The following is a 275189-nucleotide window of genomic DNA, read 5'->3' as shown; positions in this document are numbered from 1 at the left end:
TAAAAAGTAACTGGGTGATATCTCACCTAGGTTATTTCAGAAATGGAATTCCATCAACCTTTTTTAAAGACACTTTGGGGCAATATCGGTTTGAAGAAAAAGAACTGTTGCTGAAATTATGGTAATAAATTGCTTTACTGTTCACCTACAGTATTTCTGCAAGCAGTATTGATGTGTGCTCTTCTGAGACCCTGCTCTCAAAAGCTAAGGATGATAAGTGGGGAAGCTGTTCCCAAAGGGTGCTGTAGTCCTATAAGCTGATGTAGCAGACCCTCAGAAGGACAGTTTTCACTTTCAGTGTTCGTACTAAGGTGCTAACAAAGGAGGTAGACTTAGCTGACCAGTTGGTCCGCAGGCTGGTGGTTGTGAAGGACCCAGCTCAGGTCTCAGCACTACCTCAGTTACAGCAGCCCAAGACAGCAGCGCTGATCCTCCATGGGACCACCCTCAGCAGCCCTTCACCCACATCTCTGGAAGTTCCTGGCAGGTTCTCAGGGATGTTATTTCTTGTTTTTATTGCAGTGTGGAAAAACAAAAGGTTGGTCAGGACAAGCCATTTCAGAGAGGATTTACTGTGCCTTCAGTGGCCTCTGAAGAGCTGCTGCGCAGGGCTGCATTTGTTGAGGGGCTTGCTGGTTTGCTTCTTTTATGATGACTCATTCTAGCAATTTAGCAAGAGCCCTAACATGGAGGTACATTCCTCCGAATTAAGCGAGCAGCTAAGGCCAACTGAAATGTTTTTACACACAGTTTGTGCACATGCACAGGAATGTATGGCTGCCTTTCAGTTACATTTCACGTGGCTTATGCTAGAAACAAAAATTGCCTGTTCGTGTCATGATTATGTATAGGGCTATTTTTAAAAAGTGTTTAATACACAGAGTATTTCTGTGCTGGTTTACAGAACTGTTCAAAAATGTTGTCAAAGAGGCTGCAGATGGTTTTGATCCCAATATAATTTTCAACTTACTGTTTTATGTAATTTCTATGGGTGTAGCTATCACAAGTTCTTAATCCGAGGTTTTTCCATTGTATAAAATATGAAGAGCTTTTCTGTGTATATTCTGGCTAATGGCTTGACCCCATACATTAGTATTCAGTAATGTTTTAAAGGTTTGGGTTTAGTCATCTAGATTTATCTATGGGGCTGTTTTTATATGAAGTCTGTCATTAGAGTTTGTGGACTGAAACTTTTGAGTACAGTTGCCAGATCATCTGCAGTTTGTATGTATGAACTGTGATAGCTTCTTTACCACCAAGAGAAGAGAAGAAAAAAGGTTGTGACCATTTCCCCCTTCCCCATGAGAATTTCACCTATGTAAACTGCAGTTGGAGGAACTTAAACCAACAAATCCCATTCTTCACATTCACTGACTAGCACGTAAATGCTGCCTTCTCACAGTATGGCAAGCAGAGTGGCTTACAGGATGGGTTTTGTTTGCCAGAGTAAGCTGTGTTTTCTCTAAGGATGTGTATTCATCAGGCTACAGTGTTATTATTAGTTATGCAGGCTCTTGACAGATTTTGATGTGGTTAATGAAGGTGTACATTCTTGTTCACAAAACTTGACATAGGCATTTTATCAATTTTCCTTGAGGAATGTTGTGATCATTTGAATATGAATGCTTGAAGGGCAGTGGCATAATAAATAACCCTAACCTCAAAATAGTGATCATTGATTAATATTAACTCTGATGTAGGTTACCTTGCATTAAGGGAAAAAGAGTTCAAGCAGTATTTTCTCACTACTTTGAAATGGTTTTGATGGAACAGACCCTTAAATATTTATTTTTAAATCTTTCATCTTTAAACTTTTATAATTGCAGGTATTATTCACTCAAGAATGTAACTGTTGATTGCTTCCTAGTGTTTGTTCTGGGTTTTGTTACCCATCTTTTGTTTTCCCTTAATCAGAGGTCTTCTGTACTGTTCCTGATGAGAGTATGTGGTGACTATGGTTCCACTGCTGGCCTTGATGATACTGGCAGTGAGATTTACTGTATTATTTCAGCTGGAAAATTAAAGTGTCCTTAATAAAGTTGTGTGCTGTAATTTTCTTGAATCTTTCCCCAGCTTTAATTGGCTGCAGGCTTTAGTGTCTCATAGCAGCAGTCCCCAGGCTTCACACTGCCTTATCCTGGTAGAAGAGGAACAGCTTGCACCAGCCTCCTTTCTTACTATGTGGCTGAACATAGATCTGGGCATTGCAAGCTGTCTCCACATGTGGTGGTCTCAGTGTGTAGTGGCCTCAGTGTTTCCCAAGGCGTGGACAAAGATGTCCCAGAATGTGTGTTCAAGAGGTGCTGGGAGGAGGAAGGAGCCACAGCATCTTCGGTAAGGAGGAAGGATTAGAAGCATGGCTCTGGCACACAGATATTCTCCCAGCCTACTGCCTGTTCCCAGCAGCCCTGGGAGCTGGGGCCATTAGGGATGAGTGATAGGCTGGAGGAATTTTCCTGCTGTACTGTAGAGGCTGGGCTGTGTGGGAACTTATTTGTTTCTGCCACAAGCAAAGTAGAGATGCATGGACTGTAGCGCAATAGCTTCCATGGCTAGCACTGAAGTGCTTCCCATGTCAAAGAACTGGGTTCACCAGAGCCTGAGCAGGTAAATGAATGTTGCATTTTCTTGTGTCATGCCAGCTTCTTCGACTGTGTTTACTGAAAGTGTTGGATATTTTCATACCACTTGGGGAATGGAAGAATATCTCTACCAGAGGTAGATACATTCAGATCAACGTATGACAAACTTTGTCTACCAGATGTTGGGGTCTGGAAAAAAATCCATGTGCTTAATTTCTGCAAAATCCATTCCAGGAGAAAATTTACCTCGTGGTCCTTTTAGCAGTACTTGCAGCATGTCTCTGAGGGAAGGAGATGCCTCATGCAGCTGTCACATTCCAGCCGGATGGGAGTTTGAAATGGGAAGATATGAACCTTGGAGATGTCCAGCATGAATGGACAGAGCAAAGGGCTGAGGCACAAGGCTGTAAGTGGGCAACGTGACTCCCAAGCAAAGCCCCTTCCAGCTGTGCTTCTCTTGGGTGCAGTGCTGCCTTTTGTACAGGGATCCTCCTCTCTTCTGCTCTCCTTCTCCCTTCCCCTACCTTCACACACACTTCTGTGGCTGGATCGTGACAAGAGAGGAGCCATGGGGCTGCTTGAAATCTGTGGAGTGCAGTCTGAAAGGTGTGTAGGGAAAAGGTAGGGGTTTGCATGCTCTGTGAGACTTGACCAGCTCTGGTTCCCAGGGCACCATTGCACAAATTCCTGTTACATTTGGCCTCCCGCTTTTTTCTTTCATCACGTTGCCCCTCCATTAGTGTAGTAACAGGCATCCTCAGGATCTTGTAATAATAAACTCACTGTGATGAAATCTGTGGCATGCTTTTCCTCCAGGGCATTTAGAATGTTTTGGTTAAAAGCTAAATTGCATGCATTCAGCAATGGGGCTCTAAATCCTCAGCTTAAAAGAAACTTAAATAAATATAAAAAGCACCTCTTCTTGAGCTATAATAATGATATTTCCGTTGGTAATAAGTGGAATGTTGGTTTTAAATCCCCTCAGGCCAGCGCTGATCTATTGCAATCTGGTGCAGCCCTCGTGTAGATGACTGTCAGAAGCAAATTCACAGGCGTTACGATGTTCTGAGATGGTAACTTATGTTCTGAAGTAAAGTTGATCTTGGGGCTTGGAAACATAGTCTCGGTTTGGCCAGTAGATGGCACTGGAACACACAGAGCTGGCAAAATGGGCTGTGCGAGAACAAAAATCAGGGATCTGCTTCGGATCCTTTGGAAGTTTTAATTAAATAACCAGCAAAGCTCCCAAGTTACGGGACTGCAAATATCCGTGTCAGTTCTTAGCCATAGCCAGAACATTACAAAGCTGTGTTAAAACACCTTTCCAAGTCTCAGGGTTCATTCTCAACAACTTTAAGGGGATGCATTGAAATGCTCTGATTGGAATAATGCAGGTCTTATATAACAGCACGTTGGTCTGTGGCTTTTTCTTTTGTTTGGTGAGTGATGGGAAAATCCACTTGGGTTCCCGAGTATTAATTAAATAAATAAATATATCCTTGAGGTATGTTTTCATTCTGGTCCCTTTGCTGGAAAGATAATTCACAGAAAACACTCCAACCAGGTCCCTTTACTGTAAATGGATTTGGTTTAACATTTTATTCCTTGACTGTAGCAATGCAGGCATTAACTTACTAATTTACATGAGAAAAAGAAAATGAAGACATAGAAATTAAAATTATTATACATTTTAGACATCTATTCCATAAGTAAACATTCCACAGCACTGTCGAAAGCAGATTCATTTTCTCCTTCTCTCAATTTATTCTGTAAAGTGCTCAGAGTGTAAGAGTTGCTGACCTCTTTCTATAACCATTATCTTTATGCAGGATGACTATGATTTGGATTCTGATAATATAAATTTAAGCATAAAAAATGGTGTTGAGAATCATTTTGGAATAAAGCCTCACTTCAAGGTCTTAGTTTTTATAATGTTATATCCTTATACTGCAGCTCTTCTAGACCTTCCCAATCCTCCTGTGATGAAGAAACTGCAGTTGTCAAAGGAAGTATACTTGACCCAGCCTGCCACAGTGCTTGCAAGTAACACCACAATAATTTGTAACTACTGAAGTGGTTTTCAACTGGCAGTCATTTCCAGAAGTGCACAGTTAGATAATAGCAAAAGCACTTCTACTACAATTTCCTTTATTTTTGATGCTTATTTTTGTTCCTTGGCTTGTTGCTGTTGTAACAAATCCTAATGTTTTCTTAACCTCAGCCTGCAAACTAAATCTCTACCACTGTTCTCAGAAATAAATGCTTCAAAATATAGTTTTCGTGGCAACAGCTAAAACTATAGACACAAGGTAAATCTTGAAACATGTAGTGGGCTTAAAGTTACACTCCTCTGCATGCTAGTAGGGGAAGATTCTTTCTCTGAATCATGCACATAAAGGACTAAACACCTGCATTCCACAGAGGCAGCCAGCCTGCAGCTAATGGTGGCAGTCACTGGGTGGCTGAAGGCCATCTACCACTACTGGGTTGACTGGTAGAATGCAGTGGCTGGATCAATGTCTCAGAAAATACATTGGAAAACAAAAACTATCCCTGTATCTTCTCAGATTTTTATAGATGGATGTTCATCTTAAAAAAATTAATGCTGTACAAAAAAAACTCTGTATTTTACAGAAAATTAGTCCGTTAAGTACTTTTGTAAAGCTATTTATTCAGGTCATTTATTCTAAAGCATGATCTTAGGCCATTGAACCCATCCATAACCTGATTAAACCTGCTTTGCCACTTCTTCCTGTCCTAAACTTTGTGTGTGTTGTAGGTGAGAAGCCCTTGCTGGAAACCAAAAGCAAGCTTGCATGGTGCTGATAAAAGGCAGACTCTACCTCCTCAGCAGATTTGGGCTGCATGGCTTCACCAATGCTGGATTTGGGACTCCATCCCAGAGCTTGATGCTTCCAGGTTCATTCAGGTATGCAAGCAGAATCTCTAACATTGGACACTGCCAATAAGCTGGAGTACATAAACTTTTAATATAAAGTAAAAGAATATTCTAAGTCATGTAAGGCTTCGTTTGTTATGGTCCTAGCACAGGTTACCCATAATTCTGCTTTATCTGTACTATTTTCTTTTGGGACATTTCTCCTGATCCTAACAGGTTTACCTATTATATATCTGAAATCTGTCACCTACCTAAATGCTTACATAACTTAGGCATTTTATATTATGCTATTTAATATTAAGGAACATTAGGAGGATTCTTTCTGAAAAGATAAGGTGTTGTTTCTGCTGCCACATATCATGTCCTGGTATTCCTGTGGGATGGCAACTGTTGAGAAGCAAATTAATTGCTTTAATTATTGTTTCAAAAACGAACATTGAAGATGGAGTTTTACATATGTGACACATCGTTACTATAAAAAAAGTAAGGTTCTCTTCAGTTAAATGTGGAAATGCATCAGAACAGCTTCAGTAGGCTTTCCATCTGGAAAGAACAAATTAATAGAATACCTATAGAAACAGCAGCTGCTTTACCCTTTGAAACAGTTGTACTATAAATAGCAGAGTGGCTCCTCCCAACACACCATACTCAGGAATGCAGCTGACATTGGTTTTACTGCTGCAGGCTTCTGGAGTGCCTTGCCCCACCAAACACAGCACCTCAAAACCAAAAGGATACATGCAAAGAAGGAACTCTTTTTAATTTTAGTTCTGTTTTCCCCCAGAGAAGTCACAGACCCAGGTGATGGGACACCTGATGACCTTGTTCACGTGGGTTGTACTTTGAAGTTGTCTTTGAGATGTACCTTTGAGTGGTCCAATTGCCTTAGCAGGTCTGGAGCTGGATCCCAGGTGGGGATAGCTGCCTGGGAGAAGCAGCAGCCCTCGAAGGAGAGAGCAATGTCCCAGGCTCCTCTTTCCTCCTCCTTTGTAACACTTAGTGGAAACAGCAACTTCCTGCACAGCAACTTCCTGCACAGCAACTGCTCAGTTCAAAGCTCTCAGGTATGACTGACTTACAGGGCAGCTTTTGGCAGACTTACAAATAACTGTTCCTAGTTCCATGTGGATCTGCTGGAGTGTGTCTGTGGCCAAATCTGGTTCAGGAGCTGCTGGGTAGACTGTAAGGCCCATGACATTCAAAGCAAAGCCATAAGTTATGAGAAAGGGCAGGAATGGTTGCCCTCAGTTCTACCAGGATCATAAAATTATTAAAAATTTCCTTCTTGAAGCTAGATGTATTTAATCCATTTGCATAATAACATCAAAAAGAAGAAAATTAATTCTGACATGGACATTATTCAACATTTATGGATATAGTATTTAAACAGGGCTCTAATACAGCTAGGAGGTTTTGTGTCTCCCTCTGGAGACAGAGGAATATTCAATAGATGCTGAAAAAAGCTGGAGCCCTAGAAAGCTCACATTGGAGCATGATACCAAATACAAGGACACCCAAAACAAATGCAACCTTAACGTAAGGTGCACAGTGCTGTATCAGCACTAGTGTATTGTTTTTATGACTGCATTTTAAAGCAGTCATTCTTTTGATCCACACTAACTACTGGGAAAGAGAAATAAAGTTTACTTGGAAAATAATAAGATTTTCTGGCTGAAGGCCAAAACTTGACAAGAGAATACTGAAGCATAAATATGCTTTGTTTGACGTCTTTGTTTCTGATAGATGTTGACTGAATTCAGGAGGATGACAGCACTTTGAACAAAACCAGCTGGGGGAAGTCAGTTCGCTAATTATTGACCCTCTAGAGAAGAGATTGAATTGGAAATGAGCACACAAAACATTCTGGCAAAATACAAAAGGGAATGTGGATCTCTCTGGAAAAGAAATACCTGTTCTGTGGCTTGTATTTTATGCAGAAACGGAGGAGATAATTTGCAATATATAACTGAATTTAAGATGGATAACAATTTAGTCTTAGACTCATTTTCTCCCTGTAGTATGATTCAGCACTTCTAAAGCTGAAATAAGTCAAACACCTAAGGAATCATGAGATTTTATACTGACATAAATCGAGGGGGGGGGGGGGGAGAAGACTGTGTCTGCCTCTTGACCACTTTGCAATAAGGAAAAGTGGATTTTCAAAGCTCTAAAGAGGAGAGGAGCATCAAACTGCAGACTGTGCCTTAGAAAATGTTATTCAAAAGCTATTGTGGTAAATATCCAGAACCCTAATGTAAAAATATAAATCACAAGAAGGTGAGTGGAGGGAAGCATAATAATCTTTGGAAAGTAGACTCTGCTGTTATATTTACATCTTACTCTACCTGGATGCTCTAACCCTTACACTTCAGCCTGGACAGAGAGGTGACGATATAGTCCATACAGGTATCTTTTCCCCCATCTTAAATGTTTCAGGGATAGAAGAAAGGAAGCATTAGATACGGGCATTACACCAAATTCCAGTGCAGTTCAGTGTTAAACTTGTGGCCAGTCTTAGCTATAATTATAGCATGAAATGGAAACAGAAAAAAAATAGATTAAAGGAAAAAAAAAAAAAATCCTGGTACAAAAAAAACCCCAACAAAAACCCAACCTAACATGGGGGAAAACAAAAAAAAACAAAAACAAAAACAAAAACAAAAAAAAAAACAAAAAAAAAAAAAAAAAAAAAAAAAAAAGAACCAGCAAAAAAAACACCAAACACAACCTGAGAGATGGGAGAAAAGAAATTCAGGAACAACTTTCACCATTTGCTTAACATTGGAATTCTTTTCCTGGTTGATACGTTGGTTGCAGCACAGAGACATCTGCTGTTAGCAAGTAAGTGCCAAAATAGACATAGCAGAATGCATTATTTAAAACAAATAGATCATGTGGGATGCCAAACTGATTTTTGGTTTTTTCCCCATAATTCAGTGTGCAGTCATTTTAGGTGTCAGGCTGTTAGAGAAGAATGTTATTGTTAGGCAACCTTTTTGAAGTTGAACTGCTTGACGATCAATTTCCTATTCCTAGAGATGTGGCAGGGAGCTTGGAACTAGATGATCTTTAAAGTCCCTACCAACCCAAACCGTTCTGTGATTCTATGTGCATATTTTTGACTTTGTAATGCTGTAGGTGGTGTTACAAGGTCAGCTAAAGTCCTATCCAGTAGCCTATACAGTAGCTAGCAAAGTACATTCTGAACTTGTCCATTTCCTGATTATTTGCAGCCCTCTTAAGTTATTTTGATGTAACTCGTGTGTGTGTACTGACAGATATTACAAATTATGAACTGGAGTAATTACAAACCGTGCCATTTCCAGAATGCTGCAATAGTCCACTGTCCCTTCCAGGACTGATTTAAATTGCAATTAGTTACGTAAAATGAACACAATACTTGTGACCAAAAACATTAAACTCGAGCATCTTGCAGTGACCGTGAATGACAGTCTTAGTATGTTACCAAGCACTTCAAGATCAGAGGCAAAATATGCATATTTGCACAGGAATTCATGCAAAAGGGATCCAGCCCCTCCTGCTGGTGAAATGCCAGTTGTGTCAGATGCTTCAATTGTGGATCCTGCTCCTTTCATCCTGCCCTTGTGAATAAAAAAACAAACTTTCAACCAAGCAAACAAATCTGATGGGTGGAATATTCAAGATATGAGGGCATGCATCACTGTTTCCATGCTTAGGCAATTATAATACTAATAACAAACAAGTAGCCAAATGACATCAGGGCAATGGTCAGTCATTGAATCCACGAATCAACCAGTCTTTATTCCTGTATCTCAGAGAAGAGCTGGGCAGAAAGAAAAGAGAAGCTGTGCATTTTACTGTTTTGCTGTTTTGGTGGCAGGTACAGGCAAAAACCTCTGTTTCCTGGCTTTACTACTATCACTATTTCATGTTGACCAACTCACCCATTTTTTGCTTTGAGTATTCCACCTATTAAAGGGGGGGGGGGGGGGGGGGGTAGTATCTTCTAGGGAAAACAATTGCCAAGTACTGTGTGTCTTGGGTTCAGCAGCAGCAGTCACTTTTTCTCCTTCTTAGTAGCTGGTGCAGCACTGTGGTTTTGACTTTCGGCCTGGGAATAATACTGATAAAGCCGATGTTTTCAGTTACTGGTCAGAATGTTTAGTACTCTGACCAAGGACTTTGTGAGTCTCATGCTCTGCCAGGGAGGAGGGGAAGCCGGGAGGAAGCAGGGACAGGACACCTGACCCAAACTAGCCAAAGAGTTATTCCATACCACAGCACGTCATGCCCGGGGATGTAACTGGGAGTTACACAGAAGGGCATGCTCTCTGCTCTGTTGGGCTCGTTTTCGACGGGCGGTATCGTATTCTCTTCCCTTGTTATTTCCTTTATCATTATTATTATTGGTGGCAGCAGTAGTGATTTGTGTTATACCTTAGTTACTGGACTGTTCTTATCTCAACCCATGGAAGTTACATTCTTTCGATTCTCCTCCCCGTCCCCCCGGGGTGGGGGTGGAGGAGTAGAAACTGCGTGGCTGAGTTGCCGACTGGCTTAAACCACGACACTATGCAAGTTGAAGAAACATCTTGCTACTAAGGGGAATCCCGTTTGCATGAAGTACCTTATTCCATCACTGTTTCCAGACTGCTTCTGTTGCCAGACAGATACATGTTATGCCAGAAAACTGTTGGTAAAATTTAATTTCCAAAGTTATTCTTTTTCCAACTAAACTTGAAATAAATTTTTTTCTCAGTTCAGGCTAATAGTAGTAATAGGAAGGAGCTAAAATGACAAGGTCATGAAATCGATAAACTAAGTTTATCTGATGCATGATGGATAAACTAAGTTTAAGTCTATTTCAGTTATGTATTGGGTTAAAAATGTGAGATTACCACCCCAAGATGTTTCATTACAATGTTGTTATGGTGTTATATTACAGCATTAGCAATCTGTCAAAATCCATGGTATTGTTTATAAAAGTAAAGTAATTGAAGGCAACTTCTGTTTAAAGGGATCTCTAGCACTGTGTTTGTGTTTGCTCATGCTTTCTTTTTATGGCCAACCTTTGCATTTAAACATGTTTTGTTAAATGCATAAAATATGCTCTGACTTGGAATCTCCACTAACTTTTGCTGTTAAAGTCAAGACTCTTGGCTTCCCTTTAGCTTGTTCCTATTTTGCCTGTCTGTCATAGAATTATAGAATAGTTAGGGTTGGAAAGGACCTTAAGGTGTCCTCTCTGGCAGGGCTTGTGGCTATAAAAGTGTGTGGGAGTAAAGGTTAAAGATAAATGCTAGGTTTAACAAATACAGTTATTGTTGCCATAAGGATTCCCTCCTGAAGTTAGTGGTTGCATCACTAAGTTAACGTTAAAATCAATATACTTTAAGCACTTCGTCTTTCTAAAGAGTACAGGCTGTCAAGTCAAGGGCTAGATTCATAAGGGGAATATAGTCTAACTGTGGACTCTAATAAGTAAACTTTCAACAAGAAACAATGAGAATGTGAGACTGTGCTCCAGTAGTAACAGTACTCATATGTGGGGAAAGGGAAGAGGGAGTCCAAAATTCCACTTTGTGCTCTAAGAAATATGTCAGTGCTTAGAATAAAGCAGATCAGCTCCAAAAAGAGACACTGAAAACTTGTTTTAGCCTGGTAGTTACTGAATTAAGAACAGATTCAGCTTGAACACAACTGATGATCTCTATAATGTGAGTATGTCCTTCACAGAGATGATCTCTGAAGTGACCAAATCCTGAAGGCTTTATAGCTTGAAGTCTACTCTGAAGTTTTGTCTAGAACCTTGTTAATGGTTAGTGCTTGTGTGGAGCACTGCTGATCTCAGTCATAAGGGATCTGTACTGTTATGTACCATTTTTGTCTTCTTCATTCCCCCTCATATATTCTGCATCAAGCACACAAAACCAGTTCACCAGCAGTATTTGTGCAGTGATGAAAAGCTGATAGCAATACTGTCATAGACTGTCCCTAATTTACCTTTGGTGTCAAGCACAGAGAGGAGTTCTGTAAACTCATTTGTATGCACTGTCCACCCACAAACTTTATCTTGAGTTGTGAGAGCGTTGAGTCACAGACAGGTAGTTCTTGTTCAAGTCCCAGCTGTATGTGGGTAATAACAAAAGCTATTTCAGTCTCACCCTCAGAAATAACAAGAGTAAGGTGCAAATAATTTATTTTACAACAAAGCCCACTCACTTCAGTAGAAAAATGTGAACAGCAAGTTCCAGTTAGGAGTGCCTGCTGATTTGTTCATGCAGTAGGAGTTTTCCTCTGGATCAAGAAATTACCTGGTGGACCACATCAGCCAGATCATTCTTGTCTGCATGCTTGCTGACCTTGTAAAAAAACTGTCTAGAGGCTGAGATGGTAAATACTGCATTTAGAAAAGATGTGTTGGCACTGCTCAGATAGATCATTCTTGTCTGGATGCACACTAATTCTATCCTTTATCACAGCTCTTCTGCTTTGCCTGGCACTGATGTTAGGCTTACCAGCCTTTAGCGTTTTCCATCCTGTCCCCTCATTTCCACCCTGGAATCTTTCTTTAAAGATCAGAGTCACATTGCCACCCTCCAGCATCCCGGCACAGAAAGAGCTTAAAGAGAAAGGTAGGGTTATTAGTAGGTCTGTTATTTCAGCCTTATTACAGCCTTTCACAGTTAGCACCTTTCAGGCAGAGTCTCTGCACACTCCCTCAGAAAGAAGGGTTCAAGTACATGGTTCACCTGTTTATTCCAGTGACCACATGCAAATACATCGTTTAGCTTCTCTGGAAATGTTTTGGCCTCTCCTTTTTTTCACTCTACAGTTGTCATTTGCGCCATCAGACTGCAGTGGGTTTCTTGGTCTTAAGGTGTCTAAGGAATGATTTAATATTAGTCTGGATTCCTTTTGCTAGCTGCTGATCACACTTCTGTATTGTTCTTTCACTGTGCGTTCCTTTAACGTGTTGGTTTATGAATTTTTCTGTGGTTTTTACTTCAAGACGACTTAAACTTCTTGTTTCTAATAATCTACCCAGTGGTGAGATTATCTGTGCTCATTTCCTTTTACCAGTTCTCAAAACTTTAGTAGATGGCATACACTGATGCTGTGCTGTGCATCCCTCATCAGATTCAGCTCCACCTTTTAGAATTTACTGTTTCTAGTTCTCCTTTTTGTTTCTTCTTCACAAGCTTCCTCATTTACATATCTCTTCCTTTTGAAACTATTTGTAACTGCTGTGAATGCTTGGCCTTTGCCAAGCCTGTGGGAATTTTAAATATAAACACAGGAACAGCAACTGTGAGCAGATGATGTAGGACACGATTTTCCATCTTAATGAGGACCAAATGAAGGGCTGAATCTCTTCAGTGGCCTCCCTGTTCCACTACTGCATGAAGCAGTATTGATGGAGTTGAATGTAGTCTGTGTTACATTCCAATGCTGCAGAGTCCTGACAACACAGCGGTTATCTGAAGTACAGTTTTGGTTGTATTCCCCACACTCTTTGCCCTTTTTTGCCCATCTGTCTCTGTCAACATACCCATTCTGTCCTCCTTGGTCAGGCAGGCATTCTGCAGACTCAGTACTACAGATGCTTAAAGATGCCATTTTGGTCTATGTGAATTCTGTGTCAACTGCTGGTTCCCTACTTTTCTAATTTGATGTGATTGTAAGATCTCCTTAATAAATTTCACTACTCCATCACCAGTAGAAGTAACTCTTATATTTTCTATATATTTTACGTTCTGGTACGGTGATGTCTTGCACATGTCTAGGATGTCATCATCTTTGCGTAAGACTAGACACATGACTTCCATCAATTTATCATTTGGCTTTTTAGCATTTGTGTAGAAGTATGTGTGTTGCAGTGTTTGTTTCCTTCTTCATCTCCCATTTGAAAGGCACTTTGGTTTCCATTCCTTATTTCTGCTCTTTGGCCTCTCCTTCACCTAAAAAGACACAATTTCCAAGCCTCAGCTGATTGCATGGGGAACAGTGTGTTCCCTACACCTGCTGCTCTTCAGTTCACAGCTTAATCAGTCACAACTTTTAAATGCCAGCAGTTTAGCCCCCAATGAGTCCACCTTTTTCACACAGGTTCTTTTAATCTCAGAAGTGCTCCCAAGTCCAGATCAGTCTGAAATTTTGCTCTTTGTAACATCCTTTGAGCTGCACATTGAAAGTTTGCCCCTTTCTGGTCACACAAAAGGTGGTGAGAGCATTTTGGAGTGTGCCATTGGAGAAGGTCTTATCTTCATCTTCCCTTCAACAATCTGAATTTTGCCTCCAGAACATCATGTGAGACTCAAACCCACAGGCTCTTCCCCAGCACTTTTATTGAAACTGTTCTGCTCTGTGTGTTTAAAGAAGAAAAAAAATGAAAAAGCTTTTTCATTTAAATGTAAAAGCTCTTCCACCTGAATGAATTTACATTTGCTAAATAACTGGTGTTCTTTTAAGCCACTCCTTCAAACTATGTGTTTTGCAACAAATGCAATGTGGTACAAAATATCATTTGAGTTGTAGCCAGCTTCTACAATTGTAGTTTGAGTAATAATCCTACACTGGTACAGTGACAACAGAAAACAGCTTTTGAGGGGATTGAGCATATATAGATATATATACTGCCAACAGAGCTACTACACCAAGGTGCAATTTCCATTAAAATTGCACAGTGCGGGTATCAGGGGCCCCTGTTTAAAGTGCTACAAACCAGTATCATTTACCACTTACTTCACAATTTTAAGCAGTTCTCTGAATGTTGAAGTACCGCTTGTATTATTTTTGTTGTTCCAGGAGCACACAGATATCCCAGCAGGAGTCAAAGCCAAACCAACACCCAGAGAAAGACATTCGCTGATATCAACAGACAAAGATGCTGATGGGATGTGACAACTGGCCCTGGCAGTTTCTCCAAAACTCCTGTTGACCAAGTGCAGCATGTGTGTGCACAGAGATCCAGCTGATGGGAACTGGTTTGTATTGAAGTCAAGGGGATCAAGTGGACATGTTAGCTGAGGTGTGTGAGCCAAATACGCAACTCTGATACATACAGGTAGCAAAGAGCTTGCTGAAGAATTTCCTTCACCTGCAGAACCCAAACAGGCCTGGTTTCAGTGAACACTGGGCTTTGCAGTTCACGATAAATTTGAAAGAAAAAACATATCTCTTAAAACCTATAACTTGGCTTGCAGTTTTGGAATGAGTTGGGTGTTGTTTTCTAAAATCTTTCTGGTAAAGAAAAACAGCAAGTCTGCCATATGGAATATGTTGCATTTGAAACAAATTTTGTCAGCTAAACTTCAGAGTCTGGCTGTTGTCAAACAAACTGAAAAAAAATAAAATAATTGTTAAGAAGTCAAGCTCCCTCCCTATGGAAATAGCAGTTCCTCATTCCTGTCTATGGTGGCCGTATTTTAATAGTACAGGAGTGGTTTAAAAAGGCTGTCACTTGTGTCATTTTCTAGTCTGATGTTTGGCTGTTGTGAAGTTCTTCCCCAGTGAGTGAGTGCTGTGAATCAGGACCTGGAAAGAGGCCAAAAGGTTCTGTGGAGCACTTGGAGGCTATGTGCCTAGTTTTAGTCATTCAGGAGAAATCAAGGCACTTCATTCTATCTTGAGAAAAATAATCAAGTAACAAACTAGCCATGTGCTGAAATTTTGATTTTAGTCACATTCTGCAGTAGATGGCAAAAGCTGCTGCTGACTCCAAATGGCAAATATGAGCTAGTGTGTGGTGACTGTGTTTCCCACAGTAAAAACAGCTAGATATGGCATTTGAACTGCTGGTCATGCCACTGCCTCCATGGAAAATGTCAAGGAAGAACACTGGGTAAATGTTTCACATTGCTACAGGCAGTGCAGGAAAAGAGGGATTGGCTTTGAGCATCTTCCATTACATGAATTTAAGTCTGTGTTGTTATAAGTGTTTCCTTCTTTACATTGAATTTTGGCACAACTAGATGATGGTTGCTCCTACTCTTTACAGATACATTCTGTAGAGATAAGTTGTTACTTCAGTTTTTCAGATAGGTCTCATCTTTATTCATGGAATGTGTCCTGACTACACTGGGTGCTGTCTTTGGAAAATGTGAATAATGTAGTGTCCAGCAATCTGGTTGGCACAGATCCCATTTGGCATAACTGCAATAACACTATATGGGCGTTAGATGGGTGTGTTGAGGTTTCTGGTATCAACAAATTAAATGCTACATAATTTATGATTCTGAGGCTCTATTTTTAATCAAAGAAACTGTCACTGCAAAGCTTTATTAGGCACTGGTGTGATGTCAGATGCTTGTGTAATATGGGCTTTTTTGTTTGGCAACATGGTTTTTCAGAACTTTTGCCAGCTTAAACTCAAATGCTGCCAGTCATATGATTAAATTTTTTCATCAACAAACTAAATTGGGTTTTTTTCAGAAGCTGCCAATGTACAACACAGTGATTAAATTTTAAAACTCAATGACTGAAAAGATGCCTCCTTGAAAACCCAGTGAATTGTTTTTAGAAGCACACAAGTCATGAAAGTTACTCAATGTTTATGTTAATAAGAGACAAAACCAAACTTGCATGCTCTATATATAGATGGTTTATCTTGTATAAAATCTTTTAAATAATGTTTGTTTGGATAACATAATGTGATGCTTTTAAATTACTCAGAGGTGATTATATAAGATATTTTGGAGATTGAGAGTTAAGGGTAACTTGTCTGACAATAAGCTCATTTGAGAAAGGAGAGAAGAAACCAAGTGAATTATTTCACCAAGAACAAAAAAAACTGGGTAGCTAGGAAGGAATCATCCTAAGTTAGTGTTAGTGTGATTAGCTGCTGAAGTGCAGTGGCACGCAGTTTGTCCATGTTCATTGCATTTACTCAGTGCAAACTCTGACCTAAATTATTCATTCAGTGCACTCACTTCAGCTAGCCACACCTTGGGGTTTTTTTGGTTTCAGGTTTTTTACTCTTGACTTGCACAGTTCTCCGATGACTCACTGACAGCTGTTTGTTTTTAAACATTAGCAGAAGCAGGTTTGGTTCACTAGGGAAAGGGCAACTTGCCTAGTCTATTCTGTTCTTTACTCGGATTCCACCTTAGAGGCAAATAAGAGCTAGAATTGTGCCAGCCAAGCCAGGCTATTCCCATTGGAAAGGAATATAAAATTTGCCTGCCAGCCTTCTCTCTGGAAGAAATAGGAGATAACCTCTTTTCACTTTGAAGGACATGATACAGGCAGAACAGATCCAGTTCAGTTACTTTCATTCTTTTAGTATTGTTTTTGTGAGCATTCCGCAGCTTATAGCAGGCAGCAATGCTGGATGCAATGAGAGTAACAGCTTGGATTGGTTAGAAATAACATTTCAGTGAGGACACCCTATTGGAAAGAAATCAGTTGCCTTTTATATGCATATCTCTGCTGCTGTAATTGTTCTGAGTCTAGAAAGCCCCACTAATACTTGAGTTTGCAAGAGAAAAATGATCTTAACACACTGGCCAAAACAGCAATAAAGCTGAGATGCTCTTTTCCTCTGCTAAAGAATAGGTGATTAGCAGGATAGGGGTTCAGCTAGTGGCAGTAGCCTAGCGCAGGGGGTCAAATGGGCTTCATATGCACTTTTAGGCCAGCACTGCCTAGGATTAAATGGTGCCTTAAATTGCACCATTAGGGAGTTGGCTCAGAAGTATGCATGTTACCTTGTGTCAAGAACCAGGCTGAACAAGTCACAGTAACTTCACTTAGGCTCTCAATCTTGTGTTGGAGCTGACCTAAGGGACAGAAAAAATACCCACCTTTTTCTATTTCAGCAGCTACATTATAAAAGTAGAAAAATGACTGGCTTATATTCCCTTCAAACTGATACAAACTATATTTATCCACTCCTGCACAACATGGACTTTTATGAAGTTTTAGTTTGGTGTGAGAGAAAAGCCATTGGTATCCTGCAGGGATTGCTGGAGATTTAGGGTCTTTCGTTGTTAATCAGCATGAAGTTAATTGCAAAGCACAATTTGCACCTATTTTTTAGGTTAATACACAGCATCATCTAGGTTTTAGAGGCAGTTCCAGGAATGTAGCTCAAAGAATACGCTGGCACTGGTAAATCCATTTTTCACATCAGTCCATAGGATGGATTTTAAATGCTTTGCAATGAGGAGACACACACCTGAAGTGCAGCAAAAAATTCACATTCATGTGTAAATGCCCAGTTAGCTGGAAAACGTTGTTATGTTTGCCGGCCAGTAATTGTAAATTAGGAGGTAAGCTGGAGAAATTCTTGACCTGACACACTTGACTGGTTTTGTTGTTATTATTATTACTACATAAAAGCCAAATACAAATTGAAAAATTGCTCTAGTTCCTCAGGTAATTACTGCTGATCCTTTTGAAATGAGTGTCTCAGATTTTCTTTTTAGTAGATATTCCTCTGTGACAATCAATTGCTCAAACTACACTAAGCCTGTAGGTAATGATATGGAGAGGAGGGTTAAGCAATATCTGATTCATAATTGGAAAGAACAATCACAGAAAATAAAATCCTAAAGGCAGATTGCCAAAAGCCACTTAGCTGCTTGACAGCTGTGAATGTTTGGCTCACAGTTTTCCCTCTGGAGTGATATGGGGCATTTAGGTTCTTTAAAGGCTCCTTAGTGATATCTTTAAAAGCGAAAGACTATTCAGTATGATAAGATCACACTGGTGTGATCACACTATCACACTAATGTCAGAAAAATAATACTGGAGTTGAGAAAAAAACAAGAGATTTGTTGGTGGCTGATGCTTTTTTTCCTAATGGGAACACTACCAAATGAAATGTTGTTGCCCTTGGATTTCATGTACTTAGTCCATATACTCTGGGCTAAGATGTTGTTTGTTGGTGCTGCACTGTCAACCATTTCAGGCTCAATGTAGCATCCCTATGGTGATACATGCGGAAAGGTAGTGGCACAGTCTTGCCAAAGAACATTGCACCATGATTTCATAACGTTGTTCATGCAGGTAAGTTGGGGTCTGAGTCCATCCCTCTATGTAATAACGTTATTTTCATAAACTTTCCAAGTTCTGTCTTAAAATCACTTTTGTCAGCACTACTTCTCCGTGAGCCTTTTCCAAACTCTGACCTCTGGTGGTCAGACATCTCTTTCCAGTTTTGAGCCTAAATTTATTTCCGAGTTGTGGTTCCTTCAGAAATTACATCCTTTTTGCTTAAATGGCTTCTCTTTCAGGGGATTTAGTCTTCTAATGTATTGTAAAGAATAATTATATCTTTTCCCTCTCCATCTTTGTCAAGGCTAGACAAGAAAATCCTTAATCCTTGCTAATAGCCTAAACTCCAATTTCCTCAAATATTCTGTATTCCTTCTCTGTATTTGGTACAATATGAATTTATAGAATAGTACTCTCAATGCAATTTTACAACAGCCCTATACTATGGCATCAATATTTTACTATTACTGTCAGACCACTTTGATCAGAGCGCCTTTTCCTCAGATCTATTACAATAGGGTTTCACATAGTCTGATTTCATAGAAAACTCATGGTTTGCTGCTCGCAGCCGACACCATCATTCAGAAAAGTGTCTGTTGCCTTTCTTGGGCAAGTGAATTATCATAAACTTCATTACATAGCGCAAAAGTGGTATTTTGAGAAGTAGAGGTTGCATTACAAAACTAACCTTGCAGTTAGACTAGCACATATTTCCTAGTATTATAATATCTATAACACAATGTATAGTATCATATATAATAGTATCAATAGTAAAAAGTACGGTAAAGGCTGTTACTGCAGATGTAAATATTTGCATTGTAAACCCATTTTTGTGGGCAACTTTGTCTCTTGGAGCATAGCTGAAATGTAAGCATCCCCTGCTTACGAAAAAATGAAGAAGTAAAATCTAGAAAAAAAAATACAGTTCTGATTGTGATCCTGTAAAATGGGATAAAATATCTATTGCCATTCTTTTATGCACGCATTGGAGTCAGTGGTGTTATGTGCTCATTTATGTCTATGCTTCTTTTACGAAGGTACATAATTGAAATACATGTCCATGCTTGGTTTACTTAAATCAGTGACAAATTTGAGGGAAACAGAAAGCCAGTTATTCTGTATGAGTAGAAGTTTTTGTGTGGCTTAGGGGAGAGAGCATATTTGAGTCGAGGGTGTAGAGAGAAATGACTCAAGATGGATGAGAGAAAGAAGCAAGCCAAATGAACACTGTGTGTGATTCTGGAAGAAAAGTGTAGGAAAGAAATCTTTATATCAAGTGACACTGATGAAATGATGATTCAGCAAACAAAGGAATTGCCCAATTCCGTTAGTTTTCTTTGTGCTTGGGTAAAGACAACCTATAGATATTCTTAAAGAAAATACAGAAAAGGTTCCTAGCCATTAATGCCCATTTTTTCTTTGAACTGCTGCAGCTTGTAGTAGTAAACCTTTGGTTTTACTCCTTGATCCTAAATAATGCTGTGACATAGGTCAGTCTTTCTATTAAATGAGCTGAAGCATATACTTGGCTTAAGATTTTTTCTTGTTTATTTACAGAAATGACAGATGGGTATGGATTGGAATGGATAAGAGGAATCCAGATTCTCTGGGAACCTGGCAATGGAGTGATGATAGACCCGTAAGCTAACTTCTAACCAGGAAATGTCATGTCCTGATTTGTTTCAGCTTGGACTGCATTGAAAGTAAATTGATAAATATTTTAATTAAAATATGGCAGGTCCTTCAACAGATGAATAATTCAAAAGAAGATTGTTCATTTAAGAGCTGCCATCCAGGCAGATTTCCAATTAAAAACATATCTTTAATAAGGTTGACCTGATTTCTGTCTCTATTGCCTTAAAATATTTTAACAGAAATACAGTAGAATCATAGAAACAACTAAATTGGAAAAGACCTTTAAGATCATCAAGTCCAACCTTTACTCTAGGACTGCCAATTACACCACTAAACCATATTGCTGAGGGCCTCATCTATATACAGTTTTTGAACACTTCCAGGGACAGTGATTTCACCACTGCCCTGGGCAGCCTGTTCCAATGCCTGACCACCTTTTTGGCGAAGAGGTTTTTCTAATATCCAGTCTAAACCTCCCCTGGTGCAGGTTGAGGCCATTATCTCTTGTCCTATCGCTTGTTACTTGGGAGAAGAGACCGACCCCCACCTCACTACAACCTCCTGTCAGGTAGTTGTAGAAAGAAGCCTCTCTAGTAGTAGGAAAAATCTGAGAGCTGGTGGAGAGAACAAGACGTCTTTAATGCCATAACAGAGGGGAGGCTTTATCAGTTCATCTTCTTATATGTCAGACTGTTCCAAAATCATCTTCCTCACTGTAACTGATTTATTTGCCTCAAATTGGGAATTGTCCACCCCACCCCCAATAACAGGTGCTCAGACTCAAAACTGATCCAGTAACTGCTATTTAACAAGAGGAGAGCAGTTTGAAGGGGACACTGTGAATATAGTAACCTCCTTCACCTACCTGTTAGGTATAGATATTTTCTTTCACTAAATGATAAAAAATTCTCCTTACTGGAAAGGTCACCAAGAATGAAGTCAGATTTTTAGCTTGATTGTAAGAAATAATCTTGAATAGGAAAGATTTCTTCTTTTGAGCAGACGTGAGAATAATTTTGGGTAACAAATTGCAACAGATATTTCAATAATAAGCATTGGTGAGGTCCTGTGTGCTACAAAAAAACACTAAAGAAACAACATCGCAAGAAGATACCTCCTTGTGTAGACTGACCTTAAGCCCTTTACGTAATAGTCTCACAAGCTAGGCTAGCATGGAGAGTTATAGTTGAAATGTTATAGTTGTATCTGCTAATTTTTTGCAAAATAAGTTTTTGCGAAAACCGTGGTGTGGTGCGGGATTATCACCACCATGTAAGCATCCCATTGTCTGCAAACCCTGCACTAACAATTGTGCCAGCTCTTAGTTTTATGCATGGGACAGCACATCATTTTTCACCTGATGAGAGGATTTAATTAGAAATGCATGATGGTTTGATAGCCTTTACTGAAAGGGTTTTGTAGTGTTCATAGCATGAAAGTACATTCTTTTAAGCAGCTCCGTTGCCACCTTTCTTCATCACTACTGCTTATGAGACAATGCTTTGTGAAATTAGCAGCCTGCAAGCTCTCTTTATGAAATTTCTCCCAACAAGAAGTTGTCTGGAAGGAAAAATTCCGAGGCAGGAGAAATCAGAGATTTGACCTGCTACACCTCCAGCCTTTTCATGACCTATTTGTTATTAGGATATCTGCTGGAAGAACAAGATTATTCTGAGAAAGGGAGGAAGGTCCTGTGGAACCACATCAGCTTTACCTTAACCACATCCTGCAAAGAATTTTGTGGGAATGATTTATCTAGCACATGCTTAAGACAGTGCTGCAAGATTTCTGGGAGCTTTCTGCAGCACAGTGGAAAGTATGAGCTGCTTCTTCTAGTAGGTGCAGGGGTCAATTTACTTGTCTTGAGCACTATCCCTTTGTGTTGCTGAATATTGTAGTTTAAGCCAGTCAGCAAGTCAGCCACGCAGTTTCTACTCTTCCCTCCGCCCCCGGAGGGATGGGGAGGAGAATCGAAAGAATGCAACTCCCATGGGTTGAGATAAGAACAGTCCAGTAACTAAGGTATAACACAAATCACTACTGCTGCCACCAATAATAATAATGATAAGAGAAATAACAAGGGAAGAGAATACAACCGCTCACCGACCAGTACTTCGCCCCCACCCCACTATGATCCAGCCCTTCCAGGTAACTCTCAGTTACGTCCTGGGCATGACGTCCTATGGTATGGAAAACCTCTCTGGTCAGTTTGGGTCAGGTGTCCTGTCCCTGCTTCCTCCCAGCTTCCCCTCCTCCCTGGCAGAGCATGAGACTCACAAAGTCCTTGGTCAGGGTAAACATTCTGACCAGCAACTGAAAACATCGGTGTTATCAGTATTATTCCCAGGCCGAAAGTCAAAACCAGTGCTGCACCAGCTACTAAGAAGGAGAAAAAGTGACTGCTGCTGCTAAACCAGGACACTGAAGAATAGTAATTCCTGAACGTTTTAGAACATTTTAAATGAAAATTAATTTTGACATTGACTTATTCTTGGTAGAGACTGGAGCTCTTTCCTTATGGGTTGTAAAATACTGGAGTGTTTGTTCTTTGTTTCCACAGTTAATCAAACAGCGAACAGAAGTGGTGGCTGAAGTTTATTGATTATGGCTACAATTATCATTCATTTCCCCAAAACGAAACAAAACAACAGTTGTGCAAAACACTGAAGAATATGCCCCCCTTCTTCAATCTCAAATAGGCAAAGAGATTTTCCCACCCTTGGCACAAAAAAATCTTCTTGATTTCAGTGCCAAATACTCCTGAAGTTCTAAGTGTCCAGATTAGAAGTCTGGATGGAAGAGATGTGGTCATAAAAATTCAAAAAGGGGATATTTTTATTCATAGGAGGTTGACAATATATATGTGTAGAACAATACATTAGTCTAGGCTGACTAAAATACTAAACACTTCTTCCTTGCTACAGCTGTAAAAGATGTAATGAGAAATGTTTTAGGACTGCCAGAGAATGTGTCCTGGTATGGTCTGGTCTGATATCATTGTATTAGGGATCTAAGTACAATTCACATTAGAAGGGACTTCACCAAGTTGCAAGGACAGCTGTGAGAGACTCCAGGTTGCATTGGGCTTTATCCTAGGGAAAAAGATGATTCATGTTCCTTGGAAATCTTGGCATGACTATGATTTGCACAACTTCTTGAGATACGAATCATTGGCAATTACTTCTTTCAGAAATGGACTCTTCCATGACTACTTTGTTTCCAATTTGGTACCCTATGATGTGGGATGGCACCCTTAGTTCCATGGTTCTATTTTGTAGCTGTTTACCAAGTGAAAGCATTTGGCAGCAAGACACAAACCACTCGAAACATTATGTTTCAGCCTTGTCACTTTTCTGATCTATTGAAAGCTGTAATTATCAAATTAATATTATGTTTCTGTCTTCCTGTATTTTGGAAAATGGCCTTGTCAGTCAAGCAATCATTTATATGCTGTTATTTATAGCATGATTGTGCCCTTCCCCACAAATCTTTTTCTGTTTGAGTTATTTTAAATGTCAGGGCATCTCTCCTTTTTAGAGCGCCAATTTATTTTTGGTCGAGTATAAATTTTTTTGGAGTTACCAGGTTTACATGCTTTAATTTGCAATCCATGGGAATGATTGCATCTTTTATTAACTGCAGTTGCTATGCATCACTGAGCTGTATGCCTTCAAGTATGATGCTGATAACTGTAATAACGCTCAATGCTTAGAGCATAAATAGTGAATCATACCTCTCCTTATGCAAGGTGGATTTTCTGCAATTAGTTAAGCACATGTGGAGGTAAAATCAATTCCCACTATATTCATGGATGTCAATAAGGAATTTTGGGACTGTGCTGTGCTAAGATTGCACAGACAAGTTTCATAGCCCATTAGATTCACATAAGCATAAGTCTACTGGCTCCACAGAGATAAATGAGTCAAGTTTAGCTGTTGCTATATTGCAGCAGAGAGCAGTTGCTCTCTCCCAGTCATGTGTTTAATTAAAATTATAGAATATGGTTTTAATTTAATGAATAGAATTCTTAACATAATTTTGCAGTTAGTAAAAAAATAGCAAATATAAGAAGATATGAACCGAAACTGAAAGAAATATATATAAAAATACACTGGCTGAAAATAATCCTTATTAATTTTTTCTTTTATATATTTTTCTAAGGTGTTACTGATAGTTTGGTAGTTACTTCTAACTATAAGTATTAGCATAATCTACTAAAATTTTAATTTGAATTTTTTTTTCTCCATGGGAATTTAAACAGGTTTTTCTGTTCGTTACAGACAAATTGAAAGTTTTGAATGTATTCCAGTGTTTAACCACTTAGTCACTGGATTTCTTTCTTATGTATAGGAACTGCTGGTAACCAGACAGAGCAAGTCCTTAACAAAACACTGAGCTATTAGTGTACTTGGAAGATATATTGGAAAATTAAAATAGATTTGATTTTTATAACCAAAATGTATATCTTTTAATCTAAATTAATTAATATTTTATCCATGTTTCTATGTATGCATTTTATACGAGTTCTTAGTAACTGGAGGGAGAGAGTAAATTTTTGAAAGCAGCTGAGGTCTGTCCTCCCTTGCTTTGTTCCTATTTACTTGTATTCAAGCTTCAGCAAAGGCTTTCTTCTCTGCAGATGTCCAGATGCTTGTGTTTGCTTTGCTCTCTTTGTGATTTTCTTCTGGGCAGAGCTTTTTCTTTTCTTTCTTCTGTAGCTTTTTCAGACTCTGCCATCTTTTCTCCTTCATACAGGGAGTTTATTTTTTTTATTTGTGCATCATTAATATATTATTTCTTCAGATCTTGTAGTTCAAGCAGTGATCTTATATCTCAATCTACTGTCTCTTTTATGTGCCCATACGCCATAAAAAATACCAGTAAAAATTGTGATTTATGCTGCAGACTTGTGCCTGAAGTTCCCCTCAGCATTCTATACAGAAAATTGAGTACCTCTTATATGTTTTCTTTTCTCACATAATTTATATCATTTCATGAGAGTTGTTCACTGAAATACCAATTGATCTACTTTATTCTAACAAACCTTTTGTCTTGACTATTTTATTAAGGTTTGAGCAAGCTTTTATCAACAGCATGATCCAGAGCATGGCAAAATCTGAGAGCACTTATTTTTGGACAGGCTTGCAAGATCTTAACACAGGAGAATACTTTTGGCTGAGTACAGCAGGAAGAAGTCACTCGGTGAGCTACACAAACTGGAACAAGTACTAGCCACATGAGTAACATGCCAACAATAAAAGAAATGGCTGGGAGGGCGGCAGTGGGCTCTTTCGCCTGTCACCAGTGGCTTAGCAGTGGCTGAAGAGTCCCGGTCATTTCCTCCCTGTCTGCTCAGGAGAGCAGAAAGATGGCTTACATTTTCTGTTGACTCTGTAACTTCCTACCATGGATTGATTTAGATGAGTTGTGGAGAGGCCAGAGCTTCCTTCTCCGCTTTCCCCCTGGGTGCTGTTACTATGGGCTTCCAGCCTGTGGCAGGCTGCTGGCTGTCACTCTCCCCACCTTCTGTTGTGGCTGGGAGAAAATTAACAGCCACGCTGTCCTTGCAGACACAGCAGAGCCTTGACATTTTTCTTTTTCTGTGAGATGTTTTTCATACTTTTTTTCTTTGGCCTTTCCAAGGAGGCCATCAGGGCTTCCTGAGACTGGCAAAAAGGTCCCAGAGAAGTAATGAATTTTCTTCAGGAACAGTCAGTTTTCAATTTGCATTTCATGTGCAAAAAAACGGCAGAGATTGCCTTTGATACATTTCTGTCAATAACAGCACTGTGTGGAAGTATCTTCTTCTCCTTTAGTTTGCTGATAGTTTGTTTGCTTTTTGTGTGAGAAACTTGATTTATAGTAAGCCCTACTTAGCAACAGCTGTTCTGTTATCAGCAATATTCTCTCACTAAATCCAAAACTCAGCACTGTATCAGAATCTGAAAAGAAAATTAACTTTATCCCAGCCAAAACCAGGACAGCTTGTTTGATTTTGTGTCTTTTATAGTAATCCAAGAAAATGTACCAAGAAGACAAAAAATGAAAAAGTGTTGTTCAACCTTTGAAACATAAACCTCTTAGCAGTACCTGAGAAAAGAAACATAGAAAATAATAATGAAGGCACTCCATTTCACTAATTGTTTCTCATTTTTGGACTCATAATTTATTGCTTTACTATAGCAGTTTGCAAAAGTACTATTTGAAATTACATTTCATCTCCTATATTTTGTGAGCAGAAGCCTTCATCATCGTTCATTTACAAACTTGTCAGCCAAGACAATCTTATAACTTGTTGCTGATGAAACCATTTGCTACTTTCATAAGTTCATCGAGGATATATCCAGAACCCAATGTCAATAAAACAGTTACTTCACCAAAAATTCACAAAATTCAAGTGCTTTATTCTGAGACTCAACACTTGATTCCCTTTTCTAGGCCATTCTGGTGGATGTGTGGCTATATGAGGGCAGCAGCCCGTTGGTTACTGGGAGGTGAAAAGCTGTGAGAACTTCAAAGCAATGTCATTGTGCAAGCAAAAAATCAACTCTTATGAAGAACCTGAACTTACTTTTCAAAAGCATTTGAGTTCCTGCTATTTTGGATGGGAGTCAGAAGCTCATCTGCTCAGCTGCTACAAGGTATGCGACAAACTTGCTTTGACTTCTGATTCTACACATCAGCTGAGGGATAGTCTGTTCCTAAAACATTTTTGGTAAAGCGTTATTTCTTTCAGCCAGCAAACAAAAGTTAATTGTTACCATCCGTTGCTGCTTTTGAAAGTGAATGGAAGTCCTAAGAATCAGAACTATATTTGGAATTTATATGGCTTTGGTGTAGGAAAACCTGTGAATAATATTTGATTTTTAGGGGTTTCTGAAACAACTGCTCTCCAAAATCAACAGCATTTATGACAGTGTTTATTTTATTGCAGGTATTTCACAATGAAAAAGTTCTAATGAGAAGAACATGGGATGAAGCCGAAGCGTTATGCCAAGATTTTGGAGCACATCTTGCTAGTTTTAGCAATATCTATGAAGAGATATTTTTAAACAATTTATTATATACAATTTTTGATAGGTAAATCTAGTTTTTTAATACCAATAAGATATATCTTGATAATAGTAATATGTAAAAATAACCCACAACTTTGATTCTTCCATCCTCTTTGCCAGTGGCTGAAGAAGTCTCTACTCTAGCATGAACTTGGAAATGGGTGAAAATCGTATTAGCAATACTGCAGTGTGATTCTTTTTGAAGATGATCTTTACAGTAGCTGTTGAGCAACTGTAAATGTCAAGGTGATGTTCTTGTGAGCTAACATTCCCCATTGAAATGGAGGTTTGGCAATTTTAATCCTGTTTTAAATGTTTTCATCTTTTAAAATATAATTCAACATTTCAGTAGGAAAACCAGAGTTTACTTCGAGGATACTAAAATGTTAAGAAATACCTTGTAGAATGATCCATTGAATTCAAGAAGAAATGACTATGAATATTCACACTATTTAAAAGGTAATTTCTGATCTAGTTAAGGAAAAAGGACTTGAGAAATTACATTTTTCTTTGTTTCTATCGTAGGACAGAAGAAAGACAGTTCTGGATTGGATTTAGTAAGAGAAACTAAATTTGGTTTCTGGAGGGACATGGCAGTGGTCTGACAGAACACTTGTAACTATCTGCATACTGTTGTCCTGGGTTCAGCAGTAGCAGTCAGTTTTTCTCCTTCTTAGTAGCTGTTGCAGCACTGTGTTTTTGACTTTTGGCCTGTGAACAGAGCTGATAACAGTGATGTTTAGACTGATCAAGGACTTTGTGAGTCTCATGCTCTGCCAGGGAGGAGGAGAAGCTGGAAGGAAGCAGGGACAGGACACCTGACCCAAACTAGCCAAAGAGGTATTCCATACCACAGCATGTCATGCCCAGGAGGTAGAACAGAGAGTTCCCAGAAGGGCTGGATCACTGTGGGGTGGGGGCGAGGGTTGGTGAGCGGTTGTATTCTCTTTTCGGTCGGGCGCTGTTTTCCGGCGGGCAGTATCGTATTCTCTTCCCTTGTTATTTCCCTTATCATTATTATTATTGGTGGCAGCAGTAGTGATTTGTGTTATACCTTAGTTACTGGACTGTTCTTATCTCAACCCACAGGAGTTACATTCTTTTGATTCTCCTCCCTGTCCCTCCAGGAGTGGGGGGAAGAAAGGTGGGGGGGGAAGTAGACTGCGTGGTTCTAATTTACGGCCTGGGCTTAAACCACGACAGTTCTTTTTTGTATTTCAGTATTTCATATTCTTTTTATATTTCAGTAACCGTTCAAGTCATATCTGAGCATAAGTTCACAAAAATAAGCCTTGTGATCAAATGTTGGCTAGGAAAACTGTTTGGTTTTCATGTCCACATAGTCCAAGTAATTGTTACAATAGGATTAATAGTACACAACTATGAAAATAGCAGCCTGTGCAAAAGGGCTGTGCAACTGTGAAAGGAATTTGGTAGGACTATGAAGTTCTGCAGATTTGTGCTTCCCTGCAAAGCACATTGTGTTTAGCCCAGGACACATGCAGAGTGAACACGTGTGTGCATATACATACATATATTTACATATATAGACATACACACACATTGGAAAGCCTTAGAGCTGTGCTCACATGCTTTATTTGTTCTATGACTGTTAGGTTCATGCCTGCATTCAGAGCTAAGTCTTTCCTTTTTTAATACCACTTTTGTTCAACAGCTGCGGAATTAGAAATTTGGGGATGCTCAAGACAAGCTTATATGGCTCAAAAATATTCCTTGCAACCTTACCTGTGACCTTTCTTACAGGATAGCCACAGTATTTTCATGAGCATCCACTAGCAGAGCTGCCTGAAGTCAGCAGTAGTGCAGTTTTCTTCCTTATAGCTTAGCAGATGCATCTCAGTATCATTTCTCATCTCATGCTACTTGCAGCCACAGACCTTATTTGGGATATGCCACAAGCACTGTAGGCCTCATCTGCAACACCCTCTGCTTCTGCAGATCAACTCTTGTGTCAGCATAGGATTCAGAAAAGATCAGGAGGGGCTGAGATCCATCAAACTACTTTGGCTTTGCTTCTAAACATAGCTTTAAACCAAGCATGTTAAACATGAAATGCAGGATCCCCAGTCTCCTTCTTCTTTCCTTGCTCTGATGTTTAATATTCATTCTCCAAACAGACCTAATATTTTTCATCTCTACTGCCCATTACATTATCAGAAATGATGGGCCAAATGCTGTTATTCCACTCACTTAGGTCCTTACATCTAACATTCATTTGGCCATCACTCCTTGGCTTGCATCAGCGTCTCCTAGAAACCTGGAGTGGGACCACTGAACAACTAACCCCATGCAATCTCTCTACATGATAAGGCCAGACCTCTCTTTTTTTCCCAGTGGCAAAACGAATTTCCTGAGCCACTCAGGCTCTGAGAGCAGTTACTTTTAGGGGCCTGAGGAAAAGGGAAACTGGAGTAAGATTCAGACTTTCTGAGGTTATTTCTTCACTGCAGAAACATCTTGAGCACCCTTTCTCTGGTCCACACAACCCCTATCCACACCTGAGTTCAATAATGCTTTCAACCTGGGCTAGCTTGTCTGTCTAAGGCTAGTGGCTAAAACTACTAGCCAGTTAGAGACAACGCTCCATGAGGAGACTAGAGATGAAGCTTTTCCTTCCCACAGCCTTTCTAGAAAAACAGAAGACCCCTCTTTACATGTTTGTGAAGAATTACAGAGATTCAGCTTGCTACAGCACACAGAATTTTTTTCTATAAATGCTGGCTATGCAATGCAGCACAGGATGAGTGAGAAAGCAATTGTCCAAGTTAGATTTTGTAGCATGGCTGCTCACTTTCACCAGAGCTAATTAGCTTCTGGTGATCTGAACTAACTCTGTGGTGACTTGCTTTCCAGGAACACATACCATCAGCAGTTCATATTGTCTGTTCCTATGTCATACAACCAGGTGCAGCACCTCTTCTGTATCAGCCACCCCCTTGTTCATTAACTCAAGGCATTCCCAAAGGTTTTCTCTCCATCCTCTCCCAGGAGGACAGCCAACTGAAGTTTAAGTGCTGTCCTCCTCCTTCTTCAGCATGCTTGTCCTATGTTTCAGGCCACTCAGGAATGTGCACTGCAAACACAGGCCTGCAGAATAAGCCCAGCCAGAGTGTGAAAGATTCAAAAGCAGGATTATGTATTACTTTTCCTTTCCTCTCATTCTCTCCCTTCCAGGCTTGTCTGGGACTAGAGCTGCTAGCTGTGCTCTCCAGCCCTCTTTTTCTTCATGGGAGAACATGTGCAATATCTCAAGGTGCTCACAGAGGAACACTTTGGACCCTCCAAGAAAAAGTAGAGCCCTCAGTTTTCACAGAAAGAACACATCATGAGCTCCAGCTGCATGAAGGAAGATTGGTTTGGACTTTGTGTGAAACCACACAAGCCTCACTGCTTACAGACTTGGCATCAGCCCCAGCTGCACTGCTTTTATTGTCCCCAGAGCCTACAGTTTTGTACATCCAAAGTTTGTGCTGAGTCCAGTCAGAGAATGGCTTCTGCTTGAAGGATAGGAGCAAGTCTGACGAGATGGAGACATGTCTCAAGCAGGGCTATGAAACCCTCATCCTGCCTCCAGTATTCATTCCTGATGGTCTAGCAAAAGGCTGGGCAATACCTACACAGGAAGAGTTGCCAAGCGCCATTTCTGCAGCTGGGACATCTGCTGTATTTGGAAGCCAGGGCTTCAGGAGCAATGATTTCTTAGTGTACTTGTGGGATCACACTGTAAAAGTGGCTGCTGCAAAACGGGGAGCACAGGCAGAAAGTAAGTGACAGGGTGTGTTCAAACCAGAGCATAGATGACATGCACACACACATGTACAGTCCCTACTAATATCCTGAATTCTTCATTGGGAAAAGATACGCTTTCTCCCTGTATGCCTTTAGCGTAAGAATTAAGTCTGAGACTAGCCTGGGCCATTCAAGGAATAACCAGTCCTGTTTCCCCAGCATTGCCAGCAAACTGAGCTCTCTATGTGTGTGTGAATGCAGATTCACTCTGGAATCTCAGAGTACTTCAGTTCTTTCCAGATAGGCCCCAAGGATACTTAAATCATTTAGTATGAAATTTTACTTGTAACTTTCTATCTCCCTTCCTCCACTTCCATTCTGAGAGCATCTGTAAAGGGGCTCCATTTTTCAGCTCATCAACACACAGCAAGTTTTATGTTGTGACCCATTTCTAATCTCACCACACTTCTGTCCTAAACTAAAAAAAAAATCCCCAAAATGATGTGCAAATGCATATTCAATCCTGCCTTCTTTTAAAGCTAAATGTATTTTCTCCCACGCAGTCCTCCTTTGTACTTACAGCATCCATATCCTGTTCCAGAGACTAATGCTACGGGGCCTTCTTTGCCCCAACCAGCCATTGCCTTAGCTTTGACTTTGTGTGTCCTCAAAGTTTGATACTTCCTTCTGCAGTTCCTCCAGCTCGTGACAGCTCCCCTAAGTCCATTCAACGCTCCTCTTTGGCAAACTGTTTCCAGACCTGATAGCCATGTTTAGGACCAGCTAGGATGACTCTGCCTTTTACCCCAGCCCTGGTGACTGGAGGAACAGGCACACATGGCCACCCTTCTGCGCAGGGCACACTGCCCATGCATGCATGTGTACAAACCGCCGCTCACCTTCACCTCCTTTCCCACACCCCTCTGGATAGGAGTCTGGGAGAAGTGTCCAAGGAAAAGTCCCACTTCTACTTTCACTCCTTGCTGAGTATTGCTGCGTGCATGTGTGTGTGCATGCCACATGTACATGTTACACACTGATTGGCTCAGAGAAATGCAGTCCAATGGGGAAGCTAGGACTTGCATGCTGTAATCCACCTCTGGCTCCTTCTATCCTGGAAAGCTCTTGCCTCCCAGTCTCCCTCCATTCAGGAGTGACTCATTGGAGCCCTGGGGAAAGGAAAACAACTACTGCCTATATATCCGCAACCCTTGCTATTCACCCCCTCCAGAGGTGGGTTTTGCTGCTGTGTGCAAGTTCCCAGTCTCTGTGTACCCCATATGTGCCCTCTCTCTGCATTCTTCCTCCTGCTGTAGCCACAGCCAGTAAGCCTTGGTGTGAAGCTGCCTGTCCGAGATCAAGGAGAGGCTAGGGGAGAGGGTGCTGCAGAAGTGGAGCAATTTTTTTTTTTTTTTTTCCTCTTTTCTTCATTTTGTGTCACTCATCCCAATGCACTTTGCTGACATGAAAGACAAAACGAGCACTATCTCTGTGGGGCCACGAATGGGACAGGAGGGGTGCCCGCCTCAGTGGTGGCCAAAGCTTGGCCTCCACACATTGGCTTGCATCCCAGTTCTCGCTGCTGAGAATTTGGGCCTGGCCACCTGAAACCGAGAGGCCGAGGCTGGGTTTGGGGAAGGTCCCTGGGCCATACCAGGCTCTGGGGAGCTCTGGTATGGCTTAGGGGACTGGCTAAGCTCTACCTGGAAGGGTGCTGGTGTAGTGGGAGCAGAAGAGGCCATTTCTGTTCTCCACACTGGCTCATCCAACGTGGTGGCTGAGCGGGGCATAAGCACGGTGGGTGCCATGCTGCTTGAGGCTGGCATGGGAGCTGGGGTGGAGAAGCGACGAATCTCCTGGGTCTTGGCTGTTTTCATGGGTATCTGCTTGGCTGCTGTGAAGGATGAGCTAGCCTGTGGGGCTGGCTGACCAGGAGACTCCTGAATGCTGGGGTCTGGGGGATCCCCAAAGCAGAACATGGCTGACTTTAATTGATAGGGCTGGTGGCGCATTAAATCAATTACCTTGATCCCTGATTTCTGGCCAGGTGCCTTTTTCACTTTGCTCTCTGCTTTGCTAGCCTGAGATTTGCTGGCTGCCAGGGGATAGAAAGGGGAATGCATTGGGTTGTAAGCTATTGGAGGTGGAGCACGAATGTTGGGTGAATATTTCCAGGATGAGGGCAGTGAAGGGGAAGGAGAGGGCGTCCTGAGCTTGGACTCTGGCTTTGGTGTTGTCTCTACCACGTATTTGTCCATGCGGCTCTGGCGTTTGGCAAAGAGTTCTGCACCCTTGCCTTTAAGCTGAGGCATGTCTTGGGCCCCATTTACCAGCCCAGCATCTTGCTGCTGAGGCTTAGGAGCCACTGGAGGTGGGGTCTTGAACTTGCGGCCAGAGGACTGCATGAAGTTGCATGCCTCAGCACCCAGGCTGAGGAAGTCCTCCTCAGGTCCAGACTCGAAGCCTGCCCCAGGGTGGTCACTTTTCAGCTTCTCATCCAGGTTCTGCACCAGAGACAGGAGTTCAGGGTTGGGTGAATTTTTCTTCTTCTCCTCAATCTTACTGAACATGGGTTTTCTGTTGCCACGCCGGCGAGCCTCCTGCAGGATGCCTGTGCGGGGAGCTGGCACGGAAATCCTCTGCTCTCTGGAGGTTAAGGGCTCGGAAGGAGGTCGTGGCATTGCTGGTGAGATGGCAGGAGAAGGCTGATTTGGTGTGGGGGAACTGCTTATTGTGTGCTGTGATGGTGCTGGACTAATATACAAAGAAGAAGAGGCTGTTCCAGGGACTCGTGGCTGGGATGCTGTAGAGGTCACCTCCCCTCCTGGCTTTGAGGGAGTTGACAGAAAGATAGAGGTGGTGGATGTCCGGGCAGTGTTGGTAGAAGGCTTAGTTTCTGGAGCACTTCCTCCAGCCCTTGGTTGTGACTCCATTGCTGGTGTTGGCCTTCCTGGTGCAGGAATATACAGCGATGTGGAGGAACTGACCTGACCACGCTGTGTTGGCACTGGTGCATTGGCAGGTGCTCCTGGAGACAGAGGAACCACTGTGCTTTGCCCACTCAGACTTTCACTGGGTTTTTTGGGTGCAGATGGCCTGAAGATGACAGAGGATGTTGCAGGCCGTTGGCCAGAAAAGCCAGGAGTAAAGGGGCGCGCAGACCTGTTGAACATGCTTGAGCTTGCAGAGAAGGGGTCGGGGGTGCTTGAGGGAGGTGAGAAGAAAGTGGGGCTAGGGGGAGCCAGGATCTGGGTTGGCAGGGTGGCTGGCTGCTTGCTGGGCACTTGCACACCTTCCAGGTGGATGCTGATGGGCACGCTGTCTGTCTTCTGTGGCACAGGCATATTGCCGTTCACCGTGCCCTGCTGCAGCTGGGCAGCTGGGGTTAGCTGGGGGCTGATCTGTGCAGGGACTTTCTCAACTGTGTACTTCCCAGCCCGTTCCCTCTGCTGCTCGAATAATCGCGCTCCTTTACCTGAGGCCTCACTCAAACCTTTTTGCTTCTCTTCCTTCTGTTCAGAGTCAAACTTGGACTTTTCAATGTCCAAGTAAGTATTGTCCCAGTCTGAGTGATTAGTCAGGCTTCGGGCATCAGAGAAACCTTCCTCGTCAAATTCAGACTCACTTGTGGGAAAAACTCCGTCCTCCTCCTCGTAGGAGCGGTCTTCGTCAACACTCCCAAAGCTTACCAATGTGTATTTCTTAGCCCTCTGCCTGCGCTTTTTGAACATTAACACCCCCTTGGAGTGGGGGTTGGGTGCATCTGTCAGCAGGGATGCAATGGTTCTGCACTTGGTTTTGGCTTCTTTCACGTTCTTTTCTTGGATGCTCTCGTGGCGGTGGAGCTCTGCAAGACAGAAAAAGAGGAAAGCTCAGAGCTCAGTGAAAGGCTGCATGAACAGTAATATGGCTATTCTAGTGCACACAGGAGCAAACACACTGTAAATCCCTGCCCTTTTTTCTTTCCTACCTTTGCAGTTTTCTCTTTCCCTGCAAACACAGTAGGAGTGCATGCACGTGTGGGGAGGGAACTCTCCCCCTTCTAACAGCCTATCACTGTTTGCTGGTCAGACCTGGGATTTCCTTTCAGCAGCATGTGGCCAGTTGTCCCAAGCAGTATTTTTACAGTTGAATGCCCTTACTCCTGGGAATTTTTACCATTTACTTATCACTCTGAAAGCAAAGCCCTGCTTTTTGTAGACTTTACTCCTACCATATGGAGTATTCCCAGGAGTAAGTAGTCTCCCTTGTCCTGAGAGTCTGGGAAGCAGCAGCTGCTACTGTTAGCACCCATACATGTGTGCAATAGGAGAGGTGCCCTGCAGGCAAAGACAGGCTGCTCCCGCTCTAGGCCCTGCAGTGCCAGTTACAAAGTGAGAGTGCCTTGCGGCAGCATTCTGTGTAGGGTTGTCTACTGCTCTCTGCAGCAGCCCTGCAATAGTAGGAGACTTGTTTTCACCCTTGGCTATCGTTCCTTGCCTGTGCCCCATGCCCAGCAAGAAAGAAGAGCATTTGCTGCTAAGCAAGAATCCCAGACCCCACAACTGATCAGCCAGGCCAGAAGGAATCTGCTTAGAGAAGCTTGCTTGGAAAAGGCAACACCTGTTGGAATACTGGCATGAAAATGTGGGATAATCATTTATATCACCTGCTCTGCCAGCCCAGCAGTCAGTAAAGCCCTGGGGGGAACACTGTGTTCTCTGCCTTGTGTGTGGTGAAAATGGGATGAACAAGATTCAGTAGTAAAACCAAACTTGTCTGCTCTAAGGAAAGTACAGACATGCCTTAAATCAGGGTTCAAGTGACAGAAATCAGCACTAACCTTGCACAGAAAACCCCCACATACCTAAACCATAGATTAATTTCTGATTTCTTTCATTTCATCCTTTTCCTTACTCCTATTGCCTGTTTACCAACATGATAGTCCAGATGAAACATCCATCCACTGCTTAGATCTAATAATTTGTCAAAAAACCTGTGTAGCATCTTGTCCAGCCCTGACATTCTCACAAAAGAAGTGCAAAATTATGCCCTGCTGAAGTGGAGAGGAGAGGAGAGCAGAGAAGCTGCAGGTAGTGCCGGGGGATAGTGATAGCTCAAGAGAGGATGGAAGCTGCTCAGTCCTCTCAGGATCTCACTTCTGACTATTTTATCACAGAACATTCATTCAGTGGGGACCTGCTAATGTGACAAAGTTACCTGAGGTGGGGGACAGGGAGCTTAGTGAAGAAGGATACTAGTTTTCTTGAGGGCTGCAGATGTCCCCCAAAACCTGGCTAGGCTGCACAATTGTGGCAGGTGTCTTCATTCCATACTTCACCAGTGTAACCACAGCAGAAAAAGCTTCCGTCACTCACACCACGCTGAAAATAAGGTGTTCATTTTCAGAGCAGTCATCCTTCCAGGAAGCTTAAGATAAATACATGGAAAGGCTCTTCTCAAGGTCTGCAGCCACCCTGTAGCACATGCTGCTGCTTTGGGATTTTAACAAGGGGACTTATGAGGTTTGAGATCACCTCATATTTGCACGGTCCATTCCTCAACTTTGTGCCCAGAAAACTGGAAGCAGCATAATCAATGCTGAAAATATGGCTTGCTTTGAACTTGCATAGTGAAGGCTCTCTGCAAAACTTTCCTTACAGAATGCTGAACCAAGACTGAAGTAGTGTCCAGCGTTTTGCGGAGACTTAGCACTCTTCAGGGCAGTTGTAGACTTGCCCTCGAACACCTGCTGTCCATGATCAAAACTACAGTCCCTGAAGACCTGTCTATTTCACTTACGAATCTGCATGCGTCTGTGGGGGCTGCTCACAATGGAGAAATAAGAGATTTCTTTCTTGCTACAAGAAGGAAATCCTTACGACATCCTTATGACAGGCTACTACACCTCACTTAGCTTGTATTTTGCTTCTAAACTTGCAAGGAGGAAGAGCAGCAGTACAGAATCTTAGTCAACTAAGTCACTTAGTCACTCTGGGCCCCGGGTGACTCACAGGAGGATTTCTGGCATCAGAGGCTAACACCATAAAAAGTGAGTATCTGTGTAAGCCCCTTCTGACAGCAGAGTAGCATGAAAGAGCTCAAGTCTAGAGTCTGGGCTAGCAAATACTGTCAGAGAAAACAGAACAGTAGAAAGCCTTGGCTATGCCTCCAACAGCTCTTGGTATTGGCTCAGCATTAGCATCCATGTAGAACTTCCCTAGGAAGTTGCTCTGAACTGCCCTGTGCTCTGAATCAGCTGGCAAGTAAGGCCCGCTGGAACCTGCTACTCACCTCCCTCTTCTCTTCTTCCTGCTTTCCTCCTCATCAAAGGCTAAAGCACATGACTAACTACAGCAGTCCTTCCAATAGAAAAAATGATCATGCTATTCAAGCTATAATCTCCCACAACAGTTTAAGAATAAAAAGAAAGAGAAATCCTCCTGAGATGGCTTGCTGAAGGTGAAGAGCAAGAGTGAGATCAGAATAGGCAAAATAGGGGAAGGATAGGAAGAGAAAAATGAAAGGAAAGGGGGAAGAAAGGAAGTAAGAAAATAAAAGAGAACAAATAAAAGAAGAAACAGAAAATAGAGGAGACATCTGTACCTGCATAAGGCTGATCCAAGCTTGAGAAGGCAGAGTCCAGACCTGGAGAGCTGGGCATGTCACAAAGCCCGTTAAATTCACAACTCCCCATAAACAGAGGCAATGAGAGAGAAGCAAAGCAGTTCCCTGCTGGAGCAGAACCAAAACTCTGAGGTGTCCAAGCCCTTTGCTATCAGCTCCACAAGCCTTTTAAAGCCTCTCTTTTGTCTCATAGGCATTGCTGCTGAAAGCCATGAGGTCACTTTGTCTATTTTTGTCTTCTTAGCTTCATCACACTGAGCAGTGTGATGGACATTGTCACCTGGCACTTAAACACCCTCGTTTCCCTCACCCTCTGCTCCCTGTGAGGAGAAACTCCTCTTTTTAATTATAAAATAAGAAAATATACTGTGTACTCTCACTGCTTCTGTGCTGCAAGCTTCAGGTTAGGAAGGTGCAAGCCTCAGGTTAGTTTTTTCAGTGCCTCAATGTCAGCATTTCTGTGCTAAAGAACCTTTCAAAGAGATGAGACTAACACAGCACACTTGTCCAACATGGACAGGCAGAGAAACCCTCTCAGGAGGAAAGCAATTCTCCTTGTCTGAAACCCTCAGAGAGCACCCAGGTCCAGGTAAACATAATGAAGAAAAGAGAGGAGAAGTTTTCTTTTCTTATGTATATTAATTTCCTTCCATGTCTGAGATCTAGTCCATGATACAGATCAGTGTTGTGTACCAGGACTAAGGAACTTCTAACAGAGGAGCATGAGTATCCTTGATGCCCGCAGTGAGATGGTTTACTAGAATTAAAATGGCAGAGGCTGATACCCACACCGCTGAGAGCGTGATTGTGCCCAGGGAGGGTGATGGGGCATTTGGAGGCCAAGGAGCAGAGTTTTGGCAGCACCATTCAGAGCTCCAGTGCTGGAGACTGAGAGGTGTTGAAAGATGAGATGCTGATAGTGAGGACTGGGGTGGATGGGGAGGAAGGGAACAAAGAGTGCTTGGAGTCTACAAATCTCCATGGTTGTGACCTGCTCAACATCTCCTCACACGTTGCCTAGGTTTCATGTTACTGCCTCTTTCTGTACATAAGCAGTAGATCCCATGAGAGAATCTCAGAGCTGTGAACAAGGGACACTGCCCTGTGATTCCCCTTCCCAGCAGTCCCAACTTAGCAACTTTGTAGCCCAGATCATCTCTAGTGTGTCTAGAAAAACCAAAGGTCTGACCATGCTTCCTGAAATCCACTAGCCATTGCTGCATGCCAAGAAGACAGCTTCCACAGGCAATGTTGCAATGAGAGATCTGGCATGCCTCATACAAAGGCTCTTACAGGTAGAGCAACGGAAGTTTTTCAGTCTCGTCTTGTGATGAATATTTACACATATAAATTTCTCTCTGGGAAAACTCTGTAGAATCTGATATATACGATGAAATGAATATATAGCTTTGCAGTACAGAAAAAAGATCCTCTATTAAGAACATTCAGGAAAGGTTATAAAACTCCCAAATTCTGCTGGCTTGGTGGATAATTTCTATAGAAAACATTTTGTAAAGTTTTAAAGCACTTCTTGTCTCCACTAAATTCTGTGGGAATAATCTACAAAAAGGAAAATTTTCTATTAAGCAAAGCCGACAAAGATTTCTCCATGAACTTAATTAAATTTCACTGAAGAGAAATTAATTACATGACTAATTACAGAAAAAATAAGTGTAAAAAGTAGAAATCTTTTCAAAATCAGGCCCTATTAAAAGAAGACATTTTAATGTATGCTCAGGGCAACTTCAGAACAAGCAGGTTTACACAGTGTCAGATACTGCTCACGTTCACTAGGAAACAAGCAATGGTAAATTTTATTACCAAAGACCAAATTCTAGAAAAGTCTTTACCTTAGAAAATAAGAACACCGCTAATTTCAAAGAAAAATAGCCTGTTCCTCTGTGATGAAATACTACTTGTCTGCTATTTTTTTCACAAGGGATCAACTAGAACAGTTTTGTTCTTCCAGGTATTTATGGTAACAAGGTCATTTTTCCATGGCTAACGTTGCAAATATCTCCGTAAGTCATTAGAGGCTATAGACAGCTCATGCTTTTCATATCTGGAGTCCTTTCAAAATAAGATTTGGATAGGTTATATTGGCCTTCTAAGTATTTCCCTGTTGAAAGCTTTAACCTTTCAAGTATTGACCAATGTTCGAATTGCAAACAGTAAAGCAGTATATATTAGAAGTAGTAAAACTCCTGGGATAGAAAACTTGTTTCTCATTCTTGGATATTTGCACACTTCAATCACATTATCTATGCACTCGGAGAGATCTCCCTTAGTGGAGTGGGAGTTTGCCTTTCTTCCTGAGCTAGATGAAAACGTCTCCTCAGTGCAGAAGGTAGCTCACGTGGCCAGCTTTCCTGTGCTGACACTCACCCTCAGACCCGGGATATTCCGTCCATATTCTGCAACAAGACTGCCAAAGGAGAGCTTTCTTTTGCTGGGGCAGCATCTATTGAATGCACTAGTGAATCTGGCTTTTGCAGTTTTAGCCCAATTTCCTAAAAAAATAGGTAGCTGGATAGAAGAGATAGACTGTCATAGGAAGCAGGAAGCCTGAGTGCAGTCTTAATTGGGCACCAAAAACTGAAGAACACACACAATGGAACAAATATGAGTTCTCATTTTGAATGCAAGAGAAATCAGAAGATTTGCATTTACTGACATCAGAGAATGAGATATCAAATACAAGACATAAATTAAAAGGACACCAGGATCTGTTAATTCTGCTGCTCAAAAAATTGCTTGATGTCTGACAGTAGGATACCACTGATTCATCTCTTGTCCTTCAGTATTTCCAGCAATCCCTCTCTAGGAATACAGACAAGCATATGCTCACCATCTGGGTCTGTGGACTTGATTAATCCTGTAGCACTTGTCATATATTCTTGTTATCCTGTTGATTTTAGTCCTTTTCTGCAGCCAGTCAAGCTCCTACTACATTTAAAAATCCAGCCTTTCACAAGACAACTGTACATCTTCCATGCCTTATGTAATCTGCTGATTGATTAATACACAGCCATCCCCACTGAACCCTCAGGCCATCCATTAAAAATGGTATTACCATTGCTATTTTCTGTTACTGCTTCCTAGGTACAACATAATCAATAGGAGCAAAAAAACATTTTAAAAGCTTCACTAGCAGGAATTTGCAGTTGAAAAGGCAGACAGGAAGACAACCATGGAGTACCTCAGAACACTTTTGAGCTCCTCAATACAGGTAACCCACCTCCCTCCCCTGTATTCCCTACACACCTGGGTTTCTGTGGGAAGAAAGACCAGAGAAAAGCTGCAATGTGTCCCAGCCAGGTCCCAACTCTGAACAGTAGCAGTTTCGGGGCTATTGGGTGCCCCACAGCATATGCTGCCTGTTCTGTCTAGATGCAGCCAGAGATCCACTGACAGAAGAGAGGAGGGTTGGGATTTTTAATCATCTGTCTCCTCACCAGTCATATAACATTGAGGTGGAGAGGACATTTGATTGACATATGTTAGTGTTTAAAGGTCCATGGGTGAAAATATAGAGGTAGTCTTGTTAGATTCAGAAGCCCAGTGAAACACTACTACCAACTTAGCCAGTTAGCTAATCTGACATCATGAGCCATTAATAGTTATGTTTTCTGTTCTATTCTTAGCCAATTGTGCAGTCACCTTACAGTAGCCCTATCACATCCCTATTTCTCTCATTGGAAAAGTCATGCGGAACCGTATCAGATATCTTACAGAAACCAACATATACTGTGTCTACCTTATTTCTTTAGCCACAAAGTCTTATCTTATTGAACAGGCCAAAGACTATCTCTTTTTCTAGCTTTTATCAGTCCATCTTGTTTTTACTGATAATTTTGTTTTCCACAAACTGTCCTCAGAAGAACTACTTTGTTCACCTAATTGAAGCTAAACATTTATTTTTTTTTTCTTATCCACACAGCCTGTGTCTACAAGAAGGATGCTTTTCTTATTCTTTTCCCCTGAGACACTTCCCATCATTCCAGGGTATTTATCAAGGACTGAGGACCACTCTGATACAATTTTCACTAATTCCTTATGTTTCTGCTCTACAGAGAATATGATTCAGCCTTGTCCTTTCAGTAGTCAGTGCAACAAGATACACTGAATCTACTTGCCCATGTTCCTGCTCCTATTTCTTTTATGCAAAGGGCTAGATTCTTAGTAACACAAATGGTAGACACACTGATGACAGTGAAGCTTTACAGATTTCACAACAAACTGATCTCCCTTCCTACGATGGATTTAAGTGAAACTGAAGAACCATTATTTGTCAGGTTGACAGTTTTCTCCTTCCTAGCTATAATTTTCTCTCACTTTTGCTTGAGCAATGAGTCTGCTGTTTAATTACCCTTTGTCAAAGTCCCTTTCTGCCTTACTTTTTATGCCTCTCCCTCCCCTATCACTATCACTTTGTCTCATTTCAGTATTGTCTCTGAGCAGACTTGTCCCAACCTTGTTAGCATGTCCCATATCACTTTCAAAACTGATGGAAAAAACATTGGACAGGGAGAGGGATTTCCATTGCTTGTTTGCATTATGGTTTCTTTCAACTCACCTCTCAAAATCCTGGAACTTAGAAACTACCTTAGAGTAATACAGTCTCTGGTGTTATATATATAGTTGTTTCAGTGTGATTATTGTTCTAGTCACCTTGAGATCTGAATTACTGGTAAAATTTTAGCTTACATTGTTTAGGCAAACATTGTTTGTTTGCCATTAGCCTTACACATCCTAAGTCGCTCCAGAAATGGATGTGCAAGGACAGGCTACATTAACTTAATGTGTCTGAAAAATCACTAGCTGAGGCTCTGCAAGGACCATAGAAGCATGAGTTTGGAAGAGAACTGCTGACACTGTTTCAGCAGCAGCAGGATGATAAATGATCTCTGACCATGTCTGAGGAACTGTGACCCAGAGCCAGAGTCCCTGCCCTGACAATAGTACAGAGAAGTAATGTTTGAGTAACTGACAGTTTAGAAAAGATGCTCAAAATGGTATCTTATACAGTGGAAATACTAGGACAAATGAGAGTATATACCTTTTAATTTCAGGGATCACATACAGCTTTCCTCCAAATATCTTCAAAATACTAAAAATCTTTCCCCTCTCAGAGAATACTATATGCAGCTAGATTTATCTTGACCTAACACACATTCAGTTAAAACCATGTGTTTCTCAGGTTCTGGGGCAGCAGGGTAGGAGTGAGGTACAAAGGTGATGCACAGCAGAGCTCTATCAGCCTTAGTTCCAATGCCAGGAACCACAGCATCTAAATTGAAATGCTGAACAACAGTGATGCCCAAGGAAATGATGCTAGAAGTATCCAGTAAGAATACTTGAGAAATACGGCCAATTACTTGTGACAGTTCCTGAGATGGCTCAAGAAAGAAGGAAAAATTCATCCACACTAGCCAAGACAGACAACACTATCTTATAATCTCTGACTTCTGTCCAAAGAGATAATACATCATCCTGAAAATACCACCTCTGTGCTTTCAATAGAAGAACTTTATAAACCAAAGGCATAAGCTCAAAAGCCATACTCAAGCATAAAACTGGAGGAAAAGGGCTCTAGTTGCACAGTGCTTACCTCACTGTGGTCTCCTTTAATAAACACCTTCCAAGCTGCAGAGAATTCAGAACTGAATGCTAGTCATTAAGTGGGATATTCTTAAGCAAAGGCATACAACTGGACTGCATACATCTGTGTAAGTAAATTGATTTTGTAAATGGAGACAATTTCCAGTTTAATGCATGCTGAAATAAGATCAGACTCTCCAACTATGATTCAACCATGAAGCTATTGTTCATGATTTCCTAGTGGTTGGCTGCTCACCCTTAGTAAGGGCCAAGGGTTATTCAGGATTGCTTCATACTGCTAGGAAGAGACTTCCTGTAAGATAAACAGTTCAGGAATTAATCTTCTGGTCAGAGCAGAATGCTTATCTATTCTACTTTAAAGCAGGTAGGATGGAGACAGTTGATACAACCCTAAACTTTTGGTCTTCTAGAATGCAGTGAATGGCAAAACCAGTAAGGTAGCCTAACAACCACATAACTGATCATTAGAGTCACAACTGTCAAACCTGAAAGCCAAGCTGAAAATGGGGGCAGCAAGTTCAGGTTGCCATTCAGGTACTTCATCTTGTTAACAGCTCCTGTGGCCTATACTAGTCGTAATAGGCTGATAGATGGCTTGCTGCACTCACCCTCCCTGCAGAGAAATGTGACTGCAGTCACTCTTAGAAGAGGTAATCTCTATGACCCTCCAATGAATAGGCCACTTATTTATAAGCATCCTATCTCGTCAAGTGATACTGCTGCACATCCGCTTTAAACAAGAAGGATTTCCTTTTCTGATACGGAATGTGGTAACTTTGATGACTCTTCACAGGCAACCAGGTCCATATAAAGCAGAGAAGGAAATTTCCCCACCCATTTTTCCCTCCCTTCCCCTACCGTACATGGAGAGGCTCTTGAGTGCTAGGAACTAAAAATACTCCAGCGGATAAGTTTAAATTGAGATATTTTGAAGCACTTCTTGCACTGACACAAATTCCTACAGTATGATTAGCAAGTTAGGAGTAGACTGCTGTCCTGGTATGTCTGCCTTCTGCTAGCAATTGGTATTTCCAGTTGTGAGAAAGCCTGAGCCCATTGTTCCTGGGAGATGATTTAGGATGGGGGTGAAAATACAGTGCACCTTAGAGAGCACAGATGGCTGAAGAGAAGCAGCCCTGGCTACAGATAGACCCCAAGCCTCTGAGGGTGGGGGGAGCAGAGGAAGACACTGCAGGAGCTACAGGGAACCAGAGAACCTCACTAGCAATTACTTGTGACAGTGTATAGTCTGATTCTCCCTGCCACAAGCTCCTGCTTTTTGCTAACCTTTTGTTTGCATTTTCTATCTTGTTATCTCTTCCTTTCCTTCTGTACTGTCTAAGCAGCACAGAAATCATCTCAGGAAGGGATGTGGGTTGGCCCTTACAGTGATGATGAATTGAGGCCCTAAAGATCCCCAGTTTTTGCATAGATTAATCACCTATTTAAAGACAGCAAGTTACTGGTTTATTGGGAAGGAAACAAATTTGCACTTTCATTTCTTCAGATTAGGCAAAATATTGGCTATTCACAAGTTTGTGTGCTCTGCTGTAGTTCATTTAAAGTACAACGAAGAGTCTCTCTTTGATGGCTGTTCTCTTGCCCCACTAAGCAAAACAACAGGGTACACAGTAGCCACTGGGCAGCAATAAGGACTGAAGTCCTATTACTTGTAGGGCAAGTTCCCCACATTTGGGATGGTGTGTGGCTTCCCACACTGCCCCACTAGTCTGCATCAGCAATGCTTTGAGTGGTTTTTGAGCAGGCATGTCCATGTCATGTGTCCTGTGGTGCGCTGGGAAGATGTATGTGCTTATCCCACAGAATGGAAAAAATGAGCCAGTGTGCAAATAGGGCAGGGAATTTGGACAGAGAGAGGTCCAAACCTCACTGCAAGGGTTGTTGCCTCTCTGAGGAGAGTATACACTCAGCCCATATTTCCTAATAACATCAAAAATGAAGGGGCTGAATCAACTTGCCTATGATCTGGAAGGCTGAGAGCTCTGGAAAGCATGCAGTGAGGACACAGGCCTACAAAAGCTCTAGACATAGGAAATAAAAAGCAGAGCTACAGATCTTAAGTTTAAGAAAACCCAAGAGCTGACAAACAATAGCAGTCTTACTGAGATCCTTGCAGGGCAATAGAGCTGTGAAGATTACAAATGTCAGTTGCTACTCTCAGTGGTCTGCAAAAGAACTGTTACATGTCTCTGTTCTTGTAAAGGGATTTCAATTATTCCTCTAGAAATCTGATGTTTCTAGATACTCATCTAGAAATACTGTATGTGCAGTTCTGTTTGCCTGAGGTGAAGGGACAAGTGGGAAAGGGACGAAAGTCTCTGTAGCCTAAATGACAGTGAAAAGTTAGGAAGAATGAATACAAAGGACAAGAGAAACACCCCCAAAACTGGAGAAGACATCAGAGCTGGCATGAGAAAGGAATAAGTTCCAGAAAGAAAAGGTTAGGAACCATCTGGGTAACAGTCCCACCAAACCAAAATGGAGCTTTTCACATTCGTATGATGCCATGGTGGAAGTCATAATGCAGAAGGCTGTGGCCAGATACGGAGGGTGTGCTGAGCAGGTGCACTGGGAATATATATATAGATAGGTAGTGCTCCAAAAAGCAGACATCTGATTAGGTAGTCAGAATGGTCCTTAGATGTCTGCTGCATATATACTGAGCAGCAGGCTCCCATGACTGATCATCCAAGTCACCTACCATAGTTAACTCAGATTTTAAAAACTCGAGCGTGATCTTGCATTCCTGTTTAGCAAAACCCATGAGTCTCTGTATCCCAAAGTAGGCTACTGTGTGCTGTGAGTATTGCTAAGGAAAGGCAGAGAAACAGAGCTTTAGATTCTGCTGGCTCTGTGAGAGCCTGAAGCAGCTATAGGAGCTGAATCAAACATCCTTGCCAAGGCTACATCCTTCCAGACAGAGATGCTGTACCATGTGTACATGCTGACAGTGTCTTTGCCCGCAGTCTCCCCATGAGCCAGTGCAGCTCAGCAGTCCCACATCCTCTTGTGGTTATTCCAGGTATAGGTGATCCTTAACTGTTCACCATATAATGAACACCACTCATGCCACTTCCTTCCTCCACAGTTACTGGCTGTTGATCATGATTTTTGTTTTAATGGCTGCTGTGCTCCAGCATGATCAGGACGTAGAGTTTTGCCTTCACATTTACTGCCAAGATTCTTAACCCAACAAAAGGCCAAGCTGGCCATGTGAGTTGCCATCCATGACAGAGTAACCCTTACATAAGGACACCCATGGCCAAACATAAACCAGAAGGGGGGTAAGCAGTGGAGGAGTAATAGGAGAATAAAATATTACCTCAGTCTGTAGTGCTTCTGGGAACCCTACATCTAGCTGGCATTACAGTTGCATCACCTTCTGCCATGGGATATTATTTTGCCATCAGAAATGCTCTGCATTAAATACATGGCTTTCCTGGGAGCCTTCTGTACTGACGCTGTCTATGAAAATAAGTTTTGATGTGAAGCAATTGCTTATCCACTGCTAGGACTATCGAGTGGCAGGGAGCAGCTGAACATGCCTTTCTCAACATTCACCTCATGCTTGTACGTTATTCAAAGGGGGAAAAAATAGTTTCATCCTCAGAGAGGCTTAAATTGCTACTTTCTTTGCTGTTCTAAGGAAAGTGAATGCTAAAGACTAGGAAGAAATAGTACAAGGCACCAAGTTAGTGTACTGCCTAGTGGGGCCAGACATAAGGGAGCCAATCAAGTCTGTCAACACAAGGGCAGAGCAGTAAGACAGTGCCCCACCTGACAGGCACTGTCTAGGAAGCAGCCTGGATTACCTCTGTAGGATCCCTTATAGGGAGAATAGGTAAAGGAATGTTTAGCCCAAGGAGAAAAGAAAAGAAAGGCTTAACAATTGCCTTGCAATATTATCTGGCCTGGAGAAAAATATCTAACGTTTGAAGCAGAGAATCAGAAGTTAGAATTTGTGTGCTGTATTTCTGATTCAGTCAAGCAACTTTCCTGTGTCTCCATTCCCCATTCTGTCCCCTAGCTAAGTCATTTTTTTAAAACCTGCTTTATTTCTGGGCACAGAGAAGTGTAAATTAGTCAATCATACTGCACACTGAGGTACTCATACGAAAACAAGTTTTGATTACCCTGGTTTTAATATTATTAGATAGATCACAACTATGAAATCAGGTAACATCTTGTTCTGCCTTCATGTTTGGGTTTGAAATACTCCATGTAGACCAGAAACCAGAAAAGATACAAGGTCACTTCAGGTGCATCACCCATGTACTACACTACATTTTTCAGTACTTTATTCCACCTGCAAAGGTCTTGACTAGAATCATAGAACTATCTAGGTTGGAAAAGACCTTTAAGATCATCAAGTCCAACTGTTACCCCAGGACTGCCAAGTTCACCACTAAACCATGTCGTTAGGGGCTTTGACTACATGGTTTTTGAACATTTCCAGAGACAGTGCTAGAGCACAGCTGGTTGTGTGGCTGCAGCTTTTACATATGATTCCCAGATCCCAGACCCTTTCTCTCATCTGTTCCTTGGGACACCCTGGTTGAAATAAAAACCAGGGCCAAAGCTGTGATAGGAGGCCCCAGACCCTGGAGGTTTGACTTGGGTCTGCTTCTTCCCAAGCTAGAGAAGCTAACCCACTTGACATCTGCAGCAATGAGGTTTCTGGAAGGAGATCCAGCGTAGGAAGAGGGCATGGGTGAGTGGCAGGGTGCAGAGGACTTACTGGCCTGTTTGGCTTTCTCCATGTATGTGGTGGTTAGGTCTTCGTCAACCGGGTGCTCCACTGGCCCTACCATGGGGATGAGATGGCGTTCTGCTTGGATAGCCTTGGTGGCATGGGGCAGGAGCATCGCCTCTGGAGAAGGCTCCCGTCCTTCTGTTGACGGTGGCTGCAACTGTCCCTCACTCTCTGAAAATGGAGTGTCTGTGCGGCTGCCAGGTGAGCAGGTAATCTCCCTCTTGGCCACCCCGCTGGAGCTGGCCACCTCAGCTCCCCTCAGCGGAGCAGGCTCCGGCATGCTCTCATAGCCACTCTGTTCAGACAGGGACACCTCATCCTGAGGTGCATCCGGCTTGCTGGTGGTACTGTCGGGTGGGGAGCGCGGGCTCTTCTTGCGAGCCCGACGGTGCTTCTCCTGGGCTACGTTGTCCGCATCACTGTCTGTCTCCCCATAGTAAGCCTCACTGTCTGGCGGTGAGGTGAAGCTCTCTGGGTGCCTCTGTGACCTCCGTGGTTGTGAGGGCTGCATGGTGGCTGTGGCTCCTGCTGGTTCAGGGCTGAGTATGTGTGCTGGGGGGCTGAGCGGGGATGGTGGGGAGAGAACTCGCTGCCCTGGAGAAGGGGAGCGCAGGAGCCGTGGACCGGTTTGGTCCCCACCAACTATCCTGTGGGAAGAAGGAAAAGCAGTGAGTGATGCCTGGTTGGTGAGGCTAAGCTGGTAGGAAATCCTCACATGTAAGAGAGGTAAGGATTGAGCCAGTGTTTCAGGTGGTACCAACGCCTGAAGCCTGAAGGGCAGACACCAAGGACAGACTCATCTCTGACATCAGCTACATGCTCTCATCCTGATTTTCTGCTTCATGACTCTTTGAAAACCAGGTGTTAAACATTTGAAAATCAGAATGAGAGCATAAAGATCTACAGAGCCAGCTTAATTAGCTCCCCAGGCATTTCTCCTGGGGAGGTGAATTCCTGCATAGCAAACACTCCCCAGGAGAGTGGGACATAGCCCTACAGCCTGCCGCTTACCATGGTGGATGGTGCCTCAGCCATCACCACTGCACTTCAGCTGCTCCTGCAGCTGGGACTGCATCATGGACCTGTGACAGCTCTGAGGACCCCAGCACCCCTGGCTTTAGTTCAGAATGGGTTCCAAAGAAGTCAGTGCTGTTTGCCCTGACCTCTATGAGGAAGTAAATAGCAAATCCTTAGGAGAAAAGGTCCGTGTGCTTTTTGGGGGGTAGGACTCTGCTATCCTGTGGTAGGCAGGCGGGGCATGAGGAAAAGGCCAAGGTAAATGCTGTGAGACTGCTTTGCAAGCTACCTACCAGTGCCTGGGTTTCGACGACTGTACTGCAGTCATGCCAGCCAGCCCAGTCCATGGTGGCATTTGCCTTTGGCTTAGACATATCAGCTTCTAGACTGTAAGTCAGCTGGAAAGATGGCTAGAGTAGGGGCAGTCATTGCTGACTGCCAGAGGGAGCGAGAACTGCCTATGCTGATGGGAAAAGAGCTATCTCTGTCCTCCCTCTCCTCAAGAATGAGTCTGGATTTCAACGGCAGTTTGACTCCAGACCACACAGATAGAGCAGGGAACTTCTTCCTTCGCCAGAGTCACCAGGGCTTGTTAGAGTTACAAAGAAGCCTGCAGTATTTGCCTTCTGAGCATGCATACCAGGAAGCCAGGCAGACAGCATTGCCTCTGTAAAGCTGTGGGATTTATGACTTGGATCCCAATACTAAACTGTGAAAAATTAATACTCATGTCAAATCTAAACCTTTGTGAAAACTAAGGGTGGGACAATTTCTGACAGTTTATTTATTTAATAAAATTTGCTATTATGAACTCTCACTGGGGAGCAAACTCAAAGCTCCCCAAGCAAAACAGCAGTCCTTCCTCTTCTTTAAATACTCCACTGGATGACTGCTTGTAAGCCAGTTTCTCTTGTTTTGCACTGTCAAGAGACAAACCCTCCCTCCCTCTCTTTCTCCCTTGTTCTTCAAACATATCCAGCACTGACAGAAATACACATACAACCTTGCATACTCCAGAGTAATCCAGCTACCTCTTCTTTCTGAATGGGACTGACTGGCGTTCTGTTTGGAAACACATATATGGAGCGAGAATAGAGCAGTATTTGATGAGTTCTCCACTACCCCATGACAAAGCCAACCGATTACGTTATTTCCAAACCATCTGATATTGGCTCCCAGAGGGCTGAGAGGAGTCTGCCTTTGTCACTTTGCTAATTCAACGTGTGCTGATTTTGGCCCATCAGAATTTGCCTAGACACCTGTTGGATGCAGACAGGCTCCAACGGGATGAGATAAGACCTTGGCAAGGGACCAGGACCTTGATACCTTGTACAAGGCTCCCTCATTGCACTTAATCACAGCTAGGGTATAGGGTGAGAACATCAGAAGGCACTGGCGCTTTCCCTAAAGCCAAAGGGAAGGTCCTACATGCTCAGGCTTTCCTTCTTTGAGCACTGCCCACCTCTGGCCCCGCTTTACAGATGCCAGCAACCAACATGGCTTACAGTGCTGTATTTTTTCAGGGCTGTAGAAAATCACAATTCCCAGCCCCTTTCACCAGGGCCTTATTTCCTGAGAGTGATTTCTGCTTTGGCAATAGTGTGGAATAGCTGGAACCTCACACAGCTTTGCTGTGTCTTCAGTATTTTGCTGGACTAGAGACTGCCAGAGATATTTTTGTTTGGAACACATTCTGTAAACGGGACCCAGCTACATACTTCTTATCTTCGCGGAAGTCAGTTCACACTCTATTGGACTACAGTGGCCTGCTTGGGTCATCTTGTCTTGGCTCAATTATCCAATGTGTAGTCAAATCCACTTCTAGGAACAGTTATTTACCCAGAATGAACTGGAGTCTCTGTTAATTGCTAAGAAGATCTGCCCTGTGGCATTTGCTTCCTTGGAGCCTAAATTGCTCATTCTTTGCAGAATAGCCCTCACACTGCAAACATTTGCTTCCAGCCTGAGGGTCAGCAAGGTCTGGGGTCAGTTCAACCCCAGAGCCAGGCACTCTGGTGAGCACCACTGAGACCCTGCAAAACTTCTGGATGGCCATGTGTTAGCCATGGGGAAGTCCTCCTAGTACACTCTGCAGTATGAAGAGACCAAAGGCTTCCTGCCTGCCTTCTTTCTCCTAGGTATGGATAGGTGCTGCACTGGGTGAAGCTGCCCTGCTGCCTGCACTGTCACAGCACTGGTGCCTGGAGAGCAGGTTACCTTTTCACACGGATGTTGAGCATGCCATTGGAGGAATCGATGATCTGCATGGCAGTAGCATGGGAGAGGCCAGCACATGACTTCCCATTGATAGATACTAGCACATCATTTTCCCACAGGCCTCCACGGCATGCTTTGCTTCTCTTTCGGATCTGGAAAAGCAGAAGAGAGAAGATAGGGATGAAGGGAAGTACTGCAGCTATTTAGTTCAGTTATTTGTCTCCTGTTGGCCCTTCTATTGCTCTGTCCCTATCAGAATAAAATAAGTCCTAAGACTACCATGCTGCCAGGGTGGAGGACCAGTCCTCATGGGTAAACCCTGTCAGTGCCTTTTAGTCTCTGTATTCCTGCTATTTCCAAGAGTCAGTCTGCTCAGGATAGGCCTGACCTACCACCAACTCAATTAATGACCTTCAGTGCAGATGAAAGACTGCAGTGAATGACAAGAACATCTATGTGCTCTTCTCCTCTCGTTCCCTACCTGCTAAGTTGCTTAGGGAGTCTGTGTTTCAGAGACGGAACAGGAACTCTTTCCAGACCACCTCTGTATATGGCTGTGTGTCCTACTGTATTCTCTTACTGTGCATCCATGGTATGATCCTTGACACTTGTGCAGAGCCCCTGCAGGTAACCATCCTCAGGGAAGCTGACATCAGGAAGAGATAGTGACAACAAAGCACTTCCTGCTGTGAAGCATTCCTGCTCTAATGGATTTGGCCAGTGTATTTCTGGACATCTGCATCAGGCTATATGGTGTCCTGTTACACAGTGTAAACTTGGAGTAAATCTTTAGCCTTAACAGGAGTTGTGCAGGATATGCATTGCTATATCTGACACTGGAGTCTGAGTCTCTAGTTCCAGGCTAGTTTCTAGATCTGGCCTCTCATGGCCATCTTTCACCAAAGTGTTTCCTCTCCCTTTTGTTCCATCATCCATCAGTTAAACTTCTTACTGCAAGCCCCAACCAAGCCTAGCCTTTCTGCTAGGACAAGCAAGCAAGCAAACCATATGCCCCCTCAGCCCAAAACTACAGACCTCTCTCATATAGGCAAGCAATGGGATAGCCTTGTAGGATAGCTTGCCAAGTAGGACACAATGCCAAGCTGCCCTTTTATGTCTTATATGTTCATTATGCACATAAAAGAACAGCCAGAAAAAAACACTGGGTCAGGGCAAATCATGCTGAAGGTAGCAATGCTTCTAGAATATTTATAGATGCTTCTAGAATACTTCTTCAGATCTTACAGTTGAGTGAGAGACAAATCAGTGTAGAGTTGTTTAACAGAGGGTGCAGTGAACAAACTGTGTCAGACTCCTGCAGAGAGCTAATGTACAGCAGGGCACCTTAGCCCATATCTTGTAGCCTTGTACTCCAGCAACCAGACTCAGCTATAAAATCACATAAGCTACTTTGCCTGCACTCCCATGGCAGTCCCAGGATGGAGAAGTGGATGTGAGAGTATTGCTGCCTTATCATTGTTCTTGCAGGGGCAGGAGGAGAGCAGGAAGGGGTAGAGCCAGAGCCCTGTGGAGGTCCCATGGCATGGCCGGCTGGTCTCCAGGCCCGAGCCCAGGCCTTCTGCATGCATGGCATACGGACATGCCCAGGTCTCAGCCCTGCTGGCTTGTGTTGAGCAGGCAAGAGCAGCACACCTCCCAGGTAGCCTGTCAGCAGGACTGAGAGGTGTTGGGGAAGGAGATGGAAAGAGGAGGGCTATGCTCAAAGCTGTTTGTGTTCACTGGCACTTTATCACTCTGTAGCCTCTCCAGCTTGACCCGAATTTTTGCTGGCATGCTTAAAATAGGGGCTGGCTCATCCCAGCTGCCACATCCATCAGCCTCTGTCATTTTAGTCCTTTATCTCCCTCCTTGTTAATATAACCCTGGAATGAGAATGTGTGGGTCTGTAATGAACTGCTGAAGAACCTTTTTTTTGCTGTTATAGTATAAATGCTGCTTCCTGATACTCTCTCAAGGTGCAGCTGTTAACTGAGAAGAGATAGCAGACACATTTTCCAGTGCTGCCTACCAACAGAGCAGCTAATGCAGAGTCAGGAAACTGAAAGAGAAATCAGAAGGAGGGTCTCCTTCTGGTATCCCCCAAAAAGCCAACTGCTGCTCCATGGCCAAGTGCTTGGGGCTTAGCCCTGGATGGGAACACACCTGCTAGCTATCTCTCCCAATTATGGAGTGAGGGGAGTGGGGATTAAAGGCTGTCAGCAGGTGCTCAGAATGCTCAGCATTCTTCACATCCCATTGTTCTCCATGCTTACTGAAACCGACTGGATGTAGGTATGTGACCACCAAGAGTACATCTGGTAAGCTTCCTGCAATGCTGTGGTCCTATAGTACTGCAGGGCTTTGCTGGCAAATGTTTGGAATTCCCAGGCAGGGAGGGGTAAGGCTGTGCTCACAATACTGCCTGCAGCTGCTTCAGGCACCTTTAGATCACACTAGGCTGGCGGGATGCAAGGTGAGCAATGCATTTTTTTTGTGGTTAGTAAAGATGCTGGCTCTGGCTTGGTCTGTACTCAGATTTTACCATGGTGGCAGAAGGTCCATGCACTAAAGCAACTATTGCTACTTCAGTGCTGTTGCAGAAGCCTGCAAACTAGCTCTGTAACCCAGGAGGGGACTTCTCCCTGTCTCCATTCCTTTATGGGAAAACAGGACCAGGTCTCTATCAGCACAGGAAGAGACCTAAGGAGTCTGAAAATAGCTTGTAAATGTTCCTGGGTGGCAGTCTCTCATAGTTTTATAAACCCATTCCTGGAAGTTTATGAATCTGCTTCCCAAAGCAGAGGGGATATACTATTCACAGCTTCATTTTAATTATGAACCCCTACTCCACTGCATTTGCCAGGGAGGAAAGCAAAGGGGTTAAAGGCAGAGGAGGACTGCGCAGGGAGAGAAGGAAGAAGGCAGTCATACAGGAAGGACAGGATTTAATCCAGAACCACGGCAGCAGGGTGCAGTGTGCAGGAGGCTAGAGAGCCTATGGACAGAGACCAGCACAAGCCTGCCGGTTTTTACATGACTGCCGGCACGAGGCTGTGGAGACCTTTAATAACAACCCATAGCCTGCACTTCTCGCTCACAGGGAGAGCAGCACTGAGCCTTTGAGGCCCCAGGCCAGGGCAGCTGCCCCCCCTGAAGGTCAGGCTGCCCTCAGGCTCTGCCACTTGCTCCCCATGTCCAAAAGATGCCCTCTCCTGGGCATCCAGTGAGGTACATGAAGCACCACTAGAAGAGAACTTCTGCTTAGGCTGCACGTGGGTTGGAAGGTGTCCCCCAGCAGCTAGGAAAGGATGGGAAAAGCAGCATTTCAAAGACAAATCCTCTCTGCTTCCTGTAGCAGGTCCCTAGAGAGTGCTCTTGTGCAAGTGAAAGGCAGCACTGAGGGACTCCAGCAAGTGGTCAAAACTAGCCCCAGACCTGGCCCTCGGGGATTGTATTGTCCAGCCTTCTAGCACAAACTGCAAAGATTGATCTCTCCTTTTCACAGGGGCAACCCCACGCATTCTCTGAGCCTCTTGTAATTAACTGCCTATTATGCTTTCCACTCTGAGCCCCAGTGGACACACTTCTCCTTGGCACACCTCGGCTCACACAGAAGGAATGTCCTGTTTAGATTTCAGCTCTGTTTAGAGAATCCCAATTTTAATGCATTACTGATTTATGTGACTAGAAATATAAAGTAATGAAACGCATTTATGCAGAAGATTGTCCATCTCGCTGCCCTCTCAGCAAGACTTCTGCTGTAGCAAAACTGCTTGTGTAGGTGAGGTTTGTGTGTTCGTGGCACCAAGGTACATGCACATCCATGTATGTGCCTAGTTTTTTCATTTCTTTGCCTTTTCGTCTCACTGATCATATTGAATCAGACAGGGAGTAAAGGGCAGAAGCAATTGAGGGGGAAAAAAGAAAAGGATGAAGGCAACAAGTTAGAAGAAAAGGTGTTGAAGTGAAAGCCAGTGCTAGGAGAGGCCAGAAAGGCCAGGGCTGGGATTAAGCTTTAACAGCGCAGCACAAGTTTCCTTGTACAGCCCTGTGGAGACAAAAAGACATGCTGACCATTGGACACGTCTCGGGAGAATTCAGCCTAGCTTTCAGGAACAGAATGCAAGAGAGGAGGGGGTCAGCCGCAACTTGGCAGCATCTGTCCTTCAGTAGGGACTATATTTAAACAGTGGTATGTGGGGGGTGAACACATGCTGGGATGCTAAGAATAGAGTAATCCTGATAGCAACTCAGCGGCTTCACATCTTGCCCGAGTACAGCCCAGGGAACCTGTCTTGAAATTTTGCAGTCACCCTCCCTGCTGGCCAGCATCACTTCTTCATAAGAAAGGAAACATGCTGTGGGTAATCAGAAGTGGTTTGCAGTGCCTTTCAGGAATAAGCTGTAACAAGTTCATGCCATCTTTTACTCCTTGCCTCCCCAAGGCACCTCCCACCTCCTCTCATCAAGAGAGCTCAATCTATAAGGCAGGAAGCAAAATTACATTGTAAGTCTTCCCCTAAATCTCCTAAAATACTCTTAAATTCTTTCCAGAAGCAACCTAGCAAACTCGGGCCCAGTCAAAGTTGTATACTGAATGCAATTCATATTCCCATTCAGTACCCCTTCCATTCTCTGATTGCACTCAGCTGCCCCCTTCCCTCAGCAGCTACACTGCCATGGGGTACAACACTCCATAGCAACCCGGCAGTGTTTTAACTTTCATTCCCATCCTTATATGAAATGTAGTCCTGTCACAGAGTTCCCATTGAGAGGTAAGAACTGCCCTGTTGTAGTATAAAGCATTATCAAAAGGGAATGAACTCAGGTAGGAGCCAACAAGTATTTGGGTTTGCTCCTCCCAGAACTTCCTGCTCAGCCAAACCACAAATGTGGTTGCTAGATGTAAGAGTAGAAACAAACACCCTCCATCTCTTCTTCCTTCTGACCATCTACATTGACATCATTTTGATTAGTGGGACAGTTTATTTTTCCTCCAAGACCAGGGCCTAATTTTTACTGATGCAAGGAAGTAAAAGCACTAGAGTGGAATCCAGGAGATGTGGATGAGTCTTTGTGTGATCTTGGAGAAAGCGCTCAGATTGTCAGCCATAAGTGGCAGAAGCCTGGAAATTGCGATGTTTTTCCAACAATATTTTGTTCTGGCTCTTAAATTTCCTTTGTCTCAGCTGGCCTCCTGAACACAGAGATCCAGCAAGATACTTTTTTAATGCCTTGTCTGTTAAGTATGTGAATGCCATCACATCTTCATGGCAATGCCATATTTTTATTGGCAGCTATTTTACAGGAGAATATTTACTATAATTATATATAATATATATAATTATAATATATAATAATTAGTATATAATGTATATTGCACTATATAGCAATATAATTACACTAACCATTACAATTACTCTTCTCCACTTAGTTCTAATAACATCTTGACCAAAGACCGTATTCCTGTTTAAGAGGTGACTTGGTAAGTAAATCCGGTGCTTCTGCAGACATACTTCACTAGTCATCCACACTAAAGCTTAATTAGGAAGTCTTTATATAAAGAAGGGGAAGAAAACACATTTGCTGGGATGAACACAGCCAGAGAGGATGGTGAAAGCACGCATCTTGAGTGGCAGGACAGACTTGGGTGACTTCTGAGACAAGGGATTTAGAGATGAAACTTGGTAGTGGTAGAGGATACTGGTGCTGGCCAATCGGTTAAGTGCATGTAAGTCTACTGTGATATGTTACCATCTAGAGTGTACTGGTGAGGGGGCTATTGCTATGCAGTGTGGGAGAGAAAGAACAACTTCTTCTGTGCACTAAATGTACCAGGGGATACAAGCTGATAAAAAACAAATGCAAGCAATGAAGGGTTTAGTTTTCTCCCTCTGTTGAAAAAAAAATGTCTTAAAAAGAGCATTTTGTCCTCATAATACAAGGAAGGGAAGAGGAAAAAAACCCACCTGCTTTGCCTAAGCAAAAAGTTTAGCACAGGGATCATTGTTGGGAATGGTTATCTACCCAGAGTTGGCTGCAGATAGGTTAAAAAAAGGCTTTATCTCCATGACCCTTTGTTATTTGATGGAAGATTAATGGAAAAGTGACTGAAGTGTAATACCAAAGACAAAAACAATGCCACATGTACTAGAATACATACTAAAAGTACTTGATAAGCATTTTACACTCAACAGGGTAAGCAGTAGGATATCAAGGGGTTTTTGTATGAAGCAAGGATTCAGAAGGAACAGATAAGATTGTCAAAAAGCAAGGTCCCAGTGCCCACATCTAGCTGCTAGGACAAAAGGAATTGAGTGTTCAGAAGAAACATGCTTATACATGTCCCACATAAGTCCTTTTCGAGAGCCTCAGTCTCACTCCTTCACATAAAGGATTTTAGGATCAAAATCTAAAGGAATTAGAGCCCATAAGCTCATTCAGCCACCAAAATGTCTCTTTACAGGGACAAGCACTGAATTAGGACAGGAGAGAGAGAGCCTTGAACTCATAACAGTCATCCAGGCACATGGCTTCAGTCCTCCAGAACTGAAGCCATGAGAATAACTGAAGTTATTCTCAACCTTAGCATGCTGGTACTGTGCTCTAAAGGGCAGTGAGGCTATGCAAACTCTGAACAAAAACCTTACTCAGAAGACAGTAAGGGTTTTATTCAGATGCTAACAATTGTTGAATATCAGCAATCATAAGTATAATATGCCTCTGTGATACTTACACTGAGAGATGGCAAACCAGAAGAAGACACCTACTATTATTTCGATGCAATGAAGATACAATCCTAGACAAAAAAAAGTAACTTATGTTTGCAAAAGTAGTTGTACACAGCATTCATCATATTTGGAAGTGTACTGTACAAAAACACAGCACTCGCCCTAAGAGAACCTCTCAGCAATAGTTTGAAGAGGATAAAGCACCATTGTTCTGCAGCAGCAAGGACAGGATCAGCCACAGGTATGGATTAGACAAGCCCACCATTCACCTGAAAGATTCCAGGGGAACTTTGGTATAGAGACCTCTGTGCCTTGCAGCACCTTGTAGGCATCTTGTACATACAGGCAAAAATAGGCTCTGCATAGATGTATTCATTGGTTCTAGCAAGTAGCAGGTTGAATAATGCCAGAAAATGAACCTGAGCTCTGGACCGCAACTGCCTGTAGCATCAAACTGTTGAAGTGATCCTTGGCACATCTTTGGCTCAGGCCAGCTAATACTCTCCAGAACAACTCCCAGACACAGTTTAGGAGCTAGAACAGAGCATTCCCAGAGCCTGTGGGCAGCTTGCATATGGTCATCTTGTTTGGGAGAACAGAAGACTAACTACTGGGCTTCGTTCCACTCTCTGGCAGCTGGCATTAGTGCCAGAGAGTGGTCCCAGGCACATTAAATGCAACAGGTACAGATGCAGCTTGTATGGTTTTACCTCAACTGCGGACTGTCATAAATCAAGAGATGCTCCCAGGATTCCTGCTTGCTAATTGGCAAATAGGATGTAAAGACAAAACTGCCTAGACCCTTTACCTCTGCAAGGAGAAAAGGGAAAGCTTTTTTAGCAGTGCTCTTCAAACAGAGGTGTTAGACAACTTGTGGAAGCAAAAAGCACAGAGCAGCATAGCTGTGGTCACACAGCAGAGGAGAAACCATTCATGACAATCATGTGTGAAAGACCAGGAATCGACACTGCACTTTGTCATAGGCATGATTGCTTCTTGTCTTTTCAAGAGAAGGCAGGAAGTGAAGGAAAAAGAAAAAACACAGAGCAATGTGGCTTGGGAAGTGAAAAAGGAATAATTTAACAAATAGTTAAAGGTTATCTAAAAGTAAACACCGAGTATAAATGAAGATTTTAATAGAGGGAATGGCACAACCACCAATCCAGTTCATCCAGACAGTCTGCTCACTGTACTTGTTTTGTGAGGGAGTTCCTGAGTAAAGCCACTTCCCTTGCAGGTAGCTCCAAGTCCTGGAGGGGCACAAGGAATTGTGAACCAGATCATTAGCTGCTACAATCAGCAATGTTGATTTGCAACCATGACAATGTGGTTTTCTGTTTAGGCCACCTTCTTATCATGGAAGGACAGCTCCACCTCCAAGCTCCATATCTCGCTCGCTGCTGTTCCAGTGCTGTGCAGAGCTTGCAGCTCCTCAGCCAGACAGCAGCCCTGGAGCACCCCACGTTCTCCCTGCATGTGGTGACTGGTGGCCCCAGCTGCTCCTTGGAAAGTTCCACCGGTGTTCCAGCCTGCGCTGCCTTGCTGGTAGTCAGGGGTGGCACCTGCCTAAGTGCTGACAAGCCATAAATAATGTCCAGGAGCACTCCCAGAACTGCTTGAGGTGCTTCTTACACAGTGCAGGCAGACATCTTGGGCCCTCCAAAACCAGCATTAGTGAATGCTACAGACTAGGCTGACAGCTTTCTTTATGTGTGACAGTAAGCATTTATGAAAACACATAAAAAACAGCCTGCCTACTGAAAATGACAAAGGAAGAGAAGGTGCTTGCAAATCTGGAAGCCATAAGACTTATTTGGGTTAGAGCTAGCACCTCCGATAGGAATAGTGTCACAGCGAAGCCGAATGGGATACAGCAGCCAGGCCATGGGTCACAGGGACCAGTGACACGGCATGCAGGCAGCAGGATATCTGGCAGAGGAGACCGTAGAACAAACAGTTAATTGTCAGGAGGAAGTGGTAATATGTGAGAAAGAGGTAAAAAGGAGGTTGTGATGAACTGCCATTGAACAACAGAACAATTCTTGTGGTTTAAAATGCATATGTTCAAAGTACATTCTGAGTTAGCTGCAACTTGAAAAAAGTCAGCAATTCACGCCATCACTGTGACCAATCAAACAAGGACAGAACAATCAAATTGAAACCCACCAATGTTTTTGAAGAGGATTGAGAATAATGCTGACAACATTCTCACCTCATTTAAATACCATCTTGTCTCAAAAAAATGGAAAAAAGAAAAAGAAAGCATACAGTAGACCCAAAGAATTCTCAGGAGGAAAAAAAAGAAAGGCTACCAAGATCAGCAGTTAGTGTCACAACTTCCCCTAAGAATTCACTCCATTGCTGCAGAGTATTTATACAGAATGGGTAACTGAAAGGAGCCTCTTGGATTATCAGGGCCAATCCTGTGTGGTTTCAGATGCCACAACTTACTCCAGTTTGTAAACTGATTGCAAAATCTTTTCCTAGATTAGAAAGTTGTTGCTGAACCTCCCTGGTTAGTAGTTTTGTGCACATTTGGTCAAAGGCAATGCTGTCCTATGTTGAAACAGTGCTGCTGGTATTTGCCCAACATCTATTTGTAGACAGCAATCATATTTTTCAACCTTTACTAGGTGAAAGAAGCCTTCTCTCCTCCCCTCCTTTTCTATAGCTGCTCTGCCTTATGTTCACTTTTCTTTAAAGTGGCTGGCTGCAGAGGTGTGATATTTCCAGTGAACTCTCACTTGTGCATTAGACAGGAACATCAGTGCGTTCCTATTTGTGTTAGATCCTGCTACAACAGGCTCACTTGTTTGTTTGCCTTTTTTTTCAGAAATGCATCATTTTGCTCGCTCATTATCCTCTTGTGATGCACCGACATTCCCAGGTCTTTCTCCTCTACTAGGAGTACTAGCTGGGAAGCCTCTGGTTCCTACTTACATCATCATTAACGTTCGTGCACCACACTATGCCGGAGGTACAAGTACCTTTATTGCTTTGTATAGTAACAGGGTTTCCCTCTCATTGGATAACTCTTGGTTTGTAGTAGGATCTCTAAAGGCATGCTTGCATGCACTTGCACCATCTTAAAGCTACGCTGGTCATTGTAAAAATTTCCCTAATACAGTCCCATGCTATGTTTCTATTTTGGCTGATATGGTCTTAATGCTTATGTCCTATCTTATGATTTTTCTCAGACTAGCTATTTTTCATTTTGTTTAGTTTCATTTGTTTAGTTTCAAGTGCATTTGATACATGTATTCTTACTGCAAAGAAAGCCTTCAGGAACCTGACAGTATTGCTCTCCCTTAGTCTTTTTTAAGAATGGGTGAACCTTTTCATCATTTATAACTCCTCCTTGCAAGGAATGCTGTACATGTCAGGACTGTGTACTTTTCTTTCGGCCTTTCTAAAATAAAAATCTTGCCATCTATGGATCCTCTTTGTTTCTTGCTTTTATGCTTGATTTGATCTCTTTCTGTCCTGGTAACTGCCTCTGGCCAAAGATTCCATGTGTTGCCCTGCGTGCCACAGCTACTGAGCTACACTAAATAAGCTTTATTTTGGTAAGGGGTAGCGTAAAATTCCACTATACTTTATCTGCTTCACTAGGCAAGAGTAAAAAGAATCATTAGGAATCACAGTAGGCCAAATATTAATGTTCAACTGATTTCACTTAAAAGGACATTGTTGTAACTAAGAACAAAGATTTTTCTTTCCTTTTTGGGTTCTTTATCTTCCCTTTTATTTGTTTCTCTATTTCTGCAATCCTTCCTCATTTCTGCAGAATTATTCATGTCCTCTGTTGCTGTTTGATCCTGCTGTGTATCTACCTGCTGAGCATATCAATGTCTGCTGTTCTTACAGCTTACTCATTACTGAGTTGATATTTTAATGCAACCCTAATTAAAAATCATCAATTCTTTCTCTCTGAGGGCTCCCCAGACACTAACAAATTTTATTTTGCATTGTTTTTTGTCTCACTCTCCACTCTTTCAGTCTTTTTATAAGACTGCATTGTTACGGCACCCCTTTCAGTATGGTAGCCTTCATATACACATCAGACATTTTTAGCACCCAGACACTGAAGTTGATTGTCTGGATGGAGAAAAATAGTATGTGCTTTTGTAAGCAAGTTTAAGATAAAAGGAATAGATGTTTGAAGTTACAGATGTGGAACCATTTAGTCAGTTTTCAGTCTTGCTTATGTTATTTAAATTTGAGGTTTTGCCTCAATATCCACTGGGCGCTACTGGAAGAACCGATGTGTGTTTCGCTGATCCCGAGGCAGGCAGAGCTGCTTTGGCTCCATACGGTTACTTGAACATGAAGTTACTTATGTATAACCCAACAACATATATCATTCCAGCACCTTGCTCTAAATGTGTTCCTGAACCCATAACCCATGGGGAGTTGATAGCACAGAAGCCCTATGGCAGCTGGATCCAGCTGCTTTTTTACTCCTTTGTGTTGGCTGAACTGTGGTTTAGAACTGATCCCTTGCATGGTCAAACAGTTTAAACTACAGCTATGCATTTTTTCAGTCTGTAGAAAAATGGGTTCATACCCAACTTCCAACATGTTCTGCTACTTTAGTTGCAGCCAGCTGAATACTTGGTGCTATGAAGGGGGGCTTTAAAATGCATATGCTCACTGTGCATTCTGAGTTAGCTGAACTTGAAAAAAGTCAGAAATTTAAGCCATCATTGTGAACAGCTTAGGACATAACAATCAATTAGAAGCCCACTGATGTATGTGAAGAGGATTGAGAATAATGCTGAAAACATTCTCATCTCATTTAAATACCATCTTCTTAGAAAAGAAAAAAAAAAAAAAAGAAAGCATACAGCAGGCTCTAAAAATTTTCAAGGAAAAAAAGTTACCAAGAATAGCACTTAGTGATTATCATAATCTCCATAAAGAAACAATAAAAATACTATTGTAATGTAAACTTTAGAAAGAAGAAAGGCAAGAAGATTGGGACTTTTGTGTATCGTGTAAATTGATCATGTAACATGAATTATGTATGGATTTTTAATACAAGACCAGCTCAAACAGGAAATCCCACTTTGCGCAACATTTAGTCTTTGGAATGCCTGGCTGCTTGAGTTTATCAAGTCTTTATTAGAAAACCATATAAGATTTAGTCAGACAAGCACTTTAAACAAATAGTTATCTGTTTATATGTAGGATAAACCACCAGTACTGTCCATTCTTATGTACCTCATAGGACATGCTAGTAATCAGCAGGGGTGAAAGAATTTCCCTTCACGTTGCATTACTAGAAAAATTAGATGCATTGGTGAAGTTTACAACTTCCTCTGAAACACAAAGGAAAGAGGAAGCAGAAGGTGGAGTGACTATTAACCTAGTCTGGTCTAGCAATTCTACCAACTCTTCATAACTACAGTGTATATAAGTTATATATAACTTATTTGTTATACTTAATACATTTCCCAAATTAGCTTTTATTGCTCTTTTTCACCCAGAAAATGTATTGAAGCAATATGACTTGGCATCCAAGGGTATAAGCATCTTCCCTTAGTGTTACTGCTATGACATTTTTAGTCTAGAAGTTGAAACTGCCTAAAGTGATAGCACTGGAATCCCCTGAGACACCAACTGTATCCACTCAGCGATTTCCTGGCACCTACTGGATATTCACGCCTGTATCTCATCACATTTTCTCCAGATTCATCCATGTTCCTGTTCTGTCCTTCCCCATTCTGTCCAAACAGGTTTTGCTGAAAGAACCAAAGTGCTAGTATTTACGTTCTGCTAAGCCAAAGTTTTCCTGGTCTCATACAAATGCTTCTCTTTCTTCCCAAGAGTCTTTCATTTGAAAGTAATCTGCTTACTAATAGACCCTCTCATTTATCTAATCTGTTCATACACGGACAACACATTCTTCACTGTACTAATGAACATTGTGTCATTATTTGACCTTACCTCTGCTAGGCAGGCTCATTCTCAGTGACACCTCCATCTGACCACACTTCCCAGTGCTGCCCAGTGGCACTCATCTCCTGGATGGAGGCCAAACAGAGCAAATTGCTCATCCACATGAGTCCCAGCTCTAACAAACCAATAGAGAAACAGACAGTACTGCTCTGTTTCTCTGTGCTATACCATACAGACACAATCCCAGCTCAAGCTTCTTTAGCAATGGGATCATTCCCATCTTTGGCTCCTAAAATAACCAAATAAACAGTGCCAATGACATTAAGAGTTTTGGAAGATGCTTTACAGGCAGCATTTTGGTCCACACTTCATCCTGCTGGTGTCAATAGTAGAATCCTAACTGCAGGAGAATGAAGAGTTCATCTTTTAACTCAGAGACAAAACCTGAGATTCAAACTTCTCCCTCCACACTAAGAGGAGGACAATTGAGCTATTCCATGACTCCTGGGGGTTTATTCTCTTCTAAGCAGTTTACATTCAGATACGATCTTACTGGGTTCTGGTAAGGATCTATAAATCTGTTCTTTGGAGACTGTTTAAATGGTGTTGCCTTTAAGACAGTGAGCATGTATGGTCACCTGGATGCCATTAAATTCTGGACAATAACAGCCCAAAGCAATAATTATAAAATCAAAGTCCTGCTTGAAGAATGGTGTACACTTTGAGCCTCAAATGAATTTGTATCAATTACATATTCCATAATTACTTTTTTATGCAATATGCTAGACTTAAGGTATGACACCCAGTTTTGGGTGTCATACCTTAAGTTAATTCCTAGTTAATACCTTTCTGGAAGTGCTATTAATCTTTGAGCAATATTCCATTCACCTTAAGGTGCAACTTAGCCTGGGTAACAGCTACTTCTCACCCCTGTTCAATCCTTTATAAGACACTCAGTATCTCCTCTCTTTCCAGTCTCAGTTTCTTGTCTATTTGGGGAAATAAACAAGTCAAAATAACCCTAGACCCTACAGATCTTATGTGGCCACTGAAAATTCCATTTTCCTAACAACCACTGATGCCTGTTTAAATTATATTGATTCTTTCTTTTTAGTACCTGAAGCTCTATGTGTACGCACAGAAGTTGTTTTCATGGTGAAAAATAATCTTTCTCTATGTAAGAAACATCCACTTCAGGGTCAAGCTATGGGATTTCAAATCATTTGGCAGAAGTTACACACAAACACTTCTTGACCTGGGGTGAGCCAAATGAAACAGAACATTTCATTTTAAACTTCTCTGCCAGAAGCACAGTCTACTTAAGGAAACAAAAGGACCTGAGTACAGCATTTTTTCATTCCTGTTGATGGGTACCTTCCAGTGAGACATCCCAAGGAACTGTTGTGTCAAGGCTAATACAGCTGTTATGAGCTTAATAAACAGAGGACTTTTATTCCTAATTTTAAGCTACTCACTAGTCTTTATGAAAGAGATTGGTAACAGTTGCTTATCAAAAGTAGTGCAACTCAAAGTTCTTACTTTTTTATTATTTCATCTCCCATCCAATCAACATCTTTTCTTTAATTCTTGAAATGGAACCAATATTTGCTGCTTTAGAGCATTAAAAATATTCACTTCAGACAATATTGAGAAAGTTCAACAGAAGAGACTGTAAGAAATGTGCGTATATTTTGAAAGCTGGAATACAGTAATGAAGTGTTAGGGACAGTTAAATTGCAAATACAGCTTTTGTTGCTTCAATTTAAATTGTTTTTTTGTTTTGTTGGATGTCTTACAGGAGTACTGAAGCTTCCACATTTTAGCTCTTTTTCCTGCACAGTCACTATGTTTACATGTCTGCTGACAACTGGGGAGAGCTGTACACATTACAAAGTGCCTGAGCTGTACAGATCTGCACAGACGCAGATCTTCACCCAACACTTGTCTTTACCTCAACAGCATCTATTTCAGGACCCACCCCACACCCTGCTTGACCATTCCACCCAGGTTTTCCTCTTAAGATCTGCTGTCACAGAAAGGACTTCCTGCATTCCTTAACAGCAGTGAAAGATGCCCAACTCAGAAGGGATATCTGAGTTCAGCAGAACAACTTTGCTCTCATAGTTCACATCTAAAAGTCCTACCTTTGACACCTGAAGGGGCCGTTTCTGCTCTGAACCCCCTTGCAACCGGAAGCCCCAGGGGGCTCCTCCAGATAGAGTGATGAGCATTTCTTCTTCAGCTCCCATGATTTCTATGCTTTGGATATTTTGTCTTCCCAACTTCAGAACAGACTCCAGTTCTTAACAGGCAGTATCTTCTACTCCCATCTTCAAAATTCACACAACTCTCCGGTCCCCCAAAAGGCCCTGTACACACTTTCTCCTTCAAGTTTACACACACAAGAGAAGAGTTGAGACTGTCAAGCCCAGCCTTCACTGCTCTTCTGGACAACCAGCTGCTGCTCTGCCTATGATTAGACATTTGATTCTGCTCTTGGTAAGGGGCCAGAGTTGTCTGACACACGTGTCATGTCAATCTCACCCTCTGTGTCCCCCCCTCCGCATACACGACTGATCTCTCACCGGAGCATGGCTGAAAATAGCACACCTCCTGTCTCTCCAAAGCTCTGTCTGACACTCTTAAGGCTGGAAGCATTTCAGTAAAAACTTTATTTCCACTTCCCATTGCAAATGCAAATCCTGGAGTCATCCAGCTCTCAGGCTTCATTAGTTTGAGTTTCAGGCAAGGACATGACACAGGCACAAACTCGTACAAGATCAGGTGATAGCACCTAAGAAACTAAACAAAAACAGCTTGCAAGTGATGTGCTTTGCACTTGTTTTCTCCATGCAGCTAGCGTTACTACACAGTAGCACGTATCTGCTCTGAAAACCACAGGCAGATTATAAAATGTGATGTGCTCCCTCTGCAGCTTGCTGCTCTCTGACATCCCCTACAGCCATTCCTAATATTAGACACTGGGACCAGAATAGCCAGGATTAGCTACACAGATGGGATTCAGATAGTTCTCTGCAGGGCACCACATACATGGACTCCTCAGTGGCCAAGAGAATGGCTTTGCATTGGGGTCACAGACTCACAGAATGGTTTGGGTGGCAAGAGACTTTCAAACGGACTTTTTAAAGAAACGGCCATCTTCAGCTAAACCAGGTTGCTCAGAGCCCCATCCAACCTGGCCTTGAATGTTTCCAGGGATGAGCATCTACCACCCCTCTGAGCAACTTGTTCCTGTTCCAGTGTTTTACCACCCTTAATGTAAAAAAAATTCTTCCTTATATGTAGTCTAAATTGACCCTCTTTTAGTTTAAAGCCATTATCTCTCATCGTATCCCTACAAGCTATACTAAAAAGTCTGTCCCTATCTTTCTTATAAGCCCTCTTTAAGTATTGGAAAGTTGCAGTATGGTCTCCCTGGAGCTTTCTCTTCTCCAGGCTGAACAACCCCAGCTCTCTCAGCCTGTCTTCATAGGAGAGGCATTCATGCCTCTGGTCATTTTTGGAGCTCTTCTCTGGACCTGCCCCAACAGGTCTACAGCTTTTTTCTGTGCTTCAGGCTCCAGAGCTAGCTGCAGCACCCCAGGTGGGTCTCCCCAGCATCAACTCCTTCACTGTTTTCTCTTTTAGGGCCATGACAGACAAGACCTCCTTGCTATCCCAAGCCACCTTGATCTCTTGGAATTATAAGGGAAAATAAAATCAATTTTTTGTTTGCTACAGGGCTTACAAAGTAACTTTCTGTTAAGATCCCGAGCACAAACTCTTCCTTATTCTGCATGTGCTTAGTTCTCAGTGACTAATAACTATCTTACATATCTCTGTGATACCTTCGTACTGCAACATCCATAGGATGTAATTTTGCTTGGTTGCCTACTCCACCGCTCACCAAGCGCCACTGCATGGTGCTGCTGAGCACATAAGAACAAACATTACTAGGCAGCGCACAACTCTCGCACCACAGAGCATTTAAGTGCGAAACTGGCTTCGTGCGCTCCCAAATCGTGTTTTTTCGGAGGCCGCTGACGGGACACGCAGCCAAGGGCACCCTGCTCAGCACGAGGTGACGCTGAGCAGCGCCGTGCCCCGCTCCCGACGGAAACGCTGGTTCTCGGACTACGCAATCGATATGAGGAATCCGCCTCTACCACAGCCACAGCGGCCCCGCAACACCCCTCTTCCTGCGCTGCCCGGGGCCCGAGGGAAGAGCGAGGGCGGCTACGACCTCGGCGCCCCGGCAACAACCGCTGTCGGAGCGGCGGCTGGTCCCACCGACTGCTGCCGGCACCGCCGGACAACCGCTCGCGGACGGCGCGGCGCGTAAGGCCTCCCGTCAAGAGCCGATGAAAGCCACTGCCAACGTGCATCTCCGGAGCGACGTCAACGCCCTCGGCCGCGGCGCACGGCGCCTGCGCCGCATCCGGGCCCCGCTGGGTGGGGCGCGGTGGCGGCCGGGGGTTGGTGGGGAGTGCGGACGTGGCAGGCAGCGGGTGGGGGAGCGGTGGCGTCGGAAACCGGAAGCGGGTCCGGCATCAGCGCCGGGAGAGGCGGGCAGCGGCGGTGAGTGAGGCTCTGTGGGGGGGTATTGGGTCTGCTGGTGGCGGCCGCGGAGGTACCCGGTGCTGGCTGGTGGGCGGCTGGTGCGGCGGCCCGGCCGCGGCCCGAGCCTGAGGCGCTGCCGTCCCTTCTTTCCCCGCCAAGGAGATGAGGCCTGGCGGCGCCTAGCCGGGTAGTACGTCGGGCCCTCCGTGCCTACGCGCCACGCCCGGCCTTTGCAGGGGCCCGGGTCTTCCTCAGTGATGTGTCTGGGTGGGGGCGTCACTCACCGCTAGCGGCCCTGCTCGGCCCAGTGGATGCCGGCCCAGCGGGGTCGGGGCCGACGGTCGGCGGGGCCTTGTCCTGCAGTGCCTGGAGGGGAGCCGCCGGCGTCCAAGTATGGTGCGGGGAGTTGCGGGGACTACGAGTCCAGCCATCGCACCTACCCGTAGAGCTGAGCGCTTGTTTTCGGCCCGGGTGCTCTGTGAGGCGAATACTTTCTCTGCAGCGTCCCCAATCTCTTGTAATCTGCGAATCCTTACCCCCATGTCTGTATTGAGCTGTTCAAGCTCCCATTCATTCGAGGCTTGCAAAGGATGGTCGTCCCACAGGGAGATTGAGTTTATTAGTAAAAATTAGTGATTGTCTGTGTCTTTGAAAAAGAAAGAAGGAAAGGAATGGAGATGACATGACCAAATTATAAGTGTAGTCTTGGGAAAAGTGGATGGATTCTTGCTTTCCATGTAGGTGGTGCTTTAAACATGTTTGGTTTGTATTGTTCGAGTTTGCTTTGACTCTTTTGAGCAATGGTCTTTGGAGTAGAATGAAGGTTAGTTTCATTTCTTCTTATTCTCAGGAGGTAATTCAGTGTTTTTAAGTATGTGTATGTGGTGTCTTAAGTCTTTATCAAAGAGACTTTGCAAAACCATACAAACTAGGCCTCTGTGGTAGCTGTCACACTGTAGTTGAAGTACTAGCTGACGGAAGTGGTTGCTGAAGTGTAGGTGAAGTACTTACACCTTCATCATAAGTCTTCCACCAGAGTTAATATTTGTAATATCATGTTAAAATGGCGATTTTTGTTTTTTCACTTTGGTACTCAGTGTTGAATTTTAGCCATTAATGTGATAGTTCCATAAAAATATTTATAAATCCTTTTCTGTTACAGGGATCCTTAGTCAACTTTATCAAATGTTAAGGGAGGGAATGTTAGAGTGAGAGAAATTACCATCTGAGACCCAGTATGCAGTGCCTTTTTGTTGTAGTTGTTTACAAGCAGTGCAAGTTCACACCACAAAAATAGATACTTGTTGCTGATTTTATCCTAAAGTCTTCAATGTTTATTAATATGAAGTTGTCCTGAGTAGGTTTAGGGAACTTGAGCTTTCACCTCTTTCTTCTACCCCCTTCCCCCTTCTCAGAGTATGTGTTCTGCTTATTGGGTGGATAGAAACATATGAGGCCTAGAACTCCAGAGCCTTTCTCTTTAGAGGAGACTTACCTTCGATCATGTATGTACACTATGTGTGGAATCATAAGCATTTCTGTCCTTTTTTGTGTAGAAAAGGTTCTTACTTCTGGAACTACCATGTTCTGCTTGAAGCTGTACCGCTCAGGTTTTTTTTATTGATATAGACAGACTGTGAAGTGAACATTGATGTAAGGAATATTTCTTCTTAATATGCTGTGACATTCACTCCAGGTTCTAATTTCATGGCTGAAAGCTGAGTTATAGCAGTGAACAGATGTCTAAAGGATTATTCCTTTAATGAGCCGTTTGATGCTTGTACTGCTGTGAATGTTTTCTTCTGCTACTGTAGGACTATATTTTCTTCCTGTAACGCTTACTATCAGAAGGAGGGTCAAAAATCCAAGAAAGAATTGATGGTTGGCTAAAGGAAGGGCAAGGTACAAAGAGTGACTGAAAGTGATCAGCAGCAAAGTCTCCACGGAATAGAAGACATAGATGTTTCTTGCTGTTTAGGTCTGAAAAGTTTTATTAGTGATGAATTGTGAAGATAGAGCTTGTTCCTATATGTTCAGCAAGATACATTGTGAGCATAGAAAACACTAAAGTCAGTATACACTGGGCAATATGCATTACAAAAAGCTAATTTTGAGCTTTTTTGTTTCTTCTGAGTGATGGGATTTGTGTGGTGCATTTTTGTGTAGAGGAAGTCAGAGTACAGAAGTTTTGAATGAAAGGTGGCCAGTGTTACAATGTATGTGAAGAAAAACTTGTTTAGTACTATAATGTGATTTTAAGTCTTACTCTATATATTCCTATTCCTCTATTCTTCCTTCTTGCCTCTTCTCTAAACTTTAAACTATCCTTGTAACTTTTCCTAATCAATTATATACTTGTGCAAAGTTCACAGAAATGAGTCACATGACTTCACACGTTGCAACACATATGTGCAGGTAGCAAAGGAAGAGAGAAATCTTTTCACTACGATTTTGTTAATGGCGCATTTTCCATAATTTCTGCCTCCCCAGGATTGCTCTCCAGAAGCAATGCCCATAACTGAGTGGGTTTGAAATACTTTCATAGACCTTTATTACAGAGAGAGAGGTGTAAATCAGTCCCACGAGGAGACAGGGTGATCCTCCCTCTCTACTCCGCTCTTGCGAGACACTACCTGGACTACTGTGTCCAGTTTTGGAGCCCCCAACACAAGAAGAATGTGAACCCATTGGAGCAAGTCCAGAGGAGGGTTACAAAGATGATTGGGGGCTGGAGCACCTCTCCTATGAAGACAGGATGAGAGAGTTGGGGTTGTTCATCCTGGAGAAGAGAAGGCTTCAGGGAAACCTTATAACAGTCTTGCAGTACCTAAAGGGGGGGCCTATGAGAAAGCTGGAGAGAGGCTTTTTACAGGGACATGTAGAGATGAGACAAGGGGAATGGCTTTAAACTGACAAAGGAGAGATTTAGATTAGAAATATTGGGAAGCAATTCTTTACTGTGAGGGTGGTGAGATAGTGGAACAGGTTGCCCAGAGAAGCTGGGATGGATGCCCCATCCCTGGAAATGTTCAAAGGCATGTTGAATGGGGCTTTGAGCAATCTACTCTAGTGGAAGGTGTCCCTTCCCATGGCATGGGTTTAGAACTAGATGATCTTTACAGTCCCTTCCAACCCAAACCATTCTGTGATTCTATGTTATTGAAGTAAAAATCTGGTGGTGGTGGCAGGGGTTGGAAATGGTCTTGACCTAAGCTTAAACCTACCACTAAGATTTTTTTTTTTTTTTTTTTTTGGGGGGGGGTTTGTTTTGTTTTGTTTTTTTTGTGTGTGTCAGTTTTTTACCAGTTTACTCTCATAACTTGTATATTGTGTAGGACCTTGCCCAAATGATGAATCAGCCTAATAAAACCAGGTTTAATGTGGCCCTTCTTTAAAAGAACATGGAAGTGATCACACCTTAGGTGCAAACTGTGTTTTTTATGTCCTGAAGCCTGAAAGAACCTTTTTGGATCAGCCCAGGAATGACTGGTCTGCAAAACTCTGCTCTAGTACCTCTTGTGTCAAGAAGTTTTAGCAGCAAACCTATCCTTTCTTTTCCTGAAGGTGCCCTTGGTGAAAATATGGTGGCTTCTGGACTTTCACTGATACTAGGTTGTAACATTCACATTCTGAAAACTGTGCGATATGCCTCTCATGAACTGTTAAAATAGATGTCTCTGGCAGTGACTCCAAATGCATAGAAGAATATACTATCTGTGTGTCACAAGTTGAGACTCTGCTCAGGGGGAAGATAGGGCACCACAAAAATACAACCAAACTGGGGGGCCAGTCCCAGTAGTGCCATTTGGATTGATTTGGACAAACACGGATGGCATTTGTTATAATGACCTGAGTGCTTCCAAATTGGTTACCAGTCTCTAACTTCCAGGATATGAGCTTCTCTTCTAGAAGTTTCTGTAGAAAAAACAAAATGAGGGGTTTTTTTATCTGAAAAGAATCAAATGTTCTATGAGTTCTTGTAGAGGACCTAGTCAGGCTGTTGGTGAAACAAAAGCAGGAACATCTGCCTTGCAGAACAGTGTTCTTAGCTAGTTGTTCAGAGTCTAGATCTTCAGTAAGAATAGCATAACTTTGCTACTTTTCCATAAAACTGCAGAATGGAAGCATTAAAAGCACTATAGGTAATATTCTGAACTGATCTCTTGAGGATGCAAACTGTCCCTTTCTGTCCTATCTTTTGAAAATTATTTTGATTTTTGTGTTCAGAAATAAAGTAGACATTTCCTTCTGTTTCATAGTTTCACCATAAGATAGGATGCTGTGCTGTTGGCTGGGGGTTTTGGTGTTGTGGGGCTTTTTTTTGGGGGGGGGGTGTTTGTTTGTTGTGGTTTGGTTTGTTGTTTGGGTTTTTCTTTTGTCCCCATTTTTAAGGATGTCTCCCCAGAAGTTGAAATAAACCACCCTTTCTTTTTTCCGTGGGACTAGTAAAAAAGGCACTAGCATCTTTCTGAAGGAAAGTAATTGTGATGTATGTGTTTCCTTTAGAAAGCGATCAAGAGGTGATGAGATCAAGCTTTTCAGTTTCAAAAGGGAATTAACAGTGAATGCAAACTATAAAAACTGATGAATGCGCAGGTTTCGCTGGTTTGGGAGGTTTGCTGATTGAAACAAGCTTGTGTGAATCACTAGTGTTTGTGGATTTATTTATTTTTTTCTTTTAACAGGCCATAAAAACTGCACTGTAGTGTGCTTTGTTTGGATATTAAGGAATCTGGAAACTATTGTAGAAGTTAAGACACCTGTTCCCCCTACCCCGTATTACTGTTAATTTTTATCCCATCTGTTCATTGCTGACCAGCACTGGTTGTTTCTCTTTTATAACAGCTTTCCAGTATGAGTTTTAGCTGTGTAACTATTTTGACCAAAGCTTCCATGATAAACTGCCTTTATGCAGAGGAATAGAAAACAGCATGGAGTGACTGCTTCGTGTTTCGCAAGAAAATTGTTTGTTATTTATAGTAATGACAACTTATTGTCATGGTATTTTCCCAATAGCACAAGTCCTGCCATTTGAGCTTTGTGTATTGTAACTGTTGAGTTCAAGGGCATATTTTAATACAGTGTTACTACATGCAAAGGAATATCCTCAATGTTTTCATCAAGTGAAACAGCCTGTTTTCTCCATTTCTTCCTATCTGGTGAATGCATTTCATTCTTTGAGATTTTACTTTTTCTTCATGTCATAAAACAGAGAACATAAAATTCTCCTTTTCCCTGTATCTCTTCGAGTTACCTGGTTCTAGTTTACATGTGTATATTTTGAGTGGAGACAAAATGGATGCTGTTTGATACAAATGACTTGTACTGAGGGAGAAGGAAACTGGACTCATTTTATGACAACTCTCTTCCACCTTCTCAGAGGTTGATACTCTTGGCCCTGCCCTTTGTGGTATTCCACATGAGTGATGAGCAAGTGTGCCACTAACCTTAAGTTTAGAACAAGTTGAGCAACCAAAATAATGAAGCAGCCTTGTCCCCAGCTTCAACACCAGCCTTGTACTAGAATTTTCTTCCACTTCTCCAGCTCCCTCATTTACCCTCTGCCAGTGTGGAGCTTGTGTTATGGTGGAGATAAGCCTGTTCTGGCTGCCACATGGGCTAGCTAAAGGTCTGAGGTATATCTGCCATTCTTTCTCAGTTGGAACTCAAAGGTAGAACCATCTCCTTTCTGTAGCTGCTTTTTCCATAGAAAGTGTAGGAAATGATCTCAAAACTTTTTCTCTGTAAGACTTGCATTAAATGAGCGTACCTCTTAGTTTCAGTGTCACTGTAGAGAGAGCAACAAGCCAACAGATACTGCCTGCTAAAGTGGGAAATACCAATATTGACATGAGAGCGATGAAAAGAGATTAGTAAAAGAACATCAGGTAAGATCACTTACTGAGTATACACTCACAGCAGTAAGTCAGAAGTGGTTTGCAAGGTACATGCTTGAGTTCTGCCCCCATTGTGCTTTTCAAAAAATAACAAGAAAAAAGCATGAAGAATTGATCTCCTGCCCTGTAGTAGTTCGTTGTTTGAACACTAGATCTGTTAAGAGATTTCTGTAGGTGTAATTTGTGAAGAGTGTCTTAATGATTATAGCTCCGGAAGTATCTTGCAGGATGCTGTTACTTTGCCTGCAGCTCTTACTGGATGAAGAACCTGTTTGTAGACCAGTGACTAGAAGCCAAGTTCCTCATGTGCAATCCAATAAGCAAGTCAGGGACAAAAAGAAGAGGAAGCAGCCATCCTTCCTTGGCAGAAAGCCATGCCTGGATGTTCCAAGATGTGTGGGTAGAGCAGTCTTCCTTTACCATGCACCTTTGCAAGAGAAACTCTCCTGCTTTACTGTTTGCACTGAAAAAGAGATGGTTGGAGATAGGTCTGTGATTGCAGTGTGGCTACACTGGTTGCCTATCTGGGGAGGAAGAGGTTAACTTTCAGGGGAACTTGGGAAGGGAGCAGGTCTCAAAGTCCGTATTTCCTGGCTCTATGGCTGCTCAGGTTAGACTCTTCTGCAGAACTAAGTCAAAGTTAGTATGGGAAACAAGAATCTTTAGAAATTACTCTCTTGCTGTCATGTGTATCTTGTGTAATCGTGTTTAAAAACACTGCAGGCTGTTCAAAAATTCTTTTGCACTGTTGTAAGCTGTTGCAAATTACATATGCTAGTTTTTAGAGCAAATTGCCTTTAAATATTTAAAGATAAGTTCTTTTTCTAAACAAAAACCTTATTACCTTCATACAGTTTGAAGACTAAAAATATAAAACTTCATTTATTTCCTTTCATATAAAGTTTAATATCTAATTTCAGAGTAAGCATTAGTGTTCTTAGTATTGACATTTGTCATGTTTTCCAGCTGTAGGAGGTTAAATGTCATGTGTGTATTATGCTAGCTTTCTTCTCTAAATAATTACATCACTCTGTGATTTATTATATCTTCCCTTTATATATATATGGATCTGAAAGAATTTCTATGTGTATGGCTCTTACAGAGCTGTAGTTATGGTAGGTTTAACTGTGGTTCAGTCGTTGAAATAATTCTTTTGATGTCATGTTTTTGGTTATGTGCAGAGCCAACCTTAGCATTGGTTGGCATATGCTGATCAATGTATAGGCAAAACAGCTCGAGTGTTTGTTATCCACTTGAGTTAAGCTGTAGATTCCTTGTTGGGATTTGCCTCAACTAGGTGGTGGTTACGGCAGCTTATGTCTCCTCTGTGTGAATATTTACTATGTATCTTTAATGCACAAGTTCATCATAGGATTTGGAATAAAATATCAAGGCATTATGAATTATTTCCTTTACCTTAACTTTGCATTTTCATATAAACTGGATTTTTTTTTTTTTTTTTAAAGTAAAAAATTAAATTCCATAAACACACATTTTTTTGCAGTGTCGGTGTAGATAGTCTTACCTGAATGGATAACGGTGATATATCGAGCATTCAAAGGAGTACAGGAGATGTGAAGTATCCTTGAGAGATAGACCATGAAGTCATCTCCTTGGCTTTCCATAATTCAGGGGCTCAATGGCTTATCTGCTTGCTTGGTACCATGTTATTGTAAGACTTGCCTGCTTGGTTTGGGGTCTCCCAATGCTGTTTCTGTCTTTTCTCTATAAAGTCAGTCAATCTGTTTATGCAGTTAGAGGAATTTGGAGTCTTAAGCAAGATGTCTTACGTAACTTTGCAAAAAAACATCACTTCTGCCTCTGCTCTGTTTCAGTTCTTATGCTTTCTTATAACTGTTTTAGTGACATTTTTTCCACTTTTAACATCTTTTTTAGATCAACATACTGCTTTGGAATATCTTCATTTTCTGAAATTTTTGTACATAACAAGGACTTAAAATCATCTATTGGTTAAAGAAAAAATAAGCTGAACACCCCCACCCACCCCCCCACCGTATTAATCCTGTTCTAGATGCTATCAAATACTTCAAGTAGCAGCCTTTGTGGATGGTGAAGTGTGTGTTGCTTGGGGCAATGAAACATGATCAGGTAGACTAACACGGGGATGAAAGATGAACTTGTTCATATTATTTAAGTCTTACGTTAAGGAATCTCTCATCTGTGTCATGAAATCTGGTTTTTGTTGGTCTGATGTTCTGTGGGGTGGAAGTAGTTTGTAAGGTGTCTCAGGAAGCTTGATAATCATCTGTTATGGAATGACAAATTGTGGTATTTTTTTCTAAGATGATGATCACAAGTCTAGCCAGGATGAAGCAGTGAATAAGTTGATTAGAAAATCTAGTTTCTTAAAATACTGTTTTCTAACTAGCTCTTGTAAAGCATTTATCTTACTTGAAAATCGTGCTGTGCGAGTATATATTACCATGAAAGTTTCACCTTCCCTATGGTCTTTGGAGCTCTTATTCCTGTAAAACCAGTAGGGAAATTGGCCAGTTTGGTTTTATGTCTGCTAAATCCCATCTTTCCCCCGCTTTTTGCAGGTGAGATTAGTTTGGGGATGTGAATACAATGAGCGTAAACCAGCAAGCTCACACAGGGCCTCCTTACGGGCGCCCTCAGCCTGGATATCAGGGATACCAGCAGCCTGCCTATGGAGGACAGCCATTGCCAGGGGTTCCTCAATTGCAGTATGGAGCTTATAATGGTCCGATGCCAGGATATCAACAGCCAGCCCCTCCACAAGGTACTTCTCGGCCAAAACTTAATGATTGATAACTTTTGAATTGTGTGCATGGAATTTTTTCCGTATACTTATTATTACTCTCTATTTTATGGCAGCAATTATTTTTCCTTCTGTATATAGCTTACATGATGTTAAACCTCATGTTCTTCCTGTACATTGTGAGGTTGCTGTTCTGTCATTTGTCCACTTCTTTCACACTTCTTTTAATAGCTCATAAAATTGACATGTTGAGAAACACAGCCTGCTTTTTTTTTTTTTCTCTATGTCCCTGCACCCATGATACTGAAGCACCTGACTTAGGACAGTCTTCCTGATGAGGTTATGTTGAGGGGCAGCAGGTAGTGACTGTAGCAGATTTATGATTGAGACTCCCTTACGTTACTATTAAGAAAGTTCTGCATGCCATCATGAAAGATCTAGACATACAACTCTAGGCAGAAAGGATATTTAGAGCTGTTTTCTCAAATGCCTTTAAAATCAATAGAAAGTTTGTGAACATGTGGCAAGCTGTGATTCTATGATTTTAAGCTATTATGTTCTGCAATTTCCCTGGTTCTGCAGGGTCATATGGCTTGTTGGATTTGTTTATTTAAAAACTAAATAACAACAATAAATAAAAATTCCAAACAACCACAAAAACAAACAAAACCCACCAAACAAAGTAGTTTAACTTTTCTTACCTGTTTTCAAAATAAAGGCTAACTTAAAATTATTAAAGAACTTTTGGAGTCTTTGTTTCCGAGTACCTGAATTGCTTTGGGAGATTCATAGTGACATTAACATCTGAAATGTAGAGGAGAAAACACTATGCTCTGAGTAGGAGTATTTCTGCCTTTCAAAATCAGGTAAATGAATTCAAATCTACCAGAATAAGCATAATATGAACTTTCACTTTGAAGTGTTTGTTTAGACTTCAGATTGGTATTGAGAGGAAATTGAGTAATATGCTAATCATGCTAATGGTCTCTGTATTGTTCTCCCCTCCAAGTACATCTTGATTATTCTTTTTTTTTTTTTTTTTTTTTTTTTTTGCGACTTCTTGAATCTTAAAAAATGGTGAGAAGGATAGAACAATCAAAGTGCCTATAGTTGGCTTGCAATTAACAGAAGTGGGAGCCTGAAATTTGGGAGCTGAATAATTACCCTGTTGGGGTTTTCTGTCTGAAGTTAGCATGGTAATGAAGTAGAAGAATTAGTGTGGTGTGCTAAAAAATGGATTATTCAGTTGCTCCATCTTCCTTTTCTTTCCTTAATCCTCTTCCTCCTCTCCTCTCAATAAATCTCTTACAAAAGCACTTTTAATCTATGAGTTGTGAACTAATTTCACAGAGGATTTAAATTCCTATAAAAGTAATGAAAATCAGCACTGGGCTTTTCAATGTAGGCATTGACTTACTAGTGTTTCCTTTCCCATGGAAGGAATGAGGAAAAATTGGACTTGTTTCAGTGAAGGAGAGAAGGAGATTCAAGAAGGACAAAGATTACTGTGGATTTGTTGGAAAAGTTTCATCAGTGCAACTATTTATAGAAAGCAGGTTTTGGCTGTTAGCAGTGTGAAGAATGTTTGGGATGTTTGTGTAAAGAAACTGATGGGCATCTTCTATCAGATGCTTTACAAATCTGGAAAGCAATTCTTTTTTAGGGAATTAACTTTCTTCCTTCTGAATTATTTCCGGTTTGCTTTTTTTAATTTTAGAACCGCAGAAATGTGGTCATGACAGCTCAGTAAGAACATACCTAGAAAGCTTGGTATGTGAACTTATGCAGATTAAAAGTGCAGATTTTGTTTGTGCTGGCAATGATTGAAAGATACTGTGACACTGAGGGCAACTAAGTGGTCCCATGTGGACAACAAAAATGTATTGCTCTACTCTTAAGCAGTATCTTATGTAGTTTATTGATACATCAGGCTAATGTCACCCATGGTTTGTGGAGATTTTTCTTCCATCTTTTCTTCTGAGACCATCCTTCCCAGACGTAGCAGACTGTATTAAGGGAATCTCAGTTGTCACATTGTGCATTTTGGACTGTTACTGTAAATCCAGGATTCCTATCTTTAGAAAGAAGGAATGTAAAATTCGGAGCACTAGCACAACAGCCAGAAGTTGACCTGTTAGTAGTTGCTGAATAGGATAGCCAGGGAGAAGAGAGTGGCAAACAAACAATGCATTATCTAAGAAAGCATACCGGTGGTACTGAAGATATTGACAGTTATTTTTTCTACCCCCATCTCCAACATGGTATGTTTATTGCAGATCTTTGTAGCAAGGCCTGTTGTAGCTGCATACTGTAGAGAGGAGAGAATTATTTTTGGAGACTCTAGAGTGACAGTAATTTAGGGAACACTGAGTGGTAAAAGGAAAACTGCCAATGTTAATCTGTGATCTCTAAGTAGTTGTCTTAGGGATTTATTTTAAAAACAACAACAAAATAGCTTGGAGGACTGAGTAGAATAAGTCTTAGTAGCAGATGCCATCCTCAGTCAGGGAGTCCTTCGTATCTAATTTATGTGACAAGCTCTAGCTCTAACCAATGGAAATATGGGAATACTGTTTCAGTGATGCTAGTCTTGCTTGGGACCAGAAGTAGAGTACTGTGCTGCTAGCTGAAAATAACTGCTTCTTTCTGTGAGAATACTGAAAGAACCAGGACAATTTCGCACCTTCATCCTTTGAATGGTTTCCTTCTAATGAGATCATTCAGTTGAAAGTGCAAACACAATTACCTGAATACCAGTCACAATTAGGCTGCTTCTCGATTGTTTTACATGAACTTGGTTTACAATACTGTTAACACTTGTATTAACATTAGTATTTGAACTGTGTTGGTAATACATGTTATGCTTGGTAGAAGAGTGAGAGGGAGTATGCCTTAAGGAATAATGTGGTAAATGTGGTGTGGATTTTATGCATCTGTTTTCTGCAATGCAGACTGTCTTTAGCATTGGAAACACTGTCTCTTGGTGCTTTCTCTCAGACTTGGTTCACTGGTGTATTCTGTCTTTCCAGGTTACTTTCCTTCCTTGGGGTTCCCTTCGAAGGGCTCTCCTGTTTCTCTCAACTCTGACACTTCTTCTCTTGCACCTAATTTCATAGGTAAATGGTGTCCTTTTTGTGAGAGTGCTTGTGCTGCTTCTTCTGTGCCAAGTTCCCATTTAATATGGAAATTTATCTCAAAGGTGTGGATACCTGATTATTCAGGCAGAGGTGGGTGGGACACTTCCCAGTCGATTTGTAGGCAGCACTCCAAAGACATACATGGGATATGAAGAAATAATCCTAGTAGAAATCCCTTGTGGCTGCAGATTCATAGATAAAACCTGACTTGTGACTAATGTTTTCTGAAGACTGATTTCAAAACCTGAATTGGCCTGTTTAGGTTTTGTCAGGGGGAATCCTTAGTTTAAAAGAATGCAGCTTCCCACTTGAGAGAGGACTAAAACATGAGGTTAGAAATGATAACATGCAATGAAGAAATGAAAATTCTTCCTCAGCACCAGGAGGTTGTTACTGGAGGTCATGAGATTTTTGTAACTTGTGCTTTCATTTAAGGGAAAAAAGAAGTCTTCAGTCTCCTTGGCTATAGCAAACAAACCAAGTATATGTTAGGAATAATTATGATTTCAAAAGCTGTGGCTTGAAGAAAGAAATACTTCTGCAAAGCTAGCAATCAAAATGTAAGAATTAGGAGCACTGCAAGAAATCATATTGTACTTTTCAATATTTGTTGTATTTCAGAAGAGCTATTTCCAGCAGCGTCAATTTGCTTAGATGAGTAGGGAGTCAGAACTGGGGCAAAACCTGATAGTCTGGGGGCTTTGAGTAAAATCACAGGCATTGCCAATTTTGCTGTAATCTACCTCCATTTTGAGGTCTGTAGTGATTAAGAACAGTACAGTATCTCAAAGGTGTTGAAGGGGAACTTTGGGATTCCTCAAGAGTCATGAATCGTAAGCTAATAAACCACCAGATACTCATAGCTGTTCAAGTGAAATTTTTTTCAGTGGCTATTTGAAGAGTCTGTGGTAATGGTTACAGAATTATGTTTGTGACAAGAGCTAGGAAAAGACTTTCAGGAGCTTTTTCTGAAGTAAGCATGTGTTTGTCAAATTGTATATCTGTTAAAGTTGGAGGGGAAGTTAATGTAAAAAAGTGTGTAAGATCCCACCGTAAATTAAATATGCTTTCAGAGACAAAAGGTAACAATGCCAAACAGGTTACATGTACTATGAAAGGAAAGAGATTCTAAAATAGGTGAAAGTATACCAAATTAACTGAAAAGATATCACAAGAGACATTCAGAAATAGAAATACCACACAACATACAAATAGTTAAGAGATCAGGAAATGCTTAGCCAGAGAAATGGTAAGACAAAGGTGCTGTAACAGTAGTTTAGTAAATACAAGATTTAATGTGATGAAGGTACATAAGGATAATAAGTATCTCTGAAAAAAATTAAATCCTATGTCTCAAAAAGAACAGGAGGAGGTTTAGTAATAACCAGTGATTTCTTGGGGCTTTTTTATTTATACAAGGTCTAGTTAATTCGTTCCTTGAGTTTACATCCACAAGCTTACTAAGAATTTACATGTAACAGATAAGATTAAAATGTATAAATTGAAACCTCATGCTTTGGTGTATAAATTACACTGCAGAATTGAGAAATGGCCTCTCTGACTTCCTATTTCATAATGGTTCCTCACAACAAGGTTTCAGAGTCCCTTTTAAACTTACCATGCCAGTCAGAGATACACAACAGTATGTATGTGCTGTCCTGGTCTCATGAGGAAGTTTACGTTGTTTAGTTATCTGTATTTAATGATACCCCATACATTAAATACGTTCTCTTGTGATTAGCAGGAATGGTCATATGGTTCTAATTATGAACATTTTTAACTTAATAATATTAAAATGGAAGTTTAGAATCTCTTTTTTGGAAGTAGACACTGTGGTTGGTCTGCTGGCATTGTATCCAGCATTGTGTGGTCTGTGAAAAGCTTGAAGACTTGGTTTTGTGGCAAATACATTTGAACTGTGACTAAACCAGCTCAGTCTGAAAGATGAGAAAGTATTTATGTTAGCCTTCAGCCTCAAGAGCTGGAGAAGAACAGTGGTGGCCCCCATTAATGAGCCATTAATCAGGTGTAATTTTCTGAATCTGCTCACATAATCTGCTGGCCCTCCAAGTAGGGAAAACTGACCTGTAAAAAACTTTAGGTTCCATGTGAATACTCTCCTTGGTCTGGGTAAAAGTAATTGGACTTGTCAGTGAGGTATTAAATTCTTCCTCCTTCAAGACAACTTTTTCTTTTCTTCATCAGAAGATGAAATTGTCAATTGAAGACCCTCCACAATACACATTTTCTGCTTGGTCTGTGTGAAGATGGTGACTAGTGACACTGGGTAGAAAATTGTGCTTTAGTTTTGCTACTCCTAATATAGTTGTAGAAATTATTTGTTGCTTGTGGAGTTTTGATACCGCCATTTGGCCACTGCTAAACTGTTTCTGTACTTCTTTTTATTTCTGGGATTTTTCATGGTTCAAGCCCTTGCTTCTGTGTTGTGATTTTAAATTTATTTTTAATTTTTTTTCCCCCTTATGTCTGTAGGCTCATTAAGAGCCCCTTCAACATCTGGAGCATCTCTTCCTTCTGATCACCTGACATACAGTCCCTTTGGACAGGGACATGTGCAGAATGGGATTCCAGCCTCAGCAGCCCCAGTGCAGAGGTACATACAAGAAGAAGAAGTCATAACAAAGGCGTGCCTTGGTAGACTTATGCTAGGTCTAGACCTTTTAAGATCTAAACCAAACTACATACATTGTTTTTACTGTGGTAGATGTTGACTTTCTTTATTGCTAACTTACTGTTTTAGAACAGTGTTTTGTCATAGGGGTATTAGACAATAAGAATCTCTGCAGATTAAAAACTTCTGAAAGGAAATGATCAGATGTGACTGATCAAAACCACTTCTCCAAAGACTTTCTTTGTGGTAGTCATTTTCCCATAAAGAATTTTCTGATTCTCATAGTCTGTCTTCTTGTAAAACGGTTACATCCACACTGCCATAGTATTTGATTCTTTGGTAGTGTGAATTGATCTCTGTCCAGAGCATGTTGCTATTTGGCATTACTGAGTAATTCCTTAGCATTGGTTCTGCGTGCTTTCCTGTCCATTATGGATCCCTGAGCTATCTTCATGTAAAGCTCTTGGGCGTCTTCTCCAGAAAGATACTGGCATTACCTTTGTGGTGAAAGTGGCAGCAGTCCTCACTGCTTCATTGTGATTACTGGTTTTGGATAAGGTGGTTGGTTTTTGCTTCCCTCTGCTTAAGCTCAGCACTGTCAGCGCAGTCTCAAAATCCTTAAAGCAGCAGAGCATTCTTACGTAACTGTGCAGGCCTTACTCACCTGTACTGCTCACCTGTAGCCGCCATGGCAGTATTTCTGTTTTGCTGCGATAACTAAAATGGAATTAACAAAAAATGCTAGAAATGTAGAGTTTGTATTTTAAGAATAGATTTTTTTATTATTTTTTTTTTTTATGAAATGGATTGAAGTCCATGCAGGATATATAATTATTTTTCCAAAACTGAGCTACAGTGCTTCATGTAAATAAGCACTGAGACCCAGCTAGTGTTTATAAAGCACAGAGAGTTGTAACTGTTTGTATAATGGGGAATCCAGTGACGTTTCTCATCTTCCTTCTCAGGCCACCTGCTTCTCAGCCGTATCTGCCAGGATCAGCATCCATGCCTGTCACCCAGACACCTACGTTCCAGCAATATGGTCCCCCCCCAGCCAGTGTACAGCAGCTCAGCAATCACATGGCAGGGATGACAATTGACAGTATTGCAGCCTCTGCTCCTCCCCCAGCTGGACTGGGATATGGTGAGGTTTCCTGGCTACAGAAATATGTTACTGCTTTTCAGTTATGCTGGTAATTTCATAAAAGATTTGTTCTTGTCAATGATTCATTACCATATGGTGACAGTAATTCTCTGGGTGTTGATGTCTGCTATTCTAAATAGTTTCCTCCCTCTTCTGCAGTGTTTGGACCTTCCTCTTACCTTTCTACCACAGGTGCCCCAAGGCCACCTACCATGCCAGGCCCACCACTGCCTGGGCAGACAGCTGCTGGACCACCAGTGTCCCAGCCTAATCATGTATTCTCACCACCACCTCCATCGTCTATGTCAGGGCCACAGCCTGGGCCTCCCATGAGTGGCCTCCATGGACCCCCTCCTCCAACTCATCCTCCTCAGCCAGGATACCAAATGCAGCAGAACGGTGAGTATTCCTACTCTAGAAATTGTACACTATACGTGCTGTCTGTGTACTGCAAACTGAGAACTGGATTTCAGTTTTGTTACTTGTGGGCTTTTGGTGACACTTCAGTGTTTCCCTATGCTCATGTCTAAAAGACAAATCCAAGATAAACAGTAGGATGTGTCATTTTAAGATACTTGTCATACAGGTTTCAATCAGTTTAATATAACTAAAGAAATCCTAGCTAAAAAGTCATTTAGTAGCGAGTGCCGTAATACTACAAGAGTTTGTGATCAGAATTTTATTATGACATTTAATTTGTATAACCTTTCACGTTTTGTGTGTGCTTAGAAGTAGTATCAGTTAAGCTTTCTGAATTATAAATGGTTTTGGCTGATTTTTAATCAATAACATTTACAGATACCTAGGATAAAGTAATCATGTGCAAGTGTTAGAATCCCATTCCCCATGCAGTTTTGCACAACGGGCCATGTAGATTATTTACAAATATCTGTGCAAATTGTGATGAACTGTAGAAACACTAACAAATTATATCGTGGTGTATTCCATAACTGGAAGAAATTGTCTAAAGTAATATGAAATTTAGCACTCTAGAATTGATGAAGACTGGGAGGCCTCCTATAATCCTAGGGTGGAATCGGTGAGCTCAGCTCCCTCCTTGAAACGCCTGTACACCAATGCATGCAGCATGGGAAATAAGCAGGAGGAGTTAGAAACCTGTGTTAAGTCAGGAGATTGTGATCTGGTGGCAATTACAGAGACGTGGTGGGACAGCTCACGTGACTGGAATATAGTCATGGAGGGCTATGTTCTTTTCAGGAAAGACAGGCCAGCCAGGCGGGGTGGTGGGGTTGCTCTTTATGTGCGAGAGCAGCTGCAATGTACTGAGCTCTGTCCAGGGGCAGAGGACGAGCGAGTTGAGAGTCTGTGGGTGAGAATTAAGGGGCAGGCTGGCAGGGGTGATACTGTTGTGGGTGTCTGTTACAGGCCACCAGATCAGGGTGAGGAAGTTGACGAGGCCTTCTACAGGCAGCTGAGAGCGGCCTCACAGTCACAGGCCGTGGTCATCGTGGGGGATTTTAACTTCCCTGATGTTTGCTGGAAGGACTACTCAGCAACCCAGCCACAGTCCAGGAGGTTCTTCCAGTGTATGGATGATAACTTCCTCATGCAAATGGTGGATGAGCCAACCAGGAGAGGAGCGCTGCTGGATCTCATCCTCACTAACAAGGAGGGTCTGGTTGAAGCAGTAAAGGTTGAGGGCTGCCTTGGTTGCAGCGACCACGAGATGGTGGAATTCAGGATCTTGTGTGGTAGGACCAGTAGAATAGCAAGTAGAATTGCAACCCTGGACTTTAGCTGGGCAAACTTTGGCCTTTTCAAGCAATTGCTAGGGGAAATCCCATGGGCAAGGCTGCTTGAAGGTAAAGGGGCCCAAGATAGTTGGTTGGCATTCAAGGATTGCTTATTCTGAGCTCAAGATCAGAGCATCCCGACACATAGGAAGTCAAGGAAGAGGACCAGGAGACCTGTGTGGCTAAATAAGGAACTGCTGGGTATGCTCAAGTGGAAGAGGAGAGTTTACAGGTCATGGAAGGAGGGGCTGGCCACTTGGGAGGAATATAAGGCTGCTGCTAGAGGATGTAGGAAGGCAGCTAGGATGGCTAAGACCTCCTTAGAATGAAATCTGGCGAGAGGGGTCAAGGACAGCAGAAAGAGCTTTTTCAAACACATGGCAGATAAAACTAACACCAGAGGCAAGGTAGGCCCACTGGTGAACGGGATGGGTGCCCTGGTGACAGAAGATACAGAGATGGCAGAGTTATTGAATGCCTTCTTTGTCTCTGTCTACTCTGCCGGAGGCAGTCCTGAAGAGCCCTGTACTCCTGAGACCTCAGATGAAGTCAGGTCACTGGAGCAGTTTGCCTTAGTCGATGAGGAATGGGTTAGAGACCAGTTGATCAATCTGGACATCCATAAATCCATGGGTCCAGATGGGATGCACCTGCGGGTGCTGAGGGAACTGGCGGAAGTCATTGCTAGGCCACTCTCCATCATCTTTACCAAGTCTTGGGAAATGGGAGAGGTGCCTGAGGACTGGAGGAAAGCAAATGTCACTCCAGTCTTCAAAAAGGGCAAGAAGGAGGACCTGGGCAACTATAAACCCGTCAGCCTCACCTCCATCCCTGGGAAAGTGATGGAACACCTTATCCTTGGTGCCATCTTAAGGCATATCAAGGATAAGAGGGTTATGAGGGGCAGTCAACATGGCTTTACCAAGGGGAAGTCATGCTTGACCAACCTCATAGCCTTTTATAAGGAAATAACACGGTGGATGGATGATGGCAGAGCGGTGGATGTGGTCTACCTTGACTTCAGCAAAGCATCTGACACAGTCTCCCACAGCATCCCTCATAGCTAAACTGAGGAAGTGTGGTCTGGATGATCAGGTAGTGAGGTGGACTGCGAACTGGCTGAAGGAGAGAAGCCAGAGAGTTGTAGTCTATGGGGCCGAGTCTAGTTGGAGGCCTGTATCTAGTGGAGTGCCTCAAGGGTCAGTACTGGGACCAGTATCATTTAATATATTCATCAATGATTTAGATGAGGGAATTGAGTGTACTATCAACAAGTTTGCTGATGACACTAAGCTGGGAGGAGTGGCTGACACACCAGAAGGCTGTGCTGCCATCCAGAGAGACCTGGACAGGCTGGAGAGTTGGGCAGGAAATAACTTGATGAAATATAACAAGGGAAAGTGTAGAGTCCTGCATCTGGGCAGGAACAACCCCAGGTTCCAGTATAGGTTGGGGAACGACCTGTTAGAGAGCAGTGTAGGGGAGAGGGACCTGGGGGTCCTAGTGGACGGCAGGATGACCATGAGCCAACACTGTGCCCTTGTGGCCAAGAAGGCCAATGGCATCCTGGGGTGTAGTAGAAGAGGGGTGGTCAGTAGGTCGAGAGAGGTCCTCCTTCCCCTCTACTCTGCCGTGGTGAGACCGCATCTGGAATATTGTGTCCAGTTCTGGGCCCCTCAGTTCAAGAAGGACAGGGACCTGCTGGAGAGAGTCCAGCGCAGGGCAACTAAGATGATTAAGGGAGTGGAGCATCTCCCTTATGAGGAAAGGCTGAGGGAGCTGGGTCTCTATAGTTTGGAGAAGAGGAGACTGAGGGGTGACCTTATTAGTGTATATAAATATATAAAGGGGGAGTGTCACGAGGATGGAGCCAGGCTCTTCTCAGTGGCAAACAATGATAAGACAAGGGGTAATGGGTACAAACTGGAACACGAGAGGTTCCACTTAAACTTGAGAAGAAACTTCTTCTCAGTGAGGGTGACGGAACACTGGAACAGGCTGCCCAGGGGGGTTGTGGAGTCTCCTTCTCTGGAGACATTCAAAACCCACCTGGACACATTCCTGTGTAACCTCATTTAGATGTTCCTGCTCCGGCAGGGGGATTGGACTAGATGATCTTTTGAGGTCCTTTCCAATCTCTAGCATACTGTGATACTGTGAAATAACTTCAGGTAGTTACAAAACAAAAGAGATAATCACACATTAACTTATTACTCTAATTTCAGGGAAGCCAAAACTGCCTGAGAGAACTCCTTGCATACCTTTATTTTGAGGAATTACGGGTCATCTGCTAGCTTATTTGGCAGTTTTGTGTGTACTTTCTAGTAGGCAGTTCTGCAATTTAACTTAAATGTTCATAGTGCATGATCTTAATGCATATTGTAATCATATTATTCTAAAAATACTTACGTTAGTCTAAAATCTTGTGTTTCAAGTGTGGTTTTAAGGAGGACTGTTTCCATCAGTTTACTGGATCACTGGTAGAGATGTACAGGTCTAACCCGAAACACTGATAAGTAATCCTAATTAACTGAAAAACATGTGACTTTCTTGGTTTTTTGACAATGACAGGGAAAGTGGGAAGTGCCAAATAACAAAATTACTAGTATTGGCCACTGTTTGATTTTGTTGTTCCTTTCTTGTAAAGGTTCCTTTGGGCAGGTGAGGGGTCCTCAACCAAACTATGGAGCAGCCTATCCAGGAACACCAAATTACGGAATTCAACCTGGACCACCACCTCCACCCAAACGCTTGGATCCAGATTCCATTCCTAGCCCTGTAAGCTTACTTTCTTACCAGTGTGAACTCTTCCATAGTGTTTTTACATAAAACGGAACTGACAAAGACCAAAGCTGAAAACAAGTTTCTCGTTCCAATGAACATCAGTCTGTTCTCCTGCTTGCCTTTTTTTTTGTGTGTATCCAGCTTCAGTAGTTTGTTATGAATGATCCAAGAAGTGATATTTTTCTTGCTGACTAAAGAAAGGCGCTGCATATGCAAATGAGTGCTCTACTTCCTCAGGTCTTTTTCTGTACTATGTTACATTTTGAGAATCCTTGAGGGCTTTGATTAAGCTTGTTTCTCCATTTCTGGATTCTTGCTTAATGGCTTACCATGGTGAACCAATTTCAGATTTTGAGGTGACAATCTATGATTGACCTTTAAAGTACAGTTAATAGGAGATGACTAGCATTTTTCTTTTCCCTTTTCCTATAACTTGTCAAAAAGCAGGTTATCAGGTTATTTGGTCATTAAGTCATGACACAACTTGAGTCAAATATGGACAACTTCTCAAACTGGGATTATCTTTCAAAACAGAAGTTCAAGAAAGGAAAAGCAGTGATACGTAGTGGTTAGCAATGATGAGTAATATTAAGCCTGACAGTATTATTGCTACTGGTCTACTGTGCCATTTCTTCTACTGCTGCCGATGCTGTTCTGTTATTGGCTCAGAAGGCCAAAGTCATTTGGTAACAGGAAACTTTTCCTGGGCAGTGCTTACAGTGTTTTCTTCAAAACTATAATAATAATTTAGTCTTGAATTATGACTTAGATTTGGTGCTGTTCAGAAGTTATTTGTATTCAAAAAAGATTATCTGTTTAGACTCCAAGTTTATGTAAAATTTATGACCGTATTTTTTTCACAGAATATAAGAAGTCTTTAACTGGTTGTCTGCTTCTCTTCTCTTCCACTACATGAGATCTCAAATGGCTTGTGTCAGTTGCCTTCATTTTAGCATGTTCTTAAAGCATAAATCCCCAATTTCTAACCAAAATAAGCATATGAGCCACTACCTCTGTTAGCAGCGTGTTCAGAGCTCAAGCCCTGGCAAGGCTGGTTTTGGAATCGGTCTGTGCTGCAGAAGCTGATGTTTCCTGTTGCATGAACCAAGTGTATCTACTTCTAGTGCTACAGGTTTGGGTAGAAAGAAGTAACACTGTTACTTTTTGGTTTATTATTCTCTTCTTTTTTCTCTTTGTCTTTTGTTTGTTGTTGTTTGTTTTTTTTTTTTGTGGCACTCTTTATTTTTTTATTTAAAAAATAAGCAACTTAATGAGCTGCCACCCCAGCAGAAACCCAGGCACAGAATAGACCCAGATGCAATTCCTAGTCCAGTAAGTGCTGTATATGTGTGTAATTGTAGTTTGTATGTTGGTGAACATCTGTGCATGCCTGAAACCTGAACTTCACCTCACTAACCCGTCATCATTAATCCTTTACCCTTTCCTTGCTGTCTTCTGCTTGCCTTATCAAAATTAGTAACATTACACCACAAAAGGTTGTTAAAATCTTCTCTGATGAATGATGAGGAAATAGAAAGCAGAATGTTTCAGAAACAGATCATGAAGAATGCCTCCCCTCCACTTTGTCTGGTCTTTAGAATATCTCCTTCAGATTCCAACTGGCATTTTGGTGTAAGCCATCAGTATAATTGTCCATACAGTGTGTGCCTCATCTTAACATACACACAACATGAGCCTTTGTAGCAATGTTTTCTACAAGTTGTGAGCAGAATTTGATATGTCATGCTGATATACCAGTACTGGGCTAATGCCTTGAAGTTTGAAAATTGCAGGTGAACTGTTTTGATGTTAATTCTTGATATAAATCTTCTAGTAGATTAATATAAGGCATGGGGAGCTATAAACATTCTGTCATTATCTGTGCTCATACATAACCATTACATTTTGAATTTGGAAATTTAATGCTTATGTGTAGAGTATCTTACCTAAAGAAAGAACAAAGCAGCTACCTTTTGGATTTGAAGAGGGGGAAAAAAACCTACGCTATGTTTGACTTTGTTAGCCTTGTATCACTTCTTCCTCATTTAGTCCAGTTTGGTCTTATAACAGCTACGAGCATTGAGATCACCAATGTCAGTCTGTAGACTTTTGAAATGGGACTAGATTTCTCCTAGAGTAGTCACTGTCTGATGCTATGGGAGACTTTCTGCTGACAACTTGGAACCCTTAGTGAGAGGGTGGAAGGTCTGCCATGCAAACTTCTGCATTTCACAGTTTAGGCAAAGACGTGTTTGATAAGGCGAAATAAGATCAGAAGAATGATTGATAGCTTTAATGCTTTCATTAAAGCACCAGTGTGGAAATGTAGTTAAAACTCTGTATAACTACAGTTTTCTGGGTTTTTTGTTTTTTGTTTTTTTTTTTTCACAAAGGTCGGTAGATACTTCAGTCAACTAAAACTGTTTAGTGTGTTTCTATTATCTTAAGCATATTTGCACCAGGAAGTAATGAGGACTTCCACCTGAGCTTGCAAGCACCTATCTTTAGGTTGGAGTTATAGTGGTTAGAAATAAATGCATGCTGTGAAAACAGTGGGAACATACAGAAAGGAAAAGGCAGATTATATATAGAACTTCAGGCTTACAGAAGCTTCTAATTTTAATTTGGCTAGGACTGGCATAGGGGGAAATACTACCAAAAATTCCTCTCTTGATCTGTGTTTGGCTTTTATGATTTCAGATCAGGCCTTAAAACACAAAATGTGCTACTACTTAAAATTCTTGGGGGAAAACACTACTTACAACTTATTATTTACAATTATTTACAATTTATTGTTAGTCATTCAGTGCTAGTTGAAATCAAACTGAGAGGTGACTGCTTGACAAAACTTATTTGCTTTAGACTTCTTATTTTTAGAGGTAGTAATGTTTGTCTCAGGTCCCCTTTTAATGCCTTACAGATATAAATTTTATATTCTACCATGCTTTGAAACCAAGCCTCCAAATACTAGTGTTGTGTTTTCCATCATAGATTCAAGTGATTGAAGATGACAGAAATAACTGTGGATCAGAACCATTTGTCACTGGAGTGAGAGGGCAAGTCCCACCTCTTGTTACTACGGATTTCTTGGTCAAGGATCAAGGTAAAATATTTTTCTTTTCCTTAACAAACAAAACACAAACCCCAAAGAATCAATGACAGAACTGATATGTCTTTAAAGGAAAAGTTTGAGGAATTATTTCAGTGGCTAGGGATGTGGTTTTTGCCAGCAGAAGCTTGATTTCAAGTCTTGTGTTGATTTGATCTCAATTTAGAATCTCCTGATTGTTTGGTAGCTAGTAACTGATTTGCAAGTAAAAAATGCTTTCCAAGGCATCTGCCTTGGTCTGTGGGACCAGCACTACCAGGGGTATCAAAAAGCAACAAATTAAGCCTCTTCTGTAGAGTTATATCAACAACACTTAAGAACTGAAATTTATTAGCAATATCATTTGAATTGGACTGGGAACTACATTTGCTTTTAAATTGAGTGGGATGTCAATTGGTCCATGGGCTTCATAGAAAAAGAATTTTTCATTTTTTAATTGCCTATTTTTTTTTTAATTTTTTTTTAAAGCTCCTTCAAAATTTCACAATCCCGTTCTACAATCAAATGCTTTACTCTTCAGCCATAATTACAAAATTGAGCACTAGAAGTGTTTTAATTCAGTTTTCTGCCTATAGTATGGTTTAATCTGCAAAAAATGACATGAATGCCTTTTTAGATATTCAACTTGATGTAAAGTCAAGTTCATTTGTTTTGAGTTAAGGTCTGAGTTATTATAAGGTTTTAGTTATTACATGTAGCTAATCATAAAGGGTATTTTGTTTGAAATTCAAGTCTTGCATAGATTGAAATGGATTGCTTCGGTAAGATCTTACCCTCAGTTGTGTTTTAGCCACAAAGACTGTCTCTGTTTCTGTTCTTGAATATAAACTTGACTTGTACTGAAAATTGTGAGTTTTTTTCCTTTGTTCCTCAGGTAACGCAAGCCCCCGCTACATAAGATGCACATCTTACAATATTCCGTGCACCTCAGATATGGCCAAACAGTCCCAAGTTCCTCTAGCTGCTGTCATAAAACCACTGGCTACTCTACGCCCAGAGGAGGTGAGAACCATATGCAGAGTTTCATAGGCGCTGTATGCATTTTGAACTCATCAGGAGAATGCTATTGGATGCCAACTTTAACAGATACGTTGAGAAGGAATGTTTAGGTGATGAAGACTAGATAAACACTGATTCTTCTGCAGGTGTGTGGTAGAGATCTGTAAGGCAGACGAATGACATGCTCAAACTGCTTAGGCTTTCCGTCATTAGAAATTATCCATGACAGTTCCGGCTTTTTTGCAGTAACTGTCGAGCACTGTGACCACATAACCAGAACACTAGGATGGTTACAAATATGTACACTCCTGGTTAATCTCAATTTCTTTCTTGACCTAAAGTATTTGAATGGTTACTAACCACTGATGTTAAGTCTCTTCTAGGATGTTGTGTAATTGAATGAGAATGTATCAAGCAGCACTGGTTAAGCTGTCTCGTGTGTGTGTACATGCACAGCACCGTGTGGGATGACAGTACAAGACTTGAGTACTGGGCACTGCTAAGTTTCACTTGTATTTCTGCTCTTCCTCTGTGCAGCGCTTATTTCCTTCTAGGTGTAGTGTGTGGTTATCTAGCCTTTTACCCTGGTTGCTAAGAACATGAAAGCTTCAAGAATAATAGAGCTAGAACTTTTGTTAAGTGTTTTCAATACCCTGGCTACTGTGCAGTGTTAGCCTGCTTGGAGCAGTGACATAAAGACAAATATGCTTGTTAAATTTGAGTACGTATGTTTGTAGCATTCTGTGTCCTGTAAAGTTTAACTTCAGCATCTGCTAAGCAAAGGAATATTTTGTGTGCTTTTAAGTTTTTTTGTTGGGGTTTTTTTTTTGCCTGTTGCATTTTGTTAATGCATCTAAACTATGGCTTGGATTTTGAAAACTGGTTTGTGATAAAACTTGAGTTATGAAGTAATTCTTGTATTGCTGTATTGTGGCTGGAGTTTACAAGGAGACACAAGGAGAATGTGGTCTTATTTGAAAACACAGAGGCTTGTGGAGCTGCACATTTTTAGAGAAGCTTTACAAACAACTAGTTGTTAGGTCTCCTGGTGTGTTTATGCTTTGAACAAACATTTGTGATAGCCAGAAAAAACAAGGCTAGGACTAAGAATCGGAAAACTTCCCTGGAGACCAGTCTGCTTCTGGAAGTGGGAAGTTCTTTATGGCAAGGTCAAACTCCCTGTGGAGGGGCCCTTCTAACAGATGAAGGCTCAGCTGTTCAGAACAGTAGGACTGTAAAGAGAGCTGAAGCTTAACATATCAGTGACAAGCGGATAAGTGTCTCATGAAAAGACAGCATTCAGGTAAATGTAGAACATATAAAAATTCAGCACCTGGTTTCCAGATGCAGGACTTTTGTCCAATGTTAATGCACAGTTATGAAAGCAAAGCTTGAAGCTTCAAAAAGAAGTATCTCTGTCCCCTCTGGAAGTAGGTAGTTAGCGAGAAGTTACGCGTGTCACTGCGTGTTTTCAGCACCCCTGTAGTGATTGCATGCATGTTATTGGGGAGAGGCTGAGGAAAAAAGCTTATTGTGTCAAAGTACAATACCAATATTGCCTGGCAGTTAGAAATCTTCAAATTTTGTTTCCTCTGAGGAGGTCAGCCTGGGCGATAGGTGCTGAGAAACACTGGCTGCAAAACCAGTGTATTGTCAATAAATGATTAGTGGGGTTGAGTGACAGCTGTGACACATCTGTGGCATGAAGAGGAAGAAAGTGACCAGGGCATTTCTTCAACTCCTGCCCAATGAGTATGTTGTCTCTTAAACATGATCAGAAACTTAGGGTGACAGAGAGAATTCAGACTGGATGCCTTTAGTGCAGAAATTTTGGTAGTAATTAGTTAAACTTTCTTTTGAGCTGGTTTCTTAAGTATGAAGGGTGCTTCTAACTGTGAATGCAGCTTGTAGCTTGTGTGAGTTCTGTCTTTATCATTTTAAAGTGCTACCTGTTTGTTCTGAGGTTGAGAAGATACAGAAGTTGCTAAGCATCTTATTCATCCTTGGCTGCAAAACCAATATATTATCAGTAATAGTTCAAAAATAGTATTGCTATGTAACAATTCTGAGATGTACTTCAAAAATAAGTCTTATCAGCTGAAACTATTTCTGAGATGGTCTGGATGCTCCAAGTTCTGGAGTATCTGGAATGCAATGACTGGCTTCTATTTTGTCAAAAAGCTTGCTTTTTTACAAGGAGAAAATATAAAGAGGTGAAGAGTTTCTTTTAAAACACCCAGCATGTGGTGAAATGTAAATTGTGTGCTCGCTCCCATGAGATTATCACAGCCATTCTTTGCATGGCTTCAGTCTTTTTTATTCACTTGGGATACATCTGTGTGGAGTGGTATTCCTGCAAGAGCTAATGCTCCTCAAGCAGGCCACTATGCAAAGTAGTGCAACACCATGTGGAAGTACTTGTTTGTATCTGAGTGGGATAGCCCATTAACGACTGCAGCCCACAAAGAACTGCTGTGCTAGAGCTTGAGTTGAAAAGCATTTACAAAATAGTTGCTCAGGCTTCCCCACCCCCTGTGCTCTGTCCCACAGCTGCCAAAATGCTAGATCCCATGCAATGTGCAGGAAGGTAGTTTTAAGCTCTGCAGTATGTGTGGTCACTTCTTTCTCATCATCATGTGATCTTTCCTTTTTTTTTTTTTCTTCCCCCCCAATTCCACAGACCCTTCCTTATTTGGTAGACCATGGAGAATCCGGTCCTGTCCGGTGTAATAGGTGCAAGGCTTACATGTGCCCTTTTATGCAATTCATTGAGGGTGGAAGGAGGTTCCAGTGTTGTTTCTGCAGCTGTGTCACTGAGGGTAAGGTTTCTTCTGGAAATTGGTCTCTACACTCTATTGGCGTGATCTTTGAACAAGGTGCAAGCAAATAAATCTTTATCATCTCAAGATAATTTATAATGTATACTGTGCTTTAATGTGTCTTTAGTCTTGTAAAAAAAATCATTATAAAGTATGTTCAGCGCTCAGTTCTGAAATTATGTTCAAAACAAGTAAGTGCTTATGCATTGCAGTATTGTACCAAACTTTTAACAGAAGTTATTTTTAGAATAATGTATGGTGTTTTGAAAAATTAGTTATGCTGTTTTCTTGAAAGGGGTATTTGAAGGGTATTTGAAACTTGCATTTTTATATAAGAGATGTACATCTAGTCAGTAGTGTGAGTTAGGATTTTTTTTTTTCTCACAAAGCCTGTTTAAACACTGCTTAGAGATGAGATTGCGGCTGAATCTGCTACAACTGAGTGGGTGTGTTCAATATGTGTCAGTTAATCTTAGTTGCTCTTCTAAATGAATATAAAGCATGCATTCTTTTAAGCATAAGTCACTGTGTGCTGCTCATAGCATGACATCCATATATTTGTTTTGAAGGCACAGTGAAATGTAAGGTACAACAAACCTTATGGTGATGGTTTTGGGTGTCTCATTTGGTAGCACTGGTGGCTTTTAATGGACTGTTTGTTCTTATCACCTCAGTTGTGCTGTACAACTCTTTGTACAAGCCAAATGGGAAGCTGACAGGGATTAGAAATGGCCAACTTTAAAACGTGTCTGGTGATTTTCAGCCTGAATGCCTTCCCTGTCTCTTCTCACTCAGCAGCTGTATGAATGGCTGTACCCGTAACAACTGAGCAAGGGCAGGAGAGAGAGAGATGCTCAAAGACTGCTGATGAAAACAGTGCTGTGAAAATACAATGTAGTTGTACCTAATGTGTAAGAACTATTTCTTGTTTCTTTGCAAAAAACAATCAGGTAATTAGCTATTGAGTTAGAGAGGAGAAGAGTGATAGGTACTTATGTATAGTCTTAATATCACTTTTGTTTGCTTTGAACTTTTCTTTTTGAACTGTCGAAACTTTGAATCTTTAGAATACTATAAAGGTGGTGAGTACTATCATTACAGATAATTTTATTTTATTCTTCTGTAGAGCTATATAGGCAGCTATAGCTGGAATATATTTTGTCACCCTAGCAATTTTGCAGGAGGAACTTTGTCATGGCAGTTGTTGGGGCACAAGGAAAATGCTTTTCTTGTTTCTGCAGCTGACGTCTGTAGGCAAGAACTTAGCATAATTTCTATTTTACTTTCTGATGCCGCGTACTAGCGTGAAAGTATTGGGCGTTGGGGATGTGGTTACACTTCCAGTTCTTCCTCATTGGTGCTTTACAATCCACTGTAAGAAGTACCATGCTTATTCTGACGAAAGGATTATGGCAGTCTCTGCATGAGAGAATGCCTAGAAGGCTTGACTCTTGTGCAGCATGGGAAGGTAAGGAAAAAATTAACTCGTAGCAAAATAAGCCTGAATTGAGTCAATAATGTAGCCTGTAGTTTGCTTCAAACGCTATTGTAAGTCATTTGTTACTACTTATAGAAGATTGTTATATTTTTCATTTGGACTAGATATTTCAGAAGAATCCGAAGAGCATGTTGTGGTGACATCTCTGATATGAAACATAAAGTGAAAGGAGATTCAAGAAAAGTACAGTAATGACTATACAGTGTGTCACCTGTTGTATAAGACAAACTGGAAGCAGTTTGTATTTCTTGGCTTTAGTGATACTCTTAAATTGCATTAATATTTTTAGTAATACTTGCATGCTAGCAGAGAGTGCAAGCTAGCTTTCCTGGAGTTTTATTCGTTAACAGCCGTTGTCATGTTAGCTCTCTAGTCAGTGTTTATCATAGGCATGTCACTGGACTTAATGATTTCATTTTTCCTTTCCCAGTGCCACCTCACTACTTCCAGCATTTGGATCATACTGGAAAGCGAGTAGACTTCTATGACCGACCTGAGTTATCACTGGGGTCTTATGAGTTTCTAGCAACAGTTGACTATTGCAAGGTAGAGTAGTATGTGTTTGTTACTGTATTTTGGCTTGATTCCAAATAAAAAGGCTAAAAGTCAGAATGCCATGAATTGTCTGGGGCTGCTTTCTAGCTGGCAGAGATGATTAACAGCATTACTTCAGCCCGCTTCATTGTGTAAAATAACGTGCACATCTGCTTACTTCCCAAAGTAGAGGAAGTCTTGATCACACATAACTTTATGGTAGCTGTCACTCATTCTGTTTTGGAGCTATATGAGCAGCTATAGTTGCTGTTACCATAGCAGTTCTGCAGGAGTGACTTTCTTGTGGTAGTCCTTGGGGCAGAAGATTGTCGGAGAGCTTCAAGAGAAGCACAGAGTATGCAGTGTGCTACCTGTTGCATAAGGCAGGCTTTACCTATTGAGCTTAAATTTCAAATGCAGCCATAGTGGTTAAAAACACAAGAATGGTGTGGAAAGATATATTATCAGAGCTGGTTCACTTCTGAGGAATAGAAAAAATATGTTCAAGGTGTTTATTAAAGCAACTTATATCTCTGCTGAAATAAATGATGGGAAAATAGATGTCTAAATGTTGCAACTTTATACTAACTACCTTCTAATGCCTCACCTTCTAGTTAAGGGGAAAAATAATTGTTTTGCTTCTAACAGCATAGGAAGCATTTTTAGTTCAAATGAGATGAAATCATCCCAGCTTTTTGAAAGTTCTGTTTATCTTTTGTTCTGTGTGTGCCTTCCACATGACCTATAGATTTCAGAAAGGTTTTGACTGAAACAAGCTTCTCTTTGACAAAGCAAACCTGATACTTAAGTAGAAGGGAAAGGTTGCAGTCCTCAAAGAGGAAAATGTTTTGCTTTGTATTAATGAAATCACCTATTACAAGTCTGGTCAGACTCCAAAGTCTTGAGAACTGGCAGGAAACTTCCCTGTTTACTTTCCATATCTGGCCTAGTCATATAAATGGATGATTTAGTTATAATTACATTAGTTATAATTAAATATATGTATATGTATATATACACAATTCTTCACTGTGCAATGACAAAATCAGTCTAGGGCATGTTATACCAGTCCATTTCAAGCACAGTGTGCTTACATGTCTGTTAGTTGGGCAGGGATGGGAGAATGTCCTGAAGAAACAGCTATTCCTGAGTAGAAAAGTACATAAAAGCTATTAGTTTTGACCAGCATTCATTTGTCCATATTACAGAGCTGTTATATGGGCTGCATTACATGGTCATAACGCATCTTCTTCCCTCTCTTTCCAGAATAACAAGTTTCCCAGTCCACCTGCTTTCATTTTCATGATTGATGTGTCTTACAATGCTGTAAAGAGTGGCTTAGTGAGACTAATATGTGAAGAATTAAAGTCACTCCTAGATTACCTGCCCAGGTAGGTTTATTGTGTACTACTGTTGCTGGTCAAAATGGGAGAAACTCACTTTTCCCTTGTAAAAAAGCTAGGAAGAAAAATTTTATAATCCTAACAAGCTGCTCTTCAGAAAAAGGCCAAGCAGAACATCTTTCTGGGTACCGTTCTAGATAAAAATTAAGTCTTCCTTCCTTTCATTTTTCCTTTATCCTTTCTTGTGTTGGGTTCTGTGTAATGATTTCACTGTCGACTTAGATGTGAAGGCAAGTATGTCTCTTACAGGGAAGGCAACATGGAAGAGTCAGCCATTCGAGTGGGCTTTGTCACCTACAACAAAGTGTTACACTTCTACAATGTGAAAAGCTCCCTGGCACAGCCACAAATGATGGTTGTCTCAGATGTGGCAGATATGTTTGTGCCTCTCCTTGATGGTTTTCTGGTGAATGTGAACGAGTCTAGGACAGTTATTGCCAGGTAATGGAATTGATCTAAAATGTGTGTAGTAAGCATCTTGTTCGGTAGATTCAGCTGTTGCATGCTTACTTGTCATGTTATTCATCTAGATGTCACTCCATATATGTTAACTTCTTATACTCTTTGAAATTAAGCTAGTGAAAACAAGAAAATTCATGAGGTAAGGGTGTATTTGTCTTGCAGTCCAGATTGGCAGAAGGGGGATGTGTGTATGTATATATATATATATATATATATATATATAAGGGGATTTAGTGCAGAAAGGCATTTCTGGGAACAAAACAAAAACACAACTAGAATGATGCAGAATGAAAGTCAAAAGAGTACTGAATTTTTCTTTAAGGCAACTGCCTAAATAACCATCAACTGAGACAACAGTGGTGTCCAGTTTCGGTTCTGTGGAGAAGATTGAATGAGTGGGATTCATAAGATAAAATCTAGAAGGAAAGATAAATTAGCAAAGTTTTGGCAAACTCTTTAACGTAATACTTGAACTGTAATTAAACTATGGTGTGTCGCTAACTGCGTTTTGGGAACTAGACCTCGCACTGGATGGCTTTAAAAGAAAATTCTAGCCTGTTTTGTAATGAGTTAACAAGATAAGTACAAAACTGTGGATTAAACCTATGGATCTTTGAATAGCATGCAGGATGCAAACAGAGGCCAAGTGTGACTAGTCTTTCCTAGAGTTCACTTACCAATATGTACTGGAATATATTAAAAGAGCAGGAATACAGAAGAGCTACTGAAGTAGGCATGAGTTGAGGTTATACAGACACTTGAGGATATGGATATGAGAAGCCAAAGAAGAATGGCAAAGCATCATTTTCTCACAGATAGATGATGAAATGCCAAATAACATAAAAAATATGCAAATTTAGAAACATATTGGGGACGTCTGTTTAAACCACCTCAGTCTTGTAGGTGATCAGCTGCAACTGGCTGGCTTTTTCAATAAAATGGAGTCTTGAATTCCTCCTTTTTCTTCTTTGCTAGTTTGCTGGATCAGATTCCAGAAATGTTTGCAGACACAAGAGAAACAGAAACTGTTTTTGCACCAGTGATTCAAGCAGGGCTGGAGGCACTGAAGGTTAGTAAATGCATTGTCATGGCAAATCGTTTTCCGTTCAAGTACCCTGAAGTTCATACTCTGCTAACACATACTAATAATACAATTCTAAAGCTTTTTGTAAGTCTCCTTACGGTAGATGCACTACATGTAGGGAGTAATTTGCTCATTCTTCAAGTGCATGTAGCTCTGATCCTATGCAGCTATCTGTCCTTTACCCATTTGTTTTTCATTTTTGATAATTTTTGCTCAAAGCATGTGGCTTACATGGCTGGGTTTTGCTTTGAGTAGTTTACAGAATCTACCAAATATACCCTAACCCTCCATTATTAAAACCAAGTGCTGAAGTCTGTCATGTCTCATTGAGGAGTTCTGTAACATGGTGTCTTTCTAATCCTGTGCTTGAAGCTTTGGTATAATCTTAAATAAAAGGACAGAATGCAATCTGTTGAAGTTGCCCACAACAATCTGCTAACCAAGAAAACCTTTCCTAAACTTATTCCATCCCAGTACTTCATCCAGATAATTACATGTGTGATTTAACTGTGACTTGTATATGTTGATTGAATGGATTTTCTGTAAGATTCCATCCAGCCCTGTTCATATAGCTCTAGTTGTCTGTCATGTAAGTCCTCAGAAGTCTCTCTTAAACTCAGTTTGCATGACAAGTGTTCAGTCAAGAAATATTATAAATTATGAATTGATTTTTTACATACTCTGTGTGTCAGAGAAAATGCCATACTAAACATTGACTAGTGTTGATATAGGTTATTGATTTAAAATTAATGATCTGTTGAATCTCAGATTACAAAATCCTTTGCCATTTCTGTGACTTTTCCACAAACAGTAGCTACAAATCGGAGAAGAAAGCAGTGTGACATGTTTGCACAAACCCTTTTATAACTGAGTCCTGGTTACTGCTCGGTTTCTCCTTGGAGCCAGTCCTTTTCTTCCTGCCATGGAACTAGCACCGGTCGAAAAAACTGAAACTTGCTGTTCTGTAACTGACCAGTAGGGTGTTCCCCCCTTGTTGGATACCACTAAAGTAACCAAGTGATCACTGTCTGTGTGTCTGATAGAGCCTTCCTGACATAAAGAAGTGATGAGGATGCTTGAATGCTTGTTCTTGAATTACAGTTTCCCTTTCAGTCTTTATAAATGTTTCTAACCTGCACTTTTATGCTCACTTTCCTGCAGGCAGCTGAGTGTGCTGGAAAGCTCTTCATTTTCCACACCTCTCTGCCCATCGCAGAGGCCCCAGGGAAGTTAAAGAACAGGGATGATAAGAAACTGATCAACACAGATAAGGAGAAGGTAATAATGACTTGGATGGTGCTTACGTCACAGTTCTATATTATACTCTTTATGAGATAAAATAACTCTGAAGCAACATTAATAAATTTCAAGGGTAGCATGTAATGTAAGCATTCCAGCTAATATCTCTTAACATATTTTATATGGGATAAAATACCCATAGCTGGGTTAAAGTAAATCTGCTGAACTTACAGTCAAAATAAGATGTATAGTAATTTTCATAAAATTCAACAGTTCTTCAAAGGCAGGGTCAAGAAGAATTTATATGATCCTAATTTTCCTGAAGAGAGGTTTAAAGCATAAAGGTGTACTGACTGGGATTATTGAATGGCTCTCACTTTCCTTTTCTTAACACAAATTTCTGATCTCATCTGACTTCTTTTCTTAGACTTTGTTTCAGCCGCAGACAAGCTTTTACAACAACTTGGCCAAGGATTGTGTGACCCAGGGCTGCTGTGTGGATCTGTTCCTGTTTCCAAACCAGTATTTGGATGTGGCGACACTAGGTGTAGTCACTTACCAGACTGGAGGCTCCATTTATAAGTATGCATATTTCCAGGTAAGAGTGACATTGACTCAGACTAATATTTGAGCTAAATGAGAATTGTTTAGTTAAGAATTCTTTTTTACAGTGTGAACGGTATTGAACAAGTACTTCTTTGGAAATAAATCTTGAGATTTAAGTAGCAATTTTCACCAAAATGATGTAGTTAGCTTTATGTCTTCACACAAAAAATCTCAATAACAAAAACAACAAGAAGAAAAACTATGCTGTTAACTTTCAGCACAGTATTTTATTAGCAGGGCACTAAGCCGGGTATGATAGGTAACTTTTAGAGTAAGACTGCAGGGGATAGTATCTAGTTTTAAATTACCCGATGGTTTATGGAGCAGCTCTAATTTATGGGAGTATGAAACTTGAATTATTGCTTGTTTTCTAGCTGGAAACTGACCAGGATAGGTTCCTGAATGACTTAAGAAGAGATGTCCAGAAAGAAGTGGGATTTGATGCTGTAATGAGAGTGCGCACAAGCACAGGTGGGTATTAGCACATACAAGTCTTAATAAATTGACCATTTCAAGCATGTCCTTAGGGAAGTACAGATTTTTCCCCTAATTTAAAACATCTTGAGACTAGGCTATACAAAAAAGTCTGCTAAAACTCTGAAATTCTAATGCTTTGTCAAGTTTGAGCAAAAACCCCTACTGAAATCTTTCAAGATAACTTACTGTTACAAACGACAGGATTTTTCAGGGCTTCGAAGCATGTCTGTTTTGTTATTCTGTTGAAAATTGTGGTTCATATTGTTTGGTTTTGTTGTTTTTTCTTTTTAAGGTATTCGAGCAACTGACTTCTTTGGAGCTTTCTATATGAGCAACACCACTGATGTAGAGATGGCAGGTTTGGACTGTGATAAAACAATTACAGTGGAATTCAAGCATGATGACAAACTGAGTGAAGACAGTGGTGCACTCCTTCAGGTGAGGGGAAAGGCTTTCTAGGAGAAAGAAGTGTTGACAATTTAGAATTGTCAACAAAACTGTGTCAAGGCAGAATCAAATCTCAGCTGGGAGCGTGCCAGTTGCAGAAGAGGATCAGGTTGCTCTGAACTGAGTAATTAGACTCTCCTTCAAGAAATTGTTCATTCTTTCTTTCTGCCCCTTACTAGCAGAAGAGGATCAGGTTGCTCTGAACTGAGTAATTAGACTCTCCTTCAAGGAATTGTTCATTCTTTCTTTCTGCCCCTTACTACCCTTAATCTTTCAGCATGCTTGTTCTCAGTGTGACCTAAACTGCTTCAAACTACAATCTATTTTCTAAGACAAGTTCCCTTAATACAAAATGCTAACACTGCTGTTTGTTATCTTTCATTGACCCTGATTCTTAGCATATGCTTTTAGTTTATTGTGCAAGTCTTTTACATAATCTTATTTGTTTAGGCATCTGAGTCCTGTTTTTTAATGAACTATATTCCTGTGTTGCTTATTGTAGCAGGACCTAATTTTTCTATATCCTGGCATTTTTGTCTCCTACAGTGTGCTCTGTTATATACAAGTTGTGCAGGACAGCGACGACTCCGCATTCACAACCTGTCCTTAAACTGTTGCACACAGCTTGCTGACCTCTATCGAAACTGTGAGACAGACACACTCATCAATTACTTGGCTAAATATGGTAAGGGTAAATATGGTAACAAGAATTGCAACCTTTAACTGCTGTTAAAATACCTGTTGTCAGCCAATGACGCATGTTTATTCTCCATGCATCAAATGTCAGGTGGCAATCCTGATGCTTCAGTCATTTATGGGAAAGAGCTTAAAGCTGTGATGATAGTATTGTTGCTTGGGACAAGAGGTACAGATAGAGCATGTGGGCTTATCTTTCACGCAAATTCTTGTCTAAATTTATTTTAATAGAGGTTTGTCTTGACAGTTGTCTAAATTAATCCTTGTATTTATTTTTTGGACTGTTTTAGTTCTTTAACTGCTCTTTCATAAACAATAGTTGTTTAGATTTACTTTGTGGAAGTAGTGTTCACTTCTTTTACTGTTTACGAGCAATCACTTGATAGCCATCCATCTCTTTTGTCTTTCTATGCAGCATATCGTGGAGTTCTGAGTAGTCCAGTAAAGACTGTACGGGATGCACTGATCAACCAGTGTGCCCAGATCCTAGCTTGCTATAGAAAGAACTGCGCTAGTCCCTCTTCTGCTGGCCAGGTAAACTCCAATGCTTTCACTTGAATCACAGGCTTGGATATTAAAAGTAATGAGAGCTTCTTCCTACTTAGCCTATTCAAAATTGCTTTGCTCAGCAGAAACTTGCAAGGAGAAAACTCAGAGAGAGACTGCAAATAAAACTGTAGTTGAGAATAGCTTATTGGACATCTGTCTGGAGCCCAGGAAGCGCTTCCTGCTCCAGGGAAAAGTTTTAAGTTGCCTTTGCAAGTCCATGATTTAATTAGACTGTCAACTTTCACTCCTCACAGCTGCACCACACTTTGTTGGTTCATGCAAGCCTCGTTTTGTCAGACATAAGCTTATTCAGCAAGACAACTGACCATCTTCTGTCTGCTTGTGACTTATAGCTGATCCTTCCTGAATGCATGAAGCTGCTTCCTGTGTACTTGAATTGTGTGTTGAAGAGTGACGTCCTTCAGCCTGGGCTAGAGGTCACAACGGATGACCGTGCTTACATTCGTCAGTTAGTCACATCCATGGATGTGGCTGAAACAAATGTTTTCTTTTATCCTAGGCTTTTACCCCTGGTGAGTAATTCAGTATGTTCTTGCCACTTCAGACTTGCTGTTTTCTTGACTTGCCATAAGGACAGGCATTTATATTTTATCAAGTGAAAGCGACTTGAGAAATATTTGGGATCTGCCATCTGTTGGGGTACTTAATTCCACTCAGTGATAGATGCATTACTGCAACTTGTGAATTTGCTGGGGGATTTTTTTTTTCCTGAGCTGTGAGCATATGACTAGTGGCAAAGAAGACACTTTTGACCCTTTCACAGTCTTAAAAATCCTAAAGCCTCTTGTAACTTTATGTAGTAGTTTTCATCATTGCAGAGCAACTCCATGCACTATTCTGGCTTTTCATTACTAAAGCTGCTGGAATAACACTAAGAACTAGTTACATTACTACTCCAGGAGGCAATATTGGAACTAGTAATTTTACAGATGCCTTATGTTCTCTTTTGCTGACCAAGAGTCTCTGCTCTGCTTCTGTCACATTCAGTAAGAAAACTAAGCTAAGGAACATGATACTTCAGGCACAGCTATTGCAGTCTTACAAGTCCTAGAAATGAGAAAACCATTAGGGTCTTAATGGCAGAAATTTTCAGGACTTTGTAAGGTATTTTTGTATTATAACCTTGATTTTTAATTTTTCATTTCATTCTAAACCAGACCAAAGCAGATGTTGACAGTGACTCCTTGCCAGCAGCAATCCGGAACTCAGAAGAACGTCTTTCCAAGGGTGACATATACCTGCTGGAGAATGGGCTGAACATCTTTGTGTGGGTGGGAGTCAACGTACAACAAGGCTTGATCCAGAACCTCTTTGGAGTGTCATCCTTCAGTCAGATTAGCAATGGCTTGGTGAGTTGGATGGCAGTGCAGGCGCTAGCATCTGTGAGTGTTGCCCAAAACTTGAAACAGTGAGAAAGCAAGCAGAGAAAACTGTTAAAATTTTTTCATACTAGGAACAAGAGAAGTGTAGGTGTGGGAAACTAGTAGAAATGCCCCTAGTCTGGGAATGTCAGGCATAGTCTTGCCTAGCTTTATTTGACAAGCCACATCTCCAGTGATGGTGAGGAGAACAGTTGCTATGTAATTGGAACAAGTAATTTACCTTTAATTCTGATATTCTGTTACATTCTCTTTTAACCAGTTGTGGTCAAAGAGATTGTATGTTAGTGGGAGTAGATATATCTTATGTAATATGACAAAACTGCTGAGTTTTGTTTAATGCTGCTCTACTTTACGTGACTAATGGGGATTGGGTATCTTGCATTCCAGAGTACCCTGCCTGTCTTGGAAAATCCCTTTTCAAAGAAAGTACGATCTATTATTGACATGCTTCAAATGCAGAGATCCCGCTACATGAAGGTAAAAATGTTGTCCCCCATTCATAGCTTTAAATCCCCTTCCCTTTTAGCAGAGCAGGTGATGCCTGGCAATGCTGCAGTGCTGAACTTACTCTTCCTGATCTCATAAATATGATCCAAACATAAAGTTTACAAGGATCTGGGGATAAAAAAAAAAAAAAACACCACCACAAAGCCAGTTAAAACAGTTACTAGTTTTGGAGTTCTGTGCTTTCCATAGTTCTAAAGCTAATCTTTTTCAGACCTGTTATAACATGGCACTGCACAAACCACATACATGGTGTCTTCTTTCTATTTGGAAAGGACTGAGAATATAACCCGGTTTAGTTAAAAGTCAAAGCACATGAGCCATGTACACTGTGATTCTGATTATCTGTCTTTGGATTTTTGAACTACTTGGATTTTTGCGCTTGTTTATCAAGAACATTAATTCTGCTAACTACTCACTGTTGGTTTTGTTCTTGGTTTCTTTTGTAGTTAATAATTGTGAAGCAAGAAGATAAGCTGGAAATGCTGTTCAAACACTTTCTAGTGGAGGACAAGAGCCTGAGTGGGGGGGCTTCATATGTGGACTTCCTGTGTCACATGCACAAGGAGATTCGGCAACTACTGAGCTAGAGGAGGGAGTGGTGCTGGAACTCGGCAGTGACATTTCAGTCTCCACTAATGACTGATCAGACGGTCCAGCGCCCTCAAAAAGGACAGCATAGAAATCTGTACAATTCCATAATTTTTAATACACATTGCATAAGCAGAAATCCTTTCAACCTCTCCCAGTCCTGTACGAGAGATGACAAATTTTCCTGGTGAGGGCTAAAAAGAAGCAAAAGGCCTTTGATACCAGGTCTTTTACTTGCATCTAAATTGTTTCCTGTGCTTGGCAGGAGTTCACTCCCCTTCCCCCTCCACCCCCATGCTCGCTAATCCTGTCGTAATGAATGTAGGTTTTTTCAGTTCACTGTACATGATTCAACATTGGGTGAAAAAGCGATAACTCTTCAAAACTTCTGGTAGTTGCTGTGTGTTTGTATGGGCGTGTGTGCATGCTCCGAGTGTGGAGAAGATGCAGGTGGGGAGGATGAGAGGCAGGTCAGGTGATGGGAGCTGGAGCATCCAAACATTTTGTGTCCCCTCTTAAGAGGGAAACATGAAGTTGCAGAGCACAGATATATCATGTGGCTGGCTGAACTAGAAAGCCATGAAAAAGGAAATGAGCAGTAACCCAGGAGGCAACAGGGCAAATTCTTTCCACAGTCTTCCCTGTACTGTAAGTTGCTGTGCCGATCTGTAGTGGAGTAGTAGTTCAGTGAGCAACAATCAAAAGCTTCTGAACAGCATAGGGGTAGAACTGGTGCTTCCTGTTGACATGTGTGGTGACTCCTTTCCTTCTCATTGCATGGCTCTGTAATGTTCTACTCAATCCATGTTCCATGGCCTCTCCTCCAGAGCTTACCTGTCTAATCAGATGGTGGTGGGAACAAATGCCTCTTAACTGTAAGCAGAAAATGCTCTTAACAAGGTGATGTGGGGCTCTGTAGGAACTGGATGATAAGGAAGTGGCCATTTTCAACCATATTATTGTGAATCATAGCAAACAAGTAGGAATTTTATTTATACTGATGCAAATTTGAAACTGCTTTGTACCCTGGAATACAGGGAGGGAGATAAAACCCCCTGAGACTTAGACTGTACTGTAATAGGTGTTACAAGTACCTGATTACGGTTATTGAAAGCATTTGGGCCATAGTGAAGAGTTTCATTTCTGGATGTTTGTACCCTCCCCCATTCTATCTACTGATCAGCTTGCATAAAACCTTTTTATAAGCCTGTTTGTTAAACTAAATTACCTCAGACAGATTAATCCATCCACTTAGGCCACTCTGCTGCTCCATCCTGCAAGGGTGGAAGAGAAGAATCCTGTGACGAGGGAGCGGGTGTAAATCAAATTCAGAATTATAAGGGCTTTGTTTATTCATTTAGAAAGAGGGCTTGTATATTTTGGCTTGAACGCTTAACAGGCATTCTTACAATACCCAGGAGTTTAAGCTACAAATAGCAGTAAAAGTGGAAGGAAGAATGTGGGTGGATTACAGAACATATTATCTGGGGTTGCTATTTCACAGAAAAGTCCTCGTTAAGATCAGAAAAATACCTGCCTGTGGTTTTAGTTCCCTATCCTTGTAGTATGTGTATAAATCCATTTTATTTCTAATGCTGCTAGTTTGTCTTCCCTTCCATCACTACACAGAAAGGGGAATATGAAACTTGTAATGGAGAAACTCTTTCAAGATGTAGTTGACAGAACCTTCAGCGTTTTTGTATGAATGTGGCTGACTTTTTACTCCACGTACTGCCTCCAACCAAAAAATCTAGAGGATTTTTAACCAGAGCGGGAAAAAGAACTTCCCAGGAATATAAGGCACAGCAACCACAGACTTCCACAAATACTAATTTCTAGTATTAATACTGGGGGGTGTGGGGGTGGAAATTAAATGATAAATGAACCTTTCATTTTCTTCACTTGTTTTTCCAATGCATCTTTTAATTTGTAAAGAAATAAAAATATATTAAGATGTATTTTATGTCATTGTTAGTAAATAAACACTGCTTATTTTTCCAAACCCTGTATTTTGCAGGAGGGAGGAAGTGGGAAGGGCTGAAGTCCAGCTGATTGATCCTTTACAGCTGATCGTCTGCTGACTGAGTTCAGATTTTTTTCTTATTTGCACTGAATGGTAAGAAACTCAACAAGAGTCAGCAGACAGAAGGTGCTGCTTAATCTCAGTGTTACTTTGCTTAGATGTGACTGAGTTTTAACTTCTTGTCCCCTCTGAGGTTCATTTTGCAAAGAGCTTTTCCTTTTCTCTAACACAGCTTGAGTCTGACTGGGGGCTTTTTGGTCTACTTTGGGACGTATTACTCTTATCTTGTGTGTGTTGGAGAACTAGAGCTCCTGTTTCAGAATTAAGATAGCAGGGAAGCTGAGTGGAGTTTGGGGTTTGGTTTGAGGTTTGGTTTTTTTTTTTCAGTTGTGGTTTTTTTGTTTGTTTCATGTCTGTTTTTTGCCAGAATATGTTCTGAGTGAACTGGCACTGTAACTTGACTGTAGCCTAGAACACTGATGTTGTACAATTTGCTGATACCCTTACAACAATCTGTATGAAAGCACAAGACAATCATTACTAAATCTCAAAAAATACATAGAATCACAGAATAGTTAGGGTTGGAAAGGACCTTAAGAGCATCTAGTTCCAACCCCCCTGCCATGGGCAGGGACACCTCACACTAAACCATGTCACCCAAGGCTCTGTCAAACCTGGCCTTGAACACCGTCAGGGATGGAGCATTCACAACTTCCCTGGACAACCCATTCCAGTGCCTCACCACCCTCTCAGTAAAGAATTTTTTCCTTAGATCCAATCTAAACTTCCCCGTTTAAGTTTGAACCCATTACCCCTTATCCTGTCACTACAGTCCCTAATGAAGAGACCCTCCCCAGCATCCCTGTAGGCCCCCTTCAGGTACTGGCAGGCTGCTATGAGGTCTCCACGCAGCCTTCTCTTCTCCAGGCTGAACAGCCCCAGCTTTCTCAGCCTATCTTCATACAGGAGGTGCTCCAGTCCCCTGATCATCCTCGTGGCCCTCCTCTGGACTTGTTCCAACAATTCCATCTCCTATATAGTTTGCTGTAGCATATGTTTGAGGTTTTTCTCCTACAAGGATGTACATTATGTCCAGAATCTGCTACTGAACTGATTTACTGTGGTGATGGTCCTTGTGCATCTTGTATGTTAATTATGTGGAGTAAACTGTGCTTGTAGGTATTTTTGTGGCAGCACCCCTTCCGAGGGATGTGGAAGTTGCCTTGCAGAGCCCATGTCTGTTAGCATTCTTTCGGGATGTAAGTGGAGGAGCTGGTGGAGATGGCATGGGGGTGGTGCCTATGCACTGACTGGCGTGTGCATCTGGATCATGCTTGAGCAGTGTCAAGACCTAACTTTTCAAAAGAAAGCAAAAACATTCCCATGTTTTAACCTGTTCCTTGCACAGCTAGAGAATACTTTGCTTGTGTTCATACTGATGTCCTGTGTTATGAATTATCAGTCAAGTATTGTGTTTGGGCTTAAATTACCTTGCAAGGAATGAGTTTGAAGCTTTTAGCAATCCCATAACCAAGTGGTAATTCTAGTATGCTTCTGCTAGATTTTTAAAGTGTATCCTGAACTCAATTTTGCAGGTTACCAATTTCCTATTTCCAGAATATTTTAATACCAAAGCAGCTTATTGAAGGTTGGCACAGAAGAGCAGCTTCAAGAGTGCATTAAAGCTAGCGGTAGACAGATAAAAAATATCACTTGAAGGCATTTGCTCCCTCGGCATACTTTTCTTGCACCATCAAAAGGCCGATTTTGTACCGAAGATGCCTCGTTGTGGGTGGATTTGCTCTCGGCAGGTTCTGCCTCAGTGAAATCGCCCGGGTGTCTTCCTGTAGGTGCGTTAGAGGCAGCTAGAAGTAAGACTACCCCCCCCCTGCAGCGCTGACAGCCCTATGTAGTGTGTCGCACGCCCTACCACCCTCTTTTCGCTTGCGTGGAGGGCAGAGCGTGCGGCGAGGGCCCTACTCCGCTCCCGGGGCCCTTCTCGGCCTTGCCCAGGCTCTTGCGCCCCTTGCGGCCGCTGACGGAGCGCCTCCCGAGGGCGGGGCCTGGCGGCCGCTTCCTGTAGCAGGACGAGGGGTGCCGGCCCGGGGCGCTGGGCATGGGTGGTGGCCGGTTGGGCCGCGCTCCGCGGCTGGGGCCCGCTTGCCTCTGGGTGACGCTGGCGTTGGCCTGGGGCGCGGGGGCCGCGCTCGCCACAGAGGGGCCGGGGGCGGAGGAGGAGGAGGCGGCGGCTCTACCGGCGGCGCCGTGCGGGGCGGAGGGGTGGGCGCAGGATGCTGTCCCGCCGGGCGCGGCGTTCGTGGCCGCGGCGTCCTACCGCGGCCCCGGCAACAACGACACGCGGAGCAACAAGGTGCTGCCCATCCTGCTGTGGTGGAGCGGGAGCCTCTTCCCACACTTCCCCGGCGACACGGAGCGTATCGACTGCCCGCGGGGCTCCTGCCTCGTCACCCGCAGCCGGCGGGTGGCCCGACACCGCCGCACCAAGGCCCTCATCTTCTACGGCACCGACTTCAGGGCCTACGAGGCGCCGCTGCCCCGCCTGCCCCACCAGACCTGGGCGCTCTTCCATGAGGAGTCCCCCATGAACAACTACGTCCTCTCGCACTTGCCGGGCATCCAGCTCTTCAACTACACAGCCACGTTCCGCCGGGAGTCGGACTACCCCCTCACGCTGCAGTGGCTGCCCGGCGTGGGGTACCTGCGGGGCCCGGCGGTGCCCCTGGCCGAGAAGGACGCGTGGCGGCAGAAGGGCTATGCCCCGGTGCTGTACATGCAATCCCACTGCGACGTCCCCTCGGACCGGGACCGCTACGTGCGGGAGCTCATGAAGTACATCCAGGTAAGCCGGATGCGCGGGGAAGCTGTGGTGTGGGGTTGGTGTAGGAGGTGGGTCCGCCTGGCTGCCCCCCTCCCTCCTTCCACTTCCTCTTCTTAATGGGGTATGTTTGTCTTTGCTTTTAGCCAAGGCACGAATCGTAACGGGGATGCATGCCGACTACAAGCTGGACAGAAAAACTAGTTGTATTCCGTCCCAAAGCGTGATCTAGACTACACCACATGCAGTAGGTAGGCCTGATGGTAGCTGTTAGTTGTGGAGTTGGCCAGACGGGATCAGTCACAGGTTGGGCTAAGCCTGAATGGATTAGTGGACCAAGTGCCAGGAGTTACTGAAATCTCTGGACCTCTAAGTTAGCCTGTATGAAGGCTGGTTGTTTGCAAGCCTTGCTCCCATTTGAAAGTACAGGTGTTCAGTGAAAAGACAGATGTTTTGAGTATCTGCTGCTTGAGAAGTGTTGTAGGACCGTGTTGTTTCCATGGTGGTTTGTATTGCTCAGGCGCAGCTAGCAGAGTAGCTTCACAAACTGAGATAATGATTCTGTCAAGCAAAAAAAAAAAAAAAGTTTATGCTTTTTTCTTCTTAAAAATTCTGAAGGACAGTAGATTAGAAACACAAAATCAGGTTTTGGTGTTTATCTAAAACATCTTTTTCCTTGCCATTTCTGCTGTTTCTATTAGTCATGATTCATTCATTGTGCAAGTTTATCATGTACTCAGTAGTGAAGCAAAGACAAAAGAACGTTTAAAATATGACTGTATTGTCAAAGTTCGAGGCAGATTCTAGATCGAGTGTATGGTCTTTCAGTTTTAGACAGTATCCTCTTAGTTCCCTGCATCAATTTTCCTTCATCTGACAAATTAAACATTTTTGCCAGCCTGCTGAGACTGGCAGGAGCTGTGTGTGATAACTGTTTGGAAAAATGCTGCGTCTCTGTTAAGTAGATCACTTCTAAATTAACTCAGAGGGAGCTGCATGCCCATTATTACCTCAGAGTTCCTGATGTAGACACTAATAAATAAGTTTTGGGTAACATCTTCCTTTCTGCGAACTCCCCCCGCCCCTCAATCTGTAGCATCGTTATGCTGCTTTTGAAACTGAGCTCTCAGTTTCCCCTAAAGTTGTTGGAACTGAGACTACAGGAATAGTCACAAGGGAAAGAACTTGGAGTGAAAGCGAAGCTAAACTAAAGAAGCTGGGAACTGATCAAAGTTAGGAATTTTACAAGAAATACAAGCTCTGACAACAAGCTCCAGGCAAACAAGTCACTTTGTAAAGATGCCGGTTGTTATTTTAGGTTGACTCCTATGGGAAATGCCTGCATAACCGTGAGCTCCCCAGTGAACGATTGAGAGACGCTTCTACAGCAACCACAGAAGATTCTGAGTTTATGACTTTTATCGCCAGGTACAAGTTTCATCTCGCCTTGGAGAATGCCATATGTGATGACTACATGACAGAGAAACTGTGGCGTCCAATGCACCTGGGGGCTGTCCCAGTATACCGAGGCTCTCCAGCTGTGCGGGACTGGATGCCAAACAACCTCTCCATTATTCTAATAGATGACTTTGGCAGCCCCCAAGAGCTGGCAAAGTATCTTGACTTCCTGGACAAGAATGGAGAGGAATATTTGAAGTATCTAGAGTATAAAAACCATGGTGGAATCAAAAACCAGTTCTTGCTAGAGAGCTTGGAGAGACGGGAGTGGGGGGTGAATGACATGACTCTGCCCAATTACCTGAATGGCTTCGAGTGTTTCATCTGTGACAGGGAGAACACCCGGATCAAAGAGGAGCAGGAACACAGAAAGTCTCGTGGGAAGATTCCAGCTCCCAGACCTCGCATAGCTCAATTGAAGCACATGGGCTGTCCTATGCCCACCCCTGGGTTTGGAAACGTTGAAGACCTCTCTGGAGGAGACAGGTAATGTACCAAGACTGTGCCTTTTGAAGGAAAAAAGAAGCTTCAAATAATAGTAGCCATAACTGTTAATAGTGCTTTGTACTTAAAGGATCTCTTAATACATCTCCAGTTACACTTTATATTATATCTTGTGGGTAGTATGGTAGTTCTGCTAATTTTGTGTAATGCTGAGGCAGAAGAAGAGGTTTAGCTGGTGGTATTTGTTAGCGGTTGAATGAGGAGTGTGAGACATGCATAATACTCTTAAAATGCTCTGTGGCCTTGGGCAGTGTGTTTATCCTTTGTATTAGCCTCTTTGTTTGAAAGAAGGATGTTTTTTGGTACTGTGATGGTAAAGCACTTGATAGCCCTTGAGTGAAAGAAGCTCTGTGCCTCCTTACAAAGTACTGCATTAAGAATGGGGTTGGCAGTGTTCAGTGCAGGCTTGCTTAACTTCTCTTGACTTCAGATCAGAAGTTAGGCTCACCCAGAATACTTTACAAAACTTTTTGTTGGTTTGTGTGACAAAATTCTGGCTTGTGTTTGAAGAACACCATCCCATTTATTCAGGAGAGGGACCACACAGGACAGAATAAGTAGCTTCTTAGCCCCCTTGCACATGGGGATTGCTGGTGTTGCTGGAATCTCCCACACCCATAGCCCCGTCTTAGCCATCTCTAGTGTGAGCTGCACAGAAGTCTGTCAGCAGGGAACTACCCCCACTAACCCTCGGGCAGCTGCTTTTGACAGGCAGAATAGAGGTTTGTTTGCATGGTCTGCTTAGTATTTATACATGCCTTGGTGCAAAACAAGTCAGTGCTTGGGTTCCCAAACCTTGAGTTTTTCCACTAACAGTGTTTGTTTGAAGTTGCAGTTGCTAGAAGAAAGGGTTCTTGTAGTTCATGAACAATGTGTGCACCTTTTGTAGTGTAATCTAGTGTAACATGTTTGGATCCCTCAGGTTTGTAATTTTTCTTCGCATTACTTGCAACAATTTCTGTCTTTTTAGGCATTTACTCAAGTGCATACAATTCACTTTCTGAAAGCCATCAGACAGCCTTTATAAACATAAACCCTCAGCCACAGGAGATCTTGCCTGTGTTTGTAGCTATCACCGAAGATTTCAATGTTCTGATGTCAGTCCCACTGTAGTACTAAATTAATGACTTTTTGAAAATACTGGTAAGATCTGTCCAGAAGAAGGTTGTCAGTATACTCCATCTCAGTTTATATCAGTTTACAGCGTTGTTAATAATTTCCTGGACTAAGGAATTGAATGCTTAGAAGTGTTAAAGTGTTAGAAGGAACAGTGTGTTGAAAATGAATCCATTATTTCAAGTATGCTAACCCAGAACTAAGAAAGTGTTTATTACATTATCTATCCACAAAAAAATGTTAAGAATTTTCTAAGTGTGGGGACCTACTTTGTCCTATGTTTGAATGCTTTCATAAATGGCCAACTGAAACCTTTTCTCAGTCTTCGTAACGAAATGTGGTTTTAGCTCCTAACATTATGCAGTGTCCCTCTCTGTAAGCGTTCTCTACTTTTCATGGCTGGCCTTTTGCTGGAGCAGCAGATGGCAGTAGAGAAGTGCTTTTGAAGGCACCGCATGGGTGCCTATGCCACTTCCTCACAAGCTCAGGAACTCGGGTTATTCTGTGCGTTGGTTATCAGCAAGGAGTTTTGAACAGTTACTCCATAATCCAAGCCACCGTTGCATCACACGGAAGTTTCCGTGTCTCATTGAACCACGCTATGTTACTTTTCCCCTGTTCATAGACATGAGTCTAGAAAAATTGTACTAGGGAAGCTTTTACATTGTCTGCTGTCTACTTTAGAAAGATACCTTGATATAACACAAATGAGAGAAGTAGTCCACATGATCACGAATGGGAATTGTTGAAAGTTGCAGTGATGCAGTCTGTGCTATTGAAAAGTTTGAGAATGTCTGCATTGAAAAACAGAGAGCCTATATTCCAACCTATATTCCAAACCATCTAGTTTGGAGATACAGAGTTAGGGTTGAAGGATATAATGATTTTTTGTCTCTGCCATGTATAACCAGAGTTTGTAATGAGTAGCTGTCAGTAGCTTTCATTCCCTAATTGTTAAATGTTTTATCGTGGGGGGAGGAAGAGAAGAAAAGAAAAACTTGATTCTTAGGCTGTTATGTGCATACTAGCCATGGAAGGCAACTCTCAAAATCATGTAAGGACTCTGTGCTAGATTTTATGTTAATAGAAGGTTTTATTCTCCACAATTAATAATTGTCTTTGGTTAACTCTGTAGTCACATGCTGACATTTCTAGAATGTTGTAAAGCTAATAGTGAACTTGCATTTTCTGTAGAGAATTTTCACAGTGAGTTTCTTTAAATGACTTCCAGCGCAATGGCACAGTAACAACATACTTCGTTATGACCATCTCTGGGCTTCTTTTCCTCTTAGGTGAAGGAAAAAAATGGCTTCAGTGCTACTTCAGCTGCAGAGTAATCTGAGGGGGTTTAGTGGCTTACGATTGTGTCTTTTCTTTTGTTTCAGTTGGAAAGAGATGTGGCTGCAGGATTATTGGCAAAGCCTTGATCAGGGTGAGGCCCTAACTGCTATGATTCATCGCAATGAGACGCATCAGGGAAGATTTTGGGACTATATGCATGAGATTTTTCTCAAGAGGACGAGGCAGCACTGACTCATCTTTGTAAGAGCTTGATTTGAAAATTGCAGTGGCAGCTAAGACTAAATTCTTACCTTGCTCCAAATGTTTGCCTTGAAATAGAAGAAAAACTCTCACAGAGACTATTTTTTCTGGTGCATGAAGTGAGTAACTTTCTGTTATGATTGGATTTCAGCAGTGGAGATCTTAGCAACAGCTTTGATTCGAATTTCAGCTCTGTGGCGTGAAGCCACTCCTGAATTGCAGGTGTCAACATGTGGGGCAAAAGAGGAATTTACTCTCTTTTTGTATTTGTATTGTTTCCTTGTGGCTTACGTGACTCCAGAAGAGCACCTCTTCAAACTCTTGCTAAAATGTCCAAAGTTATTTCAGGGATTTTTTTTTTAAAGTCCAAAATATTAATAATTTTTTATAAGTATTTTATCAGTCACTTTTTCTCTTCATTAAGGTGTACTTTTAGGTGCTATTAACAAATAGCTTTTTCAGTGAAGGACTTACGAAAGACAAATGTCTGTGGAGAGCAATTGTGCCTTATGAAATTGCAGCAATAAAGTCTCTTCTTTCCAAGTAAGCATGCCTCAAATACTCCTGCTTTTTAGGGTAACTGAATACCTATGGGCAGGTCACTTACTCTCTGCTTAATTTTTCTCTTACAAACTTACCAGGTGACACATGCAGCGGGGTGAGGGATTAAATTATTTAATTTACAATGTTCAACAACATATTTCACACGAGGACATGTATTACCTGGTATTGTGACTTCATATTTATTATCTCCTTAATGCTAGCAATTCAGAGGCCTTTGATCTGTCCTTTTTGAGTGTCTGCAGCTTTGTGCAAAGACAGATAAATTTCAACAATGGTGCCTTTCCAGTGGCCTCTGCAGTTTGGATGCAAACTTTGCGGTCTTTCTGTGCTGAAATGAATGACCAGAATCAGGTGCACTGAGATGTTTTTGTATCTTTACCAAATCTTAACACGGTATCATCCTGGTCTCTTGACTAGCGTTCCTTAGAGTAAGTGATAATATGTGAATACATCTTCCTTGTTGTGTAGCCTGAATCTCTTAGAGATATAAGTCTGCTGTTCCTGCCATGTTGAGTACCCTTCTGAAACAATTGATCTTTGCATTGGAGGACTAATTGGAGACTAATTCACAGTGTCAAGGGTTTAAAAAGCGCAGGCAAATATGGCCACACTGCAGTCATGTCTCTAATGGTGTAATTGTATTTTGTTTTTCCATTTCTCCTCCCTCTTCAGAAGTAACTACTGACTAAATAGTCAAGAGTTTATCCATGCCTAAGACAGGTAATGTAAACCTAGAGCCTGTGGGGTAGTTTCATTTTGTAAGGCAGTTCACACATTGCTATGGGAAGTCTGAAGCTTGTTAGTGAAAGTTAGGAACAGGAGCAAATCTACGTTCTGTCCCTGATTAAAGTCGCTATTACTTAGCTGTGGATAGATCACTTAATCTCTTTTTTTTTTTTTTTCCCCCACCCCGCAAATTCCCAGTGATAATGTTGTAGATACAATATTTTAGGTGTTATATCCATATAGGTAATAATATGCATCTCAGTGTTTGTCTTTCAGGTAATACAACAATACTGTCATGTTAGAATCAGAGCATCTTGACAGAGGAGACTTCAGACCCATAGCTGTCACTGGATTCTTGTAAATGTAGAAAATGCATACGCTATACAATCTCATCCAGTGTTTCATTAGGAGAAAAATGCTTTTTTAATCTCTGTTCTGTAATAATAGTAACAAATTGTTCTTCAGCTAAAATGCATTCATCAGTTTACATTCCTTTTTTCTTTTTTCCATTTACCCAGGAGACATGAATACTGAAGGGAATATATCTGAATTAATTGTTAAAGTGTGTTACTCAAATCTGGTTAAGATTTCAGATATGTGTATTCAGGATGGAAGTGGCCACAATGTGCTTGAGAAGTAAATTAAGATAAAACGAATTAAGGCTACTTTAGTACCGAATGTCCACTTCTACTGAGCAGTTTAATTATATTTAATAAATTGCTTGAATTAATGCCTCCAGTTACTTCGGATTCTCTTCATTCAATTTATGATCTTAGTTGTCTTTTAGTTGTCTTTCTGCTAATCCAGTGAATACGCGAATGCAGACAAGGAGAAAGGTCACTGCAGCAACTATTAGTGTTTTGGAAAAAGGCTAATGATTTCTGCTCTGGACTGCTAACTCAATTTCTCACTTCACTGCTTGAAATCCAAACCAAGTAGGGGGTGGCTGAACATTGTCACTCATGTTGTGACTGCCTCCCGGATTACATGATACTCAGACTGAACAGTGTATACAGTATCCTCCTTAATTAAATTCTTACAGTGCAGGTGCCCATACTCATAAAAACACACAACTGAGACTACTGATGAATTTTAGCAGACACCAAATACTGAGGATGATAACAAGACTATCTCTAAAAACCTTCTAGGTAGGCTTCTACTAACGAGGGTGAGTCACTTCACTGCTTGTCTTGCATTTTGCCTGTTTACTGTGTGAGGGAGGATTTCAAAGCTGTCAGGATAGCTTTTATTCACTAGCATTCATGTTCTAAAAATAGGTGTCTCCTTACTACTGCTCATATGAAACACTAGTAGATTCTACTGATACTGTGTCTCAGAATTGCCTTGACCAGCTAAGTTATGCCTTCTGAGAAGTGAGAGAGGAGAAACAAATGGCTGACAGAAGGTTGAAAATCTAGCAATCCAGTTCATTACATTGGACAAGCTGAAGTTCTCATTCTCCTGATGAAACTGATACCAGGTGCTGCCTAATTTTCAGTAAGAAGCTGGGTATTTTATGTACTGAATTAATACTCTGTGTTTTCTGTCCTTTAGCAAGGACTGCAGTTTCTAGGAAGCATGTAACCTCACTGGAGAATATTGATTTGATACCTAACATTGATAATTTCTAGAACTGAAAAATAATTGCCTTATTTCTGTCATTGTAGTAATTTTCAGACTGAAGGATCTCTGGGGTACTCTGTGATGGTAAGTAGAATGAAAGCCAACCAACAGTGGATGTGTATATTTAGAGGGAAAAGGAGAATGAGATTCTTTCCCTGGAAATGGCCTGGAAAGTGCAGCAGCTGGAAAATCACAGCAGAAATGCCCATCTTGCACCTTGGCAAAGGGTAGTTTTAACTGGTGTGGAAGAACAAGTAACTCCTAAAGGACTGGGAACAGGATAAATGGAATTGAAGCACAGCCAACCAGGGACATCACTGTTTAGACAGGCTTTGCCATGCTAGACAAGCAGCCATCTGCCTCCCTTACCATCCTTTCATATGCACTCTTCAGCCATTGTCCCAAGAGAGCCACTCCCTTAATGGTTCATTGTCATCAATTCGGTTGGATTTAATTAAGATTGTTGATGGATCTCCAGGTGCTTTCTGAGAAGTTGTATTCATGGGAAACATACAGGGTGGCAGGTTCCTTCATTCTCCCCAGAGACCTCTACTGACAGGCTGAAATTAATCAGAGACAAAATCCTTTTAGTGATATAACCAGCTGAGCCAAAGCCTATGTCAGGCTTTAACAATCTCATGATTCAGTATCTTGGAGCTGGCACTGAGAGATATATGACCCTGCAGGGGGACTAGGGAGGGTGGAGAAGAATGGAGCTGTAGGATTTGTTCCAGAGCCTCTGACATGACTGGCATCTTAATTTGTATGCTTACGTACATTCTTTCTTGCAGAGAAGCCCCATCTAATGCTGAAGTGTCTCAGGTAGAGATGATTCTGGGGATTTTGGAATGGATCAGAGCAGATCATGATACTTTGTGGCATCTCTGAGCAAAGGCTTCAGGTAATTTGCAGTGGAATTGGGCGGGATTTGAGTAGATCTGGGAGTTAGGGATTAGGGATGGCAGCTCAGAGCTAGTCAGGTGGACAGAATAATGCAGGGTGGCTTATCTGATTGAGATAGCTGAGGATAAGGTAGGCTAGCATTGGGGCTTGGGGGTGACATCAGAAGAGCAATTGCAGCTGTCACTGTGCTATGAATATAAATGATGCATTTGTGCTAATAAGTGCATGAAGTGCTAATACTGTTCAAACACAATAGCTCAGCAGACAGGAGTAAGTCTGAAACCTCTTAAAGGGGTATTTCATACAACAGTCTCACTTTAGCTGTGTATTTTATTACAGCATTGTTAGCATTGTATTTAATTGTGTCATCATAATTGGCCCTTATAACAGTTGTAATACAGGTTCTTTTCAAATCTAATACTAATAGTTTATCTCTGTGGTTCATTTTGGTTTTGACTAGCTCGAACACAGGCTACAATTCAGCTTTAAGTATGATGATGCAAGTAAAGAAGTTCTAAATGCAGTTAGAATTTTACATGTTTTTTGTAGTTGTACATTCAGGATTCACAGTGAAACATCTGTGGGGTTCACTGCTCTGTGTGTTGAGAGAACTAGGTTCCTGACTGTACCTATAAAGTCGGCACTTCTCTCTCATCCATTAGTGTCTCTGTGCTATCAGCTATATAAAATATAGCTTATTGGAGAGACCTGGATATACAGTAACACACCTCTTCTGTAGTTCCACATTCTGCATGGTGTGTGCAGACACCATCACATACCTTATTCTGTCTGCTTTGGGATATCTTAGGCTGGTGCTCCAATCCCAGGCTCAATGCCAAAAAAAAATTGCTAATGCAGACAGTAAGAGACAGGAAGCTACTACAATTCTCCTTGCTTTGCTTGCCTTTCTCAGCTGCCCCTCCTCTTCCCCCTTCTTGGAATTACTTAAAAGAGAGATCAGCTTTTGAAGGTGAATGTGCCTGAAGGTGTTGCTGCCATTAGCTAATGCAATTTGGAAAAAGGAAGGTTGATTTACGGGGAGCACAGTTCAGTTTCTTTTACGTCCCGGTATTTTCACTTTTCCTAGCTATTGTTCTTAGACTTTAAGAGAATACCATTTTAAAAATAACACAAAAATAATTCTAGAATCAGACATACCAGCATATATTGTCTGCAGATGCAGTAAGTTCTAGTAACGATACTGAGAATATTCTGCTGATGTTTAACTCAGTGTAACAGAACTTCCAATGTATTGTTACCTTCCTTGACTAGGCATAGGCAAGGGGAGTGCCTTGGGGTTTTGTTTCTACCTAGGAAGTTGAATATATTTTCATCCAAAACAATGTCCTGTGCAGAAAAATTTGTTCCCTGCATCTTTGTTTTGGCCAGCTGTACATGGTTAGAAGCCAAACTTGTAACTGCTCTGTTGAAGAAAACTGATACTTTGCATGCCCTCCAGTGACCGGGGGAGACTGTTGGTGCCTGAAGGAGCCCTAGTATGGTGGTAAGATGGGTTGTTCAGTGACTGCTACATGACAAGTGTCAGAGTATTTTAGGTCCCCAGTGTTCAATGTCTGATTCCTCAGTTACCTACATCTTGCCTTGTCCTTCTTCCTATGCAGTAATCTGTGCTCCAGCCCTTGAAATGTTACCATGCCTTCTGTATTATCTACCTCCATAAACTGGGGGTGTATCAGCCCCAGAGCCAGCCAGGAGAGTTGAGGGCTTCCAGAGATTTAAATCCTGCAGATGGAAAGAAACTTCCAGGATTGAGGGGATTCTCCAGTACTGAGTACAAGGCTGTGAGAACACCACTACCATTTCAGAAGAAGCAGTTTCAGTATCTCATTGTTAGATAGGAGAAATAATGCAGAGGAGATCCAGCTGTTATTATGTAATGGAGTTGAACAGCTGAGGGTGAAGTGATGCTGAGTTTCAAGCACCAAAAAAAGTTGTCAGAGTTGCAAAAGAACCTATTCCTTAGGTTGCATTTGCATTACTTGCAGCAATCACAGCTTATTTTGCTGTGTTTGAGAGGCACGCATGCTCCCTCATTTGGTTGGGTTTGATGCAGAAAGTTAGGGGGTGTAACCTTGAAAGTCAGTCGGAGAAACTCTCTTAAGACTCAATTTGGAGTTTTAGAAAGCATCATTATTTGTTGCAGCACTGGCCGCAAAGGTGAGCGGTCCCGTTACATGCCGACAGCGGCTATATATTTAGCATATTCATGCATATTCGTAGCTTTCTCAGGAACTAATTATAATATGTGCATTCTAATTACGCATGGCATGGGGAGGAAGGACGGGATTGCACCACAACCAGACCGATGTGAAGGCGTTTCCCGCCGGGCTGTGCCCGGGATGTCCGCCCCGCACGGCGGCGCCACCGCGCGGGGTGTGCGTCGGATCGCGCATGCGCCGGGTGGGTGGTACCGCTCGGCCCGCCGTAGGAAGCATGGCGGCGCCCGTGTACCCAGCCTGGGTCACCCGCTGGGTCTCCGGGCGGTGGCGGCAGAAGAAGCGGCCCCCTGTGGTCCGCCCGACCCGGCCGCTGGTGCTGGCCGACAAGGTGGCGAACCGCAAGGAGAAGGCGGGAGGTGAGTTCCTGGCGCCAGGCTGCTGAATGTCCTCTTCCCGGAGAGAAACGGCCGGGGCTCCAGCCCCTGTGGGGTAGAGCTGCCGCCGGTGTCCCCGGGAGCTGTCCCGCCGCTGTCCCGTGGCTTTACCCTGGAAGGGACCACCATGGTGTCGGGGCTGGGTCGAGCGAAGTGCTTTGTGTTCTGCAGGGCAGCAGAGGGGAAGGTCTGATTTGTGCCATGGCATTAAAGATTGCTTTCTCGTACAGCAGTCTCACGTTTGCATCTTGTGGTGCCGTTTATGTGAATCACACATGTAAAATACTTTGTTACATCTCGACATAGCATTTCCTTTAAGAATTCAATCAGGTGTTAGATGACTGCAGTGCTACTACTGATCTTTGTGCTCTCAACATCTTTACACAGCACATCTTTGCTTTAGTGTTGTTTTTCCTCACCTGCCTCTATGCTGTCTTAAACTTCTCTCTAAAGATTTATGCCCTGTGAAGACTTTTAGCATGGAATCCCAAAGACCTGATATTTTGGGTTGTGTGTTTCCCTTCTAGAAGCAACATGCATTACGGAGATGTCAGTAATGATGGCCTGCTGGAAACAGAATGACTTCAATGACGCAGCCTGTGCCGAGGAGATCCGGATGTTCTATGACTGCGTGGCAAAGGCAGAAGTAATTAAGGCCTCTTTTGTGTTCTTAAAGGCTATTACTAGGGTAGGAGGAAGCCCCCAGTCATGCCAACAGTAATAATGTTGTCCAAAGAATTTGATTGGTGTTATAACCCATTTGAGCTGTAGGAGAGATGCGAACAATGTAGCTCAAACATGCAGCAGTTAAATTAAATTAAATTTCAATCAAAATAAGGACCTTAGGAAGGGACTAGGTGTTTGGTATACTATAACTGAGGGTGAAACAATATTTGTATCCAGTCCTTTTTGTGTTGTCAAATTCTTGAAGTTGAGCTTAGTTGCTGTTAGTTGACCCTAACCCGGGCTATTTCTTCTGATTTCTTGTGGCTTTTAATCTCTAAAGAGACCTCACTTGGAATATTGTGTACAGTTCTGGTGTCCTCAACATAAAAAGGACATGGAACTGTTGGAACAAGTCCAGAGGAGGGCCATGAGGATGATCAGGGGACTGGAGCACCTCCTGTATGAAGACAGGCTGAGAAAGTTGGGGCTGTTCAGCCTGGAGAAGGCTGTGTGGAGACCTCATAGCAGCTTTCCAGTATCTGAAGGGGGCCTATAAGAATGCTGGTGAGGGACTCTTCATTAGGGACTGTAGTGATAGGACAAGGGGTAACGGGTTAAAACTTAAACAGGGGAAATTTAGATTGGATATAAGGAAGAAGTTCTTTACTGTAAGGGTGGTGAGGCACTGGAATGGGTTGTCCACGGAAGTTGTGAATGCTCCATCCGTGGCAGTGTTCAAGGCCAGGTTGGACAGAGCCTTGGGTGACATGGTTTAGTGTGAGGTGTCCCTGCCCATGGCAGGGGGGTTGGAACATGATGCTCTTAAGGTCCTTTCCAACCTTAACTATTCTATGATTCTGTGATTCAGCATTAAGGAAACAGTAGCAGTCACTGCTGTTCTCCATGTTACGTGATAGTTCTGAATGAGGGAGAATACAGCTTGGAGCTGTTAAGTAGAACAGTGATTTGTATGGTGAGAGATGTGGATTGTACTGTAATTTGAGAGATGTATAGTGTGGCTAAGTTTTCGCAACTGCTCAGATTCATAAAACAAAGAAATAGCTGACTCGGGTACCAATCCAGTACCTGCATTATCTGGACAATGGGAGAAAGTGAGTTAGGTAAGTTAGGATTCCCAGACTCCAGTCTGTCATAAATATTTAAATAGTGCGGGGAGGGGGGTTGGAGACAAGGTGGTAGAGAAATAACCAGTGGTTTCAGTAATTCTCATGACAAATGGAATTTTCAGGATGCATGAGGTAGTTACAGCTATTCTTGATTCTCTGAAAATTAGGAGTTCTTTTAGGCTGTTTCTGACTATGAAGGCTACATATTTTCTTGAAAAATAGATTTCACATTGTTTGGAAGTTAGAGGTTTCCAACTATATGATAAACTTGGTATCAGGTCAGTTTCAAAAGCAGACTAAAGGTAAGTATATGTACTGTGAACTTGTCCTTAAAGTGGTTTTAGGTTTCAATTTTTTTTTTCCAGTAACAGTACCATCATTTAATAGCTATTTACTGTTGCTGTTTGACAGCATAAAGGAAAAGCTGTCTACAGTTTATTTGGTAGATAGAATCAAGTTGAATAACAGAAAGTAAAAAACAAAAATCTGAGTTGTTACTGAGTTTATAATATCGTTAACTAAGAATACAAAGGAATATCACAGAATCACAAAATGGTTTGGGTTGGAAGGGACCTTAAAGATCATATAGTTCTAACCCCCCTGCCACAGACAGGGACATCTTCCACTAGACCAGGTTGCTCAAAGCTCCATCCAGCCTGGCCTTGGACACTGCCAAGGATGGGGCAGCCACAACTTCTGTGGGCAAATATCATCCTTACAAGGTGTCAGTTGTTAATTACATCATTGAAAGGTCATCAGGCTTTTGAAAGCCTCAGTATTATTGAGTCAAGTCTTGTTGTAAATGTTCCTTAAAGAAATAGCATTCCTCTGAATGAAACATCCCAGTACAATCAGTATTAGTCTTTGAGGGTGAACATCAACTCTGCAAATAAAAAGAAGTAATATTTTGAGGTTTCTTTGTCTCTTTCAGAAGGAGCGCAAGAAGCTAAACGAGGACCCCTTGTCACCCCAGGGAAACATGTCTTCAAGCAAAGTAAACAAGCTCCTGAGGAGGTTTCCTCAGATCACACGTTATGTATAATGTGCTTTACTAAAGGAACTGCAGACAAGCAACTACAGTTGGAGACTTTGGTGAAAAGTAGACTGGACGTCAGGCAGTATCTTTCAGCACTGAGGTATGGATCTTGACCGCACCTTTGTATTCAGAATAAAAAACACACGTCCTGACCATCAGCTGACTTTGTTCATGAGGTTCTTCGGTCTTGCTGTCTTAGGATTTCTGCAGGGTGTTGTTAAACTAGCCAAGTGTGGAATCAGGTCCTCACTGTGAAATGAAGTCTTCTAGGAATACATGCAAATGCCTTTTTTAACAGTTAGGGGATGACTTTTTCTCATGCACAAGCTTCCTGCCTAACTTCTGAACTGCTGTCAGAAAGTGCTCAGGCCCAGACATTGAGCCAACTTGAAATTGGTAGTAGTCTCACAACTCGTACTCCTTCATGTATGTATACACAATTTGGTTCCTCTTGAGATGTTTTTAATTACTGCTGCTGTACAAGAAGGCTGTAGAATGAGGAAGAACTCCCCAGCAAAATACCTTGTTAATACACAATACATTGGTAAGGATTATATGTAACTTTTTTAACATAGAAGTATGTTATTTAGGCCCTCTGATTTGCAGGTGGGACAGGTATGGTGCCATGTCAGATCAACTACATCTGTACCATAATAAAAGAATGCAAAACTTTTGGCCTGGGTGACTCGTAATCTAGAACAAAATGTCCCATTGTTTGGTGAAAAAAAACTAAAAGGGGAAGAGACAATTCATGCACAGACTGATACTGAAACAATGCAATCAATTACTAGTTTTCAGTGGTGTGGGGGGGGTGGTTGTTTCTTCGTTCACTAGAGTACCACAAAACAGCAGGCAGTCCCTGTTGTTTTAGGACCAGTACCTAATTGGTAAGAAAAATGAAGTACCTCGGAGAACTAATAATATAACCATTTATATCACTAGTTCTCTGGGGTATAAATTAAAAGCAAAGAGGGAAGTCTGGCACACATAGACTCTGTGATCACCAACGTGTGACTGTAGAGTTTGCATGGAGATGGATCTGACTTCTCTGGAGGCCCAGGCCAGTACTTCTTCAGAACATAAATACTGGGCAAGAGTATCCTTTAAGGTTATTGAAGCAGTTTTCATTAAATTGTTACTTACAATGGCTCATTAGTGGATTATCCCACAGGGTACCTTATTCTATTGTTGCTATTATGTCAACAACAGAATAAGGTCTTTCAGAGGACTTGGGGTGAGTAAGAACATGATGTCCACATCTGTGTTTGGGATAACACTTTGGTTCTATGGCATTTTGCATTTTCAGTCCAAAAGACGCTCTCTGAAAAGATCTACTTTGCTGATTCTTTGTTTCTGAAGAAGACAAGCTAAGCTGGGAGAGTGAGGAATCGATTTCTAAATTCACTTCTGTTGATGATGGTTTTCCTTTCTTTGTGTTAAAACTTACAATACAAGTACAGTTTGGCACCTCTTAAGCTAGTGGCTGTGCTGAATGTGCCAAACTCCAGTATCTGTGAAGAACTACCTCATTGTGTAAGAGGCTGTAACAGTGAAACTATTTCTTTTTTGTTCTATTTCTACTTTTGAAATTTTGTGTGACTCCTGCTAATCTGGACAGTTATTTTTAGATTTTTCGGATTCACAGTGAGCTTCGCAAGCTCAGTTGTTTGGGGTTTTTTCTGACCTTTTACATGTCTACTATAAGCTTGAAATTACTATGCTAAGGTTTTCCACTCCTTAAAGGAATGCATTTATTTGGAGGAAGAAAGAAGGAAAGAAAATGCTTTTCAGATGCACACAGCTTTTATACTGCTTCTTTTTAAAAGTACTCTAGCAGTTCTTTTGGCTCGGGATCCCATGCTGTAACCAAAAAAGCAGCTGCTGATTGTCCTCGGCAATTTGAGCTGCTGCTGTTTCCCCCATCTCGCTGTTAAGCTTGCATTGGGTGTTCAAATGCATTCTATCACACACTGATACTGGGGATCATTCCATTAATAGTTGATGTGTGTAACTGCAGCAAGTGGCCCTGTCCTCTCTGAGTTCAGGGCTTGTACCACCCCATGTTGTTGCTGGAGAATAAAAGAAAACTGGGTTCTGATGCTGAGCCCGCTGGTTAAGAACATTGCTGCAGAGACCTGTATGTGACTGTGTGGTGGGGAAAGAATTAAAAGAAAAGCTGACTAGCTGTTCTACCCTCCTAAGTCGGATTTACAGGATTTAAGCAAATCTGCTGGAATTCCTTGATCTTATTTCTGTTCCTTATAGCTTGAGTACTAAACCAGCTCTGGGTATGATTGCTGTTGACTACCTCTCTTTAGGCTTTCACTGAAGATCTGTTATGAGGAAGCACTGATACTTCATTTGGTCTTGACGAATAGTAGTCCTGGCAATTCAGGAGAAATAGGTTGAGTTCCAGAGAGCCAGAATATCTTAGAAGGTGGTACTTCATGTTCAGAAGGGTCCATACAGAATAATCTGAAAAAGTCTAGGTGGGAAGAGTCTTTAGGTAATCATAAACTAACTATTATAGACCTGTGTTTATATCAGGGTGAGAAGGTTATTTGTGGTAAATACGGACTTGAGTATTTACAACTACTTCAGACTTGCCCACACAAGAAAGTTCAAGATCTGGTTTACCTTATCTTTAGATATGTTACCTATCTAAACTGCCGTAGTTATATTGGTATCGTTTCCTCCTTGGTCTTCCTTTCCATCTTGGAAATGGCCACATAGCTGTGAGAAGCTTTTGAGAATCTGAGATCCACCTCTCTCAAGAAAATGTCACTGCCAGAAAACCAGGGGGGAGTCTTGGCAAGAAGAAAATAGTTCTGAAAGAAGACCTACCACAGAAGAGCAAACTTCCAAGAAAATAGTTCTGAAAGAAGACCTACCACAGAAGAGCAAACTTCCAACACCCACTATGTATCTTTGCGCAGGTTGTCATTTCTACAGAAACTGAATAACAGGCTCGAACTTCTGTTGCTTTTGGTGTGTGCCAGTCTGTGTTTCCTTTAAAATCACTTCACCTAGGAAATAACTTTATTTAGTGATTCAAGTTGCCTTGAAAGGGAAGTAACTTCCAAGCTACTGTGAAAGAAATCCAGTACAGGCTTTTGCTAGAGGTTTTAAACCCTGTTAGCATGTATCAGAAGGCTAAATAGGTGAGTGTCTTACGAGAGTTCTGAAGGAGCATCAACAGCCTCTCTGCTCCTGACTAAGGAGCAGATTTCTTGGAATCCTAGTAGATTTTCTGTTCCTGCCTCCTAGTATATCCTTGTGTTTTCACTGAGTAAGTGGTTCTAAATTCCAACACATTCCCGTATTTTCTTTTTGTTTTGCTCCTTTTTTGCTAGTGCTGCCTGACAGTGTCAGCATGCTGTAGCATCTAAGCTATTTGCATCCTCTGTTGGCACTGATCATCTGCCTCCCTCACTACGAGGATATAGGAGATTTGCTCCTAATTAACTGAGTGCAGTTCTTTGCCAAATCCACTGTGTCCAGAATGCACTGTGGTACAAATCAACTCCAGAAAGGGCTCCCTCCTATCACTCAGCAACTCCTGTAAGAGATCCAGCATGGCGTGGAATTTCCTTGCCTTTGATGAGCATCTGAGGATGAGGCAACACAAAACTGTCATCTGAAGTGAGTAATGAGCAATAAGTGAGGGAATTAGAAAAGAGGCTTTTTGTCAAGCCAATGGATTTCTATCAGCCTGTTCCTTGTTTTTATGCTGAACGTGTGTTTGGAAATGCTGCTCAACAGACTTGGCCAGGAGTGAGCTCATTTCTTGAGGTGACCTTGTTTCATGCTGCAGAACACCAGGAGTTAATCCTTCCAAAATCAGAATATAGATAGGTAATTCCTGTTAAACTGAGCTGAGGAGCTGCACAGGGAACTTGCTAAAAAAAGACTCAAGATTGGACAGCTTTAAATATACCATCCTTAGATTTAATAATGTTTGAAACTTCCATTGTTATACTTCAACCCTAATTCACATGGAGGAGCAGTAAGCTGAAAACACTAAAAAATCCCATAGGATTGTTTGTAACAATACCATAATGATCAACCCTCTGGAAAGCATCCCAGCCACTCAAGTGAGAATAACTTTACAGCCCAAGGTCAAGGAGACACTTGATGAAAAAGACCTAGGGAAGCGATGGTAGGATGCAGGGTGAAAAGTGGGAATGCTCCGCAGAGGGCTGTGCCACCTGTGGGTTTTCCATGGGGAGAGCTGGAAGCTGCCTCAGGTAAAGTTTTCGGGGTCCTGTTTACCTGGGTCAAACCAGAGGAGAGTTTGACCTAGGGAAGCTGCAAGGAGCTAATCGAGGAGGCAGCGGTGGGGGATAAAGTCCAGATTCCTTCCAACAAGACTAATCTCTGGCAAGTGAGCGCGCACAAGCAGCTTCCTTCTCCAGCTCTGCTGCCGGCGGTTCTGCAGGAGGACGCAGCCCCGCGCCCCCGCCGGGGCTGCAGCCTCCGTGCCTCGAGAGGGAAGGGAGAGGAGCGCGGCCGGCCCAGGCGGGAGGCGGGGGCTGGCAGCGGGCAGAAGCGCAGACCTGGAGAGGGAGGGGAGAGCGGAGTGAGGGCTGCGCCCCACCCGCCAGCGCTTGCCTCCTCCTGGATTTAAGGGTGCGAGAGAAACACAGGGGCATGTTCTCCGCTCTTATTGCTCTCCCCTCTTTTTCCCCTTTCCAAAGAGAATAACCAAGGAGAAGAGATGGGGAGAGAAAGGGGAAAGTGAAATTCTAGGATGCTGCTGGGAACTTTGATCCCTTCCCCTGCATCCCTTTTCCTGCACAGAAATGGAAGAGGCATCCCACTCCCTCCGGTGCGGAGCGGCTAGCTGCCCTGCTCCCGGGGAAGCCCAGCTGCAGAGCGCGGGGAGGAGGCAGCAGCTGAGCCTGGCAGCTGATCGGCAATGTGATGCTTGAAGAAGCTTCTGCCCACTTCGCACAGGAGGGATGGAGATCCCCAAAGTACTGGGGCTCCTCATAGAGCTCTCCAGTCTGTTATCCAGTCTCAGATGTGTGGCGGTAAGAAATGGTTATTCTTCTATCTGCTTGTGCAAAGTCACATGGCTCTTTTAATGTCCTAACTGTAAGTGGATCTTGTTATTACTCGAATATGTTTTCCAAAGCATCTAGGCAGCTGCAGCCTCTGGGAAGAGCTGGGGGCTTGGGGAGGGATTTATTTCATTGTGCATATGAAATTCAGAAAAGGAAACAAATCAGGGAAGCAGGATGCACAAGGGTTTGCAGATGCTTTGGCTCAGGTTTCTTGTGTTTCTCAGGCGCTGCAGCGACTCTGGCAGGAAAGATCCGTTGTTTCTCTTCTTTGATGATGGACTGATTACCCCTGTTCTGTTAGGAGCAGATGATTTATAGACACATGGATGTGGGGCAGCGACTACAGCACGTAGTGTCTGCACTAAGATTTGGTCAATCTTATCTAAGATGGCCAGTGCTGGGCTGTTTTGGAAGCTGCTACGTGAACTGGCAGCAACTAATCTTTCATTAGAAGGGAAGCATATTACTTGGACTGCAATTCTTTTATTTATGGTCCATCTCCAAGAGCAGGTTCAGGCTTTCATGTACAGCCTGTTATTAGTCCAACCCACCCCTCTGTTGCCTGTGGGCTTACATGTATGTGCAGATGCACATTAAATGCTAGGACTCAGGGGACCTAGAGTGTGGCTCAGTCACCTGTTTGGCGCCGTCACAAAAGTGTGGCTTAGCTCACTTTCCTCTCTTTGCAAATAGCTTTGAGATCCTCAGATAAGTCCTTTGGCATTGTTACTTCACAGACCATTATGTGGGATTTCAACAGCCCAATACAAGCAGATGGATTTTTGGTTAAAAAGCATTTGTCAGTTAAATGCTGTTTTATCCATGCATCCCTTGTGTATATGCACCTGAGATCTGATCTGCTGTTTCTGAGCCATGTCAGGAATTCATGTTTGATATGTAGCGTCACATTCTGACTTCTGGAGGGTGATGGTGGAGCTTGGCCATGGTTGCCAACACCTGATGGACCATATTCACAAGCTTGTTTTAAAAAGAAAGATGTCTGCCATGAGTAGGTGTCGTTCTTGTCAGGTATCTATGGGAACTATCTCTACTTATTCTAGAGGTGGGTTTGATTTAATTCCAGATTTTAGTCTTCCCCTTTTCCAGGGAAAGGTGGAGCTGAGAGAAGCAAAATTACTGCATTTGAAGAAAACCAGAGCCATTTCCAATAGCTGGTAGTCTTTATATGCATAACTCTGCTCTGTGAATAACAAGGCCTTGTTCATATAGAAATATTAGAATTGTTCATTTAGAAGTATTTAGAAATTAATTAAACTACAAGGAGTTAACAGAAGCATGTACAGTTTCTTCTTTTCAATCTGCTCTGTGAAGATCTTGCACCTGCCTGCACACCATGTAATGGTGTTGAGTGGAGATCCTTATCATTCAGCCAGCAATCAAGTTATAACCACCAAAAACACTGCCTATAAGAGGAAATACAGTTTTGGGGCTGGGCAGGATGTTGGAATTCTGAAGACTTTGTTTCATATTTTTTGTTCTTAGCTATTTAACCCCATTGGGATAATAATACCATAGGCCATATCATATTCTCATGTATTAAAACCAAAATCCCCTAAAAGCATTGTTGTATTTCTTCTTTAGGTGTTTCCCTACTTTGTACACTCATTACTATTTTAACAGGGATCCCTGGGGGCATCATCCCATCACACAGATACATCTCTATTTGCTGCTGTGGCCATAGATGGCTGGCCTTAGAAATGGGGAGAGAATGAGTGGTTATTCATTATTTTCCTCACTGGTAACAATGATTTTCTACTAGCTTTTCTTTCCATAGCATCTGACTCAGACTTCCCAATTCTATTGGAAAAGAACAAGCAAAGCCCTGAATGTGGTCAAGGGTAAATCTCTGCAGGCCAGTAATTATTCATTTTGCTGTTAGTGGGCAGAGCTGTGATTGGATTTGAAGAGGAGCAATGGGGAGAGCAGGGAAGAGGCTGGTTACTAGGGCATGTTTGCCTAAAGCAGCAAAATGCTGAGTTGCTTTTAGGACATGCCCATGTTTATTTCATCGGATAATCATCTTTCTCCTTTTGCTCTGTTTCTTTTCCCAGGCTTTCCTGGGATCCCAGCCCAACCAAAACCATTTGCAGAGCACAGGTAAGAACAAGAAGTTATTAATGCAGTCATCAGGCAGCTTCTTTCCTGCACTGGTGATCTGAGATCGTAGGTACAATGAACAGCTACCTGGCATTCTTCCTTTCTTTCCATCAGTACTTCAGTCCTTCCTCCTGCCTAAATGCTTGTTTATCTCCTTCCCAAAAATGACCAGACCACTTTGTTTCCTGCATGTCTACTAGTCTTGCAGCTCCCTACTACTCCTCCCACATGTTCTTTTCCTTTAATTTCTTTCTTTGCCTCAGTCTTTCTTGCATGCTCACCTTTCCTCTGCTCTAATAACTACTGAATTCTCAGACACCCCCTCTGAGAGTGCCAGGTGATGCAAAGGGCACAGTGTGTTTTCCAGACACTTACCTGTAACTGCTTCTCATTTTTGTCCCCTGCAATTAACCTTCAGCTGTCACTCACCCCCTCTGGGCTTGGCAGCAGCTACAAGGCAAATGGCGAAGCTTCTTTGTACCCTTAATGTTTGCCCTATGTGTCTTTATGGCAGAAAGATTTTCTGAAAGTGTTGGTCTCTTTTTGTTTATCAATACAGTGAATAGAGCTGTAACTGTTATCCCTTTCTGCATCTGCTCTTCCCATGCTATGGACTCTAAAAAGCCCACCCTCACACAGAATCTGGTTCTGGTTTCCCTCTTTCTTATTTCAGGGTCATAAATGTAGTTTTCTTCTTTTGTTAAAGGGACCATGACAGGCAATAATAAATTAGTTGTTGCGGTTTCTTTCCATGAGATATTTCACATGGACACTGGCATGGAACACTGGCACCTGCACTTCCCCCAAATAGGTTCCCTTTCCCTACTTCTATATCATCCAAGTTCGGATAAGCCAAGGGTATATGCTAATGTGTATAGGGAACATACAACTACAATATCATTTCCCACCTTCCTGCTTTGTAGAATGAAATTTTAAACTCTCCTCAGTTTCAACCAATTTAGACAGGCAACTAATCTTCTAAAGAGCCTAGGATCACATTTAAAAGTATCTTAGGTGCCAAAGCACGTGGGGAAGGAAGTGGAGGAGTGTGTGCCAGGCTCAAGTACTGCTGCAGGGCACGTGAATACATGTATTGAAATAAATGGTAATGGGAACTGGTTCAAATCGTCCATGTCTGGGCACAGAGTTGACATTTCAAAGGTCTGTCTGGGCAGTTCATGACTTTCAGATCAACTTGTGGTTTAGATAGTGCATATTATAAACATTCTTTGAGCAGCTGCCTTGAAGAATGATAGAATTGAAATCAAGCAAGTAGCAATCAGGACTGCAGATATGGGAGGTGTTTCAGGAGATCAGCTGGTATCTCCCACATCATCTGAGCCTTGGTGCGTCATGCCTTAAGTGATGCTAACAGCTCCTTTCCTGTGCCCAGAGTCCAGTCTGTGTGGTGTTGGACCTCTTGGGTATTACAATGGCTCACTGGCGGTCACTGAGGCTGGGGCAGAGTGCCTCAACTGGGCAGAGTTTCCCGATTATGTTCAGCAGTACCCAGACCGTGGCTTGGGGGACCACAACCACTGCAGGAACCCGGATGGGGGAACTACACCCTGGTGCTTCTACCGGCTTGCATCAGGGGCCATTGGCTGGGCTAACTGCGACTGTAACCAAGGTAAGGGCTGCTGCGTGTCTCTGCCAGTGCCTCCCTGCACTGCCCTGGGGGCTCAGGGCAGAAATGTGTGCTGCACAGACTTGCAAGCAGCAGGTGGGACACCCTGTGAAAGAAGCACAGTACAGTAACTGTCCCGAATTGTCAAAATAATTAGGACCAGAAGCTAGCCTGTGTGGGAGAAGAACGTCTGTATATAGTAGGGGGTGGATTTAAGCTGCTGTAGCCATAATGCCATGTATAGATGCTTTTATTCCCATACAAGGAGACTTCTTTTTTTTTTTTTACTGTTAACTTATGCCACTTTGAAACAGTTTAAGTTATGTAGAAAACAACCCACTCCTGCTTCTTGAGTGCCCATAGCAGAGCTCTCCTCATGTAAGTGTAGCTGTTCAAATACAATAAGCAAAAATCTTCCATGGCTAGGTTGGTAAATCTGTGGCAAGGTAAGTTACAGGCTTGCTTTGGAATTCTTCGCAGCACTGACAGAAGGATTGCTGCTTGCTTGGAGGCATGCAAGGGAGCTGAGCTCTCTCAGTACACGGATTTCAGCACAACATTCTTGAAAAGGTTTTGTTTGTCCTCCTGCTCTCTGACCTTCCTTGCTTTCTCTATGTTTTAGAGAACAGATGAAGTACAGTTTAATAAATGAAATTAATGTCTTTTTTCCCATGCCAGTGAAAGTGCTTTCAAAGATGGCTTCATTAAGGTGAGGGGTACAAGTGTAGTTGTGCTGTGTGCCCGCATGAGCTACTACAGACAGAAGGTGTATCCTTCTGGCAATACATAACTGAGCAAGGAAATGTGCTTTCTAAACTGTGGTAGATATTTGTGGTGCAGTGAGAATTGAAAGGGCATTTACTTTGTAACTTGCTTTTCTTAGAGAATTTAAAGAGGATTCACTTGCTGTTACTGAGCATCTAGCTGTAGCAACAGTGACTGTCATAGGTGGTTGATAAATCAGTGGAGTGTCAAAAGGAATTAGCCTACCATTTCCATACACCTTTTCAAGGTAGCATGTAAAATCATCCCCATTTCACAGAGGAGAATCCAGGAGCTGTGGCAGAAGCCAAGTTTCCTGCAATGTTACCATGGCTTGGAAAAGAACATAGCACCAGCCATCCTGCCAAGCAGTGATTGCAGGACCCAGGAAAGTGCCTTCAAAACAGCAAAACAGGGATGAGAGAAGCCAAGTGCAGTTCAGCTCAGCTACGTGCAAGTCCAAGACTTGCTGGTCTGAAACCTCCATCACAAGATAGCAGCTTTTACTTTATTTCCCCCCCCCCCCTTCTTCTGGAAGGTGCTGTGCGGTTGGCTGAAGATAGCAGTGTGGAGCTGTACTTCAATGGACTCTGGGGCACCATCTGTGCTGACTACTGGACTGACTGGGATGCCAGTGTTGTCTGCAGGCAACTAGGTCTCAGGTGGGAACCTCAGTCTGGTTGCGAGAGTTACTGTTCACGTAGCCTTTGAAAAATCAGGCTCTGTGGTTACAGTCTCCCTGGCATAGTGTGTTGGCTGGGGGAGAAGAGTTGGTTTTGTAGATTCATTTCTCATTTACCAGGGTCCTTTCATGCTGTTTTTTTTCTGCGGCTATGCTAAACCCAAACAGCATTTGCAAGATTTCTTTAAAGCAGTAGTGTCAGCTTGGTGCTCCAGACTGCAACGAGTGAGGTGTGATATAAAATACTCTTTTTAGTATTACCAGCTGGAGTTAATGTAGTGATCTAATAGAAATTTTGAGAGCGTGAACCGTCTTTGGGAAATCTGGGATTTAGACCTTCAAACTTCCAAATAGTGAGGAGATAAGGTCTACAGAAAAGGAAGAAGGTAATTCAGATATTTGGATGTTTGAATCTGTTGATGGGTTTGTTCATCACTCTCAAGCAAGGGGGCCATTTCTGACCAGACCAACTCTTCTGCTTTAAGTAGGAACACAGAATGGGCTAGGTGGTGGGAAGTGCTTTGCACTTGTTTGTGCTTTCCCATTAAACTGTAAATGGCACCCCTTTATGCATCCCGATCAACTGGGCTCACTGGGATGTGGCACAACTGGACTGCAGAGTCACAGGAACTGAGGGGAACTGGTGGGTTGAGCAGTGCTATGGCATTTCATCGCTCTGTTGTGTTCTTTGTACCAGTGAGATCGGCTCAGCTGGGAAGAAGAATCACCCTGGACTGTGGCCTGTTCCCCTGCACCTGCAGTCAGCAAACTGCCATGGGGATGAGAAAGCCCTGCTGCAGTGTGGCTACCGGGAAGCTGTGTCAGGAGTTTGTAAGCAGGGGAGTGCCATGGCAACCTGTGTCCCTCCAGAAGGTAAATCTGCAGGGGAGGTTCACTCACTGTTTCTTGCATCAGTGTTGCTGATAAAATGTGAAATGTAAGGTTGTGAAGCTATGGTGAGCAAATCATTGGAGCATGTGCTTCTTTCACCTGCTGTACAGGTGGTTATCTTCCTTCCAGGGGAAAATTATCCATCCTTTCCCAATCCCAAACACTCAGAGTGGGCATACTTCTACAGTCACTGAAAGATGGCTGCTGCTCATGCCCACATCCCGTTTTCATCAAACCATGATTTTGTCTGCAGGCAGCACAGTCTTGGTCACTGTAGCAGCCAGTTAAAGAGCCATCCCTGAAGCAGCCCCTTACTGTGGGCTTCAATCACTGATGTGTCTGTGGGATCTGGAGGGGAGGATGGGACTTGAGCATCCCAAGAGCTCCTCTGGCTGGTGAATGGTTCTACACCCTGAACTGATGGATATGCTTTGTCCCTGTCTTGTTCTGTTGTGGTCTCCTTCCCCTTCTTGAAGCGCAGGTGTAGGTGCCCCGCTGCGTTTAGTTGGGGGAAAGGAGAGCTTTGAAGGACGAGTGGAGGTTTACCATGATGGCAAGTGGGGTACCATCTGTGACGACCAGTGGGATGACCGGGATGCTGAAGTAGTCTGTAGGCAGCTGGGACTCAGGTAATTTCCCCGCTGTATATCATGGAGTGGTCCTAGAAGTAAGCAGAACGAAGAACATGAGAGCATCTCCCTTCACTATAGTATCAGTCCTTTCTATAGGAGGTATACAGAAACCCTGGGAAAGATAATTCTGGACTGATCACCCTATATAATGGCACCTCATTCTCCTGTATGCAATTCAGTGCCTAACATGAGAGTTGTATGCTGGGCATTCTTGAAAATCACATCAGTACAGAATTGTTTAAAATAGACAATTCAAGTTTGAGATCCATCAAAGTTTGGGAGTTTTGTCTGTTACTGAGACTGAAACCTGGTTGTCCTGAGAGCTCCCCAGGTGTCTGAACTGTTCATGTTGCAGGCACATTTTTGCTATGTGCTGGGAGGTCTCATTACAAAACTTTCCAGTAGTGTATTTCAGTTAACAGCTGGAAACACCACTGTGTCAGAAAAACAGATTAGCTATGAGAGGACACTGACCTAGTGTAGCAGAGTCCCTGTGCAAGGCAGAATGTGAGGGCATGAGGCTGTGACCTTCCTTACTGAGCATATGTGTCTGTAATGTTTGCAGTGGGAACCCAAAAGCCTTGTCGTGGGCTCACTATGGGCAGGGATCTGGCCCAATCCTGCTGGATGAAGTGGAATGCTCAGGCAATGAACTCTCACTTGACCAGTGCAAGAAGAGTGACTGGGGACAGCAAAACTGTGACCACATTGAAGATGCTGGGGTCTCCTGTGACCCTTTCACAGGTACAGATCTACAGCTCTATACCAGTCAGATGCAGCCAATCTTATTCCCGTATTACATGGCTTGCTTAGTAGATAATCCTCCTGCCTCAGCATCCTGCAGGGATTCTACGTATGGCTGCCACCTGTGGAAGCAGAGAGCAAGCAGCAGGTGGGAATGGGTCAGAGACAGGCTTGGTGGTGTTCCCATGGCTTTCTTTCCACCAAGGTGGTATGGAAAGGCTGAGCTGAATCCTCACTGACAAGCAGGCATGTTGGGGAGCAATGAATGTTTGCTTTTTGCATACCCACAGGTGTCTGTGTCTCTGGTTTATTTCACTCATGGGCTGTACAGAGACCTCAGCAGTGGGGCACAGGCTGCTGCTTTTCTCCCCTGCTGAGCACTGACCTTTCCTTCTCCCATCCCTTGCAGAGGGCACCATCAGGCTGGCTGGTGCCCACAGCCCCAGCGAAGGCAGGGTAGAGGTTTATTACAATGGAGACTGGGGCACAGTGTGTGATGACGGCTGGACAGACCTCAGTGCCCAGGTAGTTTGCAGACAGCTGGGCTTCAGGTAGGACTGAGAGTGTGTGTAGTGTCTGTGCTTCCTCATTTCAAGGATTAGATTCCATCACCCTTCACTGGGATAGGCTGGACCTTAATCCTTCAATGATGTCTTTGTTAGAACGTTTATTACCCATTATGCAGCTTTATTCAAGAGAAATTAATAGGTATCCACATCCTTTCCAAGGGTTAAAAAACACCAAACTTTATTATCTCCTGCCTCAGCCTGTTTGGAAGCAGATAACAGGCTTGATACTGTCTTTCTAAACCCCTCACCAAAGTCAGAAAGTTCTCCTAACACTTCTTAAATTTGTAGGTGTATCAGCTCAGCATTGCCACCTCCTCTGCTCTGTCACTAAACAATATCGCCCACCTGTTCTGTCAGCTAAACGCATCACCTGCTTCGGCACCTGAACGTATCAGGGCAAAAAAAGACTAGTATTAGGGATTTTCATAATGCTTTTCTTTCAGCCCATTGCTGAACTGTCACCCCTCCAGGTATGAGCTTGAAGAATATTTAAGATCAGGATACTGTAGTCTTGGAGCCAGTAGAGGTGTTTTGTGGATTTTTTAAGTATGATTATAAAATTTCAATTTTATAGACTGAAAAAAAGACTCAATTAAATTCTACCTTTTGAGTTCAGCTGCATACTGTGTTTGTCATCTCCCACAGTGCCTAAAACTGCAATTCCAGGTAGCTGCTTCCTATAAAAAGAAGTGGAATTACTTAAATGTTGATATTTCTGATGCCTCCTCTGCTAGCCCCTCCCCAAACTGATAGACCTGGTGTCACGTCTGCAAAGCAGCCTCTGCGGTATAGCTGGCCTTCTGTGCTACTGTGCCTTTGACCAGTCACTAGAAAATGGACTGGCCTGAGCAGCCCTTCCTGAAAGCTGAAGCTGATGAGATATGCAAGCTCCTTGTTTGCCATTCTGTGAGTCACTGAGTGGTTTAGGTCAGGAAGCCACTGATACCACAGCTGAGCTCTGCAGGGGAATTTCCCTTTTTGTCTAAGCTTGTGTCTAATCCCCTCTGTGAGATTAATGAGTTTTAATGAATCTGATGTCATGTTTCCTTCCTCTAGTGGTCCTTCTACCCTGGCCTCTGAAGGGGACTATGCTGCTGGCCAAGGCTTTATCTTACTGGACGATGTGGCTTGTGTGGGGACAGAGCTGTCCCTCCTGGACTGTCCCCACAGCAACTGGGGGCAGCATGACTGCTCACACGCTGAGGATGTGGGAGTCCGCTGTTCCCTGGAAAGCAACACAGTCATGGATGGCAGCCTGGGTAACTCGCCTTGCTTCTTGCCCTGGGCGGTGGGGCAGTGTCACCTGGTGGCCTGTTCCTTGGGAAGCTCTGGCAGATGTGGGAGATGAGAGGGCTGCTTTTTGAGAAGGAATATTAGGAATACGCCCTGGCTGTCTTGGAGCAGAACTGTGGCTCCACCAGACCCATGGCCAGCCCAGCAGAGAAACTGAAACTGGAGAGAATTGGCAGTCTCCAAAACAAACCTGAGAGGTTGAGAGATGGTGGCTGCCTTAGTGTGCCATTGCTCGCTGATGAGATGCCTCAGCCCCATGTTTGTGGGAACATGGGACCCCTTTAACTAGACCTGGTGTGGGTAATTGGTGTAGTTATGTTAGTGTTACACCTTGCCAAGACAAGAAGACTTCAGATGCGAGGGGCTGTTGTGTGGAAATTTGCGCTCTCTTGTGTGGACAGCACACTTTAGTTAAAATTGTGAATATATTTCGATTAGCGTAATTTCCTCATTTATATGTGGCCTGATACTCTCCCCCTTCCCTAATACAGGAGACTTTTGAGTTTGTCAGACATTTTTACTGAAATAGATGGTATCCAACATTTTTGTTTCTCCTGAATGGAGAACTCTTCTCTTGCTTAGGATAATGTAATAGTTTTATAATTTAATGTATTTATTTCCCAGGCACGTTTAAGCTTGCCCACTCTTGGCTCAGGATTAACTAACTATCCATCTGTTCTTGTTCTCCTCTTTACTCAGCTTTCAGAATATGATCCACTCATGATTTCCAGTATGTATTAAATTAATATGTATGTAGTCTTCTGATTCAGTGCAGAGCTGAAATGTCTTCATATAGAAACACTACTCTTTTTTCCTTTTTTTTTTTTTTTTTAAGCTCACTGATCCCTGGGATTCATCCTTTCCTATAGAAACCAAGTTCTGGGCACCTCACACTCTCGGGTGTTTTTTCTTGCAGTTACCCACGTGTTTTCTTCTGCAGGGCCTCCTGTGCGGCTCATGGATGGAGAAAGTACCAACGAGGGACGAGTTGAGGTATTCCTGAATGGGCAGTGGGGCAGTGTCTGTGATGATGGCTGGACAGACAGAGATGCTGCAGTGGTTTGCAGGCAGCTGGGATTCAGGTGAGAGCTCTGGTACATGCATCGTACAGATAGAAACAACTGTCAGGGGGATTACTTCTCTCTGGTCCAGTTTCTGGGGACTTCCTTTCTTAGTTTTGGCATACCCATATATGCTTGAGGGAGTAGGGTCATATTCTTACTGAACTACTGTCTGTGTGTAGTGACACATAAATATTATTTCTTTTAAAATGTGCTGGTGCATCAGGTTCACCTGACTACTGCAGATTAGCCACCCTCTCTCTAATTGCAGTGGTACAGCAAAAGCCAGGGCAATGGCTTATTTTGGTGAAGGCCACGGACCCATCCATCTGGACAACATAGAATGCAGAGGCACGGAGCACGCCCTGGGGCAATGTGTGAGGCCTGACACAGGGATTCACAGCTGCTGGCACAGTGAAGATGCTGGTGTGATCTGTGACTATGTGGAAGAGAAGGTGCAAGATATCAGGAGAACAGGTGACATGCCCATTTCTTCTGTGCAGGAATCTGGAGCTCCAGCTAGGATCTCTGCGTGCTTTTATGCTTTTTACCTGTACTTCTTCCCTTGGCTGAAAATTAAGCATGTCCTGTCCTGCACCTCCTACTTTATCCTTGGTTTTGTCGTCTCTTCTTAGGAGCACAGGGTGCTCCAGACTAGTTGGACGAGCACCACCTACGTCAGGCCTTTGAGCCTGCTGAACTGCCCCACAACCAAGTCACCATATCCTTCCTTAGAGCATTAACCATGAGCAAACTTTGGGGTTTATGGTACTGAGGAAATAGCTGTAGAGGTCCAGTTCCTTGCATAAGACTACAGGTACTGCAGGTAAGCACCTCCACCAAAACTGAGGAAACCTACGGGATCAAATCTGCTATGAATTCCATACGCACAGCACAATAGAATCAACTACAATGATGATTAAGGCTCTTGGGGAAGGTGAATGGTGTTTGGCTCTCTGACAGCAATTGTTGATACTTAAGCTGAAGGTACCTACCCAACGGCTCTAACTTTGCTGTGCAGGTCCAGAGTCTGGTGTGTGCGGGATGCGCCTGCTTCACCGTCGCAAGAAAAGGATCATAGGTGGAAACAAGTCCCTCAGGTACTACCTGTAATTGCTGGGAAAGCCAGAACTGGTTCCAGCTTCCCTACAGGCTCTGGAAATAGCCTGGCAAATGCTGAATACATCAACACGTTTTCACTGGTCATTTTTGAACTTAATTTGAACCAGTGGGTCTATCTAGGGAAGAATCCACACCAGCTGAGCCCAGATGGGGCAGAGTGGATGGGAAAAAAGGAAACCAGCTCCCATGTATGTGACACCTATTATTCCTCTGTTTCTTGTTCAGAGGCAGTTGGCCATGGCAGGCCTCACTGCGGTTGAAGGGTTTTCATCAAGATACTCGTCTGCTGTGCGGAGCAACCCTGATCAGCAGCTGCTGGGTAGTGACTGCCGCCCACTGCTTCAAAAGGTGTGTTTGTGGGTGGGGAGCCCTGAGGGATTCTCAGTGATGAGCAAGATAACCTTGTACAAGGTTATCCTTCCAGCCCATGGAACCACATGAGCAAAGTTCTTAAACCAAGACCTTTGAGTTATGATGTGTGAAATCTTGAAGCATTTATGGGGATGACTCAAGATAGGCTTGCTTTATCCTTCACTGCTTACAGCTGCCCTTTTAACTTTGAGGCTTCACAACTTAAAGCGAACCAGCACTTTGCCATTCTTCGGTGCTTTAAGGAACTGTGAACAGATGAGGTCACAAGCCTGTTGCAAGTATTGTAGCCCTTTTTATAGGAAAAAAATTCCTATGCATGGTAGAGAGTGATTTGGGACACCCATTGACTGCAACAGCTGGCATTATCACACCTACCAAAGATGCGCCACAGTGTCTTTTCAGGTTGTGAGGAGGTAGATCAGCCTCACAGCAACTGAGACTTGTGTGAGTCTGTTTCCTTCTCAGCAGGAGCATCAAGAACTTGCATCTCTGTTTCTCCAGGTTTGGTGTTGATGTGCGGCGCTACCTGTTGCGGGTGGGTGATTACCACACGGGTGTGAAGGATGAGTTTGAGAGGGAGCTGCCCGTGGAGCGGATCGTCCTCCACAGGAACTACTGGGCTGGCAGCAATGATAATGACATTGCCCTGATCCGGATGAGGGGCAGAGAGGGGCACTGTCTCTCATTCAATCGCCATGTTCTGCCTGTCTGCCTGCCTGACAGGAAAGAGAAGTCTGACATCAACAGGCAAGCCTGCATCATCTCTGGCTGGGGAGACACAGGTGAGTGAGGTGGTTTGACTGGCAAGAAAGGTGGCAGAGTCTGGGTTGAGAAGCCCACATGGGCCATTAACTTATGTCTGCACAACTCAAGGCCATGTTCTTACTGCTCCTATTTGTCTATGCTGGTGCATGGTGTTAAGGAGTGGGGAGGTGATTTTTGTGCCCTTGTCCTTTCTTCTGATTTTGAGGCTTCTTGAGCCCTCCCAAGGTGGAAGTTCAGGTTGCCATAGCATCCCTCTGAAACTGTTGGAGAGAGTAATGCTGCCATCTGGCCACAGTTCTCTCTTTCTTTCCCTTTTTACGTACGTGTTGGCCCACAGCAGACCCCTTAGACAGCAGCCCATGCAGAGCCGTACAGAGTCTATGGAGGCAGCCATGTTTCCATCACCTCCTGCCTTCTTCATGGTACTATCATAGTGAAGTGGGGGCTTAGAGGTGGAAGGGATCTCTCTTAGACTACCTTGCTCTATCTCCCTGGATATTGCTGCAGGGACAGCTGAGCTCTGAAGCTGGCTTCTGCACTAGGTTCGAGACAGCCTGAACCTGTCCTCTTGCAGCACATTGCTATGGAGTTTCTTAAGTAAAAGGGAGCAGGAAATCCTCTAGGAAGATTAAATTACTAAGTATTATTAAATACTTAAGTTTCTCAGGGTGATGTTTCAAAATGCTGGGCTTGGTGGAGTCCTTCAATGGATACATTAGCAAGGTCTGGAAACAGCTTTAAACTCTAAACAAAGCTTTATAACTAGCTGTCCAGTCTCCCCTCATTTGAGGATCAGAGATGCAATGCAGAGCTTGGAGCAAGGAGGCCTTTCTGGGGCTGCTGTGATGGGAGCAAAGCCATGTGTTAAGAAAGACTTACTGCCAAGAGGCAAATAGCCCCTAGGAGCTTGTCTGTTGACTTTGGGCTTACCCATCCTTCCCAGCTGTTTCCCTAGCTGTTACCTTGTGTGCTCAACTGCAAGTATACATGTGCCTTTGGAGTCAATTGCACAAAGTGCACGTCACTTTGGGCTGTCTGTGGAGGATCAAGGAGCATTTTAGCCTTACAACTCCCTTAATCTGCACTGGTGCTTAATGGCCAGAATCCCTTGCACACACCAAACCCGCTACCCCAATGAGAGGGGCAGTTATCTACTACCTTGTGAGCTTACCATAAAGGTTGGACACAGAAAGGTCTTACTGTAATATAGCACATGAAGGATATGTCCTGAGCAAGTCTTACTCTCAAGTAAGAGATTTAAGCAAATAGAGACAAATCTGGCCAAAGATGAAGTGAGCTCCCTTTGAATAATATTTGGATGCTTCTGAAGCATCTTCCAAAGCTTCTCTGAGGATTGCGCACTTAGCAAATATTACTGCATTTATTCTCTTGAGGAAACACTGCCCTTGTTTTACAGAAGAGGAAATGGAGGCTCAAAGAAGTGAAATATATTGAACAAGGTTCAAGTTACTTGTTGTCATAACCAGGAGTAAGACTCATCCTTTGATCTAACCTTTTTCTCCAACCTCTTCCCCATTTCTTTGATCTTACAGCTCTTTCTTGTGGTTTGCCTTGGCAGCACTGTTTTGTGACATTCTGGTTGTTCAGAGATGCTGAGCTTGGCCTGTTCCTGTGCCATAGCCTTGACATGAAATGTACAAGTATCTTTTTTTGTGTTGCTGCTGTTGTCTGAATGTGAATTGGTCTGGACAGTGTTGTGTTCTGTTCTGTTCCAGGGAAGTCCTATTCAAGAACCCTGCTGCAGGGGGTGGTGCCTCTTCTCCCACGGGAAGACTGTGAGGCCCGCTATGGGCACAAGTTCACGAACCGCATGATTTGTGCTGGGAACCTCTCTGAAGACAAGCGGGTGGACAGCTGCCAAGGCGACAGTGGAGGGCCACTCATGTGCCAGAGGTCAAATGGGCGCTGGGTCATTGTGGGGATCACCTCCTGGGGTTATGGCTGTGGTCGGAAGGATTCCCCCGGTGTGTACACAAAGGTCAGCAAATACGTACCCTGGATCAAGAAAGTGACCAAGCTAAAATGACAATGTCTGAGCTCTAGGAACTTCAACGTATGGCCCCTCTGCCCCACAGCAGCAGGAGGCTGTAGCTCCTGGCCTGTGGCTGGCAGAGATTGGACACTGGGAAAAGACTTTCATGTAGAACTGGGAGAAAAACAGTTATGGCTGATTCTGCAAAGTCTTTGGTTTCACTTTAGCCTGTGATCTCTGAGCAGAGAAAGCAAGTGCTCACTGGTAAGAATGATAAGTCTATGCTACTCTGGCTACCTGAGTCCTGTAATGCAATCACACTTGTTGCCCTGCACGCAGAAATGTGTAAGTGGAGAGATACCTGCCTCTGTAAACCTGTTCCAGGGTTTGTATGTTTGCACAGATGAAAAAATGCTGCAAGGAGATGTGTGATGCTCGGAAGATGGCACCAGGCTCCGGAATAGCTGAAATCTTCAGGTTTTCTTTTCGTAACAGCTCTCCAATTCTGAGAATCAGAGATTTAACCTGAGCAGAGGAACAGGCCAACAGCTGGGTCTTTTCCTTCCCTGTTATGTCTCAAGGGTGAATTTTTTCTCTTCTGAATAGTAGATCTGCTCTCATATGATCCCTTTAAAGTATCTTTCCCTGCTTAAAGATGCTTGTCCCTCCTTCCATAATCCTCTATCACGTTTCCAGCTGCCAGATGCTATGGTTTTATTGCTACTTTCTCAATATAGAGGTTCTTTTGTGTTCATTAGGTTTAGTTGTTTTTTGGTTTGGTTTGGGTTTTTTTCTTAAAGCAGCATCTCCTAGAATCAGTTTTTGGTGCAAGAGTAAATCTTCATTTTTTAGGAGACAGTAGCTTTCTTCCCTTGTGTTTACTACAAAGAACTTAAAAATGTGACCTCAAAAGGCTGAATAGACATGTTATTTTTCTTTAAATCCAAATGTAATGTTTATCTCAAACATTCAGGTGTTGAATCACTGTTTAACAGCCCTGCGGCAGCTTTCTCTTGATACTTTATTCACCACAGTTCTTAGCTGCCCTTTATTTGTGATGTTAGTCTTTAATAGCTCTGTGCTCACAGTTCTCTCATGAAATACAGAAATACTCCTGTGGTACAGATGCACCTCAAGCAAGTTACTCACTCCTTGTGTAAAAAACACTAAGTGTGTGCAAAGCAGCTTCCCGCTTTCCCAAAGTGTGTCTTATTCTTGCAACCTCTGGGCTATGCTTCTATGCTTCCTCTCTTCTCTGTCCTGTTTCCTTTTTCATTCCTCTGAGCGGGGTAAAGCGGCTTAACTGGAGGCTATGCAAACACTGCCATCAAGCTGTAGTTCTCAGCCTGGGCAGAAATAATCCTGAGAGAAAGCAGGCGTTCTTGAATACTTCAATTTCTTCCTTCCCTCCCATTCAAACAAATGAGCAGTTTCCTCTTAGGCCTTAAGCATGTTTGTAAGTTAATTTATTATTCTTGAGTGGGTAGAAAATACAAAACTAGGCAGAAGGGCTAAGTGCATTAAGAGTTGTGCAGTGCGCAATGTCTTCTCTCTGTGTATAGACCAGCCAGAGAGAAGACAAGTCTGCTCAGGAGCAAGGGCAGTAAGCTTTGATGTACAACCAAAGACTCGAACACAGAGTAGTAATACAGGATGGGACACGCACAACTTGTCACAATGTGCATGTTTTGGGTTCACTCATGCACTGTAGGGTAGGTGATGACTGGGTCAGGCACTGGCCTGCTGCCTGGAAGGTCTGCGCTCAGAGGCACTGAGGTGCTTGGTACCTAGGTATTACCAAGGTAAGAACAGGAGGCAGAGCACAGCCTGTGGATTAACAAAGTCATGCTACAGGACGTGTGGTGACAGAGTCCTAGAAATCACTTTGGATTCAATAAGCAGTGATTGCCCAAAGCTTTAACTTGTCTTCTATAAGACAGCTTTATGTAAAGGTGCTGACCTGGTTAGGTGGCTGATTTTTGTGTATGAATGCTAAACAGTTTCATTTACTCTTTCCAGGGATTATAGGATAACTGGGTTACCTGTTGCAATGGAATGTTTAAAGATCCTCCTTGGAAACTTTCTTTTAAAAAAGAATTGTAGGAATCTCTAAAACACGCAATGCCAAAATCCCTGCAAACTGGCCTTTGGCACAGATCAGATCTGTGTGTGCTGCTTCTCGAAGGGCGGGGAGTCTGAAGTGCAGCTTGTGCTGATAACCCTATTTGAAGTGCCAGACTTGATCCTTTGGCAGGGCTGTGCTTGGCTCCACGCTGGCTGTGTTGTCCTACAGCTGCTGGCAGAGTCCCTAAGACACAAGCTGTGGACTGCTCCTTATCTCCCAGGAATCAATATTACAGCAGGACTGAGGGCAATTATGCCATAGACCTCTGGTCTTGCAGAGGATTAAATGCCAAATTCAACACCAGCAGTAACAGTAACAGTACTTGTCTGGGAAACATGGAGTGATTTAGCTCTTATCTTCAGTCTCTCCAAACAAGCATGATACAGGTCAAATGGAGTTTCTGTGCCCTGGGTGCTATCACATTTCTAGTTTACCCTGGTTTAATCTTTCAACTTATAACCGTAACTCAAACAGGCACAGAAGCACCTGAAGGATTGTAACTATGAGGTTATTTCCCTAAGCCTACTTAGCTGGTTGCCATTCGGGAATTAGAATAAATTACCATGTAATCACAAGTGAGATGCAGGCTTGGCATTGTCTTCTGGAATTCCTATGTTCTAGTTCAAAATGTTACTTTCTCTGAGATCTTGTCACCATGGAAGCTGTGAGAATACTTAGAATTAATATCCTTTGAGTCCTGCATGAGCCAGAAAGAGGGAAGGAAGTATCCAGTCTCTACATTTACACATTACTGGTACTGTAGGCAAGCCTGCCAATACTCTCGTCAATTGTCTCAACCTGTTTCACAGCACTGCTATTTCTCTTTACTGTTTAAACTGGGGCTGTGGCCCAAACCAAACTCACACACTTTGCCACCAAGGCTTATTGGAACTGCCTGGATAAGTGGCACCTAACCACCCTAGGACTGTATTTTGTACCTAATGTTGGCCAGCAGCAGATGTTTAAGGGATTGTATGTGTCAGTTTGTACTGAACAAGTTTTAACAGCCTTTCCTTTTGGGGAATTTTGTTCTTGGCCCATTGAAATTAATTACTTGCATTACTATTAACATCATTAAAACCAGAAGTACAAGTACTTAGTCCTCCAGGTGCTACACAAACACTACACACTGTCCTGTTGTGATTATTGTTTTTTCCTAAAGCATGAGAGTTTATATCCCTAACTTAAAAAAATATATTTAATGTAACCAGCCTTCATCTTCCATATAAATGTTTAATCTCGTATTTAATCCAACTAAGCTCTTAGCCTCAGTATTTTCTGGCAATAAGAACCAATATAATTTTACTCTCCATAGCACATAATTTCTTTTTATGGTTCCTGAATTAATTGCCTTTTGTTTTCATTGAATCCTATCTGTCCTTGTGTTCTCAGCTGTGAGAGGAAATAAGGGGCCTGGCTTTATATTCTCTGTTGTCCATCACTCTAGAGATAATCCCTTTTTAAATAGTGGCTTCCCCGTCTTTCTTCAAGCCAAACTGCTTAGGCATCTGATAAGATGATGACTGTCTCTCCATGTCTTCTCTTTCTGCTGTACCTTTTAAGCTTTGGTAACCAGAACTGAATGCAGTTCGCCAGGGGAGGCTGTGCCATCTGCTGATTATTTTCAGTATCATTTTCTATACTAGGTAATGCTGTAAGTGGTTTTAGTGCTGTATGTGTACTATGTATGTATGCTGGAGCTAGCTCTAAACTTGCTAGTGTGGTCTTGGTAGCAGCCAAGCTACAACGGGATGAAAACCTGCCAAGGTTAATTCCCCCTGTGTTTTGGGCAGGTGCTAAACTCAGAGCAATTGCTGTGGGTGTGGCTGGGGAGAGTAATGCAGCTCTGGGCAGGAAGCACATGAACGTAGAGATTTGCCTTGGCTGACATACCTGTAGGGGTGACACAGTCCGTCTTCACAGCACTAGTCCATTGGATAAGGCTAATGCATATACACTATTTCCAGGAGCAGAGAGCTCAGTCACTACTGCTGGTGGTTGCACTGTGCCACATGGATGCTGTGAGACAACTTCCTAGAGCACTGTGGCACATGCTAGTTATGTGAGAAAGGGAATGTCACTATGACTGGCTGGGAGCATTGTCAGGAGCAGAAACATGGCTATGGTAAAGATGTAAGGAGCAGCTATTAGTGCTCCAAGTATCCTTCTTTGAGGAATACCCAGCGCTGGTGTCTTCCTGACCTGCAATGCCTGCACTGCTACCTTTAGCAGCCCTGTCTTGACTCCAGTCCAGGCTTTGGCCCTCTGAAGCTGGATTAAAGATTTATCCCTTTTCTGTAGCTGAACACTGTTCTGATGGTTTATATGTATGATGTTCTATGCTGTAATTAATCAGGCAGCTGTTTATTCACTTGGGCAGAATGTCGATTACCCTTGTAATCCTTGTACGCAGAGAATAACAGATCAGTTTCTCAAAGGTATTAGTGGAGGCATTGGTGAGGAACAGGGAACATGGATATTTGCTATCTTAGGGGTAGGAGAGGTGGGCCTGCCTTTTGTCTGTCTGCTTTTCTCTATGAAGTCAATATCCTGAAGTTTTTTCACCCCCAAAAAAGCTGCAGTGACCCATCAACCACTTCAAGACAGATTTTTATGTGTATATTCATCAATCAGACAAAAGCTTTTGAGAGATGAATTGCACTGTGGTATTTAACACCATTTTGACAGATTCACTGGGAGTTTCTTGCACCTGAAGGGAACAGAATGGCCTTGGGTGGTAACCAGCTTGGGACCACTTCTTGTGGAACGGGGCACTGTGACCCAGACAGACCAATGTGCATCTCTCGGGCTGTGTATTTACTTGTCTAGAAAAGTATTTAATTTCCCACATCAAGAAGAAAATCTCACTTGTGTAGCAGTCCACTCAGTCCTATTAAAATCCCTTTCTTCTAACCAGGGGCTGAGTGCCCCTGACATCAGCCAAGTGACAAAACTTTCATGTCCCCTGGATCAACACTAATGGCTCACAAGGTATGCTAATAAATGGATTATACTGTGACTGTGTGAGGCTCTGTCTTATTTTTAATCAAGGGCAGGTTTGGAGATTTTTTCCAGCACTGATTTAAGCTAATTAAATTTCTTTATTAATGTTATTTTTAGAGCAGATTTAACATGCTAAAGCATGTTACAAAGTCAGCATCATGTTAGCTACTGTTACAGTGAAATGCAACCATTCTTCAAATGCCATGTTTTTTGCCATTTGGAACAGGTAAGGGGTACCTGCAGGTCAACTCCCTGCACTTAACAGGATTTAATACATCAGCTTTATATTTTGTTGTTATCAGTGATCTTTCTATACTACCTGTGAACAAATTTGTTCAGCATGATTTAGTCTCCTTTCAGTCTAGGAGTCATGTGTCACCACTCTAAGAATCAAAGCCAGCCTTGGAAAAGTGGAAGTGAGAGGAGGGAAATGCAGTTTGAATGAGCCACTGATGCAAGAACACTGTTTGACTATCCACTGATGCAAGAACACTGTTTGACTATCCACTGCTGCTCCCCACTGCTGAAATCTGCAGTGCTATTTTGAAAATACAAATGCAAGTCTATTTTGAAATACAGTCTAGCTCCTTGCAAGGTCCCTGCTGCTGCACTGACTTTCCCAAGTTATGAGGGTTACACTGAGGTTTGGCATAGCTGATGCCTGCAGACTGCAAGTATTATAGTGTATAACTTTTTGTACGTAGTGACTCCAGCCTGCTGTTTGTAACTGACATGCACTTGCTGAAGAAAGACCTGCTTGTGGTTAACACCTCGCTTACTTCACGCCTGCCTTTCGGGTTTTCTACACCTACCTATGTTTCCTCTCTTGCTTGTACAAAGCTCAGAAGCAGAGTGCAGGCACTTTAGACGGCCTTTCACATGTCAGCAGGCAGTGTTTCACTGAGTCAGTTCTGCAACGCTGTTCTGGAGTCACTGCCTGGGAAAGAAACAAAGTCAAGACTGTGGTCAAGATTACAAGTCTGTCAAGTCCTATGTTTTGTATTAAAGCACTTGACTGCTGCCTTCATGTGGTGAAAAGGCTTGGGAGGAGTGTATGGCATGAGCTTACTTGTTTCACATTGCCAGCTGTAGGATAGCTGGCTTTGGATCTTGAAAATGAAATATGAATCGGGAGGAAACTGGGCTTTACTTCAAGCAGTTTTCTAACTTGTATAGCTACCGTATTTATTGGGATAGAGGAAGGCAGGCATTTGGGTACGACCCAATGGCATTAAAAAAAGTCTTACTTGGCCACAACTTCTTCTTTCTAATGGAGGAAGACAGTATATTGCTCAGACAGCCTTGGGTTGCTGGGCTGGGTGCCGTGCAACTCTAAACTGGCATGCACCTAGCATTGGCAAGACACTTCTATGAAATTGTGTTTATGTGTGAAAGTTAAAAGAGGAAGTAGTGCCAGCAAACTGGATCTTTAAGTACACTGATGATCCAGCTGGAGTAATTCACGTTTAGAAAAACCCTTGGATTTAAGGCCTGCTGATGGAGGACAGGAGTAGGAACAGACAAATTCAAACAAACTGGTGAAAACCCGGTGCACCACTTGATCTCTCCCTCCTTGCTTTTCAAATCCCACACACTCTTCCAGAAATAAAAGTCACCTTTCTCTGCACAGGTTTTCAAAACTAGCCTGTCTCTTGAAAGGAAGAAACATCTGCTCTGGATCAGCTTTACCAAGCTGTGTTGCTCTAATGTCAGCTAAGCAAAAGGCCTTATTTCTCCCATCTGTTTAAATCTGTGCTGGCCTTCATACTGACATCAGGGCAGCTGTGCCTCAAAGGGCTGAGCTGGAAACAAGCGTAACTCAGTGCTGGGCTCATGTTCAGCTGCTGCCCAACAGAAGAAACAAATGGGCAGGAATTAAAATTGCAGCAAAGGAATCTTGCTGGGAAGCGTTTGCTGAGCACATTATGATTCCCAGCCCGTGCCAGCCCTGGGGCTCAGAAGCCAGCAGCAGGTACCTGTCACAGGTTTCCATGAGAAGAGGTGGCTTGCTGTCATGTTTGCCTGATGTGCTAGCCTGGACAGTGGGCCACTGAGAATGTAGGGAGTGGGGTGCGATTTACTGTGGCAATGTAACTGGCCAGCTCCGCTGAAACCACTTTGAAAGTTTTTACTTCTCTGTTACCTTCTCCTCAAAAGCAGAACAAACCCCCTTCAAACAAGAACAACAAAAACCTCTTCTTTGCAGTTTAACTAATCTGCTCTGCTTAAAACTGAGCTGTATACAAAGAAGAAAATGTGCTTCCAAAGGTTAGTTCCTTCCTTGCTCTTTTCCTCCTCCCTGCTTGCATGTAGAGGCTTGCGGGAGGTAGAATAGGATTACAACCTCTGATGTGGGATGGAGACCTGTTTAAGAGGAAAAAGTGTACTACAGACTACTGAACACTCTGTGTTTTTTTTAGAACCAGTAACCAAACACCCTGGAGAAAAGCTCCTTTGCTTCATGTTTACCATGTCATTATCTCTAGCAAGACTAAGGAGATTCTGTGATTCAGCACAGCTATACTTACTGAGTATCAACAGAAACCCTTTCAACTCCCCAAATATCTCAATCACAGGTAGGTTGATTAAGACTTGAGAATTCTTTATTGTCCTACAAGGCTTCTCTTCACAGTTACACAGGTTTAAAATCCGTTTAAACTGCTGCAACTTTGCTGTTGACACTTAGCGGTGATGCACTGTTTGAATTGGATGCCCCTGTTCAGATAGGCAGGAGTGTCCACACATAAAAAGACTGAAGAAATAAGCAAAGAGCTTGCCACCACACTACTAAATTCCTACTACTATTATATTTAACCATCATGAATAAATATAGGTTGCTAGATTCAACACTAAATATGATAATAGAATTACATAAATATACTTTTTGTCCCCCAAGAAGACACGGGAAATTATCTTGGGAAATGCATTAAAGTTTTGGATGGTAAGCTTTACTGGACTTTGTCACAGTATTTTGCTGAAAATTAAGATCTGCCTTAAAATGGTAATATCCCTTGAGTCAGCTCACAAAGCAAACAGCTGTCAATACCAGTAAGGGCTTGTCACCTACCTAGAGAGGAGAGCTGAAAATAGAAATAGCTGATTTACTCTGGGAATCCATAAGTCTCCTAAAGGAGGAGGATCCTGTTCAAAAAGCTTGCCTCCTGAATACATCAGGCATATGAGATCTGCAGGCAAAATAGAATGAGACAAACACTCTATAAATATCAAATAATCTTAAGGATCAACCGATTTGTTTTGCAGAGCACCCTGCAATAGGTCCTACTTGCTCAAGTAAGTAGGTCTAGTGAAAAAAAGGCTAAAATCTTTTCTCCCTTGCTTCTTACAGAAACTGAGAAGTGACAGAGAGGAGTTATCTCTGTATCCAGCAGCCCAGGTAGTTTTCAGTCATTGTGACATGCATAATATTTTGTTAGTGTCTCCTCTTTCTTACACAAAAGAGGACAGTGCGTTTTCTTACATGGAGCACTGTTGTGTGGTTGTGGCAACTACTCTTTTTGTAAGAGAGAGCCTTATGCTGAATTGACAATTGTTGACAGTTGAACCTCCCATTGAATTCTGACAGCATTGACTGGAGTTTTAAAATAAAACCCCTCACATCCCTAACTCCGAAGTTAGATTATTTTTCTGAGGAAAGGCTCTGCAGAATACAAAGAATTTTTATTATCCATATAATATTGTACAGCGTTGTTCCTGCACTTCAGAATCACCTTTTCTTAGCAACCTATTACTCCTGTATTTTAAGTGCTAATGTACCTAATCTTTGTATTTTGAAAGACTTCAGTGCTGACAGGCAGCTATAATGCAGATTTTCTATGGTCAGTTTAATCTGAAGGAGCAGAAGATTTGTGGGAGCAGAAGACTTGTGAGAGCAGATCAAGGTACCTCTGAGTTTGCTGGATTACTTCAGTTAGTCAAGATCTGCTAAGATACATTGCAAAATTGTGTATGTTGATCTTGACATGAATGAATGGACTTCCTACATCTCCCTAACAGTGATTCTTTACTTAACCACCTGACTGTAGCCTCAACAGCAAATGTGATTACCATTTTGGGTCACTAAAACTATAGATAGATAGAGAAGGAATGCCACAGGTAGAAACACTCATTGACTTTTTTTTGGGGGGGGAAGACTGAAAATAAGCCAAGGAACCTATGTTTTGCTTAATGCCTGCATCAAAAGGTGCTTCTCAGGGTATTTAGCAAGCTTTCATGTATATAAAATCGCTAGTTAGGGTAATACACTCTCTAGACAAACTATCAGTTAGTGAATTTCCCCAAATGGGGTATCTGACCTGCTGTCTAGACAAAGGAGAGACAGATTACTGCTTTCATAATCTTTTCACCTTAGCTGAGGAAATGTCCAAATGTGTTATCAATTGAGAGAAAGAGGACTTGCAGTGTAACAGTTGTTTTTCTTTCTGCTCTGAGAAATGAAGAATATTTCTTTCCCTTTCCTTTTAGCTTGATGCTACTCCTTTAATTTATCTGTGAACTTGCAGTACATATTAGAGCTTGTCAGACTGTCAGCTTTGGTAATGGCAGAAGAGAGAACAAAGTGTGAAAAAAACTCTCTAATGCTCCTGCAGGTTACTGTGAAAGAAAGAGGGAAATATACTTGTAATCCAGGAAATACAAGATGCCAGACTAAATATGCTCAGTTATCCTTGCAAGCTACATTATCTATAAATGACATCTTACACTTTCTGAAGAGTAGCAGTTGTGTTCATACATGAGGTCTTAGCCGTAATTATTGTCTCCTGCTTTTTAAAAATAATTCTAACAATTGTTGCAAAGTGTTCCCTTACTGACTCCATTTCCACGTATGCATGTAGGTACTTGTCACTTATCTCACAGTGAATTCACTTTTCAATAAGGCTTTAATATAGTGCATATGTTCATACTCTGTAAGATTCCAAAGAAAGAACCTTGGACATTATAATTTCAAAGTCCCTTGTGGGAAGGATTAGTCAAATATTGGAAACCTCTCAATCCAAATGGAGGAAATTTGTTTTCCAGAGCTTGTGATTCCTCAGGGCAGCTTTACTTTCAGCTTCCCAGTATGAGATGTTTGGGAAAGCCCTGTACATCTTGCACAGCCACTCATCCAGTTAGAAGCAGAGCAAGCTGTGTGCTGTCCCTTCTTTTGTGCTAAAGCAGTATTTGCCCCATTGGTCCTACAGGCCCAGAGTTTTGAAATAAATAACAAGTTGGTTGTAATATGTCTGGAGATGTTTAATATCTGTTATTAACAGTGATCAGTATATGGTGAAACAGTGGTCTTCTAGGAGGAACAGGAACTTAGGATACAAGAATTATCTGCATACTGTCATAGTGCAAAAGCACAATAAAGTATTCTTCTGCACAGCCAATATATTACTTAGACAGAAAGCCGTAAGTGTGCTTTAAAAATCTGCCTTTGCTTGTCATTTCTGAGTGCATTACTGCATGTGAGAAGACAATTAAATCATTTCCATGTCAGAATGTAGCTAACAGCTGGGTCCCACTGCGTCAGCAGTGATAAAATCTCCAGAGTGCTTTATTTTGTTACTGAGCCTGTGTTAGATTCAAGCCATAGCAAGGATGTGTTTTACTTCCCATGCGATCAGAAATAAAACTACACTGGGTATGACTTGTAGAGAACCACATGACTCACCAGTGAGAAACAGCCCATTTTAGGGTACAATGCAGACTCTGATTTTTAGTCCCCAGTGAGAGCTTAAGACAGGAAACAAATGTAAATGTTGCAATTCTGCTCCAGGGTATGTGTGAGCGCTCATATGTGTCTCTCATATGAAATGCTGCATTCTGAAGATTGTGTATAACGGAGGCAGAGGAATTTTGAACAGCAATTTCCTTTCTCTGAAATAAGAGAGAAAGGAAAAGGGAGGTGGGGTGGGAGGATTACATCCCTGTAAGGGAGAAAACATCTTTGTAGCAACCTTGTCATCTTTGCAGGATTTCTTCTTGAATTTCTTTCTTCCTAGCAGAGGACTGCAATTGACTGCTGGAATTGTCAGATGCTATTTTTCATGGTCTCCTCAGCAGTGACTGTAGTTTTGTCTACTGGGACATTCAGGATGGAAAATATATGACTGTTTCATGCAGTAAGTTGGCTTGAGGATGAGTGGTTATGAACTCCAGTGCCTTTCCAAGCCATAGCCCTGAGGACAAGGAGAAGAGTTTAATCACACCTGCACTGTCTCGTGTTGGCCAGGAGAACAACATGCCCAAATCTGGTCTGCACAAGCCAGAAGACACGTTTTTTTCAGTCTCTTGAAATGCACTTTAAGATAGAAGTGCAAATATTCACCCTGCTTCGCTTGCCCCATTACTTTCAGCACCTCTTTCATGCTTTCAGACTGTGGTGTCTGAGAAAGGAAAAGCCAGGTATCTTTGGAAATTTCTGCAACTTGTGGTATCCCAAAGCTGGAATGTGGGCTTCTGCAATTCAATGCAGTTAAACATAATGGGCTCAAGACCCCTTATAATTTGAAGCATGTCACATTAGTAAATCAACTATTCCTCCTCTCCTCTGCCCTTTCCTAATGTAATATATTCTCTGCTGGATTCTGGTAGAAGCTTACAGTGCTGAGCTGCACATAATGTTGACAAAAGATACCAGTAAGTAGCACCAGCTTATGCCATCACCATATTTGCCTGCTCATTTATGCCGTTTCACGTACCATAACATCTATGTCAGGGTGCAGAATCTTGCTTATAATTACCTCTTCATTCCTTGGACACAATGTGTTTAGTTTCTTATTATGCTCTTCTTTCATCTCCTCTTCCTCCATCAAAAATGCAGTTCAAAATGTCAGCTGTGGTTTTTTATTATTCTTTTAGACTCTTACAATCTTCTAAATATCCCTTTCCTCACCAGGGAAACACTGTCGTGGTTTAAGCCCCGGCCGTAAATTAGAACCACGCAGTCTACTTCCCCCCCCCACTCCCCAGAGGGATGGGGAGGAGAATCGAAAGAATGTAACTCCCACGGGTTGAGATAAGAACAGTCCAGTAACTCAGGTATAACACAAATCACTACTGCTGCCACCAATAATAATAATGATAAGAGAAATAACAAGGGAAGAAAATATGATACCGCTCGCCGGAAAAGAGCCCGACCGAAAAGAGGACGTGCCCTTCCGGGTAGCTCCCAGTTACATCCCCGGGCATGACGTGCTGTGGTATGGAATACCTCTTTGGCTAGTTTGGGTCAGGCGTCCTGTCCCTGCTTCCTCCCGGCCCCTCCTCCTCCCTGGCAGAGCATGAGACTCACAAAGTCTTTGGTCAGTCTAAACATCAGTTGTTATCAGCTTTGTTCCGAGGCTGAAAGTCAAAAACACAGTGCTGCAACAGCTACTAAAAAGGAGAAAAACTGACTGCTACTGCTGAACCCAGGACAGTATCCACCCCTTATTCCATACCATTCACGTCATGCTCAGATCCCACATTTTCCATATACCCTCACTCTCATTTCAGTGCACTGTTATCTTAGTGCACGGACCAATTCCTATAAAGCTACTGAGTCCGTTCGGTTCATGATGTTGGGCTCCATCTCTTGTAACAGTCTTTCAGGGCAGGAGAGGCTGTGTGCAGTGTTGGATCGTTGTCTGCTGATGCTGATCGTTCCTTCACTGTAGAACTCATCCGGTTCTGTCAAAGTTCATTCTCTGTTGGGATGATGGTCGGAGGGAAGTCAGGGCCAGTCGCTGGTGCCCTGCAGACTTCTAGTTGATGGCTATAGCAGGCAACAGCGTACAATTGAGTTCATTGTCTGTTTTCCCCTAAAATCAAATCCCCTTGAGGTACGCATCGGACTTCCCCATCTTCCCGCATTACCCACCAAGTATATCCAGGTCCCTGAGCAAAAGCAATCCCACGAGTGGGTTTGCCTTTACCTGAAGCAGGAATAACCCAGACTGTCTTCCCCAGCAAATTCTTCATGTGCACCACAGGAACTTTGTCCCCCTCTACAATATGTAAAAGTTCCGACTGGGCTGGGCCAGCCCTGTTGGCAGATCCTCTGGTGTTGACCAACCAGGTGGCCTTTGGTAAGTGTGTATCCCAATGCTTGAAAGTTCCCCCACCCATTGCTCTCAGTGTAGTTTTTAACAGCCCATTATACCGTTCGATTTTCCCAGAGGCTGGTGCATGGTAGGGGATGTGATATACCCACTCAATGCCATGCTCTTTGGCCCAAGTGTCTATAAGGTTATTCCGGAAATGAGTCCCATTGTCTGATTCAATTCTTTCTGGGGTGCCATGTCGCCACAAAATCTGGTTCTCAAGGCCCAGGATAGTGTTCCGGGCAGTGGCGTGGGGCACAGCGTATGTTTCCAGCCATCCGGTGGTTGCTTCCACCATGGTAAGCACATGGCGCTTGCCTTGGCGGGTTGGTGGGAGTGTGATATAATCAATCTGCCAGGCCTCCCCATATTTGTACTTCAGCCATCGTCCTCCATACCAAAGAGGCTTTAACCGTTTGGCTTGTTTAATTGCAGCACATGTTTCACACTCATGAATAACCTGGGCAATAGTGTCCATTGTTAAGTCCACCCCTCGATCACGGGCCCATCTGTATGTTGCATCTCTGCCCTGATGGCCTGAAGTGTCATGGGCCCACCGAGCCAAAAATAATTCACCTTTATGTTGCCAATCTAAGTCCATCTGAGCCACTTCAATCTTAGCAGCTTTATCCACTTGTTGGTTGTTCTGGTGTTCCTCAGTGGCCCGACTCTTGGGTACATGGGCGTCTACATGGCGTACCTTCACCACCAGGTTCTGCACCCGGGCAGCGATATCTTGCCACAGTGCAGCAGCCCAGATGGGTTTACCTCTGCGTTGCCAGTTGCTCTGCTTCCATTGCTGCAACCACCCCCACAGGGCATTTGCCACCATCCATGAGTCAGTATAGAGATAAAGTACTGGCCACTTTTCTCGTTCAGCAATGTCCAAGGCCAGCTGGATGGCTTTCACCTCGGCAAACTGACTCGATTCACCCTCCCCTTCAGCAGTTTCTGCAACTTGTCTTTGAGGACTCCATACAGCTGCCTTCCATCTCCGATGCTTTCCCACAATACGGCAGGACCCATCAGTAAACAAGGCATACTGCTTTTCACTTTCTGATAGTTTATTATATGGTGGGGCCTCTTCAGCACGCATCACCTCCTCTTCTGGTGACATTCCAAAATCTTTGCCCTCTGGCCAGTCCATGATGACTTCTAGAATGCCTGGACGACTGGGATTTCCTATTCGAGCTCGTTGTGTAATTAGTGCAGCCCATTTACTCCATGTCGCATCGGTTGCATGATGTGTAGAGGAGACCCTGCCTTTGAACATCCAGCCCAGAACGGGCAACCGGGGTGCCAGGAGGAGCTGTGCTTCAGTGCCAATCACCTCCGAAGCAGCTCGAACCCCTTCATAGGCTGCCAGTATCTCTTTCTCAGTTGGGGTATAGCTGGCCTCAGATCCTTTGTATCCCCGACTCCAAAAGCCGAGGGGTCGACCTCGAGTCTCCCCTGGAGCTTTCTGCCAGAGGCTCCAGGTAGGACCATTCTCCCCGGCTGCGGTGTACAGTACATTTTTTACATCTGGCCCGTTCCGGACTGGTCCAAGAGCTACTGCATGAACTATCTCACGTTTAATTTGCTCAAAGGCTTGTTGTTGCTCAGGGCCCCATTTAAAATCGTTCTTCTTCCGGGTCACATGATAGAGAGGGCTTACAATCGAACTGTAATTTGGGATGTGCATTCTCCAGAACCCCAGAGCACCCAAGAAAGCTTGTGTTTCTTTCTTATTAGTTGGTGGAGACATTGCTGTTATTTTGTTGATCACATCTGTAGGGATCTGGCGACGTCCATCTTGCCATTTTATTCCCAAAAACTGAATCTCCTGTGCAGGTCCCTTGACCTTACTCCGTTTTATGGCAAAACCAGCTTTCAGCAGGATTTGGATTATTTCCCTCCCTTTCTCAAAGACTTCTTCCGCTGTATCACCCCACACAATAATGTCATCAATGTATTGCAGGTGTTCTGGAGCTTGCCCCTGTTCCAGTGCATTCTGGATCAGTCCATGGCAAATGGTAGGGCTGTGTTTCCACCCCTGGGGCAGTCGGTTCCAAGTGTACTGGACGCCCCTCCAAGTAAAAGCAAACTGTGGCCTGCATTCTGCTGCCAAAGGAATTGAGAAGAATGCATTGGCAATATCAATCGTGGCATACCACTTGGCTGCCTTTGACTCCAGTTCATACTGAAGGTCTAGCATGTCCGGTACAGCAGCACTCAATGGTGGTGTGACTTCATTCAGGCCACGATAGTCTACTGTTAGTCTCCACTCTCCGTTAGACTTTCGCACTGGCCATATGGGGCTATTAAAGGGTGAGCGGGTCCTGCTGATCACTCCCTGACTCTCCAGACTACGGATCAGCTTATGGATGGGAATCAGGGAGTCTCGATTAGTGCGATATTGCCGCCGGTGCACTGTTGCGGTCGCGATTGGCACTTGTTGTTCTTCGACCTTCAGCAACCCCACAACAGAAGGATCCTCTGAGAGACCAGGCAAGGTGGACAGCTGCTCATTTTCCTCAGTCTCCAAAGCAGCAATACCAAAAGCCCATCGGTACCCTTTTGGGTCTTTGAAGTACCCTCTCCTGAGGTAATCTATGCCGAGGATGCATGGAGCCTCTGGACCAGTCACAATGGGGTGCTTTTGCCATTTCCTTCCAGTCAGGCTGATCTCAGCCTCCAGTACAGTCAACTCTTGGGAACCTCCTGTCACTCCAGAGATATAGATGGGTTCCACCCCTTGACAGCTTGACGGCATCAGGGTACACTGTGCACCGGTATCTACGAGAGCTTTATACTTCTGTGGGACTGATGTGCCAGGCCATCTGACCCACACAGTCCAGTAAATCCGATTATCCCCTACCTCCACCTGGCTGGAGGCAGGGTCCCTCTAACAGTCATCACAACGTTGGACACCTAAGTCGTATTGAAAGGGATTATTCTTCGTTATCACAGGAGCTGGAGTAAAATCAGCTCTTCCGCTCCATCTGGGAACCTGCTCACCAGAGACTGAAGCCGCAGCTCTCATGGGATGATTAGTCTTGACCCTTGTTCCTATTTTCAATTCATGCAGCCGTTCCTCCAAAGCTGAAGTAGGTTTTCCATCCCACTTCGTCATGTCTTCTCCATGATCCCGCAGGTAAAACCATAGGGTGGCCCGTGGTGTTTGCCTTCTATATCTTCTGTCTTGAACAATAGGACGTCTTTTGTTAACAGCTGAGACGTATGTTGGTACACGTGAGGAGCTGGATAAATCAGATAGATCGTCCCTCAATTGTTTGACATCCTGGGACAGTTTTTCCACAGCTGAGATGATGGAAGGGGTGAGATTGTCTTCGAACTCTCGGAGTTTGTGAATCATTTCATCCACTGTTGGTGTTACTATATCACCCCAGGTTACTGTTGCCAATGAATGGGCATATGATGACGGTGCATTCCGTGTAAGTTTTCGCCACATGGGTCGTGTACATTCGACTTCATCTGGGTCTATGGGTATATCTCCGTTATTCGGTTTGATGTGATAAATCATCTCTACGATGGCTGATTCCCTCAGAGACTGGATGCCTTTGTCTAAAGTAGTCCACTTGGCCGAACGACTCGTAACATCGTCCTTGTATGGAAATCTTTCTTTCACAGCTGCCAAGAGCCGCCTCCAAAGACTGAGGGACTTTTTCTCTCTTGCAATTGCTTTGTCAATTCCCCCTTCTCTAGCAAGTGATCCCAGCTGCTTGGCTTCCGTACCTCCTAGTTCGTGACCATCGGCCCCATTGTCCCAGCATCGCAGCAACCAGGTGATGATGTGCTCCCCTGGTTGACGGGTAAAATCTTTTCGCATATTCCGTAGCTCAGTTGAGGTCCGAGGTCGAGAAGTCACCTCTTCTTCTTCTTCATCATGTGATGATGACTCCTGACCAGATGCTGTCCTGAGTGGTGAATACATTGTTTCTTCATCTCGCTTCACCCTTCTTGCCTCTTTTTTGCTTTTTCTCTTGCGTAGAGGGGCAATCGATATTGGTACGAATTGGTCCTCTGGTTTAGCTGCAGTCATCACTGTGGTTTGAGTAGCAACAGTACTTGTTGCTGGGGGTGGTGTAGCTGCTGTGGTTGGAGCTGGGGTAGCTTCGCTGTCTGTTGCAGTTGAAGTTTGAGTAGCGGCTGTACTTGTCGCTGGCGGTGGTGTAGCTGCTGTGTTTGGAGCTGGGGTAGCTGCACTGTCTGTTGCAGTCGAAGTTTGAGTAGTGGCTGTACTTGTCGCTGGGGGTGGTGTAGCTGCTGTGCTCGGAGCTGGAGAAGCTGCGCTGTCTGTTGCTTCGCTCTCAGATCCAGGGACATTTTTTCCCTTTTGAAGGTGCTGGATAGCGTTGAACAAGGCCCGGTAGGCATAGGCCAAGCCCCAGCACGTTGACATGATTTGTCCCTCTCTGGTATGACCAGGATGACAGCACACCTCATTTAAGTGTTTTACTAATTCTTCTGGATTTTGCACTTGTTCGGTGGTGAAATTCCAAAACACTGGAGGGGCCCACTGACCTAGGTACTTGCCCATACTATCCCACACACCTTGCCACTCATGGCTGTCCAGCCTTGGGGAAAATCTCTCGGTCCCCCTATTTTGTCGTCTAACCCCAGACAAGACCCAAACCCGACTCTGCTTAACTCTTGAGATCAGACGTAATGGTTGTGGACAAAACACACTCTGTATGCGTGCCAACATGGTGACCCCCATCACAATCAGCAAACAGGTCTCAACAATATTAAAAGGCCACTCAAAAATTTCAAAACTCTCAAACGATGCTGTAAACGGTCTGGGAGGGGCACTGGGAGGGTAAAAGAATGTCTCCTTCATAGGTTGACCACCCAGGAAGGAGAAAAAAGATGTATAGTTGCTAAGCATTTGTATTATATACCTCCCAAAGTATAAAGGTGGTGACCACACTGGGAACACAAGCCAGATCAGTTTCATGATCAATTTTTCTATTGTATTACAAGTCATTGCTACAAAATACAACGAGACAACAACCTTAGCCCAAGCCCCACACTTGAAAAACACCAACACAGCAAATACCGGCTCTAAGTAACCTACGGCATATTGAGACTGTGAGATCAAAAACAACAACTTTGAGAGCCAATAAATCAGCATTGTGACGAGTGACTATTAATCTAAAACACTGAATGCTTATCACAAATACGATTAGACACACTCCGGTCAGATCTGTCGTTATCTCAACCCTTCGGGAGTTACATTCTTTCGATTCTCCTCCCCATCCCTCTGGGGAGTGGGGGGGGGAAGTAGACTGCGTGGTTCTAATTTACGGCCGGGGCTTAAACCACGACAGTTCTTTTTGGCGCCCAACGTGGGGCCACTGAGTGGTGCAGAATCTTGCTTATAATTACCTCTTCATTCCTTGGACACAATGTGTTTAGTTTCTTATTATGCTCTTCTTTCATCTCCTCTTCCTCCATCAAAAATGCAGTTCAAAATGTCAGCTGTGGTTTTTTATTATTCTTTTAGACTCTTACAATCTTCTAAATATCCCTTTCCTCACCAGGGAAACACTTTTCCTGCAGGCGAAACCCTTCTTTCATGCAAAACTCATGTTTTTATACACAAAGTATTTGTGTATAAATATCATAAAGTATTATGATACCTTCACGTATCTCTGCTTTATCATGTGGCAGAGATTCTCTGCAATGCCCTTGACTCAGACTGCTATTGATATAACCTGCCAGAATTCCCATTATCTGGCAGGTGTGTCTCTCTCTTGAATTACTGCTGGTGCTGTGCACTAACAGGTCACTTGGCAGCACAAATTTGATCCAGCTGGGTTATTAGTGCAGGACAACTTTTCTGTTGGATTAGCCAAAGGTCAAACTTTTAGTTTTTTGGTATTACACTGCATTTTGAGATAGACTTAATGCAAGTAACTTGGTAGAAGATTAACAAAACCGCAAGTCTGGTAAATTCATAGGTGAGAGGGAACTAGGGCTAAATCTACCTGAAAAAATAGAAGTGATAGTCCTAAGCCTCAGATTACTGACAATGGGGAAAAGAAAGAGAAGAACCCATGGGCTAAGCAGTGAAGTACCAAGTGCAGAGAACGGTGTGGTTCCATCTCGCGTTACACTGATGAAGATCCTCCTTCAGACATCTGTGGAGAGCTTTCTATCATCAGTGGAGTCACTTTGCATGAGCTCAGCACTGGTGGTTTTGAGGATATCAAGCATCCTGTCACTGTTATCTTTGTGGAACCAAGATCTAAACATTTTGACTTTGTAGAACTAAAGGCAAAGCATTTTATTCGATGCTCTAAATCCCCAGGCTCCATTAAGTATCTCTCTGACCCTGCATGCTGTAGAAAGGGACTGAGCACAGTAATTACCTAATTGCCCGACTGTGTGTCGTTAGCACACAGAGTAATTACAACAACTAGAGTTAATTAATAATATTGCTTGCTAGCTGAAAAACAGGTTCTAGACAATTCTATTTTCACCAAGAGCCTCTGAATTTCAGAGATCCCAATTTGATTTAATAGGCTTTGATATATATTTTTTTGTGTAACAGACTATTAAAGATAGTATCACCCATCAGGTATTAAGCCTTGCAATATATATGTGTTCACAGGTATAAATGAACTCTTCCTGTGAATTAAAATGTACACAGATAACCTGATGTCAAAAACTTCTGAGAAAAAAGCACAAGACTACTCATGTTAGCTAAAATATATTTCTTTATGTAAAAAGACATGAAGTGAATACTTTTCTTGTGTATCTATTATCTCAGACGCCTCCTCAAGAGGATCCCTGAAAGAAATTGTGCAAGTATTTTTAGAACGGTAGCTTTGGAGAAGCAAGACGTCAGATGAAGTCTGGGAGAGAGATTTGAGCACTGCAGACTCTCCTTTTTTCTTTACTGGTAGGAAAGCCACTGCCTGCCTTTGCTCGTGGTCCTGGCCCTTCCCAGAAGTTGCATTACACTAGGAGGCACTGAAGGATTGGACATATGCACAAGTAAACATACCACTTACTGTTGGTGGGAATTTTAGTAATGCATCTTTGTGTTCAAGACCTTAAACTACTGAGCATTACATACCTAAGAACAACTCACGCAGGGAGTTTCCTTCGAGGTCCATCTCTTAAGACTTACTATGATCACCATCAGCTCATTGCTGTCTTTCAGTACATCATTCTGTCTTCCTTAGCTCTTTTTTATTTATTTATTTATATTTTTCCCCATAATTTTCTGGTTTTCTCTGTCCACCTGGGAAGGGACCTGCTGTTCGGCTGATGCTTACTCAACTTATAGAGAAACCTTACTATTTGGTATTTTACTGGTCTACTCCCCCAATAAAGCAACAAGCTACACCTCCAAAACAAAAGTACAGAAAAAACTCAAAACATACCACATCTCCTGCTTTCAGAATCCACAGAATATGAAATTCTTACCTATTCTAGGCAAACCCTTACATGACTGGCAAGTGAGGTACTTCCTGGTTTTAATGTTAGGAGTTGTTGAGACTCCTGCAACTCCTACCTCTGTTGGAAAGCAAGGGTCTTTTCTGATCTGAGGAAACGGATCATTGTGGCATTTTTGAGCAGGGCTTATTCTTGTAAGTGCCATATTCTCCTCATGGTTTATTTCCGTTGTGTTTTTTTCCCGTTATTTTTAAACGTTTCTGTCAAGTTCACTATTCCGTTCATCTGAATCAGATGACCACAGCAGCAACTCATTTGAGGTATATTCCGGGGTACATTCCCACATTTCAGCACAACTCGTGCTCCCCGCTGCCTCGGGCAGTTCGTGCAGGCGCAACAGACGAGCTTTTTCTTTGCTACAGCCCTTTCAAAGCAGAACCACCCCGCAGCCCGCTGCTCCAGCCTGTCCCCGGGTACACCCGCTTGTTACGGAGCGGCAGCCAGGAGCCAGCCGAGCACCACAGCCTGTTCCGGCGGCGAGCCTAAGGGCTACCGGGCTTTTCCACAGCCAGTCTGCTCTTCTCTCCTTCTCAGACCCGGGAGGGACGAGCCGGGCCTCGGCTCGTCCCTCCCGGGTCACCGCACCTGTGTCCGTCCCGCACGCATCCCCACAGCCCTTCGCCGTTCCCGGCTACCCCACCATGCCCCGCGCGCCCGCCTGAGCCTCGCAGCGGAAGCCGGAAGCCCTGCGACGGAAGCAGGGCTCAGCTGGAGGAGGAGGGGGGGTGGCGCAGGTGAAGCTGGGAAGCGCGGAGCCATCTTGGTGCCCGCGCCGGGCAGGGACCTGCTGCCGCCGCCGCTGCCGCCGCCGCCGTCGCGCCAGGACAGCGAACCGCTCGTCGGGCCGGGCACGGGGGGGCGTCCGCGCGCGGGTCCCCGCTGGCCATGGGCACATAGACCCGCGGGGGCGCAACCGCGACGGGAGCGGCGGCAGCGGCGGCGACAGGCTGCCCGCTGCCCCCCCGCCCCTACCCGCCAGCGACCAAGAGCTGGGCTTTCCCCGCCTGCCGCCGCCCGCGCCCCCATGAGGCCGGATCCGCTGCCTGCCGCCCGCTGGCACCGGTGACGAGCCGCCCGGAGGTCGCGCCGCCCCTGCCGCGGGTGTCCCGGCCCTGCCGGGCCGTTTCTAAGCCTCCGCGAGCCGGGAGGGAAGTTGTCCGTTCCCACTCCCCCTCCGCTGTCCCTTCCTGCCCTGCCTCCGGTTCCTGCACCGAGAGTGAGAAAAGCACAACCTCAGGGAGACCCGGCCCTGCGCACAGATACCGGTTCTATCCGGGCGGCAGTCCCGGAGGAGGAAACCGGCCCTTTCTCTTGTCTTCCAGCGCCGCGGCCGTCGGAAGCCTTCACCTCTCCGTGTGTCCTGCAAGCACCTGTCCCGCCCGGGGCAGCTCCCGTAGACTGACCACCCCCTTGCGCCTCAAGTACATTTTGTGGACATAAACTTTTTTTTTTTTTAACTTTTTAAAGAACCTTGTTTTTTTCTTTTTGGGTTTTTTACGAGCTTCCCGTTAGTTGATTTCCTGCTTCTCTCGCCTCAGACAGTGCAGGCTCTGTCAGTATGGGGACTGAATCGAAGTTGAGGTTTTAAGAACTGCAGGAGCTCTCAAGCCCATCCACCTGCTCGGAGTGAGCAGTGCTGTTGCTGTCTTTCTTCTTTTCCCCCGCGTCGCTAGTTGGATGTGATGGAACTCATGTTTGCGGAGTGGGAGGACGGGGAGAGGTTTTCATTTGAAGACTCTGATCGCTTTGAAGAAGACTCTCTTTGTTCCTTTATCTCTGAGGCGGAAAGCCTTTGCCAGAACTGGAGAGGATGGAGGAAGCAATCGGCAGGACCCAATTCTCCCACTGTCAAAATGAAAGGTGAGGTCGCCCGTTTTAGTTGCGATGCTCTTTAGACTCGTGGAAGTTGTGGGGTAAGGGGGGTGGTAGGTGAGGAGATGTGCGGAAGGAGTGGCAAAGCTGCAAAGAGAATTCAGGTATAGGATCACTGTCAGGATAATTTTTGACCAAAGACTGAAACTGCAGATTTACTCGGGATCTTAGGACAAAGCTGACTTTTGGGTGAGTTTCACCTGCATGCGCTCTGTAGTACCGTAGTGCTGCTATTCTGAATAGATTCTGTGGGCTTGCTTTTGGAAACCTGAAAACAGTTCTCTATAAACAAACTGCAGACTTGGCTGGGAATAACTACGCATAGGTTCCCACTTGCTTTGATTGAAATGCACTAAGTTTTAACAGGGGGTTTTGGAACTGCTATAAAACTACTCATGTAGAGGCATGTAAGCCGTCATTGTATAGAGCAGTCTGTTTTCCTTGTCAGTTTCTGTACGTTTCTTTCTAGTAAATAAGCAAACTTCCTTTTGCAGTGGGTAGACAAGGGGGCCTTAAGACTGTCACAAAGAAGTCGGCAACAAAGAAGTCAGCAAACTACAGTGTGTCTACTTCAAGAGTTGTTGTATTTCCTTTTTTTTTGGATGGTAATGTGATAGCAGACAGGAAAATGGATAACATAAGCAATTAGAATTATTTAAAATCATCATGTAGCTACTAACTCTTTGCTTGATTTTTTTCTTCAATGAAGCACAATTTCTCTCTCATTCTGATGCATCTTGACCCTAGAACTCAAGTGGTGTTTACACCAAGTGGAGCCTAGACATACAGTTGTCAGAAATTACACAAGCCCTTTCTATTCTTCCTTTTATTTTCTTTCTTTTCTCTCAACCCAGTGTCAGTGCTTTTCATGTTATTGCTGGCTTTTGTGACCATCACCTGCCTCATTAATATCTCCCAGCCTGGAACTGCAAAAGTTCATTCTCTTCTGAACATTGACCTTAAATGAACAGAGAATGCAATTTATATTGAATTGTGCTGAAATCTAGCCATGTTACGCTAAGGACAAATGTTCACTTGTCACTGGGTTAGGACCAGAAAGTACATTGGCATTAACCGTAGGCTTTCCAGAGCAGCTTAAGTTCTAAATTCATAATACATTTGAAACTATCCTAGTCCGAGGTATGTAAACTTGTCTCTTGACAAGTCAGGGTTAGAGTTGAGGGTAGAATGGAAGCTTCAAAAAAACCCCAAAACCCAACCCAAAATAAGGGAGAGTGAGAGAAATGCTGACTGCATGTCCAAGTTGGATCGCTGTCTTGGATACTGCTGCCAGGACACGTTGGGTTTAGTATGGAATACACTATTGGTGTAAAGAAAGGTAACACTGTTGGCATTGTGCTTTCTAAAGCTATGAATCTTGAGATGTAGAAGTACGCATTGGACACAAGGGAAAGAATGCAAACTCCATGTTTTGCTTTAAATCTTGTTGCATGTTAACTTGCTGGAAAGGAGCCTACGTTTTGAAAACATACTGCTGTGGATATAAAGATATCTCTAGTTTGGCAGATGTGTGTGAAAGCGTTTTGTGCAACCATACAAGTCTGTAGCCTACATATGGTGATGTTTGAAAAGGTGTTTGGTTTTGTTCAACTTTGCAATGTTTTTAGATAACTGTTCTCCACTGGTTCAGTGTATGATTGTGAGTTTTTCTGGGCCTTGGCCTAGTTCCTTTAGCTCTCTTGACCAAATTAAAAGCAGGCCGCAATTTCTGTCTCTGCTGTCATCTACCTGTTGCATTAAAATGAAAAATCACTTCAGTAGATTCTGTGTATTTGCAATCCTCAGTCTCTTTCCTGACATAAGAAGCATAATAAACATTATTGTTGTGATAATTGTTATTATTTACACCACATTGAGACATTGCTGTTCCAGGTTCTGCAAACATGCATAGGCAGGGGTGCTTGTACTTGGTTCATATTTCTTAGGCTTTTTCTGCAGAGAGACTTTATTCCTTTGTAAAAAGTTTTATTTTAACAAGGGAGACATTCTGAAAGGATACTGTTGCCTGCTTCAAGGCCTTTGCTGGCCTTCGCAGGCTCTACTCAGACTTATTTGGAGAAATATGTGAGCATGGATTTGCTGCCTAAATAATTATTTATCCACTCTATGAAGTCACATGCAGATATTACCACCATGGAGCACTTGCAGGGACTACACTGTATGCAGTGCATTTGTGGCCAGCAAGTCTGGTCTGATGAAGGATCTGTCATCTGGGATGTCATTGGATTTCAGAGCTCCTGCACCAATTTAATTATTTTGAACACCTCTTTTTGACACTGTTTTTGTACTAAGAAAGACCAGTTTGTGTTGAGAGCATGCTGGATCCTGAGGTTGTCAGTTGTAGTGAGTCTTCTGAAATGTGATCATTCTGAATAGAGCTTTGTGTTTTTATTTCCAGCTTTCCAGTTTGCAGTGGCCTGTGATGTAGTTGCCTATGCAAACAAAAAACGGGATTAGACACTGAGTTTTTTGGTGTTAAATGCTAAGGGAAAAGAGGAGGAGCTATATTCTGCTACTCTTTTCCTCCAGTTTGGAGCTCAGCCTGTATTTTCATTTGGAATCAGCCAGACAAGTTATGTAATAGAAAAGATTTCTAGCTTCTTCAACTGTTTTCAGTTTGTTCTTGTGAGCATCCAATTCTTTGTTAATTAGTTCCAAGGGAGTCCCCCTGAGAGTGATGGAAGTGCTGTTGGCTGGGGAGTCCTCTTCTTAAACAAACAAACTACCCCCTCCTGCCCTCCCGGTTATGTCTTTCTTAGTTTTTGCAGCTTTTTATCTTGCTAGGTATTTCTGCTATTATGATTATGCTTACTGTAAATTTAACAATAAGGCTTGGGGTAGCTTTTTGCAAATATGCAGAGTGTTTAGTGCTTCACTGTACAGGGTCACCAAAAAGTAGCTACTCAAACTTCAACTGCAACAGACAGCAAAGCACAGCAGCTACACCACCCCCAGCAACAAGTACAGTTGCTACTCAAACCACAGTGATAATGACTGCAGCTAATCCAGAGGACCAGTTCGTACCAATATCGGTTGCCCCTGTACACAAGAGAAAAAGCAAAAAAGAGGCAAGAAGGGTGAAGCAAGATGAAGAAACAATGTATTCACCACCCGGGCCACCATCTGATCAGGAGTCATCATCACATGACGAAGAAGAAGAGGTGACTTCTCGACCTTGGACCTCAACCGAGCTACGGAATATGTGAAAAGATTTTACCCATCAACCAGGGGAGCATATCATCACCTGGTTGCTCTGATGCTGGGGCAGTGGGGCCAGTGGTCATGAACTAGAAGGTACGAAAGCCATCCAGCTGGCCCTGGACATTGCTGAATGAGAAAAGTGGCCAGTACTTTATCTCTATACTGATTCATGGATGGTGGCAAATGCCCTGTGGGAGTGGTTGCAGCAATGGAAGCAGAGCAACTGGCAACGCGAAGGTAGACCCATCTGGGCTGCTGCACTGTGGCAAGGTATCTCTGCCCGGGTGCAGAGCCTGATGGTGAAGGTATGCCATGTAGATGCCCATGTACCCAAGAGTCGAGCCACTGAGGAACACCAGAACAACCAACAAGTGGATAAAGCTGCTAAGATTGAAGTGGCTCAGATGGACTTAGATTGGCAACATAAAGGTGAATTATTTTTGGCCCGGTGGGCCCATGACACTTCAGGTCATCAGGGCAGAGATGCAACATACAGATGGGCCCGTGATCGAGGGGTGGACTTAACAATGGACACTGTTGCCCAGGTTATTCATGAGTGTGAAACATGTGCTGCAATTAAACAAGCCAAACGATTAAAGCCTCTTTGGTATGAAGGATGATGGCTGAAGTATAAATATGGGGAGGCCTGGCAGATTGATTATATCACACTCCCACCAACCTGCCAAGGCAAGCGCCATGTGCTTACCATGATGGAAGCAACCACCGGATGGCTGGAAACATACGCTGTGCCCCATGCCACTGCCCGGAACACTATCCTGGGCCTTGAGAACCAGATTTTGTGGCGACATGGCACCCCAGAGAGAATTGAGTCAGACAATGGGACTCATTTCCGGAATAACCTTATAGACACTTGGGCCAAAGAGCATGGTATTGAGTGGATATATCACATCCCCTACCATGCACCAGCCTCTGGGAAAATCAAACAGTACAATGGGCTGGAAAAACTACACTGAGAGCAATGGGTGGGGGAACTTTCAAGCATTGGGATACACACTTACCAAAGGCCACCTGGTTGGTCAACACCAGAGGATCTGCCAACAGGGCTGGCCCAGCACAGTCAGAACTTTTACATATTGTAGAAGGGGACAAAGTTCCTGTGGTGCACATGAAGAATTTGCAGGGGAAGACAGTCTGGGTTATTCCTGCTTCAGGTAAAGGCAAACCCACTCGTGGGATTGCTTTTGCTCAGGGACCCAGATATACTTGGTGGGTAATGCAGGAAGATGAGGAAGTCCGATGTATACCTCAAGGGGATTTGATTTTAAGGGAAAACAGCCAATGAACTCAATTGTATGCTGTTGCCTGCTATGTAATACTTTTATAGCCCATCAACTAGAAGTCTGCAGGGCACCAGCGACTGGCCCTGACTTCCCTCCTACCATCCCGACCATCATCCCAACAGAGAATGAACTTTGATAGAACCAGACGCGTTCTGCAGTAAAGGAACGATCAGCATCAGCAGGCAACGATCCAACACTGCACACAGCCTCTCCTGCCCTGAAAGACTGTTCCAAGAGATGGAGCCCAACATCATGGACCGAATGGACTCAGCAGCTTTATAGGGATTGGTGCATGCACTAAGATAACAGTGCACTGAGATGAGAGTGAGGGTATATTGAAAATGTGGGATCTGAGCATGACGTGAATGGTATGGAATAAGGGGTGGATACTGTCCTGGGTTCAGCAGCAGCAGTCACTTTTTCTCCTTCTTAGTAGCTGGTGCAGCACTGTGGTTTTTGACTTTTGGCCTGGGAATAATACTGATAAAGCCGATGTTTTCAGTTGTTGGTCAGAATGTTTACTCTGACCAAGGACTTTGTGAGTCTCATGCTCTGCCAGGGAGGAGGGGAAGCTGGGAGGAAGCAGGGACAGGACACCTGACCCAAACTAGCCAGAGAGGTATTCCATACCACAGTATGTCATGGCCGGGGATGTAACTGGGAGTTTCCCAGAAGGGCACGTTCTCTGCTCTGTCAGGCTCGTTTTCGGCGGGTGGTATCGTATTCTCTTCCCTTGTTATTTACCTTATCATTATTATTATTATTGGCAGCAGCAGTGATTTGTGTTATACCTTAGTTACTGGACTGTTTTTATCTCAACCCGTGGGAGTTACATTCTTTTGATTCTCCTCCCTATCCCTCTGGGGCGGGGGGGGGTGGGGAGAGTAGAAACTGCGTGGCTGACTTGCCGACTGACGGCATTGAGTTACTCACTTACTTGTTGGTCACCCCATCAACTTGCTAGAAAGATGATGGAAGATAGAGAAAAATGTCTGAGTTTCTCTAATATCGTCATTGGAATAGGATTCTTTATAGAACTATGTACCTCGAGTTATTACATCAAAAAAAATAGGAATGTAAATGGTTGATTTTTCCTTATTTAATTTTCACTGTGGTAAAGTCCTCTTATATCACTTTCTAAAAAGGCGTTTTCTCTTTGAATGCTGAATTGCTAATGTGAAGGAGGAAGGCATTGTGTCCACTGTATGTATGCCCTAAGATTTTGAAACTGCTCCCATCTCCACTTCCTCACTTGTACTGACATCCCAGAGGAAACTTCAGCAAAGCATGTTAATTTTGGGAATATGAAGAGTCTTGTCATAATTTTGCATGCTTATTTTCAGAATGACTTCTTCCCTAATTAGACTGCCATGTTTGCTTGGTTTTACCCCTGGGTTGGTTTTTTTTTTTATTTTCAATGAGATATTGCTTGTAACTGAAGTTTGGCCATCACCTGTACACATTGTTGATTAGAAGCTTTCAGCTAGGCAGCCAGGGGATTCAGCTTTGAAGTTAAGGTGAATGGATGGTTTGAAGAACAGTATCTTTACAGTGTATTCAGAACCATCTGGTTCCCTGAGTTGGTTTGTGACTCCAGCAAACTTTCTTCCATATCAAACTACATTCCACCAATTTGTTACCTTTCTACCAACGAATACACTTACTTGCCTTTTCTTTGCTTTTCTGGACAGTCCTTTTGTTCCCAGAAACCATTCTGAGAGATGTTATGATCCCTTCTCACTTTTTAAAACAGTTGTATTTTTCATTGGTAATTGAAGTAAGTCTAGTGTTTCTGCAAATGTTTTGTTTCCAGTTATCTTCACATAAAGATTTTTGTAACAGAGGACTTAATGAGTGTACTTGAACATTTACTCTGATCTCCCCAAACCCAGTGTGGCTTTGTTTCTTCTTGAAAGCTTCTAAGCTCTTTCTCACCCTTAGTCCTTTCTATTTCACAGTTTCTGAAGAAGAATGTTTACCAAACACTTAAGAAGTTGCCATAAATACTGTGGGATTGCTAAATACTATGATCACAATATTTTTGCTTAGTTTGTATTTGCTCATTTACACCAGCTTCTGCTGGTGCTGATGAGTGGTGTTGGAACTGTTTTCAATAGGCAGCTAGTGAAAAAGCTTTGGTTTTTTCTCTACTGTAAGCTTGAGCCATTGTGTACTGTATTGCAATATCCTCTCAAACTTAACTGAGAAGTGATGCAGGCAGTGATCTCCTAGAAAACATTCCCATTATCCAGCCCTAGACAGTTTATGTTCTTCCAAACTGTTAGGAGTGCCCACAATGTTAAGTTCTGGGCACAGTGCCTCAAAAGTAGAAGTTGTAGAGAGGGAATCATTGGCAGAGAATAGACAGCGCCTAAGGTGAGGATATGATCAGTTTAGAGAGACAGTCCGATCAAAGTCTGAGCAGTGTCCGCTCTGCTACAGTGACAGTTCATTAATTTATACAGGCAAAGAATAAGTGGCTTAGAGAGCAACACTTCTTCCTCAGGATTGCCAGTAACTAATAAACTCAAGTTAACTCTTGCTCAAGAGCACAGCAGGAGAAACATGTAGTCTCTTTCAAATTCATACTGTGCTCTCCAGACTCTTGCTCTTTTCAGAGAAGAAAGTTGTTGCCATCCAAAGCATGCTCACTCAAGTGGTGAACTTGGAAACGAAGACTCTCTAGTTCGCTGCTGTTTTGTTACTATTACTGTGTATTATAATATTACAACTAGTTGTTGGGGTTTTTCCTACTTCATTTTGTGTCTCTGGTGTCAAGAGGCAGATTATGCAATCAATTCACACTTCTGGGAGGTACAGGTGTAGTACATGTTGCTCGTTGTGTAAATTCTTTTTAATTTAGTGCAACACATGCAAAATCTGGTTTAGCCCAAATATATCTGTTATATTATATCCAAGTTTACTAATAACATTAAAGCCTCAAAACCAGTAACTGTTGAGCAAAAGTATAGCTCCCTAATGAGTTTCTTTATAGAAGTAACAGAATCTTAGAAATATAAATGTTGGTGAGAAGATACTGCAGCTGCATATGGAATAAGCAGAGATCAGGTGTCCTAAGAGTAAAGGTAATGTGAAAGTGAAGGCTTAGCTGCTACTAGAAGATAGGTTTCTCTATATTTTTTCATTCTAGTAAATGAATTTCACCTGTTTTTGTACTCTGTTCCATAGTGGCTGGTGATGTTGACTTGCTATGTAGCAGAAGCGCAGGTCCAAGTTGAGAAGGGGACTTGCTGGGTTGTAATACAAAGTGCAAAGGGGACATTGATTCATTAGAGTGGAAAACACCACAGAGGAGCTCTAGAGACAGTCATTTGTTGAGACTGATTGGCATAATTAAATACACTGCTTCAGAGCCAGGATGGAGATTTTGAAGCTGTCTAGAAGTTTCTACTAAACAAAAACTTGATTTCACAAGGCAGTAATACCTTTGTCTTTTGGAAGGATGACAAGTTGAGTGACTCTCACACATTTGTCTCTTCATTTGCATTTTGCTCTGCCCTTCTGAGATAATTGAATATATGTACCCGTCTCTTCAGAAATGGGTACTGGAGAAACCATGTAAAGAAGCTATCAGGAAAAGGTGCTTTTTTATTACTGAGATTTTAAGTGACCAATCCAGTTTTAACTCTCTTGTGGTCTTCTGGCCTTTTCCTTTAGATAAGCTTCTCTTCCCCTCGCAAGAAGTCTTAGCACATTCTATTTTAAAGTCTCATTTTTGCACTGGCAAATGTCTCATTTTCTCCTGTCACATCTTTCTTCCTGGCTTCCATGGATTTTTCTTTCAGTGTTTGTTTTCTCCTTCCATTCACCTTGAGGAGATAGAGCCATGTGTTGCTGAATGACCAGAGATCACAGATGCTTTGTTTGAATTTCAGGCTGACCAAAGGTACAGGGATTATTTTCTATGTCATGTTTACTTCTGGAGAAGCAAGGATGAGGATTCAGGTTTGATTCTAGACTCCAGGTGATATTCTTTGTTTCCCATTCCTTTCTTTATCTTCCTCTTTTAATTTATTTTTCCTTCTTCAAGCTCTTCTTCATTGCTAAAAAGTGGGGTTTAAGTGTGTTTTATTTTTATGTATGATATTTTTACCTGTAGGTAACTAGGTCTGTTGTGAGGTAAAAACAAAGCGAAGACAAAACATCTCAGGATTTCTCTCAAGCTACACTTCAGGTTTGAAGTGTCTGGTTATCTGGGTAAAAAATCTTCAGTGAGATGCAAGTGTCTTTTGATCATTTACTCAGAATAACACACGTAAAACCAGCTTTTTATTTTCATGCTTAAGGTTTGGGTTTTTTCATGCTTGGATGTACTGCTTATGTCACTTCTTTGAATGCTAGCACCGAAAGTTGATTTTTTATTTTTTGTTAAATGATTGTGTTTGAATACCTACATGATCTGGTGCTGTAAGCAGGAAATTGGGCAGGAGACTAATTTTGTGTGTCTTACAGCTACCACAGAAAGCCTTGTGTTTTGAGCTGTGCCCTCTCTGCAAACCTGGGGTTACCCATCAGCGAAGCAGTGGGAAATGAAACTGGAAAGAAAAAAAGTCCTGCAGTGTCTGGAGTGTTGCTGATAAAGGCGAAAGAGACCAAATTTAGTTATTAATTAATTTATTTATGGTAAATTACATAAAGTGTAGGAGAAGGTGAAATTCCTGCCCTGATGAAAACCCTGGGAGATTTAAAATTAGTGCTTAGTTACTCTCAAGGTGCATCTTCATTTCTGGGCAGATTACTCAATTTTAGAGCCTGTATTTTCTGGGTCTGCTTTTTGCTGATGTCCTATAACATGAGTGAATCTTTATGACTCTTCAGTTGACCATCAGAGATTTTATTGTGAGTTGCTGAGTTGAGAAAGTGATGGGAAGTTTCAAGAAGCTCGGCAGGCTTGTTCAATAGGTGGAGGTGTCCACGTAGCTTCATGGATTGCATTGGGCTGTTGTCTGTTCCATGCTCCTCTTGCTCTGTTTTGATGTTGCTTCTAGTCCTAATGTCATAGCATGATCTGTATGTTTGAACGGCCATCAGTTAAATGTGATTCAATATGCAAGTTTACAACTTTGGAGTTCCAGTTCAGTTTGAAGAGCAGCAACAAAGCCATAGCATAACCTATATGCAGAAAAATAGCACCTTTTGTACACCTTATATTTATTGTGGGAAAAGAAGTAGTCAAAAGTGAATTGACCCAAGCTAGGAATGGTTGTTTTTAAATGTAATATACCCAAAGTAAAAGTTATTCTGTGTAGGAGTTGTGGAAGTGAAACTCCCATGTTGACTTGTGGCCATGCCCTTTTTTTCTTCTCTGATGTAGTATGTACTCCAATCAACACCTGTTTTGCAATGTTTGTGTAATAAATATGATGAAGTTCATTTCTAAGCAAATGTAACTTCAGTGATTTCAGTTACCATGAAAAGTTGGTAGAGGATTAGAGATGGCTTAAGTACTCAAATGGATTTTTATTTTCTTTGGTAGGGTAACTAAGAAAGTTGCTTTTTGTATAGCCCAGTTTATGAGACTGTTTGGTTATGGTGCCTAGGTTTTTTTAAATAGCGAACAGAAATGGACATCAGTGATTTGAACAGCGTCTCTTCTGCCAGTTGTAAAACTAGGAGCAGAGATCATCTCTTAAGTGTCTGGTGTTCTAGTTAATATACAGTGCTGTGTTCCAGAGGAAGAAAGGAATGTACGGCTTCCAGAGTTGTTTTACATACTTTAATGAACTTCTGGAGTAAATGTTTGGCTATTTAGAATATCTGTGATTAATCTGGGGTATCTGTTTGCTTATTTTTGTATTTTTAAGTAGCATTTCCATAGAGTCAAACCCAATCTATTCTTTAGCTCTTAAAGTGCAACAGTGTCTTTAAGATTTCTTTGCTCTTTTTAGATTGGCAAGTTTTTCTGTCATTTTTCTAATTGTAGGACTGTAACACCATTATAAGAGTAATTTAAAATAGTGTCATGGCTAAAAGTTATTTTTTTCAACTTTTTTTGATGCACTTTATCTGTATTGATGTTTTTCCTCCCTCCTCCTTTGTGTCACCCTTACAAGCTCTCCAAATGTAAAATTCAAAGCACTTATGTATGAACTAGCTAAAACACTATTTTGTTCATAAAGAATAAAGATCAGTGGTGCGTAATATGCAAAATATTTAAAATGCAGGTTCTAATTTCAAAATACCATATCACACATTTCTGAGTTACATGCTCTGAATCTCTGTAGTCTCAAGCAATAAGTATAGGGTTACCAGCCAGAAGATTCTTATACTTCTCGTAATTTGCATGTGGTTCGATGCATCCTTTCTTCTTTGTTTCTTTGCCTGTAGAATGGGTAATGTTCTGACAAGGCGATGGATCACTTTGTAGCATTTTTAACAGAAATATAGAAAATTATGTCTTTGAGCACATTTCTTGATGGTGCTTTAAATATTACAGGCAAGGCGTGTGGAAACTCTGTTTTGATTATGCTTAGTTCATGTATTTGCTTTCATACAGCTGGAAACCTGCTGTCTTTGAAAAGAATGAAACAAAGGAGCTCTGTCAGGCTCTAATGTACCTATTAAAATCTTCTGGAAAATTATATTTTGAGAAACACTGTAAAAAAGTATCTGGTTTTAATAAAATACTGTTTCTATTGTGAATCACTATTAAGTGTTTCTAGATTGCTGCAACAAAAATCTTAAGAAAGGAACTGTCAGTTTTTACCAGTATCAATTAGCAGAACATTGAACACGTTTAAGATGTACACAACTGGAAAATCTGTGTGTTGATTTACCTAAATCCCTACTGGTGTGTGGTTAACACTCAAGAGAAAAAAAATAAAAATCAAAGTTAAGACATTCCCTTTCTATAAAAAGGGAATCCTGAAAAGGCTGCAGGAGTGTAGTGTCTTTTAAACAAATTCAAACATCCTCATTCAGCTGCTGCAAGTAAGCAGGACCTCAGTGTTATTTCTTGATGTCTCTGACTTTTATGCCTTTCTTTTGTCTGCTAGGCTTAGTTTGTGGCTGTGAGGCATCAAGCTCCCTTTTCATATGGGATAAAGATTGGCATATAGAAGAAAGGGAAAGCATAAATGGATAAGATGAAGGGTGAAAGAAAAAGTCCATCTTTAGAAGAAATCCTGTCCCTTCGTGGAAGAAAAGCTGGATGCTGAAGGGGAGAATAGACTTCAGAAAATGAAAAAGAGGGAGGTCAGAGACCCAAACAAATACAGAAAAAGAAGTCTGTGTTTTTTACAAAGATAAATAGGTAGTGTGATAAAAGAATTGTTACCCAGAAGTGGTCCACAAGCAGTGAGAGTCTTTACTGGAAGGCATGCAGCTGTACTTTTTCCTCCCAGGTTAGGACACTTAAGAGGCAACCCATTGAAGCAGTGGGCAAGTGAACACCTTGGGTCACCAATTCTGGCTTCCTCCTCTGTTCAGAGAGATGAAAAATTTAAGCAGATAATCATCATTCTTTGCCATCCAGAAATACTGGTAAACGTGAGTAATTCATTAGAGGAGATGTGAAAATGAAAAGACCAATGTTTTAAAATCCAGTTAGTGAGGGTCTTTATTGTTTTTCCAGATAAACTAGTGGAAAAAAAGTTAATTGCAGCTTTTTTGTTCATTAGGCTTGAGATGTATTAAAGATGTTGCTTTGAGCATGTCTCCCCAGACAGAACTGAAGAAGTGAGGCAGCCTTAAGGTGAATGTAGTCAAGTTACCATCTGGATTCTTTTTTTAGATATATTCATTAAAACAATGCGTATGTGCAGCAGAGCTGTTCTTACTGGCATCTTGTCAATGTATGTGACAGAACAAGATTCTTACCTGAAGTACAGAAAAGCTTGGTGAACCTGTGAATATCGAAGATTGTATGACCTTATGGAATCTGTCCACGTCTTGTTTCTGGTCTTCACAGGACTTCAGGTTTACTGTACTCAATATATGCTCACGTTTGCCTGCATTTGTGTACACGAATTGTGATTCTCAACACTTACATTTAATGTTTTTCTTTTAATATATCTATACTGGAATTCTTATCTGCTTGATTTACATCTGTCTTCATCCTGTGGAGAGTGTCCCAATATGAATCCTTGTTAATTCATGTTAGAGTGTATTTGAATAGCTTGGTGATGGCTTGAGTGCCTGAGATGATGTAAAAATTATAGGTGGGTATTTGACATGTAAGTTTCATAGTAGTCCTGCTGGTGGGTTAGTATGAAATTACCATGTGTACAAATGAAATGACAGCTTTTACAGAGAAGGTAGTACCTTTGTGAAATCTGTAAGGCATTATTTAATGATTCTCTTGAGCTGTTTGCAGTTCCTGCTGCGTATTATTCTGTTTCCTACCTCATACTGAGGTCAGTCAGTTTTGAGATGGGAGAAATAGAGAAATGCAGCTGCAAAGTTGTTTACTAGAGCTCCAGGTGAAAATAGTTGTAACTTACACTTGCATGTAACTTTCATGCACAGCTTGAAGAGAATGTAGTCTGACACAGAGAAATTAGTTGTATTTGACCCAGAATACCTTTGGAAGTTTTCATAGACTACTTGGTTTCATTTAAAGAAGTAGTGCATGGGGTCAGCTAAGTTGCTTATCCTTCTCAAGGACAGGGAGTTAATTTTTCCTGGCTAGTCATGAGCAACAAGTGCATGATAGAAACGCTTGTAATTAATTCCTCCTCTGTAAAAATTCTGTAGCTGCCTGCTTGCTTCATACATTCCTTGGTATGCGGTTTTGTTTCTCCCCTTTTGTTCTCTCTATAGGTGATGCGAGGGAAATTGAATTCAGAATCATAGAGTTGTAGAATCAACTGGGTTGGAAAAGATCTTTAAGATCAAGACCAGCCATTACCCCAGGACTGCCAAGCCCACCACTAAACCATGTCACTGAAGGCCTGATCTCCATGGTTTTTGAATGCTTCCAGGGATGGTGACTGCACCACTTCCCTGGGCAGCCTGTTCCAATGCCTGATCACCCTTTTGGTGAAGAAATTTTTGCCAATGTCCAATCTAAACTTCCCCTGGTGCAGCTTGAGGCTGTTACCGCTTGTCCTGTCTGGGAGAAGAGACCACTTGAGGCTGTTACCTCTTGTGCTATCCAGGAGAAGAGACCAGCCACCTCCTCACTCCATCCTCCTTTCCGGTAGTTGTAGAGAGAAATTGAGTCCCCCTGGTCTCTCCTGAGCTTTCTCTTCTCCAGACTAAACAACCGCAGTTCCCGGTTTATCTCCCATAAAGCCATAGACCTGGGGTTAGACTTGGGGGGTTTTTACAAAACCAAAGGAGGTAGAAAGAGGAGTCAGGTAAGATTATTTTCAAAAGCATTTAGATATCTTAACTTCTTATGACTCCTGTCTATGAAACAGATTTTCCTGTTGGTGATACTGAGAGGTGGTACCTCTTTTAGTTTCTGACAGATGTTTAATTATTACTTTTTTTTACCCTAGAGGTGAGAGTGCTTCATTCTTGATCTGTCCTGTTCAGACAATAACTTTTCCATCAGCACCAACAAGATTGGCCTGATCTCATTCTGATATGATTAGTAATGCAGCTCTTCAGTGTTTGCCAGTGCGTTTGTTTGGAGGCCAAATGATGCTGCTGCTCTGGGATTTAGACACAGGAAAAAAGCTGATTAGAGATTAATTTTGCATGTAATGCTTAAAGATGGGTACTAGTAATAGAGAGCAGCACATTAAATAGTTGACGTTGCATGGTGTTTTGTATGATTTCTTTTCAGCATCTGAAAACATACCAGTACTTCTCTATAGAGATTGCTCCTCAGCTCTGATGCAGTCTGACCTTTTGATTTGCGTTTATGTTCCATTGTCTCCATTCAGAAAAATATGTGGTCCCTGTTGGTCTTTGTAGCTTGTTTTTCTGCTGTAGGCCAATGGAGATGATTTTGAATTTTGAGGTTTTAAAATACCTTGCATGAAGCAGAAGTGGGGATAAGTGGTAGTGCTGAGCCCTGCTTTCAGGAAACGGGAGCTGTTTGATGTCTGTGCTCTGAATGCACAATCCCAGTTACGCAGTATGCTTTCTGCATGGGGTGAGAGAGTGAGGAGTAACAGTGCAGGGAGATTACTTGCCTGAAGCTGATCTGCTTCATCAGCTGTAGAGTTACTCTGAATGCCCGATTTGTCATGAAACCTTGGCCAGCACTGGCATGAATACAGTGTTTTGTAGCACTGTCTGTCTTGCTTTACAAAAATCTGCTGTTCATTTTAGGATTTCTAACAGCTGTCGGTTGCTTGCCCAGGCTGCTCTTTTTTTGATACGAATTCTGGTTTTAGGGAGGCAAATGGAAGGGTGTTTGGATCAAGAATTTTCTTGTCTGAATTTCCAGATGAGGTTGTTTAGATGTGACTACTGCATTGCCTGTCTAATGCTGGTATTGCAGTTTTGGGATCTCAGTCATGTTAGAGTGGGTGAGAGCTGAGAAAAGAGATTGCTGACATTTTTGCTGTTGAGATACAGAGCTTATGAAGAGACAAATAGATCTCATCTGGCATAAGACATCAACATAACATTGAATACTCCACTTTCATCAGCACAGCCCTGCGCAGAAGATTTTTCACAGTTATTGCATATGAGAAGCAATAGAGTTAAATGGAAAATACGCTTTTCTGATTTGGACTAGAATTGTGTTTGAGAGGTTCTGACATTTGCAGAGTGAATGTTTTCTGTAGATACACTGCATGCATTTGCAAAATACATACACTGTATGCATACAACAAAATCTGATGTGGATGGTAAGGCAGAACAGCTAGGATCTTAGGAATTTGATTTTAGTGATAATATGCTGGTGTTTCTGCCCTGGAGTCATGAAACCAAATAAGGGATTTTGATTTAATCTTTATTTTCCTCCCCTCCCCAGTCAAACATCATTTTGGTTACAAAATATAACTTGTAGCTTTCCACCTTTGCCTTCTCCTGAACTTCCGAAGAGTTGGTTCAGGGGTTGGTTGGTTGGTTTGTTTTTTCCTAGAGATCTGGTTTCTAATATAGTAAGAGTATTGTAGCTAAGATGCTCTAAGGACATAAGGAAGACGAGTTTGTAAGGAGAGAAGGGAAGTCTGTGCTTTAGCCAGCAGCAGGAATTTTCAGGTGCGTAGCTCTTCCTCTGTCTACTAATTGCAAGAGGACCTTTGAGGGATGATTACACAGCAGGTTATCTGCTTGGCAATTAAAATTTGCTTGGGCACATTGAAATTCTTTAGTTGTTTTTACCAGTGGTGAAAGGAGGAATAACACGACAGGGGTGGTTATTTTTCTTATTAACATCTTGTGCTGCTTTGAAGAGAGGATTCTGTCAGATGGTTTGCCTCTGAAGTGTTCTTGCTGACACAGGAAACTGCAGATGAATTTGGGGGGGTAGAAGCAAGCAGCTGCTCAGAGAAGGTATATTGAGAAGATATGTGTATCTGTGTATATACATATGGATATATATGGGACCATTTGCCCACAGATCTCTAGAAATTCAGGGAAAGTAAATGCTGCATGTATTAGTATGAGCTGTGCAGGCTAACATAAGAACCCCTACTATTCATCTTTGTCTGCTTACTTGTTTCAGCATTCGTTTTGTTCTAAAAGAAAGGGCACTGGGAACCAGAGCATCTCAAAGAAAGCCTTTCTGAATCAGTAGAAGGTTTTGCTACTGTTAGAAGGTTTTTTGCTAACAGGAAGAAATGTTGAATTACTGTAGGGAAAGTTGAGACATGGCTATGGGATTTTTGACATACTCTTTCTGTTTTAAGCTCTTACTGGGTTAGGACTATTGGACCTTACACACACATCATGCATCTTCTGAGTTTTAGTTCTCTGATCAGTTATTGCTTAGCATTATAAAGCCTTACAGCCTTCTCTTTGTAGGGCTTTTTTATGTCTTATGAAATCTTGAGTCAGTGTCACCAGAAGCTGGCATAATAGCGGAACACTTTATGATTTAGAAGTTGTAACTTCAAAAATAATAACATAAATTATTTTTTAACTCAGTCCAATATTGAAACAGCAGGAGTTGAGCTGAGTATGTGGGAACTCTCCTGTATTAAGTGCTCAGATTCTTTAACAAAATCTTTGGGATACAGTCTCGATGCTTGACGTTAGCATGGTGGCGATGCCATTTCTCCACTGGTGAGCAAAGTTAAGTCAGCTGGTTTTTGGTTTTGGGTTTGGGGGTTATTGTTTTTTTAGCTCTGTATGCATGCAGAGAGTGAGAATAGAAAACTACCATGAAATCGGTTTGTCAGAAATCGGGGGGGAGGGCGGGGTTGGTCAGAAATGTTGTGGGGGTTTTAATATTCAGATGACCAGAAGGGAAACCACAGACTAAACAGGTTTAAAATCACCCACACCTGAAAAATAAAAACCTGAACCACTCATCCGCTCCAAATCCAGAATTTAGTATTGCATTCCGCAAATCTAGAGGGCTTGTGTGCAAATAAAAAATGAGTTTGGGTTTCATTTTCTTATATTTTGACATATTTTAAGGTCTACCTTATAGAAGAAATTAATTCTTGCTTCCCAGAATGTCTTAATCTTGGAGTCAGAAGTCACAATGTCAGGAGATACGTGTATGCAGTCAGCCAAATAATATAACTTACCTTGTTTTGAAGAGAAATGTAAATACAGCAACAAAAAGAGAGTCTGAGCATGAAATATTTTGACTTAACATGCGTGAGCTGTTTGTCATGTGTGTTGAGCAATTTTCAAAAATCAAATTGAGCTGAAATTTGACTCTGTGCTATGGGTTTTGCTGTAGGTGGCGGAGACTTTGGGGATGAATTGGACACCCTCCTGTGATAAAAGAAGCATTTTTGCATTCAATTTGAAAAACCCAGCTGTTCTTAAAATGTTATTGTGACAGTTGTAGCAGAATTTGTGTAGTAATAGTTGCTGCAGTTTGTCAGTTAAGTGTGAGATTTCCAATTCTGGACTGTAATCTGCCCATCTGGGATTTGTATTTTTAATGGGTTTTGGCTATGAATCTTATCAGTCTTATCCAGTAAACGCTAATGAAAAAGTTGTGTTGCTTATTCATCTTCTCAACTGTTTTTACATAAAAATGTCATTCTGTGGCTTAGGGCTGATGTAGGCCTCTCCCCTGTTCTTTTTGCTTTCAACGTGGTTTTCTATGTCTCTACGTTTCCTACCCTGCGACATTATTCTCGCTGTAATTTCACTGCTGCAAAATGGTTATGGGATCCAGATAGTGTTTTTTAACTCTAGTTGAGGAAATAAGAGCTATAAGAAAGTCTTGTAAACACAGATCCCATTAGGGTTTTAATACTGTTAGTAAGCTTATGGGGGTAGTAGCATTGAAGGAGGAGGAGGAAGTAACATGTCTGCTTCTCTTGTTTGCTGTTCTCTAAACTAAAAACAAAACAAAACACAAAACAAAAAACAAACCCAAAACCAAAAGCATATTTACTTGATAATCTTCCTTCCTGCACTAGTTAGAGATGGTAAGAAGAGCAGTGTGCAAATTTAGCAGGTGAATTACATGGACAGAAAAATATAAGCAAGTAACCATGATAGTTCTTTGTTTGCTTTATGCAATAAGCAAATCAATGTACTTGTGACTCAAACTGAATCTTGATTTGTTTTCTGGAGCATTTTGCTAGCTTGTTGATCGCTTAGTTCTCTTGAGGGCTATGTTTTCAGTTATTAAAAGAAAGTGTATCTATGTGTTTGTGTACATATGCATATAGATACATGTATATATATACAAACACATGAAAAAAATACATATACACACACGCACACACACACATATTAATTCTTGCATACTGCGAATATCATCTGCCATACAACCCTAGTGGAGAAAACCGTAGTTTAAGAGTTTTTTCTGTGGCTAACTTTTCCAGAAATACCTGATGTCAGTGCCCTGTCCTTGCTGTTTTTCTAGGTCAGTTTAGCTGTACTTGTTAGTCTGTTATGAGTATGTGGATGTTTTAAAAGTACAAAAACAATGAGAGAAAAGAAAACTAAAGAAGCCTTCAAGTCAGAATGCTCCCTCCAGTCATCTTTTCTGAGCAAGCTGGATTAACAATCAGCAGCAGCATTTGCAGAACCCTTTCTCCATCTCTTGATCCCCGTTCTTGTCTTGTCTAACCTTTTTGATCTGTCACAGCAAGTGAAAAAACTCACACAGATGAATTCCACCTAATTCCATTTGTTGTTGCAGCTGGCTGTGTGAATGCTGAGGTGTTCCACAGGGAACTGCTTTGGAGTGGGTAGCATCTGAGAAACAAATAGCTGAAACTTTATTCTGACTTGGTACAGTGGGTGTTCCAGTGTAAATGAGTTGCTTATTTTATTAAGATTGACACTGCTTGAATAGTTGAGGAACCAGGAACATGTTTCTTGCATTGGTTTCCTTAATCTGTAAAAGGAAAATAAGCTTCTACTGTTTAGCAATACTGTGGTTTGCTTGGTTTTTACAAGGAACACTGTGGGGTTTTGTCCCTCAATATAAGATGGCATGGAATTATTAATCTGAAGCAGAGGAATGCTAATTGCAGACAGCTGGGAGTCAGTATTAGAATATTAAAATGTTTCTTCAGCTTTTCAGATGTTTCATTCTGCATGTAGTTAAGCAGGACTAGGATGAGGTACAGATGCATCTCCTTATGTCTCTTCAGCTGTCAGGGTCTGACTTTGCAGAGTCTTAGTTCAGTCTTGGGTTCCTCACCCCTGGGCTTGCCAGTTTGTTTTTTCCTCTTGTACTGTATTTGAGGCAAGAAAGTTCATTCTTAGTGTCTGTTCAGTACTCGGCATGCATGCTGGGCTGCCGTAAGAGCACTCATTAGCTTCAATTGTGCTGAAGCAATCTGTGATATGTGTGTGTATGTATATGTCCACTATGAACACCACTGAGACCAGCTGTGTCATTTGAAAAGATCCTCTACAACCCAGAGTGTGATGTTTTTTGAAGGGAAATGAGTTCCTAGTTGTAAGAATCGAAATACAGGCCTGAAAGAGAGCATCTTGAATGAGATTCTTCTGTAGTATCTAATGTGGTTTATTAGGTAGTCTACTTTCGAGATAAATCTAGCTAATCTTTCTTTTACTACATGATACAGCTTCATAGCTGCTCCAGCAGCTCATCTGTGAGCCTTTATAATGGAAGTTTTTCATGCTGTTCAGTTTAGTTTGAACTCTGTTATCCCAAATCCTCTTTGCCCTCACCTTGGCCCATTTTGGCATGGGTGTTTAAAGGTGAATACTTCTGTTGTTTTAAGTGCTTTTGACTGCTTGAGCGAGTCCAGAGGTCCATAAAGGTGATCACAGGGCTGGAGTACCTCTCCTAAGAAGACAGCTGAGAGAGATTGGATTGTTCAGCCTGGAGTATAGACGTCTCAAACTGTTCTAGTTTGGGAAGTTGTATGGGACAGGTAATTAGCTACCCATCTCACAAGTCTGTGCTTGAAGGCCACAGTCCAGCAAGTGGATAGAAATGTACCCTTATTAATGACATAGGCTGCAAGTATATTAAACATTTCTGAAGATATTCCCTTAGGACCTCATAGGGCTGCAACCTACCTGGGCAAGATGTTAATGTGACAGAAAACTGAACAGTGGTGGTGTGTCTGTGACCCATTGAATCAGTTCTGCTCTTAATCCAATACCTCTTTGAAAAGAGAACTAAAATTAATGAGCCTTGTTGATGGAGCTTTTGGGCAAGAAATGCTTGTGAAAGAAGAGAAAATACCTTATTTACAGACTTTTGCAATGTGCTTCTGTTACATACCGTCTGTCATATCCTCAGTTCAGAGGTGAATTTTGTTTATTTTTAAAAACAAGCATGTTGCTTCTTATAGGATGTTGATTATGTGGTAAAATGGAAGAAGAAAAAGAAGTAAAGTAATGGCCAAAATACATGGGATCTGAGTGATTTGAAATGAAGAGTAAATTTTTAATTAAAAAGCTCTTGTGTCATTTTGCAATGTTCACATTGTGAAACTGGTTTTTTTTAAAGTACATTCAGAGCATTCATCTTCAAGTATTACAGAGTTCAAGGCAAAGGTGAAATTTTATGATGTTTCTTGCTGAGTTCGAGACCTGAAGGAATATATTTCTCTGGCTCATACTTCTTAAAGACATCAGCTCAAATGTACAAAAACTAGAAAACAGTAAGAAACCAAATATTTTTAAGAGTTTTGATTTAGTTGGGCTATGGTTAAATGTAACGCTTGCTTTGCTTGCCCATATTTGAGAGTTCTCAATGCTTTTTGGTTTTAAGGGGTATGAGAGAGAATGTATCTTAAGCCAAAGGGCATTTTACTGGTAGGCATTTAACTGAAATAAAACAAGAAGAAATGCTTAAAATGCATTCCACAGTAACGAATTTATCTTTCTACATAGCAAATCCTGTAAAAAGCAATGTAATATTTACCATTTTAAAAATGAGATTTGTAAAACAGGTTTTATAACACCAACACCCCCCCCTTCACTGTCCAAGATTGCCCTCTGCTTATTTCCTGTTAGTTTTACTGTTCTCACTTTAGATTTTGATATCAGAAGTGCTTCATTTAATTTTCTTCATCTTCTTGTTCTGTGTATGGTTGTATTAGTTTGTTCCACTCTATTACATTTTTGGACTGAAGCCAGAGAGAAAAGTGAAGGGAAATGTGAGGTGGAGACCAGCGATAGCTATAAAATCAAAGCTATACACTCATCTCTAAGGAGATAATTCAGCCTAACATGCCAGTTTTCTTTGCTTAATGTATAGCGAAAGCAATGGGTCCTGTCTTTGCACTATGTCATACGTATCTCTTGCTGTGCGATCTGTTCACTTGCATTTGTAATTATTCACTTGTATGTGTAGTTTATTTTTAAAGAGGAGTATCAAGTAAAAACCCAGTGGAAATAATGTAATTAGATAACAAATACATTCAGTGCATGACCAAGTTGGTTTTTCTTTCAGTTCCATTTAATAACTCTTTGGTATTCTTATGGCCCTCATTTTGCTGACTATTCAAGCAGTTTCTTCTCTATTTGTCTATCATGGAAAAAATCATAGCTCAGTTTGAACATGATCTGTTTTTATGAATAATTGTTGGCTGTAACTTCTTACATCCTACCCTATATTAGGAAAGGTTAGGCAGTGTAGCTACACATATGTACCCCTATGTCAGTAAGCCCTGCTGGCACAGAAGTTGTTTCCACTGGTGAAAATGCATGTTTGTGTGCATAGCTTGTGTGGGCTGTTTTGGGGTTTGTTTTTATTGTTCCAGCAGGAATAATTATGTCTATGCTAAAGTTTTAGCTGTTCTAAAAAAAATCAAACTATAATTCACTTTAAACAGTGGCAAAAAGGATCAGATAGTCCTCATTAAAGCTGTGTGTTCCACGTGGCAGTAAATAGATGAGATGTGATTTATTCAGAATGGTTTAGATATGTTTGATCCTGCTTACTAGGTAGGAGGTACAGATTAGATGGCATCTCAAAATCCCTTCCTGACATGAGTTTTGCTAATCATTTAACCTGTGAGAATTGTTCGAAGTTGCTTATGCTTTGCCTGTGACTCTATTCTTCCAAGACTTGAAATGTTTCATTTGTTCTGCTTGTGTCATCATGTCAGCTTCCCAAGAGGAAGCAATGGTTCTTGCTAGTTTTGCTCCACAATTTAAGATTATCTTCTCCCTTGGATAGATTTATTGTGCAATTTTGTGTTGCATACTTGATTTCACTACTGTGTAATTTGTTTATATTAAACTTACAATCCTTTTTGGCCTTACCTTTGCTTTCTGAGCAGAAGCTGTGATGCTTTCTCCTTTGCTCTGTTAGCAGACTTATTTTTTTTCCTTGCTTAAAATATATTTATTGTAGAACCTGAGAGTACCTCTTGTCTGTTTTGTTGAGAGTACCTTTTGATACAAGTAGGTATGAATCCACCAACCGTGGATTTGCCTATCTAGAGATAAACATTCTGAATGGATCTCTCTTTGTTTGCGACTCAAAGAGTATTGAGAGCCTGATTTAAGCGCCTAACAGACTGTCCAGCTGACTTGCAGGAGGCCTAATGGAAAAGGACCCTCTGATGCTCTGAGTTACATTCTAGAGCAGGTGTCTCACTTTGACTACATAGGGGACTACCCTCTTGAAACTTAGGGCAGTTTAACTTCTTAATTTTAGTACTTACATTGTGTGCAAAGTTACTGCTGTGAATTCACCTGCCCTTAAAGCATGACTGAAAAATTATTTTCTACTTTTCAGTTGTTTTTTTCGATTTCCTCTCCAAGTCTTTTTTCCTTATAGGAAATCCAGCATTTTAGAAAGAGGCATGGTCTTATAGTTAAGATTATTGCTTTTTAGATCCCTCCCCTCCACTCCCCCCCCCCCCCCCCCCCCCGGTTTTACTGTTTTCACCTTATTCTGAAAATGTCCAAGCTGTGTGCTGGGAATGTCTGACTGTGAATTACGATCACCTGTCGTTGCCTGGTTACTACTAACACAATACAGCTGATGAATCAGTTAACGAGTTCAATGTAAAATTCAGCCGGTTACCTTAGTTCACTGTGTAAAACTGGCTGGCTTGCACTGGAGCAGGTGAGGAGCGCTCCTGTTGTCTTTCCACTTGGAAGAAATGTTTTCTCAGGAGAGGTAATTTCAGTAATGCCTGTCAAACTATTTTTCTTGAGCTAGTTTAGTTTAGCTTGAAAGAGAACAGCCACACTGAAGGGTAATTGCAATGATCATACTATTGCTTCTAGTACCAGTACTACTCTACAAGTAGCATTGATACCTTGTAACTGTATGTCTGTCCTAGTCCATTGCCTCAGAAAAGTTAAACATTTTTAGAATAAGTTAGAATAATAAGCAGAATGCTTTTGCTTTTTTGTCAACTTCAGCATTTCTAACCTTCATATACAGCACCAGATCCTTGTAACAATGAATACCATCCAAGCTGTAGGCTTGCAGCTCTTTGAAAAACGTGCAGGTGTTTCACCCAGTACTGATACGCAGTTTACTGAAGTCTTTTTTGAGTCTTGTACCTTGTAGAGGTTGTTTAGGTGTTATCTGTTTTCTAGTAATGTGTAATGAAAGACTTGGATAAAGTGCCTGTATACAAAAAGTGCAGTTTAAACCTCCAAAACCACCTCCTTTCACTGCTCAGAGTCATTTCAAGTATTAAAGTGCCTCAGTTTGGACTTCTGTATTATCTACTAATACTGTGGTAGCAGCAGTGGTATTTAAGTTGACTAGATTGCACTAAAAAAAGTCAGTAATATTTTTAGTGACTAAAGAGAATAAATTTTTTTTTTAGTGAGTTGATGAAAGCTTTACTCCTGTCCTGGTCATCAAAAGTGGAAATGAGAGGATTTTTCTGCCAAAATCTAGTTTATTTGCTAGCTATAGAGAGAGGGACCACTCCACTTTTCCATTGTTGTTCATTTTACAATCTGCTGCTCTCACATTGTGGATGGGATTTTAGCACTGTGAAACAGAGACTCCATCCATAACATAGAGTGAAAATCACTGGTGATGGAGAAACAATCCTGACAGTAGAAGACTGACTCTATGTGGAAGAAGGGAATGCTGCCTAATAAACTTACTTTTTCTGCAGTCAAAAAATCATAAATGTGGATGTTTGAAAACTGTATTTTCTTTCTGTATTTATGTAATCCTTCCATTTGATGGGGCTGCTCAGTACCGGGGGAGATGTTGACTGCTTTGCTGGGTGCATGTACTTTCAAAGCTCTTTCCTTTCGTATTGGCTTCTCAACTGTTTGGACTGCAGATGTCTCTGGGCAGAGGGTGAGAAAGCATTTACTAACATCAGGGCTTAAGTTTTCCTTTGATATGCTGCCTGGAGGCTGGTGGGGAGGGAAAGCTGAGGACCACATTGGTTTACATTCTGGCTTCCAGCGGTGTTTTAGAAGCTGGTTAGGGAGGTGAAGAGACGTAACAACTCTCTGAAATGGAATTAATTAGGCTTCTGGCAATAGGGTTTTGGAAGACAGGGGAGCCAAGGCTGCTGTAGTGATAGATCCAGGAAGTGATCTCAGTAAAGCAGTGGGGTGTTTGCAGATAGAACAAGTCTGGTATTTTGTATAGAGTGTGATCTAGCTCAGAGTGAAGCAGAAACATAACGCTCTTATCACCTGATGATAAGAAATAATCTGCACTGAAAAACATAAAAAGTGGAGCTAGTTTGGTAGAAAGGTGGTGGTTAAATGTGTTTGTGTAAGCTTTTGGTGTCTTCAATTAAGATCCTCATGCGCTTGGTGTAGTCAGCAGTGAACAAACATGTGAATTCCCAGTTGCTTCTGTAAAGAATTTGAAGTATATATAGATAGATATTATATGAACGATGGTGGTGAGGGGAATAAAGCAACAAATAATAATGAAAATTAAAATGCTATAAAATATTTAGTACTGAATTCTAACAAAAAAGTCAACATTAAGATTCCTGGATAACCTTTCCATGCTGCCTTGTGTGTATACACTGAATAGTTTTCTGTGTAAAACCTGACATTCACGGGATGTTGCTGCCATATTGTAACAGAAATGTTTGAAAAATATTGGGTTACCTTAAGTCTTGCTAAATGGCTTCAATTGTATCAGGAGACAAAGCTGGAGTCACTGATGTCTGCTGGGCTAGCATAGCTCTCCTGAAGAAGAACTTTTCTTTTAGGCATGTGTACCCATGCCCTAGGATGCTGAAAACAAACATAAGATTGGCAGGCAGTTCTTCAGAAAATTCTGGTGCTCCTTTTACTGTCTATCAAAATTGTTCCTTGAACTTCGTGAGGTAAGAAAGGAGATGGAAGAGCTTCCTGCTCTGATTTCTTCAGCCTTTCATGAGTTTTGTTGTCTGAATGTCTAATTGCATTTTGTTTCTTGTCTTTCTAGATGGGCTGGTGATCCCATTGGTGGAACTGTCTGCAAAGCAGGTTGCATTTCACATTCCATTCGAGGTGGTGGAGAAAGTTTATCCTCCAGTGCCCGAGCAACTGCAGCTTCGAATTGCCTTCTGGAGTTTCCCAGAAAATGAGGAGGATATCAGGTAATTAATACTGTTTTTGTTCCATTGATGCTTAAGGAAAAGTTCTGTTCACTAGAGGAGAATCACTGTCCATTTGATGTCCCATATATTTGTTGCTTCTGCTGTTCTCATGACTTTTGTAATGCATGGATGGTTTACTGGGGGCTATGGTATGATATGGGGGTTTATTTCAGGGTGAGCTGCCCTGCATGCATGTACATGTGCAGATTGTGTATGTAAATGATAGCAGAATAAATACACCCTTTAATTTGCCTGACAGAACTAGTTTGTATAGTTTTGTCCTTATGTTAGTTTTACGCAGTGTTCTTTCCAATTTGAATCCATTGCTAGAGTCAGATCTTTAACTGGGCTCAGAAATTGCCCTCAATATGCTGTGCAAGCCCTTTATTGGTGTGAGTAGAAAAATCAGGCTTTGTGATTGCATCAGTGATCAGAATGGAGGCAGAAAGGACTATTTCTTATGTTTCCACGTAAATTATGTGAGTACATAGTAAAAAATTCTGTGCTTTTAGATCTTTTACCAAAGTTGGGGTTTTTTTTAATGGAGCTTTTATACTATAGGAGGCCTACCTGTGTGGCTGTACGTTCAGAATTTTGCTGCAAAGTAGTGATATTACACTCTTTTAGAAAGAATCATCCTGAAAGTTCTTAGATGCATTCATCTAAGGTGCTGGTATCAGATAGGGGAGGTAATGTAAGAAGTGCTGATGTAATTTGTAACATCACCTGTGGGGGAACACAGCAAACCAGCAGGTTGTACATGGTAATTATTCTGATGAACACAGGTGTAAAAAAACCTCAGGTGAGGATGCAGGTAACATCTAGAGATACAAGGAGCTTTTACTGTGGCATGCTAACACTGGACCTTGAATTGATATTATACTGTATAGAGAAGCTTAATTTTAGGCCATGAATGAATTTGTATTTTGAAGGCTTAGGTTAAAATTCCTAGAAATGCCAGTGGCTATACACAAACTCAGGAAGAGACTAGCGATTTTTATGGTTGAACTGAATAGACAAATGGCAGAAAAGAGCTGGATTTCATCTTAAAGATGAAGGTATGAAGGATTTTTCAAAAAAAACATGTCAACAAAGAATACAAGAGCATAAAACTGTAAAGTGTCTCCAAAACAGACTGATCTTGACATGTTCTGTGTTTCTCTTGCAGATTGTACTCGTGTTTGGCGAATGGCAGTGCAGATGAGTTCCAGCGAGGGGAGCAGCTGTTCCGGGTGAGAGCTGTCAAAGACCCTCTCCAGATAGGTAAGAACATTGCAGCTTTGCATCTCCAGATATTTCAGACTTCCAAAACTGTATTTGCAGTGGAACAGCAGCGGTATGACCTAGTCCCAAAATGAACTTTTGTGACATCCTAGACTAAACTCCCTGCCACATGTGTTATACTGACAGGCAGGGAGTGACCACACACAAGCTGCTGTAACATGCACAGTTTATTAACCAAGCACACAAATGCAAATTGGGTATATATCTCTCTATATATAGTGAATAAGTACAATAAAGCAAATCATATATATATATGTAAAGCACAGAGGAAAATTAGCAGTGCATCAAATCATTACTGCATAGAGAGCACAGAGATCAAGGAGAAATACATCACCAGTTACCACCTAATCGTCATCCAGGCCTACACTTCAGGCTGGGAAGCCCAGTGGCAGCCAATGGCAGGAGTCTCAGGTAACTGGGAAAATTCCTATGCGGTGCATCCACCCTTAGATGAGGCTCTGGATTTGGCTGCAAGAGGGTCCTGCTTTTATACTCTTAGAAAACCAGCAGGCTTTATGCCAGCTCTGTGACTGTTTACTCATGGGACTGTGCAGTTTCTCATGATCTCACTGTTGTCCACCCCGAGAGGATTGGCCAGGCACCCTGGTGTGGCCAAGTATGAAGGTCATAAAACAACTGCACACCTGTTTTTCCTGCCTCTTTCTGATCGTCATAATCAATATAAACATATATACTGAAGACACTTTGATAAAAGCCATACTTTGATATGTCTCTTAGTCATGACTGGGAATCAAACCTCAGCTAGGTTCCCATCCATTATAGCATTATTCTTTGTAATGTCTTGAACTAAATAGTATGTTTACTTCATTCCCAGTCAGCTCAGCTGTGAAACTGAGTGAAAAGCCAGAAATGTTCTGAAAATGGTGTTTTGGAAAAAACTCTGTGGAATGCCTTTGTCTCTATAGAGAACTTGGTTTTCTAGTTGTCTGATAAAATGATTGCCTTGCCTGAAGTGCATGTATGGCAGAGGGGAAGTTTGCAAGGTTTAGTTATTCTTGTAGGAAAAGAGTTATATTAATAGTACAGTTACTCATGTAATATTTTTGGCAAAAGGAAAACCGTGTTGCTGTACAGCGGATTTTATTGCTTTTCCTCACTTATCTTGTTCTTTTTATCTTTTGTAGTTATAGGAACTAATCTTACCTTAAACAAAGAATTGGTCTCTGTGTTTTTCATTAAATCCTTTGCAGTAAAGGAGAATATTGAGCTGGCTTTTCTAGTGACAGCTGTTGGACAGGAAGGCAGTATGTGAAATAAAGACACTAGTATGTCAAGGTGAGCCGTGTCAATCCGATAGAGATGTGTTGGGTTTTTATGCAGCTGTAAACTTCACAACTAGACTATTAATTGGCATGTAGCAAGTGAGCCTGGTTGTAATAAGAAAAATGATAATATGAAAATCTATAATGTTAAGGAGGGAATTTCCTTTATTTTCCTGTGATGAGGGATAAGAGGTTTCTTTCTATTTGCCTGTTTAGTTGCTAGTACCAGTAATACTTAACTCTCAGTGATCAGTGGAATGAATAAATTTAGGTAAAGGACCCTCAAAAAAGGAATAAAAGGGACTGATATTGTAAAAGCTTGGGGAGAATGAAAAGAGAAGAAGATAGTCATTGAGCTACAGAAATTGCAAAAGGCTGGTGGAACTGTTATGTGAATACAGGGTAAAGCATCTGAAAGGATTTTACCTTGTCTGTTGTGTAATGTAATAACAATAGCAGGAATAAGGTGTACTGAATTGTCAGTGACATCAGATAGTAATTTTGGGACATCAACAAAATTGAGCTAAACACAGTGAAACTGAGTTTTGAGTACATTCAGGAGCTCCTGAAGTCAGGTCTGAAATGCTGAGAGAGGCCTCTAAGGCATCTGCTGAACTTCAGGAAGGCAAATGTTTAAGAGAGACAAAATGAGTTACAATACATCTGGCTGAAATTCAGCAATTCCTGGGACTTTCCCAGTGGAAAAGAGCAGAATATTTAATATACAGTGCTAAGACTCTGGTCAAAACTTGTTTCAGTAATAAATTAAAAAGGTGAGGAGGTGTAAAGCAATGTAAACGAATAAAGGCTAGGAATGTTAGTGCAAAAGCTGTGCTTGAGAGGGGAGAAGAGTCTGGAAAAAGAGCAAGTGGTGGATGATACAGGGACGGAACTACCCAAGTACACACACAGCCTCTGGTATTCTGGCCAAAAGATTATGTGTGTGGAAGGGAAGTAACTTTGTTTAGACAGTAATTTTGTTTCCTCCTTAGTAGTTTACCTAATGGCGGGATTTTTTTGTTTCTTTTCCCATGAGTAGCAGTCCAGACGCCGGCCAGTACAGGTGTGGTGGCTAGAATTTCACTTGTCCACTCCAAATGATTTTAAGGTGTGTGATTGCAGTTGAGTTTCATATACTGGCACATAGGGAAAGAAACACAGGAAATTAAGCAGCCCATGAGAGGGAATTTGATTTGGAGGGGGATTGGGCAGTGCATTGTAATACTGTGATCAGTAGGACATAGCTTGAAACATGCTTTGTGCTCTTTTTACCCATATCCTTTTGCAGTATATATATATATGTATTTTTTTAAACACAAATGAGTAATCTTAGTCATCTTGTCCACATGCAGATCTATACCTATAATTTCTGAACAACAGCACCTCTTCACAACTTTCCAAAACCCCACCTTTTTGCAGTGTTGTGTACACACAAAGAATTAGCTTTGGTAGACCTTCTCCTGCACATTCACTTTGTAGCAGTCATAAACCCATGTCCTTGCACTGAAGACACTTATTTCTGTTCTCAAACAGGCGTGTTGTAGTTGCTGGTCTGGGACTTTTTTTTCTATCATAGTCTTAATTTCTTTTTTAACAGTTGAGGAAAGCAGCAGCAGGTTCTGTCTGGGTTCTAACTTTGCACCTTCTTGAATAGTCTCTGTCTCTACTTTTTAGAGATTCTCCTAACTTGTCCCAGATTGCCTTGCTTCACTTTACCTTTTGCTGAGCTCTTCCCATTTCTGTTAGTCCTGGGGAAGCCAGAGAAAAAGTTCTTAAATTCTCTACTGAGGTGTGTTTGCTGACATTGTTGTAGGGGCATCAGAACTACCAAATATCAATGAAGAAAGCTTGGAAACCTGTATTACAAGAAGTATTCTTAGCATGTTGAAGTATTCTTAGGATGTTGTTGACTTATAGATCACTTAATTTTTTTCATTCCAGTTGCTTACTGAGTAGCTTGGGGAATTTCATATTTGTGCATTTCCACCTGAAATCATGAGAAAATTAGGTCTGTTCAGCCAGAGAAAAAGGAGGCTGTGTGGAGACCTCACAGCAGCCTTCCAATATGTGAAGGGGGCATACAGGGATGCCAGAGAGGGACTCTTCATCAGGAACTGTAGTGATAGGACAAGAGGCAATGGTTTTAAACTTAAACAGGGGAATTTCAGGTTAGATATAAGGAAGAAGTTCTTCACTGTGAGGGTGGTGAGACACTGGAACAGGTTGCCTGAAGAAGTGGTAAATGCTCCATTCTTTGCAGTTTTGCAAGCCAGATTGCATGGGACTTTGAGCAACCTGGTCTAGTGGAACATGTCCCTGCTCATGGCAGGGGGATTGGAACTAGATGATCTTAAGGGTCCCTTCCAACCCAAACCATCCTATGATTCTGTGACCTCAGAAAAACAAATGCACAGATCTGAAATTTCACAATAAATGAATTTCATGATAAAATACATATTAAATGCAAAAGATACTGATGTAGCCATCCTAAAATTGCGAATACTGTATTATAACCAGCAGGAAGCATACATTTCTTTTGGATTCTTTTCCTGCAAGATTAAGTTTCTGGGGTGGAGCAGTGAGAAGGATAGGTTATGGACTTAAAAAGAAGCCATCTCTGTTTTGTAGGTCCTAGTCTAGGCAGCAGTTGATTATTTCCAGCTTTTACATTTGATTAAACAGTGTGTCTTAATTGTGTACCAGACAGGACAGTGTGCTGGTACCCCTTCTTCACTACATGATAAAACCTGCTTCATGGGTGTAGTAGTTCACTCCTGGTGCTCTTTATGTATAACTGGCATGTTGTACGGTGTAGGTACCTGACACATCCTCTGAAGCATTGGTGCTGGCTGCTTGACATATTTGTTCTGTGCATGAGTAGTAAATCTGGTGCTCATAACATGTGTTAGATGCACTTTCTGTGTAGAAAGCCTAAGTGCTTTCACATAAGCACTAAGCTTGCTTTGTGCCCGCCATGCATTTAAGAAAAATTGTACCCAGGGGGATGAGACTCCTGGCAGAGCAATTCCTCTGGCCTGCAGCTCTTTCTCGGTGTCTCCTGGGAGTGCAGCTTGCCAAGAATGAGGTATAGATCTTAGGGTTTTTTTTCTGGTGGGCTACATGCAACTTCAGAATGAATGTTGCTGGTACTTGCAGACATGGTTTTGTAATGTGTTGTTGTGCATGGAGTAGATAAGTTGTTATCAGGTAGTGGGAATGGGGAGTGGGTGGAAGAACTTTCTTGTGGGTTCCATGAGGTGACCAGGTCACTCAGGTGTGCAGTAGATATGATTCTTCAGTTTTAAGCAGGAGGGTAAGAGCTGTGGTGTATGGGAGAAGAGAATTATTGCACCTTGACTGTAAGCAAATATGATTTGATTTCTGTTTCTTTAAACAGTAGTGTTGGGCTATAGGGTTCCACAATGGTCTCCTTCATAGTCACCTTTCCAATCCTTGCAGGCTCATGCTTTTGTAAACTGTACGTGAACTGAATTTTAAAACTGAACCCCCATGTAAAAGTAACTAATAATTTAACCCAGAATTTTTTCCCTGGTATGGTTTTCTGTGCTATCCCACAAACAGTTGTTCAGCACAGGAAGACTGGTTGTGCAAAAAACACTGGGCGGAGGTGCTTGAATTAGCAGCATCAGTGGCAGACATGTTCATCAAGCTACAGTTTGAGCTGAAGCTTGTGATGTGTCATGCTGAAATCCTTGAATATTCTTTGTCTGTTTTTATAACTGTTCTTCCCTCTTTGCATTTAATCAGGTAACTGTTTTCATATACAAATAGAAATTTCATGATAGAAGCTCAGTAAGAGTGTATAGCTGTGACCTATTGTTCTCTAAGACCTTTTGAATACCTCTTTTTCTCAGTGAAACAGGATTGCTGTAATTCCAATTTGTGAAATGCTTAATTTGCATTTGTGATTATTAGGGCATTTTGGCATTGGTCTGAGATGCTTCTACTGTAACAGAAGGACTAGCTGAACTGTTTGGCTTGTATTATCCAAGTGTGGAACATAAATTAGAACTGTAGCTGGTAATAAGCAGCCCAGTAATTTTGTGTGAATGCTGCTTTTTGTTTTGATTTTGTTCCAATTGCTAGAATGGCTGAAGAATTTGGGTGGCATTATGTGTGCTAATCAAAATAATCACCCACATGAGGAAGAGGATTTGAATTCTGGTGAACAGGAGAAATAGGAAGGTTAAGCAAGGTAAGAGAAAGTTTGTATTGGCACAGAGATTATATTTTGAGGAAGAAATAGTGCACATTGTTTTAAATGGGGTTTAGAAGGTCACGTGCACTCCTGAACACCATTATAACCTCGCAATGTCATAATAAACACTTAGTAGTGTGGATTTATAATGTACTTCCCTGTGCTGATGATGGAGAAAGTATTTCAATCATCTGTCCCAAGCCATATTTTTTCACTTAAGATAGATTGTCTGACTGAATTTTGGTTATGGCTTTGATACCTTTGGTGCTTTCTGTGCTTCATTGAAACTCAATTTGACACTAGCAGAAAGATTCTGAGGCTGATACTCATTGCTGTAGAGGATGATTAACTGGTGATAAGGACCTTCAAAACAAGTAAAAGATTCATGTTCCTGATGGCCTTTTCCTGCTCGTAATATGTGTGCCTCTGAATAACAATTATCTGTAGAGGAAGCTGCATTATAAGTACAACTGGTATGCATTGTACATGTGCTTACATGAAGTCAAGCCTCATTAAAGTTCTTTGTAATCCTGCCTGAGATGAGGATCATAATTTATTTGTTTGATCACAGATTAATTGAGCTGTGTTAATTCAGGTGGTGTTGTTGAAATTTCCCTTTTCCATCGATTTTACTCTAAGCAAGAGGGGGTTTTTGTTTTCTAAGTACATGGTTTATAAAAATGGGATATTCACACAATTGCAAGGAGGTACATAAATTATGAGAAATGAGTAGCTTCTGAAGCCACAGTGTGTAAGTGTGTGTTCAGGTGTTAAGTGTTGCCTTCTCTAGTTCACTGTAAAATTGTGGAAGTTAACTGACTTGGAAATAAGTCACCTAGCCTGTTCTGCACTGCTGCCAGAGATAATTAACATAGAAATCATGCCTGAAATATGTGTAGTCTACCTTTGACCCTGTGATCAAACTCCCACACTTTTCAGTGATGTTTTTATCTAGTTCTGCTTTTTCTTTTTACTATATTAACAGAAATAAATATATAAACTAATTTATTAATAGCTGGTATTTTTGAACCTTTTTATGCCTCTGTGCTGATATTCTGCCATAACTGATTGGAAAGAAACAAATGCTGGAGAATCTAGATCCCTGTCCATCTCTGTATGGGTGGTGTTGCTATACATGTTGTTTCACTGTTTAAATGGCACATATCTAAACTTCCATGATAGCTAAATCTGTCTTCCTGGCACCAGAAGAGTAACTTGGACTTTTGAATTTTAACAGGCTTCCATCTGAGTGCCACTGTGGTACCCCCACAGATGGTGCCACCCAAAGGTGCATACAACGTGGCGGTGATGTTTGACCGGTGCAGGATCACATCATGCAGCTGTACCTGCGGAGCTGGGGCCAAGTGGTGTGCTCATGTCGTGGCACTCTGCCTCTTCCGGATACACAATGTAGGCCTTTAAATACAGTTCTTCTTTCCCCTAGGCATCTTCTCTGAGTCTCTCATTACAGTTTTATGAGACTCACACTCTCTTTAGGGAAACTGTGCTTGGTACTCATTGTTCAAATGTGTACTCCCAGTGGTGGTCTGCAGAGTGAGTTGTCTCAGGCTCTAACCTGCAGGACATCATTTGATAATGTGCAAATTACTAAGGATAGATGCAGGGTCCTTTTTGGCCCCTTCCTGTTTCTCATTTAAATGCTAGAATTACTCATTCTTTCTTCAGTTAGACTTTTATTAAAAATCTTTGTAAATATGGGATATGAAAGCTCTTTAAGTTGTTTAATCAGAGTGCAGAAGGGAAGTAATTTTGATCACTGTTGGCCTTTATGTTCACCAGTTCATTTTAACACATACTGAGGCAGGTAAGTGGTCATTTTGACTTGCAGATTTCAAACGCTCAGTTAAATTTACATTTTTATTTGACTGCTTGTATTATGTGTAGCCTTGTATAGAGTGAAAAGTATGTGTTTCTTATCCCAGTGAACTCCAGGTGAAAATGTATAGAACCAATATAAAATACACAATTTGAGGGCTCAGTCTAGCATATGGGTTAATTTCCTTAGACTTTGGGAAGCTGAGAAATACATCTTAAGGAAGGATTAAATTTGGGTGATCAAAAGGAACAGAAGATTTTCTACTGTCACACATTTTATAGCTAACATGCTTATGGTCAACTCCGGATTCTTAAATAAATGCTAATAACCTGCTGAAGCTTGTTAATACTTCATAATGGACAATTGTAATAGGCTGAAATGGATGCTCTTCTGAAATCATCAGAATGTCAGTATACTTTCTGTACTTAGGACTGGAGTGTTGGCAAAAAAAAAAAAAGAGTTACACTTTCAATTATTAGCTTCAGTTTTAAAAGGTGGATATAGAGAGTGAGGATAGGAAACCAATTTTCATTTATATTATTTACACTCAGAAAGTTTGGACCCTGTGTAAGGTAGAAAATCATTCTTTTCCCTCCAATCCTTTCTTGTACTTGAAAAATGCTAGTGAAGGGATTTTCATGTTTATATATACTGACTGCTGACACTAGCAAGTTACAAGGCAAACTATATTGCTCTATGTAGACCAACCAGTATCAGAAGCATCTTTATTATCAAACTTCTCTTGCCTGTTTCCAAGTTAAATTTTAGGTAGGTGTTATTCGAATATGTTTTTCCCTGTATAGTGAAAAATATTAAGAAACTAGTGTTTTGATGTGGGTTTTTGTTGGTGGTTTTGTTTGCTTTGCTGTGTTGTTTTGGGATGTTTTTTTTGTTTGTTTGGGGGTTTTTTTATCATCTTAAGTTGTTCTATGATACAGAAAGAGACTGATTTTAAGATTGAATTAAAAAAACTTCTATTATCATAGAATCATAGAATAGTTAGGGTTGGAAAGGACCTTAAGATCATCTAGTTCCAACCCCCCTGCCATGGGCAGGAACACCTCACACTAAACCATGCCACCCAAGGCTTTTTCCAACCTGGCCTTAAACACCGCCAGGGATGGAGCATTCACAACCTCCCTGGGCAACCCATTCCAGTGCCTCACCACCCTCACAGTAAAGAATTTCTTCCTTATATCCAATCTAAACTTCCCCTGTTGAAGTTTGAACCCATTACTCCTTGTCCTGAGATAAATGAGGTGGTTTTGATTCTGTGAAACAGCCCCCCGTATTGCTGGTTGGTTTGCCAGAAGCTTAAAGAATAATGTCCTATTTTAGAGGTTTGTTTGTGAAATCCCTGCCAGTATTTGTGCAATTGCTAGCAACAACAGATCTTAAGCACAGCTGTTAAAGCAGTTTCTTTGAAAAGAAACTCTTAAAAACAGTTTTTATAAAGCCTAGACAGCTTATTTGCATCTTATCTGCAACACACCACATAATTACAGAAAAAAAAGAAATTGTCCATCAAGACGCAGCATGATACGCGTCAGCATAGCTGCTGTTCATGACACTTCATACTTACAGTGGACACAGCTTCATTAAGTCTGACCTGTTAATGGCAGTTCATATCTCCTTTTCTTCCTTCAGGCATCTGCAGTATGTTTACGAGCACCTGTTTCTGAGTCCTTGTCTCGGCTACAAAGAGACCAATTGCAAAAATTTGCTCAGTACCTAATCAGCGAACTTCCACAACAGGTAAATGGGGACAGTCGATAGCATTGACTTCTATAGTGAAATTCACTTATCTTTATTCTGGGTCAATTTGTATGATGTCTTTTGTTGCAAGATAATCAGTTATGCCATTCAAATGTGAGTTTCTGGGAATGCCTTCAGTTCTTGCCTTTTCAGATTTCCATTCTATTATTTGACAATTGTCCATTGCCAAGTAAAATGTTAGAAGTGGTCTAAAGGGTGAAAGAAGAGTGGTGGCTATTCATATTAGCATGAATATTGTCGTGGTTTAAGCCCAAGCTGTAAATCAGAACCACGCAGTCTACTGCCCCCCCCACCTTTCTTCCCTCCGCTTCTGGAGGGACGGGGAGGAGAATCAAAAGAATGCAGCTCCCACGGGTTGAGATAAGAACAGTTTAGTAACTAAGGTATAACACAAATCACCACTGCCGCCACCAACAATAACAACGACAAGAGAAATAACAAGGGAAGAAAATACGATACCGCCCGCCGGAAAAGACAGCCCGACCGACCAGGGGACGTGCCCTTCCGGGTAGCTCCCAGTTACATCCCCTGGCATGACGTGCTGTGGTATGGAACACCTCCTTGGCCAGTCTGGGTCAGGTGTCCTGTCCCCGCTTCCTCCCGGCCCCTCCTCCTCCCTGGCAGAGCATGAGTCTCACAAAATCCTTGGTCAGTCTAAACATCAGTGTTATCAGTTTTTTGTTCCCAAGCCAAAAGTCAAAAACACAGTGCTGCAACAGCTACTAAGAAGGAAAAAAAAAACAAAACTGACTGCCACTGCTGAACCCAGGACAGTATCCACCCCTTGTTCCATACCATTCACGTCATGCTCAGATCCCACATTTTCCATATACCCTCACTCTCATCTCGGTGCACTGTTATCTTAGTGCACGGACCAATTCCTATAAAGCTACTGAGTCCATTCGGTTCATGATGTTGGGCTCCATCTCTTGGAACAGTCTTTCAGGGCAGAAGAAGCTGTATGCAGTGTTGGATCGTTGCCTGCTGATGCTGATCATTCCTTTACTGTAGAACTCGTCCGGTTCTATCAAAGTTCATTCTCTGTTGGGATGATGGTCGGAGGGAAGTCAGAGCCAGTCGCTGGTGCCCTGCAGACTTCTAGTTGATGGACTATGGCAGGCAACAGCATACAATTGAGTTCATTGTCTGTTTTCCCCTAAAATCAAATCCCCTTGAGGTACGCATCGGACTTCCCCATCTTCCCGCATTACCCACCAAGTATATCCAGGTCCCTGAGCAAAAGCAATCCCACGAGTGGGTTTGCCTTTACCTGAAGCAGGAATAACCCAGACTGTCTTCCCCAGCAAATTCTTCATGTGCACCACAGGAACTTTGTCCCCCTCTACAATATGTAAAAGTTCTGACTGTGCTGGGCCAGCCCTGTTGGCAGATCCTCTGGTGTTGACCAACCAGGTGGCCTTTGGTAAGTGTGTATCCCAATGCTTGAAAGTTCCCCCACCCATTGCTCTCAGTGTAGTTTTTAACAGCCCATTGTACCGTTCGATTTTCCCAGAGGCTGGTGCATGGTAGGGGATGTGATATACCCACTCAATGCCATGCTCTTTGGCCCAAGTGTCTATAAGGTTATTCCGGAAATGAGTCCCATTGTCTGATTCAATTCTTTCTGGGGTGCCATGTCGCCACAAAATCTGGTTCTCAAGGCCCAGGATAGTGTTCCGGGCAGTGGCATGGGGCACAGCGTATGTTTCCAGCCATCCGGTGGTTGCTTCCACCATGGTAAGCACATGGCGCTTGCTGTGGCAGGTTGGTGGGAGTGTGATATAGTCAATTTGCCAGGCCTCCCCATATTTGTACTTCAGCCATCGTCCTCCATACCAAAGAGGCTTTAACCGTTTGGCTTGTTTAATTGCAGCACATGTTTCACACATGAATAACCCGGGCAATAGTGTCCATTGTTAAGTCCACCCCTCGATCACGGGCCCATCTGTATGTTGCATCTCTGCCCTGATGACCTGAAGTGTCATGGGCCCACCGGGCCAAAAATAACTCACCTTTATGTTGCCAATCTAAGTCCATCTGAGCCACTTCAATCTTAGCAGCTTTGTCCACTTGTTGGTTGTTCTGGTGTTCCTCAGTGGCCCGACTCTTGGGTACATGGGCGTCTACATGGCGTACCTTCACCACCAGGTTCTGCACCCGGGCAGCGATATCTTGCCACAGTGCAGCAGCCCAGATGGGTTTACCTCTGCGTTGCCAGTTGCTCTGCTTCCATTGCTGCAACCACCCCCACAGGGCATTTGCCACCATCCATGAGTCAGTATAGAGATAAAGTACTGGCCACTTTTCTCGTTCAGCAATGTCCAGGGCCAGCTGGATGGCTTTCACCTCGGCAAACTGACTCCATTCACCCTCTCCTTCAGCAGTTTCTGCAACTTGTCGTTGAGGATTCCATACAGCTGCCTTCCATCTCCGATGTTTTCCCACAATACGGCAGGACCCATCAGTAAACAAGGCATACTGCTTTTCACTTTCTGATAGTTTATTATATGGTGGGGCCTCTTCGGCACGCATCACCTCCTCCTCTGGTGACATTCCAAAATCTTTGCCCTCTGGCCAGTCCATGATGACTTCTAGAATACCTGGACGACTGGGATTTCCTATTCGAGCTCGTTGTGTAATTAGTGCAGCCCATTTACTCCATGTCGCATCGGTTGCATGATGTGTAGAGGAGACCCTGCCTTTGAACATCCAGCCCAGAACGGGCAACCTGGGTGCCAGGAGGAGCTGTGCTTCAGTGCCAATCACCTCCGAAGCAGCTCGAACCCCTTCATAGGCTGCCAGTATCTCTTTCTCAGTTGGGGTATAGCTGGCCTCAGATCCTTTGTATCCCCGACTCCAAAAGCCGAGGGGTCGACCTCGAGTCTCCCCTGGAGCTTTCTGCCAGAGGCTCCAGGTAGGACCATTCTCCCCAGCTGCGGTGTACAGTACATTTTTTACATCTGGCCCATTCCGGACTGGTCCAAGGGCTACTGCATGAACTATCTCACGTTTAATTTGCTCAAAGGCTTGTTGTTGCTCAGGGCCCCATTTAAAATCGTTCTTCTTCCGGGTTACATGATAGAGAGGGCTTACAATCGAACTGCAATTTGGGATGTGCATTCTCCAGAACCCCAGAGCACCCAAGAAAACTTGTGTTTCTTTCTTATTAGTTGGTGGAGACATTGCTATTATTTTGTTGATCACATCTGTAGGGATCTGGCGACGTCCATCTTGCCATTTTATTCCCAAAAATTGAATCTCCTGTGCAGGTCCCTTGACCTTACTCCGTTTTATGGCAAAACCAGCTTTCAGCAGGATTTGGATTATTTGCCTCCCTTTCTCAAAGACTTCTTCCGCTGTATCACCCCACACAATAATGTCATCAATGTACTGCAGGTGTTCTGGAGCTTGCCCCTGTTCCAGTGCATTCTGGATCAGTCCATGGCAGATGGTAGGGCTGTGTTTCCACCCCTGGGGCAGTCGGTTCCAAGTGTACTGGACGCCCCTCCAAGTAAAAGCAAACTGTGGCCTGCATTCTGCTGCCAAAGGAATTGAGAAGAATGCATTGGCAATATCAATCGTGACATACCACTTGGCTGCCTTTGACTCCAGTTCATACTGAAGTTCTAGCATGTCCGGTACGGCAGCACTCAATGGTGGTGTGACTTCATTCAGGCCACGATAGTCTACTGTTAGTCTCCACTCTCCATTAGACTTTCGCACTGGCCATATGGGGCTATTAAAGGGTGAGTGGGTCCTGCTGATCACTCCCTGACTCTCCAGACTACGGATCAGTTTATGGATGGGAATCAGGGAGTCTCGGTTGGTGCGATACTGCCGCCGGTGCACTGTTGTGGTTGCGATTGGCACTTGTTGTTCTTCGACCTTCAGCAACCCCACAACAGAGGGATCCTCTGAGAGACCAGGCAAGGTGGACAGCTGCTCATTTTCCTCAGTCTCCAAAGCAGCAATACCAAAAGCCCATCGGTACCCTTTTGGGTCTTTGAAGTACCCTCTCCTGAGGTAATCTATGCCGAGGATGCATGGAGCCTCTGGACCAGTCACAATGGGGTGCTTTTGCCATTTCCTTCCAGTCAGGCTGATCTCAGCCTCCAGTACAGTTAACTCTTGGGATCCTCCTGTCACTCCAGAGATATAGATGGGTTCCACCCCTTGACAGCTTGACGGCATCAGGGTACACTGTGCACCGGTATCTACGAGAGCTTTATACTTCTGCGGGACTGATGTGCCAGGCCATCTGACCCACACAGTCCAGTAAATCCGATTGTCCCCTACCTCCACCTGGCTGGAGGCAGGGTCCCTCTAACAGACATCACAATGTTGGACACCTAAGTCGTGTTGAAAGGGATTATTCTTCGTTATCACAGGAGCTGGAGTAAAATCAGCTCTTCCGCTCCATCTGGGAACCTGCTCACCAGAGACTGAAGCCGCAGCTCTCATGGGATGATTAGTCTTGACCCTTGTTCCTATTTTCAATTCATGCAGCCGTTCCTCCAAAGCTGAAGTAGGTTTTCCATCCCACTTCGTCATGTCTTCTCCATGATCCCGCAGGTAAAACCATAGGGTGGCCCGTGGTGTTTGCCTTCTATATCTTCTGTCTTGAACAATAGGACGTCTTTTGTTAACAGCTGAGACGTATGTTGGTACACGTGAGGAGCTGGATAAATCAGATAGATCGTCCCTCAATTGTTTGACATCCTGGGGCAGTTTTTCCACAGCTGAGATGATGGAAGGGGTGAGATTGTCTTCGAACTCTCGGAGTTTGTGAATCATTTCATCCACTGTTGGTGTTACTATGTCACCCCAGGTTACTGTTGCCAATGAATGGGCATATGATGACGGTGCATTCCGTGTAAGTTTTCGCCACATGGGTCGTGTACATTCGACTTCATCTGGGTCTATGGGTATATCTCCGTTATTCGGTTTGGTGTGATAGATCATCTCTACGATGGCTGATTCCCTCAGAGACTGGATGCCTTTGTCTAAAGTAGTCCACTTGGCCGAACGACTCGTAACATCATCCTTGTATGGAAACCTTTCTTTCACAGCTGCCAAGAGCCGCCTCCAAAGACTGAGGGACTTTTTCTCTCTTGCAATTGCTTTGTCAATTCCCCCTTCTCTAGCAAGTGATCCCAGCTGCTTGGCTTCCGTACCTCCTAGTTCGTGACCATCGGCCCCATTGTCCCAGCATCGTAGCAACCAGGTGATGATGTGCTCCCCTGGTTGACGGGTAAAATCTTTTCGCATATTCCGTAGCTCGGTTGAGGTCCGAGGTCGAGAAGTCACCTCTTCTTCTTCTTCTTCATCATGGGATGATGACTCCTGATCAGGTGGTGGCCCGGGTGGTGAATACATTGTTTCTTCATCTTGCTTCACCCTTCTTGCCTCTTTTTTGCTTTTTCTCTTGCATATGGGGGCAATCGATATTGGTACGAATTGGTCCTCTGGTTTAGCTGCAGTCATTATCACTGTGCTTTGAGTAGCAACTGTACTTGTTGCGGGGGGTGGTGTAGCTGCTGTGGTTGGGGCTGGGGTAGCTTCGCTATCTGTTGCAGTTGAAGTTTGAGTAGTGGCTGTACTTGTCGCTGGGAGTGGTGTAGCTGCTGTGGTTGGAGCTGGGGTAGCTTCGCTGTCTGTTGCAGTTGAAATTTGAGTAGTGGCTGTACTTGTCGCTGGGGTAGCTGCACTGTCTGTTGCAGTCGAAGTTTGAGTAGTGGCTGTACTTGTCGCTAGGGGTGGTGTAGCTGCTGTGCTCGGAGCTGGAGTAGCTGCGCTGTCTGTTGCTTCGCCCTCAGATCCAGGGACATTTCTTTCCTTTTGAAGGTGCTGGATAGTGTTGAACAAGGCCCGGTAAGCATAGGCCAAGCCCCAGCACGTTGACATGATTTGTCCCTCTCTGGTATGACCAGGATGACAGCACACCTCATTTAAGTGTTTTACTAATTCTTCTGGATTTTGCACTTGTTCGGTGGTGAAGTTCCAAAACACTGGAGGGGCCCACTGACCTAGATACTTGCCCATACTATCCCACACACCCTGCCATTCATGGCTGTCCAGCCTCGGGGAAAATCTCTCGGTCCCCCTATTTTGTCGTCTAACCCCAGACAAGGCCCAAACCCGACTCTGCTTAACTCTTGAGATCAGACGTAATGGTTGTGGACAAAACACACTCTGTATGCGTGCCAACATGGTGACCCCCATCACAATCAGCAAACAGGTCTCAACAATATTAAAAGGCCACTCAAAAACTTCAAAACTCTCAAACGATGCTGTAAACGGTCTGGGAGGGGCACTGGGAGGGTAAAAGAATGTCTCCTTCATAGGTTGACCACCCAGGAAGGAGAAAAAAGATGTATAGTTGCTAAGCATTTGTATTATATACCTCCCAAAGTATAAAGGTGGTGACCACACTGGGAACATAAGCCAGATCAGTTTCATGATCAATTTTTCTATTGTATTACAAGTCATTACCATAAAATACAATGAGACAATAACCTTAGCCCAAGCCCCACACTTGAAAAACACCAACACAGCAAATACCGGCTCTAAGTAACCTACGGCATATTGAGACTGTGAGATCAAAAACAAAACTGACTGCCACTGCTGAACCCAGGACAAATATGCACTTAGCTTGTGAAGGATCAAACACAATAAAATAAATGCATGGTGGTGGAAAAACTTAGGTCAGCACAAATCAGGCTGCTTCTGTGTTGTATGTTCCGTAAGTTGAATGGGGAAGACTCATCAGGGGATGTGTTGTATATGCCTTAGGTGGGCACTTTCTAATGCACCCAACTGGTGACTTTTTGACTTCTCCCAGTGTAGCTTCTTTGATGATTCGTAAGAATCATTTGGGTTATGGAAAATCACAGACATGACATTTTGTTAGCCAAAGGCAAAATGTGCTCTTATTCCTTAAATATATCTGTTGTTCAAGGTCAGGTAATTTATATCGTCTGCCTAAAATGCTTGTACAAAATATGTAAGCATACCTAAGTGATCATAAAATGTCTGCTTAAAAAATACAAGGGCTTAGGAACTTTTTATGCTGGTTAAACCAAAAGAGGTAGAGAAAAACTGTCTTGCTTAGATATCTGTCACATTTCAATAGTACTTGCATAATGGCTTAAATAGGAGTTAGATTACTATTGGCATGTGCCTAAAATTCGTATTATGGTGCTGTGCTTGGGACAGTAAGATATTCTATTGCTAAAACCTCCTCTAAATTTCCTATAGAAATACTGATCTTATGAGAGGAAATAGAGGAAAACTATAATATCAAAGTGGTATAAAACCACTGCTTTTTTGTTTCTTTTTGTTCAGCACCAATAATGTGTGCTTCTTGCTGCATTACCTAACAAAGCTTCTCTTCTTAAGGACTCGGAGCTTTATGTCACATAGTTTGGATTCTAGTAAATGAGGGTTTTGAAAGACTAATAGTGGTGGTAGTTCTTTTTTGAATGGCATGACAGTTGCTTGCTTTCAGATACTCTGTCTGCTCCTTTTTTGCAGGGATTATTTCTCCTTCTGTCGTGTACCAGCTGTACATCCAGGAACATCTGGATTATTTAATTATTACTGTTTTGCCAGATAATCTGATGGATGCTGCCCAGCAGAAAAGTTAGGGGTTACTGACAGATGCATCTTAACCTGTGTTGTATAATTCTCTTGAAAAAGGCAAGGCATGCCCTAAACTCTTCCAACAGTCTCTATTCCTGGTCTTCAAGATTTCTGTGTAGAGATGGATACTCTGGTATCTTGAGGCTCTGTGTTTTGACTACGTGATGTAGCCTTACAGTAGGCTGTATACACTATTATATTTTAATGTTATTTCCAGCTTGTGAATGACATTATGATACAGTAGTGTAATGCCGAATTACTTTGGAGTGTGCAGGGATGATGGCCTGTAGGAATGCAGCTAGATAAGAAGATGTTTTTCAGAGTCTCTGCAGAAAGTATTTTCTGTATCTATGAAAATGTCAGTGATTCTGGGCAGCTGGAATTTATTACCCAGTTCTTCTCCCAAGAGCTCTTTCCCTTCCTGAAGGCCAGTACTCCTATTCCAATTAAATATGAGTATCTTGGCAAAAATTCCTGAAGGAGAATCACTGCAGGGCCGCAATACTTCCACCTTAAGGTGTGACATTGCCTAGATCTGTTACTTTTCTGCTCTGTGGTGACTTAAAATATGTAGTAGTGAAAACAGGTACAAGAATAGTTTAATGCTGAGCTTGTTTCTTTAGATGACTGAAATGCAAAATACCCTTCTGAAGCTTTTTTTTTTTCCATCTGTTTGAGATAGATCTGTATTATTTGCAAATATAAGTGTACTGAATGTGCCTTGCTTTACTGTAAGTGTGGTCTTTAACCTCAGCTGTTGTGTGGAGAGAGGTGGAGGGGATATCAGGTGTTCTGTTGCAAGTAATTTAAATCCTAAGTACACGCCTAACTTGTAAGTGTGCGTGCTAAAGGCTGAATGGATCTACGGTTTCAGCTAAGTCTTAGTTTGGGAAGAAACACTTCCTGCTGTGTGTTTTTTCTTTCAGAAAGAGCATGTTGAGGGTATATCTACTTAAGGTTTTGCAGTCACGTGTGAGCCTTCTCTGCTTATGCTCTGGACTGTCCAGAAGCTATGATTAGTTTGGTGCTGAAATCACATTAGTTTACTATTGTATCTGAGTTGATATCTAGGTGATCCCTTTGCTAACAGGATGGTAAATAAGCTAAAGCCTGTCACAAAAGTTATGTAGGTATGTAATTTATAGTTTACTCCTCTCTTCCCCTTAGTTCGGGTTTTAGAGAATGATGTAGGAACAAAAAATAAAGAACAGTGAAAGTGTGGGAAAATGGTGACCTTGACTGCAGTCACTTCCATGTCTCTCAAAATTAGCTGCAGTATCACTCTATATGGGCTCCTACTACTTAAGAAATGAGAAAGGAACTAATAATCTATGATGCTTTTGCTTACTTCTTAGGGTATGAATGTAGGAAGTAAGCCTTGCATATAGGTTTGCTGTGAGAAAGGAGTTTAACAGCTTGTTTTCCATTCTATAATCTTTAGCACCCTCTTTCGTCCTTTCTGAAAATGTGCTGTGTTTGATACTTCTGAAATTATGAGAGTACTTCAGTCATGAAAATCCAGTCAGATTTTTGACTGGGTGTATCAGGTTGAGAAATCCTGTGTATACTGAAAGTTTGCTTCATGTTTTCAGATTCTTCCAACAGCTCAGCGCTTGCTGGATGAGCTGTTATCTTCTCAGTCTACTGCCATCAACACAGTGTGTGGAGCTCCAGGTAACCTTGATACATCTTATTTCAGTAATCTCTGTCGCAGGTAGGAAATGGATATATTTCTATTACTTTGAGTTTCTGAACTGGTCTGTTACCATGTAGCTTAAATTGCAGGTGGAGGGCAAGGAAAAGGGATAAGTACAGGCACTTCCATGTATATATGGCACAGCAATAGGCAATTGCTTGTGTAATGAATGCCTCGGAGTGTACGCAGAAGAAGGGAGCATCAGGCAATGCACCTTTCTAACAAAAGATTTCTCTTTTTATATCAGTATTAATTATAGAGTCCTGGAAATAATTGATTGGAGGGAACCTCTCCAACCTCTTACTTGAAATAGGACTTTTCAAGTAAGAGGACCATTCGCAACACTAGATTGGCTTAGCTGTGGCTGGGGCTAGTTTAGCTAAATCTAGGTTACCAGAGATGTTGCAGAGTATTCTTGTTTTAGTGCTGCATTACCCTTTTGGTCAACAATTTTATCCTACTATCCAGTATGAATATCCTTTTTACTATCTACTACTGCTATCAAGAAGAGTTTGTCTGCACTGTGTTTGTGATTCCAGTAGTTGTGGGCTGTTCATGGTCATCCCTCACCCTCTCCTTTATAAAGGGAATTATCCCATTTTCCTCAATCTCACCTCATAAGTCATGTGCTCTGTGCCTCCAGCTATCTTGATACCCCTCCACTATATGCTCTCTAGTTCCTTATTACCATTCCTGGGTGGGGGGACCCTAAACTGGGTACGACATTCCAGGTGTGACTTTACCAGTCCTAAGTAGAGGGGGATAAAATAAGTTTCTTAAATCTGCCAGCTGTGCTTTTTTTAATATAGCTGAGTTTGCAGAGGTTTTTTGGTTGGTTGGTTAGCTAGTTGTTGGTTATGTTTGTTTTGTGTTTTCAGTAAATTTTCCCTTTGGTTTGCGTTCAGCTTGGCATCCACCATGATCGTCAAAACCTATCAGCTAGCACTTATTTGGTTTTCACTCTGCACTGATGCATGGGGTGTCCTGTCCCGGGTACAGGAATGTACATTTTTCCTCAATGAACTTCATGAGGTTTCTGTTGGCACAGTCCTTGAACTTCTCCTGGTCCCAGTGATTGTAGTGCTACCATTCAGCATGCCAGCCATGTCTCTCGATTTAGTGTTGTCAGTGCTTAAGGTGATTTTATGATAGCATTTTAAGATAGTTCTGAATAGTGAGTTCTGCAGCAGGTAAAATAAGCTGAGTAACACTGCCTGTGTACTCCCTATAATCTCTGTGGTTGGGCACACAGAGGAAAATATCTTCAAATCTTCCAAACTGTATATATGCTATTTTTTTGTCAAGATCCCACTGCTGGACCCTCTGCATCAGATCAAAGCACCTGGTACTTAGATGAGTCTACTCTGAGTGACAACATAAAGAAAACCCTTCACAAATTTTGTGGACCCTCTCCTGTTGTTTTCAGGTAAACTGTTTTCCACTGAAAGGAAAATGTGGTATTAATGTAATCTGCAAGTTCATTCACTGTATTATAGCCTGTACCCTTATGTAACACCATGGACTGAAGGATGCTTAGCTTCATGGTCACTCATTCATCATGGTCACTATTCATCAGGGACTGTAGTGACAGAACAAGGGGTAATGGGTTCAAACTTAAACAGGGGAAGTTTAGATTGGATATAAGGAAGAAATTCTTTACTGAGAGGGTGGTAAGGCACTGGAATGGGTTGCCCAGGGAGGTTGTGAGTGCTCCATCCTTGGCGGTGTTCAAGGCCAGGTCGGATGAGGCCTTGGGCGACATGGTTTAGCGGGAGGTGTCCCTGCCCATGGCAGGGGGGTTGGAACTAGATGATCTTAAGGTCCTTTCCAACCCTAACTATTCTATGATTCTATGATTCATCTGGGCTGTATAGCTTGTCCAATGTTATTTCAGTAGAGCACACTGCGTTTGCACAATACCTTGCTTGTGTGGTGTTGTCAGTCGTGTTATGCATCCTCTCTTTTGGGTTATGCGTGTCTGTCCCATTTAAGGTGCAAATATATTTCTGGACATAGAATATACTCAGGATTTATGTATGTCTGTGCTTGATTTATTTTTCCCTCATCGCTGCTTTTCCATCTACAGTGATGTGAATTCAATGTATCTCTCTTCCACGGAGCCACCAGCTGCTGCTGAGTGGGCCTGCCTCCTGCGTCCCCTGCGAGGAAGAGAGCCTGAAGGAATATGGAACCTGCTTTCTATTGTGCGAGAGATGTTTAAGAGACGGGATAGCAATGCAGCTCCTTTGCTGGAGATTCTAACTGACCAGTGTCTCAACTATGAGCAGGTATTCACATCTCTGCTGTGGAGAGGGGAGATTCTGAGTAACCAGGCTGAGCCAGTGACTGGTGTCATGTGCCTGCACAATCCATGACTGCATAATTACTTCTTTTTTTTAACAGTCTGTGTGCATTATGGGCATGTATTTCTCCAAGCTAAAATGATGTTACATATGTTTTCTTTGTGTCCTGATTTGATGATGTCCTGGTAACACTGTATCCCAAAGGTGCCTCAGTCACTTTAACATGAGTATAGGGAGCCTGTTCTCTTTTGTTCAACATACTTGATTTGATTTCTGCCCAATCAAAGTGATTTGTTTAAATGTTGGGTTGTTTTTTTCCTAAGCAAAGTACATCATATATCATGTCATATATCCGTATATATAAGCTGTCATTTTGGTAAAAATATGTTAGGTTGTAGAATCTGAGGTTTTTGTTATTATTATAAAAGATATCTTTTGATGAGTTTTAATAATTTTTTTAAAATATATTTCTAAAAATAATATTAGGAAAAAGGTTTCCTTTGACAGATCAGGACATTGATCTCGCTCTGTAATATAAATTGCAGTAAGTTTACTTATTGCTCTATCACATCCCTCAGCTTTGAGCAAGAGAAAGGAAATGCTTCGTTTATCACATTTGTTCACTTTTTCCTTTCAAGTTTGAAGGCCTCTAGTAAGAGAATCTCCTCTGAGTGTTTTGTTCTGTGGGCACGTGCCTTCTAACCAGAGAAATTTTGAGGTCCTTAGTTCTTACAAACCAATGCTGCTTAAATGGTCGTAGTTATTTTGGAGTCAAATGAAAGCATGCTACTAGCCACTGATCCTCTTTCCTTGTGGTTATGAGAGCCAGGGATGAGATGCTGGCCACAACACAGCTCCACTGAACATTTTCTTCTACAGATAACTGGCTGGTGGTACAGTGTGCGAACATCTGCATCACACAGCAGTGCTAGCGGGCACACAGGACGCAGCAATGGCCAGTCAGAAGTAGCTGCTCATGCTTGTGCAAGTATGTGTGATGAGATGGTGATTCTTTGGAGACTGGCCGTCCTTGACCCAACTGTTAGTCCACAGAGGTGAGCATGTGAATCAGATCCAGTCTCTTTTATTTCTGTGATGTTCAAGCACACTCTGGAGTTCCTTCCAATAGATTTCTTGTGTTTATATCATTACCTCATTACGTGTTAAACTGTTAGTCCTTCTGGACTATGTAAGGTTCAGGAGCACTATAGTTACTTTAAACTTGAATTGCTATTTCTGCTCATTTTTAGCAACATCATGTAGTGTGAATAATTTGTTTTCTGAGCATTCTCTTTTACATACGAGTGTAATTCTGCATTTGAGTGTCCCAGTAGAGAACATTCCTTTGATTAGAGCAGCTACCAGTAAATTTTAATGCTTTCTAAATTTAACTATTCCGCAGTTTAATGGATTTCTGTTTAGCCCAGTCATTCACTGTTGCCTATTTCAAAATGAACCATTTCTTGCTTTCTGTGCTACTAGAGTTTATTCTCTGCAGTGTATTGGTAAACAATGTCACTGGTGTATGATTTTTTTCAGTCAGCATTTTCAATTGTCTGAGGAAAAATTGTGTGGCTTCTGCAGGTTTCTAAACTATATTGTGCCTTGGTAAATCACTGCCACCTTTATTTAGCACTAGTTGATAGCAGTGGAGGTACTAAGGGCTTGTGTTGAGATACTGTGGTCAACATCGTAATAATTTGTTTTGTAAATCTAGTTTACCAAGTGTGGTGTGTAAAATGTACTGTATTAGCTTAACGTGCTATAAGTGCCCAGGAAAAGTTTTTCAGAACAAATGAAACCAGGATGGTATTTTCAGTGCAATTACACATTAACAGGATTTGCTTTCTGTGAACTGTTGTGTAACACTAATAAAATTCCCTATGTATGTAAGGTACATCAGGAACACTAAGTCACTAAAATCGATGCAGTTTCTGTCTTATACAGTTTACAATGTGAAGCAGCTAAATAGAGGAGATAAAGACAAAAAACTGTAGGAAACTGGGATTGAGGCTTAAAATAAACATCAATCAGGTCACTTAGAAAATCATAAAGAGTTTTGGCTTTTAAAGTATGAAGTTGTGCTATATATGTTCACATTTAAGTTATTCGGCACAGTTCAGATTTACTCAGATCTCCTACTTGAGCTCATTCATAATTTAAATGCTCCTGCTTGATTACCTATTCTCTTGGCATTTGAGTAGTCATCAAGGAGAACCCTCTCCTACCCATCCTTGTTATTCTTTCCAGTGAATCATACAGAGACTTGCTGCCTCATTCCTAATTCATTGCAGGCTCTTATCCTTATATTACCTTTTCTGAGTAGCTCCCCTTTCTTCTTTTTCCTTCTGAAAATCCTCTCCTTGATTTAGCGCTGCCAGTCTGCTCCCTTGTTATTAATTTCTTTAGTGCACGAATGGAAGCAGTCTATTCTTTTTAGCCTTTTTTGTCCTTTGCACCTAAACTGGGTCTCCCCGTTTTGATTTGATTTTTTTTGTTGTTGTTCTTTTGCTTTTGATAGGAAATCTGAAAGGATTGAAGTGTTGGGCTTGTACCTCAGATCTCTGAAATTTGTGGCAGAAACAAGATGGCAATTGATTGAGACAATTGGTGCAATTTCTAGGAAGGTCTTTTCCCCTTTTTGAATTAGGTCACCCAAACACGTAATCCGTTTAGCCTGTTTTGTTCACGCTTAGGCCCTGTGTGAGATTTGGGACTGGGAAATGCAGAAATGCTTTGTTCTTCCCATGGTAATATGGGGCATGGGACTAACTGCTGTGTAATTTAAGTCTACATAACCTTCCCAGCTTGCTTTTTCTTCAGAGTTATTTGAATATCAGTTATTTTTGTCTTGCTTGTTTTGTGCCTGTGGCTTGCAACAGTTTAGTCTCCTGAGGACAGCCTGCTAAAACCTGGATTAAATTGTTGAGTTCTAGATAGGCCTCTCAAGGTAAAGAGGTAAATGTCTGGAAGGTAGATTAGGTGGTCCTGTCTGGCTGGCACTGTCCTTCCCTGAGTAGGCTGATTAGATTGTACTTGTGAATGTCTTGACTGGGGTTGTTTCACAGCTAGTGCAAACTGTTTTATGAATGTTTCCAACAGCAGTTCCCCATGGCGCTCAGTGGTCTCAGACTGCCAAGCTTACATCACTAATATCTTACTTGGGGTAGATAAGCAAACAGAGCAGACAGTGTTTCATTTTAAACCTCCCAGTTTGTATTGTGCTTTCATGTTAGTACTGTTCACATTTTGTTTCTATATTATGGGCCTGTCTAGGACTTCGTTGTTAATAATACCCATTTCCTTTTTTCAGCCTGTCTCCTTACAAATGTTGTTTATACTTAGCTCAGCAGGTGTTTCTGACCAGAAGGAAGAGGTATTTGTGGGGTAAGAGGTAGTTTGTCACAGGTGCATTTTCTGTCTGCTTTCTAATCTGTCCTTTTATTTCTTCTCTTAGGCGTAGGGACCTTTGCTCACAGCTCAGACAGTGGCAGCTGAAAGTCATAGATAATGTTAAGAGGGGTCAGCATAAGAAATCACTGGAGAAGCTCTTCCAGGGTTTCAAGCCAGCTGTGGAAGCCTGTTACTTCAACTGGGAGGAAGCTTATCCCATTCCTGGGATTACATATAGCAGCACTGACAAGAAAAACTCATTCTGTTGGGTAAAGGCCATCCAGCAGAGGAGCTGCCGGTTGCAGTATGCAGAAATTGCCTGTGAGGCTGGCCGAACCCATGGACAGGAGCCCGGAGGACCATGTCTTCAGCCTGGGGACAGGCTGCGTCCCTCTTCTCAGGAGCCAGCAGTTCGTCCAAAGGAACTCACTGGGAAGCGAAAAGCTGTCTCTGAAGCACCGCAGAGGGTTCTGAGGCGACTTTCAGCAGAAGGTGACAAAGCTGTGTATAAGACTGCAGTGGGCAAAGCAAAGTTGGCAGTGAGCAAAGGCTTGACCAGTAAACATAGTGGGAAACGCCGCATGAGCAGTGAAGACAGCTCTCTGGAGCCAGACTTGGCAGAGATGAGCCTGGATGACAGCAGCTTGGCTCTGGGGGCAGAAGCCAGCAACACATTTAGTTTTACAGAAAGTCCACTGAGCAGGAGCTACAGAGACACCTTTGAGGAGGATGCTGGTGTGTACTTCTCTGAGGGACCTGAGCCCAGTGTCAGGAGCAGTTCCATGGCCAAGAAATCACCCAAGGATCCTGTGGGGGAAATAGGTAGTGGTGATGATGACTTGCCTTCTGCAGATGAGAACAGTGGTGGTGTGAGCCTGAAGCCAGAAGAAATGGGAGAGAATGGTGCAGCAGGGGGAGGGGATGATGGAGAGGAGGAAGATGATTACCAGGTATACTATCTGAATCCACAAGAGGTAGCGAAGGAAGATGATGACAAAGCTGAAGAGGGAAATGAAGAGGAGGATGTATTTTCTGGTATAAGGCCTCTGGAGCAGGAGAACCGGATGGAGGTGAGCTGGACCTAGTTCAGAACACTGTTTTGCAGTTATTGTATGCATTACTGTTTCACCACCCTCCTCGCTGTCGCCCTTAACCTATTATGTTGTTAAATCAAGTGCTTATTATAATGTCATCATAACCCCTATCATAAGGCATCTACAACCTTAATGCAGTGGTATCACACATGTCTGTTTCCCACAAGCTTAACTCCCTATTTCTGTGCTAATTTCAAGTGTGTCCCAGGTTAAGCTAGTCCCATCTCACACTCAGGATTTAAAAATATAGGCAAAACTGTGTGTGCCTTTTACTTAGTCTCGCTCTTGGAAATAACAAAATTGACCTGAAATTAAAAGTAAGACCAAGACATGCCTTATAGGAAAAAATTAAATCTAACCATGTAAGCAGAAATTCTCTGAGAAGTCAGAAGCAATCTAAATAGACTGTGTCACATTCCTGTAATAACTCCAAAATGTGTTTAGAGCTTGCACCTATATGAGCAAGCAGCTGAAATAGAGATGCATGGAAATAGTTTCTGTCAGTCAGTCAGGGGTTTATGTTATTTTGCATTATTCTCTCATCTGTTATAGCACTTGGAGAGAGCATGGAACTTAATCTGGAAGGAAAGGCTTTTTAGGGAGGTGCTTAAAGGAATGGGGGTGAAGGTCCAGGTCAGGAGGACTTTAAGAAAACCTGCTGCTGAGGTTTTGAAGTCTTTGTGACAGGTAGTTTGACCCGGCTAGCTTCAGCCTGGAGGAGTATTGTTTGAATACTGACATTTGTTCTTCCTTGCAGATCCTGTTTGCCTGTGCGGAGGCCCTGCATGCACATGGATACAGTAGTGAAGCATGCCGTTTAACCGTAGATCTTGCAAGGGATCTACTGGCCAACCCTCCAGATCTCAAAGTGGAGCAGCCACCAACTAAGGTAGAGAGCAACCTTGTTTAATTTTGGGGGGAGACAGTAAGTTAGAAAGATTATGTGGAATGGATTACAACAGCATTTCCAGGCTGTGATTTGGGCCTTTCACTGATGCTTTCTCTGAGTTGAATGTCCCTGGATGTCATCAGCGTGTCTGATCACTCTGTGTGTGTGTGAATAAAATAAGAGGCTATTCAGCAGAATTTGGAATCTTCAGAAACTCAAATTTAGTTAAAAGCTTCTTTGCTTTTCCTTACGTTTCAGAGAGAAGCTTGTTTTTTTGTGTTAAAAGCTGCAGCTCCTTTAGGAATCTGTTTTAAACCAATTGAACAAAACAGTTTGTTTGACGTTAAGCTTCAAAGGATGTTTTGTTTAAGAGATACCTGCTACTGTGTGCTACAAGTTTATACAGCAGCCGTAAGAAGTCTTGATTTTTGTGCAGCTCTGTGCAGATGACCCTATTTCTTGTGATTCTCTCCAAACCTTAGTCTCCCATTTCACAATGTGCAGCACTGGAAATGTTACAGGTTTTGCTGTTTAAGGGTAAAGGATTGGAGAGGAAAGAAATAAGCATAAGCTTCTGGAAAATCACTTGTAGTGGCGCTAAGTAGTATATGTTGTATGGAATGGTTCCCTTGGAAAGGACAGGCATGCAACATCTGCCTGCACAGCAGCAGTCCAATAGTGGACATATGTCACATCTGCAGGCCAACTCTTCCACTGTGTTGTGCTGGGTTCAGAAAGGGGAAGTAATGATATGGATTTGTGATTCCTCAGCAAATGGAATAAAATTTAAATGTGTTTTATGCTTTCTCCTGTTCCCTAATTATTGCAAAGGGTAGGAACACAAGCATAGAATCATTTAGGATGTTTAGGAAAGTGTCCTGTGACAAATTCCTCCTCACACAGGGCAAAAAAATCAAGGTGTCAACCAGCAAGCAGACATGGATGGCAACCAACACCTTATCTAAAGCTGCTTTCTTGCTGACTGTGTTGAGTGAGCGACTGGAGTACCACAACCTGGCCTTCCAAATAGGAATGTTTGCTCTGGAGCTGCAGAGACCACCTGCCTCTACAAAGGCTCTGGAGGTACGAAACATCTCAGAAAGGCAGTATATGTAGGCAACGTTGTTTTGCATGAATGCCCGTGTGGTTTCCATTTCAACTCCTCACATTTGGTTATGCTTTCATGTTTCCTTAAAATTAACTGCAGTGGGACTAAATGGATTGTGTGGACATCCCGTTAGCACATATTGGTCTGCCAGAAAAATAGTTAGAAATAGCGCTTCTTCTGGTGTTATCTTAATTGATAGGTAGCTCAGATCTCATGTGCCAGAAGGCCTTTGGTTTCACATGAAGCTACAGGCTTGAAAATATTTAAATGAGTACAAACTCTTACGAGTATATTATTTCAATTAGAAAAGTTTACTTCTTATCGTAAATAAGTTTCCTGTTTGCTTGGCTAATCTGGGGAAAAGAAAGCTATTTGTAAGTGCAATTGTCCATATTTGCATTGGTGAAATGAGTTGAAGCTTATTTCTTAAGGTGAATTGGTGTAATTGTTGTTCTTGCTGATATCTCATTTGTTGGCAAGTGAAGATATGCACTGTGCAGGCATATTATTTTGGACAATGCTTGATTAATATTAGGCTTCCTGTTTAGAAAAAGAAGTGTCCGGTTAAGACCTTGTCTGTGCAATTTGCAGCTGCCTTGTTTTTCACTGCAGAGGTGTGTATTGTTGTTAGGTATCCACCAGCTACACTTGTTACACTAATTATCTGTACTTCTTACCGCCTGATTAGATTGTGAGATTGGCAGTCACTTACTACCTAAAAGAAAACAATCACTTTCACATGTTAAGAATTGAGGGAATTCAGGAATGCCACAGACTAGTGAAATGTAGGATTTCACCTGGGTGGCATGGGTGCTGCCACCCTGTGTCCATTCTTCTGCTAGTCAGCCTCTGTTGTCGTGAATGGATGCATTATTTAACACAGCATCCTTTCTTCCCACAGTTAGGAGTAATCACCTTTTCAACTCAAATATCCATTTGAATACTTCTCCTAATGTTCCTATTAAAGCTGATGTGGTTTTTTTTTTCTATATACAGCTCAAGAGCAATAAATTGAGTAAAAAATTTGCGTATAATATGAAGCAAGACTTGTATTAGATTTGAAAACCTGTGTTCAGTGTGGAGGCAGTAGTCAAGATGGCTAGGTTTCTAATAGTTGTTATAATTTAATGATACAATAAAAATCGTTGCTGTACTTTATGTATAGGGAAAAACAGTCTACTGCTCACAGGCCTGTGCTGATGACAGCTTCTTCTGTTTACTTGTGGATACTACCAGGTGAAGCTGGCATATCAGGAGTCTGAGATTGTAGCCCTGTTGAAGAAGATTCCCTTGGGCACTACTGAGATGAACAGTATTCGAGGAAGAGCTGAAGAACTACGAGAAGGGACATTATGTGATTACCGTCCTGTCCTGCCTCTGATGTTGGCTAGTTTTATATTTGATGTACTGTGCACTCCAGGTACTGTCTGCATTGGCTTGAGTGTGCCAACAGCGTATTCTGATATGTCAGCTCTTGAAGGGTTTTCAAAGCAAAACTGTCTTCTTTATAAGAACAAACTAATCTTGATTCTTCACCCAGTTGCTTGAACTTCCCCACCACGTTGCTTTAGAGGTACTTTGTGTCCCAATGGAACTGTGTGTCCTTCTTTCTTACATTTGAAAACAACTAAGCACTTACTACATTTCAGCACTCTGTATGCTCTGCATAGTTATGAATGATTTTTCTACTCTCATGCTGGTTATATTCAGAGGAAGCTAATATAAATTTAGTATTTAAAAAAAGAACACAAGAAACTGGGATTCTGACTGAATCAAACTAGACAGGTATATTGCGATGACTGACTTGGCGATATACCTGCCTGGTTTGAAGCCTTCTGAGCTTAGAGAGAGAAAGGGAAAGAACAACTCCAACAGGACAGTGCTGCAGTCTTAAAACTGGTACAGGACTACGAATAGAACCAGAGGGAGCTTTGCAAATTCAGAAAGCTCTCAGAAATGTCTTTTGCCTTAAGGTCCTCAGTTTGGAAAGCTGAGTACTAATTCTGTTGTTGTCTTTTAGTGGTTTCTCCTACAAGCTCTAGACCTCCAAGCCGTAATTGGAATAATGAAATGCCTGGAGATGAAGAACTTGGTTTTGAGGCAGCTGTTGCTGCTCTTGGTAAGAATCTTTCCCAAGAAAATTCTTCTTGTCATCTATATTTTGCATCCTGCCTCATTTTGGATGGTGAGAGTTCGGGTTCATTCGTAGGGTGAAAGTTAGTAGTTCATTCTAGTTTGGTGCAGAAATTAAAGTGTTTGCATGGTTTGTCAGAACCAGACACAGAAGGATTCTACATGCCAGGGTTGAGGTGTCTTTGCAAAGCTGTGAAAAATGGAAGTGGGTTACAGTACAGGAACTGTATATTAAAATAGTAATATGAATTTTAGCTTTCTTATGGCTTTTTTTGTCACAGAAGATGTATTGCCTGGGCTTTAATGGGGATGGACACTTTCAGAGAGCAAAAGGCAATCATTTGTTCTTTGAAGAAGAGGTTAGACAATGATAAAGAATAGCAGAAGTACTCTTAAGCATAATCATATCATCTTAGCACAATACTGGATTCTTGCCTCATTATATCAGCTTCAGCAACAAAGCAGTGATTATATATATTGTGTTGACAGTACAGTGTGCCTGCTTAAAAGCAGCATGCAAAAAGGAGTAGAATTAATTGAACAAGGCCTGTCCTCTGTTGTCTCATCTCTGAAAGGAGAAAGATGAGTTCTTTATGGTGTGGGAATGCTGGCTTATAGCTTCTGCAGAAACTGGAGAAGCTTGTTTCAAGATGGAGTTGTGGGATTGCCTGGTCTCTTTTCCTGTGGTGTTTAAGTTCTGGTTGTTCTGACATTTGTAGCAAGCTTAGTATTCTGGGAACAGACAGCAGCTGCTGTTTATTCATTACCTATTTCTGAAGTTAACAGAAAAATGGCGGGGAATCTTTTTTGGTTGTGACAGAGAGGTGAATAAAATAGTCTGAGGTATACATAGTGCCCAGGATGTTGTGTAGTCCCATGAGCTCGCTTGTCTCTTTGTCCACTCTCTTCTGGCCTGCAGGCATGAAAACAACTGTTAGTGAAGCAGAACATCCTCTATTGTGTGAAGGCACCCGAAGGGAGAAAGGGGATCTGGCTCTAGCCCTGATGATAACTTACAAGGATGATCAGTCTAAGCTGAAGAAGGTGAGTTTTCCTCTGAAAGGAGAGATGTGGAACAAAACATATTTGAATTTTGATGGATTTGATAGTTTTGCCAGTGAGCATAAGTTGCTGTGTCATGTACTAATATTTACAAGCTGCGTTGTGGTATTTATGTTCCTCCACTGATGCAGAATCTGATTGCAGAGTGTGCATTACCCTGGAAGAGGCACTTTTTCTATAGGTTTCTTAAGGTCCAGTTGGGAGATGCATTGGCACTGGTTTTAATGCTTTTGGTTACCTGCTAAAAAAAGTCCTTTGTCCCACAGTTTTTCTGTGCACTCTGTGTGCCGTCTGGGGATTGCTTCTGTTTTGCTGTAGGGATGTTGGCTTGTAAAATAGTTTATCTAGCAAAGCCTTAGTATCTTAACCTCTCCCCTCTTTGATATACTATTTCAGTCCATCTGTGCCTTAATTTCCCATGCAAGAGAGATAGTAAAACTCTACTGCTCCGCCCCAGTGGAGGAGAAAAATACCCAAAGCGCTGAAGCTTCAGGAAGGGTTTTATTAATCTTTTATATTCAGAAACCCTTCTATCCAGCAAGAATATTATTAGTCTCTTTCTGTCTCCTAAAGGAGAAGCACTTTTCCTATACTCTTCTCCAGGGAATACCAGTGGCACTGATATCAGTCATCTGCAAATACATGCTCTGTCACACTCATGGTTTTCATTTCATGTGGAGAATGAACAGTAGAAATGGACAAACCCATGCATTATTCCCCAATTATGTAATGAATAGGGACAAGAAAGTAGGCTGATAGACGGTGGTTTCTCTAGTGGCTTTACCAGTTTCTCAGTATGGTATGGCAGGATTTTTTGAATGTTGAGCACGTAATTTTGGTAACTTAAACACATCTAATGATTGACAGAACTAAATATAGAGTCTTCCATTCTGTCCTTGATATACCAGAGCTACTTATTTGTTGTGAAGTTTGGGTACTTTTCAAATAAATCCAGTGGCTGAAGTGAAAATGGGAATATTACTGAGTATGAATGAATCGTTGCTTTCTCAGTAATGCAGACCACATGGATTTCAGCTGTGCTCATCTTCAGTCCAGGAAGACAATGCTTACTTTCTAGAGAATAAGCATTTTCCTTTTTTTTCCTCAACAAGATATTGTTCACCAGAAGCTGATTTGGTACTTGCCCTCTGTGTCTTAGTGTAATGCCTGTTCTCTTATCCTTCCGCTAAGCTCGTTTTTAATTATTCCTCTCCCTTTTTCCTTGCTGATAGATTTTAGACAAACTCCTGGACAGAGAGAGTCAGACTCATAAACCGCAGACTCTGAGTTCCTTCTACTCATCCAGCAAGCCTGCAGTAGCAAATCAAAAATCTCCTTCCAAACATGCTGCCCAGTCCGCTGCGGCTATCCAGCAGCTTCCAGGGGCTTCTGTCACTCAGCAAGCTGCTGTAAGCACTGCAGTCCAGAGCAGTCCTGAGAATTTCGTGGAGAAGAGTGCGCAGGGTAAGAGGTGCTTTGTAAGGGCTATGTTGAAACCCTTCTGTCCCCTGTGCAAAACTGGAACTGTACATTTCTGTTTGTTTTGGGAAGTAGTGATTATATTACCATGTGGCTGCTTGGTGGTTACTAGAATGTCATTGCCCCTTTATCTGTTTGGCTGAATCCATTTCTGTGCACATTCTTGTTTCATAGAGGTTCAGGCTGATTTGCAGGTTTTCCTATCTTAAGCCAGTTGTATAACCAGTTAGCATAAAACTACTGTGACTCTTTTAGGCTTGCATCACAGAGGTGCAGGATTTCAAGAAGTTACACACTGAGTCAGGTACAGTCATGCAAGATAAATACCTAAGATTGCTGAAGGTATTAGACAGAAACTGGGGTTGTTTAATCTGAAGAAGAGAAGGCTCAGGGGGTACCAGGGAGGATCTCTACTACCTGAAAGGAGGATGGAGAGAGGAGGTGGCTGATCTTTTTCCCTATCCAAGTGATAGGACAAGAAGTAACGACCTCAAGCTGCACCAGGGGAGGTTTAGACTGGATATTAGGAAAAATTTCTTCACTGAAAGGGTGGTCAGGCATTGGAGCAGGGTGCCCAGGGAAGTGGTGGAATCACTCTCTCTGGAAGTGTTCAAAAACTGTGTAGACAAGGCCCTTGTGACATGGTTTAGTGGTGGACTTGGGAGTCCTGGGGTAGAGATTGGGTTTGATCTTAAAGGTGTTTTCCAACCTAGCTGATTTTGTGATTCTGTGATTCTATGAAACGTGGTTTTCTTCAAGCTGTGTTTCCACTTTGGTGGCAGGCATCACATACAGCAGCATTTGGTGGAAAGTAAGTGCTCTCTTAACTCTTCCCAAAGAGATCAATACTAGCTGAGGATGACTGCAATAAAGTTAGGGTTGCTGGAGCATTTTTATTGTAAAATTTTTTCATAGTTGCAGCAAATCTTCCAAATCTTGAGGAGTTCAGATTAGATGTTCTTGGCCTGCTATTGGATGATAGGCTTAATAGTGAAAGAAAACTGAGAGTCTTGCTCATAAATAGCAATCATTTTATAAAAATCCTGCATCTTTTTATGTCTTTTAAATGGCCACATCTGGTTTTAGATACACAGAAATAAATCATCATGTTTACCTTGTCACTGTCCTCTTTATGCAGACAATTCTCAGAAGTCCCCCTGTGAGCCAGCTGCAGAGGCCACTGTCCTAAAACAAGAGGGAAAGGTCCCCAGTCGTCTGGCCCTTGGAAACCGAGGTGGATACAATGGGAGATGCTGGGGTTCACCTGTCAGGCAGAAGAAGAAACACACAGGTAGGAACAGACTAGTTCATGCAACGTCTAGTGCTGTGCTAGGCAGCCTGCTGGGGTTTCATCAATTCCCTTGCTCTTTCATTCCACTTGTCAGTCTTTCCTGTACTACAGCCATAGCTGATTGTCTCTGAGATGTCTGGCATGGAGAAATAGGTTTTGCTCCAGATTTCCTGCCCACTTCTGTATGACAAGTTACTGTATCTTTTTCACACCAGACATGTTTTGGGTGATGGACTAGTTATCCAGAGCTGAATGATTGCTGGACTCTGGGAGCAAAGCACTGTGCTCCAGAAACAAATTCAGAGGAGCTGCTGCCTCTTTATACTTTTCTTGGGAAAGGTGTAAGTTGGAGGCTGAGGATGTGAAGAAGCTTTTTGTAAATTGTGCCGCATATATCAGAAGGCTTTTGTTCATACTTGTACAGTCTGTGGAACTTGACTTTGTACGTATATTTGCTTCTTGTTGTTATACTCTGCCACAAAGCTTGGCAGATGGGGTGAGGGGCCAGGATGGTATGAAAGGGGAAATAAAGACATGTTGTTCTTGCACTCTTCTGCTTTTTAATCTGAGAACTGTAAAATGTCACTGCTAGCTGTGGCCAAACTGACTAATTTAATCTCTCTTAATTTGCAAAGTTGAATGCCTGGCAGCAGTAAGGCTGACTGACATGACTGATCTTAGTTGGGATTGTAGGTGATACAGATAGGAGTTTACCTACCCACATTACATTTACCAACCCTGGTGACATTGCTATGTTGCTTCTGGTGTAGGCATGGCTAGTATAGACAGCAGTGCTCCTGAAACCACCTCTGATAGTTCTCCAACACTCAGTCGGCGTCCGCTACGTGGAGGATGGGCAACAACATCCTGGGGCAGAGGACAAGACAGTGACAGCATCAGCAGTTCTTCAAGTGATTCGCTGGGATCTTCCTCTTCCAGTGGCAGTAGGAGAGCCAGTGGGGGAGCCCGTGCAAAGACTGTGGAAGTTGGCAGGTAATGAATGATACCAGTGCAACCTCTAAGCCTGATGTCAGGGAGCATGTGTGTATCGGAAGATACTTCCTTGGGAGAGTTTGCTTTCTTCCCTCTGGACCCTAAAGACAGGAACTCTGTACTCCAGCTAGTGAATCTGGCATACTTGCTGCTGTCTGAAAGGTCCCTCTATCTTTTCCTTCTAGGTACAAAGGGAGGCGGCTGGAGAGCCATGCTCCTCATGTTCCAAACCAGCCCTCAGAGGCAGCTGCTCACTTCTACTTTGAGTTGGCCAAGACAGTCCTTATCAAAGCAGGTGGAAACAGCAGTACCTCTATCTTTACCCACCCTTCCTCCAGTGGTGGGCACCAGGGACCACACCGCAATCTTCACCTCTGCGCCTTCGAGATTGGGCTGTATGCGCTAGGCCTGCACAACTTTGTGTCTCCTAACTGGCTCTCTCGAACCTACTCCTCCCATGTCTCTTGGATCACAGGTTACAGCAAAACTGTTATTGGGAAGCTTACTTTTGGGCAGGAAGGGAGGGGGAGGAAGGCAAGCTTATTCCCAGAAATGGTGATGCTGATGTGCTGTGGTAGCCACGTAAGCTGCTGGCACAGCTAGCAGTAGACACTGAGCACCAGTGATTTACACAGTGGCGCTTCTTTGGCCTAGAAAGTTCTTGTGACCTGTTTCTTGTTTGAAGTGCAACATGCTTTGTTCTTCAAAGCCATAGACCACTTCTCTCACAGAGACTGGTCTTAACTTCTTCTTCAGGGGCCTGCTGGAGGCACAGACATTTGTCAAGTCTGAACTTGCTGTTTGGCTGTGTTCATCATTTCACTGTCCTCCTCCTGTTCACACCCAGACCTACTACCTGCTCTCTATGCACATGGCTTCTAGACCATGATAAACACCCCTGAAAATTCATGTTTTCCTGACATGATGGAAATAGCGCATCAGTCCAGGCTATAGCAAGTTCCTTTCACTACCTCAGATGGATCTTTAACTTAACTCTGATAATGGTACAGTATCACAGTATGCTAGAGATTGGAAGGGACCTCAAAAGATCATCTAGTCCAATCCCCCTGCCGGAGCAGGAATACCTAGATGAGGTTACACAGGAATGTGTCCAGGCAGGTTTTGAACGTCTCCAGAGAAGGAGACTCCACAACCCCCCTGGGCAGCCTGTTCCAGTGTTCCGTTACCCTCACTGAGAAGAAGTTTCTTCTCAAGTTTAAGTGGAACCTCTTGTGTTCCAGTTTGTACCCATTACCCCCTGTCCTATCATTGTTTGCCACTGAGAAGAGCCTGGCTCCATCCTCGTGACACTCACCCTTTATATATTTATATACACTAATAAGGTCACCCCTCAGTCTCCTCTTCTCCAAACTATAGAGACCCAGCTCCCTCAGCCTTTCCTCATAAGGGAAATGCTCCACTCCCTTAATCATCTTAGTTGCCCTGCGCTGGACTCTCTCCAGCAGGTCCCTGTCCTTCTTGAACTGAGGGGCCCAGAACTGGACACAATATCACCATCACTATGTGCTTGCATATTGAGGGCTCTTGCCTGTCATGTGGTTTTGGGAGGAAGAGCCACTTAAGGGAAGTAAGTAGGTTCTGTTGCTGCCCGTGAAGGAAGCAAGGGGTGCACCTCCTGTTGAGGGAAAGCTGACTGGAACTGCACTGGGCATACAGCAGTGTGAGAATCTTCTCCCTTCCTTTTAGGGCAAGCCATGGAGATTGGTAGCGCAGCCTTGAACATCTTGGTGGAGTGTTGGGATGGACATCTGACTCCCCCGGAGGTGGCATCATTGGCAGACAGAGCTTCTCGGGCCAGAGACTCCAACATGGTGCGGGCAGCTGCTGAACTAGCGCTCAGCTGTTTGCCCCACGCCCATGCCCTGAACCCAAATGAGATCCAGAGGGCTCTGGTGCAGTGTAAGGAACAGGTGAGCATCACATGGAGGCTGGCTAGCGCAAGCTGATTTCTAACATCAAGGATATGCTGTTACTTGTGGGATTGGCTCTTCTGCCATTGGACAGCTTTTATCCCAGTTTTGTGCATTTCTTTTGTTTCATGAATAACTCTGGTTATTCTACTGCATAATTGTGATCTGTCTGCTCACCATGGTTATCAGTCATTTTAGAGTGCCTTATACTTCTCTCCTGTTGTAGTTTTGCCTTCCTGTGTTTCTGGTATTTCATTCTTCACTTCTGTTTTTTTTTCACTGCCCCCAGGATAATACGATGCTGGAAAAGGCCTGTATGGCAGTAGAAGAGGCAGCCAAAGGAGGTGGTGTGTACCCAGAAGTCCTCTTTGAAGTAGCTCACCAGTGGTATTGGCTTTATGAACAGACTGTTGGTGGGACCCCAGCCCAGAGAGAAGGTGCCACTGGCTGCAGTGCCAGTGGTGCACGGGCTGCCTCTGAAGCAGCACGTGGGTTGACAGACAACCGGGTGACCTCTGAGGCAACCACTGTAACAGTGGCAACTTCGGTAACAGCAACAGCATCAGTCATGCCTGTGATCTCTGTGGGGTCAACCATGTACCAGCAGCATACGATGGCAGGGCCAGCAATGGCGCATACACACACGCAGGGTCTCCATCCTTACACCACCCTTCAGACCCACATCCCCTGTAACCCGCAGTATATTGGACACACTATCCAGCATATGCCACGCCCAGCTGTCTTCCCAGTCCCTGGCTCGGCATACCCACAGGTGAGTGTTGCCTGGTGCTTGATCATTTACAGTGACTTTGTGTAGCTGCTTCCAGAGGGATTATATCAGACTGAGGAGAGCATGGAGCCTCAGACCTGCCATGGCTTGAGATCTAGCTTCTGCTCTCAATTACTTGCTAATCTGTGGTGCTACTTTGGTTCCCCAGCTCAGCTTTTGCATAATAAGGAGCCTTCAGTGGGTGCATTGAAAGTCTCAAGAGAGCATAAAATGTAATACATAAATAGTTCCTAATTTTTATTGCTATATAGTTTCTCAGAAGGCACTGGACAGAAAGCTTGTCTTCTTGAGGACCTGCAGACTAAATAGAGGCTATAGAGGAAAAAGCAAGTAAGAGTTATTTTAGCCTCTGCCTATCTTTGAAAGTTCTTGGGGTAATTTTCTTAAAACTGATTAGATTTAAAAGAAGGAGGAGCAAGCAGATGTAATGGTCATGTGGTGTGGGTAGTTACTGTGCTGCTTCTTTCTGTGCTTCCACCTCTCTGTCAGATTGGACTTCCCATGCTCTGGGGTTTATGTGGGAACATTGTATTTTGGACTACTTCTAAGCAGTCAGACGAATTAGACATGACTGTTATATTTTTTTCTATTGTAGGGTGTCCATCCAGCCTTCATAGGAGCGCAATACCCTTACTCAGTAACACCACCATCACTGGCAGCTACAGCAGTGTCATTCCCTGGAGTGCCCGTCCCATCCATGACGCAGATTGCAGTGCATCCTTATCACAGCGAGACAGGAATGTCATTGTCTTCCAATGTAGCAAGTAAGTGTTACAGCTCCGGGCTGTGTGTAGCATAGGTTTGTTTACTTCGTCTCCTAGCTGTACTCCAGGCAAGTCCTGCTCCTCGTTGACTACAAGTTCTGCCAGGGTTCTTGCACTGAAATGTTCTGGCCAAATCCGCTCTATCCTAAAGATACAGATGCTCAGGGGTACTGGGATTCATAAGGGGGCCTGATTCAACTAATGGAGCTTTAATTCTGTTTAGCTACATTTTCAGTATGGGATTATTTTGGCTTCTCAGATTAAAGTCTGGTTAGAGCTATTCTGGCTGTTCTGACTTATCAGAGGTTTGTTCCTCCTCTCTTTTTAGCAAGGTGAGCATAGGTTGAGCATAGGTGAGCATAGGTTGAGCAGGCTGTTATGGTTCCTTAAGATCTGGGAATAGAGTGCAAGAAGCAGGCACATTTCTGCTGCTAGTACTAATTTTAACTGATTATTAAATTTAACTAATTAATTTAACTAATTATTAAATTTAACTAATTTTAAGTACCAATAGTGCTAATAGTACTAAGTCTTTCCTGCCTGAAGGGGTTGAAGGTGGCCAGTATCTGAAATTTGGAACTTCTGTAGAGAGGACAGCTGTTTTGGCAGGATCATTTCAACGGCAGTCTGGTTGCTCACGTTGTGTTTGGACTAGAGTGGTGGTGGAGACCCATCAAGTAGTGTGCAGCACTGGAACAGCAGATGTTGACTGAACGGTGGACGTGCTTTCATTGCCACGGGGTTTGCACCAATGAGTCATGGTTGACCAAAGCTCTGTTATCCCCTCTCTCAAGAGGCTGTAGTGTTTGCCTCTGTATGTTTGCTTATCACTCCTTTGCAACTCACCAGGTGCTGGAAGACTGGTATGTGGGAAAATACTTCAGAGCCTTCATATCCAGATTATCAGGAGAATCTTTTAAGTTATTTTTATCTTGCATTTTGATGCCAAAAGGCCACGACAAAAGCAAATAGAATAGTCCTGAAGACCTCAGGATCTAAAGAGTGTCTTTTGCAAGCAGGCGTAGTCCTGGGCTGATGCTGTGACTCTGAATTGTGAGAAATCATTTGTGTACTCCTCCAAAGAGTTATGAATTCTTCCAGAACTGCTAACTCATCCTAGAGCACTTAAAATAATAACAGGAAAAAACAACCCCACCCTTTCCAGTTGCCATTGTTTATGGATTGCATAAGCGTCTGTTTTCAGTTCTTAAAATACTGCTTCACTGTTCCTGGAGTACCAAATCATGTGGTGACACTTGAGCTCTGGCTACAATTCAGCTCATTCTTACAGGTTATTCTTTACCAGGCTTCAAATGCAGCACAGATTTCATCCCGCTTTGTGGGTGTTTGGCACTGTGTGTCTGCTTGGTTGAGGAGGTCAGACAGATTTTTCATGGGAGCACATTGTTCTTGAGTGTTCAACTGTTCACTGGTAAACATTAAAAAAACAAGCTGGAGGTGGCAGAGGAAAAGAAATCGGAACTTGGAGCATTGTGGTGATGCTGGTATAGTAGCACCACATAGAATCGTAAAATAAGGGCAACAATGCGCACACACCTAGTGGCATCTCTGCTCTGGAACTGGCAAGCAAACCTTGCTCTTTTTCTCTCTGTAGCGTTCTTGAGAGGGGGAGTTAGATATACTCTGTTCCTTGTCAGAGTACAGCTTATTGTCTCAGTGCTAACTGGTGTCTCTCCAAGTTGAGGTGGTACATAGTGGATTTTCCTGTGATTTCCCTTGATTTTGCCCATGCTAGTTAAGTATCTGAAGGTGACAGCTTCTCAAGTTTCCTTACTTGTTTTTACCTTTGATATGTGCTACGAGCATATGCAATAGCTGTTCTTTCCAAGGATGAATTGGAGGCTAGTCTCCCGTAACACTCTTCCCTCATGGTAAGCTGTCTTAAAACAGAAGTGGAGCAATCTCACAATGTTGGACTTGATCTTTGAGTGACTTAATACAGTTCCTGCTCCATGATTTTCCCCAGGAATTTCTCATCGGATGTAGAGATGCACATGCTTATTTCCTTGGACAAGAAATCAGAACCAGACATTTCATTTAGTAATGGCAAAGACCTCTGGGTCAACACATGTATTTACATGTAAAACCTGGACGATGTGCATGTTCATGATATACTGCTAAAGAGATAGACAAGCATGTAATCGACTGTCTCCAGACCCAGCTTGCAAAGAAAATAGAGATATTCATAGCCCATTGTATTTCAGTTGTAAGTCTGTGGTTTGTAGTTGCTGTATTGTTCTATTTAGGGAACACTACACTGACAGGGGGTGGTCAGGTGAGGGAGATGATGGCCCAAGTGAACCTTCCTTTAGGCTGGTGCTGGGTCCTAATGCTGCTGTTTTGCTCTCTTCAGTAGGAAATGTCCATGCAGGATCAACGTTCCCAGCGATTCAGGGGGCTTCCATGACAACCATGTCCTCACAGCCCAACTCCCTTGTTACAGGGAGTTTTCCTGCCGAGGATGAGCAGCACAGTCAGCCTGTGAGCCCCCAAGGTCTGCACTACCTCCACTCTGCATACCGAGTTGGTAAGGACGGCCAAGTGGGTTTCTATGGCCCCTTCTCAAGGGCTTCAGGGCAGGGTTGCAGGCAATTTGCTGCTGCATCTGTTGGGGGTGATGGCATCTTAGGTACATGGGGAAAGCAAGTCCATTATGGTATGTGGAGGCTAAAAATGGAGGCAAAGTAATAGAAGATTGAACAGCTGCTGTTGAGGGCTGTCAGAATAGAAGAGAAAGCTAAGTGGGTTAGAGCTGGGAAGAGTCTTGCCTTTCAGCAGGCGTACATAAAGGAGTCTGGATAGGGCTCTGAGGATATGATTGTGAAAAATGAGCAGCTCCTGCTGCTCATGGATGGTGAAGGCACGCTTCTAGTTTAATAAAACCATAATATTCAGAGGCACTGAGGGATGTGCCCTGTGCCTCTCCAGCTAGGTGACTGAAGACTGACATGGAGGAAACTTCAATTTTGTGGAGAGTTAGCCAGAATTGCAGTGGTAAGTGGTAAGCCATGAAAGGTGTTTAATAGCCTCAATAATAGAGAAGTGGGGGTGGGAAAGAGGGTCTGGAAGATCAAGGCATGGCACCTGTTGGTATTTTAGAAGTGTTTAAATGGGAGGATTTGCCTGAAGAACTTTAATAACATGAGTGACATCTTTTTAGTCTGGCAATACTGCAGCTCAGAGTTGGCCTGTTGTCTTTGCAGAGGGGTAGGTTGGTTTGGGTAGCTTCTCTGTTGTGAAATTTTGAGCAAATGTGTTGCTTTCAAGACACCTTCTGTAGTGCAGCCTTTGGGGCTATCTCACTGACCCTGCTGTAGATGCTTAATAAAGTATCTCTTTGCAGCTCTTGTGAGCTGTGATGGCTGTGCGCATTTCCCAGCCTGGAGCAGCAGATCCAGATGTTCTTGCAGATACTTCCTGCGGTGACAGGCTCCAAGATGGGCCTTTTGTGTCTCTCTGAACTCTTTGCAGCTAGGGAATTTTCTGCTGATGAAGGGCCAATCAGGTTGCGTTGCAGTGAGTGAAATGCTAGACTGAGTCTTACTGGGCAGAAGTGCTGCTTGACTGTGGCTGCCCCTTTCTCACAGGGATGCTGGCTCTGGAGATGCTTGGCCGAAGAGCTCACAACGACCACCCCAACAACTTCTCCCGCAGCCCACCCTACACAGAGGATGTAAAATGGCTCCTTGGGTTAGCTGCAAAGTTAGGTAAGGCTCAGAGCAGTACTTCATCAGAAATCCACTTGCTGGGATTTGGACCACGGTGGGAAAAAGCTCTTCAAAGAGTGAAACTTCAAAGAGTGGGTGAGCCTGATATCCAGTCCCATTTCTGAGAGTGTTTCAGAAGATTCCTGCTGCTCTTTCATCCAGGCAGTTGTCCCATTTCTGGGTTCTGTAGGCATGCTGTTGAATTTTGAGGCACTAGATGAAGTGCATGGGGTTGGACAGGGCTCAGAGCTTGTATCTCTTCCGTTCTATAACAGTAATTCTTTCTTGTAGGTGTTCCTCTTTCTTATCTATATTTACAGCTTCTGTGAAGGCCTTTTATAGCAATAGGTGCTCAAACCACCAGTTGATTGGGGTTTTGGTTTTTGTTTTTACTTCCACTTTGTTCTTGGATCTTTTTTGTCAGTTCATGTTTTCAATTCTTTCATAAGTGGTAAGAACTTCAAAGAAACCAACCTTTTACAAACAACCTGTCTAGTGGCATGACTTCTGCTGCTGCTGCTGGGGGACCAACACTGCAGGCAGTGATGGGGAAGCTTGACTATCTCCAGCCTCCCTGAGGCCTCAGTGCTGGGGTATCTAGGTGCTTCCTAGATGGGCAGTCAAGAAGCAGTGGGAGGAGGTGCAGTGTGTCCTTGCCTCTGTAGTTATCTTTGCCATGTAAGTTTTCTTTTATATCCACTTGAAATAGGTGGACATGGGAAATACCAGTCACTGAGGTGGTACCTGGTATCTACTCAGACCTGATGGATATATCAGGATGATCTCTTGTCCCCATGCGTTTGCTAGACTGTCTCCCTCAAGCCTGCTGGAGGATACATTACACTGAGAAGAAGGTGCTCCAAATCCAGGTTCTTGCTGGGAAGTAACTGGTATCTCTTACTTTAACACTGTTGTTCTGACTTCTTCCTGTGCAGGTGTAAACTACGTGCATCAGTTTTGCGTTGGTGCAGCCAAGGGGGTGCTAAGCCCTTTTGTGCTCCAGGAGATCATCATGGAAGCTCTACAGAGGCTCAACCCTGCCCATGTGCACAACCACCTGCGCACCCCAGCCTTCCACCAGCTGGTGCAGAGGTGCCAGCAGGCATATATGCAGGTAATGTGTGGTCTGCCTTCTTGGCTGTCAAAGCTTCCCTGCCTGCATGTACTGTCTGTGTGTGCATGTGCAGAGGAGAAGGGACCTTGTGTACTGATAGCTGAACTGGTCCATTGCCTGATGCACCCTTCTCCCTCAGGAGCAATGAGAAAAGGCATCACTTGCCAGTATTGAGAGTGCATGCAAACAACCTCATTGTACTGCTTCTTCCAAAGCCTCTTGCCTCCTGTGCTCTCTGTGAAGGATGGGGTGGTTCTGTGTTCCCTGTCCTCTTTCTTCCTCATTCCAAATGCTACCCATACCTTTTAACTTACGTACTTTTTCTTCTCTGTGCTTTCAAGCCCCCTGTCCACCTCTCTTCATAGCCTGTCTTTTTTTTTCTCTTTCCTTGTTTGTAACCTGTCTTCCCCTGGTTGTGAAGCCTGGGCATGGCTGTCTGGTGTGCCAGTGCTGGCACTAATAGTGGAGGTGGCTTGGTCAGCCCAGTACAGATGAGATATCCTGGGATTTATTGAAACCAGAACAAGTGTTTAGGTCAAGTTCGACAGAGCCTTGGGTGGCATGGTTTAGTGGGAGGTGTCCCTGCTCATGGCAGGGGTGTTGGAACTGGATGATCTTAAGGTCCTTTCCAACCCTAACTATTCTATGATTCTATGTTGAAAACAGTGTCGCATGTTCCCTAAAACAGGAACTCCAGAACAGGACATTCCACCTGTACATGCTTCTCTTGAATAAATGACCAGAAGGGTGGTTCTGCAGATGTGTTGCCCAGGTTGGATGAGGTGATACTTTGGAGAGATGAGAGCTTTTTCACTTGAGCTCAAAAGCTGGTCATGCAGTTTTGAGGCCTTAGTTGAGAAGCTAATAGAAGTGACAGTGTGAAGCCTAGTGATATTTTGTAGCAGGTTAGTGTAAGCCCTGCAGTGAATGTGCTGGGTTCCCATGTGTAACCTGCAGAACAAAAGGTTTAAGGGTTAGATGTTGATGGGTGGTGGGGTACAGCATTAGTTGGCCCTTTTGTGCTGTGCAATGGCCCGATTTAGTGCTCATGAAGGAGAGAACACCTGCTGATGCTGTGGAGTGCATTTTCGTGCTCTGAGGGAACCTTTACCTTGTCTGTGTTTAGACTGTTAAGATATGGCACTGCTGTCTTTTAAGCTAGCTGTCCTCTGTTAGAGCCTCTGAGTCTTGGGGCCTCTTATGGGTAACAGGATCGTGCAATATTGAGTCTTCCTCTGACTGTCACAGAATGAGGATGATGAGCAAACACCTAAAGGCTCTTTCCCTGTTCCCATCCAGTACATCCATCATCGTCTGATCCACCTCACTCCAGCTGACTACGATGACTTTGTGAATGCCATCCGCAGCGCCAGAAGCGCCTTCTGCCTGACTCCCATGGGCATGATGCAGTTCAATGATATTCTCCAGAACTTAAAGCGCAGCAAGCAGACAAAGGAGCTGTGGCAAAGGGTCTCTCTGGAAATGACCACCTTCTCGCCATGACAGCGGGCGGAGCTCCATGGACACACAGCCCTTTGTCCCGCATAGTTGTAGTTCCATTTACACCATCCTTCCTTCTGGTGTCTTTTTTATTTTAGATTTAACTTGTTGGAAACCACTGATCTGATGTATTTATACCATGACATTCCTCTCCAGCACTGTTGCGTGTTGGCGCTCCGCTTGCTCGCTCTTCCTCCTCCTCCTCAGTGGGCTGCAGGCTTCAGAAGCATCAGGAAACAAGAAGGAAGTTGAGCTGGCTGCCCTGTGGTGTAGTCACTGCTTTTTTCACAGAGCCCCTGAAGGCTGTCCTGCGAGCAGTTTGCAGTGTGAACACGCACGTGTTAGGGGGGTGGGGGATTCTGTCTTAAATATTTATTTTGGCATTTATAAATATGTAAACTTTTTTTTTGTATGGGCTTCTCTTACTCCACATACCACCTCCTTTTGGGAGAGGCTGGGACTGCTCTGCACAGCCAGCCATGCTCCCTTCATTCCTTTCAGCACCTCCTGCTGAGAGAAGCTGAGACTGGAGTAGCAGGGCCAGGGCCACCTCTGCAGCTTCCTGCAGCAGCTGCTGAGGGCAGAGGCTGGAGCTTGGGCAGTCAGAGTCGTGACTGCGCCGAGCTGCCTGGAGACTGCCAGAAGTGCTTGGGCTCTTTCTCAGGAGCATCCCTCATTGGGCACTGCTGGCTCATAGGATGTTTTGTTCAGAGTTGTACAATCGTGTTTCTTTTTGCTGGGGTATTACTCTCCTGTAATCAGTTTCTTATCCCTTGTCTTGTTTCCTGATTAAACACTCGTTTTCTTAGACTGACTCTCTCTTCTCTCTGCTATGATGTTGACAGTCTGATGTTGCTGGCCAGCTTGTGTCAGTGGGAGCTTTTGTGATCTCTGGTAGATAGCTGTCCTCCCTTGGGGGACAGCAGCCCAGCGCAAAACAGCTGGCCAGAGCTTTTACACAAGCTTGCCTAGTACTGCTCTGAGAACGAAATGCCTCTGCAGAGGCTGAGGTATGTGCAGACTGGGTCAAGTGATGGGTGTCAGGGCAGCTGGTGGAAGCCTGGGGTGTTCTGCCTACACTTCTGACAGCCAACAGGTTACTTTGCTGGTCTTCACACCAGTGGTATTGTGTGGTGGTGCAGAGCTCTGTATTTTCAAAGTATCATGCAAAACAGTAGCTGTTCACCTTGATGTAATTGTTAAAGGTGGCTAGTGGTCTGCTGCCATGCATTTTGGGAGATGTTTGGTGGACTGTGCAAGATATACAGTAGGGACAGCACTGTGGAAAATTAGTTTTAGAAAGCTTTTATTTTTACACCAAGGAAGTCAGAAAGGCTCCTGTCATTTGTGAGCATACAAGCACGTAAATCTCAGGGCTTTTAAAACTGGAAGTCAGATGACTGATGGATGTTAAGAATCCAATTTCTCAGGAGTAATGTATTTTGCTTCTTACTTGGGTTTGGCTAATGAGAGTGGGGAGCTTTTAGTTTCTACAAGTTAGAAATATGTGCCTGTTTGGTATTTTCACTGATACTCTTAAAAATGAACTAACTCATACGCACAGGGCAAAACAGATGAACAGGCTGCTTTGGTTTGACTTTGTGTGCTGCACAGGCCAGAGCGTGACTGAGGTTCCTATGCTTCTGATTGTGGAACAGTAGCTGTTTAAAGATCTCCTTACAGCCCCTTGTATTCTTCCATAAGGTATCTAGTTACATGCCAGTTATAAATCATAGATTCATAGAATGATGATGTTTGTAAAAATGTGTTAAGTTTTGTGGCCTTTAAACTAAACAATGTTGATTATGAGCTGCCTGTTACTGGGCAAAACTCCTGGATTTGACTGGAGAGCACAGCCTGATGTCTGGAAGGTTTGGGTTCCTGGAATATTTTCTGTACTTTCTCGTTCTTACATGTTCAGGACTGGGAAGGGAGTTTGGAGAAAAATTAGTTTTCTAATGAAGTTTTATCTTTTCCTTTCTACTGCTTATAGGAGAAAATTTGGGGAAGAGAAGGCAGCATCTTCTAGAATGAAAGAAGCAGAAGAGAAATGGGCAAAAGAGATGAATGTGTTAAATATCAGGAGGTGAAGTGACTGTTGCTGCATTGAGGATTTGGATTGAATAGGGAAATGAGGTGGCAGAGCTTTATCTATGGTGTCTATTAGAAGATTACACTTAGACCCTGAGCAGACAAGGTTTCATACCACTGTAGTTAAACACCAGGAGCATGAGAGCACTGTCACCAGTATCTTTGTATAGGAAAAATACAGTGGAGCTGCTTACCATGAGGTTAGAAGGGACTTTATCTGGAAGTGTACTTTCTGTCATTCTGTGTAGATGCCATGAAGACAGTAAGAGAAAAGAAATCACAATGCCTGTTTTCTTTCACTGTACTCAATCCTTTTTCTGTTTGGTTATTTTGCCCATTCTAGTCCTCATACAGGTTTGTACTGCTTTCATATGACAGACCCTGTCAGAGTTGTCTTCCAGCAGCTGCAGAGTCCAGACAGAGGAAGAGCCAGGGAATCTCACCGCAAGCTGACACTGACTGAACAAGCAGCTCAGTGGTATGAGACACAGGTCAGTAGTTTCAGACATTTCCAGTCTTTTCTCTGAAAGGAGGAGTTTGCTCAGGGTGAGCAAACAGAGATGGGAACTGTGTGGAGTTGCTGCTTCCAGAACACACTTTCAGTCTCAGATCTCTGTATCTGTTAATCTGTTGTTGTTCTTGAGCTGTATCCCATGGAAATGTATCTGAGCAAGGAAGGGAGAAAGGAGATGATGATGGATTTTCTTGGCATGTGGCTGGGAGGTTCTTCAGGTATTTTTCCGTTATAAGAGATAAGATGAGCCCTGGTGCTCACAGAAGCACTAATTTACTATTGAAGCAGAAAAATTATTACCCAGTTAGTCTTCTTAGTTTGTTCCCTATTCCAGGAGCAGGGGGAATACTTAGGCTCAGAGGTTCTGAAAGGACATTTCAGCAGAAAGCCCATAAAAAAGCAGAGGTTGTAGCCAACTCAAATTTCCTTTGGCTTTCAGTTACCACGTGTGTTTTTTTCACTTAGAGTAAATGTTGTCTAGGTCCTTGCCATTACCAGCAACTCATGAAGTGGCTGCAATGAAGGCCAGCTGCCACAGCATTTGGATGCTTTAGAGTTCTTCCAGTGTAGAAATTATTTTACGTAGCTGAGAAGCCGTTTTCTGTGGTGGCTGCCACCTCTCCCCAGGCTGGGCATCAAACGCTGAGTTCAGTCAGTACTAAGAGCTACAGGTGTTTGTCTGGACAGGGCCTGGCACACATGATATTCTGGGATGGGAGGCCTTGCAATGAGTTATTGTCATGTTTGGTGAAGTCTAATTCACTGTTCCTTCAAGGCAGGATGAATGAGGTCTTTTGACTGTGGCAGGGGGGGTTGGAACTAGATGATCTTAAGGTCTTTTCCAACTCTAACTATTCTATGATTCTACTGTGTCCTCTGTTCACAATGACATGCTTCACTTGCCAGACTTGTTTCCTCTTGTGACCACATGAAATACACCTTTTAGCTGTTAGTCTCTGGAAATAACAGCTCATTTCAGTGGGGAGCTGGAGTCGGATATGTACAGGTGCAGGTGAAACCAGCTGAGAATTGGCTGATGGCTTTACTGCAAGATACCTGTAGGCCATTTTTCACTGTCCTTCTAGTGTTAAAGATCAAACTACTTAATAGTCCTAATTAGGGCAGTGTGCGGAGGGCAGCCTTGAGCTCTGACTTAACCCACTGTCTGCACTTGAAGTTTTGCAGGTATGTCAGCTGAACAACCTGGCAAGGGGCATAGATGTGCATTTTGATGCTTGGTCCAAGGGTCAGTACATGCAGGTGAAAGCAGATGGTGTTCCAGTGTTAGGATACTTAGAAGTGACTCCCTAAAGACATAGATTCCCTCTGCATATATAGTAGGTGCCATACATCAAGAAATGTAAGGGAGAGGGTGTGAAAGTTTAAGGTGAGGGGTATTGTAAGTGAAAGAGCCTTTTTTCCCCCCTCCCCTGAGGAAGGTGATAGTGGGTGGCCCTTATCTTTACCCCTTGCCTGTGTGCAAGTCTCGTCCTGTATCTGGCACAGCAGCATTTCTCAAACTTAAACTGTTGATCCCTGCATAGTTTTTGAGTCTTTAGGGTTAAAATCTTGGCATTAGTGTAGTTGGAAGACATGCCAAGATTGCATGTTGGATATTTGGCTTGTCAGAAGGAATAGTGTGATTTTTGCTCTTACAGAATTGATGAAATAAAGGTTTTGGTCATAGCAAGCCCCATTCCTTGGAAAACATCTTGTGCTGCTGATGATAACCTTTTTCTATGTAGATCAGGTATGCCAATCTCTGAGAGGGCCGGCTCCCCTCTTCCCTCTCCAGACATGTTCACCTACAATCACCTTTCTTCCAGGTGAAAGTTTTCCTTTGTAAGCACTTTCCATGTTAGCAGAACAGTTTTTGCCTTTGGACTTCAGTGTTTTTACAGCCCACGAACAAACTGAGTTGGAGTTCTCAGCTGATGAAAAAAGATGCCTAGCAACAGGTATGTCTGGAGTTAGCTGCGGAGTGTGTTTCTGTCTAGTTTTGTTTGCTGTCATTAATATTTATTTAGGATATGTATTTTCCTGCTCTAAAAGCCTATTCAGAAATAGCCTCCTGGGGAGTTTTTGAGCCTAAACTGGTTTTAAATTCTTTGTGTGGGTTTGTTTGTTATCAAGCAAGCCTAGCACTGTTGTATTTTGGACTAGAATACGGGCTTTTACTTTCCCAGCTTGTTTAGTGCTAGCTTAGGTATTGCTACACAGTGCTGTTGTGCACTGTGCCTTGCAAACCCCAGCCCACAGAAATGGAGTAAGCATTGAAGTTTCTCCATGAAGCTTATCACCACCTCCTGGTGTACCTCAGCTGTAACATGATGTAAGTTTAAAATTGTCTGTCATTGTTGGGAAAGTTGTGTTTTTCTTACCCAGACATTAAGAGGATGACAGGGTATTAAAATGAATTTCCCAGGATGCACCTGGGGAGTGTGCCAAAACAGGGAACTGCTCAGAGTATGCTACTGAGGTTGGCAGGTTGGGCCATGAGGATGGCTCAGCATTTGTTGATGATCGTGACTGTTGTATGATTTTGCTTTTAAGCTCTCCTGATGGAGTGAGCAGCTCTCAACTACAGTTTATTTAGACTGGTTTGTGTTTTCTCTTTCTGTGCCTGAATATAAAGGTGCCCTATGCCATGGTTATGGTAAGCAGGAGCTTTCTTAAACTGTACCTTTTAGGGATTGGGTTATGGTTTTTCATTATTTTTTTTTCAGACTACCTCCCCTCTCACTACCCCTCCACCCCCAGCATAATTCACATGTGGCTTCTGAACTCGTTTCTGCTTCCTGCTTCCATTTTAAGGGTACTCACACGTGGGACAGGGCAGTGGAGGCACCTGTCCAAGAGTGGCATTAACCTGTGAAAGCTGGAAGTGCAGCTTGGGGCTGTTCTGTGACAGGGTTTTCATTTGAGCCTATGCCTAGTTAATGCTCTTTCTCAGGATAATGTCCAAGTGCTTCATGTGCTGTCAGAAGGTCCCTTCGCTCTATAGTGCTTCTTGTTGGTAGAGACAGTGACTGTGATCTGTGAGTGGCTTTCTTTTCCTTTATGGTGGCACCTGCTTAGTTAATCAACAGCGGCTATGTTTCCACTATCTCCTTCCATGTTGTGGTTTACTTTACCTTGCCTCTTTTAAGTCAAGTCAGCCACGAGAGTGTCTGTCAGGAATTTTTGGGCTTAAAGGGCAGCTGTTGAGCCTTAGTGTCAACACAGTGGTGGTGTAATTCCAGAAATGCACCTTTTACAGTGACTTAAGGGGCTCTGAGACCAGTCTGATTTATGATCCTCTGCTACCTACTATATATGAAATGACCAGAAGCCAGGTTTCAGACTCTTGGCGCACCATTATGGACATGCTGGTATACAGGCATTTTAGAGAGACTGTAGAGTCAGTAAGAGTATATAGATGAAAATGGGGAGAAATTGAGTCTTGGAAGAAAACCACTCACTCTTTAAAGCCAAAACAAGATAAATACATTTCTACATAGTTCTCAAGAGTAGTGGCAATGAGTGTTGGGAATAAGTTTCTGGTAGCAAAACCAGCTTGCAAATTGTTTCTCAGAGGCAAGCATTAGTTCCTGATCTTAACAGTGGTCAGTGTTTATGCTCTTTTTTTTTCACCCGCACAAGCCTTTAAGAAAAAGGGGAAAGAAAAAAACTGTAGGTAAAGCCCTGATAACTGGAGAGGGAGGTACCAGTGCTCAATCCATGTCCTACTGTGTAATGGGAGATGATACTCCTGGCTTGAGGCAGCCTGCTGAAAACACTTGGGTTAGTTGCTGCTGTCTTGGTGCTTTCCTCGCAGCTGCACCATGTCAGCTGGGAGACACTCAAGATTCAGCATGGGGGATGAACATACTTGTTTCAGATTCATTTGACATGTTCGAACCTGCTTGTCATAGGTTTTCTTGCCATGTTACTACTCATACAGCAGCATGACTAGCAAGAAATCAAAGGATTCTCTTACTAACTGTGAGGGCTGAAAAACAACAGGATGAGTTTGAGCAAGCTGCTCATTAGAGTCACAGAGCTCAACTCTTTTGTGTGTCATTGATTTCCAGGAGCTGCAGGCTTCTGCCAGGAATATGTGCCTTTGCAGTGCTGTCATCAATGGAAAACTGCAGTTTTAAGATACGAGATTTTTACGTAGTCAATGCAGGCTGCCACCTACAGAGAACTGCTTCCAGTTTCCTTAAAAGGTCTTTTCTCTGTAACTGAGACTTGTACCAGTACTTCCTGTACCTAGCAGAAAATGGTAACAGCCTACTTCTAAATATCTTCCCAACTGAATTCCAGCAGCTGTGTGGGTGTAGAAGTCCCAGCCTCACATGCTGAGCATTCTTTTCTGAGGTTGGTATATATATATTTCTTTTAAAAAGAAAGAGGGTTGCTTGGTCTTGCCAGTTCTCACCATCCATTTACCTTTCCAGTTTTGAAGAGTGACCTTTCTGACACCTGGTCAAATCACTCCTTTTTCAATAGGTTGGTTTCCTATGCATCAGACCGAAGAGTATTTTTAATACATTACAAATAAAAGTTCAGGTAACATTGTGTGCTTATTGTTTTCCTTGTATTAGATGTGAGCTGCTTACCATGAAGTTCTGTTGCTAAACATTTAGGTAAGAAAGGGAAGACAATGAGGTTTATTTCCACTCTCTACATGCGAAGGTCTGTAGTGTGTCAGTACCAAATGGGACAGTATCTAGTAACACGTTTATCTCACTGGAAAAGATGGGGTTTGTTGGCTTTTTTGATATCACTGAGATTGTGATATTATAAAAGCTTCTTGTAGGAGGGGGTGTGTGTTTCCACAGCTTTGAAGAGACGTCTGGAAAGAAGGTAGCTTCTGCAGCAGTGTGCTGTCAGAGGGAGTTACCAGATTTGAAGATGACTCTTCATCAGCTAAATCAGGTAAGGATGTCCTGCATTTGCATCTGACCACAGCCGGTGATTTGTTTGCCCATTAACTTAAGCAGTAAGAACTAGCACAGCATTGAAATGAAGCTATGTATCTGAAAAGAATTAATAATGAGAATAAACAGCTGCCCTTTGCTGCCTTGAGTGAATGCCTATCACCAGTCAACTAACCCTGACATTTACTGAGCCCCTCCCAGTATCTATTCCTGGTACCTTGATGATTTTTTAATGTTTAAATCCATCTCCACATAGTCCAAGGTAAAGCACAAGGTAATTGTGTACATTAAGTAAGTGACAATCTGTAATGTATTAAGAGCAGGAAAGTGTGTTTAATGGAGCACTAGAAGCACTGGTGCTGGGATCCTCCTCTGCCTGAGACAGCATGTAAAATCAGCTGCTCTGCTGTGCCTGCGTTTGTTTATCTCTGAAGTGCTCAGTGAAGTGAGGGCTGTAAGGCTGTTTTACAGTGCTCTCACACCCAAGACTATTTAAACAATGTTTTGCTTCCAGTTCAGTGTAAGGTTGCGTATTACTGTAGGTCTGCTTGTGGGCTTTCTAATTACAGGCTGTGTGCTGTGCCAGTTTTTGCAAGCCTACAGGTGCTCCTGTGCTGTTACAGATGTAAGTTAAACAAACACCTCTGTTGACCTCCCAAGTAAGGCCTGAAGTGTTTCAGTTTTTCTTACCCTTGTACCAGCTATGGGTCCATGACATCACTCCAAATCATCACAAAGAAGAAAAATAAGTAGTACATTTATTGAATCTCCACTTACTACTACTTCTAGCTTTTATTCAGACACTTGTGCTCAGCTTCGAGAGCCAAGAATTTCTTATTATCATTCAATGTGAATGATGCTATACATGAATCCAGTGCAGGAAGTCAGGCTCTTCTCTCTAACAGGAGCGAGAGAGGGGTTTCTAGTCTTTCTGTCCTTTTTTTTGGCTGCACAAAATAACCCTTTCCAAGGGCACATGAAATAAAATACTATAATGCATACTATATACATTTACATACAAAGGTAAATGCACCAGTCATTCAGAAATACACAATACCTAAGGCTCAATGGAAAAGCTTGGTTGAAGCAACTTCTCTCTGGGTAGGAGAAAAGGAGCTCGTGACAGGTCATGGAAGTTTCCATACTCTGTGTTCATATGGATCCTGCCCCTCTGTTATCAGGAACCACAGCAGTCTCCAAGGGCCGTCTGTGCCCAGGAGGGAGGGACAATGGCCCACACAGCTCCAAAGCCTATGGCTCAGTGACAGAAAACATGTATGACCGTGACAGAGGATTTCCTCTGAGAACAATTATCCAGCAACTGCAGGAGGAGGCAAAGCACCTTTGTGTACTTACTTGACCCTGTGCAGTAGTAAACTAAACAACCCCTTTTGGACATTGAAAAATGCTTCTAACTCCAAGCCTTTCTGAATGATACTTTTGACTGTATTTTGCTTTCCTCCTTGGATTGTTGGACTGCATGGGGATTAAACAGGCAGTAGCTATCAGCATAGGTGGTAGGAACCCTGGAGCTCTTGGAAAGAGACAAATATTTGTTGGGTTTGGGAGTTGTTTTTAAGCTGATCAGACATGGGGAACTGAATTGTCTGCTTTCAGCTGTATCAACCTTATTTGACAGTACCTGGGCTTTGCCTCCCCCAGCTGCTGTGCTGCACTAACACCTCCAAAGTGCCCTAAAGGGACATACTGCTCCTTGGTTATCTTTCAAAATGTCTAAAGTCCCTGCAGAAAAAGTACTCGCCACATTGCCATATGTGGCAACCTTTTCCCTAAGATAACAAACCAATCTGGTGGCAGTAGCTGCAGCTTTGCCTTTTCTCCCACTGCCTGTTGACCACAGTCACTGGACACTATCAGACCGACAATGCTGCAGGTAAGGAAAGGCAAATCTTAGATCTATTACATCTGTCTCCAAGAAAGTGCGGTCTCCATCAGCCACACATGGTAGCACTGTAACTCATGATCATGGCCACTGTACTCCGCATGGAGAGGAACAAGGTGCTCTTGTACCTTGCTGTTGCCAAATAGACTTGTAGTCTATTTACAAGCTGGGGCTCCCTGGACTAGATTTCCCCTTCTATTAAGCTGCTGCTTTTTTCACAGCAGTGGGCTGAATAGCTCACCTCTTAAGTCTTTACTTCTGGACTCAGAGGCATAACTCATTAACCCTCCAGCTACTGCCTGTTTCATATACTGAGAGGAGTATTTTAAACATAAAGTGTTTACGGTGCTCTCACCCCTGCTCAAAGTAGGGCAGGCATTCCAAAGCCTTCCTGTAAGTAAAAGTCAAAAGTGTAACACACCATTAATACTCAAGAATGTGACTTGCACTCTATATCCCAGAGCAGTGTCAGAGGCAGCAGCCCTTCCCAGTGGTGGGGAAAGGCTCCACACACACATTCTCTGCTCCTCCTCATTTGTCGAGTTATTTTGGCTTGACAATAGATGGCATCATAGCGCACGTTGGAGCACCACACATCCCAATGGCACTGGGGGCAAGGGAGTCCCTCTCAGCTCCAGCTGGAGTTCTGCAGTTCCTCTCGGAGCCATGTTGGAAGGGGCTGCCCAAGTCTGTTCATCAGCTTGGATAATTCAATGTTGTGCTCGTGGTAGAAGTCTCTTAGGAACAGCCGTGACTGTGGAAAACACAGACCACATTAGTGGAAAATGTTACCCTGGACACATGTTCTGTAGGTCATCTAGGACACAGATGGTAGGAAAATCCAGGTTGGGTTGCTGGGATGTTTCTCCGTCTCTTGCTGCCAACAGATTTGAGACTGTTACTTACCAAGGAATCCATATCAGGGTATTTTCTTCCTTTACTCTTTCCTAGGCATTTAGTCTTTCCTCCATCTAGCAGCTGGCACCAAAATCCTTTTGCTTCATCAAATCTGAAAAGGACATTTGTCTTTAAAAGATACAGCCACGTGCCCAATTAGTAGCATCAGAAATTAAGTAACTTCTTAAACATTTCCCATTTCAGTGTTTTACAAATTGGGTTTGGGTTTTATTTACTTATTTGTTCGTGGTATTGGTTCCTTTTTTTTTGGCACTTGACTACTTTGACAAGAAATCCATTCCAACCATGACTGTCTCAGCTTTATGCACATTTCAGAGGCAACGTAGTGTTAACAGTATTTGTCTGTTAAGACTGGGGGGAGGAATAATAATGTTTTAGTGTATGTAAATTCTTTTAAATCTCCTCATTATAATTGAGAAGTATTAGAACCACCCCCTCCCTACCCCCCCAAGCATTTAAAAAGTCAGTGTTTCTTTTCTTGTTAAACGACAGGTGTAAGACAATGCTGGGAACAGTGTCTGAGTCTGGCCTGAGGCCTGTCCCCTCAGATGGCCGAAGGGGAGCTTGAGGTTTGAGTAAGGCCCACTACCAAACTCTGAGGTGAGCTGACCATTTATTTTCTGACACTGGCTGAAGTGTACCAGCTGGTACCATGGTTCTAAATAGTCCATTTATTATCACCACAAGTGCTTCAGCAAGTAAGGCTGTCAAGTAATCTGACATTTCTAAACCTGCCCTTCCCTGCGCAGCGTGTGCCATCCCTTTGAAAAGGCCTGTAGGAAGAAAACTGAATTTGTCCTCCTCTCTTTACTGTTAAAAGGCAATTGCCATATGCCTACATGCACGCACAACACCCACTACCCTCAATGAGCATAGGCTGTGAGAGCAGAGATGTGAAAACACAGGTTTCAGCTGCAAAGAACAATATTCAGGATCTTCACTGAAGACTTTCAACTAGCACTTAATCTATTCAGATTAACTGCACTTGCAGTACGGGCAAGATCACAGTAATGGCTGAGCAACATCCTTCAGCTTATTAGCAGTGGGGTAGTGCTTCTACTAACACTTCCTCAGATAGCTCTGGGCACCTGTCAAGACCATGTCTTCTGTAATAATAGACTTACTATTTCAGAACTGTGCCATGTGTCCCTAATCTCCATCTGGTTGCAGATATGAGCAGCTTGTCACACATTTTTAATCTACCTCCTCTACTTTCTGTCAGATATAACACAAAGCATAAGGAGTGCTAATAATTCCAGCACCTTTTCTGAAACCATGCAGACTAAATGGAAAACATCATAGTTACTGCTGTGAGCAACTTCAGGCTTCTCTGTGACAATAACAAAACCCCACCCCTTTCCCTATAATTTCTTGAAAGGCTAAACTATGATGTCAGTCTCAGCATAGCATCTCATGCTATCTGAACCTAATTTTAGGATTAGCCATACCTCTGAAACCATAGCAGGTCATGTGGTCTTTTAAGTCTTGTATACTTCAAGGTAAGTATTCTTCTAAACAAGCATTTATTAGTATCACACTTGGCAAAGGCAGCATCCTCCCAGAATGATTTCCCTACCTGAGGGCCTGGGTGTAGTTGAACAGTGGTGTCACTCCCAAGAACTTTTGAATGTTGTCCATTACAGAGGCAGGATTGTGTCTCAGCTCCTGACCATCCACAATGAGAAGCTGAAAAGACAGCAGCCGCCTTAGCCTGTGACAGCCTGTGCTGAATGACACTTGTGAGCTTCCTGGATCTCAAAACTGCCCCTGGCCCTTGAGCGTGTGAGTAAAGGCTGCCAAAAAGCCTGTTTGTTCTAGAGCAACACGGTGAGGGGATGTGGCCCATTTGTAACCACGGATAGACAGAGAAGTTATAATACAGGCCACAAGTACCATAAAACAGTAGACCTTGACAGGCTTTGCTTAATAAACTTGCTTTTGGCCAACCCCCCCTGTAACTAAGCACTAAGGCGCAGCAGTAGCACAATTTACAGACTGTCTTTGGAAACCTCATATGTCCCTTTTAGATGCCAGCAGCCATTGTGCTAAATATTCTTCTGTAATCTCTTGAGTAGTCTCCTGCTACATCTGTGATAAACAAAAATGAACATTTGTGCTAATAAATCACCCATTTCAAAGAACAGAACAAAAAAATAGACACATGAACTGTGTTCTGGGGAAGATAGGAGACCTGACCCCTAATAAGTGCACGGATGGTGTGTCTGGCTCTATCATTCCTAACAGCAGTGACCTCCAGAAATAGTAGGGCAATGAGATGTAAGCCCAAGAATGTTTTCCCATGTCTCTTTTAGTCTTGGCAGATCTATCATGTACAGTTTACGCTGCTGCTTTGGCAGAGAATAAGAGACTAAATGGGCTTATAAGCCTTTGCTGGATTATAGACTGCCTGAGGATAACCCCAGCAGCGGAAAGAAAGAAACTTGAAGAAACATATTCTGACTCACACTGTATTAGACAGTTTATAAATTTCTTTTGAATTTAGAGACAGTAATGTTCTGTATTATCTATTAATAGATGTTTTGCAGATTTATACACAAAACATAGAATCCTGACATCTCTGCAGTGAAATTCCCCTTCAACAGGCAGCTAAAGGCTTTGCAACACAGGAACTAAGAAGTGGCAGAGACATAGAGCCTCTATTTAAAGCAGTGAAACTGCAGCAAGTAGCTGAGTGCCTACTGGGCCTGAAGAGAGTCTCTGGCCAGCATGAAAGGAAGGGAGTGCTAACACTGCTGAACTTCTCAATACTTTGGAGCTCTCCAGGAGATCATAGTATCCTTCTGCACCCATTTACTTTCACAAACACAGTAAGGTGCAAAGTCAGAGTATTCAAGCCTGATTTTCCTTTTAGCTCATAATAGGAGGAAGCAAGTGGCAGCTTTTGTTCCAGAAGACAAGACAGGAGGTCATGTGAAAACAATGGACTAGGGTGGGTGGGTAGGTAGCTGAAGCACACACGTAACAGTTTGTTCTCTACGCTAAACCTACAAAGGGCTCCACACAACAGCCTCTATTGCCAAGCCTCCTACCTGCCCAGAGGGGTAGTATGTTAGCCAGCGCTCTAGGTGAGTTGAATACCAGCCAGGGAGCAGGCATCGGCTTTGCAGGTTGCGCAGTTCCTGAGGGGCCTGAGACTTTGCAGAGATCACTTGGTAGAAGGTGTAATTGAGTGCCACAGGGTCGTTGTGAGCACGCTGGTGCTGGAAAACATAAGCTGAATTTAGGAGCAAGAACACAAAATTCTACCTTACGCGTCTCTCTGCAGACCCCACTGACTTGGCACAACCACCCACCAATGCTTTTGTGTGTAACTGTCCACACTCTGCAGGCAGCCTGCCTCATGTCCCCTGGCCCCTCTAGGGAAATGGATCCATGGGATTTTCACTTCAGTGCACTGGAACACCTCTCTGGCTCTCACACACAGAACAGTGCTGGGAAGTTACCTGGTACCACGAATAGGCCCGGTCAGCAGGGTTGATCAGAACAGTAATGATTCTGGCTCGAGGGAGCAGGGCTGCACCACGTTTTGGTACCACCTCTGTGTCAAAGTAATTGGCACTCTTCTCAAACATGAAGTCTGTGCTGGCATTGGAGGGGATGGGAAAGAATTCCATGTACCTGCCAAACAGATGGAACACTGGTGAGCAGCTTGGCCCAACAAAGAAATGGCACATGACAAAATGACGTCCTTGTGCCTCTTGAACAGACACAGTTCACAGAACAACTGCAGCTCCCCAGGAATGCAGTGAATGGGAAAACAGGCACAGAGCTGGCAGAGGATAAGGTGTGGTGGAGCACAACATGGGAAGTTGGAGATGATAAAAGGGCAAGAAAGTATTTTGCTGAGAGTGTGTTCCCCAAGTCTTTGGGCAGTAGAAGGAAAAGGCTGAGCATAGGGTACTAGTTCTAATAGAAAAGAAGTTCGGTCCAAGAGTAAGGCCAGAATCAACTGCCTGTCCTGCCACTGACTGGTTGTTTAAACCCACCTAAACCTGTTTAAACTCATCTAACTCACATGTCCCTCTGCACATCTGTCCATAGCTGAGGCGCAGGGTAAAGAGCTCTGCTCTGCCTCACAGGAGCTTACATGGTAACTAAGGCATCTGAGTAAGGCAGAGGGCAATGTGTGGGACAGGGCACTATACAGTGCTAGAAGACTCGTCTGTTGAAATTTAAGCTATACAACTAACTCAGATTCCATGCTAAACATAAAGATTCTTGCATGTGATGCAACACTCAGTCAAGTTGGATGACGTTTCCAGGAGATGCGCATAAAAACCAATGCTTTCTGGGCCTGTCAGCTAGTGCAACAGTTCTGTAGTGCTTGACTCCTGTGAGCTTTGCTCAAGTACTAACCTCCTTGTGATACCTTTTCAGCAGTCCTCTAAATGATCAGAGAAGTCAAAGTCTTCCAGAGCTTATGGGCAAAGAAACCCAACAGCAGAATGCCTTGCTGCCACACAGCTGCCCTCAGAGCCACGCTGAGGGAGCACAGTGCCACAGTTGACCTGAAGTCAATGCTTTGAGCAAGAAACACCTTTGAAATGTCTCTGCCTGGAAACACAGTGGCATAATTGTGCCATAGTGACACCGACAGGTGGAAACGCGTTAGCATACTTTTACACGTGAAGATCAAGGTATGCATGTGAACACTGGAGCCAATGTGAGGAATGCAGTGATGGCTGGAAGTCTGAAGAGCCCAGAACAACAGGAGGGAGGTTGTCCCCTCTGCACTGCCTCTTAACTCAGAAACCACAAAGGACTTTCAAATGAGTGCACTGTTGTCTGTTTTGCATGTCAAAGGAAAAGAAACCTCATGATAGCAGAGCATTCAACAAAGACTGAGTTTTTAAAGCTGTATCATGCCTACAAGTCTCCTGGTGAACAGGCAGTGAAATCAGAAATTACCTGTCCTGGTACTAAGCAGTTGGGTTAGCAGGGAAACAGAGCGTGCGCTGATCAATAGCTATGAAAACAGCTGTTCAGAAATGGAGAAGCTACTAAGGTGGCTAAGGTGGACATATGGAGAAACTCAGGCGAAAGCAACGTAACACGGGTGAACTTATCACAGAAGAGCATGTGTCAGGGTTCTTACCAATCAATTCCTTTATGATAGTTGGGTCCATTAAAAAACTGGATCTCCTCGAAGGTGGATGGACTTGGGAAGTTACTAGTGACTGCTGGATGCATGGTCAGGAAGAAGTGCACAGCTGTTGTGCCTGCAACAGGAATGAGTTAATGGGACCTGGGTCACACGTTACAGTTGGCTGAATGAAAAGCTTTACCAACACTGCAAAGAACAGTCCCCAGATGGGCACACTCCTACCGCGTGTGGCTAACCCACCCTTCACTCATGCAAGTTACAACAGCGGTGACACCAAGCACTGAGATTGAACGTGACTGAGCAGTTCAATCCCACGTGTCAGCTCATGCAGCTGATTTAAGTCACCTCCTTAGCATGACAGCTGTCACCCATGTTGGCTACCCCCACTGGTGGCACAGCCACACTGTCATGTGGCAGAACGCACACCTGCCAAACACAAAGTGGCCTGGGCAGTGCAGGACAGTATCACGTGTTAGGGAAGGAGGTGTGCTAGGGGCAACATTAGTGTCCTTGGATGAAAATTCAGTTAGAGATGCCTTGGGCTGCCTCTGCTGTAGATGTTTTTCCTTTTACTCAGCCAAACCCAATAATCCTGGTCAGCAGACAGCTGTAGCCTCCAGCAGGATGATAAATCAGCCAAGAGAAGGGTTTCTTACTGTGCCATTTCAAGCAGCTTGGGCCGTGATACAGAAGGGCTCATGCTGCACACACACCAACAGAGCTTCACAGTGACAGAGGCAGGAGACAGCAATATGGCTGGGACAAGCTTCCTCTCAAGGCCAGGATCACTGCTTGCTGTGCGTGGTTTGTGGCTGCTGTTTCACTGGGCTACAGAGAAAGCCAAGGCTTGAAGACCTGGCTTTGGCTGAAGATTTTGTTCTCTTCAGCCTCGAAGGGACTCCTAGTACAGTATATAGAGCCATATCACTGCCAACCACAATGCCACAGCACTTAAAGAGGTGGTGACAGAGGTCAGACAAAAGAGGATCTCTACCTCCCACTGACAGTGACATGGAGCATGCAGTGGGCCCACAGATCTGTCACAATAAAAGCACTAGGGGGCATTCACTGGAACCTTTGCCAAGCGCCTGTGTTTAGCCCTGCTGACAGCTTATGCTTGTGATACACTAAGAAAAGTCACAGTTTCTCTGAGCTTACCTGGAAAAGCCAAACCAGCTCTGCAGGTAAGGCTTTTCTCTGCAAATCAGGACTGAGCCAGCCACAGTGCCAGGGTGCAAAGTGCAGACAGGCTTGCTAGATTTAGGTTAGAGCAAATCTGAGATTCTCTGAAATGTCCTCTGTGGTCATTTGGCAGCTTGCAGAAAGGACAGCCATACAGAACTACTACACAGACCTTTCCAGCTCTCCTCACTGGAGGAATGACATGGAAACTGCAGTCTGTCTTTAGATAAAATATTCACATTACCAGTTTTCTGAGGTCCCACGATGAGGAACTTGGGGAGTCGATCACATGTTTTCTCTTTGGACCAGATATCCTTGTGCCTCTTATCATCACAGGGATTCTGCAGCACAAGTGATGGGATTAAGCATTACCACAGGAATGGGGAGGAAAAGCTGGAAGGCCAGTCCTCTCAGGAAAATGCTATTAGCACATGAAGAACACTTCACAGCCACACTGCTACCCTGCCAGCATCAGAAATACTTAACTAAAAACACAGAAACATTTTCCAAAAGCTCCAGGGTGACACCGGAGCCAAAGTCCCTCAGAGAGTGTTAACCACTGGCCTTGCCCTGTGCAGTCATGCTGGCCTGGGCCACCATGATAGTACAGGTCAACATCTGTGAACTTCTGGCAGACAGACAACTCTATCACCTTCAGTTAATTTCATCTGCTTATTACCATGCAGAGAGCTGCTGCACTGGGATAAAATGGAATAACCATGTTTTAATTTAACGAACATGAATTCTGCAGTGTGAGATTACTTTAAGATTAATCATATTAACATGCCTGCAAGCTCCTCCGGCACCAAACAGGGGTCTTCCTTGCACACTTAACATTTCACAGCAGCTTGCTCTAATTAATATAAGTCTTTTAGTGACCCAAATGCCTGCAAGCCTCCCCCCAGTCTCTTTTGACAGCCATCCCTGGTCCTAAGCTCACACCATGATTGTGTCCTGCTGCTCCTACTCCCCCATCCCTTCCACCCTGCAATTTGCCACTTACAGCCTCAAGCCACAAAGGTTAAACCTAAAAGCTTTCCTCATTACCCCTCTGTGCTCTGGATCAGCAGTCTTGCCACACTTTAAATGTGGAACATGCCTCTTCAAAAACCACCAGGAGCAGTTAAAGCTGCCTTCTCACCTGCCACAAGGGATTCTTCTCCTGAGGAAAGATTTCAAAGTACTTCTTTGCAAGTTGGACAGGGGGCAATGTCTGCAGGCGAAGGTTGGTCCAGCACTGCACAAACTTCACCAAGCTCTCAAAAGTGTACAGTCCCAGACGGTCATTCCCATAGTTGGACAGGTGGGTCATGAAGATGCTGATCTGAAAATAGGGAAGACATGGGATAAATCAGGTAACAGTACTCATTTTTCTTAGCTCGATTCCACTGTCAGCAAGAGGCTGTTCACATCTCAGACTGCTCTGGCTGTCCAGGTTGATGGATGTTCATCTGCCAGGATACAGCACTGCCTTGATGTAGTGCTTGCAAGACAGGAGGAACTCAGGAGAGGAGGTCACAGACCTCCCAGTAAACCCTGGGAATGTTGGTGGTGGAGTGGTAACTGAGCCCTGGATGTGAATGCAGGACAGTTTCAATATCGCAAATCAAATCAGGGACTCCCTCCTAGTCCAAACCTTCCAAATCTTTCATGGCAGAACAGGAACTTCCCTTCCTCTCCCCAGGGCACAATCAGAGCAAGCTCTCTAGCTGCAGTGAGCAGCCAGAAGAGCAGGGGAGCAGGCCAGGGAGAGGAGCAGCATGCTGCAGGCCAGGGCACAATGGTGCAAAGACAGTTTTCACAGGAGGTATTTCTAGGCCCACAAGCCTGTCAGCTTTCATTCACTTCAGAGCTGACATCTCAAGTGTAAAGGAGCAAGTGGCAATTCACACTGTAAAATACAAACAAACATATCTGGGGATCTGAACAGGGGCTGCAAAGAGACACTGCACTAGGACATTGTCCTAGGAACAGACACCAGCTGATAAGGTTTTAGCTTGCAAGAGCCTTCAGCACAGGCAGCCCCTGAAAAATGTCCTGCCAAGCCTGAGGATGAAAACCCTTGCGCAAAGTGGCACAGAAAACCCATGAGACCTACCCAGCACTGCAGTGCTCAAGAGCTGGTGTGCTATCCCTGCCTTGCCAAGCCACCTCTCAAGCATTTCCCTCCTGTCTGTGTTTCAGTACTTTAGCTTTTGGAAAGGAGTGCAAAAGACCATTGTCAGCTTGACTCTGGTGTGTGGCTTTGACAGGTCCCACGGAATTGAGCATCCCAGTGCCTGCAACACAACAGCACTTTGCCAGACACAAACCACACCACGGCTACAAATTAGAAAAACAAAAGCAGAACACTAAGACCAATGGAAGAATGACTGTGGATGATTTAGCACTCTCCAGCCAGTGTCTGCTAGTGCAGGGAGGGAAAGGGACCTCAGTCACAGTAGGGGCATTCATTGCTGCACAGTTCAGGGCTGAATCCTGATGACGCCAGGTAAGATCAGGAGGCAACGACAGGCTTCCCTGACAGGGGGGCAGGAATGGCTTTCCCACTAACAGCAGGCGAAGAGAAAAAGAGGGAAGCAGGAGACAGATGGTCTTGGGATGAAGACATTTGCTGGCACTCAAGAGGTCTGAATTCAGTCTTCTGTCCACTGTTGCCATGGACTGGTCTCAGTGACCAGTTTCCTTCTGGTTTCCTACTAAGCTGACAAAGAGGCCCTGACAGACAGGCTCTGGCACCTCCACTTCAAAGAACAGTGTGTGCTTGGTGCTGCTGTGTAAAAACGAGATGTGCTAAATATAACAGAGCAAAGGACAGGAAGATCTTCGGTGTAACTGCAGGGCCATGCCATGGAGCACATAAGGTGCCAAAGGATGTGTCTCATGTTGTATTTTTCCCATTTCTGGGGAACACAGGAATGTGGTGTGACAGCGAGGGCTGGCTCATCCCTTTGACTTGCCAGTGAAGCGTTCAGAGGAAAAATTTGCTGCATGAAGCATGTGGCTCACTGGCATAAACCAAGCACTGCAGCAGGGAGGACACAGGTCACCACCTGGGGTCCCTGCAAGCGCTCTAGAATAAAAACAGCCTGCATGTTTGCATCTATGTGATCCAGGGAAGCAACTGTGTCTCAAGAGTAAACACATTCAACTAAAAGGGCTCACACAGGTAATGCTGTCACCTGCAAACAGCCCCAAGGAACTGGATTTAGAAGACAAGAAGACAAGCCCAACCAAAGGGCCATTTCCTTGTACTTGTGAGGATGCAGTCATGTCCTGCAACACACATGCACTGTTCAACAAGGCCTGGCTGCTTGCTCTGCCTCATCACAGCTACTGCTGCCAACACTGCTCTGAGCACTACTTCTGACATAAGCTACATTGAAGTCCCATCTCTCCCTCCCATCCACACCCAGGGACCCCAGGGACTACCTTGGTAATAACGCCTCCCTCCTTTCCCTCTCCCTTCCACTGTCAGCATGCCACGGTTTCCCTTCCTTTGCACTGAGGAAAGATGAGAGGAAAGGTCACAGGGAGCCTAGAATACAGAAAACAAGCCGGTATGAGCACCCCTGCAGTATGTAACAAGCAGTTGTGGGCACAGCAGTAACCTAAGCAGCCGCTTAGTGTGAGCAAGTGTTTGTCAGAAGTGATCAGCCTGTCTGCTGGGTATCAATGGCTATTCTCCTTCCTGACATCAGACCTTGTTCATCAGTCAGAACATCAAACATCTTCTGTTTGCACTATGGAGTTAATCATATGCATACAGGCTTGGAGACTCCTGCATGTGTATATACACTCAAAGGGAGCTGGAAGCACCAAAAAAGACTGAAAGAGCGTGGTCCAAGTCTGCTACGGATCACTGCTGGGGCTGCAGGGCTGGCCAGCTTTCCATCAGGTCTATGAGATGACTCTATCAGCAAGAGGAGGAATGCAAGGGTCTGAGTCACTGTGCAAACACGAGCAATGAAGAGGAGCTTAGAGCACAGTACTCCACTGCTCACAGAGAGAAAAATGCTTCACTGCCAAAAGGGAGCAAAACTGTAAACATCAGAATCATCCGAAGGTGCCTGTAAGAATTTTAAAGTCGCCACAAAGAGCCAACAGTAAATCTGGCAAATAAGCTCATCCTATACCAGAGCACAATCTTCCCAAACCGTTTGGATCACAGATCACTGCCAGCTGCTTTGACCATCACACACTTATCAGCAAATTTTAATGGGTAGCTCTAGAAACCATGTTTCTATGAACTGCTTGGCACAGCAATGATCCCTGGATTAGAGCTCTTAAGTTTCACAGTAGCTAGTTCTGGAGGCATTCTTTAAGATCTGACAATTATGAAGTGGGACAAGGGGGAATTCACCCAACATATGGCAACAGAAGCCCAGAAAAGCAATGGTCACAGAGAAGAAAGCAGTTTGTTTCCGTCTGACCGATCACTCTGTATGTACCACAAAGAACAGCCTTCTCCTTACTACAGACCTCTATTAAGCAGGTAAATTTGGTCCTGTGCAAAGATAACAACTGTGTCTCAGCTGACAGGCACAGAAGGCTGGCTTCTAGACCTTGGGGATGGAAGGTTGGCTTCCAGACCTGTAAGTATGAACCCTTACAGCTTTTTACCTAGGGCTGTTATAGACCCATACCTCCTGTGCATCATACACTAAGCCAGAGGTGGTCACAGGCTAACCTTCAGAAACACAGGCCCAGAGCACACTGCAAGGGTCTTTTCACTATCACAGTTCTACTTCAAGGAGAGCAGAAGCCCTAAGCACTAGGAAAAGCAGGAGACAAGAAAGAATTAAGCTCACTGAGGGAAAAAGCTTGAATTTATGATTCACTGAGCCTGTGGAGCCCCGACCAAAAGTAACTATATCTGCATATTCAACCCTGCAAGTGGAGGAGGGAATGAAAGAAAACATCAGGGAGAACAGAGCCACTGAAGTTACATGACAAAACCCACAAAGAACTCAATGACTGGGACCAGTACTCCAGGGTTCCCACCTAGGAAGTTAGGCAGAACCAACCTACTTTCTCTCAGATCTGCTTGCATGGCTTTTTGCCCGTATACAGGGCTGGTGGAAAAGATAAAGGAGAAGTAAGAAGGTAGAAATTTGGAAGTCATGAGAAAAGAGATTAAACACCATTATATTGGGGAGTGGCTACATTAGAGGTAGACATTCTAAAATCACTATCTAAACTTGGCAAGCCAGTGTCCATTCAGAGAAAGGGAAGACAACAGATGCCGGATGAGCTTTAGTAAGAAACAAATTTAGGTGGGAAATTGAGAATGTTACTGTACAATAAAAAAGAACAGCATGTTTTCCTGCTGCAGCCAACAAGCAGGAATGTGAGGGAGTGTGAAGGAAAGAGCTACAAAGATTCGTCTCCTAATTCCATACATTCAGGATCTTCTAAAAATTACTGCTTTTTTTTGTGTTTCTCTTGCCACCTAGTACATCTTCCCAGCTTCAATGGGGAGTGAGAAACTCATGTGATTTGTCATCCATGGCTAAGAACTAAGACCTCACGGTGTTGAAGGTACCACTTTAGCTTCGTGTTTTGACTGAACTGTCAACTATTGGAAGGGAAAAAGAAACACCTGTGTTAGATGCAGATCCCCCAAAATGCCTCAGGGTGACAGCTACATCACAAAAAAGGCACACAGAAATTGTTTTGAAGTGCATACATACTGGAAGAAAGGAGAGAACATTTCATAACAAAAGCCCAGAGAAAGCAATTATTGCAACCAAACTCATCAGTGAGCCAGCGGAGAAGCCAATAGGCGGCAGATGTGCAAGGCACAGAAGGAGCCAAGGCACATCTCACTTCTGATTCATGAAGATGCAGTGGTCTTAGTAACACCCACTCTACCGTGGGCCATGCTCAGTGTGTCACCCTAGCTAGTTTCTAACACTCAACACTGATGCGTCCTTGGTAGCGTATACAGAAAAACATCATTAACTCCAAGTACTTCCTTGGCCCTCTTTTGCACATCTCCTTACCATCAAACTGGAGATATCGCACTGTGATGGGTGCTTATACTGAATCTCCCGTAAGATCTAGTCCTTTCCCACATCAGGCAATGTCAGCCAAGATACCCATGGACTAATTCCCCTTTCAGATGAGCTTACTGGATTTAGGAGCACCGTCAGGAAGAGTTCACCACCACGGATGCTCTTGTCCAACTCCTTCGAGCCACCAGGATACTCGTTATAGAAGATAGTGTGAGTAAAAAGACCACAGGTCTGTCGAGGCAGGACCTAGCAATATCAGAGAAAAGCAAAATTAGGTAAGAGGCAGATGCAGCAAAATCTACCAGTGAAATGTCAAAGCAGCACTCTGGACCAATATGAAGAGTAAAGGACATAATTGACAGAGGTTCAGAGGACTCTTGATATTCCTCCCAATCATTTACTCATCACAGTGCAGATAAGTCAGTGGGATCTCAGTTTAGTCTTCTTGTGCTTGGTTCTGCTCTCTGTTCAGTACTGACCTCTGAATTGCACTGAGAAACACAGAAACTGGCTGTAGCCAAGCTTTTTTCCCTCTTTGCTTGACTTAGCGATTTTGGAAACACTGGTGATAATAAGATTAATGGCTCTGATACAGGTCACTAGGAGACTGTCCCTTGGGCAAGAAAGTGTGCTCTGCTCACCCAGCTGTGCTTACCATGATTCCATTATGGATGAATCCACGCCGGTACCGAGCAGGGCGCAGGTGTGGGTATTCCTCTGTGCTCGTTACTTGGATGCTCCAAACAGATTTCCATGCCTCATAGAGTTGTGTATGGACAGGATAAACCCCAGAATGATGGGGGGCTACAGCATAGCCCAAGTCTGTGGGAATTCCATGCTCCTGGAAGCAGAATATGCAGCCTGATCATTCAATATTTAACATCCTTAATAAGGAACATATTTAGCAATCGACTGAAAGTTGGAGCAAGGTGACAAAGCAACATGAAAACTCTCTGGATTGGGAAACCTGAAATACTGCTTGTAACTTCTTGTTTTATGCATCTATAGAAATATAAAGGTAATTCTGTATCAACAAGGATGTTTAGCACTAGTAACAGCTGCTGTAAGAATGGTCTTGTAGCTTCCAGGTGTGACAAATGAGATTAATTCACAAGCCTCAGGTCAGGCTCCTTGGTTACTGCAAGCTAATCAATGCTGTTAAGTGACATATCTCACTCCCACAATGCCTAGATCTGAGCCGCTAGAGCAGGAAAGCAAAATTTCTTTAACCGATATAGAAAGAAAGGAAGATGCCTGGGATCTGTCTTGTCTCTAGCAATTCAAATAAAAGCAGACATGTAGCAAGGGACTATTGAGGGTGGAGGTAGGGGGCCTGGAGCTACACTAAAATGACAGGAAATATCTGAATTCCATGGGTTTTAATTCCGTTGTGTAGTTCTGGTAACAATATGAATGATGACAGCTCTGCCTTGGTGGTGTACAAGAAAACCAGAGCCCCTAAATGAAGCAATAACCTTCTCCTTCCCACTGCTAGCCTGTTTAAATATGAGTAATTGTGTTCTGTGCTTTGTGTCTCTTTGCAAAAGACTGCACTGTTACTCAACCAGGAAAAGGAGGAGCCTAAATTGTTTCTATAATGCTGCAACTGTGCTCTGAATTCAAGATCATTCCTAATCTGTGTATGTCATGGGAACACAAGACAGCAGCCTGCTACTCCCAAGGGGATTACCATCAAAAGAACCAAACTAGAGGTGAAGAGGACATTTCTTTTCAGAGAAACATGTATGCTATATTCAACTCTGGGCTGTAAGTATCAAACAGACATTGTTCCAGCAATGCAGGATGCTCAAAGCTTCCCCCTCCTCTGCCAAACCCAGGGAATTTCCCCTGCACTTCCTAGATAAGTGGCTTCTTCAGCATTGTCTGGGGAGACCAGAAGTAAGGCTGTTAGCACACAGAGCATTTTATACAACCAACCAGGTGACTTCCTTACAAAGCCACAGTTTGTAAGGATGGAAACGGAAATGCTTTCTCACTGCCAGAGTCTGTAAATTAATTGGATTTGGATGGTAATGCTACAAGTTCACACCTCAGCAAACAACAGCCTTGGGATTTGCACCCTGGAATGTAGCGGAGCTGCCTGGGGCCATGCAGGTGCCAGGAAACATTCCCATTTCACAGGCAGGCACAGGAATGGTGTTTCTTGCCTGAAGACAGCAGGAGCTGCACACCAATTTAAATTTTCAGAACTGCCTTTCTTAAATGCATCTGAGTTACCAAGATTAGTATTTGTGTTCAGTGGGGCCCGAACTGCTATCCCAGGAGAAGAATATTTAAGGCTTAGTACTGTAAAGTAACTAAACTGTGATGCCCCTTACCACAGCAAACTGCTTGTTGAGCTTCATCTGCTCAGCCAGCACAGTGACATTGTGGAAAAGATGAGGTTGCATGTGACTCCACATGTGAGGGAACCACCAGAACTCCTTCCTGTGTTTGAGCAGCATGTCATCCCCTTCATCTTCCTCATCTGTACCTACAGACAGCAGAAAAGTGCAAAACCAAAAGGCAAAAACGGGGCTCTATGTTTCAAAGCAGTGGCTAATCCCCTGCAATGCTGAGTCCTCCCAACAGAGAATCATGCTGTCTCCAGTGTGGTACACATGCACATGGACACAGGGGCTGTATGCAGGCCCTGGGACAAAGGGGTGCCAGGGGCTTACCTGTGTGGTAGAATTTCCCTGAGAAGCCCAGGTTGAAGGTGAAATTTGGGACTAAAGTTCTCAGCTTATTCTGGGTGCTCAGTAAAGCCTGTTTGAATGAAAGGAAAAAGAAATGCTCATATTCAGTTGCTCTGTAACATTTCTCTAATGAAAGGGAAAAAAAAAAATGCTCATTTCAGTTGCTCTGTAACATTTCTCTGTGCTTTGCTGGTGCCCAGTTCAGTCTGAAGAGGTATCACAGGGGATGGGGCTAAGGCATTGTTGTCTGTGGAGTGAAGCAGCGTAGCCAGGCGTTCCATATAGAGTCTCTGAAGTAGTCCTGCTGTACTAAATGATGCCACTTTAAAACCAGTCAGATGATGCTCTCTACTTCAGTGTGAAGGACCCAGAGTGCCTGTGCTAAGGCAATGGAAAAATAAGTCTCACTTCCAAGCAACAGATCCCTTACTCTTAACATGTTCAACCCTCAATGCTCCCTTCATCTCCTATGCTGGCTGGGACATTACCATCGAACATCTGCCCTTTCTCTGAGCCTTTGTGTTAATGAAAAGGAGGATGGGGCAGCAAAAGGTGCACAGTCCAAAGAAGTCAATATTGTCATGAACAGTAACTGAAGTAAGTGATCCAAAGGGAGGGGAATTTATTTAGAGAGGAAAGGTGGATTTGCAGAACTACCCATGAAAGGAGTCCTGCCACAGAGATATTCTTTTGTATCAGAAAAGTTTCCTGGATTCTGGAAATAGAACTTGAGGGAGCTGACATTCACAGTCATCACATCTCCTACAGGTTCTCTCCTGCTCACTTTGTCTGCTTTAAATGTTTGAAGTAATTGCTCTAGCCAAAGAGAAGGAGCCTTGTGCCACAAACCCCAAGGTCCAGCAGTGAACGGAGCAAGACAGCCAGCTTTGGCAGAACAAAACCCCAGAAGCTCAGTACGTCCTAGACAAGTAAGACACAAACTAATTCCAGTCAAATCTCTTCTGCTGGAAAACAACAAAAAGAGAGAGCCCTGAGACGCACACTGCTGCTATCTGCGTGCTTCAGGGAATGTGTCACTGGTGCAGCTCCCATGGGAGGAGTTCTCAATCAAACAGGGACCTGGCAGGAGGGCTGCTGGCACGTGACAGAGATAGTCCTTGCCCAGGCAGTTATTTAGATGTTAATAGCTTTTCCAAGGAAGCAATGGATGAGTGGCTACACCAAGGTGAAGGTGATGACCTCTCAACAGCAGACTCAGGCTAGATGCGAACACACAAGCAACTTGGCACATAATACTGGGGAAAGTGCTTTTCAAACTGCGCAGGGGAGATGGGCAGATGTTTCTGCACCAGCTGCCCTTCCCCAGCCCCAAGAAGCACAAAAGAGCACTACAACACTGCCTTCACACAGCTCACACTCCATAGGCATTGTTTAGGAACACTGCTCCCTAGGTGGTGAAAGCGCGTTCACAAATGCAGACTCTCATTCCGTGGACCCCTGACACTCACCACTTAAGGATATCCTGACAAACCACTGCTGTTACTAACATTTCAAAACAGTGTTGACTTCTGGGAGTGCAGAATTTGAGCAGTATTCCCAAGGCAGGCAGACCACGACCTCTCCACACAGCAAGGTATGAAGACCAGACAGATTATTTCTGCAGTGCTGCAGACAGGCTCCGTGCTCTGAGGGAACCAAGCTTTCAGACTCTTCCATAGAGATGCACTTAATGCCCGGTTCCTTCTCCCCACATTCACACAACACTGACATCCAATGGGACAAACGTCAAGGATCCCAGCTCTCTGTAGCCATATGCCTACCACATCCATAGCCCAGGCCTCACCCAAGAGCAGTATTTTGAGGAATGCATTGCATGACATCTCCAGAGCCTATCATAAACGTAAGCGTTTTTAAAAGGTGACATGCCAGCAGCACTGATGGCTGAAGCCTCCTTTGCCGCACAAGATCCAGAATAGGCAGTGGGAGGTCACGTTCCCCTCAGGTAACTCTGTAAGGCGCAGGGACTCATCAGAAGCATCAGGGAGCACAGACTTCAGAGCTGTGCATCTCTTTAAAGAGAAGCATCTGTCTGCCCAGCTGGATGACCATATCATATCTTATCTGGGACCACCACCTTGAACACATCGCCCAGTATCCTGGACAGGAAAGTACAACTTTTGTGTCTTGTCTCCAGAGCTGTTCCACACATCACCACCTCTCTGCTGCTCTGATAGGCACAACCAGTTCCCCAAGCCTGGGTAGGAAGGTGGAGGGAGGAAAGACAGCAGTTAAGAGGCTTAGCATTCCTCTGCACAGAGGGAGATTTAAAGCCTGGGTGGGTTACCATGACAACACATCTGTCTGATGATAAATCCCCAAAAGCCCAGCAATCCTTTGTGTCTGCGGAGGAACCGTGGGGGTCCCAGGAATTCCAAGACTATGGAGTCCCATCTTCCTGGTTGGTTTATTGCTAATCTTGTGCCAAACCTTTGCTGATGCTGGATCCTTTTCACAGCCACATCCATAAGGTGGCATGGAATAAGTTTGAAGCAATGTCTTTCCCCTGCACAGGACAAGAGACTAAGGTGCCAAGGTAAAATATCTGGAAATCTGTTTCACCATTATGTATTCCCTGTTCCCTAGCACACTGGTTCAGAGGTGTGTGAGCTATATGTAGTAAGGTGAAACAACACAGGTGTGGGAATAGGCCAGGAACATGACTCTTCTGCCTGCTCTGACACCTCTGCACTATCTTTCTTGTTTATAAAGTAGGACGAAGATGATAGTACTAATAATGCCTTACAGGTGACTCAAGTGGCATTTCATTTATATTCATAATGTACTCTGATATTTTATATTAAATGCCATCAAGTAATATAGAATAGGCTATCCATTAACAGCTGGCCAGATGGAAACGGATCTTCATGTACCTATTTGTGCACTGGTGAGGCTGCACCTTGAATACTGTGTTCCGTTCTGGGCCCCTCACTACAAGGGGATACTGAGGTGCTGGAGTGGGTCCAGAGAAGAGCAACAAAGCAGCTTGAAGGGTCTGAAGCACAAGTGTGATGAGGAATGGCTGAGGGAACTGGGGTTGTTTAGTCTGGAGAACAGAAGGCTCAGGGGGGACCTTATTACTCTCTACAACTGCCTGAAAAGAGGATGGAACAAGGAGGTTGCTGGCCTCTTCCCAAGTAACGCGTGATATGACAAGAGGTAATGGCTTCAAGCTGCACCAGGGGAGGTTTAGACTGGATATTAGGAGCAGTTTGTTCCCCAAAGGGTGATCAGGCATTGGAACAGGCTGCCCAGGGAAGTGGTAGAGTCATTGTCTCTGGAAGTGTTCAAAAACCATGTAGACAAAGCCTCCAGTGACATGGTTTAGGGGTGGACTTGGCATCGCTGGTGTAACAGTTGGACTTGATGATCTTAAAGGTCTTTTCCAACCTGGCTGATGTTATGATTCAAGAAATTTAGTTGTTCCCATGGTACGGGTCAGAGGGCTAGCATTTTAGCTACCCCCTTCTCTTAAAAGCAAGGTCTCTTCTCCCAGGAAACTGCCTCTCCAATCCCTCCAATTATTTCTGTTTTGTATTTTCTAACTATTTTCCACCACAAAATCCTCCCAAGATGCAGCCAAGCACACTAGCTCGCCAGAAAGACCCCCTCCCCTGCTAAGCTCCCTACTAGAAGTTCTGCAGGGCTCGCTCCAGGAAGGAACAGGTAGAGTCTCCCAAGAGATTCCCAGCACTGGCCACTTGAACTCCTAAGCCACAGCACACCCAGACCTGCTTCACACTGTGTTTCACCACACCTGTGTTTCTGAAGGCCTTTAGTACTTACTGGGGGCAGCCATGCCGCAAGTTCAAGTGACAGACATCTACATTCCAATGCACATTTCTGGGCACAGTGTGAAAAAGATCTAGGCTTTAGTCTGATGTCCGATGCCTATCACTTTAAAAAAGGCTTTCCCATAATCTCAAATGATGATAATTACTTCTAAGCAAACGTTAGGGGAAAAGAAGTTTAAAATCGTGCACTTTGTTGCAACACATTAAAAAATCCCCACCTGTACAATCTCACTGATGGATCTGCAAAGACTTACAGACACTACAAGCTCTTAATGCTGTCCACTGAAAGACAAAAACTCTCACAATGGGGTTAAAATTCTAGGACCGAAGAAGAAATGGGGGAAAACCACAGCACTGTACCCTCTTCAGGTTGCTTCCTTAGGACCATTCCTATGTAACCTTATTCATTCCTATGTAACCTTATTCATTCCTATTTAACCTCATTTAGATGTTCCTGCTCTGGCAGGGGGATTGGACTAGATGATCTTTTGAGGTCCCTTCCAATCTCTAACATACTGTGATACTGTGATACTGTGACCTAATCCTCCTCTAAGATTGGCATCGCAATAATACAGGGCTAAACCTTCATAAAACCATGGTGTTTAGCTATGACATTTTTAACTTCCAAAAGTGTTTGCAGAGATTTTTGCTGTTTCACACAAACTCTAAAAGTTACTTCTTCTATCTCAGGTCCTTCTAAAAAGATGCAAAAGAAAACGGGGAAACAAGTTTGAGAGTCAGAGCTGGGAAGAGAGGATACCATGAGTCTAGGAAAAGTACATGGACAAATGCAGAGAAACAGATGATAAAAAATGGAGGAGAAAAGCAGAGACCTTTGACAGGCTCATCTCAAACGCTCTTACAAAGCACACTAGGAACGTGCTGCAGAGACACCTTCTTCATAGGAGCTGCCCCTATGGACACAGGGCAGCACACTCGCAAGAGGATTTTCTGCAGTCTTCTCACCACCCAGCAGTAGCAGGGGCATAGTTCAAAACAGCACTGTCAAAAGAGAAAGCATTCATGGTACTGGTACTTCTACCTCTTACAATGTTAGAATCAGTGAGTTAGAAACTGCTGAGTATTTTTATTTCATGTAAGATCATTCTCTACAATTTAGAAAAGCAAGAGCAGGCTGAAAGCCACCCTCACTAGATTCACTCTCTTCTACCTTCACCATCCATAACCCAAAATAAAAGGACTGTCCTTGATCTGCACTTAAGCTTTCTCTCAGACTTGCTAGCAAGAATTGCTCACTATTTATGCCCTTGTAGAGATTATCAGCAAAAGAGGCAAAACCTGATCTACTTAATCTTCTTTCCTTATACCTAAGGACAAGCAGGAAGGATCATAAAAGCCAGATCCTTTTGCATTAGAAACGGCTCATCTTTGCTGGCCAGTTCCACTGAGGCTTGGTAAATTCCAAGGATTATGATTTTAGAAGAGACTGAATGTGGAATAATTGGGAAGAGAAGGGATTTTCTGAGATTTTTGTTTTGTTAATTACATGCAGCTCAAATCTCTGGTAAACTTTACAAGGGAAAAACATTTTCCTTGTTCACCTTCCAACTGTTTCAATCCAATTGAGGATGGCAAGCCCCTGCTGCCGCCCTTCAGTAGAAACAGGAACTCAAGGGTTACCATCTTTAAAGTAAAAGCAAGCATGATTCCTTTTTTGCCTTGTTAAAGAACAAAGCCATTCAACTCTCCTTCAAGCATCACCAATAAAAACATCTCTCCTCTCATATAGGACATCTACTATGGGCATGCATTCTTTTAATAGTCATCTTGTTTGGAAGCTCTCTGAATGTGTACCTGCATATGGCAAACAGGCTCACTGGGGCAGCAGAATGAATTTTATACCTTCACACAACATCCAATCTCCAAACCATTACCCTCACCACTGTAATCTAACCTTTAAGATAAGGAGCTGTGTGTTAACAGCCCTGAGACAGAGCTTTCATATGAAAGGCCAAAGAAAATGCCAGCTGTTCTGCCACTATTATATTCCCTTCTCTCCCCATGGTGAGAGGCTATCAACAAATCCATGTAGTTATTTCTCGCTTTTAAAAAGTAAAAATTCATTACCCTCTTGTGGCTCTGCAATCAGAGAGCTTCTTTTAAATGGATAAATCTGGGTTTTATCTGCTTTGCCTGAGATTCTCTGCTTACTGATCACAGATTATTCCTCCATTTCACCCTGTTAAAACCCAAACAAAGCATCTTTGGGAATTATTTTGTCTGGGTTTGTTTTTAACATCACTAGAGCACCTTTTGTTTCCAAGGGGCTTGGCCACCTATTTCCTGCATCCTCACATGAGTCTGCAACCCACACAAACGTTACAAAAGTGAGAATCTCTGCCAATTTGGTGTAGAAGGTGCAGGGCCTGCTTAAGACCAAGATGAGATTGTGATGCTTCAAACAACAACAACAAATTCAGAACATTACAGCACCTCAAAACACACGGACACTGTGGTGAAATGATGAAGATTATAGCACTTTCCTTAAATATTATATAAAAAATGTTCTATTTTTCTATATCTGACTGCTTGGAAACACTTTTTATACATCTGTTTGCTCAGAGAGCTATGGTCAAAGGTGCCTCTAAAGAATTATTAAAGCATGAAACAAGTAAAATAAATAATGGCATGCAATTACAGCTGCTTCAGGCACGCAGCTTCAAATGAACTGAAAAGATAAGATAAAGCTAGCTCTGAACAGAATGCATTCCCCCCAAGGTAAACCTGGGATGAGAAACAGAACTTAAAATCTCAAAACCTGAAAAGATGGAGATAAACTGAGATACGTCTTGCATGGATGCAAAAAACACATAGAAAAGGAGGTAAGACTCCTAAGCGAGGTGTAAGAGTGCTCTTGGAACATGTAACGGATGAGGTTCAGTTCAGGTAAGGGGGCACATGTGAAATATATGAAACAAAACAGTATTTTGTTTCATACCTTTGCCTCAAGTGTTCTGTGCCCTCAGATGAAAGGTTAAAGGGTGCTTCACTTTGAAGCTGTTTTGGAAACATGCTAAGGCAGCTGCTGTCACAGGCTTACTGTCATCACGGCTGGTATCCAGGGAACTCCAGCCAGGACTTATCTAAGGGCAAGTGCTAAATGGGAATCCAGAGAGAAAGGCCTGGAGCCTCATACCTGTGGGAACAACCTCAGCAGACCTGGAGAAATAGACAACACACCTGCCTCAATGGCTACAAACCAGAACTGATGGGGAAGATACCGGCCAGTATCTGATGGGGAAGCTACAAGGCAAGTCCTTGGCTCCACGATGCAGCATATGTACACATATCACAGACTCAGAAGAAAGCTTCATCACACACTTTCAAGGACACAAAGAATTAGAAGGGGCACTTGGTTTCTTACCTTCTTCCTACTTGTTTATTCCTTTGCCTGTCTTGCTTCCCTCTCCTCCAGAAAATCTGTGCCTTTCCCATATCCTTTCCTAATAGGTCACTGTATTACTCAAGGAACTGCCAAGGAAAGCAAACTATAAAGATGACATCTCTCTTTCCCAATCGTGAGGCCACAGAGATGGTTCTCATGAAAGCCTGGTGTGACCATGTTTCCCTGGTGAATTTTTGGGTATTTCCTGCTCCAGGATGGGGGTTGCTGGTGGAGGATATGAGTGGGGTGTAATAAAGGGTGAGAGAAAACCTTTCTTTTCCCAGTTCGGTTATGTCCTGAAAAGCTAGATGGCTAAAACACAGACTATTGCAGTTTACACTCCAGGTACCAGCCAACAGCTTTGCAATATAATACATACAGTTTATACACATCATAATAATCTAATACAGTCTTCTATTCTATTACAATCTGCCTTTTCCTTTTGAAAAGTACAGTTTACAGCTACAAATAGATTTGACAGAGGAAATCTGCATATGCCTGCTCCCTATGTTAAAGATGAGACAGAACAGACCACCATAGGCATCATCCTCCTAAATTCAGAGAGGCCAGCTACAGGTCCCAACATGAAAAATGCTCCTTTTGAACCTGCAAAACAGTTGAGAGCATCACATAGGATGCCTCAGCATCTGGCCTCAGAACTGGCCATTTGCAGGCTAGTTCTCTGTTTAAGATGAGAACAATTGCAGCGATCAAGTCTTGCACTAAATTAAATGCAACCTTGCCTTTCCTGGCATACCACACACTAGAGAATTGCCTGGTGCCTGTAGTTATTATAGGAACTTTACCTCTACATCCGACACTTTCATGCGAGTGCCCTCTTTTCCCACAAATATATCATCAATGTCAACAAGGATATAGCGATCAAGTGTGAGACAGAGGCGCTTGCCGGTCAAGTAGGCAATGGCATCCACAAAAATGAGTTTGTGCAGCCAAAAATTGAGGTTATTGCCGAAGAGAACCCGCTGGATCCCATCATGCAGACCCAGGTCCTGCACCACTGTGGCATGCAATGCTTTGTGGGTGGCCAGGTGAGGAATGGACTCCGAGGACTTCGTGCTGGCCAACAGCACTGGCTCATAGGTGCTGTGGTTTGACTGGAACACAGTCCAGTCATCACCAGGCAGGGGACCTTGCTCCACCTCGTTAGCCCGGGTGACGTAGAGCAAAGGAGCACTAGGGTTGATGTGATAGTCCCGCAGCCCCAAGTTGGAATGTAGGAAAAGGGGGAAACCCTTGAGCTGTGCACTGAGCAGGCTGTTCTCATTGGCTTTGAAAAAGCCTATAATCCCCACTCCATACTCTACACAGTATTTGTCCAGCAGCTCTCGGTTCCAAGCATCTAGGTTCACATATTTAAGAATGTTCTCGTAGATAATAAGAGCGTAGCGCCCTCTGTCTTTGTCTGTCAGGGTGGGCATATCCCCTTTGCCAGGGGCGATCTCTGTCCTGTATTTAAACCGGCTAGATTCCAGGATGGCCACTATTTCCTGCCCCAGCTGGGAGTAAATGCTTTCCACAAAGACTAGCACCACAGGATCTGTGCGTGAGGTGTCCACAGACTTCGTGAGCCTCCAGCTGGCTTGCGGTGGGATCAAGACGCGGTGCTGGTTGCTGCAGTCACTGAAGGGCAGGGGCGGTGGCTCCTTGATTTTGGGACTGTTAGTGACGTAGTAGGCCAGGATGCACATGGAGATGAGGCTGAAGGCGATGAGCAGCAGGATCAACCTGTGCAGCTCCAGCTGTCGCACATGCCGCACCACTTTCCACAGCTGAATCATGGTGAGGCGGGCTGCCCAGCCCCTCCTCACGCGCTGCACCCACGGCGCTCCTGAGGTCTCCAGTGCCACCGCGGCAGTGCCCAGCAGCAGCTTGCAGAAAAGAAAGAGCAGCTGCAGAGAGAAACAAAGCGAAAGCAAACAGGTACAAGGCTAGACTCCCAGGGATCTGCCATTTATCTCAAGTAACCATGGCCCTCAATTCCCATCGCTCTTTTGTGTGCTTCCTCCTGCTCCTCTCCTCTCACTCGGGAAAGTCTTTTGGAGGAGTGAGGTTTCCCTGAATCGTCTGGAACAGCAAATCAGTCTGTCATCCTGTGCACAAGCAGTCTCAGTTCAGCCTTCCCAGGTGTCCTGTTTCTCTCCTAGCTGTTTTGTATTCACATGATGGCACCTTCTCTTTGTGTCCTGCAATTTAAAAAGAAAAAGTCAATTCTCAGTATGGATTAATGTTATTTAACGGGTTTGAGATTAAATGGCAGGATCAGCAGGTGCTAGGTGAGCAGCATCACTTGCCTGTCAGCAGGCACACATGTTCCCTGGGAAGTGACACGCACCTTTTGTGTGGGAGCTTGGCAGAACCACCATAATGGCCTTTGGGAGAAAGGCCCTGACAGTGCACAGGCACTCAGCATTCACCTTGGGTGAGTTTCTTACATGCTACAGCAAGCAGAGCCTTTCCCACTCCTCTTTATGCCACTGAACAGAAAACATGAACCCCTTTTATTCTAGCCTCTATTTCAAAATTAACAAGAGGAGGAAAAAGCCCTCACATTCTCCATCTTGCCCTGTTCCCATACTAACAGTGATGTGTCCAAGTCCTTGCCAGTGACTTCCTAGGCCCTCAGGATAGGCTGTGTCAAGCCCAGCAGGATGCCTTGAATTCCCACCAACTCTCTTGCCCCACAGCTCCCAATTTCCATGATTCCCGCCCCTCTCTACGAAGCTGCCCCACTCTTCCTGGGAATTCACATTCTTTTAGGGCTGTCAAAACATGGCTCTGGAGATACAATGTCCCTCAGACATCATGGAGCCAGGGGGCAAGGCTGCCCACGCACCACACACCTGATCGCTGCCAATCAATTTGGTGGCAGTTGGACGTGAAGCACCTCCTCAGACTTTCCTCACACGCCTCTGAAGAGCATGAAGCCAGTTTTAAATCACCAACAGCACAACGTAAATTTGGGTTGGTCTCAAACATGCGAATGCTTCTTGTTACAAAGCTCTCTCACCTCCTGCTTTGTGTTTATGACAGCAGACTATTTCACCATATGCTGTTATTTTTCCAGGCTAAAATGCTCAACAAAGCCAACAAACACCAAACATAAACAGCAGGGAAAGTAACTAAACTGCTCCTTGGTTTAAAAATAAAATGAAATCACTGTGTAGTTTTTCTCTCCCTTACCAGAAGGGTGACTTACCTACAGCAACACCACCATTAGCTGGGATACAGGCATGGTTTTGGGAAGCACCTGCTGCTCGCCCCTCCCGGCACAACACATGGACACCCTGAATGCCAGATGTTGCTCACCAAGTCAGTCATGCTCCAAACGAGCTCTGTAAAAGTTAAAACCCCTTTTTTTCTCTCAAAGCCTTTCTTACTCATGCACCCACACTCCTGCAGACATGTGTTCCACCACACATGATCCCACTAACCACCTGCTCAACTGGCACCGCTTACAACACCAGGAGGCACAAGAGCAACAATAACAAAAAGCACTACCAAAACAGTTCTTCACCCTTTCCCCACTCCTCCCATTCTCGAGCCTGTTTGTGACTATCACTCTGACACAAAACAAAGAATACGGGAGACTAGGCTGTCCATGAGTTTAAGACAGATATCGGGTTTTTATATAGCAAGGTCAGGGTTTTAACAACTAGCTCCACCAGAAAAGAAACTATTTGTGACCTGTGAGACAGATGCTAACTTTGCTCCACCAGAAAAGAAATGACTTGTAAGACAGATGCATATTTTGTAATGTGTATTACTAAACAGAAAAAAATCCTTCTGAGTCAGGGAAAATATCAGTTCACAGATGAGGCCAAAAGTCCCACTCGGAAGACTCCCACCAGGCTGTTTTCCAAACTGATGCCGCAGCTTGAAG

At 42.9% G+C, this 275189-nt stretch overlaps 7 protein-coding genes and 1 long non-coding RNA gene across 13 annotated transcripts; 6 read left to right on the top strand and 2 right to left on the bottom strand.

The window, feature by feature from the left end:
- Window positions 1-32076: 32076 nt before the first annotated feature.
- SYNPO2L (synaptopodin 2 like) lies at window positions 32077-66019 on the bottom strand (the record flags this gene model as incomplete). Its single annotated transcript, XM_080621803.1, has 4 exons — window positions 32077-34749; window positions 47890-48551; window positions 51139-51290; window positions 65915-66019. 4 exons carry the CDS (start codon window positions 66017-66019, stop codon window positions 32429-32431), a joined length of 3240 nt encoding a protein of 1079 aa, XP_080477929.1. The 3' UTR covers window positions 32077-32428.
- Window positions 66020-68241: 2222 nt separating this feature from the next.
- SEC24C (SEC24 homolog C, COPII coat complex component) lies at window positions 68242-108682 on the top strand. 4 transcript variants are annotated; one of them, XM_080620340.1, is made up of 25 exons: window positions 68242-68348; window positions 76789-76991; window positions 80000-80086; window positions 82601-82721; window positions 83705-83883; window positions 84043-84282; window positions 88285-88415; window positions 89685-89753; window positions 91413-91524; window positions 92405-92532; window positions 95210-95348; window positions 97277-97392; window positions 98647-98771; window positions 99033-99224; window positions 100221-100314; window positions 101491-101607; window positions 101996-102166; window positions 102549-102645; window positions 102944-103089; window positions 103645-103783; window positions 104210-104328; window positions 104697-104876; window positions 105522-105713; window positions 106134-106223; window positions 106700-108682. In XM_080620340.1, the coding sequence occupies exons 2-25, from the start codon at window positions 76817-76819 to the stop codon at window positions 106838-106840; spliced, it is 3300 nt and encodes a 1099-aa protein (XP_080476466.1). In that variant the 5' UTR covers window positions 68242-68348; window positions 76789-76816; the 3' UTR covers window positions 106841-108682. The 4 variants fall into 4 exon arrangements, with proteins under 4 accessions (XP_080476466.1, XP_080476467.1, XP_080476468.1 ...); XM_080620341.1 differs by having other exon boundaries at window positions 84076-84282; window positions 106700-108681; XM_080620342.1 differs by lacking the exon at window positions 89685-89753.
- Window positions 108683-108875: 193 nt separating this feature from the next.
- FUT11 (fucosyltransferase 11) lies at window positions 108876-118533 on the top strand. Its single transcript, XM_080620346.1, has 3 exons — window positions 108876-111724; window positions 113019-113644; window positions 116164-118533. The coding sequence occupies exons 1-3, from the start codon at window positions 110981-110983 to the stop codon at window positions 116309-116311; spliced, it is 1518 nt and encodes a 505-aa protein (XP_080476472.1). The 5' UTR covers window positions 108876-110980; the 3' UTR covers window positions 116312-118533.
- CHCHD1 (coiled-coil-helix-coiled-coil-helix domain containing 1) lies at window positions 116302-130507 on the top strand. Of its 2 annotated transcripts, XR_013957113.1 has the most exons (8): window positions 116302-116439; window positions 119278-119317; window positions 120025-120134; window positions 121526-121640; window positions 122437-122732; window positions 123278-123396; window positions 125475-125679; window positions 130380-130507. XR_013957113.1 is itself a non-coding variant. In XM_080620344.1 (7 exons), the coding sequence occupies exons 4-7, from the start codon at window positions 121585-121587 to the stop codon at window positions 125583-125585; spliced, it is 582 nt and encodes a 193-aa protein (XP_080476470.1). In that variant the 5' UTR covers window positions 116302-116439; window positions 119278-119317; window positions 120025-120134; window positions 121526-121584; the 3' UTR covers window positions 125586-126105. The 2 variants fall into 2 exon arrangements, 1 of the variants encoding a protein (XP_080476470.1); XM_080620344.1 differs by lacking the exon at window positions 130380-130507 and having other exon boundaries at window positions 125475-126105.
- Window positions 130427-145919, top strand: LOC308222399 (neurotrypsin-like). The gene is made up of 15 exons (XM_080620345.1): window positions 130427-130612; window positions 132718-132763; window positions 134157-134393; window positions 135691-135814; window positions 136532-136707; window positions 137207-137354; window positions 137923-138101; window positions 138511-138652; window positions 139727-139929; window positions 140904-141045; window positions 141296-141501; window positions 142046-142124; window positions 142372-142494; window positions 143020-143300; window positions 145020-145919. Exons 1-15 carry the CDS (start codon window positions 130541-130543, stop codon window positions 145328-145330), a joined length of 2469 nt encoding a protein of 822 aa, XP_080476471.1. The 5' UTR covers window positions 130427-130540; the 3' UTR covers window positions 145331-145919.
- A 20784-nt stretch (window positions 145920-166703) lies between these two features.
- ZSWIM8 (zinc finger SWIM-type containing 8) lies at window positions 166704-245864 on the top strand. 2 transcript variants are annotated; one of them, XM_080620512.1, is made up of 27 exons: window positions 166704-167821; window positions 193235-193388; window positions 194557-194651; window positions 201412-201584; window positions 203659-203766; window positions 213021-213102; window positions 214430-214550; window positions 215211-215412; window positions 216307-216482; window positions 218885-219890; window positions 220672-220803; window positions 221707-221886; window positions 222460-222525; window positions 223148-223331; window positions 223932-224030; window positions 224964-225088; window positions 226339-226570; window positions 227724-227876; window positions 228647-228869; window positions 229055-229344; window positions 230577-230800; window positions 231090-231572; window positions 232186-232354; window positions 234729-234902; window positions 235963-236082; window positions 237018-237196; window positions 238496-245864. In XM_080620512.1, the coding sequence occupies exons 1-27, from the start codon at window positions 167644-167646 to the stop codon at window positions 238697-238699; spliced, it is 5532 nt and encodes a 1843-aa protein (XP_080476638.1). In that variant the 5' UTR covers window positions 166704-167643; the 3' UTR covers window positions 238700-245864. The 2 variants fall into 2 exon arrangements, with proteins under 2 accessions (XP_080476638.1, XP_080476639.1); XM_080620513.1 differs by lacking the exon at window positions 222460-222525.
- An 822-nt stretch (window positions 245865-246686) lies between these two features.
- LOC308222464 lies at window positions 246687-254167 on the top strand. The gene is made up of 4 exons (XR_013957146.1): window positions 246687-246851; window positions 249540-249647; window positions 250691-250829; window positions 253446-254167. It is a non-coding gene; the product is annotated as an uncharacterized lncRNA (long non-coding RNA).
- NDST2 (N-deacetylase and N-sulfotransferase 2) lies at window positions 248700-273087 on the bottom strand (the record flags this gene model as incomplete). The annotated part of the gene is made up of 13 exons (XM_080620514.1): window positions 248700-248883; window positions 249036-249138; window positions 250624-250733; window positions 252098-252268; window positions 252512-252686; window positions 254164-254287; window positions 255599-255695; window positions 256496-256678; window positions 261489-261617; window positions 262027-262212; window positions 263711-263865; window positions 264053-264140; window positions 272095-273087. 13 exons carry the CDS (start codon window positions 273085-273087, stop codon window positions 248758-248760), a joined length of 2640 nt encoding a protein of 879 aa, XP_080476640.1. The 3' UTR covers window positions 248700-248757.
- Between the last annotated feature and the right edge of the window lie 2102 nt (window positions 273088-275189).

Source organism: Psittacula echo, assembly GCF_963264785.1.
Source record: "Psittacula echo genome assembly, chromosome: 6".
Classification (NCBI taxonomy): Eukaryota; Metazoa; Chordata; class Aves; order Psittaciformes; family Psittacidae; genus Psittacula; species Psittacula echo.
This window is presented reverse-complemented; position numbering and strand designations above follow the sequence as displayed.

Bases quoted from the DNA above. Each gene is read 5' to 3' on its own strand.
- SEC24C (XM_080620340.1), top strand. From the start codon at position 76,817: ATGAGCGTAAACCAGCAAGCTCACACAGGGCCTCCTTACGGGCGCCCT. The intron at 95,349-97,276 runs GTAAGGTTTCTT...TTCCTTTCCCAG, and splicing joins CTGCAGCTGTGTCACTGAGG to TGCCACCTCACTACTTCCAG. The intron at 103,090-103,644 runs GTGAGGGGAAAG...TGTCTCCTACAG, and splicing joins ACAGTGGTGCACTCCTTCAG to TGTGCTCTGTTATATACAAG.
- ZSWIM8 (XM_080620512.1), top strand. From the start codon at position 167,644: ATGGAACTCATGTTTGCGGAGTGGGAGGACGGGGAGAGGTTTTCATTT. The intron at 167,822-193,234 runs GTGAGGTCGCCC...TTGTCTTTCTAG, and splicing joins TCCCACTGTCAAAATGAAAG to ATGGGCTGGTGATCCCATTG. The intron at 237,197-238,495 runs GTAATGTGTGGT...GTTCCCATCCAG, and splicing joins GCCAGCAGGCATATATGCAG to TACATCCATCATCGTCTGAT.
- LOC308222399 (XM_080620345.1), top strand. From the start codon at position 130,541: ATGGAGATCCCCAAAGTACTGGGGCTCCTCATAGAGCTCTCCAGTCTG. The intron at 132,764-134,156 runs GTAAGAACAAGA...TCCTGTGCCCAG, and splicing joins AAACCATTTGCAGAGCACAG to AGTCCAGTCTGTGTGGTGTT. The intron at 134,394-135,690 runs GTAAGGGCTGCT...TTCTTCTGGAAG, and splicing joins TAACTGCGACTGTAACCAAG to GTGCTGTGCGGTTGGCTGAA.
- FUT11 (XM_080620346.1), top strand. From the start codon at position 110,981: ATGGGTGGTGGCCGGTTGGGCCGCGCTCCGCGGCTGGGGCCCGCTTGC. The intron at 111,725-113,018 runs GTAAGCCGGATG...TTGTTATTTTAG, and splicing joins AGCTCATGAAGTACATCCAG to GTTGACTCCTATGGGAAATG. The intron at 113,645-116,163 runs GTAATGTACCAA...CTTTTGTTTCAG, and splicing joins GACCTCTCTGGAGGAGACAG to TTGGAAAGAGATGTGGCTGC.
- CHCHD1 (XM_080620344.1), top strand. From the start codon at position 121,585: ATGCCCTCCAGTGACCGGGGGAGACTGTTGGTGCCTGAAGGAGCCCTA. The intron at 121,641-122,436 runs GTAAGATGGGTT...ATGGGGAGGAAG, and splicing joins GAAGGAGCCCTAGTATGGTG to GACGGGATTGCACCACAACC. The intron at 122,733-123,277 runs GTGAGTTCCTGG...TTTCCCTTCTAG, and splicing joins CCGCAAGGAGAAGGCGGGAG to AAGCAACATGCATTACGGAG.